A 288358-nucleotide genomic window follows, 5' to 3' on the forward strand; every position below is an offset into this window, starting at 1 on the left:
CAAACTGTAAAACGGACCCCCATTTGATGCATTACTTTTTTCCCCCTATTTTCCTTCTGAAAATCTGGGGTACGTCTTATAGTCTGAAAAATACGGTAGGTTTTAACAAAGGGTGGTCCTGGCAGTAAATTGCTAATCTGATTTTGGAGGCTTGGAGTAGAGCTAGGAATCAGGTTTCCAGTTCAAGACAACCCCATTAACGGTAGTTTAGTCAGTTTTTATGCTGGTGAATATTCTCTAACACTTCTGTTACCATGAACGTGTGGGATGTTGCGGGGAAGACTACACTTTTCTTTTTTGGACCAGTCAATTCACTGCAATCACTGTTACCATTAATGGTCTGTGTGTAACTATGGTCATTTCAATAGCTGTAGAAAATTAATTGTCCGAATGATGTCACCAGTTGCAATTCTATATTGTTGTATAAAGTCATGCGATGAAATGGCCGTCTTTACCATGTGTCGGCAACAGGGGTACTCCAACTGCTGCAGTGCCCATACTTACATGACATCTATGTAGAAATAAAGAGGTTCATTTGCAAAATTGTTGAAACATCCCAAATGGATCTTTGGCAAGTCAACACTTGCCTAATAACTAATCTGAAAAAAGTCTACAATTATTGCCAACATGCAAGTAGGGAATGCATCTTGGCTATGGTGAAGATACCAATGTCGGCTCATCTTCCATGTGAGTGCACGAGCAAAACCGACTAATTTTACTAGTCAGAGAATGATAAAAGTAGTAAAAGATTTTATTCAATGTTCCTTTTAGTGCCAACTGGGGTAGACGGTGTGGTCTCTAGTAACATTGGTAAAAGGGTGTAACTATTTTGCCTCCAACCTTCACTGAGGACATGCGTTTCCCAGAAGCAAAAGCTCAGTGGTTAACCAAACAGAACTTTTTTTTTTCCTTTAGGAAAAGAGTTTTCATAAACCCATCATAAATAAAGATCAGATACAGATCATAAACATTTTCCTAATAAACTAAAAGTGGTGGGCAGAAACAATGTACAAAATGGCTTAATGTGCTATGCGGATTTGTATACAGCCCAAAGTCTGTAGAGCTCATACCGTAACAGTAGTGTTGTCTGTGACCCCAATCAGCGCTAAAACAAGTCTGAAATTAAAAGCAGGAAGCTGATCGGTTACTTCCGGGAACACCTACACTTTTTAAAAGCTTTAGAAATAATCTCCTAGTTTTTATAAATAACCCATTTTTTTTTTTTTTATTTGTTGGAAGCCCTAATCTTTGGTCACGGAGGTGGCCACTGGGTCTTCAGCGCCTCACATCTCTGAAGGCTTATTTTCACTGGCTGTAAATGATAAACAGTATAACCATAAATCACCTTGTGGAATATTCTCATGTGTACATTGTCTCAGGAGGAGACAAAGGTGTAGTATTACAGTACCCTTTCATATTTTTAGAGTTTATTTTTTTAATATGCTGCAGTTGCCGTCCTGACGTGTATTCCTGATCCCGCTGTTTAACAGCGTTTAATGTCTTTTTTTTTTTTTTTTTTTAGGTGACGGAAATGTCTTTCTCAGTGTCAATTGTGGGAACGGATTCCCAACTGCAAAGAAATTGTCCAATTTTGCATAAGAAAAGTGTCTGTTCAATCTAATGGCTCCTGCTTTATTCGTAGGACAGAGGGTGCGCGAGATGTCCTTTTCAGTTCCCTTCTCAGCACATATTCACTGAACTGAGAAGAGTCCACTCCTCCTCCACATGATCCCACAATTTCAAAGCCACGCTGCTGTAACCTCTCCAGCACCTAGAAAAGGAAAAGGCAATGCTTTAGAGAGTGGCGAGTCAATTCTGAAACTACAATACAAGACGCTTAGGCTACTTTCACACTAGCGTTTTTTTTAATCCGTCGTTTTGGGCAAAAAAACTGATCCTGCAAATGTGCCCGCAGGATGCGTTTTTTGCCCATAGACTTGTATTAGTGACGGATGGCCACATGTCGCGTCCGTCGTGTTTTGGCGGACCGTCAGCACGAAAAAAAACGTTCAAGTGAACTTTTTTTGTCCGTCGCGTCTGCCATTTTCTACTGTGCATGCGCAGCTAAAACTCCGCCCCCTCCTCCCCGGACTTCAGAATGGGCAGCGGATACGTTGAAAAACTGCATCTGCTGCCCACGTCGTGCACAAATTTCACAACATGCGCCGGTACATCGGCACGACGCATAGCGATGGACCCGTACCGACGCAAGTGTGAAAATAGCCTTAGTGGCAAAGAAGAAGTTTTCCCAAGACTGTAAAGCATCGTTCAGCTGACCATCTCATGTCTGTGGTGGACAGACATGAGATGGTCAGCTGAACGATGCTTTGCCCAGTCGTACAGCCAGCTCTCCCATACACAAGAGAGGTTGTTCAGACGAGTTCTCCTGTGCTCACTATGAGAGCCGCTGCCCCATGAGTTTTTTCAGCTAGAACAAAATGATCAGCAGTGCGAAACATGACATGCCAGATCCTGAACTCCCCCGATAATCAGTTGCCTGGGGCTCCCATACACAGATTGTTGGCCAAACCCATGGATATTGGCAGGTTTGGCTTATGTTAATCCGAGTATGGGGGCTTAAATTTTAACTTGCTTATTGTTGGAGTGACTGACAACTGGCACCTCAAGCGATGCAGAGAGGCATCAGTAAGGAGTGAAGGTCAAGCATGTTCTCCTCTGCTCCATTCATGGTCTATGGCTCTGCAAGAAAAAGCAGAGTACTGTAACCAGCGATCTTCAGCACTGATATAGGCTGCGAGTAGAGCGCATGTGTACATGATAGCTCTGGTCTTAGGATTGGTAACAATCCCAGTGGTCACACTGCCAGAGAGGGAAGAGTTATTCTCTAATTGATGGATAGAGAATCATTTACTATCTTAGGAAAACCCCTCTAAGGGGTAAAACAGCAGGTTTAGTCACCTCTATTACTTATGGAATCCAGAATCTGCAATCCACAAAAGCTTTTACTAGGTCTGATGCTTTGTGACCTAATCAAGATTATGCAGTACACTATTTAAATACAGCACTGGTAAAAGGACACCCAAAAATAAACACGGGATGTCCCGAGGAGTTGTGTCATGTACTCCTGATAAGGAATCTCTTTTCGCCATTTTCCTTCTGTTCAAAAACAAATTTTAAATATAACAGTCTAATAAGATTACTACTAGGTGAAATAATGGACCGGTGAAACTGCTTGTACCTTTCAAAGGAGTAGGGTATGTGCACACGTTATGTTTTTGCAGCATTTTTTTCTGCACTTAATACACCAAAATGGTGGCAGGAAAAATGCTGCGTACAACACTCAAGTTAGCTGTGATTTTTTTTCCCCAACCATTTTAATGATTGAAAAGTGCTGCAAAAATACTGAAAGAACTGAGAAATACTGCAGGGCTCAAAATCTGTGCAGGAAAAAAAAAAGCAGCGTTTGCATGAGATTTCTAGAATCTTATCGATTATGCTGGTACTATAAAGCGTTGGGTATGTTTACACTGTGTTTGGTGCATAAAGTACACACGGGGATAGCCCACACACGGGGATAGCCCACACACGGGGATAGCCCACACACGGGGATAGCCCACACACGGGGATAGCCCACACACGGGGATAGCCCACACACGGGGATAGCCCACACACATGGGGATAGCCCAATGAAGTTTACTATGAATCGGTGTATTCTTCCTTTCTGTAGACATTAGATGTGTTGTGCTGGAATTCTACAGCGCTCAACATCTGAAAGCAACTCACAAAGTAGAAGACCATTCAGTACCTCAACTTATTGCTTTCTGTAAGAAAGCGCTGATGGTACTGACTACCTTTTGCAACCATTTTTATAGTCTTCATAAACTGGCCAGGGTTTGCTTGTAGCCTAGTTTGGTCCTTACACCCCCCCCCCCTTCCTGTAACCTAGTCAGAGTATGCAGTGTCAGGAGATGTGCAGAAAGTATTGTGCGCTGCCCATCTGATCCCTGAATCACATCCACAAACTATTAACACAAAGACATCAGATACATTATCCACTTTTTCTTTTACCTGAACGGAGTTGAGGTGACAGTATCCATTGAGCGGAAATCTAATAACATGTGTGGAGTCGTGGTTCCAGCCTGCATTAACCGAATTACACATTACGTCCCCAATTTCTGGGAAAACTTCTTCTATTAGGGACTTGTCTCCGCTCAGGGTTATCCTTTCGCCGAGATCTGGGGCAACTCTGACAACCAAGCACTCGCAGGGCCTGGAAAAGCGCCCGGCTTCCCTGTCCTGCTTCCACCTCTCCAGTTCCAGAAGCATGGGCTGCAGCTGAAAGTACTTGGCCTCTTCATACAGTAGTGTGTAATCCTGGAATTGAGAACAAAGCATTCAACCATGGCGACGCCGAGAAGATTATTATAAGATCATCAATGGTCTCCAAACAGAGCTGCTGTCTAGTGACTGAGGGGCCACCAAATTAGAGAGACATCTAATGTTTGAAGAGAAAGGGAGTGTTCGAAAAGCTTAAAATGAGTTGTTAGCACAGACACTGATGGTACATAGCTAGAATATGTGTCAGACTGGGGGGGTGTAAGGGGTGTAAAGCAGGCTGTAAGTGCAGCGAGGGCATGGCAATACAACTGGAAGAAGCAAACTACATTGACACACCCCCAATGCCCTTCCAGCTTGATTAGCATAGGATTTCTGCGCTAGATTTCTTATGAGCTCCACGGGAAAAAAAAATATTTTCAGAACAAATGCCTACTCATCCATACCACTATTTTCATATGTAAAAAAACAAGCTGGCAGGTCCCTTTAAATAGAATCTACTATAAATACAAATGGCTTGAAAGTAAAGATTGCCTTTAATAGTACTAGTCTAAAATTTGTATATATAACTAGCGGTACAGTAGATATTTTGTTTTTTCTTCTAGAAAATTGAAGGAAGATTTGATAACTTTACATGTTAAAATTAACATTTAGGCCTTGTACAATCAAAGAAACATTATCACCATATTACAAAAGGACTTCTCCACCCAGGGATTTATGCCGATGTTGTCAGTGTCTTCCCACTGAATTCAGTGGGCAGCGTTTTATCAGCTGCTATTTAAGGGTTAATATCATATGAAACCAAGGGTGTTTTACAAGTCAAATAAAACTTTTGTAAAAAATAAAAAATAAAAAAAATAAAAGAATGATTCTGCTCTATGGATTACTGACCATATAAATTCCGGTGGATTTGCCAGTAATGAGTGCACCATGGATGGCCGGATATCACCAGCGGCCCCAATAACAGATATCTGGGTGGATTCTTTTTGGGGACACAGCTCCCTACTTTGTATTGCGACTCTAGGGTTAATTTGCACATGGTTTATACAGCGATACTCACTTTGAAATCATCAGAGATGAGAAGCTTTGATGTGCGCAGGAAATTCAATATATAACGAAACATTTGGCCATCTCTGTCGATAAAGTAATGTTGCTTTAAACTGTCCAGGACTATGGGCTCCGTTCCATCAAACAGTCTTCCGATTCTGCAGAAGGAGAATTCAATTCATTATATAGAGATCAGACACTGCTGGATATTCGGCGAGACCGCTGCACTATACAAGGGAACCTGGACAAAGCAACGTGCGCAGACATGTGAGCCCACAATGTGCCAGGCAGACGATGCAGTTGTGATCCCGCTGTATTCTGTATAGCTGTGTCAGGCTTGGGACCTCAAGCCTACAGAAAGGTCATTTCATCACATTGTGCCACCTTTATCATACAAATCAGGAAGAAATGGCAGATGATCACTGAAACACCGCAGCACAATCGCCTGTCCACAAGCACTAGTGCAGACGCTGGTACTGTCAGTAGAGACCTCCGGTCTTGGCGTAGTGTGGCCACTGGGTGGCACTGCTCAGGTACCTTTGGAAGACCAGATACGTATACAGGACTCATTTTCAGAGTGACTTAAGAAGAGTCTGTCGCATTCCTGTCCACAGATGAGATTGTATGTACAAGGTTAGAGGTCACAGTATAGAGCTGGAGAGGCTCAGCAGAAGGATATATAGGTGGTGGGAAAAGATTCAGCATAACTTGCATGTTATTCATTGAAATCCCTGGAGTTTTTGTGCATTTACAGTGGGGAGAAAAAGTATTTGATAAACTGACGATTTTGCAATTTTCTACCTACAAAGACTGGAGAGGTCTAATTTTTATCATAGGTACACTTCAACTGTGAGGCAGAATCTAAAAATAAAAACCAGAAAATTTTTAGATCTTTATTTTTAGATTCTGTCTCTCACAGTTGAAGTGTACCTATGATAAAAATTACAGACCTCTCCAGTCTTTGTAGGTAGGAAAACGTGCAAAATCAGCAGTGTATCATATACTTATTTTCCCCACTGTATACAAGCTCAGAGGGCGGTGCTACTAGTGATTGATAATTAGCTCTGCCTGCACAGTCACACACCGAGTGGGACCGCCCCCTGGACTGGTGTATGCAAACAAGCGATTTTACTGAAACTTTTCTCCTAAAAATGTACATCAATCTGATCAGCTTCTCCTGCTCTATAACATGATGCCTGCAGATGGAAATTATATTCAAACATGACCTTTTTAAAGAGCTGCGTTCTGACTGCACCAGCAGGACGTCTCCATCCATGAAGCCAGAGGCAGCTATAGAAATCGGATCCCAGTCCTGAGCCTAGTTGGACAATTACATATTTTAACTCAAAGATTAAAAGTGAATAAGAAGAAAATTAAGGCATAACATGCAAAACGGGAGAGGTTTTGTTACAGTGATAGTTTTCATAGAGGAATTGGCATTAAGTTATTTCTTTACCCATACTACATCCACAGCACCTGATATGAACAAAGTATTGAAGACCAATAGATTCGCTTCCCGACTGCCGAATGTGGAGAGAGACTACGGTTATTATATAGGTGGCTCACAGACTCAGCGAGGCCTCACCATGACTGTTCGAATATAAATCTAAAAATTGTGAGGTGTATTTGTATTTAGCCCTCTGTATTTTGATACTCCAAAATAAAATCCTGAATGACCAATTGCCTTCAGAAGTCACAATTAGTAAATTGAGTCCACCTATGTATAATTTATTCTCCGTATAACCAGAGCTGTTCTGTGAAGGCCTCAGAGGTTTGTTTGAGAACATCAGGGATGAAATAATTGCAAAAACCAAGGAACACACCAGACAAGTCAAGGATAAAGTTGTGGAGAAGATTAAAGGGTTAGTTAGGTTATTTAAAAAAAAAATAGCCCAAGCTATGAACATCTCAGAGCTCTGTTTAATCAAGCATCCAGAAATGGAAGGAGTATGCCAAAACGGCAAACCTCCCAAGACATGGCTGTCCACCTAAATTGACATCCCAAGCAGGGAGAGCGCTAATTAGAGAAGCAGCCAAGTGTCCCAAGGTCACTCTGGAGAAGCTGCAGAGATCTACAGCTCGGGTAGGAGAATCTGTCCACAGGAGAACTATTAGCCGTATATTCCACAAATCTAGCCTTGATGGAAGAGTGTCAAGAAAAAAACATTTTTAGAAAGCAAGCCATAAGAAGCCATAGTTACATAGGTTGAAAAAAATATCAAAATCCATCAAGTTCAACCTTTCTCTCCCAATTATAAATTCGATGTCACTAGATTATCTATAACCAACAATGCCATTTATGCTGAGGAAATCATCCAGCCCTTTTTAAAAGCTATCAATGTCTGCCATTACAACCTCTTTTGGTTGGCATTTCACAATTTTACTGCTTGAACTGTAAAGAACCCTTTCCCATTTAGTTGACGGAATTGCCTTTCCTTCATGCATAGTCCGTGTCTCCAGTCCTATGGATGTTCTTTGGAAGGAAGACCACACATTTATTCATATAAATGAGATCTCATATGTATTTTTTTCTAAGCTAAACAAGCCCAACTTTTCCAACCTCTCCTCATATGAGAGGCCTTCCATTCCTTGTAATAATCTAGTTGCCCATCTTTGAACTGATTCTAACTTCTGAATATCCTTTTTAAAATGCGGAGTCCAAAACTGGATCCCATATTCTAGATGTGGCCTCAAGTGATTTGTAGAGGGGTAACAATGCGATAAAATCCTGTGATCCTATCTTTTTATAAAATCTAGCACAGCTAGCATTTGGAAGAAGGTGCTGTGATCAGCTGAGGCCAAAGCAGAACTTTTTCAGTTCAGTGCAAAAGTCTGGGTGATTGAAAACTATCACTGCACATCACCATGAAAACACCATCCACACCATCAAATGTGATGGCAGCATCATGCTTTGGAGATACTTTTCTTCAGCAGAGACAGGGAAGCTGGTCAGGAGTTGATGGGAAGATAGATGGAGCTAATACAGGGCAATCCTGGAGGAAAACCTGTTACAGGCTGCAAAAGACTTGATACTACAGTGTAGGACCCTAAACATACTGCCAGGGTTACAATGGAAAGGTTTAGAATAAAGCACATTCATGTGTTTGAATGGAACAGTCATAAGCCAAAGCTAAATCCGATCGAGAATCTGTGGCAAAACTTGAAATTGCTGTTCACAGATGCTCACCATCCAATCTCACCGAGCTAAAGATAGTTTGCAAAGAAGAATGGACAATGAAATTAAGCCTCTAGATGAGCAAAGCTAGTAGAGAGACCCCAAAAGACTAGCAGCAGTAATTGCAGCAAAAAGTGGTCCTACAAAAGTATTTACTCAAGGGGGCTCAATACAAATGCAGATGACAATTTTCAGATTTATAGTTGTAAAATATTTATTATAGTGCTTTGGAACAAAGCACTATACTGTTATTCCATCGTCGTAAACTTCTTATTATTAGGCTTTTTTCCGCAATTAATGCGGCCCGAACCGTAGAACGCACAGACTCCAGTGAGGTGTCATTTCGAAGCCAGCGTCCACGAGAGGTGTGCTAAGTTAATTTCATGTCGATCGGATTTGTAGTTTTGGCACAATTTGCATTTGAAAATTGTTTTCCCCTCATTGGAAAGCATTGTTTCAATGCATTTCAATAGGGAAATTTTCCCATATGTTTATAATGGGCTGGTTTCTGAGGCAATTTCTAAAAATAACTGCCACCTGGCTGGTTAGCTCATTGATATGCGCAGTCAGACACAGTTACTATGCCAACGCCTACCAACTCTACATCAGCCCACCACAGGTCACAGTTTTGTCAGATAATATCAGCTCTTAAAGTGACAGCACAGCACAATTCCAAAGCACTATCTGTAGTCTTATTATTACTAGATGGTGGCCCGATTCTAACTTATCGGGTATTCTAGAATATGCATGTCCACGTAGTATATTGCACAGCCGCGCAGCATACAGCGCAGAGCCGCGCAGCATACAGCGCAGAGCCACGCAGCATACAGCGCAGAGCCACGCAGCATACAGCGCAGAGCCACGCAGCATACAGCGCAGAGCCACGCAGCATACAGCGCAGAGCCACGCAGCATACAGCGCAGAGCCACGCAGCATACAGCGCAGAGCCACGCAGCATACAGCGCAGAGCCACGCAGCATACAGCGCAGAGCCACGTAGCATACAGCGCAGAGCCACGTAGTTATACTGCCCAGTCACGTAGTATATTGTCCAGTCACATAGTATACTGCATATCCCTGTTAAAAAAAAAAAAAAAAGAATTAAAATAAAAAATAGTTACATACTCACCTCCTGGAGCGGCCGGTACCTGATGCTTGTTGCACCTCCTAGAGCGGCCGGTACACGATGCTTGTTGCACCTCCTGGAGCGGCCGGTACCCGATGTTTGTTGCTCGCTCCGGTCCCAAGAGTGCATTGCGGTCTCACGAGATGATGACGTAGCGGTGTCGTGAGACCACACGTCATCTCGCGAGACCGCAATGCATGCAGCGGTGACCGGGGCGTCGCGCGGAGCGGGAAAGGCCGGTTCCTGATCCGGAGGGTCCACCGGAGGATGAGTATGTAACTATTTTTTATTTTTTTAATTATTTTTAACATTAGATATTTTTACTATTCATGCTGCATAAGCAGCATCAATAGTAAAAAGGTGGTCACACAGGGTTAATAGCAGCGTTAACTGAGTGCGTTACACCGCGGTCAACGCTGCCATTAACCCTGTGTGAGCGCTGACTGGGGGGGTGAGGGATGGGGGGGGGGGGGGTGGAGTATGCGGGCGCCGGGCAGTGAGTGCGGGGAGTAAGGAGCGGCCATTTTCTTCCGTACTGTGCGCGTCGCTGATTGGTCGCGGCAGCTATGACAGGCAGCTGCCGAGACCAATCAGCGAACGAATAACGGTGACAGAAAGACGGAAGTGTCCTTAGACAATTATATAGTAGATTACCCCGCTCACCAATTCGGACCCCGAGTGGCCCCACCCACCGAATCGGACCCAGAGTGACCGCGCCCACAGAATCGGACCAAAAGTGACCCCGCCCACCGAATCGGACCTAGATTTACCCCTCCCACAAAATCAGACCCAGATTGACCCAACCCACCAAATCGGACCGCCTAAGGGGCACCCAAGTGTGAAAGTCTTGCACCATTCCAAAGCACTATCTGTAGTTCCTTCAGGAAATACCCATCTAGTTTTATATATGATTAGAAAACCATGCATCATTTCCTCTACACTTCACAAATACCGTACTTGCTACTATGCATTGGTATCTCATATAAAATTCAATTAAAATACATTTGCAGGTTAAAAGTAATATAACTTTGGCTTCAAAAATAATAATATTGTAGAACTAGTTTATTAGATGCATAGTTTGTTGTATATTTGCATTCAATGGGAATTTAAAAAGTTTAGAAAATTTCTATCAGATAATAAATGTGTGTTAAATTAGTCATTTAGGAAGGAGCCAGATTGTGGAAATATAAAGGAGTTGGGGAGCTTGGTTATAGACTCCTCAGTCCTGAACATTTCATATACTATGTGTTGTGAAAGTTACATAGAAAAACAGCGCCCCTCTGTTTATGGGTTGTGTCTGGTATTGCAACGTAGAGTCACGCAATTCCTAATGCCGGTCTGGGGAGGACAGTCTCGTTTTGATCTACCGTAGTTGTGATTGATCAAAAGTAAATACAAGCCCTGTTATGTTATAAAGTAAGGAAAATCTTCCAAAACCTCTCCCTGTTTCCCAGTAGTATCTACTCCCTAAAAACCAGTCTGGTCCGGTCAAAACTCCATCTACATCAAAAAGAATGTCTATGTTTATGATTAGTTTTAGTTTTGAATGACGGCTTACATAAGAAAGCTTACACATGAAGAAGTCACAAAACCTCAGACTATGGAGAGTGTACAGACCACCAAGATCAGCACTCCGTCCATACTGCCCCCTACATTTTGTACTGGACCCTTCTGTAACTACACTACTAACACTGCAGCAGACCCGTCAGTGTGTGGGGACGCTAACGCACCTTATAGACAATGTGACATGCAGCTAGCTAAGGCTACTTTCACACTAGCGTCGTTTTGTAGAAAAAACGCATCCTGCAAAAGTGCTTGCAGGATGCGTTTTTTCTCCATAGACTTGCATTAGCGATGCAGTGCAACGCATTGCCACACGTCGCAACCCTTACATGTAACGTTTTTTGGTGCGTCGTGACAGTCTTTTCCGACCGCCCGTGCATGTACACGGGTGGTGTGCGGGCAATCGCCGCTGGGTGTCAGTACCAGGAGTCAGTTGTCAGAATTTGCAGTCCCGCACTGCTCCTGGCACTTTAACCCCCAAAATGATGCGACTGAACGCGATCGCAGCATTCCAGGATCTGGCAGAGGGCTTACAGCCAGCCTCTCTGCTGTTGGACTGGAGACCCTGCGGCGTGATGTGGGATCCCGATCGTTGCCATGGTGACCCGCTGTCATTATGAAGACATCTGGATCACCAAGCTACAAAACTTGCTGATCATGCGCAGTGCCTGATCAGCAGCTTTCTCTGTCAGTGCAGAACTGACAGTTTATACAGCATGGGTATGTTGCTGCATCTCCAGGCTGTTCAAGCGATCAGCCTGCAAAAAAATTATAGTCCCATAGTGGGACAAAGTAAAAAAATAAACAAAAAAGTAAAAACATTTTTTTTGTTTAAATTGTAAAAATATTTTAAAAAGATCAAATAATAATAAAAAAATCAAAAAAGATTATTGTATCTATAAATAAATATTTGAAAAAAAAAACACAATAAAAGTACACTTATGTGGTATCGTTATGTCTGCAGCGACCCGACCTATAAAAACGGTCCCGCTAGTTTACCCCTTTAGACAACACCAAAAAAATAAAAAAACAAGGCAAAAAACAATGTTTTATCATCATACCACTGAACAAAAAGAAGGATATAAATAAACATGGTACCGCTGAAATCATCATCTTGTCCTGCAATAAAAACAAGCCACCATACAGCTCCATCAGCGGAAAAAAAAAAAAAAAAAAAAAAAAAAAAAAAGGTATAGCTCACAGAATAAAAGTGATGCAAAAATTATTTTTTTTTCCTCTAAAATTTGGAATAGAAAGCGATCAAAACATGTCATGTGCCCGAAAAAAATGGTACCAATAAAAACATCAGCTCGTCATGAAAAAAGCAAGCCCTCCCAAAACTCTGAACCAAAATATGGAAAAATTATAGCTCAAAACGTGGTGATGCAAAAACAATTTTTTGGCAAAAAAAAAAAAAAAAAAAAAAAAAGTGTCTTTTAGTGTGATAGCAGCCAAACATAAAAAACAGATATAAATATGGTATCTCTGTAAATTTCACTGACCCGAAGAATAAAGTCGCCTAATCACTTATACCGCGCGAGGAATGGCGTACTAAATAAATAAAACCAATTCTTCAACTGCTGTTGATTTTTCATTCTGCCTCACAAAGATTGCAGTAAGGCTAGGCACACATTTATCCTGCGCTCTGCGCTGAGCGCTTACAATGGGGTTTCCGTGCAAATTTCTGAAATATCTGATTCAGATGGAACCTCTGGCGGAAGATACCCTATAATGAGGTAGATGGAGGCACTGTGGACGCCGTCTGACCTGTGATCCAGCGGTGTCCACCTTTTAGGATTGCGTAAAAGTGTCATCAGCCACAGTTGTGTGCACTTCTGAAAAGTAGGACACCGCTGAACAGAGGCCAGAGTAACTCTGCTGCCTCATTATAGTGAATGGATCCCTTGGGGGTTTCATCATCTGAATCATATCACTCAGATTTAGATGGAAACCCCAAAGTAAGTGATCAGCATAGACCGCCGGATAACTGATCCCCAATGTTATGTAAAATGTTCCCAATAAAAGCTTCAACTTAATCCACAAAAAAAAGCCAGACTCAGGTCTGTCATCGGTTAACAGAAATATAGGGGGCTTCCACGTTACTGGTAGCACAAAGGCTCTGGAAAAGCGAAATGGCTCCTCACCCGCCAAATACAGCAAATTGTTCACTCAAATCCAAATGCCCCCCTCCCTTCTGAGCCCCACAGTGTTACCCTTATGAAAATGCAAAATTTGGGGCCAAAATAACATGGTTTTAAAAAAAATCCAAATCTCTGATGATCCCCCGGAGAACCGTCAAATCCATTATCAAATGGAAAAACATGGTACCACAACAAACCTGCCAACAGAGGACCACCCACCAAACGGTCATCCCGGGCAAGGAGGGCATTAATCAGAGAGGCAGCACAGAAACTAAAGGTAACCCTGAAAGAGCTGCAGAGTTCCCAATCAGAGACTGAAGTATCTGTCCATACAACCACAATAAGCCATACACTCCATAGAAGTGGCCTTTATTACACACAAAAATTGTAAGGCTCGTTTTGAGTTTGCCAAAAGACTCCCCAAATGTATGGTGAAAGGTGCTGCGGTCAGATGAGACCAAAATTGAACTTTTTGGAAACCAAGGTAAATGCCATGTCTGACGCAAACCAACACAGCTCATCACCCCAAGAACACCATCATGGTGGTGGCAGCATCATGCTGTGGGGATGTTTTTTGGCAGCAGACACAGAAAATGGTCTGGGTCGACGATAATGTGTGCAAACCTGTAAAGCGCTGCGGAATATGTTAGCGCCATATAAAAAAAATAAAGATTATTATTAAAACAAGGATAATCTTGAGCAAAACCTGTCAGTGACTTGAGACTGGGGCCAAGGTTCACCTTCCAACAAGACAATGACCCAGAGTATACTGGTAAAGTAACACTCAAGTGATTTAAAGGGTAACATGTAAATGTTTTGGTGTGGCCTAGTTGAAAGTCCAGACCAGGAAACCATATGACTTGAAGGAGCTGGAGCATTTTTGCCTTGAGGAATGGGCAAAAATCCCAAGATGTGGAAAGCTCATGTAGATTTATCCAAAATCAACTTTCAGCTGTAATTGCCGCAAAAGGAGAATCTACAAAGTACGCACTTTAGAGGGGTGAATAATTACGCACACTGAATTTTTTTTAGTTATTCTGTTCCATTTGTTGTTTACATCACAATAAATAAAAAAAAACACAAAACAAAAAAAAGTTCACAATTGTAGGCATGTTCTGTACATAAACAGATGCAAACCCTCAAAAAATAAGGAGATGCCAAGGGGGTGAATACTTATGCAAGTCACTATAGACGTGCTTTATAGCAGATTCTCTCTTCATACCGACATGTCAATGTGTGTACTGAACCCAGCGACCTTATGATCACACAGTGTCCGCTGGCACAGCAGAGCTGATGGGTCCTAGCAGACTGATCACCTCGGCCTTGTAATGTGGATGCATTCAATATGTCTGCTCAGTATAGAGTAGAACCACGAGAACAGGGATAGACCAGATACCGGGGAAGGGAAGCATTGTCTTGCAAATATTTAAGCAAATAAAAAAATAAAAAAAATAAAATAAAAGGCTCCTGTGATATCTACTGCTGTTGTACTGAGATTTGGCCATACATGTGTCTACCCTGAGAATACTCTAAATTCTCCGTGCACGTACGGCTCAGATTTTCCAACATGTACAGTTTATCCAAAGCCGGAACCCAAAGATCATTCTCCCCACAGCAGGGACTAACATCAGAGATGCTTTTTTACCGTTCCATTACAGCACCAAATGAAGGGTTATTATCCGCACTATACCATGGGTGGTTAGTCCTGTGGATCCTACGCCCAGTGTAGGATTGTGTTCTGACCGTGCATTATTTCCCACTTGTGATTCATGGGGTTTTCTGTAATAGTCCTCAGATTTGCGCACTGTTTACTGGAGGATTACGAAAGGTTGGGTAATTCTATGTGTGAACACGTGAGCTCACCTCAGAAGCACTGGGCTCTGCCGCTGCCTGTGCAGCATGCCGGAGTCATGTAAGGACACCCTGCACACTGGCTGCTCCTGCACTCCGGCTCCACTTACACGCACCCACAATTCACTTGATAGTTTGTTTTCAGCTTGCAGGGCACAACACGCCTCAGAAAAACACCTATGGCATGCCAATTGTTTGAGATTATCGCACAAGGTGTCAGTCATAGGAGTTTTATTCAGGCAGATTAGTTGATAAGGACACACTAAAAAGGACACAAGAAATCCTTAAATAAAGATTTGTAAAGGAGGTGGGATTACATCTATGCACAATGTATCCAGATCTAAGGTCACAGTTTCTCCTGCATGATCTTCAGACCAAGTTACATACCACTGTCTATATCCAGAGCCTACCAAACAATCACAGAAACAAAACCTCGGAATTAAAGGGAACCTGTCACCACGTTTTTGGAAGATGGGATAAAAATAGCGTTAAATAGGGGCAGAGGTGGGCGTTACATTAGTGTGTTTGTTATGCGTTTATTACCCACCTAAGTTGCCGAAATACCTTTGCAAAGTCTCCGTTTTCGCCTGTCAATCAGGCTGGTCTGGTCAAAAGGGCGTCTTGTCTTCCCCCAGATTTTGCGTAGTTTTCCGTTGGTGGCGTAGTGGTGTGCGCATGCCCAAGGTCCCGAATCCTCTGCCAGGGGATTTAAAAGAGCGCGCTGTTCGTTTTCATTGGTGATCGGTGGGCGCGGCCATCTTCCTTTGGCCGCGCGTGCGCAGAAGCGGCGCTCTGCTGGCCGCGGCTTCAGGAAAATGGCCGCCGCGATATCCATCTGCGCACGCGCGGCATCCCGCGGCCATTTTCCTGAAGCCGCGGCCAGCAGAGCGCCGCTTCTGCGCACGCGCGGCCAAAGGAAGATGGCCGCGCCCACCGATCACCAATGAAAACGAACAGCGCGCTCTTTTAAATCCCCTGGCAGAGGATTCGGGACCTTGGGCATGCGCACACCACTACGCCACCAACGGAAAACTACGCAAAATCTGGGGGAAGACAAGACGCCCTTTTGACCAGACCAGCCTGATTGACAGGCGAAAACGGAGACTTTGCAAAGGTATTTCGGCAACTTAGGTGGGTAATAAACGCATAACAAACACACTAATGTAACGCCCACCTCTGCCCCTATTTAACGCTATTTTTATCCCATCTTCCAAAAACGTGGTGACAGGTTCCCTTTAAAGGGGTTGTCTCGGAGGAAAAAAAATGATTTGGCCATTGCCAAAAAGTAAAATATTATAACTTCTGACTTCGATTTCACGCAGCAGAGAGATTCCTCCTCTGTCTTTGTGTTGGTGATGTGATGAAGGGGGCTGTTTTTTCTATAGCTAAACCAGCCTCCTTTTCTGTCAAAAGTGATTTATAAATAGAGACGGTTAATACCATGGGGTTAACCATCGAGAATCCTACTGTCTTTGTATGCAAGCTAAGCGAATGTTCCTTTCCAGGCTCAATATGAATAGTATAAATGGATGTTGGCAGGATGATAACCTTGTACATCGTATCATATGGACTTATTCATGCACTAGCCTGAACATATAGTAATGTCATTATATACCACAGAAAATACTCTTCAGTTTCTCCCTATATAAATAATTCCAGGACTTGTCTTCTGGTGGGGAAAATCACCTTCTGAAAATGTTCAATAAAAAGAATCAGATTAAAAAAAAAATAAAATGGAGAAGGGAGGTGACTTCGGTACTGAAATGAGCCACGAAGCCAGCCCCATTCATCACATCACGGACACAAGGAGAGGAACAGTAAGCTTCCCGCTGTGTAAAGAAGAAAGCTGGAAGTACCTGGAGATGGGGTCTGGAATCAGGGCAAAATTCAGCTTCATTACATGGAAGAGAGGGCACACCAGTAATTGGGAATTTGAACTGTCCCGGATATGAGGAAAAATAACTACCGTATATACTAGAGTACAAGCCGACCCCCCTAATTTTGCCACAAAAAAACTGGGAAAACTTAATGACTCGAGTATAAGCCTAGGGTGGAAAATGTAGCAGCTACCGGTAAATGTCAAAAGTAAAAATAGATACCAATAAAAGTAAAATTAATTGAGACATCAGTAGGTTAAGTGTTTTTGAATATCCATATTAAATCAGGAGCCCCATATAATGCTCCATACAGTTCATGATGGCCCCATAAGATGCTCCATATTAAAAGATGCTCCATATTAAAATATGCCCCATATAATCCTGCATAAAAGGTTAATAATGGCCCCATAAGATGCTCTATAGACACATTTGCCCAATATAATGCTGCACAAATGTTGATTATGGCCCCATAAGATGCTCCATAAAGATATTTGCGCCATATAGTGCTGCACAAACGTTGATTATGGCTCCATACAGACACTTGCCCCATTTGCTGTTGCTGCGATAAAAAAAAAAAATCACATACTCACCTCTCGTCGCTCAGGCTCCCAGCACTTTCAATATTCACCTGACTTAGTTCCGGTGTCACTCCATCTTCAGTGTCTTCTGCACTGACGTTTAGGCAGAGGGCACGCACTAACCACGTCACCGCACCCTCTGACCTGAGCGTCACTGCAGAAGACGCTGAAGACGGAGCAGCGCCGGAACGAGGAGAAGGTGAATATCGCGCAGCGCTGCACTCCTCTCCCCGTTATACTCACCTGCTCCTGGAGCGGTGCAGTCCCTGCTTCTTCCTGTACTGAGCGGTCACCGTTACGGCTCATTACAGTAATGAATATGCGGCTCCACCCCTATGGGAGGTGGAGCTGCATATTCATTACTGTAATGAGCAGTACCATGTGACCGCTCAGTACAGTTAGAAGCTGCAGCGCCGGGGAAACCGGGACCGCGCCAGGAGCAGGTGAGTATAATTAGACAGCCCCTCCCCTGCCGACCCCTGGATATGACTCGAGTATAAGCAGAGAGGGGGACTTTCAACCCAAAAAAATGGGCTGAAAATCTCGGCTTTACTTGAGTATATACGGTAGTTACACATGGATAAGCAATGTAATCATAACAAAATAATTCAAAGAAATTAGGGTGGACAAATTCCACATCTTTGACAGTTTTTTTTTGTCATATCCATTTAATTTATTTTTATGTTTTTTTCTGTGTCTGGGGGGTAATCTGGGCTAAGAAGATCTGTATAATCCCAGAATTCATCATCACGGATAATAAGGGTATGGCTCCACGGTACGGAGGGGCGGCGGTATCGCCGCAGCGGCGAAGCCGCTCGGCACTAAGCCCCGCCCCCTTCCTGGGACGCGATCATGCCGGATGTGTTAACTCTTCACATCCGGGATGATCGCTTGCTCCCATAGGGCCCTGTGATATGCCTTGCGGGGACGCTGCATCCCCGCAAGGTGTACGGACATGCTGCGATCTGAAAAGACGCGCAGCATGTCCGGAGTCGCAGGGCCGGCGTGTGCGGGTTTCCACGCATAGTGGAGACGGGATTTCATAAAATCCCCTCCACTATGCTGGAACATCTGGACGCTGCTTTTTGGACGCTGCAGCTCTGCGCAGCGTCAAAAAAGCAGCGTTTCCTGACCGTGGAGACATACCCTAAGAGATCTAATGGCCCGATACACATTGGATGGACAGAGGCCAATGAACGATTGTTATTTTATGGCCCCATACACACACAGACTACATTGGCCAATATTGGATTTCTTAAGCTGTTGAATAGTGATGAGCAAGTGTTGCTCTCGTTGCTCGGGTTTTCCTGAGCACGCTCGGGTGACCTCTGAGTATTTGTTATTGCTCGGAGATATAGTTTTCATCGCCTCAGTTGCATGATTTACGGCTTCCAGATAAGCTGAATACATGTGAGGATTGCCTGTTTGTTAGGGAATTCCCACATGTATTCATCCTATCGGGAAGCCGTAAATCATGGAACTGAGGCGATGAAAACTATATCTCCGAGCAATAACAAATACTCAGAGGTCACCCGAGCAATGTGTATACTCGCTCATCACTACTGTTGAAGCATCTTGAGCAGATCATCAGCTGAATAAATCCGTCATGGCTGACTGATTTCGAACATTCGGTCTAAACACACCTTGAGTGTTGTATTTAGCATGTTATAAGGAAAGGGAGGATGCAGATCATTTTAGCTCTGTCATTCTAAAAAGACCAGCCTGAGAACTGTTTAATGCCAGCGTTTTATACAGCGTTATCCGCAGAGAACAGGACACCATTATTTTTGTCACTGCCACATGAGGTACATTCAGCAGTTATGTGAGGGAGTTATAGCTATACCAATGCAACAGAGCTCCAGGCAGGAAAGGGGTGTCCAACACTAGAATAAAATGGCTTATTTCTCTAAAAAAAATGCATCACATTGTCCACAGGTTGATATAGCACGCAGCTAACTATTCTCCCATATTGCTCTTATTACAGGAGAATCCAAGAGGTGCAAAGGATGAGATGTGGAGGGAACATCTCCGATATGTAGGGCAGGAGCAGAGGGAGCAAGCTATCTACTGGCCCTCATTTATCAGTTCCCTGCTAATATAATGACTATTCTCACCGGTAGAAGCAATACTTTTCCTCCAGAAACAACACTGGGCAATAAATCAAAGCATTGTTTACGGAAAGCTCTTGTGCACACCCGAAATATGTCATTGAACGACACTGCCACCAAATCCTCCCCGGTGAAACCTTATGGGAACCTACACATGTCCGATACACTGCGGATTTACAGGCCAGATGGAAATCTGCTGCGTCTTAAGGGGAAAGCAAAGATGATGAGACTTTACCAAATCTCGGCCAGAACAGCTCCGCAGAGGAAATTCACCTGCAGTGCAGCTTTCAGTCCAGCTTTGGATTGTTACCTCTGATACTTTTTGTAATGCATAGGGTGAAAATTGCAGCAAATTCACATCAGAAAACTTTGTACATGTGAATGTTCCCTTAGGGTATGTGTATATGACGAGTATTTGCTCTGAGGATTTACATGAGGAAATTTCTGTTTGGAATACATTACCAGCTAAATTGGTGACATTTTTACAGTCATCTACACATCGCAGTAAATTTCCATGCAAATTGTATAGTTTACAGCATTGTCAATTCTTTGACCTGAATTTAAATGCAATGAAAGATGTGAATTCTGTAGCAGATCCCAACAAACTCTGGTGATGCATCATTGTAGGCAGGTAAAACCTGTAATATGATCGCCTAGAGATCATTATGATAGCAGAGCTTCTGATGAAACATCCCTACACCGGGCTCAGGTGACCAAGGGCCAACGATGTGGAGAATCAATTTACCCACCACCACCACAATGTGTTTCCATTGCAAGAGGATGAAATGTATACACAAATCCCATGCAGGTGGTGCCGCAGAGCCCCTAACTAGCCTACTGCTCAGCCTGCCCTCTGATGCCCCATTTCTTTCCTATTCTGCTGTACAGCTCAGAGTGCATTTACAACTCCAGCTGTTTAATACCCATGAGGACAAGGCACCCGCACTTCCAGACGCACAGAGCGATAATTACTAGAATCCATCTGTGAGCACAGAATATCACTGCTCTCAGCAGAAGGGCTGTGGAGTCAGTAAGCCAAACCTCTAAGTCCTCAATTTCCCCCCATAGCACTGGTCACTACTGAGCATGTGCATAAAGTGCAGCACAGATTCATCTCAACTAAAAGCAGAGATCCTTAGATCAGGAACAGAACAGACATTTATAGGACATTTCATAACTTTCCCAAATTATTATGAAAAAAAAATTCAGCGAAAAAACCATTAGGATCACAACCATTACCGCTAACAGCCATTCATTCCAGATACTCGCATTCACCTTCACTGTGCTTAACTCTGTTATTAGGGGCAGATATCAGAAGGTCTACGGTCATCTAGATGATAATCCGATAATGGGGCGTATAATGTTTTTCTGCGACTTGGATTACAAATCAATAAGACAGAATAGAGGACCAAGGCCGCCTGACAAAGGAGACATTTTGGAACTAGAAGTAAAACATGAGGCAATGTATACTGCAAACACATATACTATACTTGCAAATAGGCCTCATAAAAGAGAATTTAAAGAAAGCAAGGGGTTAATACAGATGCGACAGCTAAGTGGTCGATGCTGTAATGTACTTTTCTCTCAGTGTCAACCCCTTGCAGATTAACTGCGCAACTTCAACACTATACCTCACCCATACACTACACCTCACCCATACACTACACCTCACCCATACACTACACCTCACCCATACACTACACCTCACCCATACACTACACCTCACCCATACACTACACCTCACCCATACACTACACCTCACCCATACACTATACCTCACCCATACACAATTTATTTTAGGAGTCCGTCGGTATATTCTATATCAACTCCACCAAAATGGACACCGACTCCACAGCCCCGCTCAGAAGAACATTTTGTCTACCGAGGACGATGTGCTATTGAAATTGCAGAAGATCAAGCCGGCTTAAAAATCATGTCACCCAATGAACAAGTATTTTGGCTTCCTGTTTAGACAGGCTGACAATCTTGTTCTCTCCAAATAATCGGCCAGTGTGAATGTACCCATAGAGAGGTAACATGCTTATTGTGGAGTGTGTCTCGTGTTTTGGTCCCAAAGCCCATACTTTTTCCTAGTAAGACGATACTAATTTCATGAACCCTTCTCATCAGAAAGGACCCTAAATTGTCATTTGTAGGGCAGTAAACATCCCCTTACCCCTGCAGTAAGAGCTAAGATCGCAGCTGCCATCAGCATGTTTATGCCTTACAGTTATTGTGAGACTGTCAAGCCAGCAGTGAAGTAATTTGTTTTACAAGGAGTTCTTCTAAGGGTATGAATAAGTCCATAGAGGAGACCAAGTCCCTCTTTCTGAGGGTTGCTGCTCTGAGGGTCACTATCCTCAAGGGAGAGGTTTTCTTAAGTGCAGGACAAATTTCTAATTCCCATCTGCAAAGATTGAGCCTCCCCTGAAGACGTCTGACACAGCCACTCTGGGGGCCAGACATGGGACTTGAGTCTCCAGTCCGCCACAAGGCACGGCAGCAGAGCTGACATTTCCTCTGACAGTGTGTAACTGAAGGTGCAGGTCTCTAAATAGACGGTCAGACTTACTTACCACAAGCAGCAGTAAAGCCTTAACGGATATCTTTCCTGACATGTGGCTTACAATTAGCGAGGCATTATAGGCATTGTCACTGCTTGTAGACAGCCGGGCTTCAGAGACATGAAACCACGAACAAACCATTAGGATCACAACCATTCACTCCAGATACTCGCATTCACCTTCACCCTGCTTAACTTAGGGGGCAGATATCGGAAGGTCTTCGGTCATCTAGATGATAATCCTATAATGGGGCGTATAATGTTAGCCCCCCCGCGTAAACCTGAAAGAAATATAGCGGGGGTCTCATGGCCTCATGGACCCTGTCATTTAATATGGCTTCTGTCAGAAGAAAGGTCAAATAAAGGTCAGGTCAGTCATCTCTGAAAGTGTGAAACTGGTTTTATCCAGTTTTTTCTGGTATGTTTGGTGCCTATTGTAACGGTTTTCTATTGGCTGTAAGCAGCTTTGCCGCTCTTTTTTTGAACATATAAACACCTGTTTTGTGGTATCTGGTCATTCTGTCAGCGGAAGAAGATAAAGAAGACACATACCCCAGGATGGAGAATCTCCTGCAACAGCTCCTGACTAGAGCCGACGGCGAGGATGGAGCGGACTGGCTGAGGCAGTGCCTGGCTATGAAACCTATCTTAGCGCCTGCTGATGCTGTCCCTCATCCTCCAGAAGATACCCTTCGGTCGCCGTGTCAAGCCTCTCCGGTCCTGCCGACACCCACCACTTCAGGGAGGCGCAGGAGGCAAAGGACCCCATACTCTCCGAAGTCGCTGTCGCCGCCTGCTTCCAGCCACAGTGTCCAAGAAGGAAAAAGAAAGTCACGGCGCCGCCCTCCTCATAAGTCTCGCAGCCCAGCGCGAGACTTCCACCGCCAGCGTCATGACAGAGCGCCGACCGCCTCATCTGAAGTGGCCGGGATGTCTTCAACACACCGCAGCCGTAAAAGCGCTGCGGTGTCATTGGATTATACAACAGCGGTGGCTTCTGCAGCTGCAGTCCAGACCACCGGGAGGACCCCCTGTCGTCACACTCAGAAGAGGATGAAGAAACGCCGCTTACAGCAGCTTCCCATATGAGCTTGCCCAACATGGAGGGCTCGAGCTCCAGCTGCTGTATGGAGCAGAGAAACGACCAGCATTCATCGAGGGGTGAGACTTTCAATGTTCCTTTGTCTGTCCCACACTCACATTTAAAAGACATCATAAAGAAAGTGTTAGCTGAAACGTTAAAAGAAGCTATTCCCCCCCCCCCCTTGCTGTCACATCAGCTGTCACATCAGCTGTACACAGTGCTGCAATTTCTGACAATTCATCAGCTAACACTGCCCCTGTTAACCCTTTTAAAGAAGCTCTGACATGCGAGCTGTCTCCCTTAGGATTCCATTTAAGCCCTTCTGTTAAAGAGCTTATTTGGAATAATCATTATGTTGATATTTTTTCTTTACTGCCTAGAAAGGACCAGCTTTCAAAATTCGAAAAGAAGGATGAGAAAGCTGATTCAGATGAATTTAAATGCACCAACTTTAAATCTTTCAACAACTGGGTGCAAGCTTTTTCTATTTTTGCTGCAGTTTTGGGTGAAAAATCTCCCCATCTCTGCAACAAGTTATTTCAGCCCCCTTCTAGTTCAAGTAAACGCGGTGTTTGTTTCGCTTTCAACGATTCCTTTTGTAAGTGGAACAACAACTGTAGATTCCGCCATGAATGCTCGTTCTGTGGTAACTCACACCCTATGTCTAAATGTTTTAAGTAACAAGCAGCTCAACAGTCCTCAGGTAAGGAGCCTAATTCAAAAAGCACAGACCCAGTGATTCTGGCAAACATGTCAGTATGCCTAAGCAAATATCCCGACCAGGGGACCAGTGAGCTGCTTTTTAATGTTTTTTCTGAATGATTTTTTTATCCCACAATTTAAAGGGGCGGGTTGTTCTGTTGTTCCTAATTTACCCTCTTTAAAGGCTCACCCTGAGGTAGCTAGGGATAAAATTATTAATGAAATTCAATTAGGCAGAGTTTCAGGCCCTTTTTTAACCCCGCCGTTTGTTAATTTCCGTGTATCACCATTGGGTATTGTGCCAAAAAAAAAAAAAAAAAAAAAAAAGAGGGCTCTTTCCGGCTAATTCACCACTTATCATATCCTCTGGGTTCATCCATGAACGATGAAGTGGACAAGGCTTTATGCTCCATGTCCTATTCATCTTTTGATTCTGCATTAGAAATCCTCAAGAAATTTGGTTTTAATGCTTTATTGTCCAAGTCAGATATTAAGTCTGCTTTTAGACTCCTTCCTGTTCACCCGTGCGGTTTTAATTCTTTAGGTTTTTATTTTGATGACTGCTTTTTTTTTTTTTTTTTTTTTTGATAAGTGCCTGCCAATGGGCTTTTCTTTGTCATGTTCGTATTTTTAAATTTTTCCTTCCTTTCTTCATTGGGTTTTATAAACTTATTGTAAGGATGCAGGTATCCTCCATTACTTAGACGATTTTTTGTTTATCGGTCCTTATGGTTCCTCAATATGCGAAGATCCCCTCAATAAATTTATCCAAATGTGTGAGCACTTCGGTGTTCCTATTGCTCACAGAAAAACAGTTGGTCCGTCTAGATCCCTCGAGTTTCTGGGAATCACTCTTGATTATCAAAAAATGGAATCTGACTTCCTGATGAGGAAATTTTTAAACTGCGCATTGCGTTATCAAATTTTTTAGCCAAGAACAAGGTCACTCTTAAGGAAATTCAATCATTGTTAGGTCTATTGAATTTTGCGGTTTGTGTCATTCCTATAGGTCGGGCTTTTTGCAGAAGTTTATAGGATGCCACTTAAGGTGTATCTTCACCTCATTCGCATGTTAGTATCCGTTCTGATCTAAAGGAAGACGCTAGAATTTGGCTCTCCTTTTTGTCAGAGCATAACGGCAGATCTTTGTGGCAGTCATTTTTTGTCTCTGGCGATTCTTTTCCCTTTCTTTTCGCAGCGGATACCCAGTGTGGCTAAAGTATTTTATTTGACTCCCATTGGATGTCCATCCTGTGGCCAATAAGTTGGGTGTCTAATAAAGTAACTTCAAACGTAATGATGTTGGAACTTTTTTCTATTTTTGCAGGAATATTAATTTATTAATTTGGGGATCACTAATGCAGAATTCCAGGATTTTACTCCTTTCCACTAACCAGGCAGTAGTTTTTTTTTTTTTTTTTTTTTTTCTTCTTTTCTATCAACACGTTATCTTCTAAAAATACTTTTGCTGACAGAATTTTGAGACAATTGGTTTTACAATGCCTGAAAGCAAAGTTGGGAAAGAGCAAATTTTTTTTCATAACTGACTCTTTACAAAATCGTCAGTGGTCGAATTTTTTCCTGCAGGTTCCCAACGTGGGTTCGAAAGGACCCTCTTTCAATTTGGGACATGATTGCACTCTGATACAGTATTTTATAAAAAAAATCGTTATCTAATAGATCATGGGCTGACTATTCCGCTGCATGGCTGAATTGGAACAATTTTTGCAACCTACATTATTTTGACCCAACAGTTTCTAATCCGGTAGCAGCACTAAAGTTTGCTGAATCTATAGTACAAAACGGTTTGTCTTACTATGCAATAGCGAAATGCCTAGCAGGAGTTTAATTTTTCCTTAAACTTTCTGGCAGTATTGCTTTAACTAATCTTTTTCCAGTAAAGCAGTTTTTAAAAAGCTTTAGGAAAACCAATTTTATACCTGACTCGAGACGACCTATTTCCCTGTCTTTATTGAAAGAATTGTGCTCCTGTCTCATCCACGTTTGTGTAAATTTTGAGGAAGCCTTATTATTTAGCTCTATTTTTTCTCTGTCCTTTTTTGGAGCACTTCGCGTTGGTGAGGTGGTTTCTGTTAAGAAATCGGAGCCTTCGGGACTCATGATTTCAGATGTCCAGATTCATGAGTAGTTTTTTTATTTTTTTATTTTATTTATAAGAAAATTAAAGACAGATTAATTAGGCAGGGGATCTAGGTTGAAAATTAACACGATCCATGTCTCTATCATTTGCCCTGTTGATAACATGGCAAATTGGATTAAGGTCAGACCTATGGGACAGGGCTCATTATTCATTCATAGGGATTTTTCTCCGGTGACTGTCTTCCAATTTAATTTTGTCCTAAAGAAATGTTTAAGCTTTTTGGGTAAAAAACACCTTAAAATCACATCTCATTCGTTTAGAATCGGAGCAGCTACGGAGGCCTCTAGGGCCGGGCTTTCCGATTCAGGAATAAAGGACATGATCTGTATGACTATTAATTATTGGTTTTCTTTCAGGTCCGCTAGTCATTTGGATAGTCGGACATTCTTTTATCTTCTGGGCCAGGAAGAGGGCCAGCCAACGATCTTATACTGAAAATTTATCCTTTAATCCTTCTGATATTCAGGTCTGGTGGCATGGAGTTCGCGGCTTGAAATGGCATTGCCTGGTTGCTGAAGTGAAGAAATGGCTAATTAAATTTCCTTCCCCTGATTTAATTATATTTCATGTAGCTGGGAATGATCTCGGGAAAATCAGGACTCTTGACTTATTATCGGCCATTCGATCCGATATTATTTATCTTAAGCAAATTCTGCCTGATTCAAACTTCGTTTTTTCAAGATTATTCCCAGACTTTTGTGGCACGACAATCAATTTTCTTTTTTAGATAAAATCCGGAGAAGGGTCAATAAATCCATGGAAAAAAAAATTTTTCTTTTAATTTCAGGGTTTTCATTCCGGCATTTGGATTTGGAGGGTTTTTTACCGGGCCTTTATAGGCCTGATTTGGATCATTTATCTGATATTGGCCTTGATATTTTTAATTTGGACTTACAAACTATCATTAAAAAAATGGCTGTGTGGTTTGGGGGGGGCCATGTCTCGCTGAGTCATGGCCTTGTGGGAAAATCACCCATGTCTGGGTGGATTGGTTTATTGGAAAAGTTTGGTACTTTGGTTTTATAATTTATGGAGTTTATTTATTGGTGATTAATTAATTTATGTAACCCTAAATAAACTACACGGCCATTTTTATCCACAATTAAAGCATTTTGTGTTTTTATTGTATGAATGGTTTCTATGAGGCCATGTTAGCCCCCCCGCGTAAACCTGAAAGAAATATAGCGGGGGTCTCATGGCCTCATGGACCCTGTCATTTAATATGGCTTCTGTCAGAAGAAAGGTCAAATAAAGGTCAGGTCAGTCATCTCTGAAAGTGTGAAACTGGTTTTATCCAGTTTTTTCTGGTATGTTTGGTGCCTATTGTAACGGTTTTCTATTGGCTGTAAGCAGCTTTGCCGCTCTTTTTTTGAACATATAAACACCTGTTTTGTGGTATCTGGTCATTCTGTCAGCGGAAGAAGATAAAGAAGACCCCACCCTCCCTCCCCTGAATTTTTGTAATTTTACTGTCGTGTAGTTTACTTGTGGGAAAATCACCCATGTCTGGGTGGATTGGTTTATTGGAAAAGTTTGGTACTTTGGTTTTATAATTTATGGAGTTTATTTATTGGTGATTAATTAATTTATGTAACCCTAAATAAACTACACGGCCATTTTTATCCACAATTAAAGCATTTTGTGTTTTTATTGTATGAATGGTTTCTATGAGGCCATGTGTTTCTGCGACTTGGATTACAATCAATGAGACAGAATAGAGGACCCCGGCAGCCTGACAAAGGAGACATTTTGGAGCTAGAAGTAAAATATGAGGCAATGTATACAGCAAACACATATACTTGCAAATAGGCCTCATAATAGAGAATTTAAAGAAAGCAAGGGGTCAATACAGATGCGACAGCTAAGTGGTCGATGCTGTAATGTACTTTTCTCTCAGTGTCAACCCCTTGCAGATTAACTGCGCGACTTCAACACTATACCTCACCCATGTCAGCGGAGAGAGGCCCTGACTGCCCATCACTTCTGGTGATGGAAGGATGGAGGGCTCCGTGGGACAGACACACACTAGAAAGCATCATTTTTTATTTTTGCATTGACCGCTTCTGTTGCTCTAAGACAGGAAAGGTTTTCATTTGTTATCTAAGCTGTAGGGCCTCTATGTCCACCCCCGGCGCTTAAAGGGAGAAGAAAAAAAAAAAAAAATCAATGCGCTATCAGCAGTCAGGATGTAGTCTGCAAATTCGGTTTTAGCAGAGTTTTTTTTTTTTCTTTTCTCAATTTAAAACTACAGCTTCAATATCTAATGTGACTATTAGAGACAATGGGGCAAATGCAACATACTAGAAAACGGTCCGCATCTACGTACAGCACATGTACTGTACACCGGCCGTATACACCGTTCCCACACATACGATCAGAGAAATCATCCACAGCCCTTCCATGGACTGCTAATACGAAGGGTGCCAGCGCAGGGCGAGAGCTCATAACTACTGGCACCAAGACAACACAAGAAAGCCAAAGTCTTCCTAGTAGTGAGCCGGGTGACGTCTGTGCACAGCCATGGATGCATTCTATGTGAATAGATAGAGCTTGAGAAAAATCACCTGTGAACATATAAAGAGAAATGGAGCGCGCACACATTGGCACATCAGGATTATCACGACAGTTATTTTCGGTCAGATATATTTAGGAGTTCTCTTTAATGTACTGTAAGTTACCAAACCCAGGCAATTTGCAAAGGAAGATGATGGATGGCTTGGGTGCAGGTATCACCAGTACCACAGGGGCTCATGTTCTGGGTTATGGTACATCAGGACATTCTGCTGTTAGCTCCTGTACTGAGCGTTAACAATAAAAAGTGATATTTTACAGGCTTCTACTTCAGTAGAAATGACAGGGTGCCTCATAACAATATATGGCCATTATAAATGAGTAAACCTTTACTTGTCCCCGCCAAACAAAAGCTCCCAACTATTCACAGGTTTCCTCTGAACTCACGTCTACTGTAACTAATAAGCAGCTGCTCAAAAAGGAGGATTTAATGCAGAAGTGCGGCTCCTGGAGCCTGCGAACAATAAGTGTGGTTATAAATATCGCACATTTACTTAAGTTGTGAAAATGGCCTTCAATGAAAGAGCATTTTGCATACAGAAAAGCGTTCTTAATATTTCTAAACCCCCTTGAATATGTATGAATGCCTCTATAACCAGTGCTTAAGAAAAAAAGCAACCACAAGGAATGAGTGCGGATAAGCTTTCTGCAAAGAGCACAGAAAATATTACAATTTACCCATCAGCAGAATAGATCTACATACGGTATTTTCTTATTTTTTAAATCTTCATAACATCTTTGAAAATAGCTTCAAGACAGAACAGAACTAAACCAAATTTAGATCCATGCCAACGAGTTACAGCTAAACAATATGATGTCAAACCAATGCAAGTCCTGAACAATGGGCAGTGGCGTTCCAGGAAAAGCTCGTTATTGGAAATTCTGGGAAGGCATCTGAGAAGCTGGCATATTTGCCTCGGAGCAGTATACACACCCAGAATGTTGCCCAGGGTGGAGAGCGGTTGACGTTCCGAGTACACTTCATTGTGCAATATCACACCAAGTGCCAGAGCTTCTTGGTAACAGCGCTATAAAAAAGGACACGCTAAATAAATATCATATTTCAGAAAGTGCCAGGAGTCACCGGCTTCACGCCTAGACAATGCCAACCATTCTGTACAGAGGTGGATCACTGTAAATGCTAGAAAGACAAGAAAAAGGGTTCTTTTTGGGCAACTCCTATCTCAACCTGGAGGAATGTATAGAAGAAGATCTCCCCGTGTGTTTAAGACTTACCTAGACTCTGGGTACTTCGTTAAAGTTGCCAAACTGCTTGTGTACATGTGTCCACCCACATCAATGTGAACTGGTGCATTGGACTTTGTGAGTTGTGCAGGAGTAGGGATGCCTTGGTTGTTCAGAGGTGAGGCAGGTGATCTGGCGATCAGAGGTCTTGACATGTTGGGTCGGGTGTCCTAAGGGAATAAAACAAAGATGGAATATGTTTTCTTACACAATTACCAAGCAATGCTGAATAAGGAAAGATGAACATAAATACTGACAAACTGTCTCCTAAATATAATGCCAACATATCAGAAAACAAGGTAAAACCCAATCATTTCTATAATGCTCCCTGATAGCTTCAACACTTTATTAGGACTTGTAGCTGGGGTCCTGGGTTCAAATCCCACCAAGGAGAACATCTGTAAGGAGTTTGTATGTTCTCCCAGAGTTTGCGTGGGTTTCCTCCCACACTCCAAAGACATACGGATAGAGAATCTAGATTGTGAGCCCCAATGGGGACAGCAATGATGAGATCTGTAAAGCGCTGCTGAATTAATGGCACTACATAAATACAAAATAAAACAGAATTAAGGGAACCTTCCAGTTCTTCAGGCTGCCTTAAGATATATGTATTTAGTACAGACAGAGCCAGCATGGCTATGACTAGGTGTCTCCCCTCTGGCCTGGCCCCACTGATAGGTTTCTCTATATTTATGATATCAGTATTTAATAGTTTGAATTAAAAAAAAAAATTCTACCAACTTCACCCAAGACTGACTTCAACAGGCCTGTGTACCAAACTGCATACATAGTACTGACAGCTCTGTAAAATTGAGAACATAGACTTTAGTGTTTTTTGGGCTTACTCTCTATTTCTAAAAAAAAAGTAATACTTTGAGGGATCCAGTCAGGTTATTCATGCTTCCTGAACCAGGGGGAAGGCCTCCTCCTAAAAAGCTCCTGCACGTCTGGTTGGGTTCCTGATGGCTTCTCCCTGTCCAGCTCATCTAGATTGACAGGTCTCTCCTGATCTATGTAATATGTCAGGGAAAGGTTTGTAGGATCCAGATTCCTGATCAGGTGACTGCTTTACCTGTTCTTTGCTCCTTTTCAAGCCATATCTTCTTTGAAACGCCAGTGTTTAGAGTAAAACGTAGATGACCACAATGAGGGAGCCTGACCCTAACCATGGGCAGCACGAATGACCCGAGAGGTTCCCCTAAATTTATATTCTAGGAGGCGGCAGGTAGAGAAAGTCCTTAGAAACATTTTAACCCCAGAATGTAAAGTGTAATTAAAAGAGATCCTGCACATCATAATCTCTTCTTCTCTGGTCATGGTTATAAAGAACAACTAAATAATCCATCCATCAGCCCCGACAGCGTAGGGCATCATTATATGGCCTATTAGTAGATGACTGACAGATGATGTCCGGGACTCGCCACTAATTTACCACAATTTACTTTACAGAAGCCGTATAATATTAAAATATGGCCAACTGGAGCAAGTGAGGCCAAATAAACCAGAGAAATTACTGTGTAGCAAATAATCACTACTGTCAGACGTTCCTCCCAAAATACAGGGGGCACCCTCATTTAAGGAGCCCTGCTCTGAACACTAGTAGACTGTAAAATGGTACAAAGTGGTTATATACCACCGCTTCTGTGTGCACCGTCCCCTGTGACTGTAGGTTTTGTAAGGCTTTGATGATGTGTACACAGTTTATCCAAACAGCAACAGGGCACAAAACAACCTCTTGGAGATCCATGTTTGTGCTAATTGCCCTCTTGAGAGATCGGGACAAGGGCATATCACTCTCAATTACATCTGATCCTGGAGTGCAGGCGGATAATGCAATGCTGGGGGAACAACAGGCGTTAATTGATGTAATGAGAGGGTCTTAGAAATACTCCCCACTCTGTGCAGACTGCTGATAAGAAATAAATCCTGCTGTAAAAGGCAGAATCCACCCCTGCAGGAATCCATCCTCTAGACGGGAGGGCCACAATTGCTGCACAGCTTGACTTGCAGTATTTCAGTCTTGGCACAAACTGTCAAGCGACAGCTCAATAGGGCCCGCGTCCACATTACACGAGCTCTCCGGCAGCCACCTGTAAGCTACACGGCTCCTGGATCATACAAGATGGAGTCTACCGTATAAGTCTGAATTTACAAATATTTACTTGGCTGGAACTAAAGCTTATCAAGTAGCAGAAAAGAACAGCAACATTAATCGGCCCGAGCTACCAGCATGCCGGCCCATGTATACACACGGAGCAAAACAGACATGCCAAGATGGTCAAATAAAAAAGGGATGTCCAGTGGTTACAGATTTATTTTTTTCTTAAAGAATGGGTTAAAAAATTAAAATAAAAGGCAGTAATACCCAACTCCAAAATCCTCTAGCACTGAGGCAGATCACTTATGCGTCTAGTGATTGACCCCAGAGGCATGTCCTGTGTGGTGAGACCGCTGAGGATTGGGGGGAGGTGCGTATAGCGCTGTTTAACACTGAGCCATTGGTAAAAACAAAACCATTAACGGCTGGACAACCTCATGGAGGTCTCTAAAAACATAACCAGTCCTCAGTTCCTGTCTTCTAGCATTCCTTTCTATAAGTAAACCAAAATTCTACCATACCTCTGACAGGGGTTTTCCATGCACAGTTATGTTACGTAAAAAATACCAAAGCCCACCTTAAAGTTTTTTTTTCCCAAAACTAACACTTTTTACGCAGTGTGTCTTAGATTATAGGATACTACAGGCTAAGTAACACCTGGTTGTAAGGTTTCTGGACTATAAAGTGCTATTAAAAACTCTGCAGCGCCAAGCAAGAATCCGGTCTAAGGATACGTTCACACACCTAATTGATGCAGATTTTCCATTTGGATGTGTGTAGAAACTCTGCAGTATATTCCAGTACCGGCTAAGCAGAAGAGATCGCAACAAATCTGATTTCTACTTGGAAATGGACATTTTACAATCTGTACCATGGCCGCTCTTTCTGTAGGTTTCACCTGTTGCATTGCATGGGGTGAAATTCTGGACAAATCCATTTAATAATGTGCATGTAACAAGCATGGATTGTGCTGCAGACAAGCTATGGAAGATACCGCACCAAATGCACAACATAAAGTTACCCCAAAGGGGAAACTGTTCATATCTAACTTTCTGATCATCACAAGAAAAAAAATATAATTTTACACAAGTATTTAAAGTTCATGAAGTTTTGTTGTATGGGGATGTAGACTTAAGCCGCATTTATGTGGAGAACAACAAAAAAATAAAAAAATTCTGTACCCTAAAATCTTCCGGTCATATTTAGGTGCCATGTATGGCATTTACACGAACTTGGTTTTCACACCCAGTTTTGGTCCATAAATAAGGCTTTCTAAGGCTATGCTCGCATTAGATTTATCATCCAACTGACTGTATAAGCTGGAACGTAGACAAACGGGTGACATTGGCTTTATGCAAAAAAAAAAAAACATCCTATGGTGACATACCATGGCATGGCGTGGGTCCGAGGCGACCTTTTCTTGTATACAGAGTGTAAGTTGAATAGATAACTAATCTTGATGTGAACAAATCCTATCACGCAATAAAGGTTCTGCACTGGCAGCCAAAATAAGAAATGGACCTCATACACCTCCCTTATAGACTTGTACATGAAAGGGGTTATCGGATTCCCGCCAGTAGTTTGGCCAGCGTGAACAGGGCCTTTCTGATAGAAGTCATTTAGTACAATCTCTTAAACTATGAAATCTATTGATTTACAATAACTACTTCAGAGCAATGAAACCTAAAAAGAACTAATGAAAGTGTGAACAGATCCCTATAGCCATGCTCCAGCTCTTGATCGCACTGATCGCTTTCTGGTTGCCACCCATGCAGCACATTTTTTTCATGGGGTGCTAAGAGTTTAAATATGTCATCTCAGGTAACTGGGACAACATTGGGTGGAGCAGTTGTTGTCTGAAGTATCATTATACATCCTATATTACCTGGCATGACATTATGTAACCACCCTATGCAAAGTGCACCTAGTGACGAAGATGCAGGTAATGCCAACTTTCATGTGAGGTTATAATTCATAGAATAGTAGAGTTGGTCATCGTGTCCAACCCCCTGCTGAATGCAGGATTCATGAAAACATCTAAGATAGATGTCTGTCCAGCCTCTGTGTGAAGACTTCCATTGGAGGAGAACTCACCACCTCTAGTGATCCCTTCCTTCCGCAGATTACCCTACTGCATTGTATCTGGCTGATCTGGTAAATGTTACAGTATGTAATAAATATACAACTAGGAGGACATAGCGTCTCTACACTAAGTGGCGGCACAATAACTACCGGCTTTGAAACATACCATCAACATTATTGGTACTTCTGGAAAAAATAACCAATCAATAAATGATTATAGTCGGGCATTTTCTCAGCACATAAATCCTTTATAACTTCCATACACTTATTGAAAAGTGCCTGAGGCCCGCAGCCCTGAAATCAATGCAATCCATTAGATATCTGTATTTCTCTTGCTCACAGCCCAATTGTCCAGCGAAGAATTATGATGAGAGAAGATTCATTTTCTATAGTTCTGTAGTTTTATTATGGCAGCTCAGAATTCACCGTGTAATGGATTGGGTGGGAAACAATCAGAAAGTTTTCTGTCTCTGGCTTATAAAAGCAGCAACCATGTGGTCCAAAGCCTTGTATGATCTTTGCCAAAATATAACCCACGCTTCCTCAGAAATCTCTGGTGGATTGAAGAAAAAAAAACAAACAAAAAAAAAACAAAACACCAAACTGATGTCACCAACACATGTGTGATTAATTTCAAAGAACTGGAAACATTTTACAAAGTTTTAAGACAATGCTTTATATAAACAAAACAAACAAACAAAAAAAAACAAAAAAAAAAAAAAACACACCCACAGACACAAAAAGGTCATGTTCACATCAGTATTTGGTCAGTATTTATAAGCCAAAACCAGGAGTGGAACGAATCAGAGGAAAAGTCTAATAGAAACAAGTCAGCACTTCTGGATTTATCACCCACTCCTGGTTTGGGCTTACAAATACTGATGTAAAAAAACCTCACCAAATACTGATCATGTGCACATGGCCATAGGGTATGTCCACAGAGTCTTTTTCCTGAATTTTTGGAGGGAAAACATCAGGTTTTTGGGGAGAATTTGGAGAATTTTAGCTCAGCTTCTGCTCCAAAAACTCAGTGTAACCATTAGCCTTAGGTTATGTTCACACTGACTTTTTGTGAAGAGTTCTTTTGGAATGCATCCCAAAAATACTGTTCGGGAAGCAATATGGTGACTGGATTAGATGCCCAGCTGTAGTGTCAGAGGCGCTGGCAAAATATGTTTTCGATTTGTTGGTGCCATGAGAAGTTACTAATTCCTAGACAAACAAGAAAAGAGACTATGCATATAGGGCGCACTCCCAAAATACAATTAAATTCCAAAAATACAAAATTTTTATTAGGAAAGACAGAAAACACAAATAAAAACATATTAAAATACAACCAACACACTACTGGTCCTATACAAAGTCAATATATGGAGACAGCTTAAGGTACAATAATATATCGTAAATCACGTCACCAACACACTGCTGGTACTATCGTGAGTCAATATATAAAAGGACGACCTAGAGTACAATGATGTATCATAAATAGCGCAACATATATGCACGAACACTGGCTTATATACACAATGACTTATGTACACAGAGCAAGGTAACAGGTAAACTCTGGGTGTCCCCAGAGTACCATATAGTGCGGGGGTGCCCCTATATAAGAAAAGGGGCTAATGCTAGCTAGGTGGCCACAATAAGCCTACTAGATTGCAGCAAAGGAAATAAGCACAAATCCCCCCCCCCCCCCACACACAAAAAAAAAAAAAAAAAAAGAAAAAAGGAGTTTTATACCAGAAACAGCTCCTGTGGAAAGGCAAAGATACCACTACGGCAGAGATAAGCCTGTTTAAGTGGTATAGGGAGCGTTTAGGGTTCACCTGCCAACATATACCATCACAGTGGAGGGAAAAAGGGCAGGCCCATGTCAGTAAAGTGGGCCAAAAGGCTAAATGGGGAAAAAGAACATCACCATATCGGGCAGTCCAGAGCGTGGCGTCAGCCAACCAATTTGACCGCTATTTAAGACTTTTTGACTCCCTCCCCTGTCACTTCCCCTGACGAAGCTGCATCCTGCAGCGATACGCGTGGGGCTTTCCCCACACTACTTGGGTCCCGGGACCATTCCCCTCTGACTATGACAGCTGACGCCACGCTCTGGATTGCCCGATACGGTGATGCTCTCCAAGGGAGATTGTCGTGGGACACTCATTAATTGGATATCTGGACACAGGGAGATCATAGTTTGCTTATTATTTTAATTTTTTTTTTTTTTTTTTTACAGGTGAGCAATGTCTTCGGGGATCAAGGTGATGGTGAGTATGTACTCTGTTGTATGTACTGTATGTCGTATGTTCAGTATGTCATGTTGTATGCACTGTTGTATGTGCTATATGTTGTATGTACTGTATGTCATGTGTTGTATGTACTGTTGTATGTACTATATGTTGTATGTACTGTATGTATGTTCTTGTTATATGTTGCATGAGTGCTTTTTTTTTTACATTTGACACATTAGCCAGATGTTGGGACTACTACTGTCCCATCATTGGCTAATGTGTCAATCACTGTAGCAGGCATAGCCCGATGGGCCTTGTAGTCCCACTGGACAATGCCTGCACACACACACAAAGACCCCCCCCACACACACCCCCGACAGCCCGCTGATCTCGCACAGACACGCACAGACACACACACAGTCACCGCCCACACACTTCCCTCCACCCGATCTGCAGCATTTCACCCGCAGCTAAACCGCAGATCTTTTTTACATCTGCGGTTTTGCTGCGCATGTGCCCCACTCAATGCAAGTCTATGGGTGCAGAAACGCTGCAGAACTGCACAAAGAATTGGCATGCTGCGGAAAAAACAACGCTGTGTTTCTGCGCGTTTTTTTTCCGCAGCATGTGCACAGCGGATTGGGTTTTCAATAGGTTTACATAGTACTGTAAACGGCATGGGAAACTGCTGCAGATCCGCAGCGTCAAAAAAGCTGCGGATCCACGGTTAAATATGCAACGCATGAACATGGCCTAAGGTTTTTTTTGTTTTTTTTTTTAAAATAAAAAAGGATTGTATCCATTAAAACAGATTTTATGAAAACGCCTCGTATTATAATTTGTAATACTCTGTGACTTTAAGCAAAATGAAATACATTGTAAATGAATGTAATTTGGTTTGTGGACGGTTTTTTTGGGGGGCGGGGGAGTGTTAGTTGCTTTTTTCTCTTGGTACGCTGTTTTGTTTGTCCCTGTAAGGACTCACTCTCATCTGCATAAAAAAAATTAAAAGATTCTAATCTAGATCTAATGTTGATCCACAAGAAAAGTAGGACGAGTACAATGCGATTTTTTTTCAACTAGCATTGGTATGACAAGCATATGCAAATCCATAGGCAATGTACTTTTAACATTTTTTATTTATTATGAATTCTTTATTTAACATCATTTTTTACATACAGCAATCACTATGTAATTAAAGGAAGACCATCACGTCCTTGTTTTACTATTAGGCCGGGATATCACACAGCGAGATACGGCAGAGTCTCGCAGGTTAAAAACAAGCTCTGGCACCGGCACTCCGGAGCGGAGCGTGCGGCCGCATAGCAATACATGGAGCCGCACGCTCCGCTCTGGAGTGCCGGTGCCAGAACTTGTTTTTAACCTGTGAGACTCGGCCGTATCTCGCTGTAGTGTGACTCCGGTCTTAAACTGCACCCAATGTCTTGTTAGCGATGCACACTGCATCACTAACATGTTTATATCAAGCAAAGCGTCCCGATATATCGCAAAAATCACTTATTATACTTTGATGATTGCCCCGCATACCTTCTGTTTCAGGCATAAGGGTGGGGAGCGCTAACTTTTCAATCACAATCAGGCAACATAAGGGTGGGGAGCGCTAACTTTTCAATCACAATCAGGCAACATAAGGGTGGGGAGCGCTAACTTTTCAATCACAATCAGGCAAATGCCTTTTTCAAATTCTCCACGCCCATCACACTAATTCTTTTCCTTCACTGCTCCCTACATAACCACAGTCTCCCAGCAGATCCCATGATTGTGCAATGACTCGGCTTACTGGGCATGCACACCGAATCTGGGTGTAAATCCCAGCTTCACATCCTACATGCGCAAGCTACAGAGCTAGCAATGGGGGTGTGATCAACACCTCGCTATTACAAATCTCTGGACTTTATGTCAGCAGACTTTACACAGCTGACATCCACCCCAAAACCATTATCCCAACTGCCAAAGCACCAGGGAAAATCGGGAAGATCCAAGAATAAGCCCCAGGCTGGGAAAGGGCCAATATCCATGGACCTTCACAGCCTATTAATATCAGTAGCAGCTTTCGGCTTAGCCTTTGCTGGTTATTTAAAATAGGGAAGGGGCAATTTTTTTTCCAGGGCTCCCTCCCCATTTTAAATAACCAATAAAGGCTAAGCAGACAGCTGTGAGCTGATAATAGGCTGGGGATTAGGCTTCATGGTTATTGTCCGCTTCCCAGTCTATTAAAAGGAATCTGTGGTATAGAAATGTTCAGCATAGCCCGTGGGGGGAGGTGCACAGTTATAGGTTTCCAAACCTTGATATATAGAATATAAGTAACTAGCACACTCCAAAAGATTGTGATGCAAAGTGTGTGTGTGTGTGTGTGTGTGTGTGTGTGTGTGTGTGTGTGTGTGTGTGTGTGTGTGTGTGTGTGTGTGTGTGTGTGTGGGGGGGGGGGGGGTTATTTACATACAGTAGTCACAACAGTAGTCACAAACGTTTTGGTCTGTACTTGACCTTCATCAGTGTGCTAAATGAAGTGACACCGCGTAACGTCTTTTCCCTTCCTCCTCACAAGTTGACTGACTTGCTGCCCATTTTGGCATGTGTATATATTTCCCAGCTCGTTTCAAGTGGATGCAAATTAATAATCACAACCGGGGTTCTACCAAGTGTATCACTTCATTTAGCACACTGATGAAGGTCAAGTACAGACCGAAACGTTTGTGACTACTGTATGTAAATAAACCCCCCCACTTTGCATCACAATCTTTTGGAGTGTGCTAGTTACTTATATTCTATTAAAAGGAATCTGTCACCCCCAAAAACGAAGGTGAGCTAAGCCCACCGGCATCAGGGGCTTATCTACAGCATTCTTTTAGGCCGGTTTCACACGTCAGTGGCTCCGGTACGTGAGGTGACAGTTTCCTCACGTACCGGAGCCACTGACACACGTAGACCCATTAAAATCAATGCATCTGTGCAGATGTCATTGATTTTTTGCGGACCGTGTCTCCGTGTGCCAAACACGGAGACATGTCAGTGTTCGTGGGAGCGCACGTATTACACGGACCCATTAAAGTCAATGGGTCCGTGTAAAACACGTAACGCACACGGATGTTTTCCGTGTGCAGTCCGTGTGCCGTGCTGGAGACAGCGCTTACAGTAAGCGCTGTCCCCCCAGCATGGTGCTGAAGCCGCCATTCATCTGTTCTCTCCAGCGCTCGCTGGGGAGAAGGGATGAAAAATCTTTGTTTCTGTTTTTATGTGTTTAAAATAAGCTTTCGGGCATCCTCCCCCCTCCCACCCCCTGTGCGCCCGGCCGCCGGCATTAAAATACTCACCCGCCTCCCTCGACGCTTGCTCTCCGCCCCGCTGCTTCTCCTGTATGAGCGGTCACGTGGTGCCGCCTATTACAGTGATGAATATGCGGCTCCACCCCTATGGGGCGTCGAGGGAGGTGGGTGAGTATTTTAATGCCGGCGGCCGGGCGCACAGGGGGTGGGAGGGGGGAGGATGCCCGAAAGCTTATTTTAAACACATAAAAACAGAAACAAAAGATTTTTCATCCCTTCTCCCCAGCGAGCGCTGGAGAGAACGGATGAATGGCGGTTTCAGCACCATGCTGGGGGGACAGCGCTTACTGTAGCGCTGTCTCTCCTGCACGGTACGTGTGGTACCCAGGCGGCACACGGCTGCCACACGTGTGCCACACGGATGGCCTACGTGAGCTCACGGACAGACGGACACGGATAACTCCGGTACCGATTTTTTCCGGTACCGGAATTATCTGGACGTGTGGGACAGGCCTAATGGTGTAGATAAGCCCCCGATGTATCCTGAAAGATGAGAAAAAGAGGTTAGATTATACTCACCCAGAGGCGGTCCTGGTACGATGGGCGTCGCAGTCCGGGGCCTCCCATCTTCCTACGATGACATCCTCTTGTCTTCAGGCTGCGGCTCCGGCACAGGTGTACTTTGTCTGTCCTGTTGAGGGCAGAGCAAAGTACTGCAGTGCGCAGGTGCTGGGAAAGGTCAGAGAGGCCCGGCACCAGCGCACTGCAGTACTTTGCTCTGCCCTCAACGGGGCAAATCAGTACGCTTGCGCAGGAGCCGCAGCGTGAAGACAAGAAGAGGACGTCAACGTAAGAAGATGGGAGCCCCTGGACCGGACCGCGACGCCCATCAGACCGGACCGCCCCTGGGTGAGTATAATCTAACCTCTTTCTCATCTTTCAGGTTACATCGGGGCTTATCTACAGCATTACAGAATGCCGGTGGGCTTAGCTCACCTTCGATTTTGGGGGGTGACAGGTTCCCTTTAAGACCAGCTCGCAGCTATCTGCTTTCCCTCAGCTGATTGTTAAAAATAAGAGGGACCCCATGCCATTTCTTTCATTTATTAGCTAAATACATGTACAGTAAACTATACAAGCAAATTACTGATTATATATCTCATTGACATTTCTATCTATTATATTCTGATGGTTCGAGCTGTGAATTTACTATACTTGGCTGATGAAATGTCGGGTTTCCTTTGAGATGTGCGAGTAAACATAGGATAGTATACATGTGCATCGTGCAATTTTTTTTTTTTTATCGTGCAGACGGTTTTAGTTGAGATTTTTTGCATTTAAGCTTCATCCTATTCAAAGCTGATGTGTGTGAAGACTACTTTACCCTTCCATTTTTCTCTACTTTCTCGTTGTATTAAGTGAAATGTTCCCAATGTATATCCCCAGCATGTCCGCTGGCATAGTTTTTGATGCTATGCGTCAGGATACTTTCATAAGTAAAAAAACCTCTTGTTAAATGAAAAGAAAACCAACAACATTTATTATATATACACAGTATTTTTAATAGCAATTTCTCTTTCATATTTGGGCTGGCGACTTTTCCTCTAAGATATATTTATTTATAGCATGTCTATTGGGAGAACTGATACACCCTAACCTGCAAGAGTCAGCCCGGGGGGGCAACAATTAAAGGGACGTGAATGTCTCATAACTCCCATACTGAACAATGGTGAGAACGCTGCCGGTGCGGCTCAGTATTCCCATTTAGGCACCGCAAAGTGATGAATTTCGACCAACAGTCAACGGGAAATCAACCTCATTCCCAAAAGTATGTCCTGCATATCCAACACTCGTGCCACATGTCTTTACCTAGAATAGCCTTTTCAAATTGCTAATTTTATGCTTAAGATTCGGCCCTGCGCCATTTATATCAAGTGTTCCACCCCGCCCTTCATTAGACTCGCTTCCAGCGATTTCCAGGTAATGCTGATGCACTGCATTATTAGTACATTACTGGGGCGAGGGCAGGTATGGGCACTCCTTGCCTGTAAATCACACCGCCTCATGCTGCCCATAGCGCCCTACTGAGGTCAGTAATGGCATACACATCGCCAGTCTTAAGGAATCAGGCCCATGGTGTAACACAATTACACTCGCTGTGTGGCACAATATTATTCAGGGAGCCCCCTGTATTCCGCTATTAAAGGGTGGGGAGCCCAAATACGGAAATCCTGGCAGAGCTTCTGAATCCTTATATGTAAAAGGTTCTCCTGCCTTTAGTTTGTTATACAAGTAGCTACATTAAAAGGGTTCTCCGGTCGCAGAAAAGCAACGGCCTACCATTTACATTACATCAATGGTGGCTGTGCTGGCAAACAATGGCAACAGGACAGCCGAGAGTTGGGACCCACACTGCTCCGACAGCCACCAATATAAAATAGTGGCTATATACATTACATTAATCTTGGGATGGACTGGAAAAAAAATCTAATGTGTTTAGAGCAGTCTGGACTCCACTGACAAACAATGTTGGGGAGAAAAACAGGGTCAGCCATGATGAATTTCATAGTCCGGGTCTTAAGTGAGGAAAGTCTCTGCCAGGGGTGTTTGGCAGCAGCTTACTCCCTTCAGGAGCCAATCCAAGCGTGCTTGTGTATGGGAAGTTCACTCAATATTGTTAACTGTGGGTGAAAGTGTATGGCCAAGATTAAGGATGAGCCATAACAATTGTAGAGATGAAGAAAAAACATTTCTCTATTGGAGCCGATAACCCAAGGGAAAAAACCTTCATATGTATTATCAACGTAAAATCCACGTGTAGAAAGCAGCATCTTTCCAAGGTCTGTTCACACTTCTGCCAAAACTTAATATGAACACAAGTGTGAACATGCTACAATATCGGTTCCATCACCAGTCAGACATAACAGACTTGAAGGTTTTTTTTTGTTTTTTATAGTGGTATTCCCAGCTCCAAGATCCTATCCCAATATGTAGTAGGTGTAATAATAATATTAGCAAATACCTTCAATTAGAAATGTGGTACAGTTCTTCCGATTACCCCATGTGTAGGGTAATGCAGTAGGTATTCATGGTTACAACCACTGCATAGTGACAGTTCGCTGTTAGGGGTCATAACCATGGATATCCAAGCTATTGCAATGCCCTGCACATGGGGTTAGTGACATAGCTTATCAGAAGAACTATACTACATTTCTAATAGAGGCATTTGCTGATATTATACCTACTAGATATTGGCAAAGGATCTTGGAGATAGGAATACCCTTTTAAGTTCCATCAATGTTGCTGTCATTTTGATATGAACAATAGCGGCTTTTGATGGCAGTGTGAACAAAGTCCAAGTAACAAAGCCCACCATAGTGCTGTATCCAAGTAAAAAGTTGGTATGTCTCTTGTCACTGGGCGGTTGACAACAGACTTGGGTTCTGACCTTGGTGCCAAGTTTCAGTAATAGTATACAATCCCACGAGTCATTGAAGCAATAGTATCAGTGACTGCCAACATGTATGGAGCCGGCAGCATTCATCCCGGGAGCTTCGGCTCCTTTAAATATGATGAAAGCCACTAATCTAAAGCTGCGTTACCGCACTACAATTTTCCCAGCAAATGATCAATGGTTACTACAATCATGTATATATTGTACACCAATTCGAACATCGTGGTGACCATAGTCCTCCAAAAAAACAGTAATATAGTGACACATATAGGGGAATTTTGGAAAATGTTATTGGACGAGGTGCAGCAGGATATTGTGATAACACAGGTATAGGCAATGGTTTCTCCATATACCTGTATGTCACAACATTAACATACTGCCCAGGACCATGAGGAAAGAAGCAGATCACGAAGGCCACAGACTACAGGCTCTCCTCGCTACATTCTTACAAGAATCGGGGGTTCTGGGCCTTCTGGCATAAACTATGTACACAGAAAGCTCTTGTGTATTTGGCGCTTACAACTGATGTGAACTCCATACTGTACAGAGGGTTTTCCAGGACAACGATCAGCACATGCCAAGCACAAGCTCAGTAATACAGGGGCTATGCTGAGCATTGGAATAGACAAAAAATAGCCCACATCACTAATGAATGAATGAATATATATATATACACATATATACATATACATACATACATACACACAGAAAACATTCTAACTATCCTTCACATATCTGCTGGATGATATAATAAGGCCACGTTCACACTAGCAATGTTTGGTCAGTATTTTACCTCAGTATCTGTAAGCCAAAACCAGGAGTGGGTGACAAATACAGAAGTGGTGATGTGTTTGTATTATACTTTTCCTCTAATTGTTCCTCTCCTGATTTTGGCTTACAGATACTGAGGTAAAATACTGACCAAATACCGTACTGAACGTGTGAACATGGCTTTAGGCTTGACTGGTGACTGCACACACAAGATATTTGGCAGTCTAATGGGCAACCATCCTGCAAATCATTAGAAAATTCACTGGCGGCATCCATGTGGGGTAAATATTTGCCACTGTTCTGGGGATGTCTTATTAAGTACAATCTGCATTTCAAATCTATATATCTATCTATCCCTATCTATCTATTTTCATATTCATCTAAGGGGTACTTCCGTCTGTCTGTCTGTCTCGGAAATCCCGCGTCGCTGATCGGTAGGCCGCGACCAATCAGCGACGGGCACAGTCCGGCGTGAATTCGCCCCTTCCTACTCTGTCAGTGCCCCCTCCAGTCAGCGCTCACAGGGTTAATGGCTGCGTTACACCGCGGTGTAACGCAGTCCGTTAAAGCTGCTATTAACCCTGTGTGACCAACTTTTTACTATTGATGCTGCCTATGCAGCATCAATAGTAAAAAGATCTAATGTTAAAAATAATTTTAAAAAATCATTATATTCTTATCTTCAGTCGCCTTTCCCGCTGCTCCTCACGACGCTACGATCCATGCATTGCGGTCTCGCGAGATGATGACGTAGCGGTCTCGCGAGACCGCTACGTCATCATCTCGCGAGACCGAAATGCATTATTGGGACCGGAGTGTCGTGAGGAGCATCGGTAAACACCTGGGGCTGGATCCGGGGGCGGACGGAAGGTGAGTATACAACTTTTTTTTTTTTTTTTTTTTTTAACAGGGATATGGTGCCCACATTGCTATATACTACGTGGGCTGTGTTATATACTACGTCTCTGTGCTATATACTACGTGGCTGGGCAATATACTACGGTACATCATTGTGCTCTATACTACATGGCCTGTCTTATATACTGCATAGGCTGTGTTATATACTACGTGGCTGTGCTATATACTACATTGGTTGTGTTATATACTGCGTCTCTGTGCTATATATTACGTGGCTGGGCAATATACTACATCGCTGTGCTCTATACTATGTGGCCTGTGTTATATACTGCATGGGCTGTGTTATATACTACGTGGCTGTGCTATATACTACGGGGGCTGCATGCTACTTGGCTGTGCTATATTTCTCTGCTGTATCTGTGCTGCATAAATCCTGGTACAGTTGTGGCCAAAAGTATTGACACCCCTGCAATTCTGTCAGATAATACTCAGTTTCTTCCTGAAAATGATTGCAAACACATTCTTTGTTATTATTATCTTCATTTAATTCGTCTTAAATGAAAAAAACACAAAAAGAATTGTCCTAAAGCCAAATCGGATATAATTCCACACCAAACATAAAAAAGGGTGTGGACAAAAGTATTGGCACTGTTCGAAAAATCATGTGATGCTTCTCTAATTTGTGTAATTAACAGCACCTGTAACTTACCTGTGGCACCTAACAGGTGTTGGCAATAACTAATTCACACTTGCAGCCAGTTGACATGGATTAAAGTTGAAAGAAAGAAGACCAAAGAACTGTCTGAGGACTTGAGAAACCAAATTGTGAGGAAGCATGAGCAATCTCAAGGCTACAAGTCCATCTCCAAAGACCTGAATGTTCCTGTGTCTACCGTGCGCAGTGTCATCAAGAAGTTTAAAGCCCATGGCACTGTGGCTAACCTCCCTAGATGTGGACGGAAAAGAAAAATTGACAAGAGATTTCAACGCAAGATTGTGCGGATGTTGGATAAAGAACCTCGACTAACATCCAAACAAGTTCAAGCTGCCCTGCAGTCTGAGGGTACAACAGTGTCAACCCTTACTATCCGTCGGCGTCTGAATGAAAAGGGACTGTATGGTAGGAGACCCAGGAAGACCCCACTTCTTACCCCAAGACATAAAAAAGCCAGGCTGGAGTTTGCCAAAACTTACCTGAAAAACCCCAAAACGTTTTGGAAGAATGTTCTCTGGTCAGATGAGACAAAAGTAGAGCTTTTTTGGCAAAGGTATCAACATAGAGTTTACAGGAGAAAAAAAAAAAGGCATTCAAAGAAAAGAACACGGTCCCTACAGTCAAACATGGCGGAAGTTCCCTGATGTTTTGGGGGTTGCTTTGCTGCCTCTGGAACTGGACTACTTGACCGTGTGCATGGCATTATGAAGTCTGAAGACTACCAACAAATTTTGCAGCATCATGTAGGGCCCAGTGTGAGAAAGCTGGGTCTCCCTCAGAGGTCATGGGTCTTCCAGCAGGACAATGACCCAAAACACTTCAAAAAAGCACTAGAACGTGGTTTGAGAGAAAGCACTGGAGACTTCTAAGGTGGCCAGCAATGAGTCCAGACCTGAATCCCATAGAACACCTGTGGAGAGATCTAAAAATGGCAGTTTGGAGAAGGCACCCTTCAAATATCAGGGACCTGGAGCAGTTTGCCAAAGAAGAATGGTCTAAAATTCCAGCAGAGCATTGTAACAAACTCATTGATGGTTACCGGAAGCGGTTGGTCGCAGTTATTTTGGCTAAAGGTTGTGCAACCGAGTATTAGGCTGAGGGTGCCAATAGCCCATTTTTTGGAGTTTTGTGTGAAATGATCAATGTTTTGCTTTTTGCTTCATTCTCTTTTGTGTTTTTTCATTTAAAGGGAACCTGTCACCTGAATTTGGCGGGCCCTTTTTTCGGTCCGATGGGCGGTGTTTTCGGGTCTTTTATTCACCCCTTCCTTTCCCGCTGGCCGCAATATTGTCTTGAAGTTGATTCGCTTTCCTCCGTAGAACACGCGTGCGCAAGGCAATCTCACCACCATCTAGTAAATTAATAACCGTTTATTGGTTGGTGGAAAGATCTCGATATCTATGGCTAGCTTACCAGGTGACACGGGGAGATGGAGACTTTACCAGAACGTCATGTAAATACCCAGTTGTGTCATCCCCATACATGAAGCCATGCTATGGAGGGTGTACTGTGGACTTGGTCTCAGGCACTTCTGGCTCTTACATAAAATGAACTTTTTAGCGGCATCACTATTCATGCAGTTTTCCCATACATTGTTTACTGTCCACTTGCGCTTTGTCACTGTCTTTTCTTATTAATAAATCCTCAAAAAAAAAACGCATGTATAGCGTACATATGTACAAAGATGATGTCACATAGTATGTCTTGGTGCTAGATATCACTTATAACCTACCCTGGAAGACTAGTAGAAACATCAGCACTCCACAAACACATTCCTTCCCGCAGAGGGGCCTAACAGGTTATGTTAGGGGGTTGTCCGATCCAAACCGATAAATCTGCAGTCACTCTGGGGGACTGCAGACTTATGAATCCCCCCCAGGGCATGCACTGTGTACTGCAGGGATTCACCTGTTTCAGACCCGGGAACTGAGGAGTTATACATACTCCCAGCCTTCTAGTCTGCCACATCACTAGACGGGGCGCAGCCTCACTCAATGCAGCAAGGCCGCACCAAATGGCTGGGACTATAATGGTATGTGCACACGTCGCGGATTTCCTGCGGATCCGCAGCGTTTTTTACCGTGCAGAAACGCTGCAGATCTGCAAGTGATTTACAGTACAATGTAAATCAATGAGAAAAAAAAAAAACCGCTGTGCTAATGGTGTGGAAAATTCCGTGCGGAAACGCTGCGGATTAAAAGAAGTAGCATGTCAGCAGATCTGCAGCGTTTTTGTACCCATTCCATTATAGAAATCTGCAGTGGTAAAAAACGCAAGAAATCCGCAGCATAACTCATACATACCCTCCGATCCCAAATCCTCACAGCGCACAGTGCCTGCAATGGGGAGGGGGGATCATAAGTCCGCAGTCACACAGAGTGACTGGAGACTTATTGATTTGGACCGGACAACCCCTTTAACCACACTCACTAATGGGGGAACAGATTCTCTGCACCCACATAACCAGAGACATTATGGAACAGTGGGGGTATCACTACACCCCAATGAGACACTTCTTTGTGTCCTATTTCATCTGATTGCAGAAAGCAATTGTACAAGTGGTGTTACTATGGGTGTGCTGATACTTCTACTGTATTAGAAAGGTTTATTGTAGGTTTTAAAAATGTTAATAAGACTCATGAATTATTACGAATAAATACATTTCATTTGGTGCAGCAGGACTTTATTCCCAATGGTATAGGATAAGTGAGCTTTTGGTGTGTTTTTGATGCTGGGTATTTTTACTCCACAAAAACTCAGCGCCTTACAATTCCAGCAGAGTGGATGGGATATATAGAAATCTCATGCCCACTCTGCTTTTTTATGCTACCTAAACTGACCTGGGCTTGGTCTTTGAAATCCGCATCATGTTAATTTGTCTTGTGGCTGCAGATTTTCCCCATAGAATTGCAAGAGGTTCAGAAAGTCAACACAGAAAAAAAGTGCGCATTATCGCAGCGGAATTGCATTAGAAAAGCATCTTACTCACACATGACTATGAAAGTTTTGTCAGAGCCAAATACCAGGAAGCAGGACTGACAAGGCGGCAAGCCAAACCACCGACTCCAACTCCTCAATTTCCCTGACTTCCAACTCTGACTCCACAACTCCAACCCCACAGCCCTGGTCACTACTGAGCATGTCCATAAAGTGCACCACAGATTCATCTCAACTAAAAGCTGAGATCCTTAGATCAGGAACATGCAAATTGCCTCTTCAGAGAAAAAGAGGACTTAAACTCTATAGCGCCACCTGTTGGAAGTAGCGATCCTACAAGTCACAATCAACCCTTTAACGAGTCGTGCAATATGATAAAGGCTAGGTTCACACTGCGTTAACAGCAGCCTGTTCAACACATGCCTTAATGGGCTGCTGTTAACGCAAGTGCCGACATGACATCGCGCTAGCGCAGATAGAGCATCTGCTAGCTCTACCGGACCGGACCCGGAAATGCTGCAGCCCACCTCCCAGGGTCCGTCACTCAATGACGGCACATTGCTAGCGCATGCCCATTGTGGGCATGCGCTAGCGATGCTTCCGACATTGGACGTTATGCTGCAGTGCAACGTAGTCGGTCTAACGGACGCTTAAAACGCAGTATGAACCCAGCCTTAGGACAAAAACCAAATCAGTATCTCAATTCGCAGACACGGTGTTTCGGGCTGTTGGCCCTCATCAGTGCGAAGCAGGATAACTCATTTGGCTAGGTGAGAGGCTCTGGACTGGGGTCTAAGGGGCTTCGCACTGACTTATCCTAAGTCATATTGCACGACTCGTTAAAGGGTTGATTGTGACTTGTAGGATCGCTACTTCCAACAGGTGGCGCTATAGAGTTTAAAGTCCTCTTTTTCTCTGAAGAGGCAATTTGCATATTATATTTCACAGAGGAGCATTGCACGGGGAATAAGCCTCCTTACCTTGACAAGCCAGCTGGTATGTCACTCTCCATAAGGAGAAATGTTACCCCTTAGACCCTAGATCAGGAACAGACATTTATAGGACATTTTATAGCTTGCCCAAATTATTATGAAAACATTTATAGCACTGAAGTACTCTACCCAATTTATTATATATTTTAGGGGTCAATACATTTTAGGCTACGTTCACACTTGGCATTTTGGCTGCGTATTTTTTATGCCAATTTTCAGCTCCATTTGACAGTACCAGCTATGTCTACGAGATTTCAGAAACTCATGCACACAGCTTGGTTTTTTTGTTATTTTTTACTTTGTTTTTTGGACATGTAGCATGTCACTTTCAGTGTGTTTTCGCTCATTGAATTGAATCAAAAATGCAGCAAAACCTGCATTTTTACTGCCAAGCACTCAGGTTTTGCTGCAGCAAAAAAAAAAAAAACGCTGCAAAAACGCCCAGTGTGAATTTAGCCTTATACTGACTGACTCCACAGCCCGGCCAGGAAGTATCAAAAACAAAGCAGCTTTATTTAAACCATGACATAACAAAAACTGCAGTGTTACTGTACGTTCACATTTGCGGTCGGCGCCGCAGCGTCGCCGCATGAGTCATGCGCCCCTATATTTAACATGGGGGCGCATGGACATGCGTCGCACTTGCGTTTTGCGCCGCATGCGTCCCTGCGGCGCCCGCGTCCGGGCGCAGAGGACGCAGCAAGTTGCATTTTTGCTGCGTCCAAAATCAATGAAAAAAAGGACGCATGCGGCGCAAAACGCAGCGTTGTGCATGCGTTTTGCTGCGTTTTTGTTTGCGTTGTGGCGCCGACGCTGCGGCGCACAACGCAAATGTGAACGTAGCCTTAGAAAATGAAGCTAAAAACACATGCAGGAAAAAAGAAAAAAAAAACACGTAACCTAATTTATCTATTAAATGCAGAAATGGTGCTACATAAAAAAAAAAAAAGTACCAAATCTTCATTGTGGGAGGGTAGCATTGGGCTTGTTTTTCATTTTTTTTTTTTTTTATTAATCGCACGCTGAGCAGAAACGGAGCTTCCATGCTAAGAGTTAAGCACATTACTACTAGTTAGACATACAAGGACACCAATCTCTATAACAAGATGTTCAGAAAACATTGGCCAATGATTTGCTATATTTTTTCAGGCTCAAGAAGCGCCTAAGGGAAGGAGCTTGACGTCAGAAGGAAGAGAACAACAACAACCGCAGTCATTGACCTCTGGTGTCAAATGAGGTGAACAGTAAACCTCAGTGAACTGTCACGTGCCCTGTGCGGTGCCAATCAGATGCCCGGGCTACGGCACATCCAGGCCTGGCAGAGAAAGATGACACCCGAAGCATCCTGCAGAGCACAAACACCACACAATACAGCTCAGTTCTACACCGACAGCTATAACGTTAATAAATGACACAAATGTGACTGACCAAAGAGTAAGCCAGACTCCGGACATGGCCGAGCCCTCAGCAGTGCTATGGTGGCATTTATTAGCTGGGAGGATTGCTGGCCGCTCACCAAGAACATTAACAACCTCTAACCAGTTATTAGCTTATTACACAGGACTGAGCATGTTGCCTGTTATTTTACAAGACCTGCATCAAAGCTGTCCTCACTCCTCAGGATTCCCAAGCAGGTCATGTCTGAGGAGAAGTGTGCGGAAGTACTAAGGAGTCATCTGAGGACACAGCCTATTAGTCTCACTAAGTGATTAAACTGGTTTATCTGTGTAGTGAGCAACCTGTGGCTGTGCAGCGACATGTCCCGGATAGGAGCAGGTTCTCAGAATCCATTACAATATTTAAAGGCAACCGGTCAGCAAAAGAGAAATTATATTTTCCTGCAGCCATAGGGGTAATCTGCAGATAAATATGGTTTTCATGTGTCCTATTGATAGTCATCAGGGTTTAGCCGCGGACTGATCGCTCTGTTATTGCTCCCCCTTGACTGACCGCCTGCTCTGCATTGTATGCAGCATGTGAGTGCGCAGAGCAGGAGGTCAGTAAAGCCATTGCCGTGTAGGGAGCTGATCATATCCTCCGGCTCCGCCCCAATGACTGGAAGCAAGCGACTGCAGGGAGAATAGAACTTCATTTTCTACCTGCTGCCGCACTACCAATGAGGCCTCTTTCACAGGTCTGTGTGTCCGGTACGTGTGGTGACAGTTTTCCCACATAACGGAGACAATTACACACATAGGCCCACTGAAGTGAATGGGTCTGTGCACATGTCCGTGTGTTTCCACGGACAGTGAAACCAGCCTTAGGCTAGGTTCAGATTGCATTAGTGCAATCCGTTTAGCGCGAGCGCTAGCGGATTGCGCTAACGCAATGTCTTTTTCGGGGCCGCGTTCAGGGGTCGCGTTAACGTCCCCGCTCTCGCAGATCCCCGATCTGCGAGAGCGGGGAACGGACCTCTGGCGCGCCGCGGACGCTGCAAGCAGCGTCCAAGGCGCGCTACAAAAGACCGGCACATCGCTAGCGCGTGCCGAAAATGACACGCGCTAGCAATGCGCTCTAACATTGCCGGCAATGGGAGCGCTAACGGACGCGGTGCACGGCATTAATTTCGCCGTGCAACGCTGTCCGTTAGCGCTATCCCATTAACGCAATGGGAACCTAGCCTTACAGACATATCTCTGTCTCCAACGGGGCTCACAATTCTAAATTCCCTATCAGTATGTGTTTGAAATGTGGGGGAAATCCACACAAACACGGAGAGAACATACAAACCCCTAGCAGATGTTGCCCTTGGTGGGATTTGCACCCAGGACCCCAGAGCTGCAAGGCTGTAGTACTAACCACTGCGCTACCGTGCATCTTCTGGCATTTCCAGTCACTCTCAAATCCATTCTGCCACTGGTAGAACATTTGTAATCTGCCGGGATCACAGGGCGTCTTCTGTTTGGAGCAGCAGACACTATCTCACTGCAAGTCTATAGGACTCAGAATGAGGCCAGATAGCCTCGTCCTGCCTCTTATAGACTTAGGCCGGGATCACACATGCGATAAAAACGGCCGAGTCTCGCATGTTAATACCCGGCATTGCCGCCGCACGCTCCACTCCTCAGTGACAGCAGCAATGCCGGGTATTAACATGCGAAACTCGGCCGTTTTTATCGCATGTGTGATCCCGGCCTTACAGAGCCCTCTGCTCCACACAACAGACACTGTGATCTGGAAGATAAAAAAATCTGCTTATGTGGTGCTGGAACGGACCACCACTGAAAATGATGACCGGTCAGTATATTGCATCAGTCTTTACAAGGGAGAAATAAATGTAAAACCAAAATCAGTCGAGTGCTCCTTTAGGGCCAGGATCCCACATGGCGTGGAAGTAGGTAGGAGGGCGCCCTAAAGGCTGTGTGCCCACAATGAGTTTTGACGCTGCGTAAACTACAGTCCCATCAAAATAGATGGCTTATTTTTTATTTTCCTTGATGTAAACTAACCTGCGATGTGTGTTTTAAATCTGCAAAATGTCAATTTCTCATACAGATTTTCAATATAGCATTACATTACGGGCGGAAAATTGGCAGGTCAGAAATACATGACCTTTAAGTAGATTTCCGCCACTAAGGGCTCATTTCCACTTGCGAGAGAAAAAACGGTCTGTAATCTGGACCGAAAAAAAGGGATGAAAAGTATGCGATTGTCATGCGAGTTCAATGTGATTTTTTAATCGCACCATCCGTTTTACACCCGTATGCAATCGTTTTTTTTTCTCTGCAACTATTTTTATACAATCATTTACAGGACCATTTACAGTGTTCTATGCCACAGAATGGTAAGGTATCTGTAAAAAACGGATGTCATATGCATGGTGCGAGTGCTGTGCGTTTTTTTCTCGCACCCATTGACTTGCATTGGTGAGTCTCATCCGAGAATCGCAGCAATACGCAGCATGCTGCGATTTTTTTTCTCAGTCCAATTTCGGCTGAGAAAAAAAATCGCAAATGAAGACACCTATTGAATAACATTGGTCCCAGTGCAATCCGATTTTTTTTTTTTTTATTGGATTACACTCGTCTGATTTCCTGCAAGTGGAAATGAGCCCGAAAAAACATGACTGTATCAATAAAGCTGTGCCAAAGCCATTTAAATAGATTCATTTTTTTTTTTCCAAATACAGCATGCACTTTGTAAACTAAAACGGACTCTAAATCATGGCATTTTTTTTACAAGTGTGTAAATAAATAAATATGTTTGGAGGAAGCCTCAGAATGGTTTTCAATAAAATTGCTCTGGTAGGACATTCTGGCACTGGGCATGCACAGACTGAGTTTTTCTAAGTTTTCTCATGGAATCCACTTCATGAATTGTTTCTTGTTTGGGGAGATGTTGAAGGAGATTTTTGTTTCCTGGAACAGTTTTTAAGAGGTTTTTCAAGCATTTTTGCACGGGCTTTTTTCCTAAAGCGTTTATTTTTGCCAGCCTTTTGATTGGACAGTGCCTAGTTTGGAGCAGACCCCTTCAAATAAGTGACACGCACTTTCTTTTTTCCCATCAGGCATTTTTAAAAGCCTGGAGTGGAATAAAATGCCAAAAAGGCTGAATACATGACTAGCAAAGTGGTTTTATAGAAGGAATAAAAATGGAACAGTCTTTCGAGCTTTTTTTAAAGCGATTTTTCAAGTGTCTTTGGAGTGGACTTACGCCAAATGACTCCTCGGAAATCTCCATGTGCACATACCATGGCAATACACTGGGGTCAGACCCGTTCTATGCCTCTTTTTGGGCTTGATGCATTCTGTATTGTGGTACAAAATAAAATCCTGCTTACATTTTAACATTTAAAACCCGTAATATTGGTACATTGTGTATGCGGATCCTGTACATTAGTTGTAGGTTAAACAAATCCTGGTAAGAACAAGAACGACAACATTTTCTGAACTTTTTTAACTACATGTCATCTGCGGACACCAGCCCACTGGGACAAACAAAAGGTAAACTATTCTCTTTAATTTCCGTCGTCGGCAGCACTTCTATTCATTACCTTTTCTGAGGTCTAATATCTGTAACAAATAGGTAACATGTAAACCCATTGGAAAAAGAACTGTACCTCGAATTAAGGATTGAACTTTCAGACTATGTGCACACGTTGCGGATTTGACGCTGTGGATCTGCAGCTGTTTTCCATGCGTTGTACAGTACCATGTAAACGTATGGAAAACACAATCCACAGTGCACATGCTGCAGAAAAAACGCACGGAAACGCAGCATGTCAATTCTTTGTGCGGATTCCGTAGCGGTTTACACCTGCTCCTCAATAGGAATCCGCAGGTGTAAAATCGCAGGTGGAATCCGCACAAAAAAAGCAGGAAATCAGCGAGTAATCCACAGTGCGGTTCACCTGCGCATTTTGCAAAAACAGTGGGGAAAAATCCGCACACCAATCCGCAACGTGTGCACATGGCCTCAGAAGGACGGACGCGGCAGAAGACATATGAATGAATTAGGAAAAATAAACACTCTGGCACCGAGTACGTCATATAGGAGAATGTATTATAGGGGGCGGCTGGCAGTTTGGCTCCTAAACTCCACAATGGGGGTTTTCGCATCATGGACATTTCTCACCTGTGCACTAACTACATGTTAAATATCTGACCCCACCGATCACGAGAACTTGGGTCCAGAGTGCTTTACTCGGTCCCATATACACATTTGAGCTCACACTCCATTCAAAGTCAATCAATGAGGAGGATTGGGGTCTGTGCATGTGGCCCCCTGAGAGACATTTACTGCCTATACACAGCAAGGACTGTATGGGCTTCGTATTCTGCAGCACAAACATGGGATATTACAGTCCCAGAGTGAACTATAGATTCCAAAGAAGTCAGAGTCAGAAGACAACCTGCATATGATGCTTGGAGGTGGGCTGCTCTGGGTTGGCTTTAGCCAGCAGTGGCAGTTGAAGGGTAAAGACCTCCACAATGGCATTTTCTGACGTGTCTCACTGACACTGTGTGTAGTTGAATTTTCGCTTTTGGGAGGTCCCTTCGCTTTGCTGTTTTGTCTGTTGTCTGCGTACATTTACATAACTGAGAATTACGTCACGTGACGGACACAGCGGTGTATGACTCAGATACATATCGTGTAATGACATGTGCAGCTGTACGATCGTCACATAACAGGGACACACACACACATACAGGTCCTTCTCAAAAAATTAGCATATAGTGTTAAATTTCATTATTTACCATAATGTAATGATTACAATTAAACTTTCATATATTATAGATTCATTATCGACCAACTGAAATTTGTCAGGTCTTTTATTGTTTTAATACTGATGATTTTGGCATACAACTCCTGAAAACCAAAAAAACCTGTCTCAATAAATTAGCATATTTCACCCGTCCAATCAAATAAAAGTGTTTTTTAATAACAAACAAAAAAAACATCAAATAATAATGTTCAGTTATGCACTCAATACTTGGTCGGGAATCCTTTGGCAGAAATGACTGCTTCAATGCGGCGTGGCATGGAGGCAATCAGCCTGTGACACTGCTGAGATGTTATGGAGGCCCAGGATGCTTCAATAGCAGCCTTAAACTCATCCAGAGTGTTGGGTCTTGCGTCTCTCAACTTTCTCTTCACAATATCCCACAGATTCTCTATGGGGTTCAGGTCAGGAGAGTTGGCAGGCCAATTGAGCACAGTAATACCATGGTCAGTAAACCATTTACCAGTGGTTTTGGCACTGTGAGCAGGTGCCAGGTCGTGCTGAAAAATGAAATTTTCATCTCCATAAAGCATTTCAGCCGATGGAAGCATGAAGTGCTCCAAAATCTCCTGATAGCTAGCTGCATTGACCCTGCCCTTGATGAAACACAGTGGACCAACACCAGCAGCTGACATGGCACCCCACACCATCACTGACTGTGGGTACTTGACACTGGACTTCAGGCATTTTGGCATTTCCTTCTCCCCAGTCTTCCTCCAGACTCTGGCACCTTGATTTCCGAATGACATGCAAAATTTGCTTTCATCAGAAAAAAGTACTTGGGACCACTTAGCAACAGTCCAGTGCTGCTTCTCTGTAGCCCAGGTCAGGCGCTTCTGCCGCTGTTTATGGTTCAAAAGTGGCTTTACCTGGGGAATGCGGCACCTGTAGCCCATTTCCTGACACACCAGACTCAGTCCACTGCTTCCTCAGGTTCCCCAAGGTCTGGAATCGGTCCTTCTCCACAATCTTCCTCAGGGTCCGGTCACCTCTTCTCGTTGTACAGCGTTTTCTGCCACATTGTTTCCTTCCAACAGACTTACCATTGAGGTGCCTTGATACAGCACTCTGGGAACAGCCTATTTGTTGAGAAATTTCTTTCTGGGTCTTACCCTCTTGCTTGAGGGTGTCAATGAGGGCCTTCTTGACATCTGTCAGGTCGCTAGTCTTACCCATGATGGGGGTTTTGAGTAATGAACCAGGCAGGGAGTTTTTAAAAGCCTCAGGTATCTTTTGCATGTGTTTAGAGTTAATTAGTTGATTCAGAAGATTAGGGTAATAGGTCGTTTAGAGAACCTTTTCTTGATATGCTAATTTATTGAGACAGGTTTTTTTGGTTTTCAGGAGTTGTATGCCAAAATCATCAGTATTAAAACAATAAAAGACCTGACAAATTTCAGTTGGTGGATAATGAATCTATAATATATGAAAGTTTAATTGTAATCATTACATTATGGTAAATAATGAAATTTAACACTATATGCTAATTTTTTGAGAAGGACCTGTATATATATATATATATATATATATATATATATATATATATTTATATACATATGAATAAATAATAAAATAATCCATATTGGTCATATGTTTGATCAAACCGAGGCGAAACCTGGCTGTCGTCATATCTGCCACCTACACAACAGTTCATTGGCACCTGACAAACTTCTACATCTAATCCTACCTCATATCTCTACTTACAATCAATAATACGTATACAAGATAACCAAGGGGCAGGCAGAAAATAGATGTGTAAGTATATATATATAATGCCTATTTCAATGCATATATGGAATAGTATGGAATAGACATTAACTTAGGAGTAGTGATGAGCGAATGTACTTGGATTAGGTGTTATCTGAGCATGCTCATGTGCTGAGTGTCTTCGGTGAGCTCAAAAAATATGTTTGAGTCCCTGCAGCTGCCTGTATCACGGCTGTTAGATAGTTTTTTGTCTGCTGTTGGGGTGTCATGTTTTGATGCGTCCTAGTATTTGACAAAACATTATTGACATAGTCATGTGCAAATTACATGTGTTTTTGATTCATTTTCAATGTGGAAATGCATTAAAACTGCATATGTGTTTTTACCTGTGGATTTTCTGCATCTAATGCAAGTCTATGGGGAAAATCTGCACAGAAAACTCAGCGTACCCGCAAGAGACATTGACATGTTCGGACTGGAAACACACATTGCAGGTCAGCTTATACTGCACAAAAAAAGGACAGTGGGCAGAGATGTCTATAAATCCCATCCAGCTGGAACTGTAACACGCTGCGGTTTTGACGGAGCGAAAATGCGCAAGTATCAAAAGCTGATGGTGGGAACAAGGACTTAATGCCCAATACACATTGATGAGCAGACCCTGTGGGTGGGCAGAGGACAGCAAGATACTTGGTCAGCTACTCCACTAATACTGCCAGTGACCACTCACTCAGTAGACATGTAAGAGTATGTTGAGCTTTTTTATGTGGATATTGGAGTGGATTCTGCTCCAAAATCCTCACAAGACCCACTTTAAATTTTCCTTGAATAAGCTATTAATTTCAACGGGAAACGACCTATACAATATATGTTCATACCGGAATTTTTTTCTACTTGAAAAATTCAGAGCCAAAATCCTCATAAAAAGCAGGGTTTTTAAGGGTTTCTTAGCACATTTTTGTGCCTTACTTTTTCCCCGCTTCTATTAATGGTCATATTTGCAACTTTGCAAACCGAAGTCCTTAAGAAATTAACCATGTGTACCATATTGCATGTTTTACATCAGAGATCATCACATTAGGAACCTGCAGAATCTGATGATTACATATTATATACGGTACGTAAAGCTGGGACAACTAATATCGTCCAGAGGTGCTGCCCTCAGTGACTGCAGGTCACACTAGCGCCATGATTTCCGATTACAAAGCCACGACAGCTACGTTGCATTTGATCAAACAGATCGCAATGAATCCTGATAGATCCCCCTTGACCTCGGGGCCCGCAAGTTTCCTTCAGGCTTTCTGAATTTTTAACTCACATTTAGTGCTAGATTACTCTACTCTAACAAGTGTCAGAAAAAGTCAGTGTGAACAGGACCCATACATGGAGCCCAGCAATGAAATCACAGCGTTTTGCTGGTTCAACCAGAAAGTGGTACCCCTGGCCCTGTATTCTAATGGACCATGAACTACAGCAGGTTCTTCACCTCGGTGTGGCTGTCACTATCTGGGCGAAGTATGTGGGCCACTATACCCATTAATTGCGGCTGGTATTATAGGGGCACAGTCTGTGGACAGCTATACTCCCTCAGTGTGGCTGGTATTATGGGCGCACAGTGTGAGGACAGCTATACTCCCTCAGTGTGGCTGGTATTATGGGCGCACAGTGTGAGGACGGCTATACTCCCTCAGTGTGGCTGGTATTATGGGCGCACAGTGTGAGGACAGCTATACCCCCTCAGTGTGGCTGGTATTATGGGCGCAGTGTAAGGACAGCTATACCCCCTCAGTGTGGCTGGTATTATGGGCGCAGTGTAAGGACAGCTATACCCCCTCAGTGTGGCTGGTATTATGGGCGCAGTGTAAGGACAGCTATACCCCCTCAGTGTTGCTGCTACTTTGTGGGCAAATTGTCAGGACAGTTATACCCCCTCAGTAAGGCTGGTACTATGTGGGCACATTGTGAAGACAGCTATACTCCCTCACTAAGGCTAGTACTTTGTGGGCACATTGTGAGGACAGCTGTACCCCCTCAATGTGGCTGGTACTTTGTGGGCGCAGTATGTGGACAGCTATACCCTCTCAGTGTGACTGGTACTTTGTGGGCGCAGTATGTGGACAGCTATACCCTCTCAGTGTGACTGGTACTTTGTGGGCGCAGTATGTGGATAGCTATACCCTCTCAGTTTGACTGGTACTTTGTGGGCACAGTATGTGGACAGCTATACCCTCTCAGTGTGACTGGTACTTTGTGGCGCAGTATGTGGACAGCTATACCCCCTTTGTGTGGCTGGTACTTTATGGGCACATTGTTTAGATAGCCATACCCTCAGTGTGTCTGTTACGTAGCACAGTGAGGGCAGTTACAATTTCTCAGTATGGCTGATACTTTGTGGGCAGCTATACCCCTATGTGGCTGGCACATTTGTAGGCACAGTATGTGGATAGCTATAATCTCTCAGTGTGGCTGTTACATAAGCAAAGTGTGAGGACAGCCCTACCCCCTCAGTGTGGCCAGTAATATGTGGGCACAGTGTGTGGACAGCTATACACCCTCAGTGTGGCTGGTACTTTGTGGGCACATTGTCAGGACAGTTATACCTCTCAGTTAGGCTGGTACTTTGTGTGCACATTGTGAGGACAGCTACCGTATATTCCCTCAGTGTGGCCGGTACATTGTTGGCCAAGTGTGATGACAGCTATAACACCTTGGTGTGACTGGTATTTTGTGGGTGCAGTATGTGGACAGCTATAGCCCCCTCAGTGTGGCTGGTACTTTGTGGGAACATTGTTTAGATAGCTATACCCTCAGCATGTTTGTTACGTAGCACAGTGAGGGCAGTTATACTTTCTCAGCATGGCTGAACATAGTGGGCAGCTATACCCCTACGTGGCAGGCAAATTTGTAGGCACAGTATGTGGATAGCTATAATCTCTCAGTATGGCTGTTACATAAGCAAAGTGTGAAGACAGCTCTACCCCCTCAGTGTGGCCAGTAATATGTGGGCACAATGTGTGGATACCTATACACCCTCAGAATGGCAGGTACTATGTGGGCACAGTGTGAGGACAGGTACTCTGTGGGCACAGTTTAAAGCCAGATACTATGTGGGCACAGTGTGAGGACAGGTACTATGTGGGCACGGTGTGAGGACAGGTACTATGTTTGTACAGTGAGGACAGGTACTATGTTGGCACTGTGTGGGGACAGATACTATGTTGGCACAGTGTGAGGACAGGTACTGTGTGGGCACAGTGTGAGGACAGGTACTGTGTGGGCACAGTGTGAGGACAGGTACTATGTGGGCACAGTGTGATGGCAGACACTATGTGGGCACAGTGTGATGACAGACACTATGTGGGCACAGTGTGAGGACAGACACTATGTGGGCACAGTGTGAGGACAGACACTATGTGGGCACAGTGTGAGGACAGACACTATGTGGGCACAATGTGAGGACAGGTACTGTGTGGGCACTGTGTGAGGACAGGTACTATGTTGGCACAGGGTTAGGACAGGTACTATGTGGGCACAGTGTGAAGACAGGTACTATGTTGGCACTGTGTGAGGACAGGTATTGTGTGGGCACAGTGTGAGGACAGATACTATGTTAGCACAGTGTGAGGACAGGTACTATGTGGGCACAGTGTGATGACAGACACTATGTGGGCACAGTGTGATGACAGACACTATGTGGGCACAGTGTGAGGACAGACACTATGTGGGCACAATGTGAGGACAGGTACTGTGTGGGCACTGTGTGAGAGGACAGGTACTATGCGGGCACTGTGTGAGGAAGGTACTATGAGGGCACAGTGTGAGAATAGGTACCATGTGGGCACAGTGTGAGGACAGGTACTATGTGGGCACAGTGTGAGAATAGGTACCATGTGGGCACAGTGTGAGGATAGGTACTATGTGAGGACAGGTACTATCTGGGCACAGTGTGAGGTCAGGTACTATGTGGGCACACTGTGAGGACAGTAACTATGTGGGCACAGTGTGAGAATAGGTACCATGTGGGCACAGTGAGGATAGGTACTATGTGAGGACAGGTACTATGTGGGCACAGTGTGAGGTCAGGTACTATGTGGGCACAGTGTGAGGACAGGTAGTATGTGGGACAGTGTGAGGACAGGTACTATGTGGGTACAGTGCGAAGTTAGGTACTATGTGGGCACAGTGTGAGGACAGGTAGTATGTGGCACAGTGTGAGGACAGGTACTATGTGGGCACAGTGTGAGGTCAGGTACTATGTGGGCACAGTGTGAGGACAGGTACAATGTAGGGCACAGTATCAGGATAGGTACTATGTGATGAGGACAGGTACTATGTGGGCACAGTGTGAGGTCAGGTACTGTGTGGGCACAGTGTGAGGTCAGGTACTATGTGGGCACAGTGTGAGGTCAGGTACTATGTGGGCACAGTGTGGTCAGGTACTACATGGGCACAGTGTGAGGACAGGTACTATGTGGGCACAGTGTGAGGTCAGGTACTATGTGGGCACAGTGTGAGGACAGGTACTATGTGGGCACAGTTTAAGGACAGGTACTATGTGGACACAGTGTAAGGACAGGTACTATGTGGGCACAGTATGAGGACAGGTACTCTGTGGGCACAGTGTGAGGACAGGTACTATGTGAGCACAGTGTGAGGACAGGTACTATGTGAGCACAGTGTGAGGACAGGTACTATGTGGGCACAGTATGAGGTCAGGTACTATGTGGGCACAGTGTGAGGTCAGGTACTATGTGGGCACAGTATGAGGTCAGGTACTATGTGGGCACAGTGTGAGGACAGGTACTCTGTGGGCACAGTGTGAGAATAGGCACCATGTGGGCACAGTGTGAGGATAGGTACTATGTGAGGACAGGTACTATGTGGGCACAGTGTGAGGACAGGTACTACATGGGCACAGTGTGAGGACAGGTACTATGTGGGCACAGTGTGAGGTCAGGTACTATGTGGGCACAGTGTGAGGACAGGTACTATGTGGGCACAGTGTGAGGACAGGTACTATGTGGGCACAGTGTGAGAATAGGTAGTATGTCAGGACAGGTACTATGTGGGCACAGTGTGAGGTCAGGTACTATGTGGGCACAGTGTGAGGACAGGTACTATGTGGGCACAGTGTGAGGATAGGTACTATGTGGGCACAGTGTGAGATCAGGTACTATGTGGGCACAGTGTGAGGACAGGTACTATGTGGGCACAGTGTGAGGACAGGTACTATGTGGGCACAGTGTAAGGACAGGTACTATGTGGGCACAGTGTAAGGACAGGTACTATGTGGGCACAGTGCAAGGACAGGTACTATGTGAGCACAGTGTGAGGACAGGTACTATGTGGGCACAGTGTGAGGATAGGTACTATGTGAGGACAGGTACTACGTGGGCACAGTGTGAGGACAGGTACTATGTGAGCACAGTGTGAGGACAGGTAATATGTGGGCACAGTGTGAGGACAGGTACTATGTGAGGACAGGTACTATGTGGGCACAATGTCAGGACAGGTACTATGTGGGCACAGTGTGGGCAGCCATACCCCTTCCCCGATGTCGCCGGTACCTGTGCCCCTGCTTATACACCACCGTAAATGAGCCAGTCATATATTACCTGTACAGGGGTATGTCAGGACAGGTACTATGTGGGCACAGTGTGAGGTCAGGTACTATGTGGGCACAGTGTGAGGACAGGTACTATGTGGGCACAGTGTGAGGTCAGGTACTATGTGGGCACAGTGTGAGGACAGGTACTATGTGGGCACAGTTTAAGGACAGGTACTATGTGGGCACAGTGTAAGGACAGGTACTATGTGGGCACAGTGTAAGGACAGGTACTATGTGAGCACAGTGTGAGGACAGGTACTATGTGGGCACAGTGTGAGGATAGGTACTATGTGAGGACAGGTACTACGTGGGCACAGTGTGAGGACAGGTACTATGTGAGCACAGTGTGAGGACAGGTACTATGTGGGCACAGTATGAGGTGAGGTACTATGTGGGCACAGTGTGAGGTCAGGTACTATGTGGGCACAGTGTGAGGACAGGTACTATGTGGGCACACTGTGAGGACAGGTACTATGTGGGCACAGTATGAGGACAGGTACTCTGTGGGCACAGTGTGAGGACAGGTACTATGTGAGCACAGTGTGAGGACAGGTACTATGTGGGCACAGTATGAGGTCAGGTACTATGTGGGCACAGTGTGAGGTCAGGTACTATGTGGGCACAGTGTGAGGACAGGAACTATGTGGGCACAGTGTGAGGTCAGGTACTATGTGGGCACAGTGTGAGGACAGGTACTCTGTGGGCACAGTGTGAGAATAGGCACCATGTGGGCACAGTGTGAGGATAGGTACTATGTGAGGACAGGTACTATGTGGGCACAGTGTGAGGACAGGTACTACATGGGCACAGTGTGAGGACAGGTACTATGTGGGCACAGTGTGAGGTCAGGTACTATGTGGGCACAGTGTGAGGACAGGTACTATGTGGGCACAGTGTGAGGACAGGTACTATGTGGGCACAGTGTGAGAATAGGTAGTATGTCAGGACAGGTACTATGTGGGCACAGTGTGAGGTCAGGTACTATGTGGGCACAGTGTGAGGACAGGTACTATGTGGGCACAGTGTGAGGATAGGTACTATGTGGGCACAGTGTGAGGACAGGTACTATGTGGGCACAGTGTGAGGATAGGTACTATGTGAGGACAGGTACTACGTGGGCACAGTGTGAGGACAGGTACTATGTGAGCACAGTGTGAGGACAGGTAATATGTGGGCACAGTGTGAGGACAGGTACTATGTGGGCACACTATGTGGGCACAGTGTGGGCAGCCATACCCCTTCCCCGATGTCGCCGGTACCTGTGCCCCTGCTTATACACCACCCTAAATGAGCCAGTCATATATTACCTGTACAGGGGTGAGAACTGCCGGGGAAGTGACCGCAGGGGCGGCTGTCAGCACCAGGTGACCATTGGTTTCCGGACAGGGGGGCTGAGGGTCGTTCTTGACAGACACCAGCATGGCACTGTCTGGGGGCTCTGCGGGCCGCAGTCTCTTGGGGGAGGGCGGGCTGCAGGTGCCCCTGGGTGGGTTGGCCTCGTACAGCGGCCTCTTGGTGGGCAGTTCGGTCTTGAGGTCAGGCAGGCTGCCGGACTTGGGCAGGATGTAGGCGTTGGCAGCCAGCTGGGCGGCCCTGTGCCTGGCACCGTTCATACTGTCCATGAAGTAGGGGGGCCCCAGCTTGGTGCCAATGCCAGCTATGCTGTTGAGTGTGGCCACGGACACGGCCCCGATGCAGTGGTTGGTGTAGGTCTTGGACAGCTTGGCGGCCTTGGACAGCATCTGCATGCGGGTGCCCAGCAGGTTCTTGCCGATGGCCTTGTTCTCGTACCAGGTGATGTCGGCCTCGCTGCAGTGGTCCCGGGGCCGCTGGAAGAACGCTTTGCACAGAGGGTTGCGCTTGGCCAGGTACTTGACGAAGCTGGCATAGGGGCAGAACTCGGTGCCAGTCTCGTACATGCGGGGCAGGTTCTCCTCGTCGCCGTCCGTCGTGGCGGCTCCGCCGGGCGCTCCGCGCTTCTTGCCCCATGACGAGGAGCGGGACTTGTGATAGGGCCCCAGCGCCTTGAAGTAGACGAAGCGCCGGCCGTCCTCGTCCATGGCCAGGCCGAACGAGTCCTCCTCCAGCTCCCGCTGGTTCTCCCGGCCCCGGGTGCAGAAGTACATGCAGGTCTCGAACCAGACCTTGTTGAGGAGCCCGAACGGCGTGGCCGCGCTGAAGACGCAGGACGTGTAGAGCTTGCGCAGGTCCGCGCGGGTGATCGCCTGCTTCTGCACCACGGGGCCGGCGCCCTGCTCCTCCAGCTTGCGGATGACCGCGGCCAGGGTGAGGTTGGCGCTCCGCAGCTCCGGGTCCTTGGTGAGGTCCAGGGTGCGGCAGTAGGGCGGCTCGTTCAGGTAGCGGTTCAGGGACGAGCGGATGCTGATGAGGGAAGACTTGCTGTACAGCTGGCCGCTCTTGGACCGCGCCTCGGCGTAGAAGGAGCGCAGCACCCGGCACAGCGCCTCCTTGTCCATGCTCTCGAAGTCCGGGCTCTGCGCCTTCTCGCTCAGGTACTCCCGGAAGATGCGCACGGCGTAGCGGGTGGCCAGGCGCGTGTTCTCGCTGAGCCGGGCCCGCTCGGGGCGCTCGGAGGATGGGGACCCCGCACAGCCGGCACCGTCCACTCCGCCCCCGGCTGCCCCGAGCTGCAGCAGCAGAGGCTCCACATCCTCCACCACCATCCCGGGGCGCAGGCCGGGCGGCAGCAGCGGAGCGGACAGATGCGGGACCAAGCCCGCCGTGCCCCGGTACGGGCTCTCCAGCAGCGCCGCGTCCTCCCACTCCAGCTGGATCTCCTCATCATCCTCATCGTCCTCCAGATCCTCGTCCTCCTCCTCCAGCAGCAGCAGCTCGTCCTCCTCATCCTCCCCGGTGATCTGCACCTCCCGAATCTCATCCTCATCCTCCTCTTCTTCTTCTTCTTCTTCTTCTTCGTCCTCCTCACCCGCGCTGCCCGGCTGTAAGCGGTGCTGAGCCGCCCGGGGCTGGGCGTGCAGGGGGTCGCTGTCTGCGGTGCCGGGGTTGCAGTCGCCGCTGCCAGGCATCCTCGCCATATTGCTCTTTATTCCCCGCTGCCTGCTGTGTATAGGAGGCTGTGCCGCCTCTCTCTGCCAGTCCCCGGGCCCGGGCGCATGCGCTATATTGGACCGCGGCTGCCTGGGTGTAATGACCTTCACAGACCGGGGGGAGGGGACGGGGAGGACGGAGGCGGGCGGCGGTGGGGACAGCCTGTGCCCGGGGAGGAGGAGGCCGCTGCACCGCGGCTGCTTGTTGTTATTATGGCTGCACGTGTACTGACGCTCCTGAGATACAGTCAGTGTGCCCTGTACAGCTCCGTGCCGCCCTGCCTTCTACAGCTGCTGTGCCACATTGCCACTCCTGCCTTCTACAGCTGCTGTGCCACATTGCCACTCCTGCCTTCTACAGCTGTGATGCCACACTGCCACCCCTGCCTTCTACAGCTGCTGTGCCACACTGCCACCCCTGCCTTCTACAGCTGTGATGCCACACTGCCACCCCTGCCTTCTACAGCTGTGATGCCACACTGCCACCCCTGCCTTCGACAGCTGCTGTGCCACACTGCCACCCCTGCCTTCTACAGCTGTGATGCCACACTGCCACCCCTGCCTTCTACAGCTGCATTGGTACACTGCCACCCTGCCCTCCACAGCTGCAGTGCCACCCTGCCCTGTACAACTGTGGCACCACACTGCCACCCTGCCTTCTACAGGTGCCTGCCACACTGCCCTCTGCAGCTGCTGTGCCACACTGCCACCCCTGCCCTCAACAGCTGCCTGCCACACTGCCCTCTGCAGCTGCTGTGCCACACTGCCACCCCTGCCCTCAACAGCTGCTGTGCCACACTGCCCTCTACAGCTGCGGTGCCACACTGCCCTTCCACAGCTGCGGTGCCACACTGCCCCTCTACAGCTGCGGTGCCACACTGCCCCTCTACAGCTGCGGTGCCACACTGCCCCTCTACAGCTGCGGTGCCACACTGCCCTCTACAGCTGCGGTGCCACACTGCCCTCTACAGCTGCGGTGCCACACTGCCCTCTACAGCTGCGGTGCCACACTGCCCTTCCACAGCTGCGGTGCCACACTGCCCCTCTACAGCTGCGGTGCCACATTGCCCCTCTACAGCTGCGGTGCCACACTGCCCCTCTACAGCTGCGGTGCCACACTGCCCTCTACAGCTGCGGTGCCACACTGCCCTCTACAGCTGCGGTGCCACACTGCCCCCTCTACAGCTGCGGTGCCACACTGCCCTCTACAGCTGCGGTGCCACACTGCCACCCTGCCTTCTACAGCTGCCTGCCACACTGCCCTCTGCAGCTGCTGTACCACACTGCCACCCCTGCCCTCAACAGCTGCCTGCCACACTGCCCTCTGCAGCTGCTGTGCCACACTGCCACCCCTGCCCTCAACAGCTGCTGTGCCACACTGCCCTCTACACAGCTGCGGTGCCACACTGCCCTCTACAGCTGCGGTGCCACACTGCCCTTCCACAGCTGCGGTGCCACACTGCCCCTCTACAGCTGCGGTGCCACATTGCCCCTCTACAGCTGCGGTGCCACACTGCCCCTCTACAGCTGCGGTGCCACACTGCCCTCTACAGCTGCGGTGCCACACTGCCCTCTACAGCTGCGGTGCCACACTGCCCTTCCACAGCTGCGGTGCCACACTGCCCTCTACAGCTGCGGTGCCACACTGCCCTCTACAGCTGCGGTGCCACACTGCCCTTCCACAGCTGCGGTGCCACACTGCCCCTCTACAGCTGCGGTGCCACACTGCCCCTCTACAGCTGCGGTGCCACACTGCCCCTCTACAGCTGCGGTGCCACACTGCCCTCTACAGCTGCGGTGCCACACTGCCCTCTACAGCTGCGGTGCCACACTGCCCCCTCTACAGCTGCTGTGCCACACTGCTTTTTCTCTGCTCTGCTCCTCTTGACCAATAGGTCTGTCTCTATGCATGTAGGGAGAGACCGGTGGGAGTGCGCAGTCAGAAGACATCGGGGATCAGCCTCGAGAACCAGTCATACTATTTTGTGAGCAAAAAATATAAAGGTATGTCTATGCAGCCACGGTTTTATCATGTTCTCTACATTTCCTATTAAACAGTAAAGGTACCTTCACACAAAACGACGCTGCAGCGATAGCGACAACGATGCCGATCGCTGCAGCGTCACTTTTTGATCGCTGGAGAGCTGTCACACAGACCGCTCTCCAGCGACCAACGATGCCGAGGTCCCCGGGTAACCAGGGTAAACATCGGGTTACTAAGCGCAGGGCCGCGCTTAGTAACCCGATGTTTACCCTGGTTACCATCGTAAAAGTAAAAAAAAACAAACAGTACATACTCACCATCTGATGTCCGTCAGGTCCCTTGCCGTCTGCTTCCTGCTCTGACTGAGTGCCGCCGTACAGTGAGAGCAGAGCACAGCGGTGACGTCACCGCTGTGCTGTACTTTCACTTTCACTTTGCGGCGCTCAGTCAGTGTGGGAAGCAGACGGCAATGGACCTGACGGACATCAGATGGTGAGTATGTACTGTTTGGTTTTTTTTACGTTTACGCTGGTAACCAGGGTAAACATCGGGTTACTAAGCGCGGCCCTGCGCTTAGTAACCCGATGTTTACCCTTGTTACCAGTGTAAAATATCGCTGGTATCGTTGCTTTTGCTGTCAAACACAACGATACACGGTGATCGGACGACCAAATAAAGTTCTGAACTTTATTCAGCGACCAGCTACATCACAGCAGGATCCTGATCGCTGCTGCGTGTCAAACTAAACGATATCGCTAGCCAGGACGCTGCAACGTCACAGATCGCTAGCGATATCGTTACAAAGTCGTTTTGTGTGAAGGTACCTTAAAGCTTTGAAGACACTATTTATATATTACTAGATGGTGGCCCGATTCTAACGCATCAGGTATTCTAGAATATGTATGTAGTTTATTTATGAAGATTTCAGAATAATGCAATGAATACACAGGATTCGGCCGGCCGGACGTGACCAATTAGCGAAGCTTGGTTCAAATCCCGCGCCAATTCGCAGCCGGACTGCGTCTGTCGCTGATTGTTCACAGCCGGCAGGGCGCGACCAATCAGTGAAGCCAGGGCCAGCTCCAGGTTTTTGAGGGCCCCGGGCGAAAGAGTCTCACAGCCCACGTAGCATATAACAGCCCACTTAGTATATAGCACAGCCACGTAGTATGTTATGGTTCTCAATGGCAAGAGAACATAGCCCAGCAAACATAAGTCCTAGCTCTTGGAAGGATGGAAACTAAACTGACCATGAACTAAACCTGCCGCACAACTAACAGTAGCCGGGTAGCGTTGCCTACGTTTTTTATCCCTAGACGCCCAGCGCCGGCCGGAGGACTAACTAATCCTGGCAGAGGAAAATATAGTCCTGGCTCACCTCTAGAGAAATTTCCCCGATAGGCAGACAGAGGCCCCCACATATATTGGCGGTGATTTTAGATGAAATGACAAACGTAGTATGAAAATAGGTTTAGCAAAATTGAGGTCCGCTTACTAGATAGCAGGAAGATAGAAAGGGCACTTTCATGGTCAGCTGAAAACCCTATCAAAATACCATCCTGAAATTACTTTAAGACTCTAGTATTAACTCATAACATCAGAGTGGCAATTTCAGATCACAAGAGCTTTCCAGACACAGAAACGAAACTACAGCTGTGAACTGGAACAAAATGCAAAAACAAACGAGGACAAAAGTCCAACTTATCTGGGAGTTGTCTAGCAGCAGGAACATGCACAGAAAGGCTTCTGATTACAATGTTGACCGGCATGGAAGTGACAGAGGAGCAAGGTTAAATAGCGACTCCCACATCCTGATGGAAACAGGTGAACAGAGGGGATGATGCACACCAGTTCAATTCCACCAGTGGCCACCGGGGGAGCCCAAAATCCAATTTCACAACAGTACCCCCCCCTCAAGGAGGGGGCACCGAACCCTCACCAGAACCACCAGGGCGATCAGGATGAGCCCTATGAAAGGCACGGACCAGATCGGAGGCATGAACATCAGAGGCAGTCACCCAAGAATTATCCTCCTGACCGTATCCCTTCCATTTGACCAGATACTGGAGTTTCCGTCTGGAAACACGGGAGTCCAAGATTTTTTCCACAACGTACTCCAACTCGCCCTCAACCAACACCGGAGCAGGAGGCTCAACGGAAGGCACAACCGGTACCTCATACCTGCGCAACAATGACCGATGAAAAACATTATGAATAGAAAAAGATGCAGGGAGGTCCAAACGGAAGGACACAGGGTTAAGAATCTCCAATATCTTGTACGGGCCGATGAACCGAGGCTTAAACTTAGGAGAAGAAACCCTCATAGGGACAAAACGAGAAGACAACCACACCAAGTCCCCAACACAAAGCCGAGGACCAACCCGACGCCGGCGGTTGGCAAAAAGCTGAGTCTTCTGGGACAACTTCAAATTGTCCACTACCTGCCCCCAAATCTGATGCAACCTCTCCACCACAGCATCCACTCCAGGACAATCCGAAAAAATCAAAATATCATCCAGATACACAATCATAAATTTATCCAAATAATCACGGAAAATGTCATGCATAAAGGACTGAAAGACTGAAGGGGCATTTGAAAGACCAAAAGGCATCACCAAATACTCAAAGTGGCCCTCGGGCGTATTAAATGCGGTCTTCCACTCATCCCCCTGCTTAATTCGCACCAAATTATACGCCCCACGGAGATCTATCTTAGAGAACCACTTGGCCCCCTTTATGCGAGCAAACAAATCAGTCAACAGTGGCAACGGATATTGATATTTAACCGTGATTTTATTCAAAAGCCGATAATCAATACACGGTCTTAAAGAGCCATCTTTCTTAGCCACAAAGAAAAAACCGGCTCCTAAGGGAGATGACGAAGGACGAATATGTCCCTTTTCCAAGGACTCCTTTATATATTCTCGCATAGCAGCATGTTCAGGCACAGACAGATTAAATAAACGACCCTTAGGGTATTTACTACCCGGAATCAAATCTATGGCACAATCGCACTCCCGGTGCGGAGGTAATGAACCAAGCTTAGGTTCTTCAAAAACGTCACGATATTCAGTCAAGAATTCAGGAATCTCAGAGGGAATAGATGATGAAATGGAAACCACAGGTACGTCCCCATGCGTCCCCTTACATCCCCAGCTTAACACAGACATAGCTTTCCAGTCAAGGACTGGGTTATGAGATTGCAGCCATGGCAATCCAAGCACCAACACATCATGTAGGTTATACAGCACAAGAAAGCGAATAATCTCCTGATGATCCGGATTAATCCGCATAGTTACTTGTGTCCAGTATTGTGGTTTATTACTAGCCAATGGGGTGGAGTCAATCCCCTTCAGGGGTATAGGAGTTTCAAGAGGCTCCAAATCATACCCACAGCGTTTGGCAAAGGACCAATCCATAAGACTCAAAGCGGCGCCAGAGTCGACATAGGCATCCGCGGTAATAGATGATAAAGAACAAATCAGGGTCACAGATAGAATAAACTTAGACTGTAAAGTGCCAATTGAAACAGACTTATCAAGCTTCTTAGTACGCTTAGAGCATGCTGATATAACATGAGTTGAATCACCGCAATAGAAGCACAACCCATTTTTTCGTCTTAAATTCTGCCGTTCACTTCTGGACAGAATTCTATCACATTGCATATTCTCTGGCGTCTTCTCCGTAGACACCGCCAAATGGTGCACAGGTTTGCGCTCCCGCAGACGCCTATCGATCTGGATAGCCATTGTCATGGACTCATTCAGACCCGCAGGCACAGGGAACCCCACCATAACATCCTTAATGGCATCAGAGAGACCCTCTCTGAAATTCGCCGCCAGGGCGCACTCATTCCACTGAGTAAGCACAGCCCATTTACGGAATTTCTGGCAGTATATTTCAGCTTCGTCTTGCCCCTGAGATAGGGACATCAAGGCCTTTTCCGCCTGAAGCTCTAACTGAGGTTCCTCATAAAGCAACCCCAAGGCCAGAAAAAACGCATCCACATTGAGCAACGCAGGATCCCCTGGAGCCAATGCAAAAGCCCAATCCTGAGGGTCGCCCCGGAGCAAGGAAATCACAATCCTGACCTGCTGAGCAGGATCTCCAGCAGAGCGAGATTTCAGGGACAAAAACAACTTGCAATTATTTTTGAAATTTTGAAAGCAAGATCTATTCCCCGAGAAAAATTCAGGCAAAGGAATTCTAGGTTCAGATATAGGAACATGAACAACAAAATCTTGTAAATTTTGAACTTTCGTGGTGAGATTATTCAAACCTGCAGCTAAACTCTGAATATCCATTTTAAACAGGTGAACACAGAGCCATTCCAGGTTTAGAAGGAGAGAGAGAGAGAGAAAGGCTGCAATATAGGCAGACTTGCAAGAGATTCAATTACAAGCACACTCAGAACTGAAGGGAAGGGAAAAAAAAAAAAAAAAAAAATCTTCAGCAGACTTCTCTTTTCTCTCCTTTCTCTGTCAATTAATTTAACCCTTTTTGGCCGGTCAAACTGTTATGGTTCTCAATGGCAAGAGGACATAGCCCAGCAAACATAAGTCCTAGCTCTTGGAAGGATGGAAACTAAACTGACCATGAACTAAACCTGCCGCACAACTAACAGTAGCCGGGTAGCGTTGCCTACGTTTTTTATCCCTAGACGCCCAGCGCCGGCCGGAGGACTAACTAATCCTGGCAGAGGAAAATATAGTCCTGGCTCACCTCTAGAGAAATTTCCCCGATAGGCAGACAGAGGCCCCCACATATATTGGCGGTGATTTTAGATGAAATGACAAACGTAGTATGAAAATAGGTTTAGCAAAATTGAGGTCCGCTTACTAGATAGCAGGAAGATAGAAAGGGCACTTTCATGGTCAGCTGAAAACCCTATCAAAATACCATCCTGAAATTACTTTAAGACTCTAGTATTAACTCATAACATCAGAGTGGCAATTTCAGATCACAAGAGCTTTCCAGACACAGAAACGAAACTACAGCTGTGAACTGGAACAAAATGCAAAAACAAACGAGGACAAAAGTCCAACTTATCTGGGAGTTGTCTAGCAGCAGGAACATGCACAGAAAGGCTTCTGATTACAATGTTGACCGGCATGGAAGTGACAGAGGAGCAAGGTTAAATAGCGACTCCCACATCCTGATGGAAACAGGTGAACAGAGGGGATGATGCACACCAGTTCAATTCCACCAGTGGCCACCGGGGGAGCCCAAAATCCAATTTCACAACAGTAGTATATAGCAAAACAACATAGTATATAACAGCCATGTAGTATATAGCACAGCCACGTAGTATATAGCACAGCCCACGCATTATATAACAGCCCGCGTAGTATATAGCACAGCCCACGTATTATATAGCACAGCCCACGCAGTATATAACAGCCTACACAGTATATAGCACAGCCCATGTAGTATATAGCACAGCCCACGCAGTATATAACACAGCCCACATAGTATATAACAGCCACGTAGTATATAGCACAGCCACATAGTATATAGCACAGTCACATAGTATATTGCACAGCCACGGAGTATATAGCACAGCCCACGTAGTATATAGCACAGCCCACATAGTATATAGCACAGCCCACATAGTATATAACACAGCCCACGCAGTATATAACAGCCCACGTAGTATATAACAGCCCACATAGTATATAACACAGCCCACGCAGTATATAACACAGCCCACGCAGTATATAACAGCCCACACAGTATATAACACAGCCCACATAGTATATAGCACAGCAACGTAGTATATAACACAGCCCACGCAGTATATAACAGCCCACTTAGTATATAACAGCCCATGTAGTATATAGCAATGTGGGCACCATATCCCTGTTAAAAAAATAATTAAAATAAAAAATAGTTATATACTTACCTTCCAGCGGCCCCCGGATCCAGCCCAGGCCTTTAGCGATGCTCCTCGCGACGCTCCGTTCCCAGTAATGCCTTGCGGCAATAACCCATGATGATGTAGCGGTCTCACGAGACCGCTACGTCATCTGGGGTCATTGCCTCAATGCATTCTTGGGACCGGAGCGTCACGAGGAACTGGAAAGGCTGCCGCGGACGCCGGAAGGTGAGAATATAATGATTTTTTTTTTTAATTATTTTTAACATGTTTTTACTATTGATGCTGCATAGGCAGCATCAATAGTAAAAAGTTGGTCACACGGTTAACGGCAGCGTTAACAGACTGCTAAAACGCTATGTGGGCGCTGACTGGAGGGGAGTATGGAGGGGGCACTGACTGGAGGGGAGTATGGAGGGGCCAATTCGCGGCCAGACTGTGCCTGTCGCTGATTGGTCGCGCCCAGCCGGCTGCGACCAATCAGCGACCTGGGATTTCCGTGACAGACAGACAGACGAAAGTGGACCGTAGACATATATATAGATATGATATGAAGACACTTAGTCCACTTCTAGCAATTTTTCAATTTTTCACATCATAAGTAACGCCTTCTACCATCTAAAACATTTGTGTGATCATGTCTGCATGTGTGTGCAATATTTAGAGCGCACCATCACTTTCAGCTGCATTGACTGGAAATCGCCAGTGTACAGAATAACGGGCACATTGATAAGATACCAACATGGTGGCAGCGTGTGTGACAAATCACATCATGTAACTGCACTCTAAAGGGATCATTCACAGAAATGTTACTGATTCTTCATAAGAAATCTCTGAGCACTTACTACATGTTCACACTCAGCGTTTTCCTGCATTCAAAAGCTGCTCTCTTACCAGGAAAAATGCATTCAGAAAATTTTTGCAGCATTTTTTAGATGTGAATTCCATGTGTTTTTGTCTGCAGTAAAAGCTTAATGTTAGCTTTATTCACCAACATAAGCAGCAAATATCGATAGAAAACACAGAAAAATCTGCATTTTTTGCTCTCTGTAATTGCTTTCTAACTAAGCAGGGCTTTGGAGTCAGAGTCATGGAGTCAGAGTTGGAGCCCATTTTGGTGGAGTCGGAGTTGGAGTCGGTATAAAATGAACCGACTCCTAAAACATATAATAAATTGGGTACAGTAGTTCAGTGCAGTTTGAGGGGAATATTTTTTTTCATAAGAATTTGGAAAAATTATGAAATGTCCTAAAAATGTCTGTCCTATTCCTGATCTAAGGTCTAGACTTTTAGCTGAGATGAATCTGTGCTAAGTTTATGTTCATGATAAGTAGTAAAGCTCCTCTACAGATAAGGGGAAAAATAACAAAAACAGGGAAGGAAAGACTACATTCATCTCAGAATTTCTGGAGTAAACAGGAAAGCAGGATTAAAGAAGGTAAGTACCTCCTAAAGCATATCTAAACTTTCAATAAACTGTGCATAAATCAATAGTCCAGTGTATGTTGTCTCTGTATGCTTGATGTTTTTCCTCTTAGATCATGTTTGGAGAAATTAGCTGCCCTGATGACTTATATACACTATACATGGAATATAAGGGGAAAAACTGTTTTCTAACATCTCAAATTCGGAAATACAGTAAGAGGATCGATGAGGACATATTTGTGTGTGTGTGTTCTGGAATGTGATTCAACACAAACATGCCTCCTTCCCTCTTCCTAGACTGTGAAGCAATATGATGTGAAGCATTGTGAGCTGTACCCTGCTGAGACAAGCCTTGACATTGAAAGTTCAGAGTAAAGCTATTCAACAACACATTTTACAAACTTTATACTTATCACCTGTCCTGTTGATTTATGCAAAGATTGTTTCATTTCTATCCCAAATTATACAGTGCATGATTCCCTATTCTTGCAAGAATTACAATATACTTTATTTTTTTACAGGACAAAATTATTTTGAGAGCGAATTTACATAATTACAAAATGTCTAAGAAGCATCTTATGAAGTCAGCTGTATTTGAGCATTTCACAGTGACTCAATATCAAAGCATTTTGTGTGTCAGTGTATAAGTGATCCAGATGAAAACAAATGCTGTGATGTCAAAATCAGTGCATACTCAGGCAGTGGTAAAAATGTTCCTTCAAGAGATTCCAATCTAAAAAGACATTTACAACGTTGCCACCCAGAAGTTTACAAAGCTGTGACTGAAAAAGATCACAGCAGCACCAAGAAACCAGAGACCAGCACTTCCCGCCAGGTAAAGGAGGAGGTAAGAGCATCTCAAACATCAGTTACAAGATATTTTGTAAGTCACAAAGTTACTGTAACAATAACAGCAGATGTGTTTAAAAGACAGCTCATCGAGCTTGTGAAGGACTGTGTACCATTATCATTATTTGCACGACCAGCTTTTACAGCTCTTAATGGAGAAATGGCTTGCAAACTGGGTGTTTCTTTGGAAAGAGAAAGTATTAGAAAATTAGTGATTGAAGAAGCCCTTATCCAAAAGGAAGATCTTAAAAAGGCTCTCAAGAGACGCTTTGTATTTCTTAAAATGGATGCCTCCACACGTCACAAAGTGAACTATTTTGCTATCAACGTTCGATATGTTTGTGACAACAAAAAAATTGTTACTAAGACACTGGCAGTAAAAGATACTAAAGCTCATCACAGCAGCCAGTTTCTCCAGACCTTAGTGGAAAAAGTTCTGCAAGATTATGAACTAAAAAAAGAACAGGTTCTTGCTGTTGTAACTGATAATGCTTCAAACATGATAAGTACAATTAAACTGATGAATGAGAATAATGAAGGTGAACCGCAGCTAGAAGAACATTTCACATTCATTATGTTGGAGATGGAAGGCCACAGTCCTGTTTCCATAACGGAGGAACAAACAGATATTACTTTAGAAGGACAGCAAAATGATTCTTTACAATTAGATGATCTTGTTGAAGCTGCTTCACACCTGTTTCCTTTTCATCACATGTGCTGTGTTGTGCACACGCTGCAGCTGGAAATAAGAGATAGTCTGCAAGAGGGACATGCTGGTACTCTGATTAGCAAAGTGAGGAAATTGGCTATTACAACCAGAACCCCTAAAATTCATTCCATCTTGAAGACACGTGCTGGAAAAGGGGCAATTGTGGATCAAGCCACTCGGTGTGGCAACACCTATTTAATGATTGAGCGATTGCTTGAGCTGAAAACCTTCCTTGTAGATATGGCCAACCCTCAGGTAACTTTACATGAATGTCAATGGACACAGGTGGCTGAATTGAAGGAATTGCATCATCACCCATTTTACAGTGACTAAAAAGTTACACGCTAAGGATTTAACTCCTGGCATTTTTATAAAGGAGTGGAAGAACTTGTTGTTTTGCCTGTCCCAAAGAGGAGGTTTAATCACAGATGGCATTGCTGCTTCAATGAAACGGAGAGAGACACTGCTATTAGAAAATAAAAATTTTCTGGCAGCTGTTTATGTGGACCCGAGTCATCGTATATTGCTGGATGATCAACAGCTTACTAAAGGAAAAGAAGCTTTGATTGAGGTAGCAGTTAGGATAAGTAGGCTACAGGACAGCAAAGAGCAAGAGCACTCGGGTCCTGCCAGTGCTGCTGCTGCCGTTCCTTCATCCTCATCAGATGAGGAGTTTGATTTCAACAAGTATTTGGACGACATGGAGCAGGCAAAGCATTGCTGCAGGAAAAAAGATTCTACTCCCATAGAAAACATTGACCATATTTTAGCAAAATTTTTCACTTGCTCTCAAAGAAGTAGAAGAGTTCAACCGTTCATCAAAACTGACTGTGCACGAGGCAATTCCTTTATACCCTTAAATTGTTAGAGATGCTGCCCATGTGGTTACTGCTTTGCCACCAACCCAAGTTAGTGTAGAGAGGTTGTTCTCTAGCCTTAAAATAATTAGGTCAGATTTGAGGTAATCTATAAAGAAGGATCTGATGGAGGTGATACTGTTTTTCAGAACAAATTCATAGACTGCAGAAATGCTATTCAGTATGTTTTTGTTGAAAACTGTTTTTTTCCACTTACCGCAGAGTGTATAATAATTGTAAATATGCAAAAAAAATGTTCTAAAGTTGTATTCTAATAAATATATTTTATGTTCTATCTAAATGGCTTGATTATTGTATCATAATACAGATTAAAAGCCTGATGTTACCATTTTACTACAGTAAATTTATCACTTAAACATGAACCATGTATGAGGGAGTCGGTGTCATGGGAATTGAGGAGTCGGAGTTGAAGGTTTGGCTTACCGACTCCACAGCCCTGTTTCTAAGGGTGAAAATGCGGCAAAAACGGTAAAAGAATTGACATGCTGCAGATTAAAAAAACGCAGTTTTCAGGTAAAAAAATAAAACATGAGAGATTTCTGACATCTAAGCTGTTTGCTAGTACTTTATGTATGTGAACATTGCCTTGCAGTTGGGGTTCAGAGGGCTATTGCCTTTCATTCTGGAAGACTGTAGTGTGGACACAGATCTATCATATCTCCTGCCTGTCTGAGCATCCTTTTACATAACAGAGCACTAAACCACCAGAGTACATTGTAAGAAAAAGTGCACACATTTTCACTACATACTGCAATCTGGAAAATGCAGGCAAATAAGTTTTTTTACAAGAGATTTCTATGGTGATAGAGGAGTGAAAGGAAACCAGGCTAGCTCGCAATTAACCCCTTTACCCCCAAGGGTGGTTTGCACGTTAATGACCAGGCCAATTTTTAAAATTCTGACCACTGTCTTTATATGAGGGTATAACTCTGGAACGCTTCAACGGATCCCGGTAATTCTGACATTATTTTCTTGTGACATATTGTACTTCATGATAGTGGTAAAATTTCTTTGATATTACCTGCGTTTATTTCTGAAAAAGATGGAAATTTGGCGAAAATTTTGAAAATTTCGCAATTTTCCAACTTTGAATTTTTAAGCAATTAAATCACAGAGATATGTCACACAAAATACTTAATAAATATCATTTCCCACATGTCTACTTTACATCAGCACAATTTTGGAACCAACATTTTTTTTGTTAGGGAGTTAAAAGGGTTAAAAGTTGACCAGCAATTTCTCACTTTACAACACCATTTTTATTTAGGGACCACATCTCATTTTAAGTTATTTTGAGGGGTCTATATGATAGAAAATAACCAGGTGTGACACCATTCTAAAAACTGCACCCCTCAAAGTGCTCAAAACCACATTCAATAAGTTTATTAACCCTTCAGGTGTTTCACAGGAATTTTTGGAATGTTTAAATAAAAATGAACATTTAACTTTTTTTCACAAAAAATTTACTTCAGCTCCAATTTGTTTTATTTTACCAAGGGTAACAGGAAAATGGACCCCAAAAGTTGTTGTACAATTTGTCCTGAGTACCCCGATACCCCATATGTGGGGGTAAACCACTGTTTGGGCGCATGGCAGAGCTCGGAATCGAAGGAGCACCATTTGACTCTTCAATGCAAAATTGACTGGAATTGAGATGGGACGCCATGTTGCGTTTTGAGAGCCCCTGATGTGCCTAAACATTGAAACCCCTCACAAATGACACCATTTTAGAAAGTAGACCCCCTAAGGAACTTATCTAGATGTGTGGTGAGCACTTTGACCCATTAAGTGATTCACAGAAGTTTATAATGCAGAGCCGTAAAAATGAAAAATCATATTTTTTCACAAAAATGATCTTTTCGCCCCCAATTTTTTATTTTCCCAAGGGTAAGAGAAGAAATTGGACCCCAAAAGTTGTTGTACAATTTGTCCTGAGTACGCTGATACCCCATATGTGGGGGGAAACTACTGTTTGGGTCGCATGGCAGAGCTCGGAAGGGAAGGAGCGCCGTTTGACTTTTCAATGCAAAATTGACAGGAATTGAGATGGGATCCCATGTTGCGTTTGGAGAGCCACTGATGTGCCTAAACATTGAAACCCCCCACAAGCGACACCATTTTGGAAAGTAGACCCCCTAAGGAACTCATCTAGATGTGTTGTGAGAACTTTGAACCCCCAAATGTTTCACTACAGTTTATAACGCAGAGCCGTGAAAATAAAAAATCTTTTTTTTCCACAAAAATTATATTTAGCCCCCAGTTTTGTATTTTTCCAAGGGTAACAGAAGAAATTGGACCCCAAAAGTTATTGTCCAATTTGTCCTGAGTACGCCGATACCCCATATGTGGGTGGGAACCACCGTTTGAGCGCATGGCAGAGCTCGGAAGGGAAGGAGCGCCATTTGGAATGCAGACTTAGATGGACTGATCTGCAGGCATCACATTGCGTTTGCAGAGCCCCTAATGTACCTAAACAGTAGAAACCCCCACAAGTGACCTAATATTGGTAACTAGACCCCCCAAGGAACTTATCTAGTTGTGTTGTGAGAACTTTGAACCCCCAAGTGTTTCACTACAGTTTATAACGCAGAGCCGTGAAAATAATAAAAATTAACTTTCCCCAAAAAATTATTTTTTAGCCCCCAGTTTTGTATTTTCCCAAGGGTAACAGGCAAAATTGGACCTCAAAAGTTGTTGTACAATTTGTCTTGAGTACGCTGATACCCCATATGTGGGGGGGGGACCACCGTTTGGGCGCATGGGAGGGCTCGGAAGGGAAGGAGCGCCATTTGGAATGCAGACTTAGATGGAATGGTCTGCAGGCGTCACATTGCGTTTGCAGAGCCCCTAAACTAGACCCCCCAAGGAACTTATCTAGATGTGTTGTGAGAACTTTGAACCCCCAAATGTTTCACTACAGTTTATAATGTAGAGCCGTGAAAAAAAAAAATCTTTTTTTTCCACAAAAATTATTTTTTAGCCCCCAGTTTTATATTTTCCCAAGGGTAACAGGAGAAATTGGACCCCAAAAGTTGTTGTCCAATGTGTCCTGAGTACGATGATACCCCATATGTTGGGGTAAACCCCTGTTTGGGCGCATGGGAGAGCTCGGAAGGGAAGGAGCACTGTTTTACTTTTTCAACGCAGAATTCGCTGGAATTGAGATCGGATGCCATGTCGTGTTTGGAGAACCCTGATAAGCCTAAACAGTGGAAACCCCCAATTATAACTGAAACCCTAATCCAAACACACCCCTAACCCTAATCCCAATGGTAACCCTAACCACAACCCTAACCCTGACACACCCTTAATCCTAATCCCAACCCTATTCCCAACCGTAAATGTAATCCTAACCCTAACTTTAGCCCCAACCCTAACTGTAGCCTTAACCCTAGCCCCAACCCAAACCCTAGCCCTAACCCTAATGGGAAAATGGAAATAAATACATTTTTTTAATTTTTCCCTAACTAAGGGGTGATGAAGGGGGGTTTGATTTACTTTTATAAAAAATAATAATAATAATAATCAGGTTCCTCTCATCATGTTCTCATACACTTTATGCAGTTAATAGCACTCTGTGTCTGTACTGCTACATACTTAGGCAGTTAACTGGTTCATGCAGCTTTACATGAACACCCGAGCCTTACACTATGGCTGGTCCAAATAACTAAAGCAATTGTTACCATACACCTCTCGTGTCTCCCCTTTTCATCATAGTTTGTAAGCTTGCGAGCAGGGCCCTCATTCCTACTGGTATCTGTTTTGAACTGTGATTTCTGATATGCTGTAATGTCTATTGTCTGTACAAGTCCCCTCTATAATTTGTAAAGCGCTGCGGAATATGTTGGCGCTATATAAATAAAAATTATTATATTATTATTATTATAGCGGATTTTTATGATTGGCTGCCGTCACACTTTTTATTGCAAAAAATATTTTTTGCGTTACCACATTTTGAGAGCTATAATTTTTCCATATTTTGGTCCACAGAGTCATGTGAGGTCTTGTTTTTTGCGGGACGAGTTGACGTTTTTATTGGCAACATTTTCGGGCACGTGACTTTTTATTCCGATTTTTGTGAGGCAGAATGACCAAAAACCAGCTATTCATGAATTTCATGAGTTTATACCGTTCCGCGTTTGGTAAAATGGATGAAGCAGTTTTATTCTTCGGGTCAGTACGATTACAGCGATACCTCATTTATATCATTTTTTTATGTTTTGGCGCTTTTATACGATAAAACGTATTTTATAGAAAAAATAATTATTTTTGCATCGCTTTATTCTGAGGACTATACCTTTTTTATTTTTTCGCTGATGATGCTGTATTGTGGCTCATTTTTTGCGGGACAAGATGACGTTTTCAGCAGTACCATGGTTATTTATATCCGTCTTTTTGATCGCGTGTTATTCCACTTTTTGTTAGGCGGTATGATAATAAAGCGTTGTTTTTTGCCTCGGTTTTTTTTTAATTTTTTTTTACAGTGTTCACTGAAGGGGTTAACTAGTGGGACAGTTTTATAGGTCGGGTCGTTACGGACGCGGCGATACTACATATGTGTACTTTTATTGTTTTTTTTTATTTAGATAAAGAAATGTATTTATGATAACAATATATATATTTTTTTGGGGGGGGAATTTTTTTTATTTTTTTTACACATGTGAATATTTTTTTTTTACACTATAACATTGCCCCAGGGGGGGCATCATGTTATAGTGTAAGATCACTGATCTGACACTTTGCTGTGCACTGTGTCAGATCAGCGATCTGACGTGCACTCCTGCAGGCTTACCAGCGCTTGCTGGCGCCTGCTCTGGTAAGCCACCTCCCTGCAGGACCCGGATGCAGCCCCGCGGCCATTTTGGATCCGGGGCCTGCAGGAAGGAGGAGGTAGGAGACCCTCGGAGCAACGCGATCACATCGCGTTGCTTCGGGGGTCTCAGGGAAGCACGCAGGGAGCCCCCTCCCTGCGCGATGCTTCCCTATACAGCCGAAACACTGCGATCATGTTTGATCGCAATGTGCCGGGGGCGGTCCGTGACCGCTCCTGGCACATAGTTCCGGATGCCAGCTGTGATAGTCAGCTGACACCCGGCCGCGCTCCCCCCGTGAGCGCGGCCGATCACGCTGGACTTACTATCCCGTCGGTGGTCATACGGGTCCACCCCACCTCGACGGGATAGTACGTTCAATGTCAGAAAGGGGTTAAAGCTTGTGCGGGAAAAAATAATGAATAAGGGTGCAGAGTCCACCCATCTTTCTCAGACAAGGTTTTAACTGCCAGCCACTCCTGGTTTCCTTGTTTTTCATCATTCAGATGAGGTGAGGTTTGGTACATGGAGAGGTAGAACATTAGTGATAGGGACCATCCATATTTAGGGGCACCTTGTTGTGGGTGGATGGCTTTTGCACGCCTTGATCAAAAGACACTAACTACCTTACGTTATTAACATTTACAGCAATACTGAAGTTCATGTGTTCACTAATCTCAGTGGGTCCCCAACTCTACTATTTCACTTTGCTATGTACCAGCAGACCTCTAAGTAAACTGGGTCAGACCAGGACCCGAACCTGACCGTTTCACACCTGCCTGAAGAAACCTATATTTGTCTATATCTCGCTTGTCTATTTCTATTATCTCCAAAAACATACTGATAGTGATTTTAGATTATGAGCTCCAATGGGGACAGCGATGATAATGTCTGTAAAGCGCTGTGGAATTAATGACACTATATAAGCACATAAAATATATAAATATAGCTTTCCATGGGCAGGTGTAAAACAGTCCGGTCTGGGCCCTGCTCTTCCCTTCTCCTGAGGCTTGCTGGTACAGAGTAAGGTGAAATACTAGAGTTAGGGACCATCACCTTGTCGCGGTGGCATGTCTTTTACACTTTTTTGATCAAAACAGTGTCAACAATGTATCTTGTGTTATTTTTTACATGTACTATTACTATTTACTTACTGCAGGGTATTTGCTCACTGTTTTTATTCAAGGTTTTGCCACTTCCATCCTCTGCCTGTTGTTAAATGAAAACATTGTAAATCTGGCCATATACAACATAGCTGTCTGATGAAAGTTCATCTAGCAGACTGCTATCTCTCCTAACTGCCCAAAATACACGATTTTTCTTATTCTGTTAGTCCTAAAAAAATTGAAGGGAGCAGAAACATGCCTATCTTGACTTCATTTAAGACCAGGCTATTCAGAGCCAGAGTCCTGGGTACCAGAGCCCAATTTTCAGGATCACTGTAGTTGGACTGCCATTGATCAATATAAGTTATCCCCTATTTTGCATGGTGGCACAGGGGTTAGCACTGTAGTCTTGCAGCGCTGGGGTTCTGAGCTCAAATCCCACCACAGGACAACATCTGCAAGGAGTTTGCATGTTCTCCTGCATGTTTCCTTCTCTTTCCAAAGACTTACTGATAGGGAATGTAGCATGTAAGCCCCAATGGGGACAGCGATGATCATGTCTGTAAAGTGCTACAGAAGTAAAGGGAATCTGTCAGCCCTTTTTTTATATGAGGTAAAAATATCGATTAATTTAGCGTGAGCTCTGCATTATAACAGTACCTTTCATACTCCCTGATTCCCCACCTTTGATGACTAAATACCTTTATAATCTCTCCGGCGTTGTATGTAAATTTCCTCGTCCGGTCCGATGGGCGGGGCTTATTCGCCTTCTCTCCCCACCTGTCTTGCTCTACTCATTTATTTTTCTTCATTCCTGCGTTCACATACATTTCCCACGCGTGCGCATTGAAATGGCCTCTCGCGCGTGCGCAGTATGTTTTGCCCAACAGTGGGCAAAGCATAAAAATGATTATTGCGCATGTGCCATCATTTTAAATTGCGTTCTGTGTCCCGGAAGCTTTGCCAGGCAAGGGCGCATAGAACATAATGAAAAATGCGGGCCCATGTGCAATAGTTATTTTATGCTTTGACCACAGTTGGGCAAAGCATACTGCGCAGGCGCGAGAGGCCAATTCAATGCGTACGCGCGGAAACTACGGGACCTGTGCTATTCACAGATCTCATTACGTCCAGCAAGCCGGGGGGCGGGGGGAGAGAAGGCGAATAAGCCCCGCCCATCGGACCGGACAGAGGAAATTTACATACAACGCAGGAGAGATAAAAACGGTATTTAGTCATCAAAGGTGGGGAATCAGGGGGTATGAAAGGTACTGCTATAATGCAGAGCTGGCGCTGAATTGAACGATATTTTTACCTCATATAAAAAAAAAAGGGCTGACAGATTCCCTTTAATGGAACTAAATAAGTGAAATAAATACATTCTTTAGATAGGTAATAACTTACTGTCTTGCGAATAACCCATTAAAACTTGTGTTGCTTTTTGACAGATTTCCCAGTAAGAAAAGAAATAACAAAATTTTCCTAAAGTAGACACAAGATCACACATTGGTTACTCTACATCAATATGAAATAATATCCTAAGATATGTGAGGACAGAGGACTTCTCTTCTATATGGAGTAGCTGCAGAAGTTGCTCAGATATGGCACATATGGTGAATTATGCACAAATGATATACTACAGTGTGATCTGATATTGGGTGGTAAGTGGGCATTTATAGTGTCACAGGAAAGTTCATCATAAATAAGACGACTGAATATTTATAGACTGTGCTCTGGTCATGTAATGATTTCTATTGAATCTGTGCCTCGCAGTGTGTACAATGAAGACACGAATTATGCACTTTTTGAGGGGTTTTGAGTGAATGGTCGGGGTCTTGGAACCCAGACCTCCACCAAATTTATTAGGGCAATGAAATGTGAAGATAAAAATTTCCAAGGTTTAGTTATCCATTTAAAAAAAATGTTGATCACCTTGAAGAGGACCAATCACCAGATCAAAAGTATCAAGTTTTTTCTCCTATTTTATTTTTTACCTGACAAATGGTTCCAGATATATGGGCATTTTTATTCAGTACTTCTTTTAAAGGGAACCTGTCACCCCGTTTTTTCGGTATGAGATAAAAATACTGTTAAATAGGGCCTGAGCTGTGCATTACAATAGTGTAGTTTGTGGACCCCGATTCCCCACCTATGCTGCCGAAATACGTTACCAAAGTAGTCGTTTTCGCCTGTCAATCAGGCTGGTCTGGTCAAAAGGGCGTGTTGTCTTCCCCCAGATTTTGCGTAGTTTTCCGTTGGTGGCGTAGTGGTGTGCGCATGCCCAAGGTCCAGAATCCTCTGCCAGGGGATTTAAAAGAGCGCGCTGTTCGTTATTCATTGGTGATCGGTGGGCGCGGCCATCTTCCTTTGGCCGCGCGTGCGCAGAAGCGGCGCTCTGCTGGCCGCGACGCTCTGCTGGCCGCGGCTTCAGGAAAATGGCCGCGGGATGCCGCGCGTGCGCAGATGGATATCGCGGCGGCCATTTTCCTGAAACCGCGGCCAGCAGAGCGCCGCGGCCAGCAGAGCGCCGCTTCTGCGCACGCGCGGCCAAAGGAAGATGGCCGCGCCCACCGATCACCAATGAATAACGAACAGCGCGCTCTTTTAAATCCCCTGGCAGAGGATTCTGGACCTTGGACATGCGCACACCACTACGCCACCAACGGAAAACTACGCAAAATCTGGGGGAAGACACCACGCCCTTTTGACCAGACCAGCCTGATTGACAGGCGAAAACGACTACTTTGGTAACGTATTTCGGCAGCATAGGTGGGGAATCGGGGTCCACAAACTACACTATTGTAATGCTCAGCTCAGGCCCTATTTAACAGTATTTTTATCTCATACCGAAAAAACGGGGTGACAGGTTCCCTTTAAGGTCTTTAAAGACGGTTTTCCCACAAAGTAAATTTTAATCAATAGATCTTGGAATAAAAATAAGTTCCTCAATTAGATGTGTTAAAAGATGTTCCTGTGCTGAGATAATCTTATAAATGTGTCCCGGCTGTGTACTGTGTAATGGATGTGTCTGACTTTGCAGGAACATGGTCTGATCATACCACAGCTCCTAGGTAGGGGAGGAAACAAAATAGAGTATATAGAAAGGACAGCATAGAATCACAGCTGATTCTTTTGATAAAAAAGCTTTTGCTTTTTTTTTTAAACATGTTTATCCCCACGGAAAGAATCATCTGCGATCCCATGCTGTCCTGTCTGTATACTCTCTTTTGCTTCCTACTCTGATTCTGTGTGGCTCTGTACATGGAAGGGAGTAGAGCAGTCATATTATCACACTTCTGATGGAACCAAGACGGCACATGGCAAAAGAGATGGGAAAGGGAGTTCTAACACTAGGGAAGAAAACAAGGGGCACCCCTGACTCTTGTCCTGCGTCTCCCTGATCTATTCCGGCATCCCTAGATGGGTTCTTCGAGACCATGCTTCAATCATGTTCCTTTCCCTGTCTTACCCTGAGCATCAAACTGGCTAGCAGGAACACTAGTCCTGCTCTAATGTAAAGACAAAGAGGGGAAACATACAGGGATAACAGAAAACTGCAATCACGCAAAAATACAAATGAGTATAATATAGGAAAGGAGAAGGGTAGGGAAACCAAATGGGAATAAGGATAAGGAGACACCCACACAAACCAGCTTCACACAGGTATCTCCTGATACAACTCCAAACACCTGCTCCAAACTCAACAACTTCAAACCAGTAGTAAGCTATTACTGAAAACTCCCAAGAGCAAGTGGTAAGCATATATACCAGAGGGGAGTGGCAAACACAGAACAGCTGAGACAAGTCAGGACGGAGAGTGTTGTGATTTTGCTTTTTGCTCCCTCTAGTGGTCATTAGTGATTTGACTCTGGAGCGTCTGTCTTTTCCTAGATCCTCACCTGGGCCGTTAGTTCAGGGGCGTTGCTATATAAGCTCCCTGGACCTTCAGTTCAATGCCTGGCATCGTTGAAATCAGAGCTAATCTGTTGTGCTCTTGTCCTCTGATCCTGGTTCCTGTTTTTCAAGCTAAGTCTGCTTCTTTGCTTTTTGCTTTTGTTTCGTTTGGTATTTTTGTCCAGCTTGTTCCTATCTGTATCCTGACCTTTGCTGGAAGCTCTAGGGGGCTGGTGTTCTCCCCCCGGACCGTTAGACGGTTCGGGGGTTCTTGAATCTCCAGCGTGGATTTTTATAGGGTTTTTGTTGACCAGATAAGTTATCTTGCTATATTCTGCTATTAGTAAGCTGGCCTCTCTTTGCTGAACCTGGTTCATTTCTGTGTTTGTCATTTCCTCTTACCTCACCGTTATTATTTGTGGGGGGCTTGTATCTTGCTTTGGGGTCCCTCTCTCTGGAGGCAAGAGAGGTCTTTGTTTTCTTCTCCTAGGGGTAGTTAGATTCTCCGGCTGGCGCGAGTCATCTAGCGATCACCGTAGGCATGATCCCCGGCTACTTCTAGTGTTGGCGTTAGGAGTAGCTATTTGGTCAACCCAGTTACCACAGCCCTATGAGCTGGATTTTTGTATCTTGCAGACTTACACGTTCCTCTGAGACCCTGTCCACTGGGGTCATAACAGTATGCCAGGCCAGTATTAAATGTTTAATGCATTGCAGAAGTGGGATTATAAGAAAGAAAATTTTGAGTTTTTTTTTTTCCCTCTCTCATTTTTTTTTTCTTTTCCCCTTTACCTCAGAGTGGCTTAAGCTTGCTGCAGACATGAATGTCCAGACCTTGATTACAAGTGTGGACCAGCTTGCCGCTCGTGTGCAGGGTATACAAGATTATGTTACCAGAAATCCTAGGTCTGAACCCAAGATTCCGATTCCTGAACTGTTTTCAGGAGACCGATTTAAGTTTAGGAATTTCAGGAATAATTGTAAATTATTTTTGTCCCTGAAACCTTGTTCGTCTGGAGACTCTGCTCAACAAGTAAAAATTGTTATTTCATTCTTACGGGGTGACCCTCAGGATTGGGCTTTTTCGTTGGCGCCAGGAGATCCGGCATTGGCTGATATTGATGCGTTTTTTCTGGCGCTCGGTTTACTTTATGAGGAACCCAATCTTGAGATTCAGGCAGAGAAAGCCTTGCTGGCTATGTCTCAGGGCCAGGACGAGGCTGAGGTGTATTGCCAAAAATTTCGGAAATGGTCCGTGCTGACACATTGGAACGAGTGTGCACTGGCCGCTAATTTTAGAAATGGCCTTTCTGAGGCCATTAAGAATGTTATGGTGGGTTTTCCCATTCCCACAGGTCTGAATGATACCATGTCCCTGGCTATTCAAATTGACCGGCGGTTGCGGGAGCGCAAAACCGCAAATTCCCTCATGTTGTTGTCTGAACAGACACCTGATGTGATGCAATGTGATAGAAAAACCGCAAATTCCCTCATGGTGTTGTCTGAACGGACACCTGATTTGATGCAATGTGATAGAATCCTGACTAGAAATGAGAGGAAAATTCATAGACGCCGGAATGGCTTGTGCTACTACTGTGGTGATTCTACACATGTTATCTCAGCATGCTCTAAACGTATATCTAAGGTTGTTAGTCCTGTCACCGTTGGTAATTTGCATCCTAAGTTTATTCTGTCTGTAACTTTGATTTGCTCACTGTCATCTTATCCTGTCATGGCGTTTGTAGATTCAGGTGCTGCCCTGAGTCTTATGGATCTCTCATTTGCTAAGCGCTGTGGTTTTATTCTTGAACCATTAGAAAATCCTATCCCTCTTAGGGGTATTGATGCTACGCCATTGGCAGAAAATAAGCCGCAGTATTGGACACAGGTTACCATGTGCATGACTCCTGAACACCGCGAGGTGATACGTTTTCTCGTTCTACATAAAATGCATGATTTGGTTGTTTTGGGGCTGCCATGGTTACAGACCCATAATCCAGTCCTTGACTGGAAGGCTATGTCAGTGTCTAGTTGGGGCTGTCGTGGTATTCATGAGGATTCCCTGCCTGTGTCTATTGCTTCTTCTACGCCTTTGGAAGTTCCGGAGTACTTGTCTGATTATCAGGATGTCTTTAGCGAGTCCAGGTCCAGTGCATTGCCTCCTCATAGGGAATGTGACTGTGCAATAGATTTGATTCCAGGCAGTAAATTTCCTAAGGGAAGACTGTTTAATCTGTCGATACCTGAACATACCGCTATGCGTTCATATATCAAGGAGTCTCTGGAGAAAGGACACATCCGTCCGTCTTCTTCCCCTCTTGGTGCAGGATTCTTTTTTGTGGCTAAAAAGGACGGATCTTTGAGGCCTTGTATTGACTATCGGCTTTTAAATAAGATCACTGTCAAATTTCAGTATCCTTTGCCGCTGTTGTCTGACTTGTTTGCCCGGATTAAAGGTGCCAAGTGGTTTACCAAGATAGACCTTCGTGGTGCGTACAACCTTGTGCGCATTAAGCAAGGGGATGAATGGAAAACCGCATTCAATACGCCCGAAGGTCATTTTGAGTACTTGGTGATGCCTTTTGGGCTCTCTAATGCCCCTTCAGTTTTTCAGTCCTTTATGCATGACATTTTCCGGAACTATCTGGATAAATTTCTGATCGTTTATCTGGATGATATTCTGGTTTTTTCTGATAATTGGGACTCGCATGTGGAGCAGGTCAGGATGGTCTTTAAAATTTTGCGTGAAAATTCTTTGTTTGTCAAGGGCTCAAAGTGTCTTTTTGGTGTACAGAAGGTTCCCTTTTTGGGGTTCATTTTTTCCCCTTCTGCTGTGGAGATGGACCCAGTCAAGGTCCGAGCTATTCTTGATTGGACTCAGCCCTCGTCAGTTAAGAGTCTTCAGAAGTTCTTGGGTTTCGCTAACTTCTACCGTCGTTTTATCGCTAACTTTTCTAGCATTGTGAAACCTTTGACGGATATGACCAAGAAGGGCTCCGATGTGGTTAATTGGGCTCCTGCTGCCGTGGAGGCTTTCCAGGAGTTGAAACGTCGGTTTACTTCGGCGCCTGTTTTGTGCCAGCCTGATGTCTCGCTTCCCTTTCAAGTTGAGGTGGATGCTTCAGAGATTGGAGCAGGGGCCGTTTTGTCGCAGAGAGGCCCTGGTTGCTCTGTTATGAGACCTTGCGCCTTTTTCTCTAGGAAGTTTTCGCCTGCGGAGCGAAATTATGATGTGGGCAATCGGGAGTTGTTGGCCATGAAATGGGCATTTGAGGAGTGGCGTCATTGGCTCGAGGGTGCTAAGCATCGTGTGGTGGTCTTGACTAATCACAAAAATCTGATGTATCTCGAGTCTGCTAAACGCCTGAATCCTAGACAGGCCCGCTGGTCATTGTTTTTCTCCCGATTTGACTTTGTTGTCTCGTATTTACCAGGTTCAAAGAATGTGAAGGCCGATGCTCTTTCCAGGAGCTTTGTGCCTGATGCTCCTGGAGTCGCTGAACCTGTTGGTATTCTTAAAGATGGTATTATCTTGTCAGCTATTTCTCCTGATCTGCGACGTGTGTTGCAGAGATTTCAGGCTGATAGGCCTGATTCTTGTCCACCTGACAGACTGTTTGTGCCTGATAAGTGGACCAGCAGAGTCATTTCCGAGGTTCATTCCTCGGTGTTGGCAGGTCACCCAGGAATTTTTGGCACCAGAGATCTGGTGGCCAGATCCTTTTGGTGGCCTTCCTTGTCTAGGGATGTGCGGTCATTTGTACAGTCCTGTGGGACTTGTGCTCGAGCTAAGCCTTGCTGTTCTCGTGCCAGCGGGTTGCTCTTGCCCTTGCCTGTCCCTAAGAGACCTTGGACACATATCTCCATGGATTTCATTTCTGATCTTCCGGTGTCTCAGGGCATGTCTGTTATCTGGGTGATATGTGATCGCTTCTCCAAGATGGTCCATTTGGTTCCTTTGCCTAAACTGCCTTCCTCTTCCGATCTGGTTCCTGTGTTTTTCCAGAACGTGGTTCGTTTGCACGGCATCCCTGAGAATATTGTGTCAGACAGAGGATCCCAGTTCGTTTCCAGATTCTGGCGATCCTTTTGTAGTAGGATGGGCATTGACTTGTCGTTTTCGTCTGCTTTCCATCCTCAGACTAATGGACAGACGGAGCGAACTAATCAGACTTTGGAGGCTTATTTGAGGTGTTTTGTCTCTGCTGATCAGGACGATTGGGTGACCTTCTTGCCGTTAGCTGAGTTTGCCCTTAATAATCGGGCTAGTTCCGCCACCTTGGTTTCGCCGTTTTTCTGCAACTCTGGTTTCCACCCTCGTTTTTCTTCGGGTCATGTGGAACCTTCTGACTGCCCTGGGGTGGATTCTGTGGTGGATAGGTTGCAGCGGATCTGGAATCTTGTGGTGGACAACTTGAAGTTGTCACAGGAGAGGGCTCAGCGCTTTGCCAACCGCCGCCGCGGTGTGGGTCCCCGACTACGTGTTGGGGATTTGGTGTGGCTTTCTTCCCGCTTTGTTCCTATGAAGGTTTCCTCTCCCAAATTTAAACCTCGTTTTATTGGTCCTTACAAGATATTGGAAATTCTTAATCCTCTATCCTTTCGTCTGGATCTACCTGTGTCGTTTGCTATCCACAACGTGTTTCATAGGTCCTTGTTGCGGCGGTACGTTGTGCCTGTGGTTCCTTCTGCTGAGCCTCCTGCTCCGGTGTTGGTTGAGGGCGAGTTGGAGTACGTGGTGGAGAAGATCTTGGATTCTCGTCTCTCCAGGCGGAGGCTTCAGTACTTGGTCAAGTGGAAGGGCTATGGTCAGGAAGATAATTCCTGGGTGGTCGCCTCTGATGTTCATGCGGCCGATTTAGTTCGTGCCTTTCACGCCGCTCATCCTGATCGCCCTGGTGGTCGTGGTGAGGGTTCGGTGACCCCTCACTAAGGGGGGGGTACTGTTGTGATTTTGCTTTTTGCTCCCTCTAGTGGTCATTAGTGATTTGACTCTGGAGCGTCTGTCTTTTCCTAGATCCTCACCTGGGCCGTTAGTTCAGGGGCGTTGCTATATAAGCTCCCTGGACCTTCAGTTCAATGCCTGGCATCGTTGAAATCAGAGCTAATCTGTTGTGCTCTTGTCCTCTGATCCTGGTTCCTGTTTTTCAAGCTAAGTCTGCTTCTTTGCTTTTTGCTTTTGTTTCGTTTGGTATTTTTGTCCAGCTTGTTCCTATCTGTATCCTGACCTTTGCTGGAAGCTCTAGGGGGCTGGTGTTCTCCCCCCGGACCGTTAGACGGTTCGGGGGTTCTTGAATCTCCAGCGTGGATTTTTATAGGGTTTTTGTTGACCAGATAAGTTATCTTGCTATATTCTGCTATTAGTAAGCTGGCCTCTCTTTGCTGAACCTGGTTCATTTCTGTGTTTGTCATTTCCTCTTACCTCACCGGTATTATTTGTGGGGGGCTTGTATCTTGCTTTGGGGTCCCTTTCTCTGGAGGCAAGAGAGGTCTTTGTTTTCTTCTCCTAGGGGTAGTTAGATTCTCCGGCTGGCGCGAGTCATCTAGCGATCACCGTAGGCATGATCCCCGGCTACTTCTAGTGTTGGCGTTAGGAGTAGAGTAGCTATTTGGTCAACCCAGTTACCACAGCCCTATGAGCTGGATTTTTGTATCTTGCAGACTTACATGTTCCTCTGAGACCCTGTCCACTGGGGTCATAACAGGAGAGCTCCTGGAGATAAACAGAATTGATTAATCTTTGCAAAAACAAAGCAAGGAAAACCTCCACTGCTAATAGGAAGCAGTTCTAATCAGTACAGGTGTCCATGTAAACAGACACCACAATCTTCTGGCCTCTCTCTGTCGAGGTATCCCCGTGATACTACTCCCCCCTCCTAAGAGGGGACTCCGGACACTCAGAACCAGGTTTATCTGGATATGTGGCATAAGAAGACCGGACCAACCTGATAGCATGAACATCAGATACTGGTATTTTATCCTCAGGACCGTAACCTTTTCAATGTACCAAATATTGAAGAGCCCGGCATTTAAAGTAAGAACCGATAATCTTAGCTATCTGGAATTCCAGATTCCCATTAACATTGACTGGGGAAGTTGGTGGTGGAGACGATTTTGAAGAAGCAATATACTATTTGAGAAATGATCGGTTAAACACATTATCGATCTTGAAAGTGGGTGGCCAGGCCGAAATGATACTGGATTAACAATGGCAACTCTCTTATAAGGGCCGATGAACCTTGGTCCCCGTTTCCAAGAAGGAACCATTAACTTAATATTCTTCGAGGACAGCCACACCAATTCTTAAACACACAGGTCCGGACCCACTAAGCATTTCCGATCAGCCATTCTCTTACATTTAGACCCCATCCTCCTTAAATTATTAAGAACTCCTTGCTGCACCGATGTAATAGACAAAGAAAACTGTTCCTCCTAAAGTACTCCTGAACGAATATTGAAGGTGCAGAAATGATGAAAACCACATGCCCCCCAAAAATGGACACGCCAGTAGATTTATGACAACGGCTATTCACAGCAAACTCAGCTAGAGGTAAATAAGAAACCCAATCCTGATTCACTTGTTCAGTTTGCCCATCAGATTGTGGATGAAAGGTGGACAAAAATAAGAGCTGAATCCGTAAATGATCACAAAATGCATTCCAAAACTTTGATATGAACTGAACTCCCAATCAGAAACCCTGGGTATCACCGTGGCTAGTGAGTAGGATAGCAGGAACGCTAGTCCTGCTCTAATGTAAATAAAAGGAGGGGAAACAGACAGGGATAAACAAATCATACAAAAAACTTACAAATGAGTGGAATATAGGGAAGAAGAAAGGGAGGCAAACCAAATGGGAATAAGGATAAGGAGACTGACGACACAGCATTTAATCTTAATTATCCAGACATCCATTTTTAGTAAGCCAGGAGGCATAGACTGTTATCTTTATGTTGACTCTCCTTGTAGGTTGAATTTATATTTTTAAATTGATAAATTGTTGTTATTCACCTCTTATATCAGCTCCTAGCTCCTTCAGTTTATTGTAATGTTATCTTTGCAAAATGGGAATGCAGGGTCACTGAACAATGATGTTTGCGGATATGTTGATTACACATTATGCCAGACCATGCAGTTCGATGACTTGCAAACATTGAACGATTAACTATAAATAATCAAACAATGCAGGTTAACATCATCACCCATTCCCCTTGGCCTGTGAATGATGGTTTGAAGAACAGCTGTGAACTATAAAAAGGATAAGCCTCTGTAACAATATATCCAAGACATCCAGAAATCCAAAGAACAAGAGACTCTTAACAAAACCACAGCCAGGAACACTCTACATGACAGCAGCCAAGACATCATGGCTCCATCACAAGGGACACAGATTTGACATTCTACAGGATGTCAGCTTAGGGGACCACGGCCCTGGCTGAAAGAATACAGATCTGCTCCACTGACCAAAACTGAACCCATAAATATGTTTGGGGTAGTCAGGATTTGAACCTACCGGTTACCTGGCTCCATGGAAATATTCAGAGAAGCCAGGTTGTGACCTTCCGGTCACCTGGCCTTGTACCTCAATGGACTCACAGCTTTGTTAGCTTTGTTGCTACCTGCTCTCTGTGCATGCCACAAGTGGGGGTAAGCGGCCCTGGAAGATCTGGAATTTGCAGCTGCTTTAATCTTAATCCTGGCGAGTCAGCGGAAAGGTGAGCTCTAGTTTTGCTCCATCTTGGGTATTTTGTTGAGACTGTTCTATGTGTTAGTTGCCTGTTTTGTGGTTCAGTAAAGTATTGCTACACTGTTTTACCCTCACCCTGTTTTGTCTGAGTAGTATTATCCTCATGGTCAAAGGAGAGATTTTCGGGAGACAGGTTTCGGCTAGTGGACTAGAGCACCCGCTGACCCCTCCGTGTCTCCACAGAGACACATACACAAATCAATTACAAGCAGATATTTCCTGATACAACTCCAAATTCCTGCTTCAAACTCAGCACACACTCCTCCAACTCCAAATCAGGAAGTTGTAAGATATCACTGGCAACTCCCAAGAGCAAGTGATGAGCATATATACAAAAGGGGTGTGGCAAACACAGAACATCTGAGACAATTTAGGAGGGAGAGCTCCAAGAGATAAACAGAACTGATTAACACTTGCAATAACAGAGTAGTGAAAACCTGCACTTCCAATAAGTAGGTGAAGCAGTTGTAATCGGTACATGCATTCGATTAACCAGACACCCCAATCTTCTGGCCCCTTTGCAGTATCTCCATGACACATATGGCAGATGAGGAGGTAGCTTCTTGGCCCTCTGTTTAGAAAAGAGATCTGTGATGTTCTGATAAGCATGCAAATTGGAGGCAATGGATGTACAACAGAATTTTAGAGGAGGCTGGTGTAAATCCTTGAGGCAATTTAAAAAACAAGATGGGTTCAACTGACCAAAGCATGAAGCCGTACTCACGGATGTCCTAAAAGCACTGATGCATCAGAAAGTGGCAAAATAAAAAAAGAAATGTGTAGTGCACCAAATCTGAATAGGACCATCAGGAATTGCAGAGCTATTTGCCGAGATTAGTTTTAGAGGCATTTGAAAGGAAACAAAAGGAATTTTCAACTTTTTGACCAAAAGGAAGTCCATAACATTCTCTGCTGCTCAATGAATGCTTATCCTGTGAACACAGATCAACCAAATGAAATAGACATTGGCAAGAATAAATTATCTTTAGTTCTTTAGTGGATGATAAAGATACTTCCAAGGCAATAACTCCCTCCTCATCTAGCATCTTAATTTCCCCTGTTTGGCCTTCAGTTTTTGCGTGAGTGATCCCATTCACCACAGACATTTTGTGGAATTCAATAGGATTTTTCGGCTGGTGAGCCTCTCTTTCGACCAATTTGAACAAGTTTCAGTATAGCCAGTCTGGGAGAGAATTTTGAACATGCTCTTGGGAGTGAGACATGAGAATCAAGAGTTTTTTTCCCTATATTATTCTTTCAAACGTAAGTTCACACGAGTAGTGAGGGAAATTAACTACTGTATATACTCGAGTATAAGCCGAGATTTTCAGCCCCCAAAAATGGGCTGAAAGTGCCCCTCTCGGCTAATACTCGAGTCATGGTCGGCAGGGGGGGTCGGCGGGTGAGGGGGAGCGATGACTGTCACATACTTACCTGCTCCTGGCGCGGTCCCTGCATTCCCCATGGTCTCCGGCGCCGGCAGCTTCTTCCCCTGTTCAGTGGTCACGTGGTACCGCTCATTAAAGTAATGCATATGGACTCCACTACCATAGGGGTGGAGCCGCATATTCATTACTGTAATGAGCGGTACCATGTGACCGCTGAACAGAGGAAGAAGCTGCCGGCTTCCGGAGACCATCTGTCCGGGAGAAGCTGACAGGGACCGCGCCGGGAGCAGATGAGTATTTCACATTTACCTTTCCTTGTTCCACCACTGCCCCGTCTTCCGCGCCCTCTGCAGTGACTGTTCAGGTCAGAGGGCGCGATTACGTATTAGTGTGCGCTCCACCCTTTGCCTGAACAGTCAGTGCGGAGAGATGGGATGCTGAGGAGCAGCGACGAGAGGTGAGTATGTCATTTTTTTTTTATTGCAGCAGCAGCATTATATGTGGCACATTGTTATATGGAGCATCTATGGGGCCATAATGAACTGCATGGAACATTACATATGGCACATTGTTATATGGAACATCTTATGGGGCCATAAAGAACTACATGGAGCATTATATGTGGCACATTGTTATATGGAGCATCTTATGGTGCCATAATGAACTGTATGGAGCATTAAATGTGGCACATTGTTATATGGAGCATCTTATGGGGCCATAATGAACTGCTTGGAGCATTATATGTGGCACATTGTTATATGGAGCATCTATGGGGCCATAATTAACTGCATGGAGCATTGTATGTGGCCAATTGTTATATGGAGCATCTATGGGGCCATATTGAACTGTATGGAGCATTATATGTGGCACATTGTTATATGGAGCATCTTATGGGGCCATAATGAAGTGTATGGAGCATTATATGTGGCACATTGTTATATGGAGCATCTTATTGGGCCATAATGAACTGTATGGAGCATTACATGGGGCACACTGTTATATGGAGCATCTTATGGGGCCATAATGAACTGTATGGAGCATTACATGTGGCACATTGTTATATGGAGCATCTATGGGGCCATAATGAACTGCATGGAGCATTATATGTGGCACATTGTTATATGGAGCATCTTATGGGGCCATAATGAACTGTATGGAGCATTATATGTGGCACATTGTTATATGGAGCATCTTATGGGGCCATAGTGAACTGTATGGAGCATTATATGTGGCATATTGTTATATGGAGCATCTATGGGGCCATAATGAACCGTATGGAGCATTATGCAGCGCCCCAGAGTCCTGGTCGTTGCAGTACTGGAGCTCCGCCGCTAAGGGGGGCTATGGTACGTCTGATGGCATTGAAGGAGTTCTTCTGACCAGGTATCACAGTCACCAATACACTTCACAGTCTGGCCTCCAGGGGGAGCTAAGGGTTCTATGTATTAGGCCACTCCTCACAATCTGGTAAAACTGGGGGTTAGGCAGAAAGTTAGAGAGAAGCTGACTGGGTTGGAACCAGGCAACACCTTGTGGCAGAGGGTGTTGTAGGGGGAAGATTCAGAGGGGTCCCTGTCAGGGGTGGGATCCTGGCAGAGGCCTAGCAAACAGAGAAGAATGATACGGGACCGCGCCTGCACGATATAGCGGCGGTACCCCAAGAAAGGATAAGAAGCGAGGTTCATTGTGCTGAGTGAGAAATGAGATCAACGCAACAAGGAGAATACTAGTAGGAGTCGTGCTGTAAGACGAGGCAACATCCTATTGAGGCGCATAACCGGTGGCCGGAACGCCGAGGAAGTATAGAGCTCCAGGCCAAACTTCAAACCTACGGCAGGACAGTCAGTTATAGGCGGGCTGTCTCACCCAATTGACCTAGGAAGACACAGGGGGGTAACAACAGGAGTGGGGCGACGCTAGAGTCCCGGAAGAGCTCCGAGCCTCCCCGTCATACGGGTGCGTCCTAACCATAAGATCTGGGGGACGTGGAAGAACATCAGAATCGAGTTGTGAGGGAACACGAGAAACAGACACAACAGTTGTGAGGACTATCCCGTGGTGCTTAGCAGGGAAGGACTACAACACACAAGCGCTAGAAGGTAGGCACAGATTTCCACCTGCAAAGGGAACTCTGGAGGTGCCATCGGACCGGCCAGGCTTGCACAGCCCGGTTAACCGTATTCCGGATTGAGGATCCTGAAGCCTTCAGTAAAGAGGTAAAGAGACTGCAACCTGGTGTCCTCGTTATTTACTGCAACCTGCACCGCACCACCACAACCTCATCACCATCACGCACACCATTCCCTCCACCTTTATTGTACGCCCCTCAGCAGAGTCACGGACCGGGTCTAGCCACCGTGACAACCCCAGAACAGAGACTCAGAGGCCCGGTACCGGGTACCCCTCGGCCCTGCGGCAGTGGGGGCGCTACAACTTGGCATCACGAACAGGATCTACTTAAGCCTGAAGAATCGGGTCATGTGTGCCTTGGAACTGTGATTTATTATACTTGGACTGTGACTTATTGTAAAGACTGTGCATTGCCATTTGCCGCCAAAATCCACCGCCATTACAGCGCTGAGGAGAGCGCAGGAGAGGAAGAGGGGCGTGGAGTAGGCGTAAACCAGCTGAAGAGCGCGAAAGACGATGGCCGCCCAGTCTATATATTTCTGCACTGTGAGGACGTGTCCGTCAGCAGCCGAGATCCGCCTCCTGATTCTTAATGGTGGGCGGAGACAGAGAAAACGAAACCGCCCACGAAGGAGAGAGCGGAAAAAGGACCAGGAAGAAGGAGCGAGCCACATGGAGGATGCCATGGCCAGCCGCCCGGAGCCGGAGCGTGGGGTCGGAGCTGAGGACTCCCCCAGCTACCCGGAGAGGCACCGCAGCCAGACCTCCACAGTTGACGCTGACCTCCTGCAGACCGGAGCGGACGAGCTGATCCACCAACTCCTGCAGACGCAGCTGAGCACTGAGGCCGGGTGGAAGAAGACCATCATCGGGAGCCTCACCAGACATCTGTCGGCAGCCTCATCTGGTCCGGAGCAAGAAAAGTTACAGCGCTCCAAAGCCAGAAAGCAATGCCCTGCCGAAAAGCAAGATGCTGCGAACGGAGAGGACAGCGCCGCAGTGCAAGGCCCTGCAACCAGCGTTCCAGATCCCAGCGGAGACGCAGCAAATCGGCACCGAAGGGACCGCATCTGAAGCAGGTATGAAGAACGACCGTGCCCCGCCAGCAGAGGACCTGCTGATAGGCCACGTCGCGGCACCCCCTCTCCCTGGGACCTATAGACTCCAGCGCCTTACACCCCGGGATCAGGCCCCGGGTATGGAGCACTTCTTAAAGGCCCTGATCCCGCCGATCACCCTGCCGGGCGAAGTCTAAGCGGAGCTACGGCCGCCAGAGCAGGAGTAAACCTCGGAAACCTGAAACTGTATATAGTTATTTAACTGTTTGTTTCCCGTTTGCTGCTAAAACCCGTCCAGGGTTAACTCTTAAAGGGATCCCTTTGTTGACCCGGGATCCCTATTGCCTTTTGGTTGTTTCTACTTTTTGCCTCAGTTATCAAGAGACTGCCGAATCATGGACGGTGAATTATTCAAAAACTGATGTTGTAAATAGTTTGCACCTTCTTAAAGGTGCTCTCTACTGGTTTTATAAAAGAAAGGACTCTTTGCGAAGAAACTGTTCCTGGAAGCAGTACCGGAGTCCTTGCTGCATACGGACTTGCAGCTTGAGAAGTTGCACTACCTCATAGAGACTTGGTCCCCTCTTAAAGGGGATGTTCATCGATAGCACTTAAGGAATGATGATGCTTTAAAAGAAGAAGTAATAATGCTGATATGTAAAAGTTATATGTAGAAAGCTAGTTAATTGTAAGAAATGTTTAATGATGTTGATAGAAGAATGAGGACAGAAAGTGAACCCGTACGGGGTTAGTCAGTGAGTCCTCCTAGGAGCCATACAGAGATGGCTCAGTAATCCTGAACTGAAAGATGGATGATATGTTCTATACTGTGTATAGTAGTAGAAAGGCAGTAGGCCCGGGCAGAAAGGGGCGGTCCTGTAACAGAAAGGAGAGGCAGTATGCCTGGAGCAGTTAGGACAGGCGGTCCTGCAGATGTAAAGAAGGAGAATGCATAAAAGTTGATTAGCCTTATGATGTTTTATAAGAAGGTCTTTAGTGGATTCAGCGAGTACGTCCTTAAAGGCAAAGTTAAATTATTGTTCAAAGAATTTGCACTTAGTAGAATACCCGGTTGGGTAAGAAAAGTTATTTATAGTATGTTATTTAAAGTATTTAACCATGTTTGTAACGTTCAAGTGTCCTCACCTCCCATAAAGGGAAGCTCTGTTAAAAAGTTTACTTGTACTTGCATTTTCAAAATTGTATGTCTTTTTGCTGACATGTATTGTTGTTTTCTTCCCAGTCCAGGAGTACTGGATTTAACCGGGGGAGAGTGCAGCGCCCCAGAGTCCTGGTCGTTGCAGTACTGGAGCTCCGCCGCTAAGGGGGGCTATGGTACGTCTGATGGCACTGAAGGAGTTCTGACCAGGTATCACAGTCACCAATACACTTCACAGTCTGGCCTCCAGGGGGAGCTAAGGGTTCTATGTATTAGGCCACTCCTCACAATCTGGTAAAACTGGGGGTTAGGCAGAAAGTTAGAGAGAAGCTGACTGGGTTGGAACCAGGCAACACCTTGTGGCAGAGGGTGTTGTAGGGGGAAGATTCAGAGGGGTCCCTGTCAGGGGTGGGATCCTGGCAGAGGCCTAGCAAACAGAGAAGAACGTTACGGGACCGCGCCTGCACGATATAGCGGCGGTACCCCAAGAAAGGATAAGAAGCGAGGTTCATTGTGCTGAGTGAGAACCGAGATCAACGCAACAAGGAGAATACCAGTAGGAGTCGTGCTGTAAGACGAGGCAACATCCTATTGAGGCGCATAACCGGTGGCCGGAACACCGAGGAAGTATAGAGCTCCAGGCCAAACTTCAAACCTACAGCAGGACAGTCAGTTATAGGCGGGCTGTCTCACCCAATTGACCTAGGAAGACACAGGGGGGTAACAACAGGAGTGGGGCGACGCTAGAGTCCCGGAAGAGCTCCGAGCCTCCCCATCATACGGGTGCGTCCTAACCATAAGATCTGGGGGACGTGGAAGAACATCAGAATCGAGTTGTGAGGGAACACGAGAAACAGACACAACAGTTGTGAGGACTATCCCGTGGTGCTTAGCAGGGAAGGACTACAACACACAAGCGCTAGAAGGTAGGCACAGATTTCCACCTGCAAAGGGAACTCTGGAGGTGCCATCGGACCGGCCAGGCTTGCACAGCCCGGTTAACCGTATTCCGGATTGAGGATCCTGAAGCCTTCAGTAAAGAGGTAAAGAGACTGCAACCTGGTGTCCTCGTTATTTACTGCAACCTGCACCGCACCACCACAACCTCATCACCATCACGCACACCATTCCCTCCACCTTTATTGTACGCCCCTCAGCAGGGTCACGGACCGGGTCTAGCCACCGTGACAACCCCAGAACAGAGACTCAGAGGCCCGGTACCGGGTACCCCTCGGCCCTGCGGCAGTGGGGGCGCTACAATTACATGTGGCAAATTGTTATATGGAGCATCTATGGGGCCATAATGAACTGCATGTAGCATTATATGAGGCACATTGTTATAAGGAGCATCTTATGGGGCCATAATGAACTGTATGGAGCATTAAATGTGGCACATTGTTATATGGAGCATCTTATGGGGCCATAGTGAACTGTATGGAGCATTATATGGGGCACGTTGTTATATGTAGCATCTTATGGGGCCATAATGAACTGTATGGAGCATTACATGTGGCACATTATTATATGGAGCATCTTGTGGGGCCCATTATAAATTTTATGGAGCATTATATGGGGCATATTTTGTATGGGGCATCTTATGGGGCCATCATGAACTGTATGGAGCATTATATGGGGCTCCTTATTCAATATGGATATTCAAAAACACTTAACCTACTGATGTCTCAATTAATTTTACTTTTATTGGTATCTATTTTTATTTTTGACATTTACCGGTAGCTGCTGCATTTTCCACCCTAGGCTCGAGTCAATACATTTTCCCAGTTTTTTGTGGCAAAATTAGGGGGGTCGGCTTATACTCCGGTCGGCTTATACTCGAGTATATACGGTAATCAAATGAAGAAGGCAAATCTCTAACCGCAAGTTCATCTCTGATACGACCGGCATGGCTACCAGTAAGTTTCGCCATCAAGCCAGACAGATTGTCCGTGCTCTATAGCACACATGTCCAACTCTGGCCTGCAGGCCAAATCTGGCCCGCATGGTGATTCTGTTTGGCCCACAACGCCTTTCAACTGTATTGGCATGCTAGATATCGATAAAATTGAAAGCAATGATGGAAGAGGGAAGCTGTCTGCCACCTCCCTTATCATTCTCAGTGCGTCTCATTTCTCAGCACAGCAGGCGCAATGATGTCACTATGTCACGTCCGCTGTGCCGAGCAGTCAAGAGTTTCAGAACGCTCGCTGCCAAAACTGGAGCAGCGGGGAAACGAGAAGTGTGAGTATTTATCTTTTCAATGTAGGGCCTTTATTCTGTATGGTGGACTGTGGGGTGAGCCTCATTATTCTGTATAGAGGACTATATCGGGTGTATTAATCTGTATAGAAGACTATGTGGGACGCATTATACTGTGTGGATGACTATGTGGGATCCGTTATACTGAATGGAGGACTATGTGGGGCCCATTATTCTGTATAGAGGACTATGTTGGGCCTGTTATTCTATATGGAGGACTATGTGGTATATATTACACTGTATGGAGGACTATGTGGGGTCTATATATTTAAATAAATTTCAAGGTTGGCCCTTGACTTTATCCATGTTTTTAATTTTGGTCCTCTGAGTATTTGAGTTTGGCATCCCTGTTCTACAGCAACAGTGATTTGCCTACTACACCTTTGGGATCCCTGGTCTTAGAATTCTGTTTAGGTTCACATGGAAAGCAAGGACCTGGCACACTCAAGAATCTCAGTAGCAGCACGATGGATGTAGTGGAACCCCGCAAGGATGGAAGAAAAATGAAGCACAGAAGATGGAGTACACCAAACAAGTTTAGAGTCTCAATCCTAAGAAACGTGTGTGTCATAATGAGCCTTAAATAGGATTATGGTGATGACATCACTGAGCCATGCAGGGAATCTTAAAAACCTGACGTGGAGCAGAAAAGAGGGCACAGACCGAGGTGAAAGAAGCAGAGACACGGGATACATAGGACAGGTGTGTAACACTATGTAATTCTGTTAAATATAGTATTGTGCAAAAGTTTTAGGTTGTTATGGAAAAATGTTGCAAAGTAAGAATGCTTTAAATAATGAAAGTATTAATTGTTTATTATCAATTATTAAAGTGGAAGTGAATGAACAATGAAATTAATATTTGGTGTGGCTATTCTTTGACTTCACAACAGCATTTTCAGTACAAAAATTGTAAAATTTGAAAAACAATACACGTCACACCGATATTATGGAAATATCGGTGTGACGCTTCCTCACCGCCCCCTGAGGAAGCAAGCTGACGCGAAACGTGCGTTGGGGCAACGGTGTGGTCCGGTCGTGGTGCCAGTACATGGGTAAGAGTCCGGGGGGAGGTTCTATGGTTTGACATGCGAGATATGAGTCTGTGTACAGGGCTCATGGCATTGGTACACATTTTGCTATACGCCCCCCCGTATCTAGACCTATGTTATACTCTGCACAATGCAAGTGATCTGTTTAGGCATTTGGCATCAGACCGATCTCTGCACCGTTTTTTTGTCTGTGCTACCCCTACTCTTCCAACGTTCTTGATTTTTATCTTCATGTATTTTTATGTATTTGGAAATTATTGGTAAAAATGTTGTAATTTAATAAAATATTTATATAAATGTTTTTTGGACATGAAACTCCGTTTTTCTTCTGCTTTATTGTATTATGGAAAGACTGTTGTAGAATTATCCTTTTTGACCATCATGTAAACTTTGTTTCGTTTGGCTAAATGTGGTAACAAAGTTTATGTCACTAATTAGATGTTATACTTGTGTAAAAACTGTATGTGAAATAAAAAGTGGGACTGGTAAAAAATGCGGTATCAGAAAAAAAAACACATATCATGGAAAAAAATATGGATATGGAAGCCATTAACAGCAGCAAGATATCTGGCATTGCACGCAGCAAACATCCCAGTATTCGTACTAAACACAGGTCTTATTTTGCCTCTTGCAAGTATATTAGTGGGAAGGAAGTAGAGGGTCTAATTAAATACACATGTGGTCAAAATTATTGGTATCCCTCGTTTAATGACAAAAAAACCCACAATGGTCACAGAAATAACTTGAATCTGACAAAAGTAATAATAAATTTAAAAAAATCAATGAAATTGAACAAATGAAAGTCAGACATTGCTTTTCAACCATGCTTTCACAGAATTAAAAAAAAAATAAAACTCATGAAATAGGCCTGGACAGAAATGATGGTACCCTTAACTTAATATTTTGTTGCACAACCTTTTGAGGCAATCACTGCAATCAAACGATTCCTATAACTGTCATTGAGACTTCTGCACCTCTCAACAGGTATTTTGGCCCACTCCTCAAGAACAAACTGCTCCAGTTGTCTCGTGTTTGAAGGCTGACTTTTCCAGGCGGCAAGTTTCAGCTCTTTCCAAAGATGTTCAATAGGATTTAGTTCAGGACTCATAGAAGGCCACTTCAGAATAGTCCAATGTTTCCTCTTAGCCATTCTTGGGTGTTTTTAGCTGTGTGTTTTGGGTCATTATCCTGTTGCAAGACCCATGACCTGCGACTGAGAACAAGCTTTCTGACACTGGGCAGCACATTTCTCTCTAAAATTCCTTGATAGTCTTGAGATTTCATTGTACCCTGGATTCTGGACACCCTGTGCCAGATGCAGCAAAGCAGATTCAGAACATAACAGAGCCTCCTCCATATGTCACAGTAGGGACAGTGTTCTTTTCTTGATATGCTTCATTTTTCCGTATGTGAACATAGAGCTGATGTGCCTTGCCAAAAAGTTCAATTTTTGTCTCATCTGTCCATAGGACATTCTCCCGGAAGCTTTCTGGCTTGTCAACATGTAGGTTGGCAAATTGTAGTCTGGCATTTTTATGATTTTTTTCAACAATGGTGTCCTTCTTGGTCATCTCCCATGAAGTCCACTTTGGCTCATACAACGATGGATGGTGCGATCTGACTCTGATGTTCCTTGAGCTTGAAGTTCACCTTTAATCTGTTTAGAAAATTTCCTGGGCTCTTTTGTTACCATTCGTATTATCCATCTCTTTGATTTGTCATCAATTTTCCTCCTGTGGCCACATCCAGGGAGGTTGGCTACAGTCCCATGGATCTTACATTTCTGAGTAATATGTGCAATAGGAACATCAAGCTGCTTGGAGATGGTCTTATAACTTTTACCTTTAACATGTTTGTCTATAATTTGGGGTTATGGAAGTATAAAATCAAATGGTTAATTACTCATTCATATGGTGACTCCTACCCAGGCTGCGGCCTTGTACCCTGACGTGCATTTTTTACTTCCATAACCCTTGCACAATGAACACTTGGCAATCTTATTTCTGTATTATATGGGCCTTACAGCAGCATGGTTTGATCTGGGCTTACCCATCCAGTCTACATACTGCAGGGAGGCTGTATGACCTCGCCTATTTTCTAATCATGTGGCCATTTACACATCAGATTAGTATTGTTTGAAAATAGTGTTCTGTTATTGTGCCCTGGCCATAGTCTTCGGGCACTACATTGCTGCATTACCCTTGTGGATCACCATTTGTGTATATCCATATATAAGTAAGAAAATAATTTTTATGAATATTTATGCATTGTACTTATATTTAGGATTCCTTTTTGTATTAATAAAAATTGTATTTCATAATATATGGTGATTCAGGTTCTCCTTTTCAAAATACTGTATATACTCGAGTATAAGCCGACCCGAGTATAAGCTGACCCCCCCTAATTTTGCCACAAAAAACTGGGAAAACTTAATGACTCGAGTATAAGCCTAGGGTGGGAAATGCAGCAGCTACTGGTAAATGTCAAAAGTAAAAATAGATACCAATAAAAGTAAAATTAATTGAGACATCAGTAGGTTAAGTGTTTTGGAATATCCATATTGAATCAGGAGCCCCATATAATGCTCCATGCAGTTTATGATGGGCCCCATAAGATGCTCCATATTAAAATATGCTCCATATAATGCTGCATAAAGGTTAATAATGGCCCCATAAGATGCTCCATAGACACATTTGCCCAATATAATGCTGCACAAATGCTGATTATGGCCCCATAAGATGCTCTATAAAGATATTTGCCCCATATAGTGCTGCACAAACGTTATGGCCCTATAAGATACTCCATACAGACACTTGCCCCATATACCGTAGTGCCCTACAAACGTTAATTATGGCCCCATACAGACACTTGCCCCATATAGTGCTGCACAAACGTTATGGCCCCATATAGTGCTGCACAAACGTTATGGCCCCATATAGTGCTGCACAAACGTTATAGCCCCATATAGTGCTGCACAAACATTATGGCCCCAATGTAGTGCTGCAAAAACATTATGGCCCCCATGTAGTGCTGCACAAACGTTATGGCCCCCATGTAGTGCTGCACAAACATTATGGCCCCCATGTAGTGCTGCACAAACATTATGGCCCCCATGTAGTGCTGCACAAACGTTATTGCCCCATATAGTGCTGCACAAACGTTTTGGCCCCATAGATGCTCCATACAGACACTTGCCCCATTTGCTGCGATAAAAAAAAATCACATACTCACCTCTCCGTCGCTCAGTCCCCCGGCACTTTCAATAGTCACCTGCTCCTCGTTCCAACCGCCGCTCCATGCTCAGCACTGACGTTCAGCAGAGGGCGCGCACTAACTATGTCACCGCGCCCTCTGACCTGAGTGTCACTGCTGAAGACAGATCGGCGCCCGGAACGAGGAAAGGTGACTATCGCGCAGCGCAGCGCTCCCCCTCCCCGCTATACTCACCTGGTCCTGGCGCTGTGCAGTCCCTGCTTCCCCGACGCCGCAGCTTCATCCTGTACTGAGCGGTCACCACCGCTGATTACAGTAATGAATATGCGGCTCCACCTCTATGGGAGGTGGAGCCGCATATTCATTTCTGTAATGAGCGGTACCATGTGACCGCTCATGGCAGGAAGAAGCTGAAGCTGCTGCTGCCGGCGCCGGGGAAGCCAGGGACCTGCAGGGACTGCGCCTGGACTAGGTGAGTATTTTTAGACAGTCCCCGCTCCCCCTCCCCTGCCGACCCCTGGGTATGACTCAAGTATAAGCCGAGAGGGGGACTTTCAGCCCAAAAAAGTGGGCTGAAAATCTCGGCTTATACTCGAGTATATACGGTACTATAGTTTTGAGTCAATATATTTTTGGGTAGTGTACTAATTTGAGACTGGTATACCTTATTTCAAATTGTGAAATTGCTGTTTTTTTGCAATTTCACCCCACTTTTTCAGTTTTACAGTACACCTAATGGTAAAACCAATGGTGTCGTTCAAAAGTACAACTCGTCCCGCAAAAAAACAAGCCCTCAAACGGCCATATTGACAGAAAAATAGAAATGTTATGGCTCTGGGAAGAAGGGGAGCAAAAAACGGAAGTGCAAAAACAGAAAACCCCAAAGTCTTGAAGAGGTTGAAGTGATTTTGATTAACCCAATATAAAAGCCAAAGTCTATCATCCAGCAAAGAGATCTCATTGTCGAAAGTTATCAGTCAGACGAAGGATCCAAAACAATTCCAGGGCATTAGATGTACCATGGAGCACTAACATGCATGTGACAACAATCTCCCATACTTTTCATATTTGCAAATTTGCAGAGTAGGGCAAGACAGAACCCTTTACAAAGAAAAATACTCAAGCCCGGCTATGTTTTGACAAAACCTACATTAAGTCTGCCAAAAGCACGTGGGAAAACGTTTTATGGTTTGCAGAGACCAAGGTTGAACTTTTTGGCCATAATTCCAAAAGTTATGTTTGACACAAATCCAACACTGCACATCACTGGAATAACACCATGCCCACAGTGAAGCACGGTGGAGGCAGTATTATGTTTTGATGCTGTTTTTCAGCAGCTGGAACTGGGGCTTTAGTCAAAGGTGAGGGAATTATTACCAGTTCAAAGTATCTGTCAATTTTGAAACAATTCCTTCAGGCATCTGCTAAAATGCTTAAGATGAAGAGGATTTTCACATTTCAGCACAACAACAACCTTAAGCATACATCCAAATTAACAAAACATTGGTATGCCAGAAGAAGATCAAAGTTTTGGAACGGCCTAGCCAAAGTCCAGACCTAAATCCAATTGAAAAACTGTGGGTTGAACTGCGGAGGGCGCTGTACAAAGGAAATGTCATCGCAATCTAATAGATTTGGAGCTACTACAAGGAAGAGTAGGCAAAGATTGCAAATTCTAGATGTGCCATGCTGATAGACTCCGACCCAAAAAGACTGTGTACCGTTATGCTGTCAAATGGTTCTTCAACAAAGTATTAGTCTAAGGCTGGTTTAACTCTTGCATTGCTGTGCGCTGCGGATGGCAGCGTACTTCCTCCTTGCTTCATCCGTGAAGCTCCGCCCAGGCTCTGCCTACTGCCGCCTGCGTCCTGCGTTGCCCTGCGTGCCTATCTTTAACACTGGGTAAAGATAGGCACGCAGGGCAATGCAGGACGCAGGCGGCAGTAGGCGGAGATTCATGGAGGAAGCAAGGAGGAAGTATGCTGCCATCCGCTGCTCACAGCAAAGCAAGTGTGAAACCAGCCTAAGTCTGCATATTTATGCAACCATATTATTTTAGCACTTTATTTTTCTCCCTCCTGCCCCATGCCCAAAATATTTTCCATTTATTTTTCAATTTGAATTGTACAGATTATAGGTGATATTAAAAGTGGAAAAAGTTCTCAAATTATTCTTCTAGATATGATTTTTGTACATGACAAAAATCTGACATTTTAACAGGGGTATGTAGACTTTTTAGAACCACTGTAGATAGTAAACTCTCTATATCTATCTATTTATCTATTTTTCTAGTTTGCTTTATAGATGTGAATGGTTCTAACAGCATCCCCAATGGCTGATAAATGGACTGCCCAGTAATTGTACTTGTTCTTCCAATTTTGATAGTAATTGTTATTGTATGTGTAAACTTTATTCTCCCTGTGGGTCAGTGCCATTACATGGACTGTAATATATCCATGCTTTGCTTGCGGGTACTGCAACTCATGAAACATGGTTGGAAAGTAGAGACCTATACAGTTATAGTTCTCCAACAGAAATTCAACTATTCTCAGCCTCTAAAGACAAAATAGACAAATGAGTCAAAAAGTAAATACTTCAGATGAGCCCTGAGACTTTCTTCCCTGTCAAATACTGGAAAACACAAACAAGAATGGGTCCCAAAATATAAAAAAAAATCACTATGGATCTAATTAGTACTGTAACTACTACTGAATACAATACATGATGGTATAAATCTCAGGTTTTCAGTTTCACGCCAAGAAATTTGCTGTAGATTTCTTAAAATTTGGAAGTGGGGGCATAAAAATGCCAAGTGGTCAGTCCAGTCCTGCCTTCATTTCCTTTCTCGCTAAAAATATGCCAAATCTCTGTTTGTCTGACAGTTACACTCCTCAACATTGGAAGTGCAATGTAAAGAAGGCAAAGTCGTGGAGTTCTGAAAAGTCACAAGATCACTACACATGATAATTTTATGAAAATGATGAAAAAATGTGATCAAAATGTTTAACATGCACAAATACACACACTTACACGCCTTGACTTGCTATCAGTGAGGTTATTAATGGCAGACTGAGGATTGCACTTGAGCACACAGATCATAAAAATCAGCTGCTGGCAGCTTCCTTTGCAATTGCCAACCAATGACATCGATGAGTGCTCGATGAGAGATGAGTCAGGAGTCGCTGCAGGCCATGGTAGCACATTTAGGCCACACAGGCTGCCCACAGCATTATGAGAAATATGCAATATACAACCTGGCATTCTGCTAAAAAACAGCTTCTGGAACACTTTGAAGAAATGGCCCTACCACCTATTCCACAACCAAATCAATTCCACAACTTTTCATTCATGGTGCTGCAATTGCAGTGTTGAGGAGTGTATTTCATATGATATGCCTGTATATTTCAATACAGAGTAGGAATAAGGGATTGGTTAAATTAACTCCAACATTAGGGTGTTTCCACGGTCAGTAACCGCTGCGGGTTTGACGCTGCGTACAGTCGCAAGGTGAAACCCGCAGCATCCAGATGTTACAACATAGTAGATGGGATTTCATGAAATCCCATCTTCACTATGCGTTTAGAGACTCAGGTGGCAGACCTGCGTAACCTGACATGCAGTGCATCTTTCTAGACCACAGCATGTCTATTTACAATTCGGAGACGCTCTGTCCCCGCAGCATAAATTTCCCATAGACTATCATTAGATGCGGTAAAACCGCATCTAATTATTAGTCACATGCATAATAACTGCGGCAACGCAGCTTACTACGCATGTATACTAATTTAAATAATGTCTTACCTTGTGACCGCTGGAAATTCGCGTCCACTGCAGTTCTCGTAATGACTGAGCTGACCGCGAGAACTGCCGTGCACGTGACTGCCGGGGTTATCTCCAGTCACTTAGCAAGTTCTCACGGTCAGCTGATCGTGAGAACTACAGTGCAGGTGACCGCCGGAGACCAAGTTATTTCCGGTGGTCATCTACAAGCTCTGCTACATCTGGATGTCAGGCATCCAGATGTAGCAGAGCTGGAGTCGTTGTGTGACACTCGTTATTTAGGACTACGTCAGAACAGGGTGTATTTGTGTTGGTTTATTATTTTATTTTTATTACAGGAGATCAAGGGCGTCGCATGGATTAGCTGAATAATAAAATGGGAAAACAGTGTTGTGTTTTATTTTATTAGAAGACTTTATTCTGGCTGTGTTTTTAACATGTAACAACTATAGGATTAGTAATGGATAGGCGTTAGTGATGAGCGAGTATACTCGTTGCTCGGGTTTTCCCGAGCACGCTCGGGTGGTCTCCGAGTATTTATGACTGCTCGGAGATTTAGTTTTCCTTGCCGCAGCTGGATGATTTATGGCTGCTAGCCAGCCTGAGTACATATGGGGGTTGCCTGGTTGCTAGGGAATCCCCACATGCAATCAAGCTGTCTAGTAGCCACAAATCATCCAGCTCCAGCAAGGAAAACGAAATCTCCGAGCAGTCATAAACACTCAGAGACCCCCCGAGCGTGCTCGGGAAAACCTGAGCAACGAGTATACACGCTCATCACTAATAGGCGTCTTATTGAAACCTCTCCATTACTAAGCTGGGCTTGATGTCACCGGACACTACACAGGTGACATCAACCCCTCAAATATTACCCCACTTGCCACCGCTACAGGGCAAGTGGGAAGAGAGAGGCTAAGTGCCGAAATTGGCACATCTTAGAGATGCGCCATTTCTGGGGCGGCTGAGAGCTGGTGTTTGTAGCCAGGGGGGCCAATATCCATGGCCCCTTCCTAGGCTACTAATATCAGCCCGCAGCTGTCTGCATAGCCTTTCTGTTTATTAATTATAGGGGGACCCCACATCATTTTTTGGGGGGATCCCCAATTTTAATAGCCAGTAAAGGCTAAGTATACAGCTGTGAGCTTATATTAATAGCCTGGGAAGATCCATGGGTATTACCCCCTTCCCAGGCTATATACATCGGCCCCCAGTTGCTGGCTTTCCCTGTCTGGTTTGGAAAATTGAGCGGGAGCCCACGTCAGTTTTTTTTAATTATTTAGTAAAAAAAGGGAAAGGACAGTACATATTACTGACCTCTCTCTGATTTCAGAAACTTCCTGTGTGGCCGCTGTCATGCTTGTGAGTATGATGCGAGAAACTCGCGCGAGTCTCTCACATCAACACACGGCAATGCCGCCGGCACTCAGGACCAGAGTGTGCGGCTGTATGTATTTCTATGCAGCCGCACACTCCGGTCCCGAGTGCCGTTGGCAGTGCTGGGTGTTGATGCGAGAGACTCGTGTGAGTTTCTCTCATCACACTCGCAAGTGTGACACCGGCCTGTCACATACTTCCGGATGGGATACAAGATTAACCATTATATAAATTAGTTTCCACAGTTATTACGCATGTGACTAATAATTAGATGCGGTTTTACCACATGATAGTCTAGGGGAAATTTACGCTGCGGGGACTGAGCGTCTCCGCATCGTAAATAGACATGCTGCTGTCTGGAAAGATGCGCCTCATGTCCATTTACGAAGGTCTGCCGCCTGCGTCTTTGAACGTATAGTGGACATGGGATTTCTTGAAATCCCATCCACTATGCTGTATCTTCTGGATGCTGTGGGTTGGACGCTGCAGATGTACACAGCGTCCAACCTGCAGCGTATACTGACTGTGTGCACATACCCTAATATATCTGCAAACAGGAAATCACTTTTTTTTTCCTTCTCAGAAGCCAACTTTCAATAACCTTTATTTCAAGTGACCAAAAAAACGCATGTAATGAAAAAACGCATGTGGAAAAAATGCATTAAAAATGCATGAAAAACATATCAAAAACGCAGGTGACCTGCTAGTGACCTCAGATGCAGATTTCACCTGCATCAAATCCTGATCAAATACTGAGCCAAGCATAGCCCTTATGCTATGTTTCCACGTTCAGGAAACCTTCAGGATTTGCTGCGGATTGGATGCTGCGTACAGCCGCAGCGTCCAATCAGCAGCGTCCAAATGTTACAGCATAGTGGAGGGGATTTTATGAAATCCCATCTCCACTATGCGTGCAGGGCCGCAACCGGCGGCCCTGCGTAACCGGACATGCAGCGCGTCTTTATAGACTGCAGCATGTCTATTTATCTTGCTGAGACGCTCTGTCTCCACAAGATTCTATGAATACGATGTGGTGATTCCGCATGCGTTCATTGAACACATGCGGAATCACTGCGCATACAACAGGGGCAGTGCTTTGGGCAGAGCGGGGTATCCACTGCATCCAAACAGCAGGGAATACTGAACGTGGAGACATAGCCTTACAAGACATAAAAATGAAAAAAGCTAAGAACAGATGTGCCACATTTTTCAACTTTTTTTTTCTGTTACAAAACAGACTTGCTACTTATTTCAATAGTTAAGCCAGTCTCCTTCATAAGACATAGAAGGGAGCTGGCTTAACTAATAAAATTAGCATACTGTTGCTGATGTAAAAGGTCAACCCTAGTGGTGGTGATACTGCTGATAAAGGGGAGGAGGGTTTGAATGTCTCTACTCTTAAACGTGTATGGGTTTTAAATTATAATGCTTGTTAATATTGCTTTTTCTGTTTAATAAAAATATATTGAACAATAAAATTATCATACTGCCAGGTCCATTTACTTAACCTGTCACGTGCTAACACAAGAAATGCTGGCTTATGTCGAGCATAAAACCAAAAGAACAGTGGCAGAGATAGTAAGTTATATGATTTGCTATTTCAAGCTGCTTTAAAAACCCTGCTGTTGTGTTCGGGTCATAGTGACCCGAAGAGAATTTGTGAGGCCCTGTAGATATTTTTCTATAAGTTTCTAAAACTTGAGGTTACTTGACTTTTCCTCATTTGGGGGGACCTATCTATGAGTATGGTTTTTTTTTGTTTGCTTTTTGCTACACGCCGATTTGTACACTTGTCGTGTTCGGGTCATAGTGACCCGGCATCATTTTTTACAGCTGTGAGGCCATATTTTCAGTGAAATAAAGGAGTTATAACCTCAGTTGGGTCTATTTATTGCATCTACTATTGTATATCAATTTATTTATTTCCTAAATTATTTCAATGGGGTCGTACACGCGCTCTGCCGGGTGTATGCATTGAAATCTGCGCACCATAAAAATGGCTTTATATTGATTATTTTTGGTGCACAGTCTATACTAAAATGTAGAGCGCATCCAGAGAGATCACTAGATGTGCTCTACACGTGTATATTCTGCGCAGAATGCGCTGTATATGAGGGCCTTATTTTGTAAATCTGAGCTCTAAAGGCATGCAAATGATTTTTTTGGCTAAGTAAGTCTGTCTACCTGGCTTATCTCCTTGTTTTCAGAACGGAAGGAGCAGCAGGCCTTGTACAGAGCATCCAGCAACATGCTCAGGAAAGTGAAACCATGGCCTCCACAAGCACTTCTACCCCCATGGCCTCTACCAGCGGTGCTTCCAGAATAGAAAGAAAAAGGTGCAGCTATTGCCCTTATTCTTGTGATAATAAAACAAGTATTACATGTTCTGGATGCAAAAAATTCTTATGCAAAGCCCATGTTTATTGTTCTTCATGCAAGAATACATAAATTTATATTACCATGTAAATATGTTCAAATTAAAGTGTTTATTATCTTTAATTTTTTATCACAAAATGTTTGATTTGCTTGTTTTGATTTGTTTTTTTCACCACATATGTGTAGTTTGCTATTTTTCGTTTTGCTTAATACTAAGTTTTTTTTTAATAAAAAAAAAATAAAGATTTCAATTTCATTTTTCTTTTTTTTATTTCCAAACATGTTCCCATACAGTCTAGTAAGCAAAAGGTCTAAAAATAATTGAGTTAGAGTATCTAAAATCAAGATTTAATAAACCGGGTCATAGTGACCCAGGAGCAATACAAGTGTATAGTACACGGGAACAGAACAGCAGGGTTAAAAGGGTTGTCTGGCCTTATGCAAACAGGTACACACGTGGTCAAAATTGTTGGTACCTCTCGTTTAATGACAGAAAAACCCACAATGGTCACAGAAAAAAACTTGAAATCTGACAAAAGTAATAATGAATAAAAAAATCAATGAAATTGAACAAATGAAAGTCAAACATTGCTTTTCAACCATGCTTCCACAGAATTAAAAAAAAATAAAACTCATGAAATAGGCCTGGACAGAAATTATGGTATCCTTAACTTAATATTTTGTTGCACAACCTTTTGAGGCAATCACTGCAATCAATTGATTCCTGTAACTGTCAATGAGACTTGTGCACCTCTCGACAGGTCCCACTCCTCAAGAGCAAACTGCTCCAGTTGTCTCGTGTTTGAAGGTTGCCTTTCCAGATGGCATGTTTCAGCTCTTTCCAAAGTCCAATGTTTTCCTCTTAGCCATTCTTGGGTGTTTTTAGCTGTGTGTTTTGGGTCATTATCCTGTTACAAGACCCATTACCTGCGACTGAGACCAAGCATTCTGACACTGGGCAGCACATTTCTCTTTAGAATCCCTTGATAGTCTTGAGATTTCATTATACCCTGCACAGATTCTAGACACCCTGTGCCAGATGCAGCAAAGTAGCCCCAGAACATAACAGAGCCTCCTCTATGTTTCACAGTAGGGACAGTGTTCTTTTCTGTATATGCTTCATTTTCCATCTGTGAACATAGAGCTGATGTGCCTTGCCAAAAAGTTCCATTTTTGTCTCATCTGTCCATAGGACATTCTCCCAGAAGCTGTGTGGCTTGCAACATGTAGTTTGGCAAATTCCAGTCTGGCTTTTTTTCCAACAATGGTGTCCACCTTGGTCGTCTCCCATGAAGTCCACTTTGGCTCATACAACGACGGATGGTGCGATCTGACACAGATGTTACTTGAGCTTGAAGTTCACCTTTAATTTGTTTAGAAGTTTTCTGGGCTCTTTTGTTACCATTCGTATTATCCGTCTCTTTGATTTGTCATCAATTTTCCTCCTGCGGGCATGTTCAGGGAGGTTGGCTACAGTCCCATGGATCTTAAATTTCTGAATAGTATGTACAACTGTAGTCACAGGAACATCAATCTGCTTGGAGATGGTCTTATAACTTTTACCTTTAACATGTTTATCTATAATTTTCTTTCTAGTCTCCTGAGACAACTCTTTCCTTCGCTTCCTCTGGTCCATGTTGAGTGTGATACACACCATGTCACCAAACAGCACAGTGAGTATCTGTAGCCCTATATACAGGCCCACTCACTGATTCCAAGATTGTAGACACCTGTGATGCTAGTTAGTGGACACACCTTGATTTAACATGTCCCTTTTGTCACATTATTTTCAGGGCTACCATCATTTCTGTCCAGGCCTCTTTCATGAGTTTTTTTTTTTTTTTAAATTCTGTGGAAGCATGGTTGTAAAGCAATGTCTGACTTTCATTTGTTCATTTTCATAGATATTTTATTTATTTTTACTTTGGTCACAGAAATAACTTGAATCTGACAATTGTGGGTTTTTATGTCATTAAACGAGGGGTACCAACAATTTTGACCACGTGTGTAGGCTCCTAAATGCTTCTGACTAAAAAAAAATGGACCATTTTTCATTTGAGTTTCTGTTTTTCGCTTCCCTTCTTTCCAAAGACATAACTTTTTTTTTATGTCAATATGGCCATGTGAGGGCTTGTTTTTTTGTGGGACGAGTTGTACTTTTGAACAACACCATTGGTTTTACCATATAGTGTACTGGAAAATGGGAAAAAAATTCCAAGTGCTGTGAAATTGCCAAAAAAATTGCCAAAAAACAGCAGCCATGGGTTCATCTAAGCAGCTGATTAGCACTCTGAAAATGGTGGAGGCCCACAAAGCAGGGGAAGGCTATAAGAAGATAGAAAAGAGTTTTCAAGTTGCCCTTTCCTCAGTTCAAAATGTAATTAAGAAATGGCAGTTAACAGGAACAGTGGAAGATAAGGTTTAGCCTCCTCAATCAACAACCAAAGCAATCAACCTATGGTGCCCTTATACATGTAAACCATAACACAAAATAACCTTAACAAATTCTCTTTATATAGCTAGTGTAAAAACACAATACATAAATATATGCACACACATTTGTACAGAAAGACAGTGATATAAAAAAGAGCAGAAATGAGGGGAGATAGGGACTAGATTCGCCTTTCACAATTCCCTTCCTGACAGTGGAGGTAGGCACCCTAAGTTGAAATGGTATGGCCCCCCTCTTCTTGTCGACTGCTTCTATGTAGCCCTACCACTACTCTAACTGACAAGGCATCTATAGATGATCAGATAATATGTAATGAACATATTTAAATATATACAATATAGATACAAGTGGGCTGATGGGTATATCTTCAATATTTTTCAACAATCTTACCAGAAAAAAAACCCTAACAAAGTCCAAGAAGAAACATGATGTCCTTGTCAAACAAAGAATAACCCTTCCGATCATAAACGAACAAGTGACAGTGCAATTAAAACCACAAAACATCCATATATCTCATAGTCACATTTCTATGGACATGGACTAGCCTATATATAGACACTATATGGCCTGAACACTTGTGTACTTAGTTTAATGGCAACTTCTTCAGATGCATTTCTCCTCTCTTTTGGTCATTCAGGGAATTCCTTCAATCAGGACAAGAGTACTGAAATGAGGACAACAGTTCACAGGACCAGGCAATAGCCCCCACATAGCCCTCTACATACAATATGAGCATTCACACAGCCTCGTACATACAGGAAGAATCCACACACAGGCCCCTTCATATAATATGAGTCCATACACATTTCCTGCATACAGTATGAGCCCCCACATATCAACCTATATGCAGTGTGAGCCCCCATATAGCCTCCTGTAAACAGTATGAGCCTGCAAATAGCCTCCTTAATACAGTGTGAACCCCATATAGCCTCCTATATACAGTATGAGTCTGCACATAGCCTCCTATATACATTATGAGTCTGCACATAGCCTCCTATATACAGTATGAGCCCACATATTGCATCCTATATACAGTATGTGTCCTCACATCCCATACACAAGTTAATATAAACAAAACAAAAAAAAATCACAGACATACTTACCTCGCTCCCGTGCCTAACACTCCGCACTGGTCCGCAAGGCTCCACTTCTACTGGCCAGCGTACACATGCTGACAGCAGAGAAGATGGGAGCCTCCCTGGAGCTGCGCTACCTTTCTGCATCATCGGCAGCTCAGCTCCAGGAAAGGTCCCTGCCGGGATATGTGCGCCACCATTTATATAATGAGGGCAATCTGGGGCCCCTGGAGCCTCGGCCGGTAGTCCAGGTTGCCCTCATTATAATCTGCCTATGAGGGTGCCCAAACTTTTACATCGGCTCATATTCCCTTTGGTATTTTTTAAAATGTAAAAGATGAAAATGTATATACAGTATATATATGGTATATATTTTTCCGAAAATACAAAGGAATCTTTAACTTTCGGCCTTTTAGAGATCATTTCATCTTCAACTTGCTTAACTGTTCACAATAACAGTAATTTTGACCCGGGGTGCCCAAACTTTACATGCCACTGTATATTGATATCACTTGTGAGAACATATCCAGAGAAAACAAATAAAAAGAGGATATGTCAGCACTACTAATAATTGCAATCAGACTGACGTAGATACATTTAATTTTTTAAATCCCGAGTCAGTTATAATATAGCCACATGAGGGGCTCAGCAGGAGACATGCAATATTCAAAAGAGGAACATAGAAAAAACGGTGGCACTCACCCCGTGCCTAAAAAGCTATTCCTTTATTACATACCAGTTGGAGGATACAGACAGATGGGAAAAGAGCAACGGCTGTTTCACGCTGCCAAGCGCTTCATCCTTACGTGAAATGACTGTCGCTCTCTTTTCTGTCTTCCTGTGTCTTCCACCTGATATGTAATAAAGAGATAACTCAATCAAACAGTAAAATTATCGGCCTTAGACGTGTACTGCACACTGTGAGGATTCTCCGGGAGTGGGCAGTCATGTGTCAGCAAGTGATTTGCATACTTCTGGCCACATTCCGACTAGACAGTTTCTGGCCTCACTCAATACACTTGTATTGAATGAGGTTGTGCCCATCTACAGAGCACATAACCGTATGCAAATCACATACTTCAAGAATCCAAGCCAACCGGTATCTTCCTTCCATAAAAATAACACACAGGAAAGTTAGCAATGTTTTGGCCACACAAGGCCTTTATCAAGTCAAGAAAAAAAGTACAAAGTCAAATAACACAAGATAGAAAGTATTTATAGTGAATCACAATGATAGGTCATTTACAAATGATCCAGTACAAAGAGTCGGCTCGCTGCTGTGAACGATGAGAGCCGGCACCCCAGTGAGAGCCACTAAATTGTCTGAATGGCTCTCACTGCGCCTAAAATTCTGGTGATCCACAGAGGTAACTCCGCCCACCTGAACAAAACCCCACCCACTCATCAATTTAATTGGTTACCAGCAAGTGGGCGGAGTTTCATCAGTGGGTGGGAAGGGTTCCGGCCACATTAACGGCAGCTTAAATATGTGTTCACCTATTGTAAAGCACACGTTTCCGTGCTTCCCAGCAATCTGCATCCTGCACACGCTGTCAGAGCTGTGTGTGGCAACGCAGGAGCGTCTCACATAAGTTGTGCATGCTGGGAGGTGGGGCAACTCTTATGATGACAGGAACTGAGCGTGCTCGGCCAGCTGATTGGCCACTGGGAGGACAGAATAAAATAACATCAGGCGGCATACTTTTGAAGATGAAAGCTTGTTATTTTTTCAAAGGAGCATCACTTTTAATAACTGTAAATTACAAAACTATTTATTTTCACTTTTTCTGCTTAGTTAAATGTAATCCTTATAGTGGCACAACCCCTTTAAGAGGGTTTCCATAAATTTACAATGGCGGCCTTTCTTTACATTAGACCATTAATAACGTGGTCGCGTGGTTTTTCAATCTTTAAGAATCCAGTCCACTCCTCACACCTTTAACATAGTAAGCTGTATTCACTTCTAAGATGCTATCTAGTCACAACTTTACTGAAAAAAGTGACCAATATGAAATTCCTCTATTTTTGTGTTAGTCCAGTCCACCGTGAGTTCAGGAAGTTGTAGTTATTCCTACATAGGTCGCGTGGTCATAATAATACTGTGGTGCTTATATTGAATTATCATATTTTAGACACTTTTTTGGATTCATTTGTCCTGATACATTAAGTCAACACACCAAATAAAATAATAAAAAAACATTGCTTGAACCCTAAGGGAGTTTTGACTACACAGCTGGTTTCCTTTAGCAGCTTTAAGTCTTCTTATATCAGTAAAGCTGGAGAGAAACAGTTGTGATAGCCACAGTCCTAGTTATGTGCAGAGGCGCACAGCCTGTGTCCTCCAAGATTGTCTTTAGTTTTCAGGCATAACTGTTCTCACCCTCTTCCTGAGAGGCAAGGAAGAAGATGCGGATAATGCAAGACCTCTTTCTCCTTATTTCGCCTGAAGCAGCAGAAACACAACTGTATCCAGAGAAGAGATAAAGAAGGCCTCAGAGAAAAATAGAACTTTTCCCAACTGTTAGATATAAACAAGCTCTCCTTGTTCCCTAGGCTTTCAGTATCTGTTTGGGAATTGTTTTTGCAGTCCAAAAATAAATAATAAATCAAGCGAAGATAGAATTAGTATGCTAAAAGAAAAGAGCCAGAAAAAAAATGAAGTTGGCTAGGGCATAATTGTAACTTATGAAGCCACCAGAACAGTAGGTAGAGATTTTGAGATGTTCAGGACATTTGCATCTTCGCATTTTGACTTTATGTTTTAAATACCGTACTTTACATAAAACACTATGGATCTGCACAATCAGCAACTCACATGCTTTACTAAGGGGAAATCAAATTTACTACAACTTCTGAGTGGATCTTTTGAAATTCAAATTCACCGTCTTTCCCGAATTTTCCCCTAAAATTTGATTTATGATGAATAAATTGGCGCAAATTTCAATACTGAAAAGCTTGGAACTGCTTATAAAATACATACAGGGGAGAGGGCAGAGAAAATGAGACGGTACCCCACTGACCAAAAGATTTTATACTCTACAGAAGAGGGATTGAGAGGACCCCGCTAATCATAAGAGTGTATACTCTACAGAAGAGAGAGAGCACCTCACTGACCATAACAGCTTATAATCTACATGAGAGAGGACCCTGTTAATAAGAAGAGCTTATGCTCTGCAGAAGAGAGTGTGAGAGAGGACCCTGCTGACCATAAGAGCTTACACTCTACGAGAGAGAGGACTCTGCTGATCAAAAGGGCTTACACTCTACGAGAGAGGACCCTGCTGACCATAAGAGCTTACACTCTACGAGAGAGAGGACTCTGCTGACCAAAAGGGCTTAAACTCTATGAGAAAGGACCCTGTTGACCATAAGAGCTTACACTCTACGAGAGAGGACTTTGCTGACCAAAAGGGCTTACACTCTACGAGAGAGAAGACCCTGCTGACCATAATAGCTTACACTCTACTTGAGAGAGGACCATGCTGATCATAAGGGCTTACACTCTACGAGGGAGAAGACCCTGCTGACCATAAGAGCTTATACGGTACGAAAGAAAGAGGACTCCGCTGACCATAAGAGCTTATACACAAGAAGAGAGAGACTTATTCTGTGACTATGGAGATGGAAAGCAACTCTGTGGTACAAACTGTGCCCCACTGGGAACCGCTGATCTGTGATGGCCCAGGTACTGACCACCACTGTACAAGGTTTAATAATCCGCTTAATGTTATATCTGCAGTGTATTGTGGGGAGGCCCGAGCAGCTATGCAAAAAGACATTAAACTTCTCTTTAATGCTTCACTAGTGTGGGAAATGGTGCTGATCAAATTTTTTTTGGTCTGTGAATCGAATCTCAGAGTTTGATTGAAGTGAAAATTTCAGAAGAGGCAATTTGCATATAGAAAATAAAACTCAAACTCAATCCTGCCCCAGTTGATCGACTCATCTCTATTTTTGATATGTCAAATTCATGAGATAATACAGTGGGGGAAATAAGTATTTGAACCCTTGCTGATTTTGTAAGTTTGCCCACTGACAAAGACATGGACAGCCTATAATTTTAAGGGTAGGTTAATTTTAACATTGAGAGACAGAATATAAAAAACTAAAATCCAAATAATCACATTGTGTAAATTATATAAATGTATTTGCATTTTGCAATGAGAAATACGTATTTGATCCCCACCAACCATTATTATTATTATTATTATTATTAATAATAATAATAATAATAATAATAATCTTTTTATTTATATAGCGCCAAAATATTCCGCAGTGCTTTACATACGTTATCCGTTTAAGAGTTCTGGCTCCTACAGACTAGTTAGATGCTCCTAATCAACTCATTACCTGCATTAAAGACAGCTGTCTTACATAGTCACCTTTATAAAAGACTCCTGTCCACAGACTCCATTAGTCAGTCAGACTCTAACCTCTACAACATGGGCAAGACCAAAGAGCTTTGTAAGGATGTCAGGGACAAGATCATAGACCTGCAAAAAGCTGGAACTGGCTACAAAACTATAAGCAAGAGGCTGGTGAGGAGGAGACAACTGTTGGTGCAATAGTAAGAAAATGGAAGAAATACAAAATGACTGTGAATCGACATCGCTCTGGGGCACCATGCAAAATCTCACCTTGTGGGGTATCCTTGATCATGAGCAAGGTGAGAGATCAGCCTAAAACAACACAGCGGGAACTTGTTAATGAACTAAAGGTATCTGGGACCACAGTCACCAAGAAACCATTTGTAACACATTACGCCGTAAAGGTTTAAAATCCTGCAGTGACCGCAAGGTCCCCCTGCTCAAGAAGGCACATGTGCAGGCCCCTCTGAAGTTTGCCAATGAACACCTGGATGATTCTGTGAGTGATTGGGAGAAGGTGATGTGGTCAGATGAGGCAAAAATTGAGCTCTTTGGCATTAACTCTACTCGCCGTTTTTAGAGGAGGAGAAATGCTGCCTGACCCAAAGAACACCGTCCCCACTGTCAAGCATGGAGGAGGAAATATTATATTTTGGGATGTTTCCCTGCTAAGGGCACAGGACTACCTCACCGCATCAATGGGAGAATGGATGGAGACATGTACCGTAAACTTCTGAGTGACAACCTCTGTTATGATCTGGTGGCCCAGGATAAGCATTGGACGTACTCTGGAGAAGGTGGTATCTATACTGACCACGGACCCTGAACTTAACACCGCAACTAGAAGTAGCCGTGGGATGTACCTACTGATCCTAGACACCTCGACACAGCCGGAAGACTAATCAACCCTATAGATAGGAAAGGGAAAACTATCTCGCCTCAGAGAAAATTCCCAAAGGATAGGCAGCCCCCCACAAATATTGACTGTGAGACGGGAAGAAAAAACATACACAGGCTGAAACAGGATTTAGCAAAGGAGGCCAATCTAGCTAAATAGGAAAGATAGGACAGAGAACTATGCGGTCAGTATTAAAATACTAGGAAATATCCACCACAGAAAATACAAAAATCTCCACATCTAACTAAAGATATGGAGGGTATATCTGCCTCTCCAGAGATTCCAGCTTGACTGCATAAATCCTTACACAGATTAAGCTGGACAAGAAAAAACATGAAATGCACTGAACAATGAGGCCCACAACATGTGGGCTGCAAACCAGCAGAACTTATCTTGGTGAAAAGACCAGGAAGCAGGAGAAACCATGAAGGGATGTGAATCCTCCAGAATACAATGGACAACTGGCACTGACCAAAGGGTGAGGCCAGACTAAATAGCCCAGTCCAGAGTGGACACACCTGATAACTGCTGTGAAGGACAGACAGCAGCGCTACCACTTATAACCACCGGAGGGAGCCCAAGAACAGAATTCACAACAGTACCCCCCCCTTGAGGAGGGGTCACCGAACCCTCAACAGAGCCCCCAGGCCGATCAGGACGAGCCAAATGGAAGGCACGAACCAAATCGTCAGCATGAACATCAGAGGCAACAACCCAAGAATTATCCTCCTGGCCATAACCCTTCCACTTAACAAGATACTGAAGCCTCCGCCTTGAAAAACGAGAATCCAAGATCTTCTCAACAACATACTCCAACTCCCCATCAATCAACACCGGGGCAGGAGGATCAACAGAGGGAACGACGGGTACCACATATTTCCGCAACAAAGATCTATGAAAAACATTGTGGATGGAAAAAGAGGCTGGAAGGGCCAAACGAAAAGACACTGGATTGATAATCTCAGAAATCCTATAAGGACCAATAAACCGAGGCTTGAACTTAGGGGAAGAAACCTTCATAGGAACATGACGGGAAGATAACCAGACCAAATCCCCAACCCGAAGTCGGGAACCCACACACCGCCGACGGTTAGCAAAATGCTGAGCCTCCTCCTGAGACAAGACCAAATTGTCCACAACATGAGCCCAAATTTGCTGCAACCTGTCAACCACAGAGTCCACCCCAGGACAATCAGAAGGCTCAACCTGCCCCAAAGAAAAACTAGGATGAAACCCAGAATTACAAAAAAAAAGGTGAAACCAAGGTAGCCGAACTAGCCCGATTATTAAGGGCAAACTCGGCCAATGGCAAGAAAGCCACCCAATCATCCTGATCAGCAGACACAAAGCATCTCAGATAAGTTTCTAAAGTCTGATTAGTTCGCTCGGTCTGGCCATTTGTCTGAGGATGAAATGCGGAAGAAAAAGACAAATCAATACCCAGCCTAGCACAAAAGGCCCGCCAAAACCTGGAAACAAACTGGGAACCTCTATCGGACACAATATTCCCCGGAATGCCATGCAAACGAACCACATGCTGAAAAAACAACGGAACCAACTCAGAAGAGGAAGGTAATTTAGGCAAAGGTACCAAATGAACCATCTTAGAAAACCGGTCACAAACCACCCAGATAACCGACATCCTCGGGGAAACCGGAAGATCTGAAATAAAATCCATAGAAATATGCATCCAAGGTCTCTCAGGGACCGGCAAAGGCAAAAGCAACCCACTGGCGCGTGAGCAGCAAGGTTTGGCCCGCGCACAAGTCCCACAGGACTGCACAAAGGAGCGCACATCCCGTGACAAAGAAGGCCACCAAAATGACCTACTAACCAAATCTCTGGTACCAAAAATCCCAGGATGGCCAGCCAACACAGAACAGTGAACCTCAGAAATCACTTTGCTAGTCCATCTATCAGGAACAAACAGTTTCCCCACTGGACAGCGGTCAGGTTTATCAGCCTGAAATTCCTGAAGAACCCGTCGTAAATCAGGGGAGATGGCAGAAAGAATCACCCCCTCCTTCAGAATGCCGACCGGCTCAAGGACCCCAGGGGAATCAGGCAAAAAACTCCTAGAGAGGGCATCAGCCTTAACATTCTTAGAACCCGGAAGATACGAGACAACAAAATCAAAACGGGAGAAAAACAGGGACCATCGGGCCTGTCTAGGATTCAGCCGTTTGGCAGACTCGAGGTAAATCAGATTCTTATGATCGGTCAAGACCACAATACGATGTTTAGCCCCCTCAAGCCAATGTCGCCACTCCTCAAATGCCCACTTCATAGCCAACAACTCACGATTACCGACATCATAATTGCATTCCGCAGGCGAAAATTTTCGAGAGAAGAAGGCACACGGTTTCATCAAGGAACCATCAGAATTCCTCTGAGACAAAACGGCCCCTGCCCCAATCTCAACCTGAAAAGGAAGAGAAACATCCAGCTGACGCAACACAGGGGCAGAAGTAAATCGGCATTTAAGCTCCTGAAAGGCAGAAACTGCCGCAGAGGACCAATTCGTCACATCCGCGCCTTTCTTCGTCAAATCGGTCAGGGGTTTAACCACACTGGAGAAGTTGGCAATGAAACGGCGATAAAAATTAGCAAAGCCCAAAAATTTCTGAAGGCTCTTCACGGATGTGGGCTGGATCCAATCATGAATGGCCTGAACCCTAACCGGATCCATTTCTATAGATGAGGGAGAAAAAATGAAGCCCAAAAAAGAAACCTTCTGTACTCCAAAGAGGCACTTAGACCCCTTCACAAACAAGGCATTATCACGAAGGATCTGAAATACCATCCTGACTTGTTTCACATGAGACTCCCAATCATCCGAAAAAATCAAAATATCATCCAAATATACAATCATGAATTTATCAAGATAATTCCGAAATATATCATGCATGAAGGACTGAAACACAGATGGAGCATTAGAGAGTCCGAATGGCATCACAAGATATTCAAAATGGCCCTCGGGCGTTTTGAACGCAGTTTTCCATTCGTCGCCCTGCTTAATACGAACAAGATTATATGCCCCTCGAAGGTCAATTTTAGTAAACCAACTAGCACCCTTAATCCTGGCAAACAAATCAGAGAGCAAAGGCAAAGGGTATTGGAATTTGACCGTGATCTTATTCAAGAGGCGATAATCAATACAGTGTCTCAAGGAGCCATCCTTCTTGGCAACAAAAAAGAAACCTGCTCCCAATGGAGAAGAAGATGGCCGAATATGCCCCTTCTCCAAAGACTCCTTAACATAACTCCACATGGCGGCATGTTCTGGCACAGACAGCTTGAAAAGTCGGCCCTTAGGGAACTTACAGCCTGGAATCAAGTCAATAGCACAATCACAGTCCCTATGCGGTGGAAGGGAACTGGACTTGGGCTCATCAAAAACATCCTGGAAATCTGACAAAAACTCAGGAACTTCAGAAGAGGGGGAGGAGGAAATTGACATCAAAGAAACGTCATCATGAACCCCCTGACAACCCCAACTAGTCACAGACATAGATTTCCAATCCAACACCGGATTATGCACCTGTAACCATGGAAACCCCAGCACAATAACATCATGCAGATTATGCAACACCAGAAAACGACAATCTTCCTGATGGGCTGGCGCCATGCACATGGTTAACTGTGTCCAAAACTGAGGTTTATTTTTAGCCAATGGTGTAGCATCAATACCCCTCAAAGGGATAGGACTCTGCAAAGGCTGTAAGGGAAACCCACAACGTCTGGCAAATTCTAAGTCCATTAAATTTAAAGCGGCGCCTGAATCCACAAATGCCATGACAGAAAATGACGATAATGAGCAGATCAGGGTCACAGATAACAGAAATTTAGGTTGTACAGTACTGATGGTAACAGAACTAGCGATTCTCTTGACACGCTTAGGGCAATCAGAAATAACATGAGCAGAATCGCCGCAGTAAAAACACAACCCATTCTGACGTCTGAATCCTTGTTGTTCAGCTCTAGACACAATCCTATCACATTGCATAGGCTCAGGACTCCGCTCGGAAGACAACGCCATAGTGTGCACAACTCTGCGCTCACGCAAGCGACGATCAATTTGAATGGCCAGAGACATAGAATCACTCAAGCCAGCAGGCGTGGGGAACCCCACCATAACATCTTTAACGGATTCAGAAAGACCCTTTCTGAAAATTGCCGCCAAAGCATCCTCATTCCATTTAGTCAACACAGACCATTTTCTAAATTTCTGGCAATATGATTCTGCCGCTTCTTGATCCTGACACAGGGCCAACAAGGTTTTCTCAGCATGCTCTACAGAGTTAGGTTCATCATACAATAACCCAAGCGCCTGAGAAAAGGCATCTACATTAAGCAATGCTGGATTCCCAGGTTCCAGGGCAAATGCCCAATCCTGAGGGTCACCACGCAGCAGAGATATAACAATTTTAACCTGCTGGATGGGATCACCAGAGGAACGGGGCTTCAGAGCAAAAAACAGTTTACAGTTATTTTTAAAGATCAGAAATTTAGACCTGTCCCCAAAAAACAGATCAGGAGTTGGAATTCTAGGCTCTAAAGCTGGAGTCTGAAGGATATAATCAGAAATACCCTGTATCTAGCAGCCAGTTGATCCACACGAGAAGCAAGTCCCTGAACATCTATGTCAGCGCCAAACTCCTGAGCCACCCAGATGTAAAGAGGGAAAAAAAACACAACAGAGTACAGAAAAAAAAATGGCTCAGCACTTTCTTTCCCTTCTTCTGAGATGCAGTTAACTCATTGTTGGCCAGTTGTACTGTTATGATCTGGTGGCCCAGGATAAGCATTGGACGTACTCTGGAGAAGGTGGTATCTATACTGACCGCGGACCCTGAACTTAACACCGCAACTAGAAGTAGCTGTGGGATGTACCTACTGATCCTAGACACCTCGACACAGCCGGAAGACTAATTAACCCTATAGATAAAAAAGGGAAAACTATCTCGCCTCAGAGAAAATTCCCAAAGGATAGCCAGCCCCCCACAAATATTGACTGTGAGAGGAGAGGAAAAAACATACACAGGCTGAAAACAGGATTTAGCAAAGGAGGCCAATCTAGCTAAATAGGAAAGATAGGACAGAGAACTATGCGGTCAGTATTAAAATACTAGGAAATATCCACCACAGAAAATACAAAAATCTCCACATCTAACTAAAGATATGGAGGGTATATCTGCCTCTCCAGAGATTCCAGCTTGACTGCATAAATCCTTACACAGATTAAGCTGGACAAGAAAAAACATGAAATGCACTGAACAATGAGGCCCACAACATGTGGGCTGCAAACCAGCAGAACTTATCTTGGTGAAAAGACCAGGAAGCAGGAGAAACCATGAAGGGATATGAATCCTCCAGAATACAATGGACAACTGGCACTGACCAAAGGGTGAGGCCAGACTAAATAGCCCAGTCCAGAGTGGACACACCTGATAACTGCTGTGAAGTGAAGGACAGACAGCAGCGCTACCACTTATAACCACTGGAGGGAGCCCAAGAACAGAATTCACAACAAACCTCCTTCCCTCCTCCAGAACATTAAAAATGGGTCATGGCTGGGTCTTCTAGCAAGACAATGACCCAAACATACAGCCAAGGCAACAAAAGAGTGGCTCAAAAAGAAGCACATTAAGGTCATGAAGTGGCCTAGCCAGTCTCAAGACCTTAATCCCATAGAAAACTTATGGAGTTGAAGCTCTGAGTTGCCATGTGACAGCCTCAAAATCTTAATGATTTAGAGATGATCTGCAAGGAGGAGTGGACCAAAATTCCTTCTGACATGTGCGCAAACCTCATCATCAACTACAAAAAATGTCTGACTGCTGTGCTTGCCAACAAGAGTTTTGCCACCAAGTATTAAGTTTTTCTTGCCAGAGGGATCAAATACTTATTTCTCACTGCAAAATGCAAATAAAATATATAATTTAGACAATGATTTTCTGGATTTTATTTTTAATATTATTTCTCTCAATGTTAAAATTAACCTACCCTTAAAATTATAGACTGTTCCTGTGTTTGTCAGTGGGCAAACTTACAAAATCAGCAAGGGATCAAATACTTATTTCCCCCACTGTACGTAGCTGTCATATGGTGAACTTGGCACCCTGATAATTTCTCAACTGAATTGGCTGCAGAACTCGGTGATGCACTCAAACCCTGTTGAAGCTTGGGAAGGATTTTGGTAACCGGAAATCTCTGACACAATTCTATTGCTGCTATATTAAAAGAAGTTATAATCAACTATTAGTGGTCCCCAGTATAAGTATGCTAATAACACTATCGAATTCCGTCCGTATCATGAATAGCTCTCATGAGCAATGAAACAGAAAACACACTTTTAACTATATTAAAAAATTCAATCTTTTTATTAAATATATTAAAAAATCAATTACAACCAAATATTATATCAAGAAAAGTATCTCAAAGTGTAAGGGACCGACAGGCTACTAAATCAACCACAGCAGGTACGTAAAGACAAAAATCTAGATGAACTGCATATGCAATGTTTACAAGTTCCCTCCAATATCACCAGTGCTAGATAGCATCTTATAGATAGGGGAAACTGTATCTAGTGCTTTAGCTCATTATATAGATATTCAAGTTACCACAGTCCACATCATAATAGTATAACTAACCCATGCAATAATCATATGGGTTTGCTATGTGCTGTGGATTTCAATATCTAATGTCACTGATAAGATATGCTGGTATCGTACTTACACGGCTGTGTGAAGAGTGCCCGGTCCCTCTTACCCCGACGCGCGTTTCGTGCCACAACTTCTTCAGGGGGCGTGTCGGGGAAGAGGGAGATGGAATCTATTATAGTACCCTGCAACCAATAATAGGTCTGCTTAAGTTCCATGTGATCGCTAGTTGTCATAATATAACGGCGCGCTGTGACGTTTCCCCGCCGCTACTACATGACTCATCTCCCTCGGTCAGGCGAGCAGCCGATGACGCAAGCTAGAGCTGACATAGCTCACGTGCCCATCAGCTGATTCTGAAGACCGAGGGTTTCCGAGTCTGCGGCCGACAGGACCCTATCCAGCGCGCACCACATGACCACCACCGAGAACAGGATTAGGAACTACGAAGCATCGGACAAGCTAACAGTCTATATTTATAGAATCTCATAAATCCTGTCGTTGTAATTACCAGCAATACAACTAGCAATAATAATAATATACACATAATCAATTTTAGGGTAGTTATTAGTGGGATAATTAGAATCTAAAAACGGTGAAATATTTTAATAAATTAATATACTAATTATATCATATAAAAATCAAGTAACACACTAATTATACTCAAAAATAATAGTGAAAGATTATATTGCAAAAAACTACCTGTACCAATTACTTAAATCAGTATTTATAAAGTGACAATAGTGCTAATTACTACATAGTACGTTAGTTGGTGACAAATTCATTTTTATAAATAAGTGAAAAAATCATTTATATAAATAATCCACAAATCGTGTGTACAGTGACCAATATTATAAAAACATTATATATATTATATATATATATAATATATTATATTAAAAGAAGTACCGTAATAGAAACTTAACCAACCTGAAATATGGAAGTATGTGGGATGCAATGATGAGCCACAGTTTTAGAGCACTAGTGGTTCTTGAGCCAAATGTGACTCTAGGAGATCTTACATGAAGCTATCAAGGAGCGGACAGTTGAAAATACTACTTAGCTTTAGAGACATTAGGGTTGTCATATTATTGCTAAAGTTTGACAAAAGCGTGAAAAACATACCATGAGGGTAACGTCAAGTGACTGACTCTTCCCTTTTAATATCCAGTGTTGCTGAACACAATTTCTCATTTCAAAGTGGTCCGCCAGCAAAGAAAGGTAGGGGCTTGCTGTTCTAGAGCCATTGGCGGATGTGGTCATCAGCATCTGATTCAATGCAGGGTTTAACCACAAAGAAAGGAGCAGAGGTTGAGCTAACTTTTAATTCTAACACATTAGAAAGCTGTTTCAAGCACCTCGTTTTTATCACCAATTATACTTTTTTTATTCTTTTTTTTTCTTTCTTAATTCTCTGTATACTTATATTTTGGCAACATCCAGTTGTAAAAAAGTTCATTTTTTAAGAGAATTTAAAAACATCACATGATTCTGATTATTAGGAGCCTCTTTGATGCATTTATGTTGCAATATAATAAAAACTAAAAGGAAAGTGCGGTCTTACTATGAAAACTACAATTGTTTTTTTTTTAAATTAAACTTAAATAGGGCCATAATATCCTCCAGTACTGTACAGGCATCACTATCATCTCCCCATTGGGGGCACAATCTAAATTTCCAGTCATCATGTCTTTGGAGCGTGGGAGGAAACAGAGTTTTTTTACCTGGAGGAAACCCACGCAATCACCGGGAGAACATACAAACTCCTTGCAGCAAAGCGAAGGTGCAAACCACTGAGCCACTGTGCTGTAGAAAACTCTATCCAAAAATTAGGTCATTTTCTGACCATAGACTGTTGAGTAAAAAACAGCTGCAACGTAATGGAACATTTAAGACTTTGCATTCAACAGTGTCTAGATATATCTAAATATCAACAAAACTAAGCCAGAAAACAACCATTTTCTAGACAAAAAAACAAGAAAACGACTCCTATTTCAAAAAAACATTTATGCTACTACACTAAGCTAAACAAAAGATTTTATTTTTTCGTTTCAGATGTCACAGGGCCCTCTAGAGTATGAGAACATTCTGTCTTGTGCCCCCGGCATAATTAATACACCAAAGTTACTGCAGTAGATTTGAAGAAAAAAATAGGCTGCTTTCATTTCAAGAAAACTATTCCATAGTGACTACAAAAATTAAAATCATGTATGTTAACATAAAAGCAGTTAATTAAATGCTTTAATCTTTCAAGTGACGAGCAGTAGGAAAATATTTTTAACAAACAAAAATTATACTAATGAAAAATTTAACTAAATTCACAGTCGAAAATAGCAGAAAAGAACTAGAAAAAAATAGTTATTACATCCCTACAGTATTTAAAAAAATACTGTTCTACACAGCATATAAATATGTAAGAAGGCATTTCCAAGAATACTGTACTCTTTAGCAAAATTTACACTTAACCATTTAGCTGACAGTTTCTTTTTAATTTTAGCTATTTTTTATATGGTGGCAAAAAAAAATCATTAAATGTTTTGCCAAATGAATACGTTATCACCTATCTGCAGAATAAGTGATAGCTTTCTCATCACTGGGGATTCACCACTGGGGCACCCACTTATTCTGAGAATAGCCACATCTCATAGACCCCCACACAATGAATAAAGTGGTGGCGTGAATGCTCTATCAACATAGTTGGGGCCCCTTTGGAAAGGTAATAACATACCAGCTTAAAGGGAACCTGTCACCAGGTTTGGCAGGTATGAGATACAGCCACCACCTCTCCGGCCTGATATACAGCATTCTATAAGGCTGTATATCTGCCTCCAAACTGACCTGTAAGAGAATAAAAAGACCTTTTACTATACTCACCTGCGGGGCGGTCCGGCCCAAGGGGTGTTGAAGTTCTTGGTCCGGCGCCTCCCATCTTCTTACAATTGCCGTCTTGCTTCGTGCAGATGACACATCCTTACGTCATCTACACAGTCTCACCGGCATCGTGTTCTTGTGCTGGTGTACTTCTCAGCCCTGTTGAGGGCAGAGCAAAGTACTGCAGTGCGCAGGCACCAGGAAAGGTCAAAGAGGCCCAGCACCTGCGCACTGCAGTACTTTGCTCTGTCCTGAACAGGGCTGAGAAGTACAATGGCGGGGAGACTGTGGATGAGGCGGGGAGACTGTGGATGAGGCAGGGACACGTCATCCACACAAAGCAAGGAGGGCGGTGATCATAAGAAGATGGGAGGCACCTGACCAAGATAGTAGACACCCCCTGGACCAGACCACCTCGCAGGTGAGTATAATAAAAGTTATTTTTCCTCTCTGAAGAGTCAAAAGCTCAAATGGACAACCATTGTCAAAAAGTACAACCATGGGATTTGGAAGTAACGGCGGGCGGATCCTTTTCTTTTCAGTCGAGAGCCAATGAACATAAAACAGCTGACAGGACATTTTTTTTTTATTTTTTAAAAAGAATGTTACAGAAATGTAGTTTGGGCTTAATGAACCTCTGTCTTTCTTCAACCTTATCAGTTCTGTAATTATCTGTGTCTTGTACAGCAGTTCACCTTTTTGGCTCGTTCAGATGAGAGTAAATTCTAAAAGATAAAGCACACGGACAATTTTCCATGAAAATTGAAAAAAATGAAAATTGAAAATGAAAAAAAGCAAAAAAAATGCAGCATCCACTACTGTGGTTCTTTTTACAGACCAGATTATTGTATGCAATGGACGGCAGCTCAGCCTCCCGTCCCCAATGCAGACGAGCATAAGTAGCTGCACACAGAGCCAGTTAAGTCGGTAATACTTGTCATCTGAACCCAGCCATATATAAATTAATGATGCATTGCTTTCATAAAAACCTTGAAGAGGACTCTCAAAGGTTATGTGCACACAGAGTTTTTTTTAGAGGATTTTGGAGCAGAAATTCTCAAAATCCTCCCCCCCAAAAAAAAGGATCAACAATTTGCATTTTCTGCTCCAAAAACCCAGTAAAAAGACTCAATGTGCACAGAGTTGAAAGAGAATTTTTTTCTCTCCTCACTAGGTTACACTCACGGTAGAATCTTGCACTATGTACTATATATACACCGAATTAGGAAACCAGGAAAAGAGTTTTAGGCAAAACATTATTATCTTATCTGGATGAAAGCAAGCACTTAAAATATCAGTACTAGTGATGAGCGAGTATACTCGTTGCTCGGGTTTTCCGGAGCACGCTCTGGTGATCTCCAAGTATTTGTTAGTGTTCGGAGATTACGTTTTAATCGCCGCAGCTGAATGATTTACAGCTACTAGCCAGCCTGAGTACATGTGAGGATTCCCTAGCAACCAGGCAACCCCCACATGTACTCAGGCTGGGTAGTAGCTGTAAATCATTCAGCTGAGGCGATGAAAACGTAATCTCCGAACACTAACAACTACTCGGAGATCACCTGAGCGTGCTCCGGAAAACCCGAGCAACGAGTACACTCGCTCATCACTAATCAGTACATTTTATAAAACCCAAAGGGAAGAACATATTCTTCAGATAAAAAAGTTCTATGGAATTGTGATCAATAAAATAAGAACCTGAGTGTCCAGAAATGCAACTGTGACTGCATATTGGACATTGAGCCAGAGCACAGTATTACAGCTGCTCCTTCTCTAGCAGACCCAATCCTTCTGTACATTAGGGTATGTGCAATCCGTAAACACTGCGGGTTGGATGCTGAGTACTTGTGCAGCGTTCAACTCACAGCTTCCAGCTGTTGCAGCATAGTGGATGGGATTTCAAGAAATTCCATGCCCACTATGCGTCCAGAGACGCCTGCGTCTTACCCGTGGAGATGGACATGCAGTGCATCTCTCCAGACCATAACATGTCTGTTTCTCTTGCGGAGATGTGTGTCTCCGCAAGAGAAATTTCACCCATACAATCTATTGGACGTGAATAAATTATTTAAAAAAACGGCATGGGGTTTACCCCATTTTTGACAACCAGCCTTGCTAAAGCTCACAGATGGGGGCTGGTATCCTCAGGCTGGTAAGGGGCCATTGATATAGTCCCCCCCAGCCTACCCAGCCTAAAAACAGCAGCCCGCAGCTGCCCAGAAAAGGCACATCTATTAGATGCGCCCTTTCTGGTGCTTTGCCTGGCTCTTCCCACTTGCCCTGTAGTGGTGGCAAGTGGGGTTAATATTTGTGGGGTTGATATCACCTTTGTATTGACAGGTAAAATCAAGCCCCAAGCTTAGTAATGGAGAGGTGTCTATAAGACACCTCGCCAGTACTAATCCTATAGTTATATGTTAAATAAAGACACAGCCAAAATCCTTTAATTGAAAAAATGACAGACTTCTTTATTAATCTCGATTAAACCATACTTACTGCAATGCCTAATTCCACCAAAGCCCTCAATCTCCTGTAATAAAAGTAAAATAAAAAAACAATATACCATACCTGTCCGTCCTTCTACCCCATGCTGTAATCCATGTAAAAAGGATTAACGCGATCACCCAGGCCCAGCGTCTTTGATCATCTATCCACCCCTGGTGTGCTAGCCAACTGCTAATTTATCGCAAACCGGCTCCCACAATCCCTTTCACCTGATCCTCTACTCAGTCCTATAAATTTAGAAGCATTCTAAGGGGTGCATGCGTGTGGGGTCTGGCACACGTCCCCCTGCAGCAAAGTACACCTGCATCTATGTATACAGAGGCTGCAGTTATTTCAACGGCAGTTAGTCACGGCAGGAGTCAGGACCCCACACTGTCTCTTTTGGGTTTGTCTGCAGAGTAAGCACTTCTTATTACTTGGACTTAGCTTTTCTTTTAACCCATCTTACTCCTTCACCATGTTTACATATGCCCTTACAGTGTTTGATCCACTAATCCTCACTCTCCTTCGCTATCCCCAAACCCCAGCACTTTCTAAACAAATAATCATCTCCCCTTCCCTCTTACCTACCCACCTGAACTCTTCTGCCGACCTACTCCTCAACCTCAGATCTCTCCTAATAAAACATAAAACAAGCCGGCCACTCTCTTTCTCCCACCTGCTCTCCCTCTCTCTGCTTCTCCTCACTGCTGGCGACATGTCTCCCAATCCTGGACCCCCACAGCTAATACTTCCCATTAATTCCCATCCTACCACTTCCTATCTAATACAAACTACTGCAATCTCTCCAACATAAAACCCGTGCCCCTGACGCCCACCCCCCTGGAATGCCCGCTCCATCTGCAATAAGCTTCATGTGATTCATGACCTCTTTCTCTCTCGGAATCTTGCCTTTTTCAGCCTCACAGAAACATGGCTGACACCCTCTGACACTGCCTCCCCTGCTGCGCTGTGTTACGGCGACCTCCATTTCACCCACACTCCTCGCCCCAGCAACAGACACGGTGGAGGAGTGGGTTTTCTCCTTTCTTCTAACTGCACCTTTCACCCAATCCCACCTCTTCCCTCCCTTATCCTCCCCTCTTTTGAAGTCCACTCTGTCCGCATATACTCTCCCTCCAACCTTCAAGTGGCCGTCATATACCGACCTCCGGGCCTGACCACTGCCTTTATTGACCAATTCTCTACCTGGCTTCTTCACTTTCTTTCCACTGACATCCACACTATCATCATGGGTGACTTCAACATCCCTACTGAAACCCTTCAGTCAACAGCCTCCAAACTCCTGTCCCTTACTTCATCTTTTGGACTTGCTCAGTGGTCCTCCTCAGTCACACAGACAGACATACATTAGACCTGGTCTTCACCTGTCTCTGCTCTCTATCTAACTTCACCACCTCCCCTCTCACTCTGTCCAACCACCATCTACTCACTTTCTCATCACTGTCCTCACCTGTCACCCATGTCCAGCACCATTCACACCCCTGCAGAAACCTCGCACACCTAGACACCTAACCGCTCTCTGACTCTATTCTACCACTGGCATCCATACCCTCACTCCACGACACAGACAGTGCTACTGCTTTCTACAATGCCACTCTCGCATGAGCTATTGATGCGGTCGCCCCTCTCGTTCATGGCAGAGTGCGATGTATCAAAAGACACCCAAGATGGTGAAGCACCATATTATGGGTGTCAGGTCCGGGCATTCCTACATGAACAGTTCCCTGGAAAGTGGAATGTTTGTCATTGGCCAGTTGAATGGCCATCAAGGTCTCCTGATCTGAGCCCCTTAGACTTTTATCTTTGGGGTCATCTAAAGGCAATTGTCTATGCTGTGAAGACACAATATGTGCAGCATCTGAAACCATGGATACTGGATGCCTGTGCTAGCATTTCTTCTGCGGTGTTGCTATCAGTGTGTCAAGAGTGGGAGAAGAGGGTTGCATTGACAATCCAACACAATAGGCAGCACTTTGAATACATTTTATAAGTGGTCATGAACTTGTAAATAACTCATGAAAGAATAAAGTTACATTAAAACTAAGCATACCATTGATTTTCTTGTGAAATTCTCAATAAGCTTGATGTGTCACATGACCCTCTTCCCATTGAAAAAAATAAAGTTGGATCCAAAGTGGCCAACTTCAAAATGGCCGCCATGGTCACCACCCATCTTGAAAAGTTTGCCCCCTACCATATACTAATGTGCCACAAACAGGAAGTTGATATCACCAACCATTCCCATTTTATTTAGGTGTATCCATATAAATGGCCCACCCTGTAGAATAATACACTTCCCATAGTGCTCCATACAGTAAAATGCACACCATAGTCCTCCATATAGCACAATGCAGCTCCCACAGGAGTATAATGCAGCTCCCGCAGGAGTATAATTCAACCCCTGCAGGAGTATAATGCAGCAACCACAGGAGTATAATGAAGCCCCCACAGGAATATAATAAAGCCCCCTTGGGAGTATAATGCAGCCCACGTAAGAGTAAAATTCAATCCCAATGGAGTATAATACAACCCCATAGGAGTATAAAGCAGCCCCATAGAGTATAATGCAGCCCCATAGAGTATAATGCGCCCCACAGAGTATACTGCAGCACCACAGAGTATATTACAGCCCCGCTAATAGTTTAATGCAGCCCCATTGCGTATAATGCAGATGCACCTTAGGCATGTAATGCAGCCCCTATAGTTCTCCAGTATTATGGCCACCATGTACACACTGATTTAAAAAATAAACAGCTACAATATTCAACTCTCCTTGTTCCCCACTGCAGCGCTTCTTCTCCACTGTCCAGCACAATGTGGTGCGTCATCGCGTCCGCTGCATCAGTGTCAGAGGGAGATAATGGGAGAGGGAGTGTCAAGTGACACTCTCTCCTCCATCACTGCTTTCAACTGTATCAGTTGAATATGCAATGCGGGGGGGGGGGTGCTGGCATCGGGCCCCTATGACTCACGGGCCCCATAATGACTGCATGGTGTGATGAGATTAACGGCACATGCCACTGAGCCTGGGTTAGTGGGGGCCCTAGGCAGATGCCTAGCCTGCCTGCCGCTATTGCTAGCCCTGCTCTCACTAACACCTGTGTTGAGTGCTTAGCTCACTCTGCAGTAGTGGCTTTTATGAAAAATACTGTAACTCCTTAACAATCACGATACACTTATTAACGGCGGCAGTTAAGAGTACTTATTCCTCAGCTCCGCTTTTTAACAGTGCTGAGAAATAAGGGTATAGTGCCCCCCAGTGTTGGAAAATCTCAGCTGCCAGAGGTACCCTAAAGAGCATGATCAGGGCCAGTTTTTACGGTCCCCTGTCACGTGATCACCATTACTTAGCGAATAACAGTGATCACAAAAAAAGTCTATTTACAATTCAGTGCTCTCTCCTCTGATATGATCTAGTATATCAGCGAAGAGAGAAATGGGGTCCCCAAAGCCCCCCGGTACTTCCACCAGACCCTCCTGCTCTGTACCCCAGCCCTCCATGTCATCTTCTTGGAAAAAAATGTTGGGCGCATGTGCAGTGCACCAGCCAAGATCTGCCAGCCAGTAGCCGGCAACAATAGGGAATCTTTCCTATCCGTTTCCGTTTGATAACTGTGATAGACCTTATCACAGTGATCAAAATAAAAAAAAATAGTAAATCAAACCTCACTTTTATCACCCCTTAGTTAGATAAAAATTATAAAATATATATTTTTTACTTTTTTTCAGTTAAGGTTGGGGTTAGAGTTAGGCCATGTTCACACTTTGCGGTTTTTACCGCGGAACCGCGGCGATTTTGATGCTGCGGGTCCGCAGCAGTTTCCATAGCGTTTCCATTTACATGTAAACCCTATGGAAACCGCAAACCGCTGTGCACATGCTGCGGGAAAAACCGTGCAGAAACGCAGCAGTTTAAAACCCGCAGCATGTCACTTCTTTGTGCAGAATCGCTGCGATTCTGCACCCATAGGAATACATTGAACCGCTTACTTCCCGCATGGGGCTGTGCCCACGTTGCGGGAAGTAAGCGGCTAATGTGCGGGTGGTACCCGGGGTGGAGGAGAGGAGACTCTCCTCCAGGCCCTGGGAACCATATTTGGGGTAAAAAAAAGAATAAAAATAAAAAATCATGTTATACTCACCTCTCAGCGCTGCACGCGGCCGGCCGGTCAGAGTTGCTGTGCGAACAGGACCTGCGGTGACGTCGCGGTCACATGACCGTGATGACGCCGCGGTCACATGACCGTGACGTCACGAAGGTCCTTCTCGGCACAGCATCTTTGGAACCGGACCGCCGGGTGCAGCGCCGAGGATATCCGGACATCGGAGGGTGAGTATAACCAATTTTTATTATTTTTAACATTACTATTGATGCTGCATATTGCTGCATATGCAGCATCAATAGTATAGGAGTAATCCCGCAGCGGAAATCGCAAAACAAACCGCGATAAATCTGCAGGGATAACCGCAGCGGTTTTGCCCTGCAGATTTATCAATTCCGCTGCGGGAGAACCCCGCAGAGGGACGCCGCAAAGTGTGAACATGGCCTTAGGGTTCTGTTAAGGTTAAGGTCGTGACTAGGGTTGTGTTAGGGTTAGAGTTGTGGTAGGGATCGAATTAGATTTGGGAGGGTTTCAAAAGTTAAAAAAGTACCTGTGGATAAAATCCTTGAGGGGTGTGGTTTCCAAAATGGGGTCACTTGTGGGGTGTTTCCACTGTTTATGCACATCTGGGGCTCTCCAAACGCGACATGGAGTCTGCTCTCCATTCGAGCCAATTTTGCGTTCAAAAAGGCAAATGGTGCTCCTTTCCTTCTGAGCCCTGCTGTACACCCAAACAGTACGTTTCCCCCAAATATGGGGTATCTGCCTACTCAGGAGAAATTGCACAACAAATTTTGTGGTCCATTTTCTTTTGTTACCCTTGTGAAAATAAAAAGGCTTGAGTCTAAAGTAATTTTTTTGTGAAAAAAGTTAAATGTTCATTTTTTTCCTTCCATATTGCTTCAGTTATCGTGAAGCAACTGAAAGGTTAATAAACTTCTTGAATGTGGTTTTGAACACCTTGAGAGGTGCAGATTTTAGAATGGTGTCACTTTTGGATATTTTATGTCATATTGACCTCTCAAAGTCACTTAAAATGTAATGTGGTCCTTCAAAAAATGGTTTGGTAAATGATGGAAAAATGAGAAATCGCTGGTCAACTTTTAACACTTCTTAACAACAACAAAATGTTTCCAAAATTCTGCTGATGTAACGTAAACATGTGGGAAATTTTATTTATTAACTAATTTGTGAGATAAAGCCCTATGATTTAAGGGAAAAAAATAAAAGTTTGAAAATTGTATTGTAAATTGTATTGTAAAGTCGTATCGAAGAAATTGTATCACTATCATAAAGTACCGTATGTCATGAAAAAATAATCTCAGCATCAACGGGATACGTTGAAGCGTTCCAGAGATATAAACACATAAAGAGACACTGGTCAGAATTGTAAAATTTGGCTTGGTCATTAAGGTCAAAATTGACTTTGTCACTAAGGGGTTAACCTTTTCTTGCAAAAGCATGTTTTCACCTTCCTGACCAGACCAACTTTTTCAATTCTGACCAGTGTCACTTCATGTGGTAATAACTCTGGAACACTTAAATGTATTCAGTGATTCTGAGGCAGTTTTTCGTGACATATTGTACTTCATGTAAGTGGTAAATTTAGATTGATTTTTTTTTTGTGGTTAGTTTTGAAAATATTGCAAGTTTGGTGAAAATTTTGCAATTTTCAAACTTTTAATTTTTAAGCCCTTAAACTAGATAGTTATAGCACACAAAATAGTTCTTAAATAACAGTTACCACATGTCTACTTTACATCAAAAATTTGGAGCCAAACATAATTTTAGCCTTAAAAATTTAATTAATCTTTCTTCATTGCCCAATGGTATAAATTTCTGTAAGGCACATGTGGCGTCAACATGCTCAATGCACCCCTAAATGAATTCACTGAGAGGTATAGTTTGTAAAATGGGTCACTTATGGGTGGTTTCTGCTGTTCTGACACCCAATAGGGTCGGCCGTTTTGACATGGTACACTCAAACCATTCCAGCTAAATCTGAACTCCAATATGGCGCTTCTTCCCTTTTGAGCTTTGCACTGTGCCTCAAAATTAGTTTTCGACCACATGTGGGTACCAGTGTTCTGAGGAGAAATTGCCCAACAAATTTTATGGTCCATCTTCCTCCTGTTACCCTTGGGAAAATTAAAATTTTTTGGGAAAACCAACATTTTTATGAGGAAAATGTATTTTTTCATGTTCACAGTTCTACGTTATAAACTTCTGTGAAGCACCTGGAAGTTCAAAGTACTTACCATAAGTCTAGATAAATTCCTTGATGGGTCATTTCCAAAATGTCGTCACTTGTGGGGGGTTTCCACTTTTAAGGCACATCAGGGGCGCACTACTAATTGGGTGCACAGCAGGGCTCGGAAGGAAAGGAGAGCCAACTGAATTCAGGAGCACAGACTGTAACAGATGGATGATGCCATGTCATATTTGAAGAGACCCTGACATGCTAAAACAGAGAAAGCCCCACAAGTGACCCCATTTTTGGAAAATATACTTCTTGAGGTATTAAAGGGAACCTGTCACCACGTTTTTGGAAGATGGGATAAAAATAGCGTTAAATAGGGGCAGAGGTGGGCGTTACATTAGTGTGTGTGTTATGCGTTTATTACCCACCTAAGTTGCCGAAATAACTTTGCAAAGTCTCCGTTTTCGCCTGTCAATCAGGCTGGTCAGGTCACATGGGCGTGGTGTCTTCCCCCAGATTTGGCGTAGTTTTCCGTTGGTGGCGTAGTGGTGTGCGCATGCCCAAAGTCCGGAATCCTCTTCCAGGGGATTTAAAATAGCGCGGTGTTCGTTATTGCATTGGTGATCGGTGGGCGCGGCCATCTTCCTTTGGCCGCGCGTGCGCAGAAGCGGCGCTCTGCTGGCCGCGGCTTCAGGAAAATGGCCGCGGGATGCCGCGCGTGCGCAGATGGATATCGCGGCGGCCATTTTCCTGAAGCCGCGGCCAGCAGAGCGCCGCTTCTGCGCACGCGCGGCCAAAGGAAGATGGCCGCGCCCACCGATCACCAATGCAATAACGAACACCGCGCTATTTTAAATCCCCTGGAAGAGGATTCCGGACTTTGGGCATGCGCACACCACTACGCCACCAACGGAAAACTACGCCAAATCTGGGGGAAGACAACGCCCATGCGACCTGACCAGCCTGATTGACAGGCGAAAACGGAGACTTTGCAAAGTTATTTCGGCAACTTAGGTGGGTAATAAACGCATAACAAACACACTAATGTAATGCCCACCTCTGCCCCTATTTAACGCTATTTTTATCCCATCTTCCAAAAACGTGGTGACAGGTTCCCTTTAATCTAGTGGTGTAGTGAGCATTTTTACCCTAAGTATAACATTGGGCTGAATTAATGGAAATTTGACACTAAACTACTCACCAAAAACTACGGTAATTGTAAAAATATAGCCTTAAGGTCTTTGTGACTACTTTATGCTTCATTTGGATAGCATATACTTGGTGACAGATTCTCATTTAGGCTATCTTCACACTTTTTTTTGTTTGACATTACACATCATGTGTGGTATACATGGTGACTGCCACATTTATTTTAGAATGCCATGATCAGTAAGGTGAAAAATGCAACAAACACACAAAAAAGCAGTGCTCAATATCAAATCTATTTTCTTTACAAAAGGTTTTCAAAAAGTTAGATTTTTTTTGACAGAAACGTGGCTAAATAGCTAAAAAAAATAGACTATGCATGTTGCGATTTTGAAAAAAAGACATCATCATAAAAAAAGGAAATGGGGAAAAAAAGCAACCAAAAAACCCAAAACACTTTGTCACGTTTTCTTAAAAGTGTAAAAAGCTATGGATGTTGATTTGCGAAAAATAAAGCAGTATTATTTTTTTAGCCAAAAAATGCCAGAGACATAGAAAACACTACTAAAATCATGGGTGTGTGAAGGTACCAAGAAAAAGTCTATTTGTATCAGTGTCAAAGAAGCCAAATGAAATTGACAGAGTAAAACAAGAAACCGAACGTGAGTTGGTGAATGCTTTTTATAGACAGTGGGGAAGATTTATTAATACTGTCCTAAGTTTAGACAGCCTTAAACTAGACGAGACAGGCAGAAGCGGAGCCAAATTTATCACAGTGGTGCAGGCAACCTGGGTGATAAATGTGGCATGTCTTATTATACATGTTTTTTCTTCCTGATGCCACCTCTCGGTTTGGCTCAGTTCACACCCACATTCTGCACCAAGCGAATGGATATTATATGCCCGTATAAATATGGCACATTTCAGGACTCCTTTTGGCTATTTTCTTTATTATTCTTTCTTCAAAACTGTTTATTAAGGTCTCAACCAGAGGTGTATTTTTTCTAGTACGTTTTCTATCCATTTTTGTTTTTCCCAAAGCAGAACCAGTTCCTATTGTAATCTACAGTAGGTTGTTGTGAATTTGGATTCTGGGCTCCCCCGGTGGCTACTGGTGGAATTGAACGTGACATCATCTTCCCTGTTCACCTGTTCTGATTAGATCTGGGTGTCGCTATATAACCTGGCTTCTCTGTTAGATGCTTGCCGGTCAACAATGTTATCAGAAGCCTCTCTGTGCTTGTTCCTGCTCCCAGACATCTACTAGATAAGTTGGACATTCGTCCATGTTTTGTTTTTGTATTTTGGTTCCAGTTCACAGCTGCAGTTTCGTTACTGTGTCTGGAAAGCTCTTGTTGATCAGGAATTGCCACTCTGGTATTATGAGTTAATGCCAGAGTCCTAAAGTAATTTCTGGATGTGTTTTGTTAGGGTTTTCTACTGACCATGAAAGTATGCTTTCTGTCTTCTGCTATCTAGAAAGCTGACCTCAAATTTGCTAAAACTATTTTCCTGCTGCGTTTGTTATTTCTTCTAAAATCACCGCCAATATATGTGGGGGGCCTCTGTCTCCTTTTTTTGGGCATTTCTCTAGAGGTGAGTCAGGTCTTATATTTCCCTCTGCTAGCATTATTTAGTTCTCCGGCCGGCGCTGGGCATATAGGGATAAAAAGTAGGACATGCTACCTGGCTACTTCTAGATGATGCGGTAGGTTTAGTTCATGGTCAGTATAGTTACATCTTCCAAGAGCTTGTTCCTATAGAGGCTTATGCTAGTTCTCTGGCCATGGAGATCATGACAGTTTGACCGGCCCACTAAAGGGTTAAAATCCTTGGCTGAGAAAGGAGAGAAATAAGAAGTCTGCTGAGAGTTTTTTTTTTTTTTTTTTTTTTTTTTCTCTGTGCTCTTAATTGGATCACTTGCCAGTCTGTCTATGCTGCAGTCTTTCTTTTTTTTTTCTCTCCTTATAATCTTTGAATGGCTTTGTGTTCACCTGTTAATAATGGATCTTCAGAGTGTAACTGCAGGTTTGAATAATCTCACCACGAAAGTACAAAATTTGCAAGATTTTATTATTCATGCTCCGGTATCTGAGCCGAGAATTCCTTTGCCGGAATTCTTCTCAGGGAATAGATCTAGCTTTCAGAATTTTAGAAATAATTGTAAGCTATTTTTGTCCCTGAAATCTCGTTCTGCTGGAGACCCTGCACAGCAGGTTGGGATTGTGATTTCCTTGCTCCGGGGCGACCCTCAAGACTGGGCTTTTGCATTGGCACCAGGGGATCCTGCGTTGCGCAATGTGGATGCGTTTTTTTTGGCCTTGGGCTTGCTGTATGAGGAACCTCATTTGGAACTTCAGGCAGAAAAAACTTTGATGTCCCTATCGCAGGGGCAAGATGAAGCTGAAATTTACTGCCAAAGATTCCGTAAATGGTCTGTGCTTACTCAGTGGAATGAGTGTGCCTTGGCGGCTACTTTCAGAGAGGGTCTCTCTGATGCCATTAAGGATGTTATGGTGGGGTTCCCTGTGCCTGCGGGTCTGAATGAGTCCATGACAATGGCCATTCAGATCGATAGGCGTCTGCGGGAGCGCAAACCAGTGCACCATCTGGCGGTGTCCACTGAGAAGACGCCAGAAAGCATGCAGTGTGATAGAATTCTGTCCAGAAGCGAGCGGCAGAATTTTAGACGGAAAAATGGGTTGTGTTTCTATTGTGGGGATTCTACTCATGTTATATCAGCATGCTCTAAGCGTACTAAAAAGCTTGATAAATCCGTTTCCATTGGCACTTTACAGTCTAAATTTATTTTGTCTGTGACCCTGATTTGCTCTTTGTCATCTATTACTACTGACGCCTATATCGACTCTGGCGCCGCTTTGAGTCTTATGGATTGGTCCTTTGCCAATCGTTGTGGGTATGATTTAGAGCCTTTGGAAACTCTTATTCCTCTGAAGGGGATTGACTCCACCCCATTGGCTAATAATAAACCACAATACTGGACACAAGTGACTATGTGTATTAATCCGGATCACCAGGAGACTATTCGTTTTCTGGTGCTGTATAATCTACATGATGATTTGGTGCTGGGATTGCCATGGCTGCAGTCTCACAACCCAGTCCTTGACTGGAGAGCTATGTCTGTGTTGAGCTGGGGATGTAAGGGGACTCATGGGGACGTACCTTTGGTTTCCATTTCATCATCTATTCCCTCTGAAATTCCTGAGTTCCTGTCTGATTATCGTGACGTCTTTGAAGAACCCAAGCTGGGTTCACTACCTCCGCACCGTGAGTGCGATTGTGCTATAGATTTAATTCCGGGTAGTAAATACCCAAAGGGTCGTTTATTTAATCTGTCTGTGCCTGAACATACTGCTATGCGAGAATATATAAAGGAGTCCTTGGAAAAGGGACATATTCGTCCATCGTCATCTCCCTTAGGAGCCGGTTTTTTCTTTGTGTCAAAAAAAGACGGCTCTTTGAGACCATGTATTGATTATCGGCTTTTGAATAAAATCACGGTTAAATATCAATACCCATTGCCGTTGCTGACTGATTTGTTTGCTCGCATAAAGGGGGCCAAGTGGTTCTCTAAGATTGATCTCCGTGGGGCGTATAATTTGGTGCGGATCAGGCAGGGGGATGAGTGGAAAACCGCATTTAATACGCCCGAGGGCCACTTTGAGTATTTGGTGATGCCTTTTGGTCTTTCTAATGCCCCTTCAGTCTTCCAGTCCTTTATGCATGATATTTTCCGCGATTTTTTGGATAAATTTATGATAGTGTATCTGGATGATATTCTGATTTTTTCGGATGACTGGGACTCTCATGTCCGGCAAGTTAAGAGGGTTTTTCAGGTTTTGCGGTCTAATTCTCTGTGTGTCAAGGGTTCTAAGTGCGTTTTTGGGGTTCAGAGAATTTCCTTTTTGGGATATATTTTTTCTCCCTCTTCCATTGAGATGGATCCTGTCAAGGTTCAAGCTATTTGTGATTGGACGCAGCCCTCTTCTCTTAAAAGTCTTCAGAAATTTTTGGGCTTTGCCAACTTTTATCGTCGATTTATTTCTGGTTTTTCGGATGTCGTTAAGCCATTGACCGATTTGACTAGACAGGGTGCTGATGTTGCTAATTGGTCCCCTGATGCTGTGGAGGCCTTTCAGGAGCTTAAGCGCTGTTTTTCTTCTGCCCCTGTGTTGCGTCAGCCTGATGTGACTCTTTCTTTTCAGGTTGAGGTCGACGCTTCTGAGATCGGAGCTGGGGCAGTGTTGTCGCAGAAAAGTTCTGACTGCGCCGTGATGAGGCCTTGTGCCTTCTTTTCCCGTAAATTTTCGCCCGCTGAGCGGAATTATGATGTTGGGAATCGGGAGCTTTTGGCCATGAAGTGGGCGTTTGAGGAGTGGCGCCATTGGCTCGAGGGGGCCAGACATCAGGTGGTGGTATTGACTGACCACAAAAATTTGATTTATCTTGAGACCGCCAGGCGCCTGAATCCTAGACAGGCGCGCTGGTCATTATTTTTTTCTCGGTTTAATTTTGTGGTATCGTACCTACCAGGTTCTAAGAATGTTAAGGCGGATGCCCTTTCTAGGAGTTTTGAGCCTGATTCACCTGGCAACTCTGACCCCACAGGTATTCTTAAGGAGGGAGTTATCTTGTCAGCCGTTTCTCCAGACCTGCGGCGGGCCTTGCAGGAGTTTCAGGCGGATAGACCGGATCGTTGTCCGCCTGATAGGCTGTTTGTTCCTGATGATTGGACCAGTAAAGTCATCTCTGAGGTGCATTCTTCTGCGTTGGCAGGTCATCCTGGAATTTTTGGTACCAGGGATTTGGTGGCAAGATCCTTCTGGTGGCCTTCCCTGTCACGAGATGTGCGAGGCTTTGTGCAGTCTTGTGACGTTTGTGCTCGGGCCAAGCCTTGTTGTTCTCGGGCTAGTGGATTATTGTTGCCCTTGCCTATTCCTAAGAGGCCTTGGACACACATCTCGATGGATTTTATTTCAGATCTGCCTGTTTCTCAGAAGATGTCTGTCATCTGGGTGGTGTGTGACCGTTTTTCTAAGATGGTTCATTTGGTTCCCCTGCCCAAATTGCCTTCTTCTTCCGAGTTGGTGCCCCTGTTTTTTCAAAATGTTGTTCGTTTGCATGGTATTCCTGAGAATATCGTTTCTGACAGAGGAACCCAATTTGTGTCTAGATTTTGGCGGGCATTTTGTGCTAGGATGGGCATAGATTTGTCTTTTTCGTCTGCTTTTCACCCTCAGACTAATGGCCAGACCGAGCGGACTAATCAGACCCTGGAGACATATCTGAGGTGTTTTGTGTCTGCTGACCAGGATGATTGGGTTGCTTTTTTGCCATTGGCGGAGTTCGCCCTCAATAATCGGGCCAGCTCTGCCACCTTGGTTTCCCCGTTTTTCTGTAATTCGGGGTTCCATCCTCGATTTTCCTCCGGTCAGATGGAATCCTCGGATTGTCCTGGAGTGGATGCGGTGGTGGAGAGATTGCATCATATCTGGGGGCAGGTGATGGACAATTTAAAGTTGTCCCAGGAGAAGACTCAGCTTTTTGCCAACCGTCACCGTCGTGTTGGTCCTCGGCTTTGTGTTGGAGATTTGGTGTGGTTGTCTTCTCGTTTTGTCCCTATGAGGGTCTCATCTCCTAAGTTTAAGCCTCGGTTCATCGGTCCGTATAAAATATTGGAGATTCTTAACCCTGTTTCCTTCCGTTTGGACCTCCCTGCATCCTTTTCTATTCATAACGTTTTTCATCGGTCGTTATTGCGCAGGTATGAGGCACCGGTTGTGCCTTCCGTTGAGCCTCCTGCTCCGGTGTTGGTTGAGGGTGAGTTGGAGTACGTTGTGGAAAAAATCCTAGACTCCCGTGTTTCCAGACGGAGACTCCAGTATCTGGTCAAGTGGAAGGGATATGGCCAGGAGGATAATTCTTGAGTCACTGCATCTGATGTTCATGCCTCTGATCTGGTTCGTGCCTTTCATAGGGCCCATCCTGATCGCCCTGGTGGTTCTGGTGAGGGTTCGGTGCCCCCTCCTTGAGGGGGGGGTACTGTTGTGAATTTGGATTCTGGGCTCCCCCGGTGGCTACTGGTGGAATTGAACGTGACATCATCTTCCCTGTTCACCTGTTCTGATTAGATCTGGGTGTCGCTATATAACCTGGCTTCTCTGTTAGATGCTTGCCGGTCAACAATGTTATCAGAAGCCTCTCTGTGCTTGTTCCTGCTCCCAGACATCTACTAGATAAGTTGGACATTCGTCCATGTTTTGTTTTTGTATTTTGGTTCCAGTTCACAGCTGCAGTTTCGTTACTGTGTCTGGAAAGCTCTTGTTGATCAGGAATTGCCACTCTGGTATTATGAGTTAATGCCAGAGTCCTAAAGTAATTTCTGGATGTGTTTTGTTAGGGTTTTCTACTGACCATGAAAGTATGCTTTCTGTCTTCTGCTATCTAGAAAGCTGACCTCAAATTTGCTAAAACTATTTTCCTGCTGCGTTTGTTATTTCTTCTAAAATCACCGCCAATATATGTGGGGGGCCTCTGTCTCCTTTTTTTGGGCATTTCTCTAGAGGTGAGTCAGGTCTTATATTTCCCTCTGCTAGCATTATTTAGTTCTCCGGCCGGCGCTGGGCATATAGGGATAAAAAGTAGGACATGCTACCTGGCTACTTCTAGATGATGCGGTAGGTTTAGTTCATGGTCAGTATAGTTACATCTTCCAAGAGCTTGTTCCTATAGAGGCTTATGCTAGTTCTCTGGCCATGGAGATCATGACAGTAGGTGCATGTACAGCTCTCTGTGTCTCCCCCCCGCCAAAAAAAAACCAATTCCCATTCAAAACTACGGGTACGGGTCTTTGAAAAACGCCATCCATGTGTCATCCAAGTGCTGTTGGAATTTTACTGTTAAATGGAGAGGAGAAGCTGGACTGGAAGCAACACTGCTGGTAGAGCTGGACACACGGACCAAAAATGGATGAGAAGCATGACCAGTGTGCTTCTGGTAGAGGTAGACACACGGACCAAAAATGGATGAGAAGTATGACCAGTGTGCTTCTGGTAGAGGTGGACACGCGGACCAAAAATGGATGAGAAGCATGACCAGTGTGCTTCTGGTAGAGGTGGACACACGGACCAAAAATGGATGAGAAGCATGACCAGTGTGCTTCTGGTAGAGGTGGACACGCAGACCAAAAATGGATGAGAGGCATGACCAGTGTGCTTCTGGTAGAGGTGGACACGGACCAAAAATGGATGAGAAGCATGACCAGTGTGCTTCTGGTAGAGGTGGACACACGGACCAAAAATGGATGAGAAGCATGACCAGTGTGCTTCTGGTAGAGGTGGACATGCGGACCAAAAATGGATGAGAAGCATGACCAGTGTGCTTCTGGTAGAGGTGGACACACGGACCAAAAATGGATGAGAAGCATGACCAGTGTGCTTCTGGTAGAGGTGGACACACGGACCAAAAATGGATGAGAAGCATGACCAGTGTGCTTCTGGTAGAGGTGGACACACGGACCAAAAATGGATGAGAAGCATGACCAGTGTGCTTCTGGTAGAGGTGGACACGCGGCCCAAAAATGGATGAGAAACACACTGATGGAAAACAGGCAGTTTTTTCCCATATGAAAAAAAAACAAACAAAAAAACGAATATCTGACTGATACTCAAGACAAATATAGTGTTTAAAACACATCATTCAGCCTGGCAGCTGCCATTATTGCCTGTTTTTGTTTAGAATTTGTAGCAGGGTTCCTTTCTTTTATAGCTTTAATTTACAGTGCTGAGTAGATAGGGTAAGTCCCCAATAGCAAATGAATACCTGCCTGCAGGGGTGACAACTTGACTTTTTATTTTTTCAGGACAGCTTATCAAAAAATCACAGACAGACAATATTATTTACAGACACCTTCGGAAAACCATAATAAATCTTTATGATTATAATTGATCCATGTCTCCTGACACTAATTCTGATAAGACTTCAGCAGTGTTCAATGTAAGCTGTAAAATTATGAAAATTGGAGTCAAAATAATTGTTTAAGTTTCTTCAGCTTAAATTTTTTTTTTTCAATCAGGGCAAAAAAGTGACCCACTTTTTAGGGACTTGACTTGGAATTTCTGGTCTGTTAGTGACCCTACACATAATATAACATAGGCGTACACATAATACACCAGGGTAAGCGCACACATAATACACCATGGTGAGGGTGCACATAATACACCAGGGTAAGCGTGCACATAATATACCAGGGTAAGCGCACACATAATACACCAGGGTAAGCGTGCACATAATACACCATAGTGAGGGTGCACATAATACACCACGGTGAGGGTGCACATAATACACCAGGGTAAGCGTGCACATAATATACCAGGGTAAGCGCACACATAATACACCAGGGTAAGCGTGCACATAATACACCATAGTGAGGGTGCACATAATACACCATGATGAGGGTGCACATAATACACCAGGGTAAGCGCGCACATAATATACCAGGGTAAGCGCACACATAATACACCAGGGTAAGCGTGCACATAATACACCATAGTGAGGGTGCACATAATACACCATGGTGAGGGTGCACATAATACACCAGGGTAAGCGTGCACATAATATACCAGGGTAAGCGCACACATAATACACCAGGGTAAGCGTGCACATAATACACCATAGTGAGGGTGCACATAATACACCATGATGAGGGTGCACATAATACACCAGGGTAAGCGCACACATAATACACCAGGGTAAGCGTGCACATAATACACCATAATGACGGTGCATATAATACACCATGGTGAGGGTGCACATAAAACACCAGGGTAAGCGTGCACATAATATACCAGGGTAAGCGTGCACATAATATACCAGGGTGAGGGTGCACATAATACACCAGGGTAAGCGTGCACATAATATACCAGGGTTGTCGTGCACATAATACACCATGGTGAGGGTGCACATAATACACCAGGGTAAGCGTGCACATAATATACCAGGGTGAGGGTGCACATAATACACCAGGGTAAGCGTGCACATAATATACCAGGGTAAGCGTGCACATAATACACCAGGGTGAGGGTGCACATAATACACCATAGTGAGGGTGCACATAATACACCATGGTGAGGGTGCACATAATACACCAGGGTAAGCGCACACATAATACACCACGGTGAGGGTGCACATAATACACCATGGTGAGGGTGCACATAATACACCAGGGTAAGCGTGCACATAATACACCATAGTGAGGGTGCACATAATACACCAGGGTGAGGGTGCACATAATACACCAGGGTAAGCGTGCACATAATACACCATAGTGAGGCTGCACATATTACACCAGGGTGAGGATGCACATAATACACCAGGGTAAGCATGTACATAATATACCAGGGTAAGCGTGCACATAATACACCATGGTGAGGGTGCACATAATACACCAGGGTAAGCGTGCACATAACACAGCAGGGTAAGCGTGCACATAATACACCATAGTGAGGGTGCACATAATACACCAGGGTAAGCATGCACATAATACACCATAGTGAGGGTGCACATAATACACCAGGGTAAGCGTGCACATAATATACCAGGGTAAGCGTGCACATAATACACCATAGTGAGGGTGCACATAATACACTAGGGTGAGGGTGAACATAATACACCAGGGTAAGCATGCACATAATACACCAGGGTAAGCTTGCACATAACACAGCAGAGTAAGCGTGCACATAATACATTAGGGTAAGCGTGCACATAACACACCAGGGTAAGCGTGCACATAATACACCATGGTGAGGGTGCACATAATATACCAGGGTGAGGGTGCACATAATGCACCAGGGTGAGGGTGCACATTATACACCATGGCGAGGGTGCACATAATACACCAGGGTAAGAGTGCACATAATACACCAGGGTAAGCGTGCACATAACACACCAGGGTAAGCGTGCACATAATACACCATGGTGAGGGTGCACATAATATACCAGGGTGAGGGTGCACATAATGCACCAGGGTGAGGGTGCACATAATACACCAGGGTGAGGGTGCACATAATGCACCAGGGTGAGGGTGCACATAATACACCAGGGTGAGGGTGCACATAATACACCAGGGTGAGGGTGCACATAATACACCAGGGTGAGGGTGCACATAATACACCAGGGTGAGGGTGCACATAATGCACCAGGGTGAGGGTGCACATAATGCACCAGGGTGAGGGTGCACATAATACACCGGGGTGAGGGTGCACATAATACACCACGGTGAGGGTGCACATAATACACCAGGGTGAGGGTGCACATAATACACCACGGTGAGGGTGCACATAATACACCACGGTGAGGGTGCACATAATACACCAGGGTGAGGGTGCACATAATACTCCACGGTGAGGGTGCACATAATACACCGGGGTGAGGGTGCACATAATACACCACGGTGAGGGTGCACATAATACACCAGGGTGAGGGTGCACATAATACACCACGGTGAGGGTGCACATAATACACCAGGGTGAGGGGGGACATAATACACCAGGGTGAGGGTGCACATAATACACCACGGTGAGGGTGCACATAATACACCGGGGTGAGGGTGCACATAATACACCGGGGTGAGGGTGCACATAATGCACCAGGGTGAGGGTGCACATAATGCACCAGGGTGAGGGTGCACATAATACACCGGGGTGAGGGGGCACATAATACACCAGGGTGAGGGTGCACATAATACACCAGGGTGAGGGGGCACATAATACACCAGGGTGAGGGTGCACATAATACACCGGGGTGAGGGGGCACATAATACACCAGGGTGAGGGTGCACATAATACACCGGGGTAAGGGTGCACATAATACACCAGGGTGAGGGTGCACATAATACACCAGGGTGAGGGGGCACATAATACACCGGGGTGAGGGGGCACATAATACACCGGGGTGAGGGTGCACATAATACTCCACGGTGAGGGTGCACATAATACACCGGGGTGAGGGTGCACATAATACACCAGGGTGAGGGGGCACATAATACACCGGGGTGAGGGGGCACATAATACACCAGGGTGAGGGTGCACATAATACACCGGGGTGAGGGTGCACATAATGCACCAGGGTGAGGGTGCACATAATGCACCAGGGTGAGGGTGCACATAATACACCGGGGTGAGGGGGCACATAATACACCAGGGTGAGGGTGCACATAATACACCAGGGTGAGGGGGCACATAATACACCAGGGTGAGGGTGCACATAATACACCGGGGTGAGGGGGCACATAATACACCAGGGTGAGGGTGCACATAATACACCAGGGTGAGGGTGCACATAATACACCAGGGTGAGGGGGCACATAATACACCGGGGTGAGGGGGCACATAATACACCGGGGTGAGGGTGCACATAATACTCCACGGTGAGGGTGCACATAATACACCGGGGTGAGGGTGCACATAATACACCAGGGTGAGGGGGCACATAATACACCGGGGTGAGGGGGCACATAATACACCGGGGTGAGGGTGCACATAATACTCCACGGTGAGGGTGCACATAATACTCCACGGTGAGGGTGCACATAATACACCGGGGTGAGGGTGCACATAATACACCGGGGTGAGGGTGCACATAATGCATCACCAGAACATACAAGCACTAACAGTCCTCTACGTCCTCACTGATGATGATGGACAGTTACTGGGAACAGAGGGCTGCAGACAATAAGTGGATGTGCACCAGTGACAGATTCCATCAGTAATCAGGTATTGTCACTGTCACATTCTCCATGTTTCCACAATACTCATTATTTACAGTACAACTCACTAATATTATTCTTCCCCTTCATTAACCCCTGGGCTTCCACAACTTGCACCCAGATGCCAGGCAGCCAGGGCAAAGCTATCATCCATCTCCCAGCAGACAAGTAGCCACCGCCCTCTAGCGTCCCCCGGCGGTAACTACACCGTCTTTCATCACAACCCTGGGCTCCAGTCTCTTCTGGCGTGAAAGGTAATAATGAGTGTGGTTAACCCCTTCCAGGAGGACGGCTGCGCATCATCGCATCACCCGGCAAGTGCTGCACGGCCACAACAGCCATCAGCCTGCCTGCAGAAGAGGAAATCTCCTTCCATGCCCCCGGGGCAAATCTGCAGCGCCACAATGGCGTCTTTCACCCAGAGAGAGAGCCCAAGCTTTAGGTGAGCAGAGAGCAGCGATGTGCCCGGTGATGTAGGGTGGGTCACTATGGCCAGTGCACGGCGTGCAGGCTGCGCTGCCAGGGACCCCATTAGCACCCAGCTAGGGCGACCCCCATAGTCAGTGCCAGCAGTGGGCTCCTCTATGGCTGCGCACCCAGCACATGCACAGCGTTAGCACTGGCGCCCAGCGCTGCCTCCTTATCTCCCAGTGAGTGCATCTAGGAAGTGGTGATGATGAAAGGCAGGGGAGAAAGGATTCTCCAGGAACCTGGCACATGCGTAAAAGCAAGTTGCGCCCTAAAGTCCCCAGCCATCCCCTCCATAGCGCAGAATAGGGGCTGGGACCGTCAGCGCTTACCTGGAACATGGAGCGCGCCAGTGTGTCCCCTCTGCCCGGATTGCGCCCCCTTTTTTGTGGCTCTTGCTCCTGATTTCTTCCAGCGATCTGCTCTGCTCGCTACACCAGAGACAAATGCAATCGCTTGGCTGAGGTAGACGGAGCCGACACAGAGAATGGTGGCTCCAGGGCAATGAAACCCCTCAAGGCAAGGATCAGGATACAATTAGCTCCTGCCTCTACCTCCAGTCTCAATCAATCTGCAGAAGAAAAGATGAAATGAAATGAGCCTGGCTCCGAGTCCTAGCCCCCCTCAGCACACATGGAGGGGACTCGGCTCTACACAGAGACCGTGCACTGGGGCGGATTGGGCACAGGGTCTGTGCGGAAACACAGCGAAGCTCCAGCCTCCAACTTGCTTCTTACTCTCCCCTTGCACAGAAAAGCTGATTTTAATCGTTGTGATTAGTTTTGATGTAAGGTTTCCCCAGGCAATTTCTGCAAATGGATGGAGTGTTTCTTGCCAGAAGAGAGAAGAGCAGCAGATGATGATAATTATTAGGAGGATTGGTGCTTGTTTCTTGCTATTTGTATTTAGATGATGTCTCCTTCTCGCTTTTCCTTGCACTTCCCCAACTTGACCTGACATTGTCACAGTGCTGAGGTCATACAACTTGTTGATAAGGATCACCTCCTGTCTGCACATTTGGTTACATTCCTCTGGCCAGGAAACTTCCACAATGGGAAAAGGAGGTTGATGTCGTTTTTTCCCCCAATCAAGTCGGAATCATTGCCTCGGGGCGATGCACAAACTCATTTCCAATGTTCAACCATGCAGAATTACAAAAGCGATGGAAGAAGTTCTGTGCATTATACACTGATTATTTCCCAAACATCAAACATGGATGAGGATATGCAAACACATGACAGTGTACAACACGAATGCCCACTTTAATAACGACCCAATAATGATGCTATTGAAAAATGGTATGCCTAATCATTCCCTGATATTCTAAGATAGGGAACAGTTCTTGTTAGGGCTGTCCCACACGTCCAGATAATTCCAGTGCCAGAAAAAATCGGTACCGGAGTTATCCGTGTCCGTGTGCCCGTGAGCTCACGTAGGCCATACGTGCGGCACACGTGTGCCGCCCGTGTGCCGAGTGGGTACCACACGGAGCGTGCAGGAGACAGCGCTAAAGTTTAGCGCTGTCCCCTGCATCGTGCTGAAGCCGCGATTCATATCTTCTGTGCAGCAGCGTTTGTTGCATAGAAGATATGAATAATAGTGTTTAAAAGAAAGATCTATCTGTCCGCCACCCTCCCACCCCCTGTGCGCCCCCCCCCCCCCCCCGCTGTTCTGAAAATACTCACCCGCTTCCCTCGTTGGCTGTCGCTGCTTCCTGGTCTGGCCCCATCTTCTCCTGTATGCGGTCACGTGGGGCCGCTCATTTACAGTCATGAATAGGCGGCTCCACCCCTATGGGAGGTGGAGCCACATATTCATGACTCTAATCTGCGGCCCCACGTGACCGCATACAGTAGAAGGGGCGGCCAGAGCAGGAAGCATCGACAGCCAACGAGGGAAGCGGGTGAGTATTTTCAGAACAGCGGGGGGGCGCACAGGGGGTGGGAGGGCGGCGGACAGATAGATCTTTCTTTTAAACACTATTATTCATATTTTCTATGCAGCAAACGCTGCTGCAGGGAAGATATGAATCGCGGCTTCAGCACCATGTGGGGGGACAGCACTTACTGTAGCGCTGTCTCCTGCACGCCACATGGACTGCACACGGAGAAGGTCCGTGTGTGGTCCGTGTTTTACACGGACCCATTGACTTTAATGGGTCCGTGTAATACGTGCGCTCCCACGAACACTGACATGTCTCCGTGTTTGGCACACGGAGACACGGTCCGCAAAAAATCAATGACATCTGCACAGATGCATTGTTTTTATGGGTCTACATGTGTCAGTGGCTCCGGTACGTGAGGAAACTGTCACCTCACGTACCGGAGCCACTGACGTGTGAAACCGGCCTTAGAAATAGGAGACATCCTATATCAATGGGGCTGTCCACTACTAGGACAACTTCCTTTGTCAACGAAATGTAAAAAACCTATCCTCACTTCCCGTGCCTGCGCCGTTCCAGCGCAGAACACAGAAACAGAGAGATGGATTCCTGCTCTTCTTTTTCTGCATCACAGAGAAAGAAGCCGCATCATGGAGTACAATATACAGCAGTACCAAGCTGTGTTGCTGTGAATCCAACACTGAAGTGTCGGCACTTGTTCTCCCCGGGGCTCTCGTGCTGTTGTTGTGACACGTGACCCCGGCGCCCAATCAGCGCTGGCATCACTGTCCCCGCCTATGTACGAATTGAACATGTGGAAGCCAGGGATTAGCTGCAGCCTGGACTTCCTCTTCATGTTCATTCTGTACGTAGGTGGGGACAGCGATGCAAGCGCTGATTGGGCGCCGGGGTCACGTGTCACAACGACCGCACGAGAGCCCTGGAAAGATCGAGTGCTGACACCACGGGAATGGCATCAGCACTGGAGGTGAATATAGTTTTTTTGTATTTTATCAGAAGCAAACATTTAGTTCAAGAAGGGGTTGTCCTAGTAATGGTCAACCCCTTTAAAGAGCATCTGTCACCAGGTTATTGCTCCATCATCTCAGTGCAGCATAATGTAGGAAAATAGACCCTTATTCCAAGGATGTATCACTTTGATTACTAGGTGCAGCAGTGGTGACACAATTAGAGTTTTAGATGTAACATGAAGCAGAGCTCAGAAAGCTGCCCCCGCCCACACCACAGATTTCTGTGTACATTGTCTATTGACAGCTGCTTGTTAGAGGAGGGGTGTGGCCGGACCACTTGGCACAATAGAGCTAGTCCAGGCAGTGATAATGCTCCTACCTCATACTGCTCTCAGATTGCATAGCAAAAACCTGCTGACAGTCTCCCTTTTAGAAGGGTTGTCCGGTCTAAAACTACAGGCCTGCAGTCACTCTACATGACTGCAGACTTGTGAATCTTCACACTGCGCACATTACATGCTGTGAGGATTCCCGATGCTGGCACCAGAAACGGCAGTCGTGATTGCAAGTACGCGATATGCATACTCCCTGCCACATTCCAACTAGACTCTTGCAATGAGCGAGGCCGCTCCCATCTAGTTGGAATCTGACCTGGAGTATGCGTATCACATACTTGCCGTGACATGACGGCCTGCTTCAGGCACTGGAGAATCATCGCAGTGTGCGCAATGTGAGGGTTAACAAGTCTGCAGTCGTAGATTTAGACCGGACAACCACTATAACCTGCAGAGCATTTCCTACACTTGTACTGCATGAGACAGCAATATGGCAGGGACATGGTAGAGGCGGCCACTGTGTCCTGCCAATCATTGTAACAATCCTTGCTAGCATGTCCATGACTAAAAACAGGCTGGTGAAAACATATCCTCCAGGTTATTACACTTGGGGCTATTTAGTTTGGAAAAACGAAGACTAAGGGGTGATCTTATGTTAATGTATAAATATATGAGGGGACAGTACAAAGACCTTTCTGCTGATCTTTTTAATCATAGACCGGTGACAGGGACAAGGGGGCATCCTCTACGTCTGGAGGAAAGAAGGTTTAAGCATAATAACAGACGCGGATTCTTTACTGTAAGAGCAGTGAGACTATGGAACTCTCTGCCGTATGAGGTTGTAATGAGTGACTCATTGCTTCAATTTAAGAGGGGACTGGATGCCTTTCTGGAAAAGTATAATGTTACAGGGTATATACACTAGATTCCTTGTTAGGGTGTTGATCCAGGGAACTAGTCTGATTGCCGTATGTGGAGTCGGGAAGGAATTTTTTTCCCCAATGTGGAGCTTACTCTTTGCCACATGGTTTTTTTGCCTTCCCCTGGATCAACATGTTAGGGCATGTTAGGTTAGGCTGTGGGTTGAACTAGATGGACTTAAAGTCTTCCTTCAACCTTAATAACTATGTTACTATTCTGCTGGCAAATGCTGCAACCTTGTAAAATCTAATACACAGTCACAGCAGGGTTGGCTAGGGTCACACAGATTTTTAAGAAGATTTTGAAACACATCTAATCCTAAATCCACATTAAAAACCATGTATAAACTCCTATTCACTTCACTTTGTTGTCAATACGTCAAGAGTTATTTTCCATCGAGGTTTTGAAAACCTTTCTGCAGAAAAGAAAGAAGTGACGTCAGGTGTATCGCTCATGGTATCCACTCCAGACATAACACTGTCCAGTCGAAAAGCTTCTAAACACCGTGCAGAAAAATGTCTCCAAAAACCTTCACCCTAAGGGTATATGCATTGGTTGTTTCTTTCAAGTACAATCTGTCGGAAATTTGGCCTGAAGAAGCACTCAGAAAACGCTTGAAAGAACGAACATATTTGTTTCTGTGTAAAAACGACTTGCTGTGCATTTGTTCAGGTATTTGAGCGTCATTTTTAGGGATATGTGCAAATAGTGTCTTTTTCAGATGGATACCATCTGAAATCCGCCTGAAAAAGGAGTTAAAAGATGCTTAAAAAAACTTCTGTTAAAGTAAGAAAAACCTACAGTAGTAACTGAAATAACTTCAAACTGACACAAGTAATTTTCAATTTAAATTTACTGAACATCAACTAATGAGAATCAGACTTTGGTTTTGGATTATAATTCTACCAAAAATGAAAAAGAAGAAACTATTGATAATGGCCTCGATAAAAATGCTGCTGCCTTTAACTTAATATTTTGTTGCACAATTGTTTGAGGCAATCACTGCAAACTAATGACTTCTGTAACTTTCAATGAGATTTCAGCAGATGTTCACTGGTATTTTAGCCATCTCTTTGTGAGCAAAGTGCCCCCGCTGTCTCAGGAGTAAAGGAGGATGCCTTCTCCAGGGTGCAGGTTTCACCTCCTTCCATGTATGTTCAATAGGATTTAGATCAGGGCTTATAGAAGACTCGTAGCCATTTTTATATTTTTTTAATTGTATTTTGGGTCATTATTCTGCGACTCAGACCAAGTTTTCTGACACTGGGTAGCACATTTATCTTCAGATACCTTGATAGTCTGAGATTTCAATATATTTTGCACAGATTCAAGACACCCTGTGTCAGATGCGGCAAAGCAGCCCCAAAACATAACAGCCTCCTCCATGCTTCACAGTAGGTACAATGTTCTTTTATTTGTATACTTCAATTTTTCTTCTGTGAACATAGAGCTGATGTGACATGCCAAAGTGCACTGGTCTGGTCTCATCTGTCTAAACCATTTTCCAAAAAGCTTTGTGTCTTGTTAATATGCATTTTGGCAACTTCCAGTCACACTTTTTTAGGATTTGTTTTAATCAGTGGTTTCCTTCTCGGTTGTCTTCCATGAAGCCACTTTGGTTAAGACAACAACAGATGGTGCGATTTGACACTGATGTACCTGAACCTTGGAGTTCACCTATAATCTCTTTGAAAGTTGTTCTGGGCTCTTTGGTTATCCATCTCTTCAATTTGACATCAGTATTCTCCTTGAAGCCAGGGAGATTGGCTACTGTCCTACAGACCTTGAACTGAATAATATGTGCAACTGTAGTAACAGGAACATCAAGCTCTTTGGAGATGGTGTTATAGCCTTTAACCAGAGATGACCTGGCGAGTGGCAAAGAAGACACTGCAGGAAAAAATGTGCCCTGAAGCGTCTCTTGGAAAGCTAAGCTGATTCACCCGATTTTAAAAGACGTTATATGCACATGCCCTGAGGATATGCTCACACTGAGGTTCTTTTTGCTGAGCTTTTGATGCAAAAACTCCATTGGGGCAAGTAACTAGCAACTGTCCTATTCTATTGTCTATAGAACATGCAGTCCTATTTTAATGAACGTGATGTGAAATTGATATTACCTATTTAAGATTTTCCCTTTTTCTTCAGTTTCTGTATTAGTGACTTGGCTGCTCACAAAACATGGTGGCAGAAAAGTACAAAAAACTGTTGAAAAGAAAAGCATATAGGTTGGCCATGGCAACCAGTCAGGTCACTGCTTACATTTTTCAAATAGCCTTAAAAAATAAGAATCTGGTTGGTTGTCATGTGCAGGTATTCCACTTTTTTGAGCTTTGAGTCCATTGTGAGATAAGTGTATTATAAATGTTTGTCGCTATTCTCCGTTGCACTAATTTTGGCACATCTTTCCCATTGTATCAAAAATTATTTTGTTTGTTTTACAATTATCTTAGGAAATGTAGGACAGATTTATGAAAATGAAAGAAAAAGTGTCTTTGTTGCCCATATCAACCAATCACAGATTGGCTTTTATTTTTCAAGAGTAATTTCAGAAAGGAAAGCTGCACTGTGATCGGTTGCTATGCATTACACCTTTATTACAATTTAATTTCCCTGTTTTAAAGTACATACAGTACAGAGCAAAAGTTTGGACACATCTTCTCATTTAAAGATTTTTCTGTATTTTCATGACTATGAAAATTGTACATTCACACTGAAGGCATCAAAACTATGAATTAACACATGTGGAATTATATACTTAACAAAAAAGTGTGAAACAACTGAAAATATGTCTTATATTCTAAGTTCTCCAAAGTAGCCACCTTTTGCTTTGATAACTGCTTTGCACACTCTTGGCATTCTCTTGATGAGCTTCACCGGGAATGGTCTTCCAACAATCTTGAAGGAGTTATCAGAGATGCTTAGCACTTGTTGGCCCTTTTGCCTTCACTCTGCGGTCCAGCTCACCCCAAACCATCTCGATTGGGTTCAGGTCTGGTGACTGTGCAGGCCAGGTCATCTGGCGTAGCACCCCCTTACTCTCCTTCATGGTCAAATAGCCCTTACACAGCTTGGAGGTGTGTTTGGGGTCATTGTCCTGTTGAAAAATAAATGATGGTCCAACTAAACGCACACCGGATGGAATAGCATGCCGCTGCAAGATGCTGTGGTAGCCATGCTGGTTCAGTATGCCTTAAATTTTGAATAAATCCCCAACAGTGTCACCAGCAAAGCACCCCCACACCATCACACCTCCTCCTCCATGCTTCACGGTGGGAACCAGGCATGTAGAGTCCATCCGTTCACCTTTTCTGCGTCGCACAAAGACACGGTGGTTGGAACCAAAGATCTAAAATTTGGACTCATCAGGCCAAAGCACAGATTTCCAGTGGTCTAATGTCCATTCCTTGTGTTCTTTAGCCCAAATAGGTCTCTTCTGCTTGTTGCCTGTCCTTAGCAGTGATTTCCTAGCAGCTATTTTACCATGAAGGCCTGCTGCACAAAGTCTCCTCTTTAGGGTATGTGCACACGTCCGGAAAGTATGCAGAAATTTCCTTAGAAAATCCTGAGGTTTTCTGCAGGAATTCTGCACGCGTTTTTGCGCGTTTTTTGTGCTGATTTTTCCCGGAGGTTCCCAATGCAATAATATTGTGGGAAATCCGCTTAAAATCTGCTAAATTAATGAACATGCTGCGTATTTTTCCGCATGCTTTTTTTTTTTGCGGAAAAAACGCAACATGTGCACAAAAATTTCAGAAACCATTAAAAATTACGGGATTCTTAATGTATGCGTTTTTTAAGTGTTTTTGCCTCGGAAAGACACCAAAAAAGCGTGAAAAATCGGCGAATAATCCGGAACGTGTGCACAAAGCCTAACAGTTGTAGAGATGTGTCTGCTGCTAGAACTCTGTGTGGCATTGACCTGGTCTCTAATCTGAGCTGCTGTTAACCTGCGATTTCTGAGGCTGGTGACTTGGATAAACTTATCCTCAGAAGCAGAGGTGACTCTTGGTCTTCCTTTCCTGGGGCGGTCCTCATGTGAGCCAGTTTCTTTGTAGCGCTTGATGGTTTTTGCAACTGCACTTGGGGACACGTTCAAAGTTTGCCCAATTTTTCAGACTGACTGACCTTCATTTCTTAAAGTAATGATGGCCACTCGTTTTTCTTTACTTAGCTGCTTTTTTCTTGCCATAATACAAATTCTAACAGTCTATTCAGTAGGACTATCAGCTGTGTATCCACCAGACTTCTGCACAACACAACTGATGGTCCCAACCCCACTTATAAGGCAAGAAATCCCTCTTATTAGACCTGACAGGGCACACTTGTGAAGTGAAAACCATTTCCCGTGATTATCTCTTGAAGCTCATCAAGAGAATGCCAAGAGTGTGCAAAGCAGTCATCAAAGCAAAAGGTGGCTACTTTGAAGAACCTAGAATATAAGACATAATTTCAGTTGTTTCACACTTTTTTGTTAAGTATATAATTCCACATATGTTAATTCATATTTTGATGCCTTCAGTGTGAATGTACAATTTTCATAGTCATGAAAATACAGAAAAATCTTTATATGAAAAGGTGTGTCCAAACTTTTTCTCTGTACTGTACATCCTAATAGACACATGTAATGTAACATTTACAAAAGTCACCATGGAGAAGACGTGCCTGACATTTAAATACTATGGCAATAAACAGATACAGAGTCTCAGGAACCAATATCATAATAGTAGTCTTTAAGACACACTCATAAAGCTACTGAAGATAATACATGTGATGCTTCTTATTGACCATCAAAACACGAAATTGAAGCATAAAGTCACATTAAAAGGAGTAAAAATAGAAATACACTTTATTTTACACTTGTAAAAGATACATAAGAACTGTGCAAAGTTTATATATGACAATCAAAGTACAATTAACACAACCAGAGCAAATTTAAATCCGGAGCAAAGGTGCACCCACTAAAATGTGTAGCACCACAGAACCTTCATGAGTATATGGATGGAGGGTCCAGGCTCAATACAACCAATACATAGAAAACTAAAGTGCCAGTGCATAAAAAGTCAGAGTGGTTGTAATCTACTCACTAGTTAAATATAAACACGTATTGCCAATCTAATCTTAGGTCAGTCAAAATCAACCAGCAAGAGAGCCTCTAAATGTCCACAAAACAGTGTTCCCATCAGACCATCTTACCCATGTTCCTGTCCATGTGCATACACACGCGCCCCAACGCGTGTTTCGCCCTCGGCTTCCTCGGGGGGCGAATAGCAATAGACAGTAACATTAGTTTGAAAAATTTGGTGAAGCTTGACCCAAAAAATAATGTACATGCTTTGCATTAGGTTTATTCAGTGTTTTGCATGTCCTAAGGGAAAGAAGACATAGCTTGAATTGCCACATTCTGCATTAAAATTGCAAACCAAGTACCGTATTTTTCAGATTATAAGACGCACTTTTATGATCCCCAAAATTAGGGGGAAAATGGGGGTGCATCCTATAAACTGAACACTGTTCTTATCGATGCTGCGGGCCAGGAGCTGGAGGTGTTTCATTGGTGGTGCGGCGGTCCTGTGTTGTGCGGTGGTTATACGGCAGCGAGCGGTGGTCCTGCGGTGGTGGTACGGTGGTGAGTGGTGGTGCTCCGGCGGTGAACGGTGGCGGCATGTGGCGGCTGCCATTCTTCCGGGGTCCGGCTTCTTAGTTGGCACAGGCGCAGCTAGAGGAACGTGAAGATGGAGCTCTTGGCCCAGCCTCGATGTTGCCACTGCTGGTCAGTGACGCTGTGCTCGCAGCAGCTCATTCACCAGTGGTTTTCAGCCTGGACGGTCACAACTTCGCATCATCCAGGTTGAAAACTGTTTCTCCCCAGACATGGATTACGACATGGGAAAGAGCGACCGACGGGTATGGAATATTGTTGTTTTTTATTTTACTTTTATTACAGGAGATCGAGGGCTTCGGTGGAATTAGGCGAGGTCGTAAGTATTGTTTAATTGAGATTATTAAAGGAGTCTGTGTCATTTTTTCAATAAAAGGACTTTATTCTGGCTGTGTCTTTATGGAAACACTGACATGCACACAGACCCATTCATTTGAATGGGTCTATGTGTGTCAGTGTCTCTATTACGTGTGAAAACTGTCACCACATGTATTGGAGACATGGATGTGTGAAAGATGAGGAGGAAGAGAAGAGCGATTTTCCTCTTCCTCTTCAGGGATGGATAGTGATTGGTGGAGGGAACTGTTGCTGAGCTGCCTCCACGAATCACATATCTGTCTTTGCACTCTATTTAATGTTGCAACTACCGTACTCACAAGTCCGAGATCCTTTTAGGAAAGGTGAGCAAACTATCAATGGGTATATTCTGAAGGATGATGGGGGTTATAGCCATATTTAGTGTAAATATACACTAATGTAGTGTACAAATTGTTTATTGCAAATGTGGCTACCACCTTCATCATCTTTCAGAATATATCCAGGTATACAGTAAGTGGGTGTATTCCTGAGGATGAGGGTGGTGGTAGTCACAATATACGCTACTGCCGGCATTGTACTGTAATTCACAGATCCCCATAACAGAGCATCATCCACAGATAATATATTTGCATTTTATTAAAGGTTTTTGCACACTATTTGGCTCAAAATATATATTTTTTTATTTTCCTCTCTAAAATCTAGGTGCGTCTTATAATCAGGTGCATCTTATAAAGCGAAAAAATACGGTAAATGATGTAAGCTCTGTTTTTTGTTGCCCGTAGCAACCATTCACTGCTCAGCTTTCATTTTTCAAGAGTATTGTAGGACATGAAAGATGTGCTGTGATTGGTTTATCCTGGGGCGGCACGGTGGCGCAGTGGTTAGCACTGCAGCCTTGCAGCGCTGGAGTCCTGGGTTCAAACCCCACCAATGACAACATCTGCAAAGAGTTTGTATGTTCTCCCCGTGTTTGCGTGGGTTTCCTCCCACATTCCAAAGACATACTGATAGCGCATTTAGATTGTGAGCCCCATCGGGGACAGTGATGATAATGTGTGCAAACTGTAAAGCGCTGCGGAATATGTTAGTGCTATATAAAAATAAAGATTATTATCCTGTTCCAAAATCAGTGACTTTTGTTTCAGGGGCTGGTCTAGTCCCTGCTCTAATGAGCATAGGTTGGTTTTCAATTCTGATGGATGCGCTGTAGATTCCTGTCACTGTGCGCTGTTCTTTTCAGTGCACAGTGACAATGCGCTCTCTTGCTAGCTCTGGTCAGAAGTGACGAGCTGGCATAAGAGCGCACTGTCATTGCACAGTGTAAATAAAAAATTAGCAAGCAGAGACCATTGTAACCCCCCACAAGTTACATCACCAGTGCCCCCTTCCTCAGTTCATTATGTCATGTCCTCTCTCCCATCCCACACCCTCAATGCATTATAATTTTCTGTCTCCTCCCATTTCATTTATTTTATAAAAAAATGGGTTTTAATGCTTGTCTCAACATAAGATCTCATGTGGCTCTACTTCGTGTTGCCGAGGCATACATGCTGGTGCAATGACATCATCACATCGGCCCCTCACGTCACTGAAAAAGCATCAGGAACTCATGTGGAGCCACGCTGCCATTATATATTGTTGGTAATGGAACATCAGAAAATCTCCTGACGATGTTGGTGCAGAAACAAACTAATGAGGGCAACCTGGCCATGGGTCCCCCCCCTGCAGTGTCTGACCCCAGGCAGTAGCACAGATTGCCCTCATTATAATCTGCCTAGTCTCACCATACATTTAAAGCATACTTATTGTTTCAGGAAACTTTTAAGAATAAACTTCCATGTGTGTAAATGAGTAATAACACTATTAGTGATCATTATTTGACTTATTGTCAATTCTATATGAGCCAGTGGGAGGAGACTAGAAACAGAGAGATGGATTCTTGCTCTTCTTTTTCTGCAACGTGGAGAAAGAAGCAGCATCATGAAATACAAAATATATCAGTACTAAGCTGTGTGGCTGTGAATCCAACACTGAAGTGAGTAGCTTGAAGCTGCAGCTGGATCTGCGAGTGTCTGCCTCTCACTGTAAGCTCCTCACTTTTACCCTCTTCAGCATAACAGGGGGTGTTACCTGACACCTTACTGTGATATCTTGGTTTAACTAAGAAGGATTTTAGATGTTTTTCGTTGTGTATGATAAGTTCAGGAAGCAAGGGGTGGGAAATGAGTAGCTCATAAGTGAAAAAAGAAGCATATTTCTCAGTTACGATACATTACAAACTTTCTTATTTTCACATGCACTATTGAATTATGCAAAGTTTGTTAAACTAATTAATGGTGACTAATTAAAGAAACAAAAGAATCAAGGTTTTTGCCCTGTCCTTTCCCATCCATTAGGAGAATGGGATTTTTTTGACTGCTGTGACTTCAATGAAGAGAGGCAATTCGCAATTCGATGTTTATCCATGTGATATCATCCTAGTTGCAGTTGCTATGGAATGATGGCGTGGAGATACGTGTCATCTTGATAAGTGCAAATTACTACAGGAATGCCAAATAGTACTCAGTAACAGCAACAGCCATTCCATGAATGGCCACCCATATACGCTCCCAAAGTCAGTAACCTGTGTTATAATTAATGATGACCTGTTTCCTGGATCCAATGTCACCAGTGTTACAAGTGATACAGTTTGATATTTTAAAAAATAATTTAAAAAAATAAGCTCGACTATGGTTATGGTGGCACCAATTATAAAATTAGCCTCTCACATAGGCAGATTGTACTGAGACTGGTAACAAGTAGTAAATACACAACGGATGATTTCTCACTTTTTTGGATTTGTTTTTTCCTCTCCTTCAGAGAGCTATGTTTTTTTAATCTCTGCATCAAGTTGTAATTTTGAATGACGCCATACATTTTAACATATCAACTGAAAAACTTGAAAAAAAATTCCAAGTGGGGTGAAATTATGAAGAAAAAAAAAGAATTCCACTGTTATTTTTTGGGGGGAGTGGAGGTGGTGGGAGTTACAGTGTTTATTTTGCAATAAAAATGATCTGGCAATTTCATTCTTCAGGTCAGTACAATACCAAACTTTGCTAGGTTTTTATATTTTAATGGTGAAAACATATTCTGAAATTTGTAAAAAAAGACCCAATGTTTTGTGTCACCCTTTTCTGAGATCCATAATGTTTGTATTTTTTTTGACGATTGATCTGTGTGATAGCTTTTTTTTTGCCACCTTTACCATTGTTGCATAATGTAAGAAATCATGCATAAAGCAAGACAATAGGACCAATTCCTCCATCTAGCAAACAGGCTATAGCTTTTGAAATATCTTTTTAAGACCACTCTATACAAATTCAAAATCCTTTAGCTTAGTGATGGTGTGAATTGATTAGAAAGACCCAGTGCTTCGGACACATCAGTAATCTGTGGCCACTAGATGGGAGCCCTGATAATCGCCTCCTAAGGCTACTTTCACACTTGCGTCGTACGACGCACGACGAATTGCGTCGTTGCGACGTACCGACGCAAGCAGTGAATGCGCCGCACAACGGGGGCAGCGGATGCTGTTTTTCAACGTATCTGCTGCCCCATTGTGAGGTGCGGGGAGGAGGGGGCGGAGTTCCGGCGGCGCATGCGCGGTCAAAAATGGCGGACACGACGCACCAAAAAACGCTACATGCAACGTTTTTTGGTGACGACGGTCCGATGCAACCGTCGCACGACGGTTGCGACATGTGGCAATGCGTCGCTAATGTTAGTCTATGGAGAAAAACGCATCCTGCAAGCAATTTTGCAGGATGCGTTTTTTATCCACAACGACGCATTGCGACGTGCAGTGCACGATGCAAGTGTGAAAGTAGCCTTACTGACGGCATCCCCATAACCTCTTTTGATTAGCTGCAGATGTGATGTTGCGCCAGATCAGCTAATCAATAGGAAATACGTGGATGAGGAGAGGTAGGAGGCAGTTCTCAGGGCTCCTGTCTAGATTACTGATGTTCCAAAGTCCTGCAATTTAGTTCCCGCCAACTCTACTTAAGCTTGTTTTGGATTTACTGTATAATTGGGATGGTCTGTAATCTGAAGTTCTCAGACTTTTCAGTTTTATAATTACTATTATTATACATTTTTATAGCGCCATTTATTCCACGGCGCTTTACATGTGAAATACGAGGCAAATATAGACAAATACACTAAACATGAGCAAAAAACAAGGCATACGGGTACATAAGGAGGGAGGACCCTGCCCGCGAGGGCTCACAATCTGCAGGGGACGGGTGATGATACACTAGGAGAGGGTAGAGCTGGTTGTGCGGCGGTTCATTAGGTTCAGGATCACTGCAGGCTGTAGGCTTGTCGGAAGAGGTGAGTCTTCAGGTTCTTTTTGAAGGTTTCTATGGTAGGCGAGAGTCTGTTGTGCTGGGGTAGAGATTTCCAGAGTATGGGGGAAGCACGGGAGAAGTCTTGGATGCAGTTGTGGGAAGAAGAGATGAGAGGGGAGTAGAGAAGGAGGTCTTGAGAGAATCGTAGGTTGCGTGTTGGTAGGTACCGGGAGATCATGTCACAGATGTATGGAGGAGATAGGTTGTGGATGGCTTTGTAGGTCATTGTGAGGGTTTTGAACTGGAGTCTCTGGGCGATAGGAAGCCAGTGAAGGGCTTGGCATAGGGGAGAGGCTGGGTAATAGCGGGGAGACAGGTAGATTAGTCGGGCAGCAGAGTGTAGGATGGATTGGAGTGGTGCCAGAGTGCTAGAGGGGTGTCCAGAGAGTAGGAGGTTGCAGTAGTCGAGGCGGGAGATGATAAGGGCATGCACTAGTGTTTTTTCGGTGTCGCGGTCAAGGAATGCGCAGATCTGGGAAATGTTTTTGAGTTTGAGGTGGCAAGAGGAGGCAAGGGCTTGGATATGTGGCTTGAAAGAGGGCAGAGTCGAGGATCACCCCGAGGCACCGGGCATGTGGGACTGGGGAAAGTGAGCAGTCATTGACATTGATGGATAGGTCTGGTGGAGGGGTAGAGTGAGATGGGGGAAAGATGATGAATTCTGTTTTGTCCATGTTCAGTTGTAGAAAGTGAGCAGAAAAGAAGGCTGAAATAGCAGACAGACAGTGTGGGATTTTGGTGAATAAGGAGGTGAGGTCAGGTCCGGATAGGTAGATCTGCGTGTCGTCAGCATAGAGATGGTACTGCATACCGTGGGATTCTATGAGCTGTCCCAGACTGAAGGTGTAGATGGAGAAGAGGAGGGGTCCTAGAACAGTGCCTTGAGGAACACCGACTGACAAGGGGCGAGGTGAGGAGGTGGTGTGGGGGAGGGAGACACTGAATGTCCGGTCTGTCAGATATGACGAGATCCAGGAAAGGGCCAAGTCTGTGATGCCAAGAGATGAGAGGATTTGTAGCAGAAGGGAGTGGTCCACAGTGTCAAAGGCAGAAGACAGGTCCAGGAGAAGGAGGATAGAGTAGTGTCGCTTGCTCTTGGCGGTTAGTAGGTCATTGGTGACTTTAGTTAGGGCAGTTTTAGTTGAGTGATGGGAACGGAAGCCAGATTCTAACCGATCAAAGAGGGAGCAGGAGGAGAGGTGGGAGGACAGTTCAAGATGGACATGTTGCTCCAGCAATTTGGAGGCATAAGGGAGAAGAGATATCGGGCGATAGCTAGACACAGAGGATGGGTCGAGGGAGGGCTTTTTGAGGATGGGTGTGATCTTGGCATGTTTGAAGGATGAGGGGAAGACACCTGTTGTGAGTGAGAGGCTGAAGAGGTGCATTAGGGTTGGGATGAAGACCGTGGAAAGGTTAGGGATGAGGTGGGATGGGAGCGGGTCGTGCGTGCATGTGGTGAGGTGTGATCTTGACAGGAGGGTGGAGAGCTGATCTGTCATGGTGGAGAAGCTGGTTTTGGAGGAGCAGGGGTGAGCAGCTAAGAGGGGCAGTGGGCGCTGTGGGCCAAAGCTTTCTCTGATCGTGTTGATCTTCTGTTTAAAGAAAGAGGCAAATTCTTCAGCAGAAATGAGAGGGGAGGGAGGGGGTGCAGGGGGACGGAGTAGAGAATTGAAAGTGTTGAAAAGCTGTTTAGGGTTGTGAGACAGGGAGGATATGAGAAATGAGAAGCAAGTTTGTTTTGCGGCAGTGAGCGCGGACTTGAAGCTGGCGAGGGACTGCTTGTATGCAGTAAAGTGCTCGGCAGAGAGGGATCGCTTCCATCTCCGCTCAGCGATCCTAGAAGCCCGTCTCACTTCTTTGGTCAGGCTGGTCAGCCAAGGCTGCCTGTTGATTGTACGAGTTTTGCTATGCATGAGCGGGGCGGCCGAATTGAGTGTTGCTGTTATTGTGGTGTTATAAAAAGCAGCAGCAGCATCTGTGTCATGAAGGGAGGCTATGTCGGTAAGAGGGAGAAGGGACTCAGAGAGTGATTGTAAGTTAAGATGTTTGATATTTCTGCGAGGGAGTTTGTGGAGTGGGGGTTGCACACTAGGAGAGGAGAGGGAAGAGAATGTCAGTAGGTTGTGGTCAGACAGGGGGAGGGGTGAATTAGTGAGATTAGTAAGGGAGCAGAGGCGGGTGAAGATGAGGTCCAGCATGTGGCCATCTTTGGGAGTGGCCTCAGAGGACCATTGAGTGAGGCCAAAGGAGGCAGTCAGTGATAAAAGTTTAGAGGCAGCTGAGGTGGAAGTGTCAATGGGGATGTTGAAATCACCCATGATGATAGTGGGGATGTCAACAGAGAGGAAATGAAGTAGCCATGTGGTGAAGTGGTCGAGAAAGGTGGAGATGGCTAGTTCTGGGGGGCGGTAGATGACAGCCAGTTGGAGGGGGAATAGATGCGGATGGAGTGCACTTCAAATGAGGGAAGAGTAGCGGAGGGTGGTAGCGGGATTGGAGTGAAGGAGCAGTTGTCGGACAGGAGCAAGCCAACCCCTCCACCACGTTTGTTGGTGGAGCGAGAGGTGTGAGAGAGGTGGAGACCGCCGTAGGAAAGCGCAGCTGGAGGGGCCGAGTCAGAGGGGGTGAGCCAGGTTTCCGTGATGCCAAGGAAGGAGAGTTTGTTGGTGATGAAGAGGTCATGGATAAATGGCAGTTTTTTTCAGACGGAGCGTGCGTTCCATAGTGCTCCAGGTAAGGGGACCGGGGGAGTGGGGGCTGGATGAATGGGTATGAGGTTGTCATGGTTGGGAAAACGTGCGGAGGATCGAGGTAGGGGGTTAGAAATGAGTGTGGGGATGTGTTGAGGAGGGCCAGGATTTGGGGATACATCACCAGCAATGAGGAGTAGCAGACAGAGCGTTAGAAGGTGGGTGCAGGATAGGACATGATGCGGCCGTGTGTGTCTGGAGAAAAAGGATTGTATGTGGAGGAACAGTTCTGAGGAGAAGGTGAGATGGCTGGAGAGGATGGAGGAAGAAATGACTAGTTCCTTACTAGGTGGAGGGATTGCAGGAGATTGTAAGAAGGAAAGTAGTATGGGGGTGAAAGAGAAAAGAAACCGAAACATTGTAGTGATTTGGTATTCTGTTACCTTCCAGTCAATTCCAGTCCAATTTAGTCTAATTCAAAGTCATAATTAAAAAGATGTAATTTAAAAGATGGAAGTTAAAAGACGAAATGCAGCAGACTGCGTCTGTAGCAGACGCCTGCATGTGAATATATCCCCAGTTAAGGGCAATCAGGTGTGAATGAGGAGGTGGCTGGGTATGGGAGACCAGATGCACAGAGTTAGGCAGAGGTCATAAAGCGAGGGAGGGGTTGGAGTGACCGCTCAGAGAGATGCCAGAAAAACACAATGAAGATACATGAAACAGGTCATGGAAACAGGCTGATAGGTAAGAAAGCATACTAAAAGTTTTGATCTCTTCTCTTTGACCTCAAATAGATGTCTTGTGGAATCTCTATACCTTGAATTGGGGCTAAACATTTTTCTCCATTGCTCGTATTAAGTGCAGCTATATTGATCCTTTCTTCTTGAGCCACCAGGCTTTGGATCTTTCTTCCTTTCTTCATAAACCTATATAGGCTCATTTCTATGGTCAAACCATTCCCCGATTTATATCTCCAATATGCTCCCTGAGTTACAATGTGAAGTTTGGACATAGTCACTTAATGATGCTCTCCTTCAAAGATTGGGTTTGCCTCTCTGAAATCTCTACGAATATCAGAGACTTTCTCACAATACACACCTGTAACAAGACCTTTCTCCTGATTAAGTGGGAAACTTTGAAGTGTGTTCTGATGAACATTTTCATAAAGCATGTTTCTCTGTAGAAACGAGACTGAGCTCATGAATTAGTGAATCTACTCAGGTCCTTAAGCACCCTGGAGGACACCAGTAAACTTACACTGCTGCCTTACATTCTCCTGTAAAATGTTTTTAATGCTGGTGGTATTACCCAATAAAGATAGTGGATGCACATGGATAGAAGTAGATAGGATATAAGAAACGCAAAGTCAACAGTTTTTCAAGAAATAGAAATAATTTATATGTGGATTCCACAATGATTAGGAGATTAGACAAATAATGTTATTTTTTCTCTCAACCACATGATATTTGAGTGTGGACATTTCTTTTACTCTCGGTAGGCTAAGAATCTGGGAGGGTTGATTAACCAGAAGTCAGGTTTGGGGAGACTCTTGGATATGATTGTTTCTTTCTTTGAGGCTTGTAAAAGAATCGAGTATGGGGAGGGTGTGTGTTATTTGCATTTTGAACTTTAGATATATCTGGATATAAATTTAGCCCCAAAATGGAGAGCACTGCAATTGAAACATAGAGCTGTGTTATCAGTGTGCCAGGGGGCTTGACGAAACAATGGATGTTCTTCACTTTGTTATATGTCTTATTGATTTGATCTGAATAGAGCATTTCTTTTGTATTAAGACAATGTTCATATTTTATGTTTCTGAATTTCTAGAAAATCAATTAAAAAGTTGTGTGATCAACCAGTGAATTGATTGTTCTTTCAATAATCACAAGGCATCCAAACCCTGAAGTTGGGATGATGGTCTGGTGTTAGTGTGCATTTCCTCAAAACATAACAATGTGCATTTTGGCTACAAATTTCCACTTTTGTCTTCTCTGTTCATAGAACATTTTTCCAGAAAAACTGTGGAACATCCAGGAAACAATCTTGGGACATGTATTTTTTTTTTTGAGAGCTGAGAAGTGGTGTCCTTTTATGAACAACTTTTTGTTCACTCTTTTTTTCCAAAAGTGTGCACCTGAACAGAGATTTTTGCAGATTGTGGAGACTCTGTCTTTGTTCTCAGCAGCACATTTCCTTCCTGAGGCTATGTGCACACGCTGCGGATTACTCTGCAGATTTTTCCGGACTGATTTTGGTAAATCTGCAGGTAATCCGCACTGCGGAATTACGGCGGATTTACCGCTTTTTTTTGCTTTTTTTTGTGCGGATTTCACCTGTGGCTTTACACCTGCGGATTCCTATTATGGAGCAGGTGTAAACCGCTGCGGAATCGGCTCAAAGAATTGACATGCTGAGGAATAAACAACTCTGCGTTTCTTCTTGTTTTTTTCCGCAGCATGGGCACTGCAGATTTTGTTTTCTATAGGTTTACATGGTACTGTAAACTCATGGAAAACTGCTGCGAATCTACAGCGACCAATCCGCTGCGGATCCGCAGCAAAATCCGCAGCGTGTGCACATACCCTTAATATTGGTGCAGTGTAATTTCACCCTTAGGCACATTGCAGGCATTAAAGGGGTGTTGCAAAGTCAAAGTGAATTTCATTCTAAATCCATATCTATATAGTGCCATAATCTAAGCTATTTTCTAATTTACTTCTATTTACAATTCCCTACCAGTCTTTCACTATACTAACTGCTACTCTATTTTTTTCTTTATTTCGTGTATGATGAAGCTTTGTTTGAGAATCCCACTCCTGTTAGTGATATCACTGGTCTACTGCATGCCGGGTATTCTGACACTGCTCTGCTGCTGGCTGATTATTACTCATATGAGCCGACAACAGAGTGGAGGCTGTCACTATGCAGATCGCCCAGTGTACAGCTCAGCAGAGACGAGCACAGCAGGGGCGAGCTCAGCCCCTGAAATGAGCATCACTGATGATGCTTCATTTCAGGGAGGTGCTGTAGCAGTGACTGCAGCCTCTTCCCCCTGATGACTCTTTGTTAGCGTATCCCAGCATGCACTTGGATTCTCAAATGACGTGTCTTCACAAAGGAAATAATGAAAAAAATAGAATGGCAGTTAGATAGTGTAGTTAGGGAATAGTAGGGATTTTTTAAAATACAGGTATATAAAAAATAGCTTAAATTATGGCACTAAATAGCTAGGAATTTAAAATTAAATTTAGTGTCACTTTGAACCACCTCTTTAACTAGGCCGGGGGGTCACACTTGCAAGTGTGATGCGAGAAACTAGCGTGAGTCTCTCACATTGACACCCGGCACTCGGGACCGGAGTGTGCGGCTGCATGTATTTCTATGTGGCCGCACTCTGGTCTGAGTGCCGATGGCAGTGCCTGGTATTGATGTGAGAGACTCGCAAGAGTTTCTCGCATCCACTCGCAAGTGTGACCCCTGCCTAAGGCAAATTTCTGGATTTGGCCACACTTAACAATCACAATAGCAATTACAGAAAATGTAAGGACCCTGCTGAAAGGGTGTAATAACACCAAGCATAAATCAGCATGTCGTAAAAGCAGCATACTGCTCAAATAATAAAACATATGGCAACAAAATTTCAAGGTCAGGGTTTACCAATTTTACAAGTTTATTCTGGCAAATAAGAAGTACCGTATTTTTCGGACTATAAGGCGCACCCAGGTTTTAGAGGTGGAAAATAGGGAAAAAAATATTTGAAGCAAAAAAAATGTGGTAAAATATTTAATAACATAAATAACATACTATTATATGTGGTGTTATTATATATAATAGTATGTTATTATGTTGGAAGCTGCGGGACCAGTGTGGTGTCTGTGAAGTACGATATGAAGACGCTGGAGGGTGAGTATAAGGGCTCATTTCCACATGCGAGGCACACGTCCGTATCTCGCATGTGGAAACCAAGCTCTGGCGCCGGCACTTTGGAGCGGAGCTGTGCAGCTCCATGTGTTCCTATGCGGCCGCACGCTCCGCTCTGGAGTGCCGGCTCCACAGCTTGGTTTCCACATGCGAGATATGGACGTGTGCCTCGCATGTGGAAATGAGCCCTAAGAATGGGTGCACAGGGCTTATAGTGAAAGCACCACTCCAGCACTGCAAAATAACACTGGAGTGCTGCTTGAAAATCCCATGGGAGAACTATAACTCCCAGCATGTCCTGCAGATCCTATGACATGCTGGGAGTTATAGTTCACCAAAGGAGTGGCAGAGTGCTTTATTGTGTTTTGTTTAGACTGACCTCTTAATTGTGGCAGCCAGCCACACTGTTGTGAGGTAAAAGCTGGAGCATCCCATGGCTGCACACACACAGAGCCCTCCCTGTTGTTGTTGCCTTTCCACAGCGCAGGACATAAGAGGAAGCTGCAGATTCTAGGTGGGAGTCTGAAGGACCTGTGATGATGTCAGAAGAGGGAGGGCTCTGAGCTGCCATGTGATGCTCCAGCCCGCCCACTTCTGACATCACACAGGTCCTCCCTGTGCACCAGACAGCTCAGCGTCCAGCACAGGCAGGTAGACAGCGATCTCCTGGCCCCTGCTGCTGCCTCCTCCTCCCCCGGACACACAGATTCTCCCCGGAATCAGTGCTGGGGAAACTGTGTGTCCCTGCTTAAGTGCAGCATTCATTTGCTGCTCCAGGCTCACCGCTCAGCTGATCGGTGGGCGGGGAGCAGCTAATAAATATTCACTGCACTTAATCAGCGGGGCCATGTGCTTTCCCCAGCACTGATTCCGGGCAGCGGGGACATCCTGAAGTGGGATAACAGTGCGATCCCACTCGCTGCTGCCCCCCTCCCCACATGCTATATCCGTACTATAAGACGCACCCACACTTTCCTCCCAAATTTGGAGGAAAAAAAGTGCGTCTTATAGTCCGAAAAATACGGTATATTTTGGGAAGAATTTTGGGATTTTTGCTGCAGATTTGCTTTTAAATTCCTACTAAGACTAATCTTATTGTCATACTGTGAATCTACACAGATCTAAATGTGTTGTCTAAATATTTTCAGAATATATCGTACTAACGGTTGAAGTCATCTGCTACTTTAAGGTGTATTATAATCAAAAATTACAATATTGTTCTCTGCTAGATCAAGCAAGACATACATTTTTAATTAAATTAATAAAAACATGGTTTTGTTTTTCATTATCTTTAACCCCTTTACCCCCAAGGGTGGTTTGCACGTTAATGACCAGGCCAATTTTTACAATTCTGACCACTGTCCCTTTATGAGGTTACACCTCTGGAACGCTTCAACGGATCCCGGTGATTCTGACACTGTTTTCTCGTGACATATTGGGCTTCATGAAAGTGGTAAAATATATTTGATATTACCTGCTTTTATTTGTGAAAAAATGTAAATTTGGCAAAAATTTCAAAAATGTTGCAATTTTTCAAATTTGAATTTTTATGCAATTAAATCACAGAGATATGTCACACAAAATACTTAATAAGTAACATTTCCCACATGTCTACTTTACATCAGCACAATTTTGGAACCAAAATATTTTTGTGTTAGGGAGTTTTAAGGGTTAAAAGTTGACCAGCAATTTCTCATTTTTACAAAACCATTTTTTTTTAGGGACCACATCTCATTTGAAGCCATTTTGAGGGGTCTATATGATAGAAAATAACCAAGTGTGACACCATTCTAAAAACTGCACCCCTCAAGGTGTCAAAACCACATTCAAGAAGTTTATTAACCCTTCAGGTGTTTCACAGGAATTTTTGGAATGTTTAAAAAAAACTGAACATTTAACTTTTTTTCACAAAAAATTTAATTATTTAATTCAGCTCCAATTTGTTTTATTTTAACAAGGGTAACAGGAGAAAATAGACCCCAAAAGTTGTTGTACAATTTGTCCTGAGTACGACGATACCCCAGATGTGGGGATAAACCACTGTTTGGGCGCATGGCAGAGCTCGGAAGCGAAGGAGCGCCATTTGACTTTTCAATGCAAAATTGACTTGAATTGAGATGGGACGCCATGTTGCGTTTGGAGAGCCCCTGATGTGCCTAAACATTGAAACCCCCCAGAAGTGACACCATTTTGGAAAGTAGACCCCCTAAAGGAACTTATCTAGCTGTGTGGTGAGCACTTTGACCCATTAAGTGATTCACAGAAGTTTATAATGCAGTGCCGTAAAAATAAAAAATCATACTTTTTCACAAAAATGATCTTTTCGCCCCAATTTTTTGTTTTCCCAAGGGCAAGAGATGAAATTGGACTAAAAAATTGTTGTACAATTTATCCTGAGTACGCTGATACCCCATATGTGGGGGTAAACCACTTTTTGGGCGCATGGGAGAGCTCGGAAGGGAAGGAGTGCCGTTTGACTTTTCAATGCAAAATTGACAGGAATTGAGATAGGACGTCATGTTGCGTTTGGAGAGCCACTGATGTGCCTAAACATTGAAAACCCCACAAGTGACACCATTTTGGAAAGTAGACCCCCTAAGGAGCTTATCTAGATGTGTGGTGAGCACTTTGACCCACCAAGTGCTTCACAGAAGTTGAAGAAGTTTATTTTCCACGCAGAGACGGGAAAATAAAAATTATTTTCTTCCCACAAAAATTATTTTTTAGCCCCCAGTTTTTTATTTTCCCAAGGGTAACAGGAGAAATTGGACGCAAAAGTTGTGCAATTCGCCCTGAGTACGCTGATACCCCATATGTGGGGGGGAACCACCGTTCGGGCGCATGGGAGAGCTCGGAAGAGAAGGAGCGCCATTTGGAATGCAGACTTAGAGGGATTGGTGCACATTGCGTATTGCAGAGCCCCTAGTGTACCTAAACAGTAGAAACCCCCCACAAGTGACCCCCTATTGGAAACTAGACCCCCCAAGGAACTTATCTAGATGTGTCGTGAGAACTTTGAACCCCTAAGTGTTTCACTACAGTTTATAATGCAGAGCCGTGAAAATAAAAAATAATTTTTCTTTCCTCAAAAATAATTTTTTAGCCCGTAATTTTTAATTTTCCCAAGGGTTACAGGAGAAATTGGACCCCAAAAGTTGTTGTCCAATGTGTTCTGAGTATGCTGATACCCCATATTTTGGGGTAAACCTCTGTTTGTGCGCATGGGAGAGCTCGGAAGGGAAGGAGCACTGTTTTACTTTTTCAACGCAGAATTGGCTGGAATTGAGATCGGACGCCATGTTGCATTTGGAGAGCCCCTGATGTGCCTAAATAGTGGAAACCCCCAATTATAACTGAAACCCTAATCCAAACACACCCCTAACCCTAATCCCAACGGTAACCCTAACCACACCCCTAACCCTGACACACCCCTAACCCTAATCCGAACCCTATTCCCAACCGTAAATGTAATCCAAACCCTAACTTTAGCCCCAACCCTAACCCTAACTTTAGCACCAACCCTAACTGTAGCCTTAACCCTAGCCCCAACCCTAACCCTAGCCCTAACCCTAACCCTAATAAGAAAATGGAAATAAATACATTTTTTAAATTTTTTTATTTTTCCCTAACTAAGGGGGTGATGAAGGAAGGTTTGATTTACTTTTATAGTGGGATTTTTAGCGGATTTTTATGATTGGCAGCCGTCACACACTAAAAGATGCTTTTTATTGCAAAAAATATTTTTTGCATTACCACATTTTGAGAGCTATAATTTTTCCAGATTTTAGTCCACAGAGTCATGTGAGGTCTTGTTTTTTGCGGGACGAGTTGACGTTTTTATTGGTAACATTTTCAGGCACGCGACATCTTTTGATCGCTGTTTATTCCGATTTTTGTGAGGCAGAATGACCAAAAACCAGCTATTCATGAATTTCTTCTTTTTTTTTTTTTTTTGGGGGGGGGGGTGTTTATACTGTTCCGCATTTGGTAAGATGGATAAAGCAGTTTTATTCTTCGGGTCAGTACGATTACAGCGATACCTCATTTATATCATTTTTTATGTTTTGGCGCTTTTATACGATAAAAACTATTTTATAGAAAAAATAATTATTTTTGCATCCCTTTATTCTGAGGCGTATACCTTTTTTATTTTTTCGCTGATGATGCTGTATGGCAGCTCGTTTTTTGCGGGACAAGATGACGTTTTCAGCAGTACAATGATTATTTATATCCGTCTTTTTGATCGTGTGTTATTCCACTTTTTGTTTGGCGGTATGATAATAAAGCATTGTTTTTTGCCTCGTTTTTTTTTTCTTTTTTACGGTGTACACTGAAGGGGTTAACTAGTGGGACAGTTTTATAGGTGGGGTCGTTACAGATGCGGCAACACTAAATTTGTGTACTCTTATTGTTTTTTTTATTTAGATAAATGTATTTATGGGAAAAATATATATATATTTTTTTTTGGGGGGGGAATTTTTTTTATTTTTTTTTACACATGTGAATATTTTTTTTTACACTATAACATTGCCCCGGGGGGGCATCATGTTATAGTGTAAGATCGCTGATCTGACGCTTTGCTGTGCACTGTGTCAGATCAGCGATCTGACGTGCACTCCTGCAGGCTTACCAGCGCTTGCTCTGAGCAGGCGCTGGTAAGCCACCTCCCTGCAGGACCCGGATGCAGCCCCACGGCCATTTTGGATCCGGGGCCTGCAGGAAGGAGGAGGTAGGAGACCCTCGGAGCAACGCGATCACATCGCGTTGCTCTGGGGGTCTCAGGAAAGCACACAGGGAGCCCCCTCCCTGCGTGATGCTTCCCTATACCACCGCAACACTGCGATCATGTTTGATCGCAGTGTGCCGGGGCGGTCCGTGACCGCTCCTGGCACATAGTGCCGGATGTCAGCTGCGATAGCTGACACCTGGCCGCGATCGCTATGACGTACTATCCCGTCGGTGGGCATACGGCCCCACCTCACCTCGACTTGATAGTACATCTAATGCCAGAAAGGGGTTAATGGAAATGTAGTGTTTACTTGTGAGAGAACCACTTTAGTTTAAAGTAAGAATCTAGTTAAAAACATGAAAATCAGCTTGAAACATTTAGTGAAAGCTTTACACAGGTCTAACACTGATTGAAGGTGTTCCCCGTGCCCAATATGATGGGTAACATAAAAATCTATTTTATATATCATGTGGCAAAATGATGTAAACCATATTTCTTTCTTAATTTCCATGACCTTTCTTAAATCCAGTGTTATCCATGCGTCTTTGATAATATAATTAATAGTTATGGCAAATGATGGTTTTGTTGCTAATGAAATGGAACAGCACATTTTCGTGTGGATTTTTCATTTCTTCCCCCAGAAGTAATTTTTTTCCACAAAGAAATGATGCTGTCTTTTTCAGCTTGACCTTGCTGTAAGTCGATGCCCTACGGTAACGTGATTTTCATACCTTTGCAAAGCCAGAGAGAAAATAAAAATCAATTATGATATGAATTAATAATGGAGCAGCCGAAGTACACATGAACATCGGGAGGTAAAATGAGTTCTAATGTTGTTTCTTAGTCCATATTAATAATTATTTTAATTGTGTTGTTTTATTTTTTTATTTGTATTAACATTAAACATTGAATAATAATTTCAATTTTCAATGCCCCAAATTAAAGACAAGAAAATTTGACCCCTATCAACCTCTTAATTTGGGCTGAGAGCTACATGCTCAAGGACTTTAGGACTTTTCTGGGTGTGGATTGTTTTCATACTTCAGCACAATGCACACGGAAGCGCATTAATCTGCATACATATTAAACCCGAGGCATATGGAGGCACAGAATGGATTCCTATGACTATTGTTGCGTGGCTGCAGCGCCCCAGAGTCCTGGTCGTTGCAGTACTGTGGCTCCGCCACTAAGGGGAGCCATGGTGCGTTCGATGGCACTGAAGGAGTTCCTCCAATCAGGTATCACAGACACCAATATGTTTCACAGCTGGGCCTCCGGGGGGAGCTAAGGGTGCTATTCATTAGGCCACTCCCCACCATAGTGGGTAAACTGGGGGTCAGGCAGGAAGTTAGTAGAGAAAGCTGACTGGATCGAACGAAGCAACACCTAGTGAGAGAGGGTGTTGTGGAGGAAGAGACAGTAGGGTCTCTGCCAGGGGTGGGATCCTGGCAGAGGCTTGGCATTGAAAGAACGTAACGGGACCGTGCCTGCTCAGAATAGCGGCGGTGCCCTAAGAAAGGATTAGAAGCGAGATAGATTGTGCTGAGTGAGAAACGAAATCAAGCAGAAGGAGAACACCAGCAGGGGTTTTGTTGAAAGAGGCAGCACCTTGCTGAGGCGCATTACCGGTGGCCGGAACGCCGAGGGAGTGGAATAAGATACAGCTTTAAGCCATACTCCAAACAGCGGCAGGACAGTCAGTCTCAGGCGGGCTGTCTACCACATATCACCTATGAAGTCTTGGGGGGCAATTGCGGGAGAGGGGCGTCTCTAGGGTCCCGGAAGAACTCCAGGCCTACCTGACAAACGGGTGCCGTTCTTACTGTAACATCAGGAAGGGACGGAAGATTAGCAGAAGATCAGTTAATCGAGTTGTGAGGGAACTTAAGAAACAGACACAACAGTTGTGGGGTACTTTCCGTAAGCACAGCAGGGAAGGACTACAACACAAAGCGCTAAGAAGGAAGGCACTGATTTCCACTTGTGAGGAGAACTCTGGAAGTGCCATTGGACCGGCCGGACTTGCGCAGCCTGGTGGACCGGATTCTGGACTGAGGACCGAGAGATCTCCAGTAAAGAGGTAAAGAGACTGCAACCTGGTGTCCTCATTATTTACCGCGACCTGCACCCCACAACTGCACCGCTATACCACCGTTAACAGTACCTATAGGTAATCTATGGCTTTCAAAAAGGAAAAGCATGAACCCTATCCTATACTCATAAGGGGTTTACAGCTGTCAAGGGCATTTATGCCCTCAGCACACAATACAGTGGAGTGTAATGTACGATAGCCCTAACGTTGACATTCAAAAAAGACCAACGTGGGACCCTGTCCTATATTTGAGAGAAATTTACAGAATCCAAAAGCATTAATGCTCAAAGCACCCAATACAGTGGAATATGATATACACTGGCCCCAAAGGAAACACATCTCAAAATAACTAAAATAATTTCAAAAAAAAAATCTATGGCTTTTTGAAAGCCATAGATTACCTACTCTACAGAGTTTGGCTTTAGTACTAGCAATAGTTAAGCACAAGGTACCAAGTAATGCATGATAAGGTTTTGTACTGTTTCCTGCTAATGATTTAGGTCTTCCATGTATTTACCTGGGCCACAGCATCATTATTATTACTCTGCAGCTTGGAGCAGCCTTTGCTTATTGCTTCCATTATTATGGCATATTCCTCATGGTGATGTTCACCCCTCCTTTTTCCTCCCCTCCCCTCCTCTCCCCTTCCCCTTTTTTCCCATCTCTTCATTTCTGTGCTAGCGCTGTTCACCATTGTTCAGCGCAGCCTTGGTAAGCCCACTAGTCACCGGTGCGCAATCGCATTTTTGTTTAAGCGCTGCTACGGCAACCATTCTTCTCACTCTGCGCAAGCGCTGTAGATTGTTTATGCGCTGCTACGGCGACCAAGAGCGGAGTGCACACTTCCGCTCTGGGACGCCGGCGCATGCGCAGTAAATACAAGCCGGGCCCGGCTGATAGGAACTTCGTTCTGGCTTCTCCATGCGGTCCGCCCGCTCACACAGCTGCCACTCGGTAAGTTATTGCAGCCACGCTATTTAAGCAGAAGGCAGCACACACAGACATCACCCCTGACGAAGCCACCGCTGTGTGGCGACACGCGTTGGGTGTCTGTTGCCCGCACTCACCTATGTTAGGGTACACATGCCCTTGTATGCTATTGTGCTCAGGACTGGGTTCTACGGGTCATTGCCTGCTCCTACACTTTGGGTCACCGGTCTCTCCCGCTTTGGTGGGTATTTTAATCCTGGTATGGTCACAGCATTTCTGTATAGTTTGTATCTTATGGATTGTGTTTATTACTGCTGTTTTTCAGGTTGTATGCCATCATGGGGTGCTGACACTTCTGTTATTTGACAGGCACCGTTAGCCAGTATTTGGACCATGGGGACAGTTTACCTGTAGCAATTGTGCTAGTTATAGGGTCGTTCGTTGTTCACTGTATTTGGCATGTGTATTTAACCCTTCATTAGGAGGTGCGGTGCTTAGGCCTTATTATAGGCTGTTTGGTTCAGGGATATGTTTGATCCCTTTTTAAATGTTTTTAAATGTGCTGTCTTTTGCATAAGTGTTCAATAAAGGTTGTTATTTTTTATATTTTACATCTATATGGTGGTGACTCCCACTCTGTCAGGTCTATCTTTTTTCTCTTTATTTATATGGTTCAGTTGTTATAGACCTGGGTTGAGTCCCGCTGATCGTGGTGCCCCCACTGCTTTGTCTTACAAATTGAAAGGAATGTTATGTCTATACTATGTATAGTAGAGAAAGGCAGTAGGCCCTGGCTGAACGGGGCGGTCCTGTAAAAGAAAGGAGAGGCAGTAGGTCTGGTGCCATAGGGACAGGCGGTCCTGCAGGTTCAAAGTAGGAGAATGTGAAGTTACCTTGCCCTGTAATGTGATTATAGGAAGGCCTTTGATAAACTAAGAGTGTATGTTTCTTAAAGGCAATGTTAATTTATTGTTCCAGCATTTGCACTTAGTAGAATACCCGGTTGGGTAATGAGAGTAAATTGTAGCCTGTTGCTATGATATTTGATTATGTTTTGTAACGTTAAAGTGTCCTCACCTCCCATAAAGGGAAGCCTGTTCAAGTATGCTTATTGTTTTGCACTCAACAAATTTGTATGTCTTTTTGCTAACCTGTATTGTTGTTTTCTTCCCAGTCCCGGAGTACTGTGTTTAACCAGGGGGGAGTGCAGCGCCCCAGAGTCCTGGTCGTTGCAGTACTGTGGCTCCGCCACTAAGGGGAGCCATGGTGCGTTCGATGGTACTGAAGGAGTTCCTCCAATCAGGTATCACAGACACCAATATGTTTCACAGCTGGGCCTCCGGGGGGAGCTAAGGGTGCTATTCATTAGGCCACTCCCCACCATAGTGGGTAAACTGGGGGTCAGGCAGGAAGTTAGTAGAGAAAGCTGACTGGATCGAACGAAGCAACACCTAGTGAGAGAGGGTGTTGTGGAGGAAGAGACAGTAGGGTCTCTGCCAGGGGTGGGATCCTGGCAGAGGCTTGGCATTGAAAGAACGTAACGGGACCGTGCCTGCTCAGAATAGCGGCGGTGCCCTAAGAAAGGATTAGAAGCGAGATAGATTGTGCTGAGTGAGAAACGAAATCAAGCAGAAGGAGAACACCAGCAGGGGTTTTGTTGAAAGAGGCAGCACCTTGCTGAGGCGCATTACCGGTGGCCGGAACGCCGAGGGAGTGGAATAAGAACCAGCTTTAAGCCATACTCCAAACAGCGGCAGGACAGTCAGTCTCAGGCGGGCTGTCTACCACATATCACCTATGAAGTCTTGGGGGGCAATTGCGGGAGAGGGGCGTCTCTAGGGTCCCGGAAGAACTCCAGGCCTACCTGACAAACGGGTGCCGTTCTTACTGTAACATCAGGAAGGGACGGAAGATTAGCAGAAGATCAGTTAATCGAGTTGTGAGGGAACTTAAGAAACAGACACAACAGTTGTGGGGTACTTTCCGTAAGCACAGCAGGGAAGGACTACAACACAAAGCGCTAAGAAGGAAGGCACTGATTTCCACTTGTGAGGAGAACTCTGGAAGTGCCATTGGACCGGCCGGACTTGCGCAGCCTGGTGGACCGGATTCTGGACTGAGGACCGAGAGATCTCCAGTAAAGAGGTAAAGAGACTGCAACCTGGTGTCCTCGTTATTTACCGCGACCTGCACCCCACAACTGCACCGCTATACCACCGTTAACAGTACCTACTATTTGCAACGGACGTCCCCCACTGACAGACAGGGCCACGGACCGGGTCTAGCCACCGTGACAACCCCAGGACTGAGATCCCCGAGGCCCGGCTCCGGGTACCCCTCGGCCCTGCGGCGGTGTGGGGGCGCTCCATGGCCACATACATATCAAAATAATAACTGTAATACGGTCACCTCTATTTTCTATTTTGTCAAAGAACATTTAGGGTATGTGCACACATTGCGGTTTTTACTGCGCATCCGCTGTGTTTTTGATGCTGCGGATTCGTAGCATTTTTCCATGCGGTGTACAGTCCCATGTTAACCTATGGAAAATAAAAACCGCTGTGCACATGCTGCGGAAAAAAATGCGCGGAAACGCACGGTTTATTTTCTGCAGCATGTCAATTCTATGTGCGGAATCCTCAGCGATTTTACACCTGCTCCATATTAAAAAACCACAGGTGTAAAACCGCAGTAGAAACCGCACAAAAACCGCGGTAAATCCGCAGTAAATCCGCGATAAATCCGGAGGAAAAACGCAGTGTTTTTGCCCTGCGGATTTATCAAAATCAGTGCGGAAAAATCCGCACACCAGTCCGCAGCCTGTGCACATAGCCTTAGGGTCGTGGCACACACAGTACACAGGGCAATGAAGTTGCAGTATGCAGTGCTGCAGGATTATTTATGTACATCGTGCTGCAAGGACATTGACATTACACAATGTTATGTAGGGTAATCAACAAGGTGTAAAATGACAGAGAAGACATAGAGCAATATTTTCCTATGCACGAGGTAAGGCTACTTTCACACTAGCGTCGTGCACTGCACGCCGCTATGCAACGTTGCAGCGCACCGACGCTAGCTGTGGAAGCGCCGCACAACGGGGGCAGCGGATGCAGTTTTTCCACGCATCCGCTACCCCATTGTGAGGTGCCGGGAGGCGGTGGTGGAGTTCCAGCAGCGCATGCGCGGTCGGAATTGCTGCACACAACGCACAAAAAAAGTTACATGTAACGTTTTTTTGTGCCGATGGTCTGACGCAACACGACGCAACCGTCGCCACGACGGTTGCGACGTGTTGCATTGTGTCGCACTGCGTCGCTAATACTAGTCTATGGAGAAAAAACGCATCCTGCACTTTTGCAGGATGCGTTTTTTCTGCAAAACGACGCATAGCGACGTGCAGTGCACGACTCTAGTGTGAAAGTAGCCTAAGCTGCCATGTTATCATGATAGCACTGCACCTATGAGTGACAATTAAAAGCAAGAATGGGTAACATTCAGTCCTTCTAAAAGTAAGGTCTTTAGAGTGTTATAGATGTTTCATTATTGTTTAAGTACACTCACCGGCCACTTTATTAGGTACACCATGCTAGTAACGGGTTGGACCCCCTTTTGCCTTCAGAACTGCCTCAATTCTTCGTGGCATAGATTCAACAAGGTGCTGGAAGCATTCCTCAGAGATTTTGGTCCATATTGACATGATGGCATCACACAGTTGCCGCAGATTTGTCGGCTGCACATCCCAAAGATGCTCCATACAAGGCAGGATGGATCCATGCTTTCATGTTGTTTACGCCAAATTCTGACCCTACCATCCGAATGTCGCAGCAGAAATCGAGACTCATCAGACCAAGCAACGTTTTTCCAATCTTCTACTGTCCAATTTCGATGAGCTTGTACAAATTGTAGCCTCAGTTTCCTGTTCTTAGCTGAAAGGAGTGGTACCCAGTGTGGTCTTCTGCTGCTGTAGCCCATCTGCCTCAAAGTTCGACACACTGTGCGTTCAGAGATGCTCTTAGGCCTACCTTGGTTGTAACGGGTGGCGATTTGAGTCACTGTTGCCTTTCTATCAGCTCGAACCAGTCTGCCCATTCTCCTCTGACCTCTGGCATCAACAAGGCATTTCCGCCCACAGAACTGCCGCTCACTGGATTTTTTTTCTTTTTCGGACCATTCTCTGTAAACCCTAGAGATGGTTGTGCGTGAAAATCCCAGTAGATCAGCAGTTTCTGAAATACTCAGACCAGCCCTTCTGGCACCAACAACCATGCCACGTTCAAAGGCACTCAAATCACCTTTCTTCCCCATACTGATGCTCGGTTTGAACTGCAGGAGATTGTCTTGACCAGGTCTACATGCCTAAATGCACTGAGTTGCCGCCATGTGATTGGCTAATTAGAAATTAAGTGTTAACAAGAAGTTGGACAGGTGTACCTAATAAAGTGGCCGGTGAGTGTATATATATATATATCTATATATATATATAAAAGGCATCGTGATTACTCGCTAATCCTGCCCCCTGCACAGTAGCTCCGCCCCCACACATCACCACACATAATCCCGCCCCCGACCACATTACCACACACAATCCCGCCCCCACCACATTACCACACACAATCCTGCCCCCACCACATTACCACACAATCCCGCCCCCCACCACATTACCACACAATAACGCCCCCCACCACATTACCACACATAATACCGCCCCCCACCACATTATCACACATAATCCTGCCCCCACCACATTACCACACATAATCCCCCCACCATATTACCACACACAATCCTGCCTCCACCACATTACCACATACAATCCCGCCCCCCACCACATTACCACACATAATACCGCCCCCCCACCACATTACCACACATAATACCGCTCCCTCACCACATTACCACACATAATCCCGCCCCCACCACATTACCACACATAATCCCGCCCCCCCACCACATTACCACATAATCCCGCCCCCCACCACATTACCACACATAATCCCGCCCCTCACCACATTACCACACATAATCCCGCCCCCCACCACATTACCACACATAATCCCACCCCCCACCACATTACCACACATAATTCCGCCCCCCCAACACATTACCACACATAATCCCGCCCCTTCACCACATTACCACACATAATCCCACCCCCACCACATTACCACACATAATCCCGCCCCCACCACATTACCACCCATAATCCCGCCCCCCCACCACATTACCACACATAATCCCACCCCCACCACATTACCACACTACCACACATAATCCCACCCCCCACCACAGTGCCACACATAATCCCGCCCCCCCACCACATTACCACATACAATCCCGCTCCCCCACAACATTACCACACATAATCCCGCCCCCATTACCACACGAGGCTCCGTCCCCACACATTACCACACGAGGCTCCGTCTCCACACATTACCACACGAGGCTCCATCCTCACACATTACCACACGAGGCTCTGTCCCCACACATTACCATACGCGGCTCCATACTCACACATTACCACATGAGGCTCCATCCCCACACATTACCACACGAGGCTCCGTCCCTCCACATTACCACACGAGGCTCTGTCCTCACACATTACCACATGAGGCTGCGTCCCCACACAATACCACACGAGGCTCTGCCCTCACACATTACCACACAAATCTAGTTTGCTTTTGATTTTACACTGTGTATAAAATGTATTAGTATTATTCTGATTTTTAATTATTATTATTGTTATTAACTTAATTTTAAGTTAATTTACCACCTGCGTAAGCGTTATTGAATGTTGTCATTATTTACTTTAATCACTAGCAGCGTTAATTAGATAGCAATGAGCATGCCGAGAGTTAGCTGGCTGGAAACAGCTAGTATATATATATATATATATATATATATATATATATATATATATATATATATAAAACTGGGTAAGGAAAGTATTCAGAACCCTGTATAATTTTTCACTCTTTCATTGCAGCCATTTAGTAAATTCAAAAAAGTTTATTTTTTTCTCATTAATCTACGATTTCTCATTTTTACAACAAAATTTACAAAACCATTTTTTTTTAGTGAACACCTCACATTTGACCACCTCCCCTACAGCCCATAGTTGCAAAACAGCCACTTGATCTGGTAGCCTTAGACCACGTGAAGGTGACCCCAAGCCGGTCAGGCTATGTCGATGCTTTTACCATAGTGGACCATTACTCAAGATTCCTGGTAGTCGTGCCTGTCAAGGACCAGACAGTGAAGACAGTAGCCAAGGCATTCCAGCAACACTTTTGTCGACCACATGGTTACCCTGAAAAGATACTCACTGACCAAGGCCCAGCCTTTGAAGCAGAAGTGTTCCAGGAGTTCTGTAATCTGTACGGATGCAAGAAAATCAGGACAACACCATACCATCCACAGACAAATGGCATGTGTGAGAAGATGAACCAGGTGGTAATTGACTTAATGAAGACCTTGCCCTTGGAAGAGAGAAACCTGTGGCCAGAGAAGTTGCAAGACTTGGTAGATCTGTATAACCATATCCCAGTGAATTCTACCAACTGCACTCCAGCCTACCTAATGAGAGCAAGACCTTGCAATCTACCTATTGACTTGGACATGGGAGTCTTAACACCTAAAGTCACATCACCAGATGCAGACTGGGATACAGAGCAGCAACAGTGATACCGCAAAGTGCAAGAGTGTGTAGAAAGAAGTTTGTCTCAAGCAAGACAGGCAAGAGAGAAACTATAATCAACATGCCCCTGCAATTCCCTTGTCACCTGGAGAACAAGTCGTAAAGGGAAAAGAAGAGTCCACAAACTTGATGATCAGTGGGAGATAGAACCATACACTGTCTTACCGTCAAACTTTGATAACTCCAAGGTGTGCCTCATAAGTCAAGATGGAGGAGAAACCTCAACAGCGGTGTCAAGAGATCATCTGAAGGTATGCCCTAATCAGTTGAAAAAACAGGAAACGGATCAAGATATCTATCAACCTAAGGAAGAAGAACAAAAGAAAATCCATACCATTCTTGGAGACTTTCCTCAGTCATGGACACAAGTGAACCAAGCCATCGTAGTGCCTGTCTTGACCTTTCCCCAATTAGTCATACCAGAAAGAAATGTGACTCAAGACCAACCTGAAAACCAATGGGCTCAAGCAGCAGATACCACACCAGCAGTGGAACAAGAGAATCCACCCCGTCATGCCCACAGTGAGAAGTATTCCTAGGAGATAAAGTATACCTGTGCTACGTAGAATCACTAGAAGTGTAGCCATGAGAGAGTGCACTACACCAGTGGTAGCAAGAATAGTGAATATTCGCAGGTCACTATCAATCCCTGTACTGCGTAGATCTACCCGTAGTACCAGAGGTCAGATACCAACCCGTTACAGAGACTAAAATATAAGATGTCAATAATTGTTACCTGTTTAAAAATGTTTGGTTATGCTTATTGAAAATCTTAAATGGACAATAGGGTAATGGACGGTGAATTGCCCAAAAATTTTACTGTAAATAGTTGGCACCACTAAACGTGCATCCTACTGGTTCTACCCACATTGCCAGCATGGGGAGGGCCTTGATTGTCCCTAGGACTGAAGAAAAACGGCCGAAGACGGGGTCTGGATGTTACGCCTTGCAGACCGCCCTAGCCTACGTTGGGGTTTAGAATGGGTCCCCCGCATCATTACTGTTGGTGCACAAGGACACCCTGGTACTAAAATGACTGTGCCTTTGTAAATATGTTTTGCAACATTCAAGAAAAACAGCTTCCCATAAAGGGAAGAAAAGTTTATGTATCTCTTGAAATGCATTTCTCAAAATGTTTGCATTATCTAACCAATTTATTGTTGTTTTTGTTTTCCCAGTCCAGGAGTACTGGATTTAATGGGGGGAGTGTAACAGGGGGGGGAGTGTAACACCCCAGGTAACCGGTTTTTCAGTGGCATTGCTTTCCTCATGGGGAGAGCAATGTCACACTTGGAAGCGAGGAAGGATCCCTTTGTCAGGTATTCAGCACACACAACACTGTTCTGACTCCATGCCAGAAGTGGGAGCGCTACATCTGACTTCAGGGGAGTTGCTCTCTCTGGTTGGGAGGAGGATTCAGTTGCTAGGCAGTTGATAAGCAGTTGGAGTTAGACAGTTGGTGATAGGAGAGCGAGAAGAGAGGAAGGAAAGCTGGGGCCGTGGAGACGAGTGATTCTGCGGCTCCTAGGGAGGGAAAAGAAAGCAGAGCAGTCTGTAGGAGACTGAGAGGGAGAAGAAGCAAAGGAGAGTAAAGAGCTGGAGAGAGAGAAGCTGCGACTTTGCTTCCTCCATGCTGAGCGCAGATACCAGTACCCGGAAGACCGAGGTTATGGGGGTAACTTCATGCCCCAAAGCAGAAACTGGCGGACAGCTGATTGCAAGTTACCTGTCCACCATTAACACCCGAGGACACCGTAGTAAATAGAGCCCGGGTTGTGGTAGAGATCCGGCTCGAGCTACTCGTCGTATGCGAGTCCTACCTGTCATGTTCCCAATGGCAGGGAATTAAACACATAACACGGGCAAAAACAGGACGAGCTCTAGGGTGATGGAACCTGAGCTGACCGCGATCCTGAACCTCAACACTCAACTAACAGCAGCCGGGGAACGTTCCTGGGGGGACTCTAGACGTCTCGCGCCAGCCGGAGATCTAGCTACCCCTATCAGAAGAATCACAGACCTATCTTGCCTCCAGAGAAATATTCCCACAGAAATAGCAGCCCCCCACATATAATGACGGTGAAATGAGAGGAAGGCACAAACGTAGTTATGAAAACAGATTCAGCAAAATGAGGCCCGCTTAAGCTAAATAGCAGAGGATACAAAAGGTGAACTGCGCGGTCAGCTTAAAACCCTTCAAAATACCATCCTGAAATTACTTGAACTCATGTGCCAACTCATGGTACATGAGTGGTAATTTCAGCCCACTAGAGCAACCAGCAGCAGAGAATTACATATCTGCAAGCTGGACTAAAAACATGAAAGCAAACATGAAACAGGGAAATCCAGACTTAGCTTGTCTTGAAGGCCTAGGAGCAGGTAGCAAAGGTAACAGAGACACACTGATACATTGATAGCCGGCAAGGGAATGACAGGAAAGCCAGGTTAAATAGGAAACACCCAGCCTCTGATGGACAGGTGGAAACCAGAGACCGCAACCCACCAAAGTCACCCAGTACCAGTTGTAACCACCAGAGGGAGCCCAAAAACAGAATCCACAACAGTACCCCCCCCTTGAGGAGGGGTCACCGAACCCTCACGAGAACCCCCAGGGCGATCAGGATGAGCTCTGTGGAAGGCGCGGACCAAATCAGTCGCATGAACATCAGAGGCGACCACCCAGGAATTATCCTCCTGACCATAACCCTTCCACTTAACCAAATACTGGAGTTTACGTCTGGAAACACGAGAATCCAAGATCTTCTCAACAACATACTCCAATTCTCCCTCCACCAGCACCGGAGCAGGAGGCTCAACCGAAGGAACAACGGGCACCTCATACCTCCGCAATAACGACCGATGGAACACATTATGAATAGCAAACGATGCTGGGAGATCCAAACGAAAAGATACAGGGTTAAGAATCTCCAAGATCTTATAAGGACCGATGAACCGAGGCTTGAACTTAGGAGAAGAGACCTTCATAGGGACAAAACGAGAAGACAACCACACCAAGTCCCCAACAAGAAGTCGGGGACCCACGCGGCGACGGCGATTAGCAAACTGCTGAGTCTTCTCCTAAGACAACTTCAAATTGTCCACCACCTGATTCCAAATCTGATGTAGCCTGTCCACCACCACGTCCACTGCAGGACAATCCGAAGGCTCCACCTGACCAGAGGAGAAACGAGGATGAAACCCCGAATTACAAAAGAAAGGAGAAACCAAAGTAGCAGAACTAGCCCGATTATTAAGGGCAAATTCGGCCAGTGGCAAAAAGGCAACCCAGTCATCTTGATCAGCAGAAACAAAACACCTTAAATAAGTTTCCAAGGTCTGATTAGTTCGCTCCATCTGGCCATTCGTCTGAGGATGGAATGCAGACGAGAAAGACAAATCAATGCCCATCTTAGCACAAAACGTCCGCCAAAATCTAGACACAAACTGGGATCCCCTGTCAGAAACGATATTCTCCGGAATCCCATGCAAACGAACCACGTTCTGAAAAAATAAAGGGACCAACTCAGATGAGGAAGGCAACTTAGGCAAGGGTACCAAATGAACCATCTTAGAAAAGCGGTCACACACAACCCAGATAACGGACATTTTCTGTGAGACAGGGAGATCTGAAATAAAATCCATGGAAATGTGCGTCCAAGGCCTCTTCGGGATAGGCAAGGATAACAACAACCCACTGGCCCGAGAACAGCAAGGCTTAGCCCGAGCACACACTTCACAAGACTGCACAAAGGTGCGCACATCCCTTGACAAGGAAGGCCACCAAAAAGACCTGGCCACCAAGTCTCTAGTACCAAATATTCCAGGATGACCAGCCAACACAGAAGAATGGACCTCGGAGATGACTCTACTGGTCCAATCATCCGGAACAAACAGTCTTTCTGGTGGGCAACGATCAGGTTTATCCGCCTGAAACTCCTGCAATGCACGTCGCAAGTCTGGGGAGACGGCGGACAATATTACCCCATCCCTAAGGATACCAGTAGGCCCAGAGTCTCCAGGAGAATCAGGCACAAAACTCCTGGAAAGAGCATCTGCCTTCACATTCTTTGAACCTGGCAGGTATGAAACCACAAAATTGAAACGAGAAAAAAAACAACGACCAACGAGCCTGTCTAGGATTCAGACGCCTGGCAGACTCAAGGTAAATCAGATTTTTGTGATCAGTCAAGACCACCACACGATGTCTAGCACCCTCAAGCCAATGACGCCACTCCTCAAATGCCCACTTCATGGCCAAAAGCTCCCGATTACCCACATCATAATTGCGCTCGGCGGGCGAGAATTTTCTAGAAAAGAACGCACATGGCTTCATCACCGAGCCATCGGAACTTCTCTGTGACAAAACCGCCCCCGCTCCAATCTCGGAAGCATCAACCTCAACCTGAAAAGGAAGTGAAACATCTGGTTGACATAACACAGGAGCAGAAGAAAACCGGCGCTTAAGTTCCTGAAAGGCCTCCACAGCTGTAGGAGACCAATTAGCAACATCAGCACCCTTTTTAGTCAAATCAGTCAAAGGTTTAACAACACTGGAAAAATTAGTAATGAACCGACGATAAAAATTAGCAAAACCCAAGAACTTCTGAAGACTCTTAACAGATGTAGGTTGTGTCCAGCCACAAATCGCCTGAACCTTGACGGGATCCATCTCAATAGTAGAAGGAGAAAAAATGTACCCCAAAAAAGAAATCTTCTGGACTCCGAAGAGACATTTTGAGCCCTTCACAAACAGAGAATTGGCCCGCAGGACTTGAAACAATTTGCAATTGTTCCTGAAATTCAGGAAGGTAGATCTATCTCCAGAAAAAAACTCTGGAATAGGAATTCTAGGTTCAGACATAGGAGTGTGAACAACAAAAGCCTGTATGTTTTGAACTTTTGCAGCAAGATTATTCAGGCTGGAAGCCAAACTCTGGACATCCATGTTAAACAGCTAAGGTCAGAGCCATTCAAGGGTTAAGAGGAGGTAAGAAGCAGCTAGACAGCAATTAAGGGCTAGGCAGCAAAACTCTGAGGGAAAAAAAAAAAAATTTCCCTTCAACACTTCTTTTTCTCCTGCTTCAGCCCAAACAATTAACACTTTGTGGGCCGGCTATACTGATGTTCCCAATGGCAGGGAATTAAACACATAACACGGGCAAAAACAGGACGAGCTCTAGGGTGATGGAACCTGAGCTGACCGCGATCCTGAACCTCAACACTCAACTAACAGCAGCCGGGGAACGTTCCTGGGGGGACTCTAGACGTCTCGCGCCAGCCGGAGATCTAGCTACCCCTATCAGAAGAATCACAGACCTATCTTGCCTCCAGAGAAATATTCCCACAGAAATAGCAGCCCCCCACATATAATGACGGTGAAATGAGAGGAAGGCACAAACGTAGTTATGAAAACAGATTCAGCAAAATGAGGCCCGCTTAAGCTAGATAGCAGAGGATACAAAAGGTGAACTGCGCGGTCAGCTTAAAACCCTTCAAAATACCATCCTGAAATTACTTGAACTCATGTGCCAACTCATGGTACATGAGTGGTAATTTCAGCCCACTAGAGCAACCAGCAGCAGAGAATTACATATCTGCAAGCTGGACTAAAAACATGAAAGCAAACATGAAACAGGGAAATCCAGACTTAGCTTGTCTTGAAGGCCTAGGAGCAGGTAGAAAAGGTAACAGAGACACACTGATACATTGATAGCCGGCAAGGGAATGACAGGAAAGCCAGGTTAAATAGGAAACACCCAGCCTCTGATGGACAGGTGGAAACCAGAGACCGCAACCCACCAAAGTCACCCAGTACCAGTTGTAACCACCAGAGGGAGCCCAAAAACAGAATCCACAACACCTACCTAAAGGGGGACAGAGAAAACGTGAGGACCTTGTGTGAGGCCTAAGGCAGCAAGGGACTAAAACACCACAGCACTAGAAGGAAGGCTTCCAACCCCACCTGGTTAGAGGGATTTCCAATTTGCTTCCAAGCCGGCCGGACCACACCAGCATCCGTGATCTGGTACCCTGGACTGTGGCTGCCTTGAACCAAGTGATGAGGTAAAGAGACTGCAACCCTGTGTCCTCCGTTTATTACTACATTACCTATCACCATCTTCATCTATTACACCGGGAGCCCTGGGGACCCAGCTTCACCTGTGGGAAGCCATACCATCCCTGCTGCCATAATATCACCCTAGTGGACCCCTGACTGAATACCACAGGTGGCATCAAAAACTTTTATTATTCAACTAACCCCTTTAAAGACCGTCCCTTTAACATGGGCGCCCAGGGCCACGGAACGGGTCGCCGCCGCCATGACACATCCCTTTAAGTACCAGACCCCTTACCGAGTACCTCACGGCCCTGGCAGATGTTCCACACCAGGCTGGGAAGACTGAATCTGCAATAGGCAAGCAGCTTGGTGTGATGAAATCAACTGTGGGAGTAATAATAAGAAAATGGAAGACATACAAGACCACTGATAATCTCCCTCGATCTGGGGCTCCAAGCAAGATCTCACCCCATGGGGTCAAAATGATCACAAGAATGGTGAGCAAAAATCCCAGAACTTCACTGGGGACCTAGAGAATGACCTGCATAGAGCTGGGACCACCATAACAAAGGATACCATCAGTAACACACTACGCCTCCAGGGACTCAGATCCTGCAATGCCAGACGTGTCAACCTGCTTCAGCCAGTACGTGTCCGGACCCGTCTGAAGTTTGCTAGAGAGCATTTGGATTATCCAGAATAGTATTGAGAGAATGTCATATGGTCTGATGAAACAAAAGTAGAACTGTTTGGTAGAAACAAAACTCATTGTGTATGGAGGAGACAGAATGCTGAGTTGCATCCAAAGAACACCATACCTACTGTGAAGCATGGGGGTTTCAACATCATGCTTTGGGGCTGTTTCTCTGCAAAGGGACCAGGACGACTGATCCGTGTACATGAAAGAATGAATGGGGCCATGTATCATGAGATTTTGAGTGCAAACTATCTTCCATCAGCAAGGGCATTGAAGATGAAACGTGGATGGGTTTTTCAGCATGATGAAAATCCCAAGCACACCGCCAGAGCAACGAAGGAGTGGCTACGTAAGAAGCATATGAAGGTCCTGGAGTGGCCTACCCAGTCTCCAGATCTCAACCCCATAGAAAACCTTTGGAGGGAGTTGAAAGTCCGTTGCACAGCGACAGGCCTAAAACATCACTGCTCTAGAGGAGATCTGCATGGAGGAATGGGCCAACATACCACCAACAGTGTGTGCCATCCTTGCAAAGACTTACAGCAAAATGTTTGACCTCTGTCATTGCCAACAAAGGATATATAACAAAATATTGAGATTAACTTTTGTTAATGACCAAATACTTATTTTCCACCTTAATTAGCAAAATAAATCTTGCCAAAACAGACAAGGAGATTTTCTGGATTTGTCTTATTATTTTGATTTTCATAGTTATGTTGTCAATTACAGGCCTCTCTCATCTTTTTAAAGGGACTCTGTCACCTGAATTTGGAGGGAACAATTTTCAGTCATATGGGCGGGGTTTTCGGGTGTTTGATTCACCCTTTCCCTACCCGCTGGCTGCATGCTGGCTGCAATATTGGATTGAAGTTCATTCTCTGTCCTCCATAGTACACGCCTGCGTAAGGCAAGATTGCCTTTTGCAGGCATGTACTACGGAGGACAGAGAATGAACTTCAATCCAATATTGCAGCCAGCATGCAGCCAGCATGCAGCCAGCGGGTAAGGAAAGGGTGAATCAAACACCCGAAAAACCCCGCTCATATGACTGAAAATTGTTCCCTCCAAATTCAGGTGACAGAGTCCCTTTAAGTGGGGGAACTTGCACAATTGGTGGCTGACTAAATACTCTTTGAAATGAATAAACCCCCAACAGATTTGTCAGAAGACCCTTAGTTTCCTTTCAGATTCCACTTTATGGGATAACATATTACAAAATACTCCCACAGATGTGGGCCATTGATTGTGAATAAGATTTCTTAATTTGCACACCCCCAAAAATAGTTTTCCTAACAAATTCATTCAAGACCATGTTGAAAAAATGAATACACCCTGATGAAAGTCTTAGGAGCAAAGCTAAAGTTTTGATTCCAAAATTCTGATGAACAAGAATTCAGCAACACCACCTTCTTTTGATTAAAGGCTTCTTAGTACACCAGAAATGCATGAGGTGTTGAGGTTTTTAACTTTTCTGGACTTTTAACTTGATTCAATAAACTTAAAATTTTTATCCAGTTGATTGTGCCGGAAACTATCCTCATTTTTTCACCTAAATAGAAGCATCTTCTGATGAGAAGGGTGGAAGAAAATCGACATGCAAGTTTGCTGCAGTTTGCTAAAAAAGTAGAAAAACCAAATTAGAGTGTTTCTCATGTCACAATACGGTGTGCACAGCAGAGGAAAGGCATGCATCGGTGCCATCCATGAAGGAAGCCTCTCATAAAGACCATGCACAAAAACACCTACAATTTAGCTGGGTCCATGCTGAAAGTTGTGAAGACTATTGGGACTGTATAATCAGGAATGAAGAGACCAAGATACTGTAAATGTTTTTGGAACTGGTGGCTTCAAAACTGCATGGTGTTGCAAAGGTGAGGCACAATGGGTATCATTTATCAAAACTGTTTCAATGAAAGATTCTCTTCATTACCAATACGAACCACAATGGCGAAATATAAAATGAAAGGTGTGCCCATTACATCTGTTTTTTTTTTAACTCACCCACTGAGTTTGATGGAGGAGCCTTTTCTACAAAACTGAACAGGCTAGTGCAGTCTAAGATTTTTTATACTCTCGTCATTGGTCCGTGTGTAAAATGTTCATGTGAACTACACCATTGACTTGCAATAGTCCATTTGCAGTCCATATACTATCCGTTTTACATACAGACCCATGGACGTATAATACGCTCTACTGAACAACTTACTACACATCTATTCCTTTCAGGGTAATAATTGATTTATTGTCATTTGCGAAAGTAATATAAACCATCTGCTAACTAAAATAACAAAATATAACACTTTGTCTTAAAACTTGTAAGTTGGTCTATTGTACTTGTTTTTATTATGTATACCCCTCCTCACATGTAAAGCGCCATGGAATAAATGGCGCTATAATAATAAATAATAATAATAATTCTGTACTGTACATAGTAGATTTAAGAAAATAGCCATTTCTACAGATGAGTATGAAATGTTGTATATAGAAATACTGCTGTTTTGTTCTAGTGCAGTGTTATTTGTGAAGGGGCCCTATGTACCGTAAATACTGCTCAGCAAGTCCAAAGGAAATTGCCAAATTATCAGAGCATTAAATTGCAGCTACCTGCTGTAGATTCTACTTTACTAAGATTTCCTTTTAACTTGAAAGCAAACATTTCAGAATGTAGATCATTAATATGCTAATTCAACATGAGCGTCGAGCGCCATGTAACTAAGCTATAGAATGTCAGATATAGAACTTCTGAAACCATGATTCAAGTAAGCTCAAATTTAGAGAAACAATCCATGTTCTCTATAAATAGGGAGGGCTAATGCAGCGCCCCAGAGTCCTGGTCGTTGCAGTACTGTGGCTCCGCCACTATGGGGAGCCATGGTGCGTTCGATGGCACTGAAGGAGTTCATCTGATCAGGTATCACAGACACCAATACATTTCACCACAGGGCCTCCGGGGGGAGCTAAGGGTGCTATTCATTAGGCCACTCCCCACCATAGTGGGTAAACCGGGGGTCAGGCAGGAAGTTAGATCAGAAAGCTGACTGGATTGGACGAAGCAACACTCAGTGGCAGAGGGTGTTGTGGAGGAAGAGACAGTAGGGTCTCTGCCAGGGGTGGGATCCTGGCAGAGGCTTGGCATTGGAAAGAACGTAACGGGACCGTGCCTGCTCAGAATAGCGGCGGTGCCCTAAGAAAGGACTAGAAGCGAGATAGATTGTGCTGAGTGAGAAACGAGATCAAGCAATAGGAGAATTCCAGTAGGGGTCGTGCTGTAAGACCGAAGCAACACCCTACTGAGGCGCACTACCGGTGGCCGGAACGCCGAGGGAGTAGAATAACATTCAGCTTCAAGCAATACTCCAAACAGCGGCAGGACAGTCAGTTTAAGGCGGGCTGTCTAACACATATCACCTATGAAGTCTTGGGAGGCAATTGCGGGAGAGGGGCGTCTCTAGGGTCCCGGAAGAACTCCAGGCCTACCCGACAAACGGGTGCCGTTCTAACCGTAACATCAGGGAGGGACGGACGATTAGAAGAACATCATTTAATCGAGTTGTGAGGGAACTTAAGAAACAGACACAACAGTTGTGGGGTACTTTCCGTAAGCACAGCAGGGGAGGACTACAACACATAGCGCTAAGAAGGAAGGCACCGATTTCCACCTGTGAAGAGAACTCTGGAAGTGCCATTGGACCGGCCGGACTTGCGCAGCCTGGTGAACCGTATTCTGGACTGAGGACTCAGAGATCTCCAGTAAAGAGGTAAAGAGACTGCAACCTGGTGTCCTCGTTATTTACCGCGACCTGCACCCCACAACTGCACCGACATCCACACCGACCATTCACTGTGCGCCCCACGGCAGGGTCACGGACCGGGGCCTAGCCGCCGTGACAACCCCAGAAGCAGAGACTCAGAGGCCCGGTACCGGGTACCCCTCGGCCCTGCGGCAGTGGGGGGCGCTACAAACTTGGCGTCACGAACAGGATCTACTTAAGCCTGAAGAATCAGGTCATGTGTGCCTGGAGACTGTGATTTGTTGTGCTTGGACTGTACTTTATTAAGAGGACTGTGTGTTGTGCCATTTGCCGCCAAAATCCGCCACCATTGTAGCGCTGAGGAGAGCGCAGGAAGAGAAGAGGGGCGTGAAGGGGGCGTAGGCAAGCTGGAGAGCGCGAACAGCAATGGCCGCCCAGTCTAAATATTTCTGCACGGTGAGGACGTGTCCGTCAGCAGCAGAGATCCGCCTCCTAATCCTTAATGGGGGGCGGAGGCAGAGAAAACGAAACCGCTCCCGAAGGAGAGAGCGGGAAAAAGACCAGGAAGTGACCCACGTGGAGGACGCTATGGCCAGCAGCTCCGAACCCGACAGTGGGGTTGAAGTGGAAGTCTCCCCCGACTACCTGGATGAGCCCAGCAACCCGTCCTCCGTGGATAACACCAGATTCCTGAGAGCCGAGATGGAGGACTTATATAACCAGCTCCTCCAACTGAATGTGAGAGTCCAGGCTCCGCACCCGGTGGTGCCGGCAGAGGGTTCCCGGACATCGGAGTTCTCACCGGAAGAACCAGCAGGACCTGCTGCAGAAAGTGAACTTGTACCAGTTGGTGAGTCCGCCGATCCTGCCCCGCCAGCCGAGGGTGTGTTAGTGGGTCCCGTAGCGGCACCACCTCTCCCGGGAACCCATAGACTCCAGCGCCTGCTACCATGGGAGGAAGCCACGGGCATGGAACACCGTATGCGAGCCCCAATCACCCCTACTCCCTTGCTGTGTGAGGTCCATGCGGAGCGCACGGTGTGCCGCTGGGTGAACCCCGGATCCAATCTTATGGGGTTCCCCGGGGTGGAGACCCAGAAGGGGGAGATGGTACAGGCCCTAAGCTGGGAAGAATACCGGGTACAGCTAGAACAACGGTGGCGAGAGGAAGAGAAAATACATCAGGCTGGGCGGGAGGCCCACCATCAAAAGGATTTGGCGGTTAAGGACCGGGCCCGTAAGGACCCCACCACTCACCAGGCCCCGCGCAGGCAGGGCATCGTCACCACCTTTAAACTCTGAGGAGGCTGGGGCTTTATTAAAGAACCGGGGCTGTACGCGGAGGTCTTTGTTAACCGACGGGATGTCGAGTCGCACCTCAGAGAGGGCCACCCCGATCGAGACCTCTACCCGGGGGACAGCGTTACTTACACCCGGCATTTTGGGGAAAAGGGGTGGTTCGCTCTGAACGTCTACAAGAAAGAGAAACCAGCCCCTGTAGCCAAAGTGCCCCCGTGTGACCGATCTGCAACCACCCTGGTCACCCCCACCTGTCTGATCACGGAACCTGCGATCTGCCACATGACCCCCGCAACCACCGCAGCGGCCAAAGAAGTGTCTTTTCAAGTAACTGATGCTCCTGATGTACCAGCGCAGAAGGAAGTAGGAACGCAGACCCTCATCACCGCACACGATCTGGTTGTGCAACAGACCCGCACCCATGGGGTGTACCTGGCCGCGGGAGTGAACCTGGAACCTGAACTGCCTGTATTGCAGGGGTTCCCCCGCCAGGTGGCGCCTCGTGGGGGATTCTGAGATTTTAATGCTTCTGAAAATGTAAATAGTTACTGTTCCTGATTGTTGTTGCTAAACCCGTCCAGGGTTAACTCTTTATGGATCCCTCTGTTGACCCGGGATCCTTATTGTTTGTTTTTCTACAAGTTTTACAAACTGAGAAATCATGAACAGTGCATGATCCAAACTTTCTTGTAAATAGTTTGCACCTTATTAAAGGCGCTTCCTACTGGTTTTATTTAAAGACTCTTTGCGAAGATACCGTTCTGGAACCTTTGCTGAACAAAGACTGGTAGGCTGAGAAGACGAGCTACCTCAGAAAGACTTGATCCTCTTTTAAAGGGGATGTCCAACAGCGTACTTACGAGAAATACTGTTTTAAGAACAGTAATGCCATGGTAATGTTGGAATGAGAAAAGTTGTATGTGTTTTAACTAGTTAAATGTGAAGAAATGCTGATGATGATGCTCTGGAAGAAATGTAACTGCTTTGCATATAGGAAAGTTATGTGTGTTCAATTTGTTTAAGATGTGAAACCTAGATAATGTTCTTTAAAAGGAAAGATGCAGAAAGCCCGTAGGGGTAGATTTAGAGTTCTGCTTAAAGTGAAAGTAAGAAAGTAATAATGAAGGTGAGGATAGAAGGTAAACCCTGAGTCCCCATAGAAAGTTAGAAATGTGTTACTAAGGACAGAAAGTGGACCCGTAGGGGTTAGTGAGTGAGTCCTAATAGGAGCCAAGTAGAGCCGGCTCCATGTTCTCTAATTGAAAGGAATGTTATGTCTATACCATGTATAGTAGAGAAAGGCAGTAGGCCCTGGCTGAACGGGGCGGTCCTGTAAAAGAAAGGAGAGGCAGTAGGTCTGGTGCCATAGGGACAGGCGGTCCTGCAGATTCAAAGTAGGAGAATGTAAAAGTTAAAATACCTTATAATGTGATTATAGGAAGGTCTTTAGCGGATTAAGAGTGTATATCCTTAAAGGCAAAGTTAAATTATTGGTCAATAATGTTTGCACTTAGTAGAATACCCGGTTGGGTAAGAAAAGCTAATTATAGCATGTTGCTATGATATTTAATTATGTTTGTAACGTTAAAGTGTCCTCACCTCCCATAAAGGGAAGCCTGTTCAAGTATACTTACTGTTTTGCACTCAACAAAATTGTATGTCTTTTTGCTAACTTGTATTGTTGTTTTCTTCCCAGTCCCGGAGTACTGTGTTTAACCAGGGGGGAGTGCAGCGCCCCAGAGTCCTGGTCGTTGCAGTACTGTGGCTCCGCCACTATGGGGAGCCATGGTGCGTTCGATGGCACTGAAGGAGTTCATCTGATCAGGTATCACAGACACCAATACATTTCACCACAGGGCCTCCGGGGGGAGCTAAGGGTGCTATTCATTAGGCCACTCCCCACCATAGTGGGTAAACCGGGGGTCAGGCAGGAAGTTAGATCAGAAAGCTGACTGGATTGGACGAAGCAACACTCAGTGGCAGAGGGTGTTGTGGAGGAAGAGACAGTAGGGTCTCTGCCAGGGGTGGGATCCTGGCAGAGGCTTGGCATTGGAAAGAACGTAACGGGACCGTGCCTGCTCAGAATAGCGGCGGTGCCCTAAGAAAGGACTAGAAGCGAGATAGATTGTGCTGAGTGAGAAACGAGATCAAGCAATAGGAGAATTCCAGTAGGGGTCGTGCTGTAAGACCGAAGCAACACCCTACTGAGGCGCACTACCGGTGGCCGGAACGCCGAGGGAGTAGAATAACATTCAGCTTCAAGCAATACTCCAAACAGCGGCAGGACAGTCAGTTTAAGGCGGGCTGTCTAACACATATCACCTATGAAGTCTTGGGAGGCAATTGCGGGAGAGGGGCGTCTCTAGGGTCCCGGAAGAACTCCAGGCCTACCCGACAAACGGGTGCCGTTCTAACCGTAACATCAGGGAGGGACGGACGATTAGAAGAACATCATTTAATCGAGTTGTGAGGGAACTTAAGAAACAGACACAACAGTTGTGGGGTACTTTCCGTAAGCACAGCAGGGGAGGACTACAACACATAGCGCTAAGAAGGAAGGCATCGATTTCCACCTGTGAAGAGAACTCTGGAAGTGCCATTGGACCGGCCGGACTTGCGCAGCCTGGTGAACCGTATTCTAGACTGAGGACTCAGAGATCTCCAGTAAAGAGGTAAAGAGACTGCAACCTGGTGTCCTCGTTATTTACCGCGACCTGCACCCCACAACTGCACCGACATCCACACCGACCATTCACTGTGCGCCCCACGGCAGGGTCACGGACCGGGGCCTAGCCGCCGTGACAACCCCAGAAGCAGAGACTCAGAGGCCCGGTACCGGGTACCCCTCGGCCCTGCGGCAGTGGGGGGCGCTACACTAATATGTTACCTGCCAGGGACCACCGCTTTGGTAGAGAGGAGAGATTTGCCAAGAGTGGCTCTTGATCTGGGAAATACATCGAGTTGAAGTGAACTTAGTTACTCCATCATTTCTCCATATACATAGCAAAAGCTTTCCGTTGCAATAGCCCTTAACCATAAGGGGTTACAACAACCCATTGTATGGCAATTAACTCTACACAATCCCAAAAATGCAGCTATGTTAAGTATGTGTGCCAATACTCAATTTATTGTCTATGAGATTGCTGGAGATGAATGGAGAAGTGTGTGCATGCATGACTGTCACTCAAAATGGACCCTTAACAGCCTTGTTCTTGGGATTGATGGAGACCCCAGTGGTGGGCTACCCAGTGATTATCAAGTTATCACCTATCTTATGGAGAGGTCATAACTTGCAGTCTTTGTACAAACTATTTAAGGTTCCTATTAGTAACTCTATAAGCAACTAGAGAGGTTGTTGTGGTATACCCCATCATCATAGAATCGGAGGTAGGCCCAGGCTTTAACACAACAACTGATTTGCTATATATTCAGTCTCCGGTCAATATGACGGAACAGAGAGCTAGTGTAACTTTACTACTGTCTTTAGTAGATCCAAAACTCTTTGCCACCAAAGGTACAAAATTTCTTCAGTTTATTAGTTTCTCAATGTGAAAAATTTGTTGTATATCTGAATTGTAACCCAGTCTCTACAAGTTATGTATCTGCTGGTGCACACTGGCACAAGGTGCACCTTCAACTAAATAACACAGGTTAACCTGAATGTTAGTTGTGCTGTCAGTACTTTTGAACTCTTGTGTCTTTGTCTATACAACGACCTTTCTTGTGTTTGAAAGTGAGCCAAATATATTAGTCAGCACTTAACAGACATCATCATCACTGTCCCCAATGGACACAACCTAAATTCCCTATCAGTATATCTTTGAAGTGGGGGAGGAAATCAGATTACTCAGAGTAAACCCAGCCAAACACAGAGAAATACTGCTTTAATAAAGTTGACTCTGCACAGGGCATTTATTAAAGTGAACATCATGCTGGACGGTTTCAGGCTGTGAGAGTATGTGAGCCTTCACTTTGACTTTAATGTCTGATCAGATACTCTCTCCATCGCAACTTACTTAGGACACCATAACACTGCAGTGCCATAGGTCACACAGTAATGAACAGCACTATTGGCTGAGACAATGAAAGTTGTGATGTGGAGTAAAGCTGCCCTGTAGTGATGAGGGAACGTGCTCAGATAAGGCATGTGCTAACTGAATGACTGCGGCGTGCTCGAATAGTATGTCGACAGCCGCGACACATGCAGGGATTGCATAACAAACAGGCAATCCGAGCACGTTCGCCCATAACTACTGCCCTAACACAGGTAGTGACTCCTTTTACTGCCTGTGTCTGACTGTGTCATACAGTGTACCCGCAGCCCATATTTATGGGTTATTCTCAAGATAGTAACGTATCCACAATCCAGAGGATAGTGGATACAGTTGTGCTCAAAAGTTTATATACCCTGGCAGAATTTTTGCTTTCTTCGCCTTTTTTCAGAGAATATGAATGATATCATCAAAACTTTTTCTCCACTCATGGTTAGTGGTTAAATCTTAATGACAACCTAAAACATCCAAATGACCCTGATCAAAAGCTCACATACCCCATTTCTTAATACCATGTATTGCCCCCTCTAACATCAATGACAGCTTGAAGTCTTTTGTGGCAGTTGTGGATGAGGTTCTTTATTTTCTCCGATGGTAAAGCTGCCCACTCTTCTTAGCAAAAAGCCTCCAGTTCCTGTAGATTTCTGGGCTGTCTAGCATGAACTGCAGGCTTGAGATCTCCCCAGAGTGGCTCAGTGATTTTGAGGTCAGGAGATAAACTTTTGAGCACATCTGTACCTTATCTATTACTGTGGGTCAGACTGCTGCTTGATGTCTGCTCCATTTATTATCTAGTTCTCGACTAAATCCAGAAGTCCCATAAAGAATAAATGGAGTGGAGGTCAAGCGTGCACATCTGATCTCCATTCAAGATTGGGCCCTGCAGAACTAGGTTCCTGTGATCATGATTGCTGGGGTCCCAGCACTCCGTCAGTTATCCTTAGACCTATATATAGGGGATTACTTACTACCTTGGTAATGACCTTTACATTTCTTGGAGACTCAGCCATTTTTATTTGTATTTTCAAGAACTATAGCTTGTTTATATTTCTGTCGACATTGTTGTGTTTTTTTGCAGGGTGAGTTATAGTTTTGAATGACATTATTCATTTACCCATATTACATGCTGAAAATTCAGAAAAATCCAAATTGGGTGGAATTAACAAAAAAATACAAATACGAAATCTTCCATTATTCTTGAGGTTCACTTTATGGTAAAAATGACGCTCCAGATGGGAAAACAAAACACAGTCTTTTTCGGCACAAAGCTAAAACATAAAGTAAAAAGTCCATACATCACACACATTTTTTTGTTTGTTTATAAGTAAAAAATAAACCCCCTTCCTGTTTTCAACCTCTTAAATGCCACTGCCATGATTGACAGTGACATCTAAGGGTCAACTGCTGTAAATGGCATTAGTTTTGATTACAGCAGTTAGACAACCGACAACCGTAGAACATAACTGGCACTTATGATGAACTCACTCCATATATACAGGGCCAACAGCCCGAAACACCGTGTCTGCGAATTGAGATACTGATTTGGCTTTTATCCTAAGTCATATTGCACGACTCGTTAGAGGGTTGATTGTGACTTGTAGGATCGCTACTTCCAACAGGTGGCGCTATAGAGTTAAGTCCTCTTTTTCTCAGAAGAGGCAATTTGCATATTTAATTTCCCAGAGGAGCATTGTACGGCAAATAAGCCTCCTTACCTTGACAAGCCAGAGATGGTATGTCACTCTCCATAAGGAGAAACGATACCCCTTAGACCCCAGTCCAGAGCCTCTCACCTAGCCAAATCAGTTCTCATGCTTCGCACTGACGAGGGCCAATAGCCCGAAACACCGTGTCTGCGAATTGAGATACTGATTTGGCTTTTATCCTAAGTCATATTGCACGACTCGTTAGAGGGTTGATTGTGACTTGTAGGATCGCTACTTCCAACAGGTGGCGCTATAGAGTTAAGTCCTCTTTTTCTCAGAAGCGGCAATTTGCATATCCATATATACAGTGTGCACATGCGCCTTATGGCTGATGTTGCTAATGAATATATGGACCCCTAGGTGCCGTTGCACTTGCCTGGTTTTTCTGGACGGTGATGCCGACCCCAGGGATGGAGACCTCACGGTCACCCATGTCCAGCAACATGCGCACCCTCGCAGAAACCTTGCACACCTAGACACCCAAACACTCCCTGACTATCCTACCACTGGCATCCATATACTCACTCCATGACACAGACCACTGCTTTCTACAACGCCACTCTTGCATCAGCTATTGACATGGTTGCCCCTCTCATTCATGGCAGAGTGCGACGTATCAATAGACAACCCTGGCACAATAACACCACTAAAAAGCTCTGGCAAGTGTCCAGGGTTGCAGAGTGGCATTGGAAGAAAACACATTTGCAAGATGACTTCACTGCATTCAAACAGGCAACACTCACTTTTAAATCTGCTCTAACCTCTGCTAAAAAGGCCTACTTCACAACCCTCGTATCTTCTGTATCCTACAACTCCAAACAGTTATTCAAAACCTTTAATTCCCTCCTGTTGTGAACTGTGTTTCTGGGCTCCCTCTGGTGGTCACTAACGGTATTGTGTTAGGCATGTCTTGTTGCAGGCCTGAGCTCCAGCTGTGTCGTTAAGCAGCGGGTGTTCCCTATTTAAGTCTCCTCTGGACTCAGTCTCTTGCCTGGCATCGTTGTATCCAGACCTATTTGGTCTCCTCCGGATTCCTTTCAGTCTGTCTCATGCAAGAAAAGCTAAGTCTGTTTTGAACAATTTGGATCGTTTGCATTTTTCAGTGTTTTTGTCCAGCTTGCTTATATTTGATTTTCTGGCTCGCTGGAAGCTCTAAGGGTGCTGATGTTCTCCCCCCGCACCGTCAGTCGGTGTGGGGGTTCTTGAATGTTCAGCGTGGATGTTTTTGTAGGGTTTTCTGCTGACCGCATAGTCCACTATCTATTTTCTGCCTATCTAGACTAGTCGGCCTCACTTTGCTGAAATCTAGTTCATCTCTACGTTTGTGTTTTCTTCTTGCCTCACCGTTATTATTTGTTGGGGGCTTTCTATATCTTTGGGGTTCAACTTCTCTGGAGGCAAGTGAGGTCTTATTTTCCCTCTAGGGGTAGACAGTTCTCCGGCTGGCTTGAGACGTCTAGAACCAACGTAGGCACGTTCACCGGCTGCTTCTAGTTGTTTGTGTTAGGATCAGGTATGCGGTTAGCCCAGTTTCCACCTCCCTAGAGCAGTATTTATGTTTTTGCTATCTTGCCAGAATATCAGAGATCCTCTGCCATTGGGATCATAACAGAATGCCAGGCCCAAAGAAATTGTTTAATGCATCGCAGAAGCGGGATTAAAAAGAAGTTCTGAGTTGTTTTTTTTTTGCTGCAGTTTGCCTAGCTTCTTCCATCCCCTTTTTCTCTGAGTGGCTGAAACTCTGCTGCAGATATGAATGTCCAGACTCTGACTTCTAGTGTGGATCAGCTTGCTGCTAGGGTGCAAAGCATTCAGGATTTTGTTATCCATAGCCCTATGTCTGAACCAAAAATACCTATTCCTGAGCCGTTTTTTGGAGATAGATCTAAGTTCCTGAATTTTAGGAATAATTGTAAATTGTTTCTGTCTCTGAAACCTCGTTCCTCTGGTGGTTCCGATCAGCAAGTTAAGATTGTTATTTCCTTCTTGCGCGGCGACCCTCAAGATTGGGCCTTCTCTCTGGCGCCAGAAGATCCTGCATTGGTGAATGTTGATGCATTTTTCCTGGCACTTGGTTTGCTTTATGAGGAGCCTAATCTTGAAAATCAGGCTGAAAAAATGTTGCTGGCTATCTCTCAGGGTCAGGACGAAGCTGAGGTATATTGCCAAAAATTTCGGAAATGGTCCGTGCTTACTCAATGGAATGAGTGTGCACTGGCCGCAAATTTCAGAAATGGTCTTTCTGAAGCCATTAAAGATGTGATGGTGGGGTTTCCTATCCCTACAGGTCTGAATGATTCAATGGCTCTGGCCATTCAAATTGATCGACGTTTGCGGGAGCGCAAATCTGTTAATCCTTTGGCGGTGCTGTCCGAACGGTCACCTGATTCTATGCAATGTGACAGAATTTTGACCAGAGCCGAGCGACAAAATCATAGACGTCAAAATGGGTTGTGTTTCTACTGTGGTGATTCAACACATGTTATCTCAGCATGCTCTAAACGTTTAAAAAAAGAAGTTAATCCTGTCGCCATTGGTACTTTTCAACCTAAGTTTATTTTGTCTGTGACTTTAATTTGTTCATTATCTTCTTACCCAGTTATGGCTTTTGTGGATTCTGGTGCTGCTTTAAGTCTGATGGATTTGTCGTTTGCCAAGCGCTGCGGTTTTGTCCTGGAGCCTTTGGAAAATCCTATTCCTCTTAGAGGAATTGATTCTACGCCATTGGCAGAGAATAAACCTCAGTATTGGACGCAAGTGACCATGTGCATGACTCCTGTACACCAGGAGGTGATTCGTTTTCTGGTACTGCATAAAATGCATGATGTTGTCGTTTTGGGTCTGCCATGGTTACAGGCCCATAATCCAGTTTTAGATTGGAAAGCTATGACTGTGTCTAGTGGGGGGTGTCAGGGGATTCATGGCGATTCTCCATTGGTGTCTATTGCTTCTTCTACTCCTTCTGAGATCCCTGAGTTTTTGTCAGACTTTCAGGATGTATTTAATGAGACCAGGTCCAGTGCCCTTCCTCCTCATAGGGACTGTGATTGTGCTATAGATTTGATTCCTGGTAGTAAGTTTCCTAAGGGACGACTCTTTAATTTATCTGTGCCAGAGCATGCCGCGATGCGGAGTTATATAAAGGAGTCTTTGGAGAAGGGACATATTCGCCCATCCTTGTCCCCTCTTGGTGCAGGATTCTTTTTTGTGGGCAAGAAAGACGGGTCTTTGAGACCTTGTATAGATTATCGTCTTCTGAATAAGATCACGGTTAAATTTCAGTATCCTTTGCCATTGTTGTCTGATTTGTTTGCTCGGATTAAGGGATCCAGTTGGTTTACCAAGATAGATCTTCGTGGTGCATATAACCTTGTGCGCATAAAGCAGGGAGATGAATGGAAAACGGCATTTAATACGCCCGAGGGTCATTTTGAGTACCTGGTGATGCCTTTCGGATTATCTAATGCCCCTTCTGTGTTTCAGTCCTTCATGCATGACATCATCCGGAAATATCTGGATAAATTCATGATTATTTATCTGGATGATATTTTGGTTTTTTCTGATGATTGGGAGTCCCATGTGAACCAGGTCAGGATGGTGTTTCAGGTTCTGCGGGAGAATGCTCTATTTGTGTAGGGCTCAAAATGTATCTTTGGGGTACAGAAGGTTTCTTTTTTGGGTTTTATTTTTTCCCCTTCTACTGTGGAGATGGACCCAGTCAAGGTCCATGCCATTCATGACTGGACTCAGCCCACGTCTGTTAAGAGCATGCAGAAGTTCTTGGGCTTTGCTAATTTTTACCGTCGTTTTATCGCTAATTTTTCCAGCGTGGTTAAACCTTTGACGGATATGACCAAGAAGGGTTCTGATGTTGCTAATTGGTCTCCTGCGGCCGTGGAGGCCTTTCGGGAGCTGAAGCGTCGGTTTACTTCAGCGCCAGTCTTGTGCCAGCCGGATGTCTCTCTTCCCTTCCAGGTTGAAGTTGATGCTTCTGAGATTGGTGCAGGGGCTGTTTTGTCGCAAAAAAGTTCTGATGGCTCCGTGATGAAGCCATGCGCCTTCTTTTCAAGGAAATTTTCGCCTGCTGAGTGGAACTACGATGTTGGTAATCGGGAGTTGTTGGCTATGAAGTGGGCATTTGAGGAGTGGCGACATTGGCTCGAGGGAGCTAGACATCGTGTGGTGGTCTTGACTGATCATAAAAATCTGATCTACCTCGAGTCTGCCAAGCGCCTGAATCCTAGACAGGCTCGTTGGTCGTTGTTTTTCTCCCGTTTTGACTTTGTGGTCTCGTACCTGCCTGGCTCTAAGAACGTGAAGGCTGATGCACTTTCTAGGAGTTTTGTGCCTGACTCTCCGGGAGTCTCTGAGCCGGCTGGTATTCTCAGAGAGGGAGTGATTTTGTCTGCCATTTCCCCAGATTTGCGACGAGTGCTGCAGAAATTTCAGGCTGATAGGCCTGATCGTTGCCCACCAGAGAGATTGTTTATCCCTGATAGATGGACCAGCAGAGTTATTTCTGAGGTTCATTCTTCGGTGTTGGCGGGACATCCTGGGATTTTCGGTACCAGAGATTTGGTGGCTAGGTCCTTTTGGTGGCCTTCCTTGTCGCGGGATGTGTGTTCTTTTGTGCAGTCCTGTGGGATTTGTGCTCGGGCTAAGCCTTGCTGTTCTCGTGCCAGCGGGTTGCTTTTGCCCTTGCCTATCCCAAAGAGGCCTTGGACGCACATTTCCATGGATTTCATTTCGGATCTTCCGGTATCTCGGAAGATGTCTGTCATCTGGGTGGTGTGCGATCGTTTTTCTAAAATGGTCCATTTGGTGCCCTTGCCTAAGTTGCCTTCCTCCTCTGATTTGGTCCCTTTGTTCTTTCAGAATGTGGTTCGTTTGCACGGCATCCCTGAGAATATTGTGTCTGACAGAGGATCCCAGTTTGTGTCCAGAGTCTTTTTCGTCGGCTTTTCATCCTCAGACTAATGGCCAGACCGAGCGAACTAATCAGACGTTGGAGACTCATTTGAGATGTTTTGTTTCTGCTGATCAGGATGACTGGGTTACCTTTTTGCCACTGGCCGAGTTTGCCCTTAATAATCGGGCTAGTTCTGCCACTTTGGTTTCACCCTTTTTCTGCAACTCTGGTTTTCATCCTCGTTTCTCCTCGGGCCAATTTGAACCTTCTGATTGTCCTGGGGTTGATTCTATGGTGGATAGGTTGCAGCGGATTTGGAACCATGTGGTGGACAATTTGAGATTGTCACAAGACAAGGCCCAGCGTTTTGCCAACCGCCGCCGCGGTGTGGGTCCCCGACTTCGTGTTGGGGATTTGGTTTGGTTGTCTTCTCGGCATGTTCCTTTGAAAGTCTCCTCTCCTAAGTTCAAGCCTCGCTTTATCGGTCCTTATAAGATTTTGGAAATCCTTAACCCGGTGTCTTTTTGCTTGGACCTCCCAGCGTCATTTGCTATTCATAATGTGTTCCATAGGTCCTTGTTGCGGCGGTACGTGGTGCCTGTGGTTCCTGCTGTTGAGCCTCCTGCCCCGGTTTTGGTTGAGGGCGAGTTGGAGTACGTGGTGGAGAAGATTCTGGATTCTCGTATCTCTAGACGGAAGCTCCAGTATTTAGTTAAGTGGAAAGGCTAGGGTCAGGAGGATAATTCCTGGGTTGTCGCCTCTGATGTTCATGCGGCTGATTTGGTTCATGCCTTTCATGCTGCTCATCCTGATCGCCCTGGGGGTCTTGGTGAGGGTTCGGTGACCCCTCCTCAAGGGGGGGTACTGTTGTGAACTGTGTTTCTGGGCTCCCTCTGGTGGTCACTAACGGTATTGTGTTAGGCATGTCTTGTTGCAGGCCTGAGCTCCAGCTGTGTCGTTAAGCAGCGGGTGTTCCCTATTTAAGTCTCCTCTGGACTCAGTCTCTTGCCTGGCATCGTTGTATCCAGACCTATTTGGTCTCCTCCGGATTCCTTTCAGTCTGTCTCATGCAAGAAAAGCTAAGTCTGTTTTGAACAATTTGGATCGTTTGCATTTTTCAGTGTTTTTGTCCAGCTTGCTTATATTTGATTTTCTGGCTCGCTGGAAGCTCTAAGGGTGCTGATGTTCTCCCCCCGCACCGTCAGTCGGTGTGGGGGTTCTTGAATGTTCAGCGTGGATGTTTTTGTAGGGTTTTCTGCTGACCGCATAGTCCACTATCTATTTTCTGCCTATCTAGACTAGTGGGCCTCACTTTGCTGAAATCTAGTTCATCTCTACGTTTGTGTTTTCTTCTTGCCTCACCGTTATTATTTGTTGGGGGCTTTCTATATCTTTGGGGTTCAATTTCTCTGGAGGCAAGTGAGGTCTTATTTTCCCTCTAGGGGTAGACAGTTCTCCGGCTGGCTCGAGACGTCTAGAACCAACGTAGGCACGTTCACCGGCTGCTTCTAGTTGTTTGTGTTAGGATCAGGTATGCGGTTAGCCCAGTTTCCACCTCCCTAGAGCAGTATTTATGTTTTTGCTATCTTGCCGGAATATCAGAGATCCTCTGCCATTGGGATCATAACACCCTCCTCCGCCACCCACTGCCCCTGCATCCTCCTTAATTTATGCTGAGGACTTTGCCACACACTTTAAAAATAAGATCGACCAAACAAGGCAAGTCTTCATTATTCAACCACCACAACCCCTTTGTATACCAGACCAATGCCCAAACCCCATAACCTCCCTATCCAACATCACTGAAGGGGTGCTAAATTGTCTCCTCTCCAAATTGCACCTCACCACCTCTGCACTCGACCCCATCCCATCTCACCTCCTCCCCAACCTCACCACCACTCTTATCCCATCCCTAACCCACCTCTTCAACCTATCACTAACTTTTGACACATTCCCTACTGCTTTCTAACATGCCACAATCATGCCTAGCCTTAAAAAAAGCCAACCCCTGATCCAACTGCTGTGTCCAGCTATCGCCCAATATCGCTGTTTCCATTTGCATCCAAACTCCTGGAGCAGCACGTCCACGCTGAACTTTCCTCCCACCTGTCATCTAACTTGCTCTTTTACAATCCAAAATCTGGTTTCTGCCCCATCACTCAACTGAGACAGCCCTGACCAAAATTACTAACAACCTACTTACAGCCAAAGCTAACAGACAATACTCTGTACTCCTCCTTCTAGACCTGTCCTCTGCTTTCGACACAGTTGACCACTGCCTCCTACTACAGATCCTCTCCTCCTGTGGCATCAAAGACCTTGCCCTATCCTGAATCTCCTCATACCTTTCCAACTGCACATTTAGCGTCTCCCACTCCCACACTACCTCCTCATCCCACCCTCTGTCTGTTGGAGTCCCCCAAGGCTCTGTTCTAGGACCCCTACTCTTCTCAATCTATACACTTGGCCTGGGACAACTCATAAAGTCTCATGGATTCCAGTACCACCTTTATGCTGATGACACTCAGATCTACCTTTCTGGCCCAGACGTCACCTCTCTGCTGTCCAGAATCCCAGAGTGTATATCAGCCATATCCTGCTTCTTCTACTCTCACTTCCTCAAACTGAATGTGGACAAATCTGAACTCATCATCTTTCCTCCATCTCATAGATCTTCCTTACCTGACCTATCTATTGCAATTAACGACATCACGCTTTCCCCCGTACCAGAAGTCCGCTGACTCGGAGTAACCCTTGACTCTGCCCTGTCCTTCACCGCACATCCAAGCTCTTTCCACCTCCTGTCTCCTCAAGCTCAAAAATATCTCCAGAATCCATCCTTTCCTCAACCATCAATCTACTAAAATGCTTGTGCATGCCCTCATGATCTCCCGCCTTGACTACTGCAACATCCTTTTCTGTGGTCTCCCTGCTAGCACCCTTGTACCTCTCCATTCCATCCTTAACTCTGCTGCCTGACTAATTCATCTATCTCCTCGCTACTCCGCCGCTTCCCCCTCTGCAAATCTCTTCACTGGCTCCCATTCCCTCAGCGTATCCAGTTCAAATTACTAATACTAACCTACAAAGCCATCCATAACCTGTCTCCTCCATATATTTCTGAACTAATCTCTCGATATCTTCCCTCACGTAATCTCTGGTCCTCCCAAGACCTCCTTCTCTCCTCCACACTTATTCGCTCCTCACCCAACTGCCTCCAAGACTTCTCCCGAATATCCCCCATCCTCTGGAATTCTTTGCCCCAACACGTCCGACTATCAACCACGTTCGGATCCTTCAGGCGGAACCTGAAAACCCACCTCTTTAGGAAAGCCTACAGCCTGCACCGACCCCGCTGCCTCTTTACCACTACCGAAGCTACCGCCTCACCAACACTGGAGCTCCTGCAACCCTCAACCTATTGTCTCCTTCCCCACCATCCTGTAAAATGTAAGCCCGCAAGGGTGGGGTCCTCTCCCCTCCGTATTAGTCTGTAATTGTTAGTTTGCTTAGTGTAAGTGTTATCTTTAACTTGTATGTAACCCCTTCTCATGTACAGCACCATGGAATCAATCTATATAAATAAATAATAATAATAATGGTGACAACTTATCTGTGTACATTTTTAACTCAAATCGGATAATTAGTTTTACACACATCCTGAGCATTACCCTTCTGGGAAAACATGCACCTCTGGTTTCACTCATATTTTGGAGGTTGGCATATTTTGTGAAATGGGTGTCTTTCTCTTGGCTCTTTAGCCACTGTTTTTGTTTTGAATCCTTATATAAGAAATCCACATGACGTGTTTGTTTTCTGAGTCAATATTAGTTCATTAGAGGTGCTGCAAAATGTAATATGAAGCCTTTCCTGTAATTTTTACTGTCTAGTCCCATACGGTAATGTAGACTGGCTTTACATGTCAGTATATTTTCTCAGCAGTTTTGTTGTGTGAACCATTAACCAGGGAGCTGGATTTCCCCAGGGTATTGCTATAAGAGAAACAGCAGATGGTTAGGCCCTGAGGCAGATTCCCTTTTTGTTACTCACCCTTTGGAATTAACTAAGACATGCACTACAATTTCTCACTGGCTAAGCTAGATACAATGTGCAGATGAGCAGCTTTAAGATGCAGAAGAAATATCCACTTTATGATTTCTTCAGTCATAGGCATGAAAATCAAGATGTTCAAGATGGAGTCACAGTATATCAAATGGTCACTGTAATTTCATCAAATGTTGCGTTAATCATTAGTACAAGCAAATGTAAGAAACAATGTAATAAATTTGTCAGAGAAATATGCTTCTTTCTCCATTTCTGAATTAATTACACTGCCACCTAATCTCATAATACACTTTTAAAAACAACTAAAATCCATCTTGTTCAAGTCAAGAAGGACTACCAGCTCACCGAGGAATCATATTACAGATGCCTATTTAAGTCTATGAAAAGGGGGAAAGAGTTAGTGTTGGATCCACAGCTACATTGCTCAGTACTGCTGTATAGTGCCCTTGGAATAATCATAACAGTTACTTAGAGACAAACAATGTCAAATGCACAAGTATTATATTGAGTCAAATTATCAGCATATTACACCTACCGTATTTTCCGGCGTATAAGACGACTTTTTAACCCCTAAAAATTGTCCCAAAAGTCGGGGGTCGTCTTATAAGCCGGGTACGGCGTGTGCAGGGAGCGATCCTGGATGTTCCCAGGGTCTGAAGGAGAGGAGACTCTCCTTCAGGCCCTGGGATCCATATTCATGTAAAAAATAAAGAATAAAAATAAAAAATATGGATATACTCACCCCTCCGACGAACCCTGGCTGTCACCGCTGCAAGCGTCTGCCTCCGTTCCTAAGAATGCAGTGAGTGAAGGACCTTCGATGACGTCGCAGTCAGGTGAGCGGTCAGGTGACGGCAAAAACCTGATGTGTGAAAGCAGTCTTAGGCCCATACATAAAGAAAACATGTAGAAGGTATAATAAATAACAGTATCAACGAGTAAATATTACTTCAACAACCTGTGTGCATTCAATAGGCGTTCCACCTGGAGACATGCTTGGAGTGCGCAGGCCCAGAGAAGCAGCAGGAAGCCAAAGCAGTAAATGGGGACACCGCTGCACTTAAGGGGTGGTATGTCGGAGTCCCTGCTGGGAGGAGGGACAGGGATCACGCATGGACACCTGCATGGCATTACGTACTCAAACTCACCTCTCTGCGAATCGACCCTCTCATCTCTAACAGAGACAAGTGGGGGACATGTGAATGCAGCAGCCATTTTCTGACCACTGACCTTTTTGGTGATCAATTAGGCATCATTTATTGTTGTACTTTTTTTTTCTTTTCATTATATGTGGTCGCAAAACCGACCATAAGCTTCTAAATTAATTTGAAATGTGGACACAAGCTGGTTTTTGTAAAATTAGAACTGTATATATGTAATAACTCAAGAATGTGTGTTCCAATGCCCATGATAATTTGATTGATTGTATCAGATACAATACTTACTGTACACCAGTGAGTAATGATGTATTGTGTAACAACAATGTAGATGACAAGACATGAGTGATCAGTCATATTAAAACTGTAAATAATAAATGAGAAAGCACAAATTGCAGTTTCGTTTATAGATGACGAACTTTATGTTCTTGCCATCTGATTTTAGTAAGCTACATACAATCGGAAAACATAAATTACTTTATAAACTCACAATTTCAGCGCTGTGCTCTAAAACATTGAAGATATTCAGCAATCTAATGTTTTTGTACAAAGGCCAGGATGTATGTAAATGACATCACTGCTTGTACAGGATATTAGCCAAATTTTAAGGCTATAGCCTCAGTGAGGAAGTTGGCAGACACGTTAGCTGATCATGCCATTTGGAAGCCTCAAGTGATAATGAACAGGAAAAAAATGGTTGGAAAATACAAAAGAATGGAGTAAATAATGTTTACATGCCTTTTACATTCATTTAAATTGCTTAGCATAAATTAGAAGAAAATTATGCTATAATTCACATATAATATCGTGTTTAAAATAGCCATATATAAAATCTGAATATTATTAATTTTTTCAAATAATTATTATTTTTTTATATTTTCAATTTTATCTTTAGGACTAATACATTTTAAGTCTTCTGTGTCAATTTATTTGATAATATATTAGCAAGGGTTTTATGTAGCATGGGAATTTTTCAGAATATTTTCTCACGCTACAGTTCATATGAGTTTATCCCACCAGGGGGCACAGCTTTGATGACAGCACAACTGGTCACCAAAGCTACATTACCTTCATTTCATTCTTTCCCCAGTCTTTTACAGCCGGGAGTGGCTGCATTAGCAGCGCTCCTGGTTGTAACTGTATCTAACCCCTTCAGATGGATTTACAGTGTGGGACATGACTGTACGGAAGACAGGTATGGGATATTGTTGCTTTTTTATTTTGGATTTTTTTCAGGAAAACGAGGGTCTTCAGTTGGATTGAGCATACAATAAAGATAATAAAACTCTGTGTCTTTCTTTCTTTCAGTAAAATACTTTATTCTTAATATGTGTGTATGTTTTTTTTTTAACCCTTTTAGACTACTGGCTTAATAATGGATAGGTGTCTTATTGACCCATCTCCATTATTAACCAGGCTTAATGTCACCTTACAATAGCAAGGTGACATAAACCCCTTATTACCCCATATCCCACTGCTACACGGGAGTGGGAAGAGAGTGGCTAAGTGCCAGAATAGGTACATCTTACAGATGCGCCTTTTCTGGGGTGGCTGGAGGCAGATGTTTTTAGCCAGGGGGGCAATAACAATGGTCCCTCTCTAGGCTATTAATATCTGCCCTGGCTTTCCCACTCTGGCGGAGAAAATTGTGCGGGAGCCCACATTAGTTTTTTCCGTGATTTAACCCTTTATTTAACACCTTGAGCTCCCAAATTTTGCACACACACACTACTAACTTTATGAGGCATATGTGTTATGATCCTAGTGGCTGAGGATCACAAAACGGACTAGCTAAGTTTATGAAAATAGACACGAGCTCTAGGGAGGTGGTAACTGGACTGACCGCAAACCTGATCCTAACCAACACACTAAAGGTAGCCGGTGAACGTGCCTAAAATCCTGGACGTCTCGACGCAGCCTGAGAAACTATCTACTCCTGGAGGGAAAGTAAGACCTCACTTGCCTCAAGAGAAATCACCCCAAAGATATAGGAAGCCCCCAACAAATAATAACGGTGAGGTAAGGGGAAAACACAAACGTAGAAATGAAAACAGATACAGCAAATGAGGCCCGCTAATACTAGATAGCAGAAGACAGATAGGGAACTGTGCGGTCAGTAAAAAACCCTATGCAAAATATCCACGCTGAGAATACAAGAACCCCCACACCAACTAACGGTGTGAGGGGAGAAACTCAGCCCCCTAGAGCTACCAGCAAGCAAGGAATCACATATTAGCAAGCTGGACAAGAAACAAAAATAAACCAAGAAACATATGACCACTGATGGTCAAAAAATGAACCAAGCAAAACTTAGCTTCTCTTGAAGAGACTGATAACGAAGGACTGCAGGAGAGCTCCAAAATAGCACTGAAGACATTGACAGCAGGCAACAACTGAGAGTCCAGGTGAACTAAATAGGAAACCAGCTAACAGATAACGAGACAGCTGATCAAGCCGCAGAATGACACAAAGAGCCACCAGAGGGAGCCCAAAGACAGCACTCACACAGTACCAGTTGTGACCACAAGAGGGAGCCCAAAAACAGAGTTCACAACAGTACCCCCCCTTGAGGAGGGGTCACCGAACCCTCATCAAAACCCCCAGGGCGATCAGGATGAGCCACATGGAAGGCATGAACCAAATCGGCCGCATGAACATCAGAGGTGACAACCCAGGAATTATCCTCCTGACCATAGCCCTTCCACTTAACCAAATACTGAAGCCTCCGTCTAGAAATACGAGAATCCAAGATCTTCTCCACCACGTACTCCAATTCGCCCTCAACCAGCACCGGGGCAGGGGGTTCAACAGAAGGAACCACAGGCACCACATACCTCCGCAACAAAGACCTATGGAACACGTTATGAATGGCAAACGACGCTGGGAGGTCCAAACGAAATTACACCGGGTTAAGGATTTCCAAAATCTTATAAGGACTGATGAAGCGAGGCTTGAATTTAGGAGAGGAAACCTTCATAGGAACATACCGAGAAGACAGCCATACCAAATCCCCAACAAGAAGTCGGGGACCCACACCGCGATGGCGGTTGGCAAAGCACTGAGCCTTCTCCTGTGACAACTTCAAATTGTCCACCACATGGTTCCAAATCTGTTGCAACCTATCCACCACAGAATCCACCCCAGGACAGTCAGAAGGCTCAAGCTGACCCGAGGAAAAACGAGGATGAAAACCAGAATTGCAGAAAAAAGGCGAAACCAAAGTAGCAGAACTAGCCCGATTATTAAGGGCAAACTCAGCCAATGGCAAAAAAGTCACCCAATCATCCTGATCAGCAGAAACAAAACATCTTAAATAAGTTTCCAAGGTCTGATTAGTTCGCTCGGTTTGGCCATTCGTCTGAGGATGGAAGGCCGACAAAAAAGACAAATCAATGCCCATCTTAGCACAAAAGATCCGCCAAAATCTGGACACAAACTGGGATCCTCTGTCAGACACAATATTTTCAGGGATGCCGTGCAAGCGAACCACATTCTGAAAAAATAGAGGAACCAAATCGGAGGAGGAAGGCAACTTAGGCAAGGGCACCAAATGGACCATTTTGGAAAAATGATCACACACCACCCAGATGACAGACATTCTCTGAGAGACTGGAAGATCCGAAATAAAATCCATGGAAATGTGCGTCCAAGGCCTCTTCGGGACAGGCAAAGGCAAAAGCAAACCGCTGGCACGAGAACAGCAAGGCTTAGCCCGAGCACAAATCCCACAGGACTGCACAAAGGAACGCACATCCCGCGACAAGGAAGGCCACCAGAAGGACCTAGCCACCAAATCTCTGGTACCAAAAATCCCAGGATGGCCTGCCAACACCGAAGAATGAACCTCGGAAATAACTCTGCTGGTCCATCTATCTGGGACAAACAGTCTCTCTGGTGGGCAACGGTCAGGTCTATCCGCTTGAAATTTCTGCAGCACTCGTCGCAAATCTGGGGAAATGGCAGACAAAATCACTCCCTCTCTGAGGATACCAGCCGGCTCTGAAACTCCCAGAGAGTCAAGCACAAAACTCCTAGAAAGAGCATCAGCCTTCACGTTCTTCGAACCAGGCAGGTACGAGACCACGAAATCGAAACGGGAGAAAAACAACGACCAACGAGCCTGTCTAGGATTCAGCCGCTTGGCAGACTCAAGATAAATCAGATTTTTGTGATCAGTTAAGACCACTACACGATGCTCGAGCCAATGTCGCCACTCCTCAAATGCCCACTTCATAGCCAACAACTCCCGATTACCAACATCATAATTCCACTCGGCAGGCAAAAACTTTCTTGAAAAGAAAGCACAAGGCTTCATCACAGAGCAATCAGAGCTTCTCTGCGACAAAACAGCCCCTGCTCCAATCACAGATGCATCAACCTCGACCTGAAAAGGAAGAGAGACATCAGGCTGACACAAAACTGGAGCCGAAGAAAACCGGCGCTTCAGCTCCCGAAAGGCTTCCACGGCCGCAGGAGACCAATTAGTCACATCAGAACCCTTCTTGGTCAAATCCGTCAAGGGTTTAACCACGCCAGAAAAATTAGCAATGAAGCGACGGTAAAAATTAGCAAAACCCAAGAACTTCTGAAGACTCTTAACAGATGTAGGCTGAGTCCAGTCATGAATAGCCTGGACCTTGACTGGGTCCATCTCAATAGTAGAAGGAGAAAAAATAAAACCAAAAAAGGAAACCTTCTGTACTCCGAAGAGACATTTTGAGCCCTTCACAAATAAGGCATTAGCACGCAGGACCTGAAATACCATCCTGACCTGCTTCACATGGGACTCCCAGTCCTCAGAAAAGACCAAAATGTCATCCAGATACACAATCATAAATTTATCCAGATATTCTCGGAAGATGTCATGCATGAAGGACTGGAACACAGAAGGAGCATTAGAGAGTCCAAAAGGCATCACCAAGTACTCAAAATGGCCTTCGGGCGTATTAAATGCTGTTTTCCATTCATCCCCCTGCTTAATGCGCACAAGGTTATACGCACCACGAAGATCTATCTTGGTGAACCAACTGGACCCCTTAATCCAAGCAAACAGATCAGACAACAATGGCAAAGGATACTGAAATTTGACCGTGATTTTATTTAGAAGACGATAATCTATACAAGGTCTCAGAGAACCATCCTTCTTGGCCACAAAAAAGAATCCTGCACCAAGAGGGGAGGAGGACGGGCGAATATGTCCCTTCTCTAAAGACTCCTTTATATAGCTCCGCATTGCGGCATGTTCTGGTACAGACAAATTAAAAAGTCGTCCCTTAGGGAACTTACTACCAGGAATCAAATTTATAGCACAATCACAATCCCTGTGAGGAGGCAGGGCACCGGATCTGGGCTCATCAAATACATCCTGGTAGTCCAACAAAAACTCAGGGATCTCAGAAGGAGTGGAAGAAGCAATTGATACCAAAGGAGCATCGCCATGAATCCCCTGGCAACCCCAACTTGACACAGACATAGCTTTCCAATCCAGAACTGGATTATGGGCCTGCAGCCATGGCAGACCCAACACGACAACATCATGCAAATTATGCAGCACAAGAAAGCGAATCACCTCCTGATGCACAGGAGTCATGCACATGGTCACTTGAGTCCAATATTGAGGCTTATTCTCAGCCAATGGTGTAGCATCAATTCCCCTCAGTGGAATAGGGAATTCCAAAGGCTCCAGGACAAAACCACAGCGCCTGGCAAACGACAAATCCATCAGATTCAGGGCAGCACCTGAATCCACAAAAGCCATAACCGAGTAGGATGACAAAGAACAAATTAAAGTAACAGACAAAATGAATTTAGGCTGTATGGTACCAATGGTGACAGGTTTAGCGATTTTTTTAACGTGCTTAGAGCATGCTGAGATAACATGAGTTGAATCACCACAGTAAAAGCACAACCCATTTTGACATCTATGATTTTGCCGCTCAATTCTGGTCAGAACTCGGTCACATTGCATAGACTCAAGTCTCTGTTCAGAAAACACCGCCAGATGGTGCGCAGATTTGCGCTCCCGCAAACGCCGATCAATCTGAATGGCCAAAGCCATTGAGTCATTCAGACTTGCAGGCGTGGGGAACCCCACCATAACATTCTTAATGGCTTCAGAACAACCTTCTCTGAAATTTGCAGCCAGGGCACACTCATTCCATTGAGTAAGCACCGACCATTTCCAAAATTTTTGACAATACACCTCAGCTTCATCCTGGCCCTGAGAAAGAGCCAGCAAGGCCTTTTCTGCCTGGTTCTCAAGATTAGGTTCCTCATAAAGCAGTCCAAGTGCCAGAAAAAATGCATCCACATTCAGCAATGCAGGATCTCCTGGCACCAGAGAGAAAGCCCAATCTTGAGGGTCGCCACGTAACAAGGAGATAACAATTCTAACTTGCTGAGCGGAATCACCAGAGGAACGAGGTCTCAAAGATAGAAATAATTTACAATTATTCTTAAAATTCAGAAACCTAGATCTATCTCCAGAAAGCAACTCAGGAATAGGTATTTTAGGCTCTGACATAGGGCTATGAACAACAAAATCCTGAATGCTTTGCACCCTTGCAGCAAGATGATCCAAACTAGAAGTCAGACTCTGAATATCCATGTCTGCAGCTGAACACCAAACACCAAACCACCCAGAGATTAAGGGGATGAGAGAAGCTGGACAGACTGCAGCAAAGATAGAGAGGAAAAAAAAAATTGTACTCAGGGCTTCTCTTATCCCACTTCTGCGATGCATTAAACACTTTTCGGCCTGCTGTACTGTTATGATCCTAGTGACTGAGGATCACAAAACGGACTAGCTAAGTTTATGAAAATAGACACGAGCTCTAGGGAGGTGGTAACTGGACTGACCGCAAACCTGATCCTAACCAACACACTAAAGGTAGCCGGTGAACGTGCCTAAAATCCTGGACGTCTCGACGCAGCCTGAGAAACTATCTAGTCCTGGAGGGAAAGTAAGACCTCACTTGCCTCAAGAGAAATCACCCCAAAGATATAGAAAGCCCCCAACAAATAATAACGGTGAGGTAAGGGGAAAACACAAACGTAGAAATGAAAACAAATACAGCAAATGAGGCTAATACTAGATAGCAGAAGACAGATAGGGAACTGTGCGGACAGTAAAAAACCCTATGCAAAATGTCCACGCTGAGAATACAAGAACCCCCACACCAACTAACGGTGTGAGGGGAGAAACTCAGCCCCCTAGAGCTACCAGCAAGGAAGGAATCACATATTAGCAAGCTGGACAAAAAACAAAAATAAACCAAGAAACATATGACCACTGATGGTCAAAAAATGAACCAAGCAAAACTTAGCTTCTCTTGAAGAGACTGATAACGAAGGACTGCAGGAGAGCTCCAAAATAGCACTGAAGACATTGACAGCAGGCAACAACTGAGAGTCCAGGTGAACTAAATAGGAAACCAGCTAACAGATAACGAGACAGCTGATCAAGCCTCAGACCTGCAGAATGACACAAAGAGCCACCAGAGGGAGCCCAAAGACAGCACTCACACAGTACCAGTTGTGACCACAAGAGGGAGCCCAAAAACAGAGTTCACAACACATATGTAGAAATATAATGGATATGAAATGGTTTACTGTATGTGATCCATGTCTCATATCCTGTTGGGTTTGGTAAGGACTTCGCAAAAGCCGGCAATTGAATTTCCGGCTTTTATGCTATCTAGCGCTGTATGAAATATATATATATATATATATATATATATATATATATATATATATATGTGTGTGTGTCTCACTGACATATATATCTATATATATAGACTGTATACATGTTTTCACGAATATTTGAGCCCATGGATCCATTATATGTCCATTTTGCAAGCTGGCAAGAAAATCTTGCCGTGCGGATGCCATACGGCGACACAGATATTTTTTGGAGAAAAAAGTCGCATCCTCGCATTGAATACGGATCATTGTTCAGGAACTTTTCTGCGTATCTCTGCTGTAAAAAACGGACTGTATTTTTATACGTTAGGTGTGACCCCGGCCTAACCTTTGCTGGTTCGATTTTATAGGGGACCTCATGTCAATTTTTTTCTGTGGTTCCCCTGTAAACTAGCAAGTAAGGGCTAAGCAAACATCTGTGCGCTGATATTAATAGCCCGGAACCTTTATGCCTATTGGCTCCTTCCCAGAATATTAACATCAGCCCTCAGCCGCTGGCTTTCCTTCTGCGGTTTATTACACGGGAGCCCACAAAAATTTTTTTTTTTTTTTTTTTAAATAAACAGATATTGCGTTTCACACAAATTTCGTGTGTGTCTTTTATTTAACTCTTGATGTACCATTTTATTAATGAGGGTATCTGGCTGACAAAAACTAGGAGACCACTTCAAAATGTTCAGTTTGTCTGATTTTTCTCTTTATAGGTACACTACCGTTCAAAAGTTTAGGGTCACTTAGAAATTTCCTTAGTTTTGAAAGAAAAGCAGTTTTTTCCAATGAAGCTAAAATTAAATGATTCAGAAATACACTCTATACATTGTTAATGTGGTAAATGACTATTTTAGCTGCAAACATCTGTTTGTAATGCAATATCTTCATAGGTGTATAGAGGCCCATTTCCAACAACCATCACTCCAGTGTTCTTATGGTACTTTGTGTTTGCTAATTGTGTAAGAAGGCTAATGGATGGTTGGAATACCCTTGAAAACCCTTGTGCAAGTATGTTAGCACAGCTGAAAACAGTTTGGCTGATTAGAGAACCTATAAACCTGACCTTCTTTTGAGCTAGTTGAGAATCAAGAGCATCACATTTGTTGGTTCCATTAAACTCTCAAAATGGCCAAAATGGCCAGAAAAAAAGAACTTTCATGTGAATCTTGACAGTCTATTCTTGTTCTTTGAAATGAAGGCTATTCCATGTGAGTAATTGCCAAGAAACTGAAGACTTCCTACAACGGTGTGTAGTATTCCCTTCAGAGGAGAGCACAAACAGGCTCTATCCAGAGTAGAAAGAGAATTGGGAGGCCCCGCTGCACAACTGAGCAACAAGACAAGTACATTAGAGTCTGTAGTTTGAGAAATCGAAGCCTCACAGGTCCTCATCTGGCAGCTTAATTAAATAGTGCACGCAAAAACCAGTATCAATGTCTACAGTGAAGAGGCGACTCTGGGATGCTGGCCTTCAGGGCAGAATGGCAAAGAAAAAGCCATATCTGAGACTAGCTAATAAAAGGAAAAGATTAATATGGGCAAAAGAACACAGACATTGGACAGAGGAAGATTGGAAAAAAGTGTTATGGACAGACTAATCCAAGTTTGAGGTGTTTGTATCACATAGAAGAACCTTTGTGAGATGCAGAACAACTAAAAACATGCTGGAAGAGTGCCTGATGCCGTCTGTCAAGCATAATGGAGGTAATGTGATGGTCTGGGGTTGCTTTGGTGCTGGTAAAGTGGGAGATTTGTACAAGGTAAAAGGTATTTTGAATAAGGAAGGCTATCCCTCTATTTTGCAACGCCATGCTATACCCTGTGGACAGCGCTTGATTGGAACCAATTTCATCCTACAACAGGACAGTGACCCAAAGCACACCTCTAAATTATGCAAGAACTATTTAGGGAAGAAGCAGACAGCTGGTATTCTATCTGTAATGGGGTGGCCAGCGCAGTCACCAGATCTCAACCCCATTGAGCTTTTGTGGGAGCAGCTTGACCGTATGGTATGCAAAAAGTGCCCATCAAGCCAAACCAACTTGTGGGAGGGGCTTCTGGAAGCATGTGGTGAAATTTCTCCAGATTACCTCAGCAAATGCCAATGGTCTGCAATGCTGTAATTGCTGCAAAGGGAGCATTCTTTGACAAAAGCAAAGTTTAAAGGAGGAAATTATTATTTCAAATAAAAATCTTTTTTTTAACCTTGTCAATGTCTGGACTAGATTTTCAATTCATTTGGCAACTCATTTGATTAATAAAAGTAGTTTTCATGGAAAACACAAAATTGTCTGGGTGACCCTAAACTTTTGAATGGTAGTGTATATTTTTGAGTAAAATGTAAATTGTGCTTTTATTTTTTAAACTTCTGACAACATGTCTCCGAGTTTCCAAGCAATAAAGTTTGTATTTTTTTCTGACAAAGAAAAATGGTCAATATAAAAAAAACCCAGTGTTTTCATACCTCAAATAATGCAAAGAAAACAAGTTCATAATCATTTAGAAACAATAATACTAATGTTTTAACTCAGAAATATTTCAGAAATCAATATTTTGTGAAATAACGATGATTTTTAATCACAGCTTTCACCAGTCTTTCACACTGCTTCTGGCGTAAAAATTTAAGCAGTTCTTTGTTTGATGGCTTGTGACTATCCATCATCCTCTTGATTACATTCCAGAGGTTTTCAATGGGGTTCAGGTCTGGAGATTGGTCTGCCCATGACAGGGTGTTGATGTGGTGGTCTCTTAATTTTTCCAGAGCTGTATATGTTTTATATATTTTTATATACTGTATAATTTTGCATCAATTAGTTGGCTACATGATCAAGCATCTGACAATGTGACTAACATGAGAGTCCTAATCTGTATACACCTGATGAAGAGGACAGACTTTCCCAGAAACATGTAGTGCCATTAAATGATATCCTATTTCTCAATCCAGCTGGTATCCTCCATTGCAGCACCCAGACAACATTCACCCCCTTTTTTCTCCTTGTTCCATTTCTTGCATTCAGCTCCAGCCCAGGAGGTTGTGGAACCGGCAGTCGGTGCGGAAGCACGTTTGGGGAATCCCTCCAATATATTTTCCTTCAGCATTGTGCTTGTCTAGCCCAACCTACTGATTAATACAGAGAACACTTTTTCGGTTTTGTTTTCTCTGTATAGGAAAGCGCAGTCTGCTACGCTTTCCTATACAGTTACACAAGAGCATGAGAGTCAGACAGAGGCTGAAAGAATTCGGTGACCGCGTGATTTTCCATTTTTGCTCTTCATTTTTCTTCCCTTTATTCCAAGAGTCTTTTCTATTTTTAGTCAACGTAGCCATATGAGGGCTTGTTTTTTTATAGGATAAGCTGTAGATTTGAATGGCACCATTCATTTTAACATTCGACGTACTAAAAAGTGGGAAACCAATTCCAATTACAGCATAACACAACCATCATCTGCCAGGAATGATGCAGGCTCAAATTCTGAGCCTGCATCAAAGATGGGGGCATGGCATATGACTAATAGTACATCATATGTCAGGAAGGGGTTAATGATAGCATACATGATTTATTGACTGTACAATACACTTAGGTTTTGCTTAAATGTAATTAATTTAGTCTTAAATGTATGGGAAATTCTATGTCCCATTTTTTCTTAGTATGTGCAACCTGTTTATCATCAAAAGATCCTCTCAAACCAGAGACCCCCAAAGCTAAATATTCAAAAGTGACAGGAGAATTTCTAGTGGCACAGCAGCCTGCAGATATATATTTATGAGAACATCACTTTCTATTTCTTTACTTTATTATTTACAAGCTTCCTGATTGCTGGGAGACATGCCACGTCAAATTCATTACCACTCCCACATTTCTCTCAGTCCAATTCACTTTTTGTCTTTCTTCATGAGTCTAAACCTGCAAGGTTGGAGAGGGGCAATCGCATGCTTTAATATTTTGTATTTTTCACTGTTATACAAGCTTTGTGCAGATTGCTGTGCTTTATATATTTAAAACCTATACTGTATACTTTGTATGTCTACACTTACGCTGTTTTTCCTGTGTTTTATCATTTCTATGGAATACAACAGTTCACTTAGCATCACATTTAATAGAAATACACAAAACATGCCTTATATCTTGTGCCTTAAGAGTCATTCAGATGTCTGTATTTTATGTACATGTTCTATTAATATTTTTCAGAGATAGAACACATACTCATTATAATCTATTGGGCTGTTCACATGTTTGTGTTTTCCTATATCATTCCTTATCCCCTTTCCGTTGTTGGGCGTAATAGTATGCCCACGTCGGAATCCCTCCCCTTGATGTGGGCTCCCAGCACATGTCAGCTGTTTTGAACAACTGACATGTGCCTCTAACAGCCGCAGGTGGAATCGCGATCCACACGCGGCTGTTAACCTGTTAAATGCTGTTGTCAATCTCTGACTGGGGCATTAAACTCGTGCTTACCAGAAGCGCACTGGAAATCCCACCCATCAGTGACCCCGTCACATGATTACGGGTCACAGATGGGTTGACATGACAACCAGAGGTCTCCAGCAGACCTCTATGGTTGTCATAACCAGATTCCTATGAGCAACTCCCGGTGGACGGTGCTCATAGCAAGTGAGCATTTCAGCTACACACAGGTGATCTGTGTGTAGCAGAGGCAATCAGACAATGGTAGCTTTTATTCTCCCATGGAGACTATTGATGCATGCAAAAAGTAATAAAAAAAAGTTTTTAAAAATATTAAAAGAAATATATATATATATAAAAGTTCAAATCACCCCCTTTTCACCCCATTCAATATAAAACATTAAAAAAAATCAAATATACACATATTTGGTATGGCCACATTCAGAATCGCCCGATCTATCAATATAAAAAAATAACCCGATTGCTAAACTGCGTACCTAGAAAAAAAACTTAAAACATCAGAATTATGTTTTTTTTGTCGCTGCTACATTGCAATAAAATGCAATAATGGGTGATCAAAAGATCATATCTACAACAAAATGGTATCAATAAAAACGTCAGCTCGGCGCGCAAAAAATAAGCCCTCACCCAGATCATAAAAAATGGAGACGCTACAGGTCTCGGAAAATGCCGCCTTTTTTTTTTTTACCAAAGTTTGGATTTTTTTTTCACCACTTAAATAAAAAAAAACCTAGACATGTTTGGTGTCTATGAACTCGTAATAACCTGGGAAATCATAGTGGCAGATCAGATTTAACATTTATTGAACATGGTAAGAAAAAAAAACCTGTGGATTTGCACTTTTTTTTCCACTTTCTTTTCTAGTACATGATATAATAAAGCCAATGGTGTCTTTCAAAAGTACAACTTATCCCACAGAAAACAAGCCCTCACATGGCCATTTTGACCTAAAAATGAAAACACAAAAACGAAAATACCTTTGGTCATGAAGGTCCCTGTGGGCGTGATAACAATTTACAAGCGCCACCGTCATCGCTAGCACTATGCTTACTTCACGCATGCTTGCGACTTGTTTCCCTCACTGTATTCATCCTCTGAAGCTAGGTGTATGCGTCCCCGTTTCAGAGAGCCACACTGCACATGATTCGAAGTCTCCTGCACTTCAGAGATATTGCCCCCCCAGGCTACCAATATCACCCCTCAGCTGCCCCTAAAATGTTGCTTGCATAAGATGCACCAGATATGGCGCTTAGCCTGGCTCTTACCCCTTGCCCATTTGCCCTGCGGTGGTGGCAAGTGGGGTAATAGGGTTGGGGTTGATATCACCTTTGTATTGACAGGTGACATCAAGACCATGGCATAGTAATGGAGAGGCATCTATAAGACTCCTGTCCATTACTAATCATATAGTTACATAGTAAATAAACACACAGCCAAAATAAAGTCCTTTAATTGAAAGAATGACACAGACTCCTTTAATGATTTTAAATTAAACCATACTCACGTCATCACTCATTCCATTGAATCCATCGTCTCCTGTAATAAAATAAAAATAAAATCGACCATATTCCTCACCTGCCAAAACCCATATCTGGGGATAAATATCTATAAGACGCCCCCATTACTAACCCCATAGTAAGTTTTTAAATAAACACACAGCAAGAATAAAATGCTTCAATTTAAATAAAAATTAACACATTTATTTAAAATTAAAATACAAAGTTATACACACCTTATGCCTATTCCATTGAAGTCCTTGTCCTCTGTAACAGACAAAAAATAATAAACAACCATTATACTCACCTTACACCTAATCTATTGATGCTATTGTCTTCTGTAAAAAGCAAAAAAACAACCATGTTTCTCACTTGTCCGAAGTAAAGATAACCCATACTGTCCCATGCCGTAATCCATCTCTACAATAACCTGAACGGTGGCATGATGTGACTGTCTTGGATGAAAACCATGAGACAATGAGGTGCAGCGAGTGTATCTTCAGTGATGAGTGGTGACGCAATAGAGGTTACCACTGGTCACTGAAGGTGCATTCCCATTGGCAGATCACTGTGAGCCGAGACGATGGTCTGCGGTGACCTCAATGAGATCACTGTGAGCACCGTGAGAAAACTCATGGTGTTCGAGGTGATCTCACTGAGGTCACCACAGTTCATTGTGCTGCTCACAGTGAGCTGTGGGATCACAGCTTCAGTGACCGGCGGTAACCTATGTGATGTCACCGTCCATCACTGAAGCTGCACTCGCAGCACCTCATTGTCACTTTCAGGTTGTAAAACATATTTAAGAGATGGATTAAGCATGGAACAGTACTGATAATCTTCTTGCATGACAAGTGAAAGCTATGGCTGTTTATTATTTTTTTTTTTTTTAACAGGGAACAAAGGCTTCAATGGATTAGGCCGGGGTCACACTAGAGAGTTTTACAGACGTATGAGAGGCGCAAAAACGTATTGCACATGGACCAATGATTCTCTATGGGGCAGCACCTATCTGCCGTATATTTCGCAGCCATATTTTACGGGCGTAGAAAATCGCAGCATGCTGCGTTTGTCAGCGTATTGTGCAAAAAATCCGCCAATGAAAGTCTGTGGGGGCGAGAAAAATATATATTACACATGGACCATCAGTGTGACTTGCGAGAAATACTCAGCGGTGTTCTATGGAAAAGCCGGCAATTCAGCGCGGTGTACAGTAAAATCACACTGACAGGTTAGAATAGAATAGATAGAATAAATGTCTACATATAGTATAGGTATATATATGTATATATATATATATGTATACTGTATATGTCATTGAGACACACACATATATATATATATATATATATATATATATATATATATATATATTTATATTCCATACAGCGCTAGATAGCTTAAAAGCCGGTAATTCAATTGCCGGCTTTTGCCATCTCCTTATCAAACCCGGCATACAGTAAACCATTTCATATCCCTTATATTTTTACATATTCCTCACTACTAATGTTAGAAGTGTCTGTGTGCAAAATTTGGTGGCTCTAGGTGTTAAATAAAGGGTTAAATCACGGAAAAAACTGGCATGGGCTCCCACACAATTTTCCCCGCCAGAGTGGGAAAGCCAGTGACTGAGGGCAGATATTATTATCCTAGAGAGGGACCATGGTTATTGCCCCCCCCCGGCTAAAAACATTTGCCCCCAGCCACCCCAGAAAAGGCACATCTGTAAAATGCACCTGTTCTGGCACTTAGCCTCTGTTTTCCCACTCCCAAGTAGCGGTGGGATATGGGGTAATAAAGGGTTAACGTCACCTTGCTAATGTAACATTAGTATTGAGGAATATGTAAAAAAATAAGGGATGTGAAATGGTTTACTGTATGTGAAAAAAGTGTGAAACAACTGAATTTATGTCTTATATTCTAGGTTCTTCAAAGTATCCACCTTTTGCTTTGATGACTGCTTTGCACACTCTTGGCATTCTCTTGATGAGCTTCAAGAGGTAGTCACCGGGAATGGTCTTCCAACAATCTTGAAGGAGTTCCCAGAGATGCTTAGCACTTGTTGGCCCTTTTGCCTTCACTCTGCGGTCCAGCTCACCCCAAACCATTTCGATTGGGTTCAGGTCTGGTGACTGTGGAGGCCAGGTCATCTGGCATAGCACCCCATCACTCTCTTTCTTGCTCAAATAGCCCTTACACAGCCTGGAGGTGTGTTTGGGGTCATTGTCCTGTTGAAAAATAAATGATGGTCCAACTAAACGCAAACCGGATGGAATAGCATGCCGCTGCAAGATGCTGTGATAGCCATGCTGGTTCAGTATGCCTTCAATTTTGAATAAAAATTTCAAAAAACTTACCGTCACATCCAAACATAGACTAAGTGTGAACAGGTGCGGAACCTAGAGTCACCAACTCATATACAGTCAAATAAATAAGGCAGCACACTGCGGCGCTAAAACATGCAAACATGAAATATGAAAAGACCAAAAGTTTGGAAACACCAACTCATTTAAAGATTTTTCTGTATTTTCATGACTATGAAAATTGTAAATTCACACTGAAGGCATCAAAACTATGAATTAACACGTGTGGAATTATATACTTAACAAAAGAGTGTGAAACAACTGAAAATATGTCTTATATTCTAGGTTCTTCAAAGTAGCCACCTTTTGCTTTGATGACTTCTTTGCACACTCTTGGCATTCTCTTGATGAGCTTCAAGAGGTAGTCACCGGGAATGGTCTTCCATCAATCTTGAAGGAGTTCCCAGAGCTGCTTAGCACTTGTTGGCCCTTTTGCCTTCACTCTGCGGTCCAGCTCACCCCAAACCATCTCAATTGGGTTCAGGTCTGGTGACTGTGGAGGCCAGGTCATCTGGTGTAGCACCCCATCACTCTCCTTCTTCGTCAAATAGCCCTTACACAGCCTGGAGGTGTGTTTGGGGTCATTGTCCTGTTGAAAAATAAATTATGGTCCAACTAAACGCAAACAGGATGGAATAGCATGCCGCTGCAAGATGCTGTAGTAGCCATGCTGGTTTAGTATGCCTTCAATTTTGAATAAATCCCCAACAGTGCCACCAGCAAAGCACCCCCTCACCATCACACCTCCTCCTCCATGCTTCATGGTGGGAACCAGGCATGTAGAGTCCATCCTTTCACCTTTTCTGTGTAGCACAAAGACACGGTAGTTAGAACCAAAGATCTCAAATTTAGACTCATCAGACCAAAGCACAGATTTCCAGTGGTCTAATGTCCATTCCTTGTGTTCTTTAGCTCAAACACGTCTCTTCTGCTTGTTGCCTGTCCTTAGCAGTGGTTTCCTAACAGCTATTTTACCATGAAGGCCTGCTGCACAAAGTCTCCTCTTAACAGTTGTTGTAGAGATGTGTCTGCTGCTAGAACTCTGTGTGGCATTGACCTGGTCTCTAATCTGAGCTGCTGTTAACCTGCGATTTCTGAGGCTGGTGACTCGGATAAACTTATCCTCAGAAGCAGAGGTGACTCTTGGTCTTCCTTTCCTGGGGCGGTCCTCATGTGAGCCAGTTTCTTTGTAGCGCTTGATGGTTTTTGCCACTGCACTTGGGGACACTTTCAAAGTTTTCCCAATTTTTCGGACTGACCGACCTTCATTTCTTAAAGTAATGATGGCCTCTCGTTTTTCTTTACTTAGCTGCTTTTTTCTTGCAATAATACAAATTCTAACAGTCTATTCAGTAGGACTATCAGCTGTGTATCCACCAGACTTCTGCACAACACAACTGATGGTCCCAACCCCATTTATAAGGCAAGAAATCCCACTTATATAAACCTGACAGGGCACACCTGTGAAGTGAAAACCATTTCCGGTGACTACCTCTTGAAGCTCATCAAGAGAATGCCGAGAGTATGCAAAGCAGTCATCAAAGCAAAAGACTTTGAAGAACCTAGAAGATAAGACATAATTTCAGTTGTTTCACACTTTTTTGTTAAGTATATAATTCCACATGTGTTAATTTATAGCTTTGATGCCTTCAGTGTGAATTTACAATTTTCATAGTCATGAAAATACAGAAAAATCTTTAAATGAGAAGGTGTGTCCAAACTTTTGGTCTGTGCTGTATATAGACTGTATATATGTTTTCACGAATATTTGAGCCCATGGATCCATTCTATGTCCATTTTGCAAGTCGGCGAGAAAATCTCGCTGCATGGATGCCATACGGATTACATACGAAGGATGACATGCGTAAAATACGCAGCCACACCCTGCCTACGGATTACTGTTTAGGGAACATTTCTGCGTATTACGCCTGTAAAAAAGCAGACTGTATTTCCTTACGCTGAGTGTAACCCCGGCCTAAGGCATAAGGTGAGTATATTGGTTGTTTATTATTTTCTGTCTTGAGTTTCAATGGAATAGGCGTAATGTGAATATAACTTTGTTTTTAGTTTTAAATAAATGTGTAAAACAGGGTGTTGATTTTTATTTCATATAATGGATTTTATTTTATTTCATTATTTATTTTTATTTTATTTCAAAACTTACTATGGGGTTAGTAATGGGGGTGTCTTATAGACGCCTCTCCATTACTAAACCATGGGCTTGATATCACCTGACAATACAAAGGTGACATCAACCCAAACCCTATTATCCCAGTTGCAGCTGCCACAGAACAAGTGGGAAGAGCGAGGCTAAGCACCAGGTTTGACACATCTTATGGATGTGCCATTTCTGGGGTGGCTGAGAGTTGATGTTGGTAGCCTGGTGAGGGGCAATATCTCTGAGCCCTTCCCAGGCTATTAATATCAACCCACAGCTGTCTGTTTAGCCTTTGCTGGTTTTAATTTATAATGTGACCCTGGTTTTCTTTTCTGGGGTTCCCTGTAAATTCACCAGGAAAGTGTTATGATCCTAGTGGCAAGGATCGCAAGTAAGACTAGCTAAGTAACTAAACCGACGACCAGCTCTGGGGAAGTGGTATCTGGATTGACCGCAACCTGATCCTATCCGCAAACAACTATAGGCAGCCGTGGAACGTTACCTGAAAATCCTAGACGTCTCTTCACGGCCTGAGAAACTACCTATTCCTAGAGGGAAAGTAAAGTCCTTACTTGCCTCAGAGAAATGACCCCAAAGATATAGAAAAGCCCCCCACAAATATTAACGGTGAGTTAAGGGGAAAGCACAAACGCAGAGATGAAATAGATTTAGCAAATGAGGCCCGCTAACACTAGATAGCAGAAAATAGGAAGGGAGCTGTGCGGTCAATAGAAAACCCTAAGCAAAATATCCACGCAGAGATTGCTCGAGCCCCCGCACCAACTAACGGTGCGGGGGAAGCAACTTCGTACCCCAGAGCTTACCAGCAGAAAGAACTCACATATTAGCAAGCTGGACTAAACTCATCATACACTGAAATCATATTGCAGACTGATGAGCAAAAAATAATCAAACAGAAACTTAGCTTCTCCAGAAGAGACTGAAAACGAAGATAATCAGGGGAGATCAGAATAGCACTGAATACATCGACAGCCGGCAACAAGTGGAGGTGAAGCAGAGCTAAATAGGAAACTCCCTAGTGCATAACGAGGCAGCTGATTCAGCCACAGATCCGCAGAATAACAAACAAAGCCACCAGAGGGAGCCCAAAAACAAAACTCACACAATACCACCTGTGACCACAAGAGGGAGCCCGAAAACAGAGTTCACAACAGAAAGGCTAAGCAAACAGCTGAGAGCTGCTAGTAACCCTATGGGGTATTGTCCCTTGTCTCGGATTATTAACATCAGTTCCCAACTGCAGGCTTTCCCTCTGCTGGTTATCAAAATTACACGGGAGCCCACACTTTTTTTTTATTTAATTCTTTATTTTACACAGGAGTTACACAGCTGCTGCTGAATACAACTCCCGTCATTGTTGTCTGGTCACGCTGATGACAGGGAGACCAGGCTACAATGATGAGAGCTGCTTTCAGCAGCCAATGCCTGGGATTAGCGCGAACTGTACTGCTTTTCCCAGGCGCCGGTACGTGTCACACGGACACATGGATGTGAGTGCAATTTTATGGATTAACCTTTTAACCTTCTCAGATAAGACACTATTTGCACTCTTTTCTTCAACAGTTTTCATAGGATTACAAGAAGAAGACCTGAGATGAATCAGACTTTAAGGTTACATTACAGAAAGATTTTTATGGACTCAGAAAGCTGGTAGGAAGGTCCAATGGGTGGATATTCTAAAGGACAGAAATGTTCAAGAGAGATGGAAGATTTTGCTAAGTGAAATTGTCACAAGCAACATTTCTGAAAAGAAGGAATAATTGGAAGCATTTTCAGAGACCAGGATTGATGAACACAGAACTTAAACACATGTTAAAAAGGAAAACAGAAATGTATCCTAATTGGAAAGAGGGGGGCATATCTAAAGAAGAATATAATGCTGTTTGCAGGGAATGCAGGGCAAGTGGAGAAGAGCTAAAGCCAGTTATGAAGTGAGGCTTGCAAGAGAGACCAAATTCAATAAAAAAGGATTTTGCGGGTATGTCAAAAGCAAAGGAAAAATCAAAGATGCTATAAGATTTTTACAGGATGAAAAGGGTGAAGAGGTAAAAAATAATGTCGAGAAGGCCACATTTTTAAATTCCTATTTTGTATCTGTGTTCTCTAAGAAAGCAATTGTAAAATCAACTGATCTTCACAGTGATATCGAAGAAATGAAAGATATCCACAGTATCTATAAACAGAGAGATGGTGAGGGAACACTTAGCTAATTTAAATTGATTTAAATCTCCTGGTCCAGGTGAATTACATCCTAGGATACTGAAAGAGTTAGCATAGGAAATTGCAGAACCACTAGCCAGAATCTTTGAAAAATCCTGGAGAAGTCTCAGAAGATTAGAAAAGGCCAATTGTTGTCCCTCTCTTCAAAAAAGGAAAGAAGGAACCAGAAAGATTCAGGCCAGTGAGCCTTGCTTCTATAAAAGGAAATATCTTTGAACAGATTATTAAACAGCATGTATGTAAGTACTTGGATAAGAATACAGTAATTAACCAGAGCCAGCATAAGTTTGTAGCAAACAAGTCATGCCAGACTAATCTAATTTCCTTTTAAGATGGAATCATTCACTGGGTAGATCAGGGAAATGCGGTAGATATAGTATATCTTGACTTCAGCAATGCATTTGATAAAGTATCTCATACTATCCTTATTGAAAAATGACCAAGTATGGAATTGACAAGGCTACGGTTATGTGGATTCAAAATTGGCTCAGTGATCGTACTTAAAGAGTGGTAATAAATGGTTAAGGCCCCGTCTCACTTAGCGACGCTAAAGCGATCCCGACAACGATACGATCTGTCAGGGATCGTTGCTGCGTCGCTTTGTGGTCGCTGGTGAGATGTCAAACAGTGAGATCTTCCAACGATCGCAGCTGCGATCTCACTGTTTGACATCTCACCAGCGACCTGTAGCGACCTGTACAACGATGTCACATGGGAGCTATTATGACGATTCAGTGTCTGAGTCGTCAACGAGGTCGTTGGTAAGGTGTCAAACACAGCGATGTGTGCTACCCAGCGGGACCTCAACGATCAAAAAAAGGTCCAGGCCATTCCGACACGACCAGCGATCTCACAGCAGGGGCCTGGTCGCTGCTACGTGTCACACATAGCGAGATCGCAACTGAGGTCGCTGTTGCGTCACAAAACTTGTGACTCAGCAGCGATCTCGCTAGCGATCTCGCTTAGTGAGACGGGGGCTTTACACATCCAATTGGAAGAGTGTTTCATGTGGGGTACCACAATGCTCTGTCTTGGCCCCAGTATTGTTCAACATCTTTATCAATGATCTAGATAAAGGAACTGAAGGTTATCTATTCAAATTTGCAGACAATTCAACACTAGGAGGGATAGCTAACACTAGAGAAGACAGATTCAGAAGAATCTAGATAAGTTTGACAATGGGCAGCCTCTAATAGAATGGTATTTAACAGGGAAAAATGCAAGATTCTACATCTGGGCAAGAAAAACAGTCGGAGGAATAGAACTAAGCAACAGCACGTGTGAGAAAGACTTGGGTATACTAATAGATCACAGACTGCACATGAATTAACAGTGTGATGCAGCAGCAAGAAAGGCAAACTCAGTTCTTGGAAATATTAAGAGAAGCATAGAGTCCAGATCACGTATAATAATCCTCACTTAGTCTTCCTTGGTCGGGCCTCATCTGGAATACTGTGTCCAGTTCTGGGCACCACATTTTAAAAAGACATTGAAAAACTAGAGCAAGTTCAGAGAAGAGCTACCAGGATGGTGAGCAACTGCAAAGTATGTCCTAAGAGGAATGGTTGAAGGATCTGGGAATGTTTAGCTTGCAAAAAAGAAAGCTAAGAGTAGACTTAATATATGTCTACTAATATCTGAAGTGATGTCACAGTGTAGAGGGATCATCCTTATTCTCATTTGCACATAGAAACATGTGGAATGAAACTGAAAGAGAGAAGATATAGATTAGATATTAGAAAAAACTTTTTGACAGTGAGGGTGATCAATGAGTAGAAAAGGCTTCCACAAGAGGTGGTGATTTCTACTTCAGTAGAAGTCTTCAAACAGAGACTGGACTGACATCTGTCTAAGATGGTTTAGTGAATCCTGAATTGAGCAGGGGGTTGGGCATGATGACCCTGGAGGTCCCTTCCAACTCTAACATCCTATGATTCTATGATTCCAAGTTTCAGTTTGAATAGGCACAGCCATAGGTACTGCAACTTGGGCTGGTGCAACTGATGTCAGGGCTTACATCTATGCAGATTAAACAAAATTTTATCCATATTTTTTTTGCTGGTAGCTCAGCTGCCAACACTGCTCTGAGTGCAGGGAGGACTGAAGATCAGCAGAGCCCATGGCTAAGCAAACTGTTATACACGCAGGTGGCGCACATGCAGGGCCGTATTTAGAGTTTCTGCTGCCCTAGGCACTTTTAGTGCTGCCTCCCCCTTTGGTGAGTATGACACTATCGGCAGTGACTTTGGCAAGAATCGCTGATGTGAAAGTCGCCTTTTGCAGCAGATCCGGCAGTTTTTCTGCATCTGCCGCATAAAGGATCACTTACGGCAACACTGCGTTCAGCCTCATTCATTCCCTATGGGATTTGCGGCACTTGCCATGATCTGGCAAATGCAGTACCATACCTCCCAACTTTTGAAGAAGGGAAGGAGGTATAAAGGTTGCGGCGCGCATAGTGCGCTGCGGCAAATTTTAGGCCACGCCTCCGACCACACCCATTTCACAACTAGTCACACCCATATCCACGTCCCAACCACAGCCATTTAGCACTGCTGATCACACTGTTTTATATACAATAATTATAAACTAAAAAAAATATGGCCACACAGTGCTCCATACTGTATAATGGCCACACATGATGCTCCATACTGTATAATGGCCACACATGATGCTCAATACTGTATAACGGCAACCACACATGATGCTCCATACTGTATAATGGCCACACACAGTTCTCCATACTGTATAATGGCCACACAGTGCTCCATACTGTATAATGGCCACACATGATGCTCAATACTGTATAATGGCCACACATGATGCTCCATAGTGTATAATGGCCACACATGATGCTCCATAATGTATAATGGCCACACAGTGCTCCAAACTGTATAATGGCCACACAGTGCTCCATACTGTATAATGGCCACACATAGTGTTCCACACTGTATAACGGCCACACATAGTGCGTCATACTGTATAACGGCCACACACAGTTCTCCATACTGTATAATGATCCCACATGATGCTCCATACTGTATAATGGCTACACATGATGCTCCATACTGTATAATGACCACACATGATGCTCCATACTGTATAATGGCCATTGGCCACACATGATGCTCCATACTGTATAACGGCCACCACACATGATGCTCCATACTGTATAATGGCCACACACAGTTCTCCATACTGTATAATGGCCACACAGTGCTCCATACTGTATAATGGCCACACATGATGCTCAATACTGTATAATGGCCACACATGATGCTCCATAGTGTATAATGGCCACACATGATGCTCCATAATGTATAATGGCCACACAGTGCTCCAAACTGTATAATGGCCACACAGTGCTCCATACTGTATAATGGCCACACATAGTGTTCCACACTGTATAACGGCCACACATAGTGCGTCATACTGTATAACGGCCACACACAGTTCTCCATACTGTATAATGATCCCACATGATGCTCCATACTGTATAATGGCTACACATGATGCTCCATACTGTATAATGACCACACATGATGCTCCATACTGTATAATGGCCATTGGCCACACATGATGCTCCATACTGTATAACGGCCACACATGATGCTCAATAATGTATAATGACCCCCCTCCTGTATGCATGGCTCATCTCCCTCCCTTCCCATATACATGGCTCATATCCCCCCCTCCTGTATGCATGGCTCATATTCCCCCCCTGTATGTATGGCTCATATTCCCCCTCCTGTATGCATGGCTCATATTCCCCCCTGAATGCATGGCTCATGGTCGGTCGGGAGGTGACCCAGGACTTATAAAAAAAAACAAAAAACCTTGCTCAGGTGCTGCCCTCCGCATTGTCCCTGCCCTAGGCACATGCCCTCAAGTGCCTAGTGGCAAATACGGCCCGGCGCACATGGTTTGTGACCTGCTATGCCACAGGGCTGTGCTTACCTAGTAGGGGTGTAGCTAAATGGCTACCTGCTGTTCACAGTAGCTCCTTATCATGGAGTCAGGCTTGATCTGCAGGTAGCCATCAGGTAGCTCTACTAGGAGGTCCCCGATGCTGCAGCTGCTGACCCCAGGAGTCATGTACACAGTCACAGATAGGACTAGGGCTCCGTTCAGACTATTAGGTTCTGGATCCTCTGCAGAATGGTTACTAACAGAATAGGTTCAAGATCCATGGGTAGAGCGATTACGACACAGAGACTCAGACAGGGCTAATTCTGAGACTGTTAGGATCGTATTAAACTATATCTCCGAGCACACCAAAATACTCGGAGACCACCTGGAAAACCCAAGCAACGAGTATACTCGCTCATCACTAACTACCACACTATCTAATGATTTACGGTTACGGTTGCTTAGCACCTTCATATTAGGGAGGGTGCCTTGTAAACAAGATGCCTCCCAGCTATTGCCTGGGAGCCCGGCACTCTTATAGTAAATGCGTATCAGCCATTGGCTGGAGGCATTTAACTATGTGAGCGCGCTGCCCCTTAAAGGCGTTGTGTGTTCCAAATCGATAAGTCTGCCGTCACTCTGTGTGACAGCAGACTTATTAACCCCTTTCTGACCTCGGATGGGATAGTACGTCCGAGGTTAGATGCCCTTCTTTGATGCAGGCTCCGGCGGTGAGCCCGCATCAAAGCCGGGACATGTTAGCTGTTTTGAACAGCTGACATGTGCCCGCAATAGCGGCGGGTGGAATCGTGATTCATCCGCCACTAATAACTAGTTAAATGCGCTGTACAAAATGCTGACAGCGGCATTTAACTACCGTTTCCGGCCAGAAATGCGCTCGTCTCTGACCCCCGTCACGTGATCGGGGGTCAGCGATGCGTCAGCATGACAACCAGAGGTCTCCTTGAGACCTCTATGGTTGTTGATGTCGGATTGCTATGAGCGCCACCCTGTGGTCAGTGCTCAAAACAATGCTGTAATTCTGCTGCATAGAGGTGATCTGTTCAGCATGGACGTGCTGCTCCAGGAGTTTGGAAGCGAATGGGAGCAGCAATATTGTTTATGATTATCTCAGCACAGGAACATTATATTTTATCACATCCATTCGTGGAACTTATTTCTGATTATTCCAAGTTCTATTGATTGGGGCTAATTATGGTAAATTTCTGCACTTCTGAATCACAAGAATTCCAGAATTATTAGTACATGTGGCTTTATTATTCTACGCGTTTCAGAGTTCAAGACTCCTTCATCAGGAACACCGATATGTTCCTGTATCTAACTGCTAGTCCTTCGTGGACTCGTGGATCTGCTGCAGGGAATCCTTTTAATGCTTCAACTCAGCTCAGCTACATCTGGTGAGTGCAATCCTATGGATTAACCTTTTAACCTTCTTAGATAAGACACTATTTGCGCTCTTTCCTTCTGCAGTTTTCATAAGATCTATTGATTATAATGTACTTTGCTCGTGGAATAACTCTGTTAATATTGCATTATTAAATGTATTGTGATTTCTGTATTTTTTTCTGTATTTTGATATATATTTTCTTTTATATTGCGGGTAGCCGGAAGTGATAAGATGTGTCTTTAAGAACCACATGGGTATAAATAAAGCTGTACATGCGTTATACATTTTAAGGACAGAAACACGTCAGTCCTAAGCACCATATGTCTTTTTCTCCATATTGAACATGACACTGTTTTTATACGGAACCATATAGTAGTGTATGAACCAATGGTGATATTTTATTCTATTGTAGACAAGCAAATTTTACAGTGATTTATTTTCCCTTGATAAGTCATTGCCTAGGTCACTGCTAAAATCTAAGGATTTTGATGTATTTTATAAAGGGACAAGCATATCTGTAAAACATATATTCACATGCTTTGTTATTGTATAATCTGTATGCGACAAGATGTATTGAGATAAAGGAAGCTTCAGAAAAAAGGAACTTTTTTTATGATATTTCAGCATTTCAAGTATTTCTTATAACTTGGCTTTCATGAATTTGTTTCCAGGCGCTCAGAGCTTCCCTGCAGTAGTCATTTTATCACAATACTTGTTATACACTCGGCTTACGTGATAACTCTCCAAATACAAAAATACACAGAAAAAATAAACATTTCTTTATTGTTTTATATATGAATGTACGCCATCTATTTTTTTTAATGCTGCATAATTTATAGTATTTGTAACAGTACATGAGGAGAATGTAAATGATAGCTACCGAAAACATCCTAGAGCAAAAAAGAAATCCTATACCTGAACTGTAATACAGTAGACCAGGCTGCATGTGAATAAACTGATCTCAATGTGGTTCTCAGTATCGTGCCTTTAAACATTATGGCCCCGATTCATCAAAGGGTTCACGCAGGTAATCTGGTTACTCAAAAATGTTGTGAGTGTGACTTTTGATATTTTCACGCTAGCTGGGACAGGATGAGGGCTTGATACCACATACATGATAATGTGTTGTTCCTTAATCCAGAAATCTTACTCTTGTCCCTGACTAGAGTATGATTTGTGGAGAGTAACATAGCACTTGTCAGATGCTACTGATTCTTTAGGAGGCTTGCACCTCTTAATAAATCAAACTCATCTGACTCCAGCACGTCTCCTTATCGAGACAGGAATGAACATTTCCAGTCTTCATGAGTCTGAACCTAAATTAAATAAATAAGCGTGTGCACAGCCATTTAAGGGAGGTGCCAGAGTAGGTTCCCACACCGTAAGATATATAGCAAAAAAAACTCGGCACTCAACGTGATCAAGTGAGGTTTTAATGGTGTCCACAAGGTAGTAACAGAAACATTTTGGTCCTGATAATGGACCTTCATCAGTCAGGGTTATAGGATATGTAGAGATATGAGTGGACCCATGAGATCACTTATTGCTAGAGGTAGTCAGGCTATAACTGAGACTGCTGCCCATTTAGGAGAAAATATGGCCAGTAAGACAGTTATTGAATCAATCCAGGCTCTTTGTGAAATTACTGCCTTTATTGAGGTGTGAGTTGTCAGGATTGGGACTGACAGATCAGACCATATAGTAGAGTGCTGCATGCATATGGAGAAGGAATGACCTGTATGAGGGCTAGCCGGTCTTAAGAAAGTCCGGGTAGTGTGCACCTGACTAAATGGCGTAAGGACACGGTATGTTGTGAATTCTGTTCTCGAACTCCCTCCGGTGGTTATGAATGGTACTTCGGCGAGTTCTGTTCATGGACTCCCTCTGGTGGCTGTGAGTGGAGCTGCTGGTTCTGAGGTTCTGTCCTCAGCTGACCTCGTTTAGTCCTAGGCTGGCTGCTCTATTTAACTCCACTTAGATCGCTACTTGATGCCAGCTGTCAATGTCCTAGTACTGGTTTAGTTTGCTCTTGGATCTTTCAGATGACCTGTCTACTCCAGCAAAAGCTAAGTCACTGCTAGCTTATTTGTTTACCACTGTTTTCTTGTCCAGCTTGCTATCATGATTTTGCCTTGCTAGCTGGAAGCTCTGGGATGCAGAGTGGCACCTCCACGCCGTGAGTCGGTGCGGGGTCTCTTTTGCACACTCTGCGTGGTTTTTGGTAGTTTTTTGTGCTGACCGCAGAGATACCTTTTCTATCCTCAAGTCTGTTTAGTTAAGTCTGGCCTCCTTTGCTGAAACCTATTTCATTCCTGTGTTTGTGACTTCTATCTTAACTCACAGTCAATACATGTGGGGGGCTGCCTATTTCTTTGGGGAATTTCTCTGAGGCAAGTTAGGCCTTATTTTCTATCTTTAGGGGTAGTTAGCTCTTAGGCTGTGAAGAGGCGTCTAGGCAGAGTCAGGTACGCTCCACGGCTATTTCTAGTTGTTGTGATAGGATTAGGGGTTGCGGTCAGCAGAGCTCCCACTTCCCAGAGCTTGTCCTGTATTACTAGTTTGCTCATCAGGTCATTCCCAGTGCTCCTAACCACCAGGTCATCATAACAGTACAGCTGGCCCGTAAAGTGTTAATGCATCTCAATAGAGGGATAAAGGAAGTTCTGAGACCATTTTTTTTTTCCTCTGCAGCGTGTTTTGTTTTTCTTTTCCCCTAAATCTCTGGGTGGTTCAGGACACAGGTGTAGATATGGACATTCAAGGTCTGTCCTCTTGTGTGGATCAACTCACTGCAAGGGTACAAGGCATTCAAGATTATGTAGTTCAGAACCCGATGTTAGAACCCAGAATTCCAATTCCTGATTTGTTTTCTGGGGATAGATCTAAGTTCCTGAATTTCAAAAATAATTGTAGACTGTTTTTTGCTTTGAAACCCCGCTCCTCTGGTGACCCCTTTCAGCAAGTAAAAATCATTATTTCTTTGCTACGTGGCGACCCTCAAGACTGGGCATTTTCCCTTGCGCCAGGAGATCCTGCATTGCGTAATGTAGATGCGTTTTTTCTGGCGCTTGGGTTGCTTTATGATGAACCAGATTCAGTGGATCAGGCAGAGAAAATCTTGCTGACTTTGTGTCAGGGTCAGGATGAAGCGGAGGTATATTGTCAGAAGTTTAGAAAGTGGTCTGTGCTTACTCAGTGGAATGAGTGTGCCCTGGCGGCAATTTTCAGAAAGGGTCTTTCTGAAGCCCTTAAGGATGTTATGGTGGGATTTCCCATGCCTGCTGGTCTGAATGAGTCTATGTCCTTGGCCATTCAGATCGATCGACGCTTACGTGAGCGCAAAACTGTGCGCCATTTGGCGGTGTCTTCTGAGCAGAGGCCTGAGCCTATGCAATGTGATAGGACCTTGACCAGAGCTGAATGGCAAGAATACAGACGTCAGAATGGGCTGTGTTTTTACTGTGGTGACTCCACTCATGCTATCTCTGATTGTCCTAAACGCACTAAGCGGTTCGCTAGGTCTGCCACCATTGGTACGGTACAGCCAAAATGTCTTTTGTCCGTTACTCTGATTTGCTCTTTGTCGTCCTATTCTGTTTTGGCATTTGTGGATTCAGGCGCTGCCCTGAATTTGATGGACTTGGAGTTTGCCAGGTGCTGTGGTTTTTTCTTGGAGCCCTTACAGTATCCTATTCCATTGAGAGGAATTGATGCTACGCCTTTGGCCAAGAATAAGCCTCAGTACTGGACTCAATTGACCATGTGCATGGCTCCTGCACATCAGGAGGATATTCGCTTTTTGGTGTTGCATAATCTGCATGATGTGGTCGTTTTGGGTTTGCCATGGCTACAGGTCCATAATCCAGTATTGGATTGGAAATCAATGTCTGTATCTAGTTGGGGTTGTCAAGGGGTTCATGGGGATGTCCCATTGTTGTCAATTTCGTCTTCCCATCCTTCTGAAGGCCCTGGGTTCATGTCAGATTACCGGGATGTATTTGATGAGCCCAAATCCAGTGCCCTACCTCCTCATAGGGATTGTGACTGTGCTATTAATTTGATTCCTGGTAGTAAGTTTCCGAAGGGCCGACTGTTCAATTTATCTGTGCCAGAACACGCCGCTATGCGGAGTTATGTAAAGGAGGCCTTGGAGAAAGGGCATATTCGCCCGTCGTCGTCACCGTTGGGAGCAGGGTTCTTTTTTGTGGCCAAGAAGGATGGTTCTCTGAGACCTTGTATAGATTACCGCCTTCTCAATAAAATCACTGTCAAATTTCAGTACCCTTTGCCGCTACTGTCTGATTTGTTTTCTCGGATTAAGGGGGCTAGCTGGTTCACCAAGATAGATCTTCGAGGGGCGTATAATCTTGTGCGTATTAAACAGGGCGACGAATGGAAAACAGCATTTAATACGCCCGAGGGCCATTTTGAGTACCTGGTGATGCCATTCGGGCTTTCTAATGCTCCATCTGTGTTTCAGTCCTTTATGCAGGACATCTTCCGAAAGTACCTGGATAGATTCATGATTGTATATTTGGATGATATTTTGGTCTTTTCGGACGATTGGGAGTCTCATGTGAAGCAGGTCAGAATGGTGTTCCAGGTCCTTCGTGCTAATTCCTTGTTTGTGAAGGGGTCTAAATGTCTCTTTGGAGTTCAGAAGGTTTCATTTTTGGGCTTTATTTTTTCCCCTTCTACTATCGAGATGAACCCTGTTAAAGTTCAGGCCATTTATGATTGGACTCAGCCTACTTCTGTGAAGAGCCTTCAGAAATTCCTGGGTGTTGCTAATTTTTACCATCGCTTCATCGCTAATTTTTCTAGTGTTGTTAAACCATTAACTGATTTAACCAAGAAAGGTGCGGATGTGGTCAATTGGTCCTCTGCGGCCGTTGAGGCTTTTCAGGAGTTGAAGCGTCGTTTTTCTTCTGCCCCTGTGTTGTGTCAGCCAGATGTTTCGCTCCCGTTTCAGGTCGAGGTGGATGCTTCTGAGATTGGAGCAGGGGCTGTTCTATCTCAAAGAAGTTCTGATGGCTCGGTGATGAAACCATGTGCTTTCTTTTCTAGAAAGTTTTTGCCTGCTGAGCGCAATTATGATGTGGGCAATCGAGAGTTGTTGGCTATGAAATGGGCATTCGAGGAGTGGCGACATTGGCTTGAAGGAGCCAAGCATCGTGTGGTGGTCTTGACGGATCACAAGAATCTGACTTATCTCGAGTCTGCCAAGTGGTTGAATCCTAGACAGGCTTGATGGTCGCTGTTTTTCTCCCGCTTCGATTTTGTGGTTTCGTACCTTCCGGGTTCTAAGAATGTGAAGGCTGATGCCCATTCAAGGAGTTTTGTGCCTGATTCTCCGGGAGTTCCTGAGACGGCTGGTATTCTCAAAGAGGGGGTAATTTTGTCAGCCATCTCCCCTGATTTGCGGCAGGTGCTGCAGGAGTTTCAGGCTGATAGACCTGACCGTTGCCCAGTGGAGAAACTGTTTGTCCCTGATAGATGGACTAGTAGAGTTATCTCTGAGGTTCATTGTTCGGTGTTGGCTGGTCATCCTGGAATCTTTGGTACCAGGGATTTGGTGGCTAGATCCTTTTGGTGGCCTTCCTTGTCACGGGATGTGCGTTCTTTTGTGCAGTCCTGTGGGACTTGTGCTCGGGCTAAGCCCTGCTATTCTCGTGCCAGTGGGTTGCTTTTGCCCTTGCCGGTCCCGAAAAGGCCCTGGATTCATATTTCCATGGATTTTATTTCAGATCTCCCTGTCTCTCAAAGGATGTCCGTTATCTGGGTGGTTTGTGATCGCTTCTCTAAGATGGTCCATTTGGTGCCTTTCCCTAAATTGCCTTCCTCCTCTGATTTGGTTCCGTTGTTTTTCCAGCACGTGGTTCGTTTACATGGCATACCGGAGAACATCGTGTCGGACAGAGGTTCCCAGTTTGTTTCAAGGTTTTGGTGGTCCTTTTGTGCTAAGATGGGCATTGATTTGTCTTTTTCTTCGGCTTTCCATCCTCAGACAAATGGCCAAACCGAACGAACCAATCAGACTTTGGAGACATATCTGAGATGCTTTGTTTCTGCTGATCAGGATGATTGGGTGTCCTTCTTGCCTTTGGCTGAGTTCGCCCTTAATAATCGGGCCAGCTCGGCCACTTTGGTTTCGCCTTTCCTCTGTAATTCTGGTTTCCACCCTCGTTTTTCTTCAGGACAGGTTGAGCCTTCGGACTGCCCTGGTGTGGATTCTGTGGTGGACAGGTTGCAGCAGATTTGGAATCACGTGGTGGACAATTTGACATTGTCCCAGGAGAAGGCTCAACGTTTCGCTAACCGCCATCGCTGTGTTGGTCCCCGACTTCGTGTTGGGGATTTGGTTTGGTTATCGTCTCGTTATGTTCCTATGAAGGTTTCTGTTGTGAATTCCGTTCTCGGGCTCCCTCCTGTGGTCATGAGTGGTACTGTGTGAGTTTGTTCTTGGGCTCCCTCTTGTGGCCTTTAGCGATATGGCTGGGCTCAGCTGCTTCATTTCCTTCTATGCTGGGCCTATTTAACTCACCTGGACCTTCATTTGTTGCCTGCTGTCAGTGTATTCAGTCCTGTTTCTGAGAGCTCCTGAATATTCCTTGTGACCAGTCTCCTGCTGGAGAAGTTAAGTTTGTTTGTTCATTTTGCTCATTATTTCCTTGAAAACGTTTCTCTGTATATGATGAGTTCAGTCCAGCTTGCTTATATGTGATTTTTCGCTTGCTGGTTAGTTCTGGGGTGCAGAGTGCGCCCCTCACATCGTGAGTCGGTGTGGGGGTTCTTGTATTCTCTGCGTGGTTTATTTTTGATAGTTTTGTACTGACCGCACAGACTCCTATCTATTTTCAGTCTATCTAGTGTTAGCGGGCCTCATTTGCTGAACCTGTTTCATTTCTACCTTTGTCTTTTCCCCTTAACTCACCGTTATTATTTTTGGGGGGCTGACTATAACTTTGGGGTTATTTCTCTGAGGCAAGTGAGGTCTTTGCTTTCTCTCTAGGGGTAGTCAGTTTCTCAGGCTGTGAACGAGGCGTCTAGGATTTTAGGAACGCTCCACAGCTGCCTTTAGTGTTTGTGGATAGGATCAGGATTGCGGTCAGTATAGCTTCCACATCCCCAGAACTTGTCCTATATTCTGGTCATATGTGTCAGGTCAGTTTTGAGATCCTACCACCGGATCATAACAGTACAGCAGGCCTAAAAGTGTTAATGCAGCAGAAGAGGGAGAAGAGAAATCCTGAAGTCATTTTTTTTTTTTCCTCTGCACTGTGTTTAGTTTCTCTCCTCCCCTTAATCTCTGGGTGGTTCTGAACTCAGCTTCAGATATGGACATTCAGAGTCTGTCTTCTAGTGTGGATCATCTCACTGCAAGGGTATTCAGGATTATGTAGTCCGCAGTCCTATGTCAGAGCCTAAAATACCAATTCCTGAGCTGTTTTCCGGAGATAGATCTAGGTTTTTGAATTTTAAGAATAATTGTAAGTTATTCCTTTCTCTGAGACCTTGCTCCTCTGGTGATTCTGTTCAGCAAGTTAAAATTGTTATTTCTTTGTTACGCGGTGACCCTCAAGATTGGGCATTCTCTCTGGCACCAGGAGATCCTGCATTGCTAAATGTGGATGCGTTTTTTCTGGCGCTTGGAGTGCTTTATGAGGAACCTAATCTGGTAGACCAAGCAGAGAAGGTTTTGATGGCTCTCTCTCAGGGTCAAGATGAAGCAGAGGTTTACTGTCAGAGGTTTAGGAAGTGGTCTGTGCTCACTCAATGGAATGAGTGCACCCTGGCGGCGATTTTCAGAAAGGGTCTTTCGGAAGCCCTTAAAGATGTTATGGTGGGGTTCCCCACGCCTGTGGGTCTGAATGAGTCTATGTCTTTGGCCATTCAGATAGATCGGCGTCTGCGGGAGCGCAAACCTGTGCACCATCTGGCGGTATTTTCTGAGCAGAAACCTGAGCCTATGCAATGCAACAGGATTCTGACCAGAGTTGAACGGCAAAACCACAGACGTCAGAATGGGTTGTGCTTTTACTGTGGTGATTCTACTCATGTTATCTCAGAGTGTTCTAAGCGCACAAAAAGGTTTGCCAAGTCTGTCACCATTGGTACTGTACAACCTAAATTCATTTTGTCTGTTACTTTGATTTGCTCTCTGTCATCCTACTCAGTTATGGCTTTTGTGGATTCAGGTGCCGCCCTGAATTTGATGGATTTGTCATTTGCCAGGCGCTGTGGTTTTATCATGGAGCCTTTACAGTTCCCTATCCCACTAAAGGGAATTGATGCTACGCCATTGGCCAAGAATAAGCCTCAGTACTGGACCCAAGTGACCATGTGCATGGCTCCTGCACATCAGGAGGTGATTCGCTTTCTTGTGCGACATAATTTGCATGATGTTGTCGTGTTGGGTCTGCCATGGCTGCAGGCTCATAATCCAGTCCTGGATTGGAAAGCTATGTCTGTGTCAAGTTGGGGTTGCCAGGGAATTCATGGCGATGCTCCTTTGGTGTCAATTGCTTCTTCTACTCCTTCTGAAGTCCCTGAATTTTTGTCGGACTACCAGGATGTATTTGATGAGCCCAAATCTAGTGCTCTACCTCCTCATAGGGATTGTGATTGTGCTATAAATCTGATTCCTGGTAGTAAGTTCCCTAAGGGACGACTTTTGAATTTATCTGTACCAGAACATGCCGCTATGCGGAGTTATATAAAGGAGTCCTTGGAGAAGGGGCATATTCGCCCGTCCTCGTCCCCTTTAGGTGCGGGGTTCTTTTTTGTGGCCAAGAAGGATGGTTCTCTGAGACCCTGTATAGATTATCGCCTTCTAAATAACATCACGGTCAAATTTCAGTACCCCTTGCCACTGTTGTCCGATCTGTTTGCCCGGATTAGGGGGGCCAGTTGGTTCACCAAGATAGATCTTCGAGGAGCGTATAATCTTGTGCGCATAAAGCAGGGCGATGAATGGAAAACAGCATTTAATACGCCCGAAGGCCATTTTGAGTACTTGGTGATGCCTTTTGGGCTTTCTAATGCCCCCTCTGTGTTTCAGTCCTTCATGCACGACATCTTCCGAGAGTATCTGGATAGATTTAGGATTGTGTACCTGGATGATATTTTGGTCTTTTCTCATGATTGGGAGTCTCATGTGAAGCAGGTCAGGATGGTATTTCAGGTCCTGCGTGCCAATACCTTGTTTGTGAAGGGCTCTAAATGTCTCTTCGGAGTCCAGAAAATTTCCTTTTTGGGCTTTATTTTTTCTCCTTCTACTATTGAGATGGATCCAGTTAAGGTCCAGGCTATTCATGACTGGACTCAACCTACATCTGTGAAGAGTCTTCAGAAGTTCTTGGGTTTTGCAAATTTTTACCGTCGCTTCATCAATAATTTTTCTGGCGTGGTTAAGCCTTTGACGGATTTGACCAAGAAGGGTTCTGATGTGACGAATTGGTCTCCTGCGGCCGTGGAGGCCTTTCAGGAGCTGAAACGTCGGTTTTCTTCGTCTCCTGTCTTGCGTCAGCCCGATGTCTCTCTTCCCTTTCAGGTCGAGGTTGATGCTTCTGAGATTGGAGCAGGGGCTGTCTTGTCGCAGAGAAGCTCTGATGGCTCTGTGATGAGACCATGTGCTTTCTTTTCAAGAAAGTTTTCGCCTGCCGAGCGGAATTATGATGTCGGTAATCGTGAGTTGCTGGCAATGAAGTGGGCATTTGAGGAGTGGCGTCATTGGCTTGAGGGAGCCAAGCATCGTGTGGTGGTCTTGACTGATCACAAGAATTTGACTTATCTCGAGTCTGCCAAACGGTTGAATCCGAGACAGGCTCGATGGTCGCTGTTTTTCTCTCGTTTCGATTTCGTGGTTTCATATCTTCCGGGTTCGAAAAACGTGAAGGCTGATGCCCTTTCTAGGAGTTTTGTACCTGACTCCCCGGAGGTTTCTGAACCGACTGGTGTCCTTAAAGAGGGGGTGATTTTGTCTGCCATCTCTCCTGATCTGCGACGGGTGTTGCAGGAGTTTCAGGCCAATAGACCTGACCGTTGTCCTCCAGAGAGACTGTTTGTCCCGGACAGATGGACCAGTAGAGTTATTTCCGAGGTTCATTCTTCAGTGTTGGCGGGTCATCCTGGGATTTTTGGTACCAGGGATTTGGTGGCGAGGTCCTCTTGGTGGCCTTCCTTGTCGCGGGATGTGCGTTCCTTTGTGCAGTCCTGTGGGATTTGTGCTCGGGCTAAGCCTTGCTGTTCTCGTGCCAGTGGATTGCTTTTGCCTTTGCCTGTCCCGAAGAGGCCTTGGACGCATATTTCCATGGATTTTATTTCAGATCTTCCTGTCTCTCAGAGGATGTCTCATCTGGGTGGTTTGTGATCGTTTTTCTAAAATGGTCCATTTGGTACCCTTGCCTAAGCTGCCTTCCTCTTCCGATTTGGTGCCACTATTTTTTCAGAATGTGGTTCGTTTACATGGTATTCCGGAGAACATTGTGTCTGACAGAGGATCCCAGTTTGTGTCCAGATTTTGGCGGTCCTTTTGTGCTAAGATGGGCATTGAATTGTCTTTTTCATCGGCCTTCCATCCTCAGACGAATGGCCAAACCGAACGAACTAATCAGACCTTGGAAACTTATTTGAGATGTTTTGTTTCTGCTGATCAGGATGATTGGGTGACTTTTCTGCCATTGGCTGAGTTCGCCCTCAATAATCGGGCTAGTTCTGCTACTTTGGTTTCACCGTTCTTTTGCAATTCTGGGTTTCATCCTCATTTTTCTTAGGGTCAGGTTGAGCCCTCTGACTGTCCTGGGGTGGATTCTGTGGTGGATGGGTTGCAGCAGATTTGGAACCATGTGGTGGACAATTTGACGTTGTCCCAGGAGAAGGCTCAGCGCTTTTCTAACCGCCGTCGCTGTGTGGGCCCCTGACTTCGTGTGGGGGATTTGGTGTGGTTGTCTTCTCGTTATGTCCCGATGAAGGTTTCCTCTCCTAAGTTCAAGCCTCGTTTCATCGGTCCTTATAAGATTTTGGAAATCCTCAACCCTGTGTCATTTCGGTTGGACCTCCCAACATCGTTTGCCATTCTTAATGTGTTCCATAGGTCATTGTTGCGGAGATACGTGGTGCCTGTGGTCCCTTCTGTTGATCCTCCTGCTCCGGTCTTGGTCGAGGGGGAGTTGGAGTATGTGGTGGAGAAGATCTTGGATTCTCGTATTTCGAGACGGAAGCTTCAGTACTTAGTTAAATGGAAGGGCTATGGTCAGGAGGATAATTCCTGGGTTGTCGCCTCCGATGTCCATGCGGCCGATTTGGTTTGTGCCTTTCATTTGGCTCGTCCTGATCGGCCTGGGAGCTCTGGTGAGGGTTCGGTGACCCCTTCTCAAGGGGGGGGTACTGTGGTCATGAGTGGTACTGTGTGAGTTTGTTCTTGGGCTCCCTCTTGTGGCCTTTAGCGATATGGCTGGGCTCAGCTGCTTCATTTCCTTCTATGCTGGGCCTATTTAACTCACCTGGACCTTCATTTGTTGCCTGCTGTCAGTGTATTCAGTCCTGTTTCTGAGAGCTCCTGAATATTCCTTGTGACCAGTCTCCTGCTGGAGAAGTTAAGTTTGTGTGTTCATTTTGCTCATTATTTCCTTGAAAACGTTTCTCTGTATATGATGAGTTCAGTCCAGCTTGCTTATATGTGATTTTTCGCTGGCTGGTTAGTTCTGGGGTGCAGAGTGCGCCCCTCACATCGTGAGTCGGTGTGGGGGTTCTTGTATTCTCTGCGTGGTTTATTTTTGATAGTTTTGTACTGACCGCACAGACTCCTATCTATTTTCAGTCTATCTAGTGTTAGCGGGCCTCATTTGCTGAACCTGTTTCATTTCTACCTTTGTCTTTTCCCCTTAACTCACCGTTATTATTTTTGGGGGGCTGACTATAACTTTGGGGTTATTTCTCTGAGGCAAGTGAGGTCTTTGCTTTCTCTCTAGGGGTAGTCAGTTTCTCAGGCTGTGAACGAGGCGTCTAAGATTTTAGGAACGCTCCACAGCTGCCTTTAGTGTTTGTGGATAGGATCAGGATTGCGGTCAGTATAGCTTCCACATCCCCAGAACTTGTCCTATATTCTGGTCATATGTGTCAGGTCAGTTTTGAGATCCTACCACCGGATCATAACAGGTTTCATCTCCTAAGTTTAAGCCTCGTTTCATTGGTCCTTATAAGATTTCTGAAATTCTTAATCCTGTGTCATTTCGTTTGGACCTTCCAGCTTCTTTCGCCATCCATAATGTGTTCCATAGGTCGTTATTGCGGAGATATGTGGCTCCTATGGTTCCCACCGTCGACCCTCCTGCCCCGGTGTTGGTTGAGGGGGAGTTGGAGTATGTATCGTATTTCGAGACGGAAACTTCAGTACCTAGTCAAGTGGAAAGGTTATGGTCAGGAGGATAATTCTTGGGCGGTTGCCTCTGATGTTCATGCTGCCGATCTTGTTCGTGCCTTTCATTTGGCTCATCCTGATCGGCCTGGGGGCTCTGGTGAGGGTTCGGTGACCCCTCCTCAAGGGGGGGTACTGTTGTGAATTCTGTTCTCGAACTCCCTCCGGTGGTTATGAATGGTACTTCGGCGAGTTCTGTTCATGTACTCCCTCTGGTGGCTGTGAGTGGAGCTGCTGGTTCTGAGGTTCTGTCCTCAGCTGACCTCGTTTAGTCCTAGGCTGGCTGCTCTATTTAACTCCACTTAGATCGTTACTTGATGCCAGCTGTCAATGTCCTAGTACTGGTTTAGTTTGCTCTTGGATCTTTCAGATGACCTGTCTACTCCAGCAAAAGCTAAGTCCCTGCTAGCTTATTTGTTTACCACTGTTTTCTTGTCCAGCTTGCTATCATGATTTTGCCTTGCTAGCTGGAAGCTCTGGGATGCAGAGTGGCACCTCCACGCCGTGAGTCGGTGCGGGGTCTCTTTTGCACACTCTGCGTGGTTTTTGGTAGTTTTTTGTGCTGACCGCAGAGATACCTTTTCTATCCTCAAGTCTGTTTAGTTAAGTCTGGCCTCCTTTGCTGAAACCTATTTCATTCCTGTGTTTGTGACTTCTATCTTAACTCACAGTCAATACATGTGGGGGGCTGCCTATTTCTTTGGGGAATTTCTCTGAGGCAAGTTAGGCCTTATTTTCTATCTTCAGGGGTAGTTAGCTCTTAGGCTGTGAAGAGGCGTCTAGGCAGAGTCAGGTACGCTCCACGGCTATTTCTAGTTGTTGTGATAGGATTAGGGGTTGCGGTCAGCAGAGCTCCCACTTCCCAGAGCTTGTCCTGTATTACTAGTTTGCTCATCAGGTCATTCCCAGTGCTCCTAACCACCAGGTCATCATAACAGCGGTATCAACCACGACTGATGAAGGTCCCTTATCAGGACTGAAACGTTTCTGTTACTATCTTGAGTGCCGAGTTCTTTTGCTATATGAACCTAAATAAAAATTACCTAAGGGGATGGTTATCTCTACATGACTGTTGGAGATATTAGTACATGAATATATGACTACAGTGTGTGAACATGATGCAGGATGCAGTAATGGACAGGAGGCAGAGCAAAGTTTAAAGTTAATTTTACTAAAACAGGGGTATACTCCTCGCAGGGAGGGGAAAGTAGAGATAAGGATATGGCAAGTGATATGAGCACGATTGGTGTGCTGAGGGAGGTAATGAGGGCAAAAGGTATAACAACTGTTCATTAACGGTAAACTTATCAGTCTGACGGCTGCCTGACTGCAGAGTCTTAGGTTCTAACAGTGGTGCCGACGCGGTCAGCACGTGATGAATCCGGTGTTGTCCTGCAGGCATTGATGATCCAGTTCCTGGCAATGACGATGGGTCCTTGACAACTTGCATGGGGTCCTGGGTCCAGGATTTGAGTTGCAGAGCGAAGAGCAATTTCGACACTGTCAGAGCTTGACAAGGCTCAGCAGAAGTATGCGGTTGAGAGAGGGAACAATTCTCTGTAAGTCACCCGGTGTTTATTAGGCGGAGCGCGCATGTTAATTACTGACCCATAGCGTTAGGTACCTTGAGCAGCAGGAGTGAGGGGGCAAAATACAGTTCTCCAGTCACAGTCTTTGTAATTTGCAGCAGGGACAATATAGAGCGGACCTGCGCTGTCGCGGTGCTCAGAGGACGGAGCACCAAACTTCCCCTGCTGCGCGCTGCATGCTCCCGCTAAGTCTGACTGCCTTTTTGCGCTTAGCCCTTTTTATCCTAGCTGTGCCCCTGCGGTCGAGTGCAAAGGTTGGTCTGGGTCTCTAAGCTTTCCCCGAGACAACAAAGGTGACAGTCACAACAATTCAGGAACCAGCGCAAAAAAGGTACACCCGGTCTGCCCCTCTTACACTCCCCCTCTCCTTTTGCTTGCCATTCCACGGGCGAGAATTCTTGTAGTTTGCATTGACATTCTACTGGTCCTTGAATGATTTGTTTACAAATAAATTGGTCTCGATCATACCTGTTGGGGGGTATTCCAACTGTGGCCCATTCGGAGTGCCTTAGGTCAGAAGGAGTAGTCATATCAGGTTGAGTAGTCTAGTCTGGCTGAACAGATGAGGGCAGGGACGCACCCATTCCCTACAGAGCATCCACTTAAGGTACTTCAGGAACTTCAAGAGCTTGTCCCTCTCCTGGATTTACAGGTGACAGATCAGGCAACTCTTCATCTTCACAAGCAGCAACGGCCGGAGGGAACATTTCAGGAGCACCTTTACCCTCTTCAATTTGGTCAGGATTTTTTGACAAAGAGGGACATAGCATATTATGGTGAACTACTCGAGTGGGAGCATCTTCTTCCTCTTCATGTTGAATTTCATAGACAGGTCCTTCCTGACTGATTCTCCACTTCACCTGATATGGGTTTTTCCCCACCGGTACTCCAGTTTGTCTCAAGGACGCTTATCTTGGACCAACACTTGGTCCCCGGCTTGAAGAGCTGTCCCTCGCAGAGGAGCTGTCTCTGGATGCTCAAGTTCCCGAAACCTGGTCTGCACCAGGCTTTGTAGTGTCTGCAGATGATGAAGATGTTCTCAGACCCATGTGGACACCCCCGTCCGTGGGTAGTCCTCCTCTAGATCCAACTCCAACTCGGTTATCTCCTTTCCTGGCCAGCCGAACAGCAGGGTATATGGAGGGTAACCGGTGGTGCAATATACTCGGTTGTTACAGACCCACACTAATTCAACTACATATTCAGGCCACCGGGCTTTTTGGTCTTCCTCTAGTGTCCTTAACATCTGGACAAGAGTCCGATTGAACCGTTCACAGGCTCCATTTCCCAGAGGATGATAAGGCATCGTTCGAGAATTTTCGATCTGGTACAGATGATGCAGTTCTTCCATTACTCACCCTAAAAACCAGGCACCTTGATTGGAGTGGATTCTCTTCGGGCAGCCGTATACTTGAATTAAATTCTTGCAGATGGCATGTGCTGCTGACTTGGCAGTTTGATCACAACGGAGAACTTAGTGAAGTGGTCGGTCATTACTAGACAATGTTCATATCCTTGGTGGGCCAGACCTATCATCAGTAGTGTTGAGCGATACCTTCCGATATTTGAAAGTATCGGTATCGGATTGTATCGGCCGATATCCGAAAAATATCGGATATCGCCGATACCGATACCCGATACCAATACAAGTCAATGGGAAACAAATATCAGAAGTGATGCTGGATGGTTCCCAGGGTCTGAAGGAGAGGAAACTCTCCTTCAGGCCCTGGGATCCATATTCATGTGTAAAATAAAGAATAAAAATAAAAAATAGGGATATACTCACCCTCGGACGGGCCCTGGTTTTAACCGCTGCAACCGGCAGCCTCCGTTCCTAAGAATGAGCGAGAAGGACCTTCGATGACGTCGCGGTCACGTGAGCGGTCACGTGAGCGGTTATGCGACCAATCACAAGACCGCGACGTCATCGCAGGTCCTCCACTCGCTCATTCTTAGGAACGGAGGCTGCCGGTTGCAACGGTTACAACCAGGGCACGTCCCAGGGTGAGTATATCCCTATTTTTTATTTTTATTCTTTATTTTACACATGGATATGCATCCCGATCCCGATTCCCGATATCGCAAAAATATCGGAACTCGGTATCGGAATTCCGATACCGCAAATATCGGCCGATACCCGATACTTGCGGTATCGGAATGCTCAACACTAATCAGATGATATATCATCAATACTTCGAGAGGAGCAGAAGTCACGATGGTCTGTGTGGGAGCTCTCTGCTCCTAAGGCTTAGCTAATTTGCAGTTTCTACATTGCCGACAGGTCTCTTCCACACAGCTTTCAGGCGAGGATGGTAAACTAGCTTTTGCAGCCACTGAAAAGTCTACTCTTGTCCGAAGTGAGCTCCATTTTCGTGTACTTCTGTGGCCACCTTAGTCAGCAGCAAATCGGAGATCACCACCTGTCAGGTAGCACCCAGGTTCCGTTGTAACTAACTCTTTCGGTACAATAGTCCATTCTTCAGCTAGAGTCTTTCCCACTGTCGTAGGATTTGCAGAGTTCTGGGGGACAGGGCGTCTCTCTCTCTTTGACTGGGAAGTTATTTCAGAGTTACCCACTGTGTCATTTGAGTGAGTTTCTCATCTTCCTGTTGTAACTGGACCCACTCATCACGGGACTGTCCCAATATGCATACCCGAGTCACTGCCTGTACCTGAATCCCAGAAATCAGGGACCTCTTTAGCCTCCAGCTCTTCGTCATGGTTGTGCCCAGGCTTTTCGTGCGTCACTCTGGATAAGGCATCGGCGTGAGTATTCTCAGCTCCCCTCTTGTAGGTGATTTTATATCAAAACTTTGCCATCCGGGCCACCCAGCGCTGCTCCATGGCCCTGAGTTTTGCATTTTCCAGATGGGCCAAAGGGTTATTATCGGTGCGCACCAGGTCTTTAGAGCCAGATAAATATTCCGCAAATTTCTCAGTAATGGCCCACTCTAATGACAACAGCTCCAGCTTGAACGAACTGCAATTGTCCGGATTCCATTCGGAGTCATGTAAGGACTGGCTTGCATAGGCGATTACCCATTCTTTTCCGTCTTGGATCTGAGGCAACACAGCTCCAAGTCCATGCAAGCTTTTATCAGTGTGGAGAATAAACGGCTGGGAGAAGTCTGCATAGGCTAACACTGGCGCTTCAGGTAGAGCCACCTTCAAGGCTCAAAACGCTTTCTCCTGGCATTCTCCTCATGGAATAGTCCTGTTCTTTGCACCAGATGGCACCCTTTCAACAGTTCTAGTTACGAGTTCACAATGCGAGTGAAGTTCTTTACGAAATCGCCGATAATAACCGATGAGCCCCAGGAAGGCCCGTACATCTTTCACGGTCTTCGGACTAGGCTAATCCGGTACTGCGAAAAATTTTTCACGGGATGGTCTTACCCCTTCTGCAAAGATGACATGTCCCAAATACTCAATCTGGGTGCGAAATAAATGACACATCTGAGGCTTCACTTTCAAACCTTGTCTCTGAAGACGCTCAGCTCCTATTCCAGTCTTTGCAGATATTCCTCAAATGTGGCGGCGTACACAATGATATCATCCAGATAGATAAGAGTGGCCTCAAAGATTAAGTCAACCAAACACTTCTCCATCAGTCGTTGGAACGTACCAGGAGCGTTAGCCAGGCCAAACGGCATCCAGTTGAATTCATACAGGCCCATAGGTAGTATAAACGCCATCTTCGCTCGGTCATGCTCGGACATAGGTACTTGCCAATAGCCACTGGCTAGATCTAATGATGAGAAACTTTGCGTGCTTCCCAGTGCAGACAATGATCCCTTAATCCTGGGGAGGGTATATGAGTCACGCACCGTGCAGGCATTCAGTTTGCGGTAGTCCACACAGAAGTGTAAAGTTCCATCTTTCCTTCGCACCAGCACAATGGGAGCAACCCACGGGCTCTCAATCTCTCTGCAACATCTGGATCAGCATCCCCTTCACCTCTGGGTACATTTGTGGTGGAATTTGTCTGTATCGTTCTCTTATGGGCATGGCATTTCCAGTTGGTATCTCGTGGGTGTTGCCATAGTGCAGCCAAAATCGTCCTCATGACGTGCAAACACATCTTGATATCGCCCTAATAGAGCTTCTACCTGCTGGACCTGCTGTGGCGTAAATTCTGTTAATTCAGCCCTCATTTGCTCCAGAATGCATTGCCCCTCTTGCAGGTGCTGAGGTTCTGATGCCGAAGACGTATCTACAGCCATGGTCCAAGATCTCCCTGTTTCACTGTCAATTGTACGTCTTGTGGTGGTATCAGCTCCCCCGATATGCCCAGAATTTGTGCGACTTCACACCGGGGTGGGAGCATGAGACTGTCTTCTCTCAGATTAACACATCGCACTGGGACCATGCCGTCGTGCACAGTAGCTAACATCCGTGCAATGAGGAGCCCTGGAGGTAATTGCTCCACACAAGCTGGCCCTAACTGAATCTCAACTTCTTCCAGAGGGGTACAAGCTTGGATGGGCAGAATAGACACGGTCTGCCCTGGCAGTAGAACCAGGTTGGCTGCAGCTGGGACAATCACTTTCCCCAACATCTACCCATCACTAGAGGTTTCTTGAGCTTGGGCCATACAGATTAGCTGTTGGAACTCTCTCCTTTGGGGAGTGTGAGGGCTCCACTGTTTTAGGAGCACATCTTGGGACTCATTGATGAGAAGACTTCTGAATTCCTTCAATATGTTCATCCTTAGAGTGACAGCATGTCCGTTACCTGCATCTCCGGCAGTCAGCACCACTCCCTTCCGGCACAGATCTTTACCACAGATGGTGATTTGCATTCAGACCACCCCTGCAAACAGGATTGGTAGGTGACTGGCAGCCATCAACTTTATCACTGGGCCCCATTCAGGCCACATTGCTTCAGGGAAATATCGTCGGAAGTACGATTCAGGCATCGTGGTCACCTATGAGCCGGTGTCAACCAGACATCATATGGCCCGACCATCCATTTCGGCCAAGACGAGAGGGCACATGGAAACTAGTCTTGTGGACTTCTGATTCTCCTTCTTGACAGTTCAGGCTCCGGGCGGTGTCCCCCAGCCTCAGAGCCTCCTAGTTTAATGGATGGCGCTGCAGGGGTCGGCTTCATTGTATACAACTCCGAGCCAAATGTCCAAGTTCCCACAGTTATAGCATGCAGGGAGTTCTCTTCGGGACATTCACACTTCGCGACGAGATTCAGGACCAGTTCTATCCCTGGGCGAGTTGGATGCGGCTGGTTTCTTCCCATATTCCCTGGATTTCTTTCCGCAACTCTTCCACCCATCTCGGTTCAGTGGCCATTGTCAAGGATATCTCCCAGCTCCAGACCTTCCCCGCCGGGACTGTCACCCCTTGATTCTGCTCGCATGTGTCACTCCCCACTTTAGAAAAGGTTGTGCATTTATTTAGCCGCAGGTGCTCGTAAAATGCCTGTTTCAGCAGTACCAGACTCAATGTAAGGCGGTCATTTAGGAGCGCTGAGGAGGCAGCCCCAGGGATAAGGGAAGTGCCAGGAACCGCCGCAGCTCCAGTCGAAAACCTCCAAAGGTGGACAGACACAGGGTTAAAGCTAGAAATCGGTCACAGGAGTGCTGAAAGGAGACACTGACACTGGATAAAGTTTAGCTAAACTCCTGTGACCGATTTCTACCTTTAACCCTGTTTCAGCAGTACGTCTCGCAAGCCTGTCGCCAACTGATCTCGCAGTACTATGTCAGTAAACCCTATGCCCACGCAGTCTTTTCTTGTAATGGCAGTGTGGCTCTCCTGTAGTGCGTTCATGTACTGGGTCACCGTCTCCCCCTCCCTTTGCACCCAGCAAAATAAATGGATGCATAACTCCCCTACGTCCGTGGGGTCTCCGTGTGTCTCTTCCAGTATCTGCAATACCTTATTAAAAGTGTCCCACTCTCGAGGTGAGCGTAGCATAACAGAATCCCTTGCCTCTCCATCAAATGCCATCATTGCGACCTCAGCCTCAAATGCAGAAGTCATGGGGTGCATCCTCATCATTCCCCGAATTCGCTCAGTCCAGCTCCATAACATGGTGTTGTTCCCAGTAAACTTCAGGAGGTTACTTAACATTACCTCCAGGGATATGCTGGACCTTGGCCCCGCTACTGCTTGGTCTGCCACCTCCGTGCTGTTGGACTGCATCCTGCCGACTACGCCAAGTGTGAGCAGGTTGCGGGATGCAGAAATGGACAGGAGGCAGAGCAAGGGTTAAAGTTAATTTTACTAAAACAGGGGTATACTCCACGCAGGGAGGGGAAAGTAAAGGCAAGGATATGGCAAGCGATATGAGCACGACTGGTGTGCTGAGGTAGGTAATGAGGGCAAAAGATATAACAACTGTTCATTAAGGGTAAACTTATCAGTCTGACAGCTGCCTGACTGCAGAGTCTTAGGTTCTAACTGTGGTGCTGACACAGTCAGCACGTGATGAATCCGGTGTTGTCCTGCAGGCGTTGATGGTCCAGTTCCTGGCGGTGACTATGAATCCTTGACGTTTTGCACGGGTTCCTGGGTCCAGCATTTGGGTTGCAGAGTGAAGAGCAATCTCGACACTGCCGGGGCTTGACATGGCTCGGCAGAAGTATGCAGGTGAGAGAGGGAACAGTTCTCTGTAAGTCACCCAGTGTTTATTAGGCAGCACGCACGCGTTATTTACTGACCTGTAGCATTGGGTATCTTGAGCAGTGGCAGTCGGTGGGCAAATACAGTTCTCCAGCCACAGTGTTTGTAAGTGGCAGCAGGGACAATATAGCACGGACCTGCGCTGTCACGGTGCTCAGAGGATGGAGCACCAAACTTCCCCTGCTGCGCGCTGTGTGCTCCCGCCAAGTCTGACTGCCTTTGCATGCGCTTAGCCCTTTTTATCTTAGCTATGCCCACTGCGGTCAAGTGCAAAGGTTGGTCCGGGTCTCTAAGCTTTCCTCCAGACAACAAAGGTCACAGCCCCGACAGTTGCAAGAAAGGTACCCCTGTTCCGGTCCCTCTTCTTACAAGTGTACGGATTTACTGTCACTGTTTGGCTGTTACTGGGCACAATGATTAATGAACACTACAGCTCAAATATATAAACTCCCTAATGTATGATTACAGTGGGAAATTCCTTTTTATCATTTTCTATTAAGATTGATATAAAAAGCTAATACAGGTCACACATACATATGATGTATAGAAAAAACAACTGAAAAAATGATATGGATATGCCCAACGCCAATCTTTTCTTGACTGTTGCAGGTTCAAACAAGATAAAACAATTTTATTTGTACCATATATCAATTCATAACTTGGTCCATGATATGGATCAAGTTATGAATTGATATATGGTACAAATTAAACTGTTTATACTTTTATACTATTTTGGACTCAAACTCCCCTTTTTTCTATGAGTAAAATGCATTGTCAATGGAGTGTCCTGAATTGTTGGTGTGATTCCTCTATCAACAGCTCCTCCACATGGAGATGAGCTGGTATATGAGGGTTATTGGTTTCATTATGGGATATAATTATCAAACAAGATAAAATTAGCATTGAAATTCAAGACCCATATCTCTAGAGCTGTATGATGATGATGGCAGATTTAAAAAGAACAAACATAAAAACAAAAACAAAAAACAGAATATTCAGGAGAGAAGTGGGAATAAAATAAGTAGAAAAAACTGGCCACTTTTAAAGGGAATCTGTCACCCCAAAAATGGCCTATAAACTAAGGCAACCGGCATCAGGGGCTTATCTACAGCATTCTGTAATGCTGTAGATAAGCATAAGCCCCTGATGTATCCTGAAAGATAAGAAAAACAGGTTATATTATACTCACCCAGGGGTGGTCCTGCTGCGGTCCGGTCCGATGGGCGTCGCGATCCGGATCCGGCGCCTCCCATCTTCATATGATCACGTCCTCTTCTTGTCTTCTTGTCACGGCTCCTGCTCAGTCGTACTTTGTCTGCTCAGTTGAGGGCAGAACAAAGTACTGCAGTGCGCAGGGGCGGGGCCTCTCTGATCTTTCCCGGCGCCTGTGCACTGCAGTACTTTGCTCTGCCCTCAACAGAGCAGACAAAGTACGACTGCGCAGGAGCCGCGGCAAGAAGACAAGAAGAAGACGGCATCGTATGAAGATGGGAGGCGCTGGACCCGGACCGCGACGCCCATCGACGTGACACCCTTGTCCATTCGGGAATCCCCTCTGCCCCCATGGCTTTAACCCTTTGAGATAAGTGATACATGCGCCTATACTTTCAATGTTGATTCACAATGATCGTGTGTTTTATTAGGTGGTATTTACACATTAGGTTGTACATATAACAAATTAGGCCATATGGTAATAATAATCTTTATTTTTATATAGCGCTAACATATTCAGCAGCGCTTTACAGTTTGCACACATTATCATCGCTGTCCCCAATGGGATTCACAATCTAAATTCCCTATCAGTATGTTTTTGGATTGTGGGAGGAAACCGGAGTACCCTGAAGAAACCCATGCAAACACGGGGAGAACATACAAACTCCTTGAAGATGTTGTCCTTGGTGGGTTTTGAACCCAGGACCCCAGCGCTGCAAGGCTGCCGTGCTAATCACTGAGCCACTGTGCTGCCCTAAGGGGTGTTATGGGGTGTTTCACTAATCATTTATATGGGTATACTATTGTGCCCATTATTGAAATATCAATATACTGTATAAATGCACACTGGCACTTGTATATATATATACATATATATATATATATATATATATATATATATATATATATATATATATATATATATATATATACACTCACTGGCCACTTTATTAGCTACACCTGTCCAACTTCTTGTTAACACTTAATTTCTAATCAGCCAATCACATGGCGGCAACTCAGTGCATTTAGGCATGTAGACATGGTCAAGACAATCTCCTGCAGTTCAAACCGAGCATCAGTATGGGGAAGAAAGGTGATTTGAGTGCCTTTGAACGTGGCATGGTTGTTGGTGCCAGAAGGGCTGGTCTGAGTATTTCAGAAACTGCTGATCTACTGGGATTTTCACGCACAACCATCTCTAGGGTTTACAGAGAATGGTCCGAAAAAGAAAAAAAATCCAGTGAGCGGCAGTTCTGTGGGTGGAAATGCCTTGTTGATGCCAGAGGTCAGAGGAGAATGGGCAGACTGGTTCGAGCTGATAGAAAGGCAACAGTGACTCAAATCGCCACCCGTTACAACCAAGGTAGGCCTAAGAGCATCTCTGAACGCACAGTGCGTCGAACTTTGAGGCAGATGGGCTACAGCAGCAGAAGACCACACCGGGTACCACTCCTTTCAGCTAAGAACAGGAAACTGAGGCTACAATTTGTACAAGCTCATCGAAATTGGACAGTAGAAGATTGGAAAAACGTTGCTTGGTCTGATGAGTCTCGATTTCTGCTGCGACATTCGGATGGTAGGGTCAGAATTTGGCGTAAACAACATGAAAGCATGGATCCATCCTGCCTTGTATGGAGCATCTTTGGGATGTGCAGCCGACAAATCTGCGGCAACTGTGTGATGCCATCATGTCAATATGGACCAAAATCTCTGAGGAATGCTTCCAGCACCTTGTTGAATCCATGCCACGAAGAATTGAGGCAGTTCTGAAGGCAAAAGGGGGTCCAACCCATTACTAGCATGGTGTACCTAATAAAGTGGCCGGTGAGTGTATATAGCGAGCTGGCAGCGAATAAGACAATAATATCAAATTTGTCTTAGCTGAATAACACTGAATAGACAGACGGAGATTGTTTAGTAGTAGCTGGCTTTGACAGCGATAGTTTGTGCAATAATAAATGGTAATAAATATCAGCATCAAGGTTAATATTTAAAGTGCACAGTGATTAGCAGCAATAGGTAGGTTATTAACACTTGTAGTATGACCTTTAACCTCTTTGCAATAGTCCGAGTCCTGTGTGTGATTACACTACTCCTATAAAAATTGCATTATACTGTGTGTGGGGGGGAGCTGCATTATACTATGTGTGTATGTGCGAGGGGCTGCGTTATACGGTGTGTGTGTCTACACTATACTATGTGTTTGTGTGTCTGAATTATAGTGTGTGTTTGTGGGCTGCATTATACTCTGAGGGGGCTGTAGTATACTCTGAGGGAGGCTGCATTATACTCTTGAGGGGACGGCATTATACTGTGTGTGTGTGGGGCTGCAGTATACTCTATGAGGGGGGCTGCAGGATCCTCTGAGGGTGGGCTGCAGTATACTGTGATGGGGCTACATTATACTCTATCAATGACTATGGGGAGTGCATTATACTGTTTGAGAGCTGCATTATACTATATCAAGTCTGTCCCCATCATTCTTCCTCAGCCGTTGTAAAGAATCTCAGCAACAAGTGTCAAAAGACTTCAATATTGCCGATTGCGCTCGTTTAACTGCCTGAACTCAGCGCATGTAAATACAACCAAAATGTCTCTGTGTGATTGTGCACTATGTGAGCATTTGGGGCCCCACTTTAAACTTTATCCCAGGGCCCCACTGTATCTTAAACCGTCCCTGCGGGCACCCTTTGTATGTATGCATATTATCCTTCCCTCCTTTTTCCATGTCTGATCCTTCAATAAAGTTTTGCACATTTTATTATTTTTTGGATCTCTTTTTTCTTTTGTCCTTTTTGTTATGATTTCTCACAGATTTATCCCTCACTACCTAGTCCTATTTAGTGCATGAGTTATTTAGTAAACTCTTGTCATTAAGTTATATTAGAGACATGCATATGTTTCCCATACGTTATTTATGGAGAATCCAGACCATAGATCCCTAAGATGCAGAAGTCGTGAAGTGTTCCAGATTGTGTGGTACCTCATAGCACGTGTGAACATATTATCCCAGATTCATGCAGCCTTTTCACCAGCTTCTCAACAGCTGTTACAGCTTAATACTCGCCTGTAGAGTTGAGCGACTTTTACTTTTTTACTTTTTGTCAAAAGTCGGGTCGGGTGAAATTGGCCGATTATTGCGAAAAGTCGGGGGCCGACTGAAACACGAAACCCAATGCAAGTCAATGGGGAATCAAAGTCGATAGTGAGTGGAGGACAGGAAAACACCTACAGTGCCCATTTAAAACATCAATTCTTATTACTTAAGCTTGTCAATCTTAATTTACTTTATAATAATAGTTAGGCATTGAAAACTGGGGGTAATTTGGCTAAAGTTGTGGGGGGGTAGGGCTGGCTCAAGATTTTCGTGGGCCCAGGAAACACAGAATACGTCACGGCGGTGGAGCAGGGAGAGGTAAGTATTTCAACTTTGCAAGTGCTGTGATCCTGAGCAAGCAGGGGGGCCCACTCGTTGGCACTGTCACAGGGCCCCTCATAGTTCGGCATTGTGTTTGATGGTGGGTGGCGTCTCCCACTGGCAGAAACACTTTTGTGTACTATGAGGGGCCCTGTGCCAGTGACGTTGCCAACGAGTATGCCCCCCCACCTGATGAAGGAACCTGCACTTTCATCTGCACCTTCCTCTTTGTCCCCGTGTAAGGTGGTATAGTATGCGGGAAGGGGAACCTGACTTTCATCGGGGTCAGATTCTGGCTGTGTAGAGTGCAAGGGGAATGTTGTGGTCTGGGTCAATGTACCAGCAGACTCATCTAGCAGTGGCTGGGCTATGGGCAGGATGAGGAGGAAACACAGATATAGGCCCAAATAATAAAGTAGGCTAAATGCAGTTCAAAATTGGTAACAGGACTAAACAGGTGGCATTGCTTTGTTCAGTGAAGGAAAACTGTAATGAGTGGCAGACACAGTTAGTAGGCCCAAATAATAAAGTAGGCTAAATGCAGTTCAAATGTGGTAACAGGACTAAACAGGCGGCATTGCTTTGTTCAGTAGAGGAAAACTGTAATGAGTGGCAGACACAGTTAGTAGGCCCACATAATAAAGTGGGCTAAATGTCTGCCAAAAAATTGTTCATAAATAAACAGGTGGCATAGCTAGGTACAGGGGTGGGCTCCTCTGCTGAGTAGCAGACAGTGGTAGTAGGCGCAAAGTATTAACTGGTCTAAATGGAGGCCAGGGCCCCTGTATATTTTAACTATCATCTATCATTTCAACAAATTTGTATTGGCAGTGCCATTGAAGGATTTAACAGCACAGACTACACAGTGGTGGAGCAGGGAGAGGTAAGTATTGCAAGTGGTAGAGCACTGTTCGAGCTGGGGGGGAACACTCTCTCGTGGGAGGCGGTACTGGCACAGGGCCCCTCATATTACGACGGTGTGTCTGACGTTGGTTGTGCACCACCACCGTCAGAGACACTTCATTGTACTATGAGGGACCCTGTGCCAGTGCCGTCGCCTAAGAGTGGGCTGACCCACCTGTCCAGGCAAACGGCACTCGCACGGGTGCTTGCGCCAGGTGGTGACCACGGCCCTGTGGGGGGAGTCAGCCCATTTAGGGAGGTATAAAAATGGCCTATGGTGGACATTCAGCAGCCACTACCACCAGATGCACCACCACCACCATCAGTACCAGCTGGCAACCACCGCCCACGGGCTCTTCCACCAGACTTCCTCATTTTATGGAAAATCTAACCAAAATAACAACCGTTATATGGTACTGTAAAACAAGGTAGAAGGTGTATATAAACTTGTTGAGAATTGAAATCTCCCTTTTTTTGGGGGGAGACTGAACCAAAACTCAGGCCTTGTGCATAAAACAGCACAATGTAAGTGGCAGAAAGTGGCTGGCTGATATACGACAAACTAACAGGACTGAAGTATATCCACTTTGTGAGAATTTGAATCTCACTTTTTTTTTGGGAGACTGAACCAAAACTCAGGCCCAGTGTATAAAACAACACAATGTAAGTGGCAGAAAGTGGCTGGCTGATATATGAAAAAATACAATGACTGTAGTACAATTTAAATCTCCCTACAATGATCTCAGGACAAGTATGGCAGCAATAAAAAGGACTGCTGCACACAAAAGTGTGGGCAAATAAACAAGATAACTGCAGAAAGGAGCAACAGGATTTTTGCTTTTAAAAAAGCAGTTGGATTGCACAGCAGCATGCAAACTGCAATGCAGCTATCAGGGAGCCTTATAAGGCAGCCCAATAAGCTACAGAGCTGATGCACAAAGATATAGCCTCCACTGTCCCTGCAAAAAAAAGGTGGTGTTGGACAGTGGAAATCGCTACAGCACAAGCGGTTTGGGGGTTAATCTTCCCTCCCTAACTATATCAATTCTTCTGATGAAGCTGCAGCAACCTCTCCCTATTCTAAGATCGTCAGAAGTAAGATGGCGGTCGGCGTGCACGCCCCTTTATAGCCCCTGTGACGCCGCAGAAAGCAAGCCAATCACTGTCATGCCCTTCTCTAAGATGGTGGGGACCGAGACCTATGTCATCACGCTGCCCACACTCTGCGTCCTCCTTCATTGGCTGAAAAATGGCGCTGAAAGCGTCATATGAAACGCGACTTTTGCGCGCAGATTGGCGACCTCATGACCGATCCCACACTAGGATCGGGCCGGGTTTTATGAAACCCGACTTTGCCGAAAGTCGGCGATTTTTGAATTTGTCCGATCCATTTCGCTCAACCCTACTCACCTGCAATAATCTGCTTGGGAGACATCCACACATTTGCCCACTCTTGCACATTTTCAAGGAGATAATAAAGGTCTATTCCCATCTCCAAGAGCCTATCCCAATATGTAGTAGATGTAATCATAATAATATTAGTAAATACTTCCAATGAAAAATGTAGTGTTCTGCAAACTATACTACATTTCTAATTGGAGGTAGTTGCTATTATTATTATTACACCTACTACATATTGGGATAGGATCTTGGAGAAGGGAATACCCTTTTAAAGCCTGCTGGGTCTTGTCAGCCAGTGCACTGTATACTTTGAGCTACCTCTGCAGCAACTTTTTTTCTTACCGGTCCAAAGTGGTCTACATTTTCTGTATGGGGACACTTTGGCGTGGGCTACGAAATTGTTGGTGCAGGATGACGCTATGACGCATTCCTTACTATCTTTCCTGTCTTCCTTCCATAAAGCAGTATTTAGATGCATGTATTTCTATGCAGCTGAAGGCTCTGGTCCCGAATGGCAGCGACAGTGCCAGGAATTGATGTAAGAGACTCGCGCAAGTTTTTCACATTGCACAAGCAAGTGTGACACCGGCCAAATTGTTACTAACTGAAGGCCAAATGGAGGGAACTTCAGACCCTAGGAGAGGAGGGAGGTATTGACCTAGGTATAACTCTTCTTTCAATTCTTGGTGGTCATATCCAATTCTGGACAGTGAAGGTAACTCTCCAGATTGGTGCACTACACGTTGCGGACATTTTGTTTTTAGTTTTACTATTTTCTGATGTACAGTGCCTTGTGAAATTATTCGGCCCCCTGGAACTTTTCATCCTTCTCCCACATATCATGCTTCACACATAAAGATATCAAATGTACATTTTTGGTGAAGAATCAACAACAAGTGGAACACAATTGTGAAGTTGAACGAAATGTATTGGTTATTTTAAATTTTTGTGCAAATTCAAAAACTGAAAAGTGGGGCGTGCAATATTATTCAATTTCAGTGCAGCAAACTTACTCCAGAAGTTCATTGTGGATCTCTGAATGATCCATTGTCGTCCTAAATGCGTAATGATGATAAATATAATCCACCTGTGTATATTCAAGTCTCTGTATAAATGCACCTGCTCTGTGATAGTCTCAGGGTTCTGTTTGAAGCACAGAGAGCATCATGAAGACCAAGAAACACAACAGGAAGGTCCGTGATACTGTTGTGGAGAAGTTTAAAGCTGGATTTGGATACAAAAATGATTTCCAAAACTTTAAACATCCCACTGTGCACTGTGCGATCATATTGAAATGGAAGGAGTATCATACCACTGCAAATCTACCAAGACCCGGCCGTCCCTCTAAACATTCATCTCAAACAAGGAGAAGACTGATCAGAGATGCAGCCAAGAGGCTCATGATCACTCCGGATGAACTGCAGAGATCTACAGCTGAGGTGGGACAGCCTGTCCATAGGACAACATTCAGTCGTACACTGCACAAATCTGGCCTTTATGGAAGAATGGCAAGACGAAAGCCATTTCTCAAAGATATCCATAAAAAGTGTTGTTTAAAGTTTGCAACAAGCCACCTGGGAGACACACCAAACATGTGGAAGAAGGTGCTCTGGTCAGATGAAGCCAAAATCGAATTTTTTGGCAATAATGCCAAATGATATGTTTGGCGTAAAGACAACACAGATCATCACCCTGAACACACCATCCCCACTGTCAAACATGGTGGTGGCAGCATCACAGTTTGGGCCTGCTTTTCTTCAGCAGGGACAGGGAAGATGGTTAAAATTGATGGGAAGATGGATGGAGCCAAATACAGGACCATTCTTGTAGAAAACCTGTTGGAGTCTGCAAAAGACCTGAGACTGGGATGGTCTCTCGATGTACAAAAGTGATAGAGACATAACTCCAAGTGACTTGCAGCTGTAATTGCAGCAAAAGGTGGCGCAACAAAGTATTAAGTTAAAGGGGCCGAATAATATTGCACACACCACTTTTCAGTTTTTGAATTTCCACAAAAATTTAAAATAACCAATACATTTTCGTTCAACTTCACAATTGTGTTCCACTTGTTGTTGATTTTTCACCAAAAATTTACATTTGGTATCTTTATGTTTGAAGCATGATATGTGGGAAAAGCTTGAAAAGTTCAAGGGGGACGAATACTTTTGCAAGGCACTGTAGCCCTGTGTACTTTAAATGGCTAATTTTGCTCTTCTATCCAGCTATTTCTTCTCTCTTCCGCTATGTCTATGACATCACGTGATTAAAAACAGAGGAGCTGAATCCTTCTAAGTTTTATGTGGAAAAAGAAAGTCTATTTTCCCTGCATGAGTCTCATAACCGCAAAAGTCCATGACAGGGAAGGGGAGGAGCAGAGCAGCTTGGTCAGGAGTTGTGGAAGGGGATGACTCCTGCAGGGAAAAGAGATTCAGAAGGATTCAGTTTGTCACTTTTTAATCATGTGATCTCAAAGACCTAATGGAAAAGAGAAGAACTATCTGGGTAGAAAGGCAAAATGAGCAATTGTAAGTCCACAGTGCTGTATAATTTGATGATTGCAATAGATTAAGAGGATAAAAACTTTGATGGGAGTAGAAGGAGTGCTTCTTTAATGAGATTGCACAAATTTAGACATTTAGTATTGTAGGTAGATTATGAGAGAAGAAAAATGAATATTATTTATTTTAGAATAAAGTGGTAACAACAAAATTGATGGGTAAACAGGTCTGGATATTTTCTGAATGCACTGTAGATTAGTCTGATCATGCACAATCATGAATTATTTACAATGTTCAAATATTTCCAAGGGTGACTCATTCACACACCCGCGTTCAGGACGTAGGTATCCAATCAAAGGACACTTCACATGTGATTCCTCTTATGTGATTTATTTAATAAAGTGCCCGTGCGGTCTCGGGTATGTGGGTGAGACCACCCAGCATATCCGAGACCGCATTTCTCAACACAAATCCACCATTAGGTGTGGACGTACCCTTCTCCCTATTCCAGCACACTTTCTACATAACAACCATAATATAGCTCAATTAAAATATCAAGTCATTGATTATGTGCCAGTCATGAGAAGAGGAGGAGATCAGATCAAGAGGTTAAAAGAACGTGAATCCTTTTGGATCCACACCCTCCAGACCCTTACCCCACTAGGTCTCAACAGAGAGTATGAGATTTCATATTAAAATACATATTAGAATTTCTTTCATAATTATGGAATTAGAAATTTATCTTCCCCTTTCCTTGGGTTCCATCCATAGAAGTCTACTGGTTTATCTTGGTTCCTATGTGTCTACTTAAGTGTATGCATATTTATTGTGTAGAGACTTGTCTATATGGTCTCTATGCATGACTAAATTTGCTGATATAGCATATTAATATTATTATATTGTTATGCCAATATTGCCTTTTTCATATATTATACTTTTTATTGGTACTTCCTATATAACTATGGACTGCTACTAATTGCCTTTTTATTCACAAAGTTATTTTTATCTTCTTTCAGCAGCCTGCAGGCGCGGAAGTGAGATAGAATCTTTTCTATCTCCATAAAGCTTTTACACATGCGCACCTCTTCCACGGCCAGTCGGCTTTCTCCGGCTATACTCATCTTCGGTCGGCACACGCAGGCGCACATCCTCCTCTTTTTCATTGGACTATAACCCGGAAGCTCTGTATTTAAGCACGGCCGTCATGCACATAAAAGCACATACGCTGGGTTCCTGTCACGAGCACCGACCAGCACCGCCATCTGGATCCTGCTTTAGCTACCGCTGCCCGGAGGCCCCTTGCCGGATATCCTTGTCGGGACTATTAATAGGTACTCCACGGCTTCTCTACTGGGCACATTATGGCCGCTGCTGAAAGCTTCACACTTATATTATTATATTTGTGCCTACTTACAAGGTATTGTATTTTCAGTGGGACCATTTTCCCTGCGCAGAGTACATCATATAGTAAAGTACCAATGTTTTCTTTTTTTCTTTTTCTCTTTTCTTCCCCCATTTTTTTTTTCTTCTCCTTTTTTTTTGCTTTTTTCCGTATGTGCGCGTGTATATATATATATATATATATATATATATATATATATATATATATACATATATATATACCTATACTATATGTAGACATTTACAGTATATATATATATATATATATATATATATATACACAGGTCCTTCTCAAAAAATTAGCATATAGTGTTAAATTTCATTATTTACCATAATGTAATGATTACAATTAAACTTTCATATATTATAGATTCATTATCCACCAACTGAAATTTGTCAGGTCTTTTATTGTTTTAATACTGATGATTTTGGCCTACAACTCCTGATAACCCAAAAAACCTGTCTCAATAAATTAGCATATCAAGAAAAGGTTCTCTAAATGACCTATTACCCTAATCTTCTGAATCAACTAATTAACTCTAAACACATGCAAAAGATACCTGAGGCTTTTAAAAACTCCCTGCCTGGTTCATTACTCAAAACCCCCATCATGGGTAAGACTAGCGACCTGACAGATGTCAAGAAGGCCATCATTGACACCCTCAAGCAAGAGGGTAAGACCCAGAAAGAAATTTCTCAACAAATAGGCTGTTCCCAGAGTGCTGTATCAAGGCACCTCAATGGTAAGTCTGTTGGAAGGAAACAATGTGGCAGAAAACGCTGTACAACGAGAAGAGGTGACCGGACCCTGAGGAAGATTGTGGAGAAGGACCGATTCCAGACCTTGGGGAACCTGAGGAAGCAGTGGACTGAGTCTGGTGTGGAAAGGCGTGTGCAGGAAATGGGCTACAGGTGCCGCATTCCCCAGGTAAAGCCACTTTTGAACCATAAACAGTGGCAGAAGCGCCTGACCTGGGCTACAGAGAAGCAGCACTGGACTGTTGCTAAGTGGTCCCAAGTACTTTTTTCTGATGAAAGCAAATTTTGCATGTCATTCGGAAATCAAGGTGCCAGAGTCTGGAGGAAGACTGGGGAGAAGGAAATGCCAAAATGCCTGAAGTCCAGTGTCAAGTACCCACAGTCAGTGATGGTGTGGGGTGCCATGTCAGCTGCTGGTGTTGGTCCACTGTGTTTCATCAAGGGCAGGGTCAATGCAGCTAGCTATCAGGAGATTTTGGAGCACTTCATGCTTCCATCGGCTGAAATGCTTTATGGAGATGAAGATTTCATTTTTCAGCACGACCTGACACCTGCTCACAGTGCCAAAACCACTGGTAAATGGTTTACTGACCATGGTATTACTGTGCTCAATTGGCCAGCCAACTCTCCTGACCTGAACCCCATAGAGAATCTGTGGGATATTGTGAAGAGAAAGTTGAGAGACGCAAGACCCAACACTCTGGATGAGCTTAAGGCCGCTATTGAAGCATCCTGGGCCTTCATAACATCTCAGCAGTGTCACAGGCTGATTGCCTCCATGCCACGCCGCATTGAAGCAGTCATTTCTGCCAAAGGATTCCCGACCAAGTATTGAGTGCATAACTGAACATTATTATTTGATGGTTTTTTTGTTTGTTATTAAAAAACACTTTTATTTGATTGGACGGGTGAAATATGCCAGGTAGAGACAGGTTTTTTGGGTTATCAGGAGTTGTAGGCCAAAATCATCAGTATTAAAACAATAAAAGACCTGACAAATTTCAGTTGGTGGATAATGAATCTATAATATATGAAAGTTTAATTGTAATCATTACATTATGGTAAATAATGAAATTTAACACTATATGCTAATTTTTTGAGAAGGACCTGTATATATACGTATATATGTATATATATGTATGCCTTTCTAAATGCATAGCATTACCCACTCACTCAATGATATATTGGTGTTTCTCTTGCTTGGTTCTGACCTCCTTCTATTATGGATGTCCTCCTCTTATTCCACATATACAATTTTTTGGTCACACGTATACGATAATTTTTGTCACAAGTTACGATTAATACGGACCAGGTGGTCTGATTTATTTTATTTTATTTTATTTGCAAAAGTTGCTGACATTATGGTAAAAGTTATATTTTGCCTTGCAGAAACAGACCTAGCTTGAGAAAGGCATGCTAGCCGAAACGTTGTAAATGTTGATGTCTGTGATTACCGTTCTACTCTGATTTTCATAATTCTTTGGAACTTTAAAATAAATTCTTTTTTGACTAGAAAAATAATTTTTCTGTCTGGAAAATATCCTTCATGAGTGCCGGAGTTCATCTATACACTTCATGCACAATATAAAACATTGCTTATTCATATTATTTGAATGAAATCGGTAATGGAATAGAGTATAGAATCAATCAGCCAATTGCAGCGATCCTGCAGGCAAATCACCTTCTGATTGACTGTGATTTATTAAACCGAGGTAATGAGAAGTTGCGTATTTCACCGTCAGACCTCACCTACCTGTGTACATTATTTCTGTATTTGGGGTTAACCTTATTTTTAGTCCTTCTTTGCAAAAATCTACATTCTGGTTATGGGTTAATAAATCTGTTCAGTCCATTTTGTCATTTAAGGCTGATGTTATATCTCTACTAAACCTCTTCAGCTTCAGGCTACATATGTTAGAATATCTAATCTTTGTTCAACAACTCTTCTCTCACATTGATTTGGTGCTAGATAGAATCATGCAAAAACTGACATTACATTAAGAACATCTAATAAGAAATCTCTAAAAATGAGAAGAAATATTAGGTATATGATTTATGGCATTGGCGTTATATCTGATGCAATGTGAAGTTTCACCGAGATTGTTTTCATGATATTAAATAATAAACGTATTAAATATTTGTTCGATTCTTAAGTCATATTTGAATTTCATAAAGGTATTATTTTATTTATTGCATTGTGAATGTATGTTTTTATCAGGCCTCGTAGATATAACAATAGAATGAGATGGAGCTTTATGTTTCAGAAGGCAAAACATGACGCTTACATAAGCAGAATAGGGAATGGTTTCATACCGAGATGACCTGAAAGAGCTGTAGGAAGATCTGACCGTTCTGATCATGATTTGAATAATAAGCTAATGATAGGACCAAGTGATAGCAGTAAATTGTGACAAGCCCATGAGAATATTTCCTGGGTTTGCAGACATAGTCGCTGCTATGAGACACCATCTCCACTCAGAGGTGACAATTGGTAAGTGATAATCATGTTCTGACAAAGGCAGAAAATGAATGCGGACCACTGTGAGATAAGAAAAAGCAGTAAAGAGAAAGAAAACAGAATGGAGATCACAATAATAATACGTCTTCCACTTCCTGATTGCAGGGCTGCATTCTAAGTTTTGCTGTGGAGCCACACGAATACTTGTTACAACCCCAGATCCACAATTCATTGATTAAGATTTATCCATCTTTACAACCATAAAGTCAAACACTACAATTCTGGCTACCACTGAATAAAATTTACTAAAGATGTTTTTCTACAGCCCTAATTAAACATTTAAGTTGAGGCTTTCCCATTATTTTTCTCATACCCGTTGGGCTACTTGTTAAATGCATTAACCCCTTCATGACCTTTGACTTATATTTACGTCAAAGGTTGTGACCTTGCTCCGTGTGGGAGCCGGCATCTTTCCCCACACTTGATAGCCGGATTTAATCAGCCATTAAGTGCCTCTCAGGCCATGTGCACACTTTCAGTATTTTTCGCGTTTTTTTCACGTTTTTTCGCTATAAAAACACGATAAAAACGCGAAAAAAACACTTACATATGCCTCCTATTATTTACAGTGTATTCCGCATTTCTTGTGCAAATGTTGCATTTTTTCCGTGAAAAAATCGCATCGTGGAAAAAAAAGCAACATGTTCATTAAATTTGCGGAATTGCAGGGATTCCGCACACCTAGGAATGCATTGATCTGCTTACTTCCCGCATGTGGCTATGCCCACCATGCGGGAAGTAAGCAGATTATGTGCGGTTGGTACCCAGGGTGGAGGAGAGGAGACTCTCCTCCACGGACTCGGCACCATATAATTGGTAAAAAAAAAAGAATTAAAATAAAAAATAGTCATATACTCACCTTCGATGGCCCCCGCAGTCTTCCCGCCTCTCAGGTGCATGCTGCCGCTTCGGTTCCTATAGCTGGTGTGTGTGAAGGACCTGCGATGACGTCACGGTCTTGTGATTGGTCGCGTGACCACTCATGTGACCGCTCACGTGACCGCGACGTCATCGAAGGTCCTGCACACACACACCATCTATAGGAAAGGACGCCGATGAGGAGATCGGCTGTCTGCAGGTGAGTATAACCATTTTTTTAAATTTTTTTATTATTTTTAAACATTCTATCTTTTACTATTGATGCTGCATAGGCAGCATCTATAGTAAAAAGTTGGTCACACTTGTCAAACAGTATGTTTGACAAGTGTGACCAACCTGTCAGTCAGTTTTCCAAGCGATGCTACAGATCGCTTGGAAAACTTTAGCATTCTGCAAGCTAATTTCGCTTGCAAAATGCTAAAAAAAAACGCGAAAAAAACGGGAAAAAAACGCAAAAAAAAAAAAGCGGATTTCTTGCAGAAAATTTCCGGTTTTCTTCAGGAAATTTCTGCAAGAAATCCTGACGTGTGCACATACCCTCAGAGTCTGAGTTCTGAGATCCACCCGTGGCTTTTAACCAGTTAAATGCTGCTGTCTTTTGCTGACAGCGGCATTCAACACGTTTCAGGGCTTTATGGCACAGGCGATCTGATGATCGCAGCTTCAAGTCTCCTAAGTGGACTATTGAAGTCAGTAAAAAGTTAAGAAAAAAGTTTTAAAAAAATATAAACAAATTAAAAAACCACAAAAGTTCAAATCACCCCCCTTAAATCCCAAAATTAGTTTTTTTAAAAATACACTTATTTGGTATTGCCACATTCAGAAATGTCCGATCTATCAAAATATAAGTATTGTTAGTAAATTGATCTCATCAGTAAACGGCGTAATGAGAAAAAAATAGAAACACCAGAATTATGTGTTTTTGGCCGTCGTAACATTGCAATAAAATGTAATAAGAGTCAATCAAAACATCATATGTACCCCAAAATAATATTAATAAAAACATAAGCTCGGGGCACAAAATATAAGCTATAACTCAGCCCCAGATCCCAAACGATGAAGACCCTACTAGACTTGGAAAATGGCGGCATAAGCAATTTTATTTTCCTTGCAAATGTTGGATTTTTTTTCACCACTTAAATAAAAAACAACCTGTAACTGGCTGTAATACAATGCTGACATCAGGACATAGCAGCAGCAACTGATGCTAACTGCTGTTTAATTATTTAAATGCTATTATCAATCACTGACAATGGCATTTATATACAGCGATTGTGGCCTTCTAGTTGGAAAGTGACTGCATGTATGCAAATTACATACTTCTCATGCACACACCGCTTCTGGCACCAGTTCTGGAGAATCCTCACAGTGCACTGTGTGCGCGATGTGAGGATTCACAAGTCTGCAGTCACAAAGAGGCGTTCCCTTTATGCCAAAGATATCTCCCACCCCATTAATATCCTTTATTTTAAACAGTGCAGAGGTCTAAAACCTTTAATTGTGCACATTATCTGCACATTATCCATATTTTAAGTATTATCTAGATTTTTTTTTATTATTACATTCTAATTCAAAGGCCATTTTTGTCTTTTTGTTTATTTTATTTTTTTTTTGGAGGAACCAAAAGAAGTGCTGAAGACCCCTATTATGCCTCCAACTGTTTATATTTTGTCCCTGGTGGCCCTCATTTGCTCTTAGCACATCTTTTTAGTATTGAGTGTATTTTTAATATATCAACAAAAGTTAATTTTTAGGGGTCTTCAGCACTTCTTTTGGTTCCTTATAATATCAAAACCCCACTTATGCCTTATGGATCTTTTTTAATTTTGTTTTGCCACATGGCAGAGCTTTGCATCTGTGACGGGAGACACTATAGAAATAACAAGTCCCAAAAGTGGAGAGAAAGACTACAATAACAGATAGTAATATAATACTACTTACTGCATAAGTAAAGGGAGGTCAAACGATCCGAGGTCAGGTCCAGGAAATGGCGCAGTACAACAAGGTGTAGTCAGAGACGAAATCCAATTCACAAGCCGGGGTCAAGAAAATCTAAAAGGCAATATAGTTTACAGGGATAAGGCAAAAGAGAAGTCAGGTCAGGAAGTAAAGTCAGGCTGGGTCAGATGCGGAGCACAGAGAGATCAGACTTACACAGGAAGCAGCAAGTGTACGATTGACACTGGTTGAAGGAGTTAGTGAAGGGTACTAGCAGGAACGCGTGATGCAGTGATGGATGGGAGGCAGGGCAAGGGTTAACAGGTTTGTTAACAATAAATTCACTCCACACAGGGAGTAGTAGGTTGCAGGGTGATGGCAGGGAATGAGGCAGAACTAGGAAAGTGGCAGGGTAAGTAAGGGACAAACGATAGTTCAATAAGTAAAGATAAGAACTTATCAGTCTATAGTCTTCTTGGTAGCAGCTCCTCAGGGTTCCAACGGTGGCACCGACAACAGCGGCATTTGACATCTCGATGAAATCTGTGACGGACGGGAATCCAATGGTGGCACCGACAACAGCAGCACTTGTAATCTCTGCTGGGTTAAGTGGAATCCTGCTCCCATGCTACCTTAGTGCTGTGCACAGCTTGTTGTTAGATACCTCTGGAGGGCAACTCTGCTCTGTGGTGCAAACGGGTGAAGGATTACAGACTTCTATGCAGCACTAGCTCTCTACTTACGGCACGTGCGCGGTATTGCTCAGTCACTAGGCGCACAGCACTTATATCTCTGTCAACTACTGGGCGCATTGAACTTTCCTCTGTCTGCTGCACGCTGCCTGTTTGTGCCAAGACTCAAGCGCTGACAACCTCTGGCATGCTACTTCTCCCTCTGATAGTCACAGGCACACTGCACGCACCTCTCCCTCTCTTGTCTTAGTGGATGGTGGCAGGCAACGCTGGTCTGTGTGGCGCAAAGTGCTCCTCTTGGTGGCTGCTATTACACCCAGCTCAGGTCTGTTCTGTGCACACGGCTCTGCACGGCTTGGCTCTGCAAGGCTTGGCTCTGTACGGCTCTGCTCTGTGCAGCAGTCTCTCTTTCTCCTGTCTGCTGCAGTACGCCTGGCCCTATTCTCCGCTGCGGCTTCTCTGCAAGCAGTGGGTCCTGTCGCAGCGCCGGGAATGACTGGAGGATCGGGGCGCAGCGCTCATCTCTCTTCGTGCTGCTCTGCACTTGCGCCACCAGCCCTCTGCAGCGCGTGCTTTTCTCCTTTTTCCTCTTCCCACCCCGTCAGCAGGAATCTCCCTCTCTCCATTGCTTCCCCTCAGCTGATGGGGAAAGTCTGCCTCCTTACAGCTTCTCCCAGTAAACAGAGGATGCAACCCTTTCAGTTCCGGACCCGTCATGCAGGTAACCGCGGTCTGGTCTAGCACACTTACACTAGCATGCTTAAGTAGAGGACTAATCAAGAGAAGTGAATGCAGGTGATTGCAGCCCAGACCCAGCACAACCAAAACAGACTGACAGCCTCCACACAATAGTAAGATAGCAGATAAGGACAGTGTGGAAATCGTGTCACTGCGGCTTCTATTTTAGGTAGGTAAATCTGCCATTTCTGAAAAATTTTGGAAATATCGATATAATATTGAGAAATGGAGGAATCAAGGTACAAGTCTTATATGCATCCATAGCCTAAAAATACTGTGGTCTATCTTATAACACGTCAAGAAGTCCTTCTGTCAATGAATAACCAAGATGTCATATTAGTCTTCACCTCCACCCATCTAATCTTAGATAGAGTCTTTGTCTCGGTGTTGTATTCTCTCTCCCTTCTGCCTCAGGAGAACAGTGTTGGTGTGGAATGGAAGACGTTGCTTAGTTGACCCCAGCAGCTGTTCAGTCACTTCTAATTTAGTTGTTGTGGTGAAAATAACTTTCTGTCTGCACATCTATACATACATTTTATAGGAAATCAGCAATGTGTGTACAAGTCATTAACGTAATATCTTACTTCTACTTTTTACCCACACACACACGTGAACAAAATTGTTGTCACCCTTCTGTTAAAGAAAAACCATAAAACATTGTAGATGTATCATAGCATAAGTTCTGATATTTTTTCCTATTTCATCTACACTTGCTGCATACTCACCATTGCTCTAATGTATTTAATGAGCTACATTTTTCAGCCAGTAAGCCGGCTCAACATTTTTGTTCCGCAGCCAAATCTTACATTACAAAATGGAAATCTACTCACCCTTTTCCCTGGAATCATCTAGTAAATTAGAAATTACATTTATATTAAAATGAAACAAATTAATTTCCGCTGCAAAGTTAAAAAACAGTAGAACTTTTAAAGGAGTGAAGGTGGCAAGGATGGAGAACAGAGACTAGCTATCCCCTGAAATGGAAATCACCACCCTGTCGCATGAGGACATCAGTTGTGTTGGTTTCAGGGGCTGGGCATGTCCCTACTCTCTTTGCTTGCCATACTCTCTCCTTTTCAATGCTCACTGACAGTGATTGTATGTATTCAATGGAATATCATGCAAAAACAAATAATTCACCAGCTCACCCAGGCTCAGGCATCCTGAAAAATGGAGCTCAAGGGAGCACTTGTGGTAGAATACAAAAAGGAAGCTTCTTAAATGTCAAAAGTTTATTCCAGTAAAATTGATTCCATAATCAAAGTGGATACAGAAAAGCATGCATTCTTAGCAGAGCTCTGACACAGGCTTTGTGTGCGAAATGCGTTAGTGTATACACTTTGATTATGGAATCCATTTTTCTGGAATAAACTTTTGCAATTTATGAAGCTGGAATCCCTTCTTTCTTTTCGTATTCAATGGAATATGACATAGTGAGCAGGGCGCTCCTACTGATCGTGTGTTGGAGTTGGCAACTGGTGCATGCTTAGCAGAGCAGTGACTAGCCCAGTATCTGAAACCCACTGATGACATTTTATTTCAGGGTGTTGACAGCAGCTGGAGCACTGACTGCACCGTCTACCCCCTCTTGATATACAGTTTGAGAATCCAAACGAAATGACATAAGTTAAAAAAAAGAGTGAAGAAGATAGATTAGATTATTAAATTAAATATATAGACATTTAGTATGACATTTTCTTTTGGTTTGGGATCACCCCTTTAATGTTTATGTTTTACTAGATGGTGGCCCGATTCTATCGCATCGGGTATTCTAGAATATGTATGTAGTTTATTTATGATGAAGATTTAAGAATAATGCAATGAATACACAGGATTTTCTGGGTAAAATATATACATTATCAGTGAAGCGGTGTTTAAATCGCACACCAATATCACTGATTGGTCGCGGCCGGCCGGGCGCGACCAATCAGTGAAGCGTGGTTCAAATCCCACGCCAATTCGCGGCCAGACTGTGCCTGTTGCTGATTGGTCACGGCCGGCTGGGCGCAACCAATCAGTGAAGTGGTGTTTAAATCCAGCTCCAATATCGCTGATTGATCGCGTCCGGCTGGGCACGACCAATCAACGCAGCGGGGTTTAAATCCCGTGCCAATATCGCTGATTGGTTGCGGCCGGCTGGGCGGGACCAATCATCGAAGCGTAGTTCAAATCCTGGGCGAATTTGCGGCCAGACGGCACCTGTCGCTGATTGGTCGCCGGCAGCTGTCGAAACCAATCAGCGATGCCGGATTTCCGTTACAGACAAACAGACAGAATTAGACGATTATATAGTAGATACCCGATGTGTTAGAATCGGGCCACCATCTAGTATTCATATAAACATTGGTGCTTACATTTATGTTTTAACCCATTGGACACACTGCCATTGTTTTTCTCCTGTCTTTATTTTAAGAGTCAAAACTTTATTAGTCATCTATCGCTGTATGAGAGCTTTTTTTCTACAGGATGACTTATAGTTTTCAAAGACACCATTTAGTTTACCATATGATAAACTTTAAAAACGGGGAAAATTTTTATTCTCTCCCTTACACACTGTCCTCCATGTTGTTCTCTCCCTGACAGACTGTCCTCCATGTTATTCTCTCCCTCACACATTGTCCTCCATGTTATTCTCTCCCTCACAGACTGTCCTCTATGTTATTCTCTCCCTCACAGACTGTCCTCCATGTTATTCTCTCCTTCACAGACTGTCCTCCATGTTATTCTCTCCCTCACAGACTGTCCTCCATGTTATTTTCTCCCTCACACACTGTCCTCCATGTTATTCTCGCCCTCACAGAGGGACCTCCATGTTATTCTCGCCCTCACAGGCTGACCTCCATGTTATTCTCACAATCACAGCCTGCTCCATGTTATTCTCTCCCTCACAGACTGTCCTCAATGCTATTCTCTCCCTCACAGACTGTCCTCCATGTTATTCTCTCCCTCACACACTGTCCTCCATGTTATTTTCTCCCTCACACACTGTCCTCCATGTTATTTTCTCCCTCACACACTGTCCTCCATGTTATTCTCTCCCTCACACACTGTCCTCCATGTTATTCTCTCCCTCACAGACTGTCCTTCATGTTATTCTCGCCCTCACAGACTGATATCCATGTTATTCTCTCCCTCACAGACTGTCCTCCATGTTATTCTCTCCCACACAGACTGTCCTCCATGCTATTCTCTCCCTCACAGACTGTCCTCCATGTAATTTTCTCCCTCACATACTGTCCTCCATGTTATTTTCTCCCTCACACACTGTCCTCCATGTTATTCTCTCCCTCACACACTGTCCTCCATGTTATTCTATCCCTCACAGACTGTCTTCCATGTTATTCTCCCCCTCACAAACTGTTCTCCATGTTATTCTCTCCCTCACAGACTGTCCTCCATGTTATTCTATCCCTCACAGACTGTCTTCCATGTTATTCTCCCCCTCACAAACTGTTCTCCATGTTATTCTCTCCCTCACAGACTGTCCTCCATGTTATTCTCTCCCTCACAGACTGTCCTTCATGTTATTCTCGTTCTAGTATATGTATGTAGTTTATTTATGAACGCTGATTAGTCGAGGTCGGCCGACCTCGACCAATCAGTGACGCGGGATTTCGGTTACAGACAAACAGACCCTTAGACAATTATATATAGACTAGATGGTGGCCCGATTCTAACGCATCGGGTATTCTAGAATATGTATGTATATATGTATATAGCAGCCACATAGTATGTAGCACAGGCCACGTAGTATATAGGAGCCACATAGTATATAGCACAGGCCATGTATTATATAGGAGCCACGTGGTATATTTACTATTGATGCTGCATAGGCAGCGTTAACAAAGTGCGTTACCCGCGGCATAACGTGGTCTATTAATGCTGCCATTAACCCTGTGTGAGCGCTGACTGGAGGGGAGTATGGAGCGGGCACCGGGCACTGACTGGACGGAAGTAGGGAGGGACTAATTCTCGGCCGGACTGTGCCCGTCGCTGATTGGTCGAGGCCTGGCGGCCTCGACCAATCAGCGACGTGGGATTTCCGGGACAGACAGACGGAAGTGACCCTTAGACAATTATATATATATATAGATTTTATTAAGAGCTTAGTACTTCAGGTTGGCTTTCTATAATTTCTATAATAGCATTGGCAACCAATATGGCTGCACTTCCAGCTGCCTACAAATACGAATAATAGAAAAATGGCAATAATATTTTTGGCTAACACCCCCCAAAACAAGCAAAAAAAAAATGGAAATTTGCCATCTTACATCACCATTTTCTACTTATAAGTGACCATTTTTATATTTGTCGATAAAAATAGTCTTTAAAATATGCAGTTGTGGACGGATTGCAATGACTTCATATGGCCTCTAGATGACACTGTTACATTTTCTTTGTATGAAAAACATTTGGTGAAAGACTTAGGCTGGTTTCACATTTGCGGTTGTGTCCGCAGCGTTTGTACCGCATATATCCGCATGCGTTTTGTATTCCTATATTTATCATTAGTGACGCATGCGTTTTTGCTTTTTCGCGTTTTGCCGCGTTTGACGACGCATGCGTCGTTTCGTCATTTGCGGCTTGGCGCGGAAATGCAACATGTAGTAATTTTTAGAGGCGTCAATTTGCCGCCTGGAAACGCATGCGGTCGATTGCGGCAAAAAAACGCATTGCTGTCTATATGAACACATGCGTTTA

At 44.4% G+C, this 288358-nt stretch overlaps 1 protein-coding gene across 4 annotated transcripts; it reads right to left on the reverse strand.

Annotated features, from left to right (window-relative positions):
- Positions 1 to 652: 652 nt before the first annotated feature.
- Positions 653 to 156152, reverse strand: KCTD1 (potassium channel tetramerization domain containing 1). 4 transcript variants are annotated; one of them, XM_077270389.1, is made up of 5 exons: positions 156045 to 156152; positions 30079 to 30257; positions 5357 to 5501; positions 4030 to 4335; positions 653 to 1771 (listed from the first exon to the last, which is right to left on the reverse strand). In XM_077270389.1, exons 1-5 carry the CDS (start codon positions 156051 to 156053, stop codon positions 1613 to 1615), a joined length of 798 nt encoding a protein of 265 aa, XP_077126504.1. In that variant the 5' UTR covers positions 156054 to 156152; the 3' UTR covers positions 653 to 1612. The 4 variants fall into 4 exon arrangements, with proteins under 4 accessions (XP_077126504.1, XP_077126501.1, XP_077126503.1 ...); XM_077270386.1 differs by lacking the exon at positions 156045 to 156152 and adding an exon at positions 64355 to 66297; XM_077270388.1 differs by lacking the exon at positions 156045 to 156152 and adding an exon at positions 52320 to 52465.
- Positions 156153 to 288358: the final 132206 nt, after the last annotated feature.

This window comes from Ranitomeya variabilis, chromosome 6 (assembly GCF_051348905.1).
Source record: "Ranitomeya variabilis isolate aRanVar5 chromosome 6, aRanVar5.hap1, whole genome shotgun sequence".
In the NCBI taxonomy this organism is placed as follows: domain Eukaryota; kingdom Metazoa; phylum Chordata; class Amphibia; order Anura; family Dendrobatidae; genus Ranitomeya; species Ranitomeya variabilis.

Coding starts and splice junctions, on each gene's coding strand:
- KCTD1 (XM_077270386.1), bottom strand. CDS start 66,103: ATGGCGAGGATGCCTGGCAGCGGCGACTGCAACCCCGGCACCGCAGAC. Junction 5,502..30,078: donor ACGAAGTACCCAGAGTCTAG/GTAAGTCTTAAA, acceptor CTCCTTCTGCAG/AATCGGAAGACTGTTTGATG. Junction 1,772..4,029: donor GTCACCTCAACTCCGTTCAG/GTAAAAGAAAAA, acceptor TTCCTTTTCTAG/GTGCTGGAGAGGTTACAGCA.